Below are 288,358 nucleotides of genomic sequence, written 5' to 3' on the forward strand. Positions count from 1 at the left end.
GAAGTTGTTTACAGTACCTAGCTCTCACGGTTATTGTGGAGACGAAATGAGTTATCTTACCTTTAAAATATCTAAAGCAGTGCTTACAGCATTTAAGTATGAGATTAAACTCGCACTAAATGTGTTATTTCTACCAAAAAAATTCAAATCCTTTAATTTTGAGCTCTTCTGATAGTCTCCTATGGCACTTCTCCCTGAGTATAAGCAGAAGCCGATTTTCAAGGAGCTCAAATAGGCTGCTTTTATTAAGTTTCAAGCAAATTGATTATACATCCTCGTATGACATACAAAACGCCCTAGATTGACGGTGGACACGATTCTAGAGTCTGGGGAGAACGGCTCAAGGGTGCTGAGATGCTCGGAAACCACCTTTCTCAGGAGGCGGAACCTTGAACGCTCAGCTGGCGACCTAGGACTTCAACTTCCACACAGACAAGGTGTTACCTGTCGCCGGCGGGTCTGTGGCCTGGAGGAAGGCCCTGGTGAGGCTGCAGGTGGCGAGAGGGCAGGACCACCGTAATTGTTCTCCATCCATTCTGGGCTTTTACGCAACAGTCCTGGGCACAAAGGGACTTCTGAGCTAGGCCACCGTTTGGTCTATCGCCCTCCTACTCCTGGCCCCGGCTTTGTCCCCAACTTCCCCCTGGGTTGGCTGAGCTGCTTCGACACGTGCCCCCTTTTGTCTGGTCGCCACTCCGCTCCCCTTTGTTGTCCACCGGCCCTCCTAGTAAAGAACCCGGGCGCCGCCGACCCCCGGGATTAAGAAGGCGAAGACAGAAGGCGCCCCACTCGCCCGCGCCGTTCTCGCGCAACGTCCGGGGCCGCGCTTCGGCCCCTCGCCCGGGTCCTCGGCACGGGGAGGGGCGCGGCGCGGCCGGCGCCCTCTGATTGGCTGCGGGCGTCGGGGCGCCGCGTCGCGATTGGGCCGCGGGGCTGTCTGGCGCGAGAGCGCGCGAGGTGGGGAGGGGGCGCTGGAAGCTGCTGGAAGTCGGGGGGCGGGGGATGCGGCGGGCGGCGGGCGGCGGCGGGAGGGGCCGCGCCGGTGCGGGCGGGCGGGCGCGGGCGGCGGGCGCAGGGGAGGGGCGAGCCGGGCGCCGCCCCCGGCCCCTCCCCGGCCCTCCCCACGCCGCTCTCGGACCGCGGGCCGCCCAGGGGCGGGCGCGCCGCTGCATCCCCATCCTCGTCGTCGCCCGGCACAGCGCGAGCTGGCGAGTGGCGTGCGGGCCGGAGCGGGCGCAGCGCCGAGGCCCGGCCATGGCCACCACCAGCACCACGGGCTCCACCCTGCTGCAGCCCCTCAGCAACGCCGTGCAGCTGCCCATCGACCAGGTACCCGGCGTGCCTGGGGCATCGCGCCCTGGCCGCCCCTGCCCGCCGCGGAGTCCCCCGCCGGGCCGGGAGGGGTGGGGGCTGGGTGTCACTCCGCCCGCCGCCCGGCGCGGAGGGGGCGCCCAGCCTGGCATTGTCGCCTCGCCCGCGGGCGCCGGCCGCCTCCCTCCGGCCGCGGCGTGCCCACCCAGCCCCCCATCGCGGCCCCGGGCGGGGGTGGGCGCGCGGCGTCGCGGGCGACAGCCGCTGGGGAGGGCTCCCGGACAGACGTGCGCGCATGCATGCCGTCCCTGCCCCGCGCCCGGGCGCTCGGACCCGCCGCGTCCCGGAGCCGCTGCCCGGCGCGGTGCGGAGCTGCGCTGGGCGCCGCGGCCCCGCGCGTGCCCCGGAGGCTGCGCATGGGTCTGGGCGCCGGGCGCGCCGAGCCTCCGGCCGGGGCTTCAGCGGTCCAGCGCTCGGGGACCGTTCGCGCCCCAGCGTGGCCGAAGGAACTCCGAGAGGCAACAGTTTGGGGGGGGGCGGGCAGAGGTTATGGAAAGAAGTCACAGCGAGTTCGTTACCCAGAATCTCCAGCCGAGAAAGTTGCAACCTTGTAGATAGGAGCAGCCACCCTATCCCCTCACCCTACCCTGAAGAAAACATTTGACACCGGCTGGGGAGGACTGGCATTTAAATGAGGCCAACCGAGTTTGATTGTTTGAAGGGCCTCAGGATTCCTGAGAAATAAACAGTATTGTGATGGGAAAGCAGCGCCATTTTTATTCAGAAAAGAAAGTTTGGAAGTATTTTGTCCTGAGAGTGCGATTTGGGGAAGTCGTCGATAGGGTCTAGTTAATTGTTCTGGCCCCAGGCTGAAGGTAATTGGCTTTGGAAATTTTGCTTGCCATTATTTCAAGAACACTTGGAAGTGTTTGCACTTTACAAGGGATACTGGTTCACTGTCCTTAGCTCGACTCTTGGTGTTTTGGGTATCTTCAGGGGTTTGGTTTCCAAGATAGGACTCTTGCCGGTCCAGACCGCTGCTCACAGCAGCGAGCTGGAAATGACTTATCTGTGCTTTACTGTTTTAAATAAAAGTCTGAAGTATGCGGAAGGAATGTTTTAAAAATTCTGCCTTCTGTTTATATCTAATTGCTTACTTGTATTTCAGTCGTACCTTCCAGTTAATAGTGAAGTACCTGTCCCCAACATATCTTGAACAGCACTTAACGATGACTATCATACTAATAAAGTACCACTAGTGAAATTGTGTATTTTGCGAAGATAGTCTTCTCTTTATTAATAGATGAATCAGGACTTAAGGTTTTGGGTCTTCTTAGCCCCTTGGAGGACACTCACTCTTTTCCAAACTGGAGTGCAGTTGTGATCTTTGAGAGTACCACACCTCTGACCCACCCAGGTTGCTGCCAGTGTCTGCAGGCCAGGATCTGTTGGAAAATTTTCTTGCTGATGGTAAGCAAGGGAGATGCAGGCTTACACTTTTTCATTTCTTTCAGGGAGACAGGTATAGCTCTTCCTTCTCCCTTTCCCTCCCTGCCGAAGTCTTCTTTACCATGCTGGTATATTTTCTTTACTGTGCTAATGCCTTTAGATGCATATAGTGCTTATAACATTTTCTGTGATATAATGTTAATGAACTTATTTAAACATCTCAGTAAAGCTGGAGAAAGTTCTTTTCTTGTACTGAAAATAAGTAGGAAAATCAAGGGAAGGTGGCAGGGTTTAACCTTTTTTTTTTTAAATTTTTTTGAGTATGCTTCTTAATTAGCTAAAGGTCTTGATTTGGTATCTTGAACAACCTTCATTTTCCTGGGACTATTCTAAATTTGTGCAGCCATGTATAACCCTGAGTTTGTGTGACTATTTGTGTAGTATTTTGAGTTATTTTCTCTGCTCTAAGCAAGTCTTAAGAATATTGAGTTAATACACTGCTTTTTATGGTGAGAATAAATTATTTCTTTGAAGCATCATATAATTGACCTCTTTATTGATGAAGCTCTCGCAATAACTGAAAACTCATATTGTAAAATTAAGTGCATAGTGGGCTGGAGTTTTGGCTCAGTGGTAGAGCACTTGCTTGGCATGTGTGAGGCCTTGGGTTTGATCCTTGACAACTAAAAAAAAATTAAATAAAATGACTGTATGGTTCCTTTAAAAATTAGATGAATAGTCAGCCATTATTTTAAATTTAAGCAAAACAAAATTTTATAATGTAAATAATTGAGTCCAAGTTGAGAGAAAACCTAAGAATTGGTTGTAATCAAATAGTGTGACTCAACAGGAAGAAGACAAAGTCAGAAAGTGAAAAGTGTAATAGTATATAACTTGTTAGCATGTTGATTTTGTATGTGCTAATTAACAATGTTTCAAAAATTTAGGAAATCATGGAAGTAGTTGCTTGATGTCAGGAAGAAAGGAAATTTAGGGTAATAAAATAGTTAACTTTTTCACTAGAGTGTGTGTTTGTGGAACATAGGAATTCACCTTTCAGGGTCAAGTAGCAGAGAAAGGAGACTATGCAATAAGGGAGAAGCACTGCGAGATCTTTCTTTGGACTCCTGGATTGTTTAATCTTCACTGAGAATTCCAGAGTGACTTTGAGGAAACCCTAGCATTTTTCAGTAGGCCTTAAATTTAAATAAAAATATAAAATCCAGTATCTAGTTCAGGTTTCATGGTGCTTAAAGATAGCCAGGCAACCTTGTTTCTAGAATAATACTTCCTAGGTGGATATGATTGAAGAAATATATTGAGAGTGGGTTTTGAGGAAGGAACTGGACTAAGGAGAGCTGTGGCAGAGGAAAAGCAGCTATGCCCCCAGCAGGTGTCAGATACCTTTGGACGGAATCGTGTCCTTCGTACATTGCTGGTACACAGTGCCTTTTTAAGATACCAAAGTGAATAGTAAGATGAAACAAAGAATAATCAAATGTTTCAAATCAACCTATTTTTTAGCGTTCTCTTTCAACATGTTGTGTCTTCTGTTGTGGTTTGTCTAGTACTCTACGTTACCAGATGAGGTCGATACCAGCGTTTCCCCTTCATCCTTCCATAGCCTGCCTGCCATCCACCCATCCGCTTTCTTTCCTTATTTCCCATGTTGCTGTAGTCACCACTGTGGGTGGAGTAAGTACCCTAGTGTTGTGATATCCAGGATGGCATGCTTGGCATAAGGCCAGTTATGGATGAGTCATTGGACGGTCCTGTTTCGGGACAGGGGTCATTATTTTAGAGATAATGTGCTGAACTCTTGGGGCAGGGATAGGGGCAAGAGGGGCACTCAAGATATTTTGAAAGGTTTGGAGGAGAGAGAACAGGATGGATTGGGGGCAGAAGGAAGAACCCAGTTAGAAATCCTACCAAGTCAGTAACCATAATGCCTGACACTTGACAGTGTACAACACTCTTTCACATCCATTACGTTAACTGAATCCTCATACCACTGTGGGAAGTAAGAGTCAAAGCCTGAAGGTTTTAGCTTCAGGTGTGCCTGTATGATACTAAGCATTTGCATAAAAGGTCAGTTTCAGTTTATAGTTTTAACATGTGGCAAATACCATTGTTTACTTTGTTTTAGATCAGGGCCACTGGGTGCATTTTGGAGGGGAAGATGAGAGCACCAACTTCTCAAGCCCCCAGATACTCGTGCACTGGTCCTTACGATTCAGACAGGGAACGTGTGTGTAAGAGAAGTGTGGAGGCCTGCAAAGTCCTTGTTCCTTTGTGGTCAGTTTGCTGATTGCCCTTTTCTCCCCACACTCCCTTTCCCTGTGCTGGTTGACAACCAATGAAATAAAGTGACGATCAGGGAAGAGTGGTTTACAACTTCAGCTTTTTAAATTCCCCTACCTGTCTGAACTGTGATGAATCCCATTCTATTGATTAAGAAGTAAGCGAAGTCCTCAGTGTAGATCTTTTTTTTTTTTTTTTCCTGGCGGTGCTGGGGATTGAACCCAGGGTCTTGTGCTTGTGAGGCAAACACCACTACCAGCTGAGCTGTCTCCCCAGCCCCTGTAGATCCTTTCAAAGAGCATGACTTTCAGGAGAAAAAGGGGCATGCCATGAAACAGGCAAATCAAGGATTTGTTTTCTTTGAAGGTTGCCAATTAACTGCTCTAAGTTTGGCCCTAGGTTTAGGAATATTTAACTCATCTATGTCTCCTGCTTTTACCCCTTTAATGAGAATTAGTCTCCATCGCAGGAACCCCGAGATGCTGACAGCCTGTTGTGGAAGATTCCTTTCAAGGCATATGGGACTGAGATTGCCTGTCATTTAACAATTTTAGAAACATCACTTAACATAAATATTTCTTCCTGGGCTTATTTTAAAGATTCCACGATTTTGTGTTTATTACCTGATGAAGCTGCCCCATGTTAGAGGGTATATAAATAAACAGGGAGGAGAGTAGACTGACACTCTTGAAGGCGAAGAGTTGGAGCTGACTGGCTGTCATCGGAAGCAGCCCAGCACAGCCCACCTGTCTGCCGGGGTGTTGATGCTAATGCATTGGTCCCTGTTCCTCCTCCCTCCTCAGCGGGAGCGGTGGTGTGGTGGAGGAGCACCATTAGGTTTGGAGCCAGCCTTGTGCCCTTTAGCAGATGACTTTTTCTTTAAGCCCCAGTTTCCTCATCTGAAAATAAGGACAATAATAAGTAATAGGTACTTGCAGGTTTTTTTAAAGATTAAAACAGAAATCTCTGTAAAAGTGCGTGGCTCCTTGTAGATGTCCAACAGGTCCTCCTCCTTTACAAATTACAAAACATTTAGAATGCATTTTATGTTTTTATTTTGGGAAATTAATGTCTGTTCACATTTTGCATTTTTAATCCTTAGGACCTCGTTTTTAGGAAGGGAAGTATGAGACTCAGGTTCAGTTACATGCCCACACAGTGATTAAAGTAGGATTAAAATTTAGTTTTGAATTTGGTGATAAAACTAGTTTTCTGCTTCCTTGCTGCTTGGCACATTCTTTGTCTCCAGCTTGAAACTGCTGCTTTGGATGTTACTGCCCTTCGTAGGTACAAATAGCACTGGTCTCTGTTTATTGGGTCTGTCCTGACTCACTTTCCAGGGAAATCCTCAAAACAGCTTGCACGCAGCTTTGGCCTGCAGTCAGTTTCACAGGTGGGCTTCTACCAGGATAAAACATTGTGAGCTTTCTTTAAAATAAAACAAGCCATAACTGTGACTCTCAGCAGAATGGTCATTTAATGACTTCCTGACTAACGTGGGTGCAGATGGAAGTCCTGCTATAGCCAGGAACAGAAGGAGAGGCAGCTGATGTATGGAAGGATAGAACCAGGGCTGAGGAGGCGCCTCTCCCAGGTACTAGTGTGGGTCCCTTCTGTGGCTTGTCACAATCCTAACCAAGCCCTTCCAAGCCCATATCCAGTGTCCCTTGCACACAGACCTTTTAGTGAGTTTCATTTGATGTGACTGCTTCCTTACTTGAGCCCCAAGAGAATTTTGAATCTGGCACTGTTCAGACATTTGCATTCTGTTGAATGTTATATGTATCAGTCAGGCTTCTGGTAGGAGACAGATTGAACCAGGGAGCTGAAGAGACTTAAAGAACTCTACAGAGATGTGGGCAGGTTTGGGGAACTCACCAAGAAACAGTAGTTCCCAAACCAGCTGCTCTAGGCCGGAGGGTGAGAAGGAAGAATGAGTGCCCAAGAGTTGGTGGCTTCCAGCGAGGGACTTGGTTGGCCAACCTGCAGTGAGCCTGAGGGACAGTGGCACATGTCTCTCCTCCTGACCTTTGGTCTCCTGCTGGTGTCTACTTCTGAGGATGGGGTGATGCTTTGGGGGCGTAGTGGAGATTAGACCTGGAGGGGAATTTAAATAGGATCCAGAACTGTGTTGCTTCAGTGTTACTCATTCCTCTCTTGATAAATACAAGTGAAAATCTGATACCATGATCTTTGGTGCACATCCCCATTCTCTCTCCTCAGTCATGTCATTTGAAAGAGCAGTTGACTCTTGCCATTTTCGTTTTCCTAATTTCCATTCACTCTGGAACCTGTTCCATCAGGCTACTATCTCTGACAGTAATAGCCGAATCCAAGGACAGACATCAAGAAACAGCGCTCACCAGTCACTTCCTTGCTCAGAATTCTGCACAGCTTCCATGTTGCCTGTCGCAGTGCTTCCTGAATTGACTCTGGGATGACTTGTAGCAAAACCCATTTAGTATTGTCATTAAGAGTATGCATTCCCAGGCTCTGCCCAGGTCGGCTGAGGGCCAGGGAATCCTTACTTCCTTTCCATACCCCACCACCGTCAGAGGCTTGGGCCAAATGTTTAGGCTCTTCACATTATGAAAACGTCATGCAAATGTGATGCAGGGTTGGGGCTGCAGCTCAGTGCTAGAGCACTGGCCTAGCATGCATGAAGCCTGGGTGATCCCCAGCGCTGCCCCCGACCCCACCATGCATTTTTAAAAATGTTTGCATATAACTCCTCAGGTACAATGCAGTACAATGGCGTGGCTGACAATATCATCACAAGATTTAGGAAAAATGAAGTTGATAGTGTCCTCCTCTCTAAGCAGTGTGGCCCTGAAAGGGGCAGAGTTTTTGTTTAATAATGTGTATACTTTTCAGTCGCGTCACTGAATCTTGTGTGGCTGTCTCTGCCACCTCCTACATGGAAACCACAGAAGGCCCAGATTCGGGATCTTACTGAAGGTGAGGCCGTGCCTGGGAGGCCTGCCATCCCCTCTCTGCGAGCTGACTTTTGAAAAGTGCTGCCCTGCAGGGGGCTTAGAACCCCCTAGGATGCTGTTCATTCCCTGGCCTCCTGGCACTCACTCTCCAGACAGGCCAGGAGCAGTTGCCCGAGGCCCAGAGAGTCTGAAGCCTCGCCTGCTGGAGGCCGGTCTTCCTTGCTCAGTTACATAGTTTCCTCAGTGCTGTTTGCTTTCTTTTAACTCTTTGTGAAGCCCCTTCGCCCATTGTGGCCTGGCAGAACTTTCCAGCATTCAGCTGAGGACTGTGCCTTCCAGATGAAGCTTTTAAGATGTGTCCTCTCCTTTTCCAACCCCTGGCCTCCTGTTGGGCAGCTTGTGTGTGTGTGTCTGTGCATGCGACACACGCGTACTCTGAGTGTGTGTGATGCTGCTGCCTCAGGCTGTGAGCATCCCTGGTGGGCTAGCACCTTGGATGCTTTTCAGAGGGCCGTCTCTTACATCCTGTGCAGCATGTCTGTAAAGAGGCCGTGCTGAGAGCTGTAGTCCTGCCCCTCCTTAGCCGTGGACTCTCAGCTCTTCTCCTTCTGCCAAGCCAAAGCCCCGGCTGTCCAGAGCTGCCTTTCCTAGCAAGGAGTTTTGGGAATCTTCCTGGGGGCTGCTTGCCCCTTCCCAAGCCTCTTGTCAAAGGTGAATCTCCTTCCGACAGGGAAGCAGGGTGTGAGGGTTCTCCTGCCTTCCCTGTTTGTTCAGGGCCCTCAGAGCAGCGGCCTCGTGTCCCTTTCCCACCTTAAACTGCTCTGATGACATCTGTAGCATCTAATTATTTTTTTCCTCAAGTACTGGGGATTGAACCCAGGGGCATGCTACCATTGAGCTACATCTCCTGTCCTTTAAAAAAATTTTAAAAAATATTTATTTTTGTGGTACTTGGGATTGAACCCAGGGTGGTCTACCACTGAACTACATCCACACTCCTTTTTAGTTTGAGACAGGGCCTTACTAAGTTGCTGAGGCTGGCCTCGAGCTTTTGATCCTCCTGCCTCAGCCTCCCAAGTAGCTGGGATCAGAGGTGCTCACCACTGTGTCAGCAGCATTTGTTTTTTGGCTTCCTCTTTACAAGTCTCCCTACCAAGCTATGCTTTTCTTAAGACTGGGACCCTTTGTGTGCCTCTACTCAGGACCATCCTTGGCTTGGGGCACGTTAGGGGGAGTGGTACTAGCCTGATAAAGGACAGAGGCTGGCTCAGATTCCGATGGTCACTTGTGAGCTTTGTGCTTCTGGCAAGCTACTGATCCTTGGTCATCTGCAGTTTCCTGGTATATAAAACGGGGCATGTGGTAGTGCCCACCTGGCAGGGTTGCGGTTAGCATGGCAGAGGTGATGGAGCAGAGGCCTGAGGATGGGCTTGGACAGCATTGACTCTTGGGATTCTCTTCCAGGGGCTGGAGGCCCACAGAATTGTATATGACTCGTTCCTCAGAGTCCACTGGAGTCCTCTCATGTATCTGACAAGTATTTGAGTGTCTGGTGTGTACCAGGCAGTGCGCTAGACAAGGGGGACGCTGAGGAAAGTGACTGTGGTCCCATGCCATTGATTGTCAAATTAGAACATTGCTCGCAGCTCCTGGAAGGAGTTGGCCAGGTGGGAAGGGGAGTCCTGCTCAGGGAGCCAGAGAGGCTGGGGACATGCTTGCTGCGTCCAGGGCTTTCCCTGCCTTCCCTTGGTACCCGCGCCCTTCTGGGCTGGAAGGCAGGTTGGACTGGGAACAGGGAGGCCCACTTCACTGGCCAGGAGCCGCTGTGCTGATTGAGTGGTGTGTGCCTCTTGCTGGCTGTGTGTTGCTCAGAGTTCAGATGCCCTGGTTGATCAGGCTTCCTGAAGGACAGACAGCAGGCAGATCAGTGAGGGAGAGCCAGTAATATAAGCCTTTCTGGCTGCCTTATTTCTCTGCTAATAGTTTACTAGGAGGCCAAAGACGTGCAAACATTGAGAAATTTTGGGGTGTGTGACTGATTGTTCAAAAAGAAATGAAGGTAACTCTTGAGATATCGGTAGTCACAGCTAAATGATCACAGTGGTTGGAAAGAAGCTTTATCAGCATTTTAATCAAGAGATTCAGACAAAAGAAACCCTCTGATCACACAATTGTCTTTATCTGTAAAGAACAAAGGACTGCCACTTTAAAAAGAACTCCTTTGGGGTATCTTCCCCACCCACCAGTCCACCTTGCCTCCACACCCTCCCAGGCTCCCTTCTGGTCCAGGGCAAGCCTGCCTCTTGGCCCCCATCAGGTGAGTGAGTCATCAGTGGATTCTCCCAGGCCAGCTCAAAGGCAGGTGAACTGGTGTCCTTGAGTGAAGAAAGCTTGTCCAGCCAGGGACTGACCAGCTGTCAACCAGTTAGGCCACCCTCTTCTGACCAGCTTGCCTTGCTTCCATTGAGATGCTGGACAAAGGTGTAACATACCTCCTGTTTTAATCTGTAATCCTGTAGAAACTCTTAGTTTTTGGAGATTCTTTTGGGCCAGACTAGATGTTTGTGCAAGGTTAGAGTTATAAATAATATATAATAAATATAAATATATATTGGGTGTATTTCAGTTGTTCAGTTACATGTATGTTAAAACAGCTCCCTGCTTATGCAGGCTAACAGAAGATTCTGACACCTTTAATTTTCTTTTTGAAACTAAATTATAGGTAGAATATAACACATACATGAAAGACATCCAAATGATAATTCCCTGTTGATACTGGATGGAGGGAGAGACACAGCACTCCATCTTTTGCAGAACCATTAGTTTCAAAACCACCTGTCTACTGGGTGTTCAGTAACTGTCGATGGAATAGAATGCATCCCATTTAATCGTATTAAATTTCAGGATAAATGTTTATACGTGCAATTAAGTTCTAGAAATTATAGATAGAAAATTGCCTGAAACTAGCAATAAACCTTAACAGTAAACCTTGGGATTCTGTTTATTCTAAGGCGTAGCTTAGCTAACCAGGCCATGGGGTTAGATGAAGTAGCTAATGCCAGTTTCTGCTCCCACTTGAGATACCTAGTGGGTACCAGACAAGGTTAATATTGGGCCTCGTCTTCTGAGGTGTGCACAGCACAACCATCTGGGATCTGCGTGCAGCCAGAAGGGAAAGCCCCTGCTCCTTTTCCTAATGATTGCCATCAAGGGACATTGGCTTGCTGCTGCCAAAGCTGATTTTTCACATAAAGCTCAAATCTGGATTTTTTAATGGAAATGCGATTTTTAAAATTTTGGATAAAACTTAAAGTTTCGTCTTTTTGAGCCCACACCTAGGCAGATCTCCCAACCAAGAGTTAAGTAGCAGATTCTATTAGAGTTGATGGTGGTCAGTACACTCTGAAGTACACTGTTGTGTTCTGAAACTTAGGAACACTGGCAAACCAGATTATAACCAAACAGGGCAAGCAGGATGATCGAAGAACCAGAAGCTGTGTCAGGCAGTAGCTGAGGAGAAGACTCTTTTTATCTCATCCTTCAGTCATTTCATCCTTAAATTGGCCAGAAGGTTCAGATTACCTTTTGTCTGGCTCTTTTCATTTGGAGAGGGTCACGTCTTGGGCATAATCTGGAAGGTTAATAAATGCCCCATTACAGTGGAAGGCTGGAATTTTACACTATCCTTTTATTTTTTTTGAAGATTCAGTATTGCAGTCGTTAACTGGGCTGCATTGTCAAGGCTATTTTATGGGGTGTTACATTTAAAAAAAACAAGTCTGGCTCTGGCTAGTGGGGACTAACTTGGTAACTTGGAAGGGTCTCGATCGTCCTGAGTGTGGAGTGGTTGCACGCCTGTGATCCCAGCTACCCAGGAGACCCGGGTAGAATCAGCCAGAGTTTGAGGCCAGTCTAGGCAACATAGTGATACCTGTTTCAAAAAAGAAAAGAAAAGAAAAATTAAAAGGAGATCGTCTTATAAGGCTGTCTGTTTTTCCATAAGTGTGTATTGATTTTTGGCCAGAATGTTTTATCATGTGATAGCTACTCAGCTTTGGGGTTTAAGTTTAATCTGCAGTCTGCTTACCCTGACTGCTAGCCTGCCTTTGCCTTTTCTAACACTAGGACTGCACAGCTGTTCATATTAGCTCCATCCCAAGAATAGAAGTGACAAAGATTTTTGGTGCATGAATAGAGCCAAGAGGATGAGGGATGAGGGCTGAGGACGGGTGGGGAGGCACCTAGTTAGTACTTGGTATCCTAGGGGTAGTCACGGGCGCCATGGGAGAAATTAAAATTCTGGGTGCCATCATTGTAGTCGCCATGCATTTCCTGGATCGGGCTGCGTGGACCTTTTCCTTTTGTTCGTGGAAAATGTTGTAAAGCTACACAATAACTTGGCATCAAAACATTGAGCTTCTGCCTTCCAGTAGACCTGTATGGAGATTCTGTTACACTAATCAGAATTGGAGAGTGGAGTTTTGAGTATTGTTGAATGGTATGTTAGGTGAATTTTTGATATGGATTGGGGAGATGCATTTATAAAGTCTCATTTTCTTTCTAAGGTATCGGAAATATAAATTGGTGGAGAAATATGAAGTCCAGGAATGTTTTTGGCATAGAGTTGAGAGTTTTACTTCATAGAACTGTAAAGTGATCCATATGTTTTTTAAGGAATATGTCAGTGGGTAGGAAATACTTGAGTAGATTAAAACATCCTACTTGGAATATTAAAAATAAAAGGATGTTGGTACCGTTTAAACAAAGATTAAACTACAACAGTGCATAATGCTGGTCTTGGATTGTTTTCCTTTTTGTATTTTATTGCAAATAGGAACCTCTAGAAAATAAAAATATTAGGTGACTTTGTTTTGTCCCCAGCACCAGATTTGGTAGATGCCAAGTGAGGGAGAAAGGCAGTGCAGGTCAGCGTGCCCCGACTAGGCTGGTCACACGGGTTAGCAAGCAGGTCCACTGTGTTTATGTCACCTGTAATCACGTGTGCAGGGCGAGGTGCAGAAAGGAAGGTGGCTGTGTGTTGCTGTCGGTTAGCATGCTGGGAAAAGGGGACTATTAGCAAAATGACCCTTCACCAAAACTGTGTAGTACAGAAGACACAATTTGACACGTTGGCAATATTCTGGGACTTGTGCATTTGGAGGGTTTTGAACATTTTTGTTAAAAAGAAGGTGATAGGTTTAGTATTATTTATTTTTTGCTATCACTTCAGATGTCAAGAATTACCAAGGGGTGTTAGTAGTTCTGGAGAGAAAAAAGATGAGCAAGTGCTCTCTGGCTCTTTAGCCCCTGGTCTAGGGGGATGGAAAGACTGACAGGTGGTTCTAGAGTGTCAGAGTGTCAGGAGACAGGTATGTTGGGATGAGTTTAGATAAGGCTGCTGTGGCTGAGTCCCAAAACTAATTCAACTACTTAAAAAATGATAGTTTTGTTTATTTTCCCCGTCAAAGACAGTTTTGATGTAAACAGTGGTGGGACTCCGCTCCACCTGGCCATGCGGAGGCCTGTGTGCCTTACAGCCTGTGGCTTGATAACTCGAGGTCTCGTTGCTAGCAGCCTGGTTGAGGCTGGCTCACACAGGGCAGTGGGCTTTTTGCATTTTGATTTGCATTTCCCTGATGACTGATGTGGAGAACTACCATATGATCCAGGAGGACCATCCAAAGGAAATGTTGAAGAGACGTCTGTAATACCATGAGTATTGCAGCACTCAGCACAATAGCCAAGAAATGGAAACAACCCAAGTGTTTGTCAGCAGATGAATGGATCAAGAAAATGTACCTGTAAGGGAGTACTATTCAGTCACAAAATGGAATCACGTTTGTTATTTGCAACCACATGGGTGGGACTGAAGGACATTATGTAACATGAAAGAAGCCAAGCATAGAAAGTCACCTGCGCCTCTTATCTCGACCACATGGGATCTAAAAGCATCGACCTACAAGTTGAGAGTAGAACGGTGGTCACCAGAGACTGAGGAGGGCGGCCAGGAGGGCGTGGTGGGCAGAGGCGCATCGATGGGCGCTCATTTGTAGTCGATCCCAGGGGCTGACTGTAGATGATGATAATGCGCCGTATGTTTCAGGAGACTAGAGGAAAGGCTTTTGAATGTTTTCACTGTGAAGAAATGGCAAATGAGAAGATGGATATATTCAGCCTAATGTAAACGTTACACGGTGTGTACATGTATTGAAACATCACATGGTACCCGTGATTATGTACAATTTTTAATTTTTCTATGTATCAGTTAAAAATAAACACGTTGAAATAAAAAGTCTGGGCTCTGCCATCAGAGTTTGGTTTACTACCAAACTGGGCTGGCGTCTGTTAGTTATTGGATCACTAACCAGGTGATGGGGCGCTGGAGGACCTGGCGGTTTCTGGCTTCCAGAGGAGAAGGGCAGAGACTGTCTTGGGTCAGCACACACGGGTCATTTCCACTCAGGTTCTTTTGTGAGAGCTTTGTTACACGGCTGCAGGTCACTGCAGGGAGATGGGGTGGTGTAGGTGGGGGCGGGTAGCCAGGAGCAGTGCCCAGCTGTGGTTCTGCCACAGAGGAAGAACAGGGCAGGCCCCACCACACTCTGGAATCATCTTGGGACGAATAAGTAACTCAGGTCAGGGTTGAACTGCTCAGGGCAAGATAATATTTGAGCTGGAATTCTGAATAATAAATTTTCTTGGTATCCTAAAGCAAAAATGTAAACACCCCCCAACTCCCACCCCCCAGGGATTGAACCCAGGGGCTCTTTACCACTGAGCCACATCCCCAGCCCTTTTTATTTTTATTTTGAGACGGTCTTAAAGTTACCCAGGCTGACCTCAAACAAGATCCTCCTGCTTCAGCCTCCCAAGCCTCTGGGATTATGGGTGTGTGCCACTGTGCCTGGCTCAGTGCTAGACTAGGAGAATGTTGTAGAGTGAAGAAAGGGCAGGCTCCTTCCGTAAAGATGGATGGATGGCCTGACTTTGTGCTAGGCATCCAATTTCAGAGCGGGTGGAACAGGCAGATTCGAAGACGTAGCTAATTAAAAACCAAACATGTTTCCTGTATTAAGATTCTGGTGACTGGGATCCGGGGTGCAGGAGTCAGCCTGCACTCATATGGCTGCACTTCCCAGCTGTGAGGCCGGGGAGCCTGGCTTCCCGCACAGGGCCTGGTGACAGGCAGCCCTTGGCAGCATTGCTCTTGTGTGCGCTGATCCTGGGAAGTAGCCTGCTGTAGGAGTCTGCTTGTTGGCCATCTGGCTTCTGCCTCAACACTGCGAGGCAGACCCTGTGTCCCGTGTTAGCAGGTGGTGGTTGTTGGGGCTCCTCACTGAGCTGCTCACGGGCTCTCTGGCCAGTCCAGCAGTGGTCCCGGTAAGCCCGTTACTTCAGGGTCACCTTCTGGGGAGTGGGTGCCGTCTCATTCCATTCTCCGTGGCTGATGAACAGCAGCAAGTTGGTGCGGTGGGTTTTGGTACCCTGTTCTTCCAGTGCGGAGCCCCTCACTGGGGGGAGTGGAGGCTTCTGGCCCTCAGGGGTGGGGCAGTCCTGCATCCCAGAGTTCTGTCTCCAGGCATGGTCTGTAGGGTTCTGCAGCGTTGGTGTGCGTGTTTGAAGATTGACCACTCTGCCTGTTAATTTACTAAAATGTACTAAAAGGAGTAAATGTTCATTTAGTAATAAGCATATTCTCACAAATAATCCTGTTGAGGTGCAGATAGCGGCGATGAGGCATACCCCAAACACTGCTGGTGTAGGTGTGGTGGACTCCTGTATTTTAAAATCTGATTTAGAAAATGATATATCTTTATTGTATGAAATTTACAAAATACAAAAGCTTATAAATATGAAAATTTAAAAATAATTTTAAAAATAAAAATATTGAAAGATAATTTATCTTTCAATCCAGAGATAACTTTGACATTTTTTAGACTGTGTATATCTAAGTAAAATTGGACTCACATTGGATAGACAATTTTTGTGAACTTTTTTAACAATATTTTGAGTCATAATTTTATTAAATTGCTCTCTAAAACTTACACAGTATTCCATTATTTGAATGCGTCATAGTTTATTTCTTAGTTGTTTGTAATTTTCTGCTATTACGGTTTTGTAGTAAATTTTTTTTCCTCTTTTTTGGTACCAGGGATCAAACCCAGGGGCACCCAACCACTGGCTGAGCTACATTCCCAGCACCCCCCCCCCCCCTTTTAAACTATTTTTTAGTTGTATGTGGACACAGTACCTTTATTTATTTTTATGTGGAGCTGAGGATTGAACCCAATGCCTCACTCGTGCTAGGGAAGTGCTCCACCACTGAGCCACATCCCCGGCCCCCAACCCTTTTTATATTTTATTAGGAGACAGGTCTCACTGAATTGCGTAGTGCTTCGCTAAGTTACTGAGGCTGGCTTTGAACTTGAGGTCCTCCTGCCTCACCGCGGTGATTACAGACTTGCGCCCGGCTTTAGTAAGTTTCTCAAGTACACCTTTGGTGTGTATTGCTGTTTGTTTCTTTAGGAAAAGAAGTTTCTTAAGGCTGAAGTAGTATGGAACATCATTGTTTTAAACACGCTGGCGGAGCTCTTAGTTCCCTCTTCAGCTGCTGCGGTTGCTGGAGTGGGGCGCGCCCCCTGGACCTGCGCGAAGCACTCAAGGGCATGCTGCAGCTGGGCAGGCGGGGGGACTGCCACCTTCCCTTGTCCAGGCCTGGAGCCACTTTCTCCTCCCCTAGCCTGGCCCAGCGAGGTGGCTTCTGCACACCTTCTGTGCAGGTCCTGTTGACTGGAGGGCCCTCCTGCGGAGCTCGGGATGCAGAGACTAGGTTTTACCTGGAGATCCTGGCTCTGCGGGCACTTGGCAGATGTTTGCATCAGATCTAAGTTGATGATATTTTACATTTGGCAAAATGAGGTTGACTTCATTTTAAAGTCCCCAGACCATTTGGAATTCTGGCAGTTTTACAGACGATCATGCGGTTACTTAACAGCACTTGTATAATTTCACTGTTGTGCCCCAGACACTCAGGTGTTTATAAGCTTCTCTGGGCTCGTCTCTGATTCCAGCTTGTTAGAGTGGAGAGACGTAGACTTACCGTGACAAGGACTGCAGGTGGCACTTGTGGACTGGATGGTGCTGCAGCTGCCTTTTGCACCCTGGGGTTGGTGCTGTCTGCCTGAGTCCTAAACCACTCGTAGCTCAGTGCTGAGCTACACTCCTGTTTGGGCTTTTCTTTTAGCAAGCCCTACTTTTTCTTGATTTCCAACTGCTGTTTCTTGAGTCTGAAATAGTATGGAAAAACAAGAAATTAGGATGTTACTTGGGGAACTATATCATTGAGCGGTGAAGAGAGGCATTTATTGCAAATCCTAACACGTCGTTCCCTTCTGCAGAGCCCTCCAGGGAAACCGCTGTCCGGCACGATGTGGCCCTGGCTGCTTCTCTAGCTCATTTTCTGTGGTGGGTTTGTCTTCATCAACGCTGACCTCACAGCCCTCGAATATGCCAAGCAGGTTCCACCTCAGGACCTTTGTACTTGCTTGTTCCTGGCTCCCTCCTATAGCATAGCTCTTTCCTTTCAACATAGAGCCTCCTGTTATTTTGCTCTTGCTCTTTTATTTTTAAAACTACTGACCTGATCTTACGTTAGATATTCTGATAGTGTATATCCAACCATTTATTGTCTTCTCTCACCAAAAGTGATCTCCACGAGAGCAGGGGCTCTGCCTTCTGTTTTGTTTTCGCTGACGTGCCTGGTGCCTGGGACCGTGCTCCATCAGTATTTGTTTGTGGAGTTAATGAAGTGTAAACCTGATCATTACCTGGGTTTCCTTGCTTAAAGGAGTGTCATTGACCAGCCGGTGACTTGTTTTAGCTTTAACTTCCGTCTCCTGTTTGGAACTTCAGTCTGATATCAGTGAGTTATCACTGGAGCTCATTTTCTGCTGCAGGGAAGCGGTGGTTTCACATGGTGACAGAGGTGCTTGGAGCAGGTCACAGCCCCTCTGGGGCGTGGAGCCTCGGATCCCTGTATAACATGGGGATGATGTGGTGTTGGAGTTCTTGGGTTCTGGCCTTGATGAACTCTTGCTAGGTTGGAACGGGTTAGAGAGAGTTAGGAGTCAGATGGCAGATCAGTTGCCAGGCTCCCTCCGGCTGCTGGGCGGAGGATGTGACCTGGATGTGTCGCTGCCTAGGGATCTCTGCTCCTGAGTCGCTCAGCTCACCCGCCTGGGCAGCAGCGGAGCAGGCTTCTGCGCCTTCCTCGGGGGGTCCAGGGAGTGGGCGTGCTCCCTAAACAGGAGTGCTGGCAGTGGTGAGGAGTTGGTAGGAAAGGGCCGGCGTGCGCATGTGAGTGACTGTTGGTCACTGTGTTCCGTTGACACCTGTGTTATCACACCCGCTGTGTGTCATTTTACAGCTTACTCATTAGAACTCCGCCCTTGGGGGAAGAACTCATCATTGTCTCCTGACCCTCCAGCACTGCTGGACTGGCTGGCAGCGTCCACTTGTCAGTGGATAAAGAGTGTCTTGAGGACAATGGCATAATGGAAAGGAGGTGGATTTTGGAGTCGGAAAAAATAAATTTGCTTTAAATTCTTTCTAGACCAAGGAGAGGATAGGAAGAAATAAGTACCAAGAAAAGAAGTGGACTAATATGTCTGTACTTAAAGTTTTTAACAGTAGTGATTAAAATAGTTTCTGCTGAATCCAAGAACCAAGCTACACAAGACGAGCACCCTGAGTATTTCCTCTGATCTATACTGTGCTTCTTCTCTCTTCATTAATAGGCAGTGGTGTAGAAGTCAGGCTCCTGCTGAGTGATGGAGTATTTATAGATGTTAATATTGGAATGCATTTTCTAATTACAAAGTAATGACGAGGGGGGAGGAATCAATTTTGAATGAATGCGGTCGAGCTCTCTTTGGAGATGTCTGCGTATGAAGAGGAGTGAGTTCGGGAGTCCCACTCATGGCTGCTCAGCAGCCGTCGTGCTCCGTGCAGTTTGGTTCTCAGTCGTGTGAGAGGCCAGGCTGTAACTGATAGTGTCACCTGCCGGGCAGCTTCTGACCTCCGGGTGACCTTGCCAGCAGTGAACAGTACTAGACCACTTAAACCTTCTGATTCCAGAAAGAGCACTTGTATTTTGGAAAATACTAGCTTTTTTTCCCATCATTTTCCCCTAAAACTTTTAGATGAATTGCGTAGGTATCAGGGCTTAGAGTAGTGGACTAAGCATGGCCTTTGGGTTTGGCCTCAGCTTAGAATTTTGGCTCCCATGCTGTGTGACTGGAAAATGATTTGGTTTTCTGATCTTCAGTCTCCTTGGGTGTTTTTTTTTTTTTTTTTTTTTTTGGAGGGGGCATATGGAGGATTGAACTCAAACACTGAGCCTCCTCCCCACCCTATTTTGTAGGTTATTGGAGACAGGGTCTTGCCGAGTTGCTTAGCGCCTCGCCCTTGCTGAGGCTGGCTCTGAGCTCCCGGCCTCCTGCTTCCACTGTGCCTGGCTGTTTCCTGTTTTTTTTTTTTTTTTAAAGTCATCCGTGGACCTTTATTTTATTTACCTATATGTGGTGCTGAGAATCGAACCTAGTGCCCCACACGCGCTAGGCAAGCGCTCTGCCACTGAGCCACAACCCCAGCCCTGTTTCCTTGTTTTTAAAATGAAAATTTTCCTCCTATAAAAATAGTGTTTTCCCAGGGAAGCAAGAGTATTCTTGGATTAATGGAGGCTGTCGTATCTGCTTATAAGTGGCAGCCATTGCTTATAGTCCTTTTGGAACATGGGCAGACCACATGAGGCTATCTCCCATTGGCGAGTGCCTGCCCAGCACATGCTGGGTGCCCCTTGTCTCCTGACTGCGTCAGCCCTCAGACAACACTGTGCACCGTGTGCGATGGCAAGGGCCCCGGCTGCCGGGTGGGCAGCTGGTGAGTGGCAGGCCTGGGCGGGACCCAGATCAGGACTGTGCTGCCAGGCTCGGCCCCCAGGGTGTGCGTGTATGTTGATAGGTGCTTATTTTTGAAATGAGCAAAAATATAGATTGAAAAGAGTATTTTGTGCATTTCTGAGTTAGATGTTAAAAGATTCACTTGATTTTAGAATTACGTATTTGCTTTATAAATTACTGCTTCTAGAATGTAGAATGGAACTTTAAAAACTGATAATATAAACAGGTAAATTGAAATGTTATGATCTTTGTTTAGGCTGGGGAGTATAAGATTTTAATGGCCATTATTTCTCTTTTAGGAGGAAATTAATTTCCACAGATTTCGTTTTAGGCAAATAAACAGATTTTAAAACTTTTTCTATATAATTTTTCCATTCCTTAAACTTGGCATTTAAAATTATTCTTTATAAAACATTTTTATTACCTAATTGACAATACCCATCCATTGTAGAGATTGGGAAAATATTCTGCTAACTCAAATCTTGAATCCAAATCCTTAGGGATTCCCTCTGTACTCTGAGAACTGACTTTTCTGCCTCAGGTAATTCCCTTCAGGAGGCTTCCTCGTCCCCTTTGGACTGGGCGCTGCTCCTGCTGACTGCCGTTCTCCTCTGTGCTTGTTCTGACTGCAGCAACCAGTGCATTATTTCTTGAATCTTGTGCTATTCCTTCTGGGTGAGACTTCTGTTTTGCTGAAGCATGTATCTAAATAACTTCCTAAGAAATCAAACTTTCCAAGGCAGTTTCCGTTCAAGTGTTGGCGATATGGTCATGGGCCTCGGGTCGGCAGAGACTCCCCGTGTAACCTAGGGGTCTTGTCATGACATCACAGCCCGTGGTGCTGCTGGTAAGCGTGATGCTGGCCTAGTTCCTGTGGCTTTGTGGTTGATCTGATTGTTCTTGAAGATCCCTAAGATCTTCTCTTTATCTTTGATGTTCTTTGCTCCGTGTTTTCGGGTCTCTGTGGTGCTTGGGCAGTTCTTGCAGTGCAAAGGCTCATGCTCGTTAGCTCTAGGAAATGGGCTGCAATTCTTTCTTTGATATTTTCTTCCTTTGTTGTTTTTTTTCTGGGACTCTTCATTTGTTAGACGTTGGACCTTTTGGATAAATTCTGTCATTACATATTCTGTCTTGTTACCCATGAGTTTGGGAGACTTCCTCCCACCATTAGCCATTTGACAGGTGGTGACTGAGCCTTTAGAGAATTCTAGGCCCTGACTGATGCCAAGACCTTGCCCCAAATGCAGACCTAAGAGCAAAAGAAATATTATTATCTTCTTAAGCCACCATGCTTAAGAGTTATGTTTATGTAATTTCAGGGAGATTAAACCCACAGGTGCTTAACCACTGAGCCATATTCCCAACCCTTTTTATTTTTTCCTTTGAAGCAGGGTCTTGCTAAGTTGCTTAGGGCCTTGCTAAGTTGCTGAGGCTGACTTAGAACTTTTGATCCTCCTGCCTCAGCCTCCTGAGCCACTGGGGTTTGTGTCATTGTGCCTGACTTGTCATCAGTTTTTGTTTAGGCAATCATATGTTTAAGAAATGTTGAAGTTTAATTTATATATGGTGCGGTGCACAGAGCTTCAGTGTGCAGTTTGAACAGTTCTCACAGATGCAGACACTGTGTAACCCATGTCCTCTGCAACCCTGAGAAAGCAGCGTGGTAGACCAGGGAGAGGATGGTGCTGTGCTGGACGACAGGTTCAAAGAGGTTGGCAGGATCACTTTTTATATATATGTTTGGGTGTCGATGGACCTTTATTTTATTCATTTATTTATATGTGGTGCTGAGGATCAAACCCAGTGCCCTCACACATGCCAGGCAAGTGCTCTACCACTGAGCCACAAGCCTAGCCCCCAGGATCACTTATATTTGGGTATAATCTGAATATGACAGGAAACCGTTGTATTTTTAAAAAATAAACCCTTTATGTTAGAATAGTTTAAATTCACACAAAGTTGTGAAGACAGTACAGAGAATTCCCATGAACCACTGTCTGATTCAATCCTGTTGTTACTATGTTACAGCAGTGTGGTCATTTGCCACAACTGCAGAACCAGTATTGGACATCATTAACCAAACTGTATACTTTGTTTAGATTTCTTTATTCTTTTGTGGGTGGGGGCTGCTGGGATTGAACATTGAACCCAGGGCCTTGTGCTGGCTAGACAAGTGCTCTACCACTGAAGTACGTTCAGGGCTGCTTTTCTGAAAATGTTATTCTGAGCGGATTTTGCCAGGTTGCCTAGACTGACTGTGAACTTGGGCTCCTCCTACCTGGTGCTCCTGAGCAGCTGGGATCACAGGTGTGTACCACTCACTGGCTGGGCAGCACATTGGGGTCAGGGCTTCAGCAGAGGAGCTTTGGCCTGTAACCAGATCCTTTTTGTGTTCCAGGATCCTGTGCAGTTGCCACTTGTATTGAGTCCGTGTGTCTCCTTGGGTGCCTCTGGGCTGTGACAGTTCCTCGGGTTTTCTTTACAATAGGTTTGAGGGATTTTGTAGAGTGTCTCTCACGTTGGGTTTGTCTGTTTGGTTTGGGGGAGACTGCAGAGATGTCCATCCACCCTTGGGAGGGTATGAACTTGCAGTGTGCTGGTCGCAGCCAGTGTTGGCTTGGGCCACTAGCTGAGGCAGTGTCTGTCAAGTCTCTCCTGTGAAGTCTCTCTTTCAGTCCCCACTTCCCACATTGCCCACATTGGACGAGACCTTGCTGAGCAGCCCAGGCGAAGGTCAAGCTCGCCTGATGGACTTGTCAGGGTCTCGATGGAGTGTGGCGGGCTGGAGGCCATCACGGACTGCAGTGGGAGTGTGCTGTAGCTTGGGTGGGCGAGGTGGGACAGTGCGTGTGTGAGAGGTGGCCTTCCTCGGGCTGTGCTTGACAGTGGAGCTGGCGGATGAGAAGAGCAGCATCAAGGGTCGTGACTTCCCCTAGGGTTCGGCCTGAGCATCCAGGCAGTGGAAGAGGATTGGAGGGGTAGGTGTGGAAGCTCCCTGTGCTGTGGCGAGTTCCAGGCATGTCTTAGACTTTGAAGTAGAAGTATTGTGTAGGCCATTGCACGCCGAGCCTGAGGTCAGGGAGTGTGGCAGGCTCAGGACTCATGGGGGTTACACATTGTCTTTAAATAATTTCATTGTGCTTTGAAGCTAAAAATTTGGTTTGATAAAGTGCCTATGATAATTTGATCAGAATGATGAGAAAAACCAACATCAAAAAATGTAAATAAAAATAAATGATAAGAAAAACATATCGGTAATCTTTTCATCGGCATGGGAGGCCTCTTTGTATGGTTTTGAGTCCCAGCTAATATAGCCAGTTGAACAACGGAAAATTTAGAGTTTGATTTAGATGTTTCAAAACGACTGGGAAAGAGGAAGCTTGTGTCTCCCCCAGGTCTCCGCGCGTGTGTGGTAGCCTCGCAGTCCGCTGCAGCCCGCGGGTCACTCTCCCAGAGGGAGACCAGGCAGCGCTGGGTTTCCCTGGACAGGCTGCGGCCATGTGGCTCTCGCTTTCCTGCTTTCCCAGCGCTCACAGGAAGCCAGCCTTTGCTCTGACCGCTGGGGAGGGCTGGCTTTCTCTCTTGATGCCTCTCATTTTGAGGTTGAAGATTATTTGGCTCCATGATAGGACTTTAAAATATCTGGCAGTTATGGAAAATGATATTATATTTGACCATAACCACTGAGAACTTAAATTTTTAAGTTGCTGTGCAGAAACAGACCTATTATTTTTAGAAAGTAGAATTCTAAGTTAATAGTATTAGAGGAATCTGGGTCTTTCCTTTTCTTCCCTCCCTCAAAGCTCATTATTTTAGAGCTTTTTGTACTGTCACATCCTCCCTGTTCTGGGGAGTTGATATTTAAAAAAAATTTTTTTTTAGTTGTCAGTGGGCTTTATTTTATTTATTTATTTATATGTGGTGCTAAGGATCGAACCCAGGGCCTCACACACACTAGGCAAGTGCTCTACCACTGAGCCACAAGCCCAGCCCCTGGGGAGTTAAGGATCAGTTTTGCAGGAGAAAAGCTGCAAGCAACGTTTACTTAGAGGGTGTGAAAACCGCCGGTCCTCGCCCCTTAGGAACACCTCTTCCGACTCTGTGCCTCTCTAGACCTCATTCCAGGAAGGAGCAGCTTGGAGGTGGTGTGCACATCATTTCCTTGCTTTTCTTCACAGTGTTGATGGCAGATGTGCTTGTGTGTGTGGTGAAAAACACAGCAGAGCTTCTCACTGTCACCATAATCTGCAGATGGTCCAGTAGTGGTAAGTGCAGCACGCAATTGTGCGAAAGATTTCCAGAACTTCTGCTTTTGCAAAACTGAACCTGCGTATTCATTGAACAGCTCTCCACTTCTTCCACCCAGCCCTGGGAACCACTGTTGTGCTTGCTGCTTTTATGGATTTGACCATTCTAGATACTGCATTTGAGGGGAAACCTGCAGTGTTGGTCTTTTTGTGACTGATTTATTTCAGTAGCATGATGTCTTCAGGGTTTATCATACGTATCATGTTGTCATATGTACCTGAATTTTCTTCTTTTTAGAGGCTGAATAATATTGCATAGCAAGAAGGTCTTATTCTAGTGTGATTGAATTGATAACATTTTATTTGATTTGTAATTTTTTGTACCTAATGTAGGAACATTTTCTTTGTGTGGAGATCATAAAAATATCCTCTTGTATTGTCTGTTTTGATTTTGGTACCAGGGATTGAACCCACAGGCGTTGACCACTGAGCAACATTCCCAGTCCTTTTTAATTTTTATTTTGAGACAGGGTTTTGCTGAGCTGCTTAGGGCCTCGCTAAATTGCTGAGTCTGGCTTTGAACTTGGAATCTTCCTGCTTCAGCTTCCTGAGTTGCTGGGATTACAGGTGTGCCACTGTGCCTGGCTTGTATTGTCTTTTTAAAAAATAATTTTCCTAATTTTAAAATAATGTTATATTTACAGAAAAGTTACAAGTATAATTTAGAGAAAGTTATTTTTCCCTGAGCTGTTTGAGAATAAGTTGCCGACTCGATGCCACATCACTTCTGAATATTTTTATAGCATTTCCCATAAACAGTGGCATTCTTTATAATCCCTCGATGACCATCAAAAATTAGGAAGTATATACATTTTTTCCCTCAGATCTTTAGACCCCTTTTCAGATTATCATTCATTCATCCCACCAGGTCCTTTTTAGTAACAGGATCCATTTCAGCTTTACAGTTTGCATTTATTTCTCAAATCTTTTTAATCCTTTAGGTCTGGAGTGGTCCCTTTATTGATTGGAAAGTATCTTTTCCTTTTTTGGAGGGAGAGATTGTATAAAATCGGTTTTAATTGTTTTCTAAATATTTGGTAGAATTTTCCAGTAAAAACTTCTGGGCCTGGAAATTATTTTTCAGGAGATTTTAAATTATAAATTTATTAGTAATTTTCAACAGCTAAAGGGAAATTCAGATTCATGTGAATTATAGCAGTTTGTGCTTTTTATGAAGTTGGTGATTTTACCTAAGGAATTCCTATTTCTGGCATAAATGCTCTAGGGAGGTAATGGGGACCAGGGACTGTGACAGTGCTTGTGAACTTCGTGGAAGAGGGGTGCTGAGGCGAACGCGCACACACACACACACACACACACACACACACACACTCTCTCTCTCTCTCTCTCTCTCTCTCTCCATCTTGATCTTAATAAGAGAGATCATTTTATGAAATACTTTTATGGGTGTGTGTATGTGTGTGTGTGTGTGTGTGTGTGTTGTGATAGAGGATTGAGGCCAGGACCTTGTGCACTGAGCTACAGTACCCAGCCCTTTTAAAAAAATCTGTTTTGAATAGGGTCTTGCTAAGTTTCCCAGGCTGGCCTTGAACTTGCTTGCCTCCTGCCTTCATCTCCCAAGTAGCTGGAATTACAGGTGTGTGTCACCACTTCCCTGAAGGCTGTGATCATTATTTGTTATGCACAGTGTACTTTTAACAGCTTTATCAAGATATGATTTGCTCTAGGCATGGTGGTGCTTGCCTGTAATCCCTGCGACTGAAGAGGCTGAGGTAGGAGGATTGTAAATTCAAGGCCAGTCAGCCTCAGCAATTTAGGAAGGCCCTAAGCAACTTAGTAAGACTCAGTCTCAAAATAAAAAGGGGTAGGGATGTGACTCAGTGGTGAAGAGCCCCTGGGTTCAATCCCTGGTACCAAAAAAAACCCCAGCCCCGCCCCCCAAATGGGGAAATAAAAAAAAGAAAGGTATACAATTTAGTGGTTTTGATTAAACTCACAGAATTGTGCAGCCGTCACCACTGATGAATCTGGCCACTTTGATCCTGACAAGAAAGGCCACCGCTAAGGCGCTTTCCATCAACAGAGCTGCCTGTTTTAGACAGGTTGGAGCAGGCCTTGGTGCAGTGTGTTGGGGGTTCTCCACGTCTTGGCATGCATCAGGATGCATTTCTTATTATTGCCAAGTAATAATCCAGTGTGGATGCACCTCGTTTACCTATTTATCCCTCAGTGGACATTCATCTTATTTCCACTTTGGGGCTTTTATGAATAATGCTGCTGATAACATTTGTGTAGAAGTTTTTTGTGTGGAGTCAAGTTTCAGGTGTCCTTTGTACATCTGGGGGTGGAGTCTCTGGGTTAAGTAGCAGCCTCGTGATTGATATTCTGAGGCACTGTTTTCCCAAGTGGCCCGTTCTTTCTTTCCCACCAGCAGTATAAAGATCCCAATTTCTCCACATTCTTTCAACACTTACTATTACGTGCCTTTTGGGTTATAGGCCTCATGGTGGGGGGAAGTGGTATAATGCATAATATTTTACGGTTTTTTAAAAAGTAATTGCCTGTTGAATTATCTTCTTGTCTTGTATCAGGCCTCTCTCAAGAGGGGCCCACCCTGCTTTACTTCCATCTAGCTGGCCGGGCAGGCAGGCGTGTTGGTCAGAGGATCCGGAAGCACGTTGGTTGAGGGGATGTGCTTACTGTCTTATTAAGAAACTGAGGATGAAGAGTCTGAAGGCTGCAGCCTGAGGAGTGTAGGTGGCCTTCTGTCTGGGCTCTCCTGCTGTTAGGAGTCCCCTGGGCTGGGTGTCACCATGCCGGTGGCACCGGGGGTGGGTCTGCGCTGATCCTTGCTATGTATTTTGAATTCAGACACTTGCTTAGTTCAGTTTTGGACTAGAGCAAAAAGAGATGACGTATGTCATTGGCAGCACCCCCACGTCTGGAAACATGCGTTGACGTCCTGAGGTGAGATGTGAGCTTGCCAGTGTCTAACAGCACATATCCATGTCAGGGAGCGGGTGCCGGGGATGAGGAAACCAGACCAGAATCATCAGAAGTCCCAGCCTCTTGAAGGCTGCAGTCCAGTGATGGTGTTAATGACTTGTCGTCAGATCATTTAGCAAGTGCAGCATCAAGAGGCAAAAGAACCAGTTTTAACTTTTTGGTGATAGTGTCTGAAAACTTTAAAATTGAAAAAAAGTGAGAAATTAAAGATGATTGCATCAGTCCCCTGGGTTCTGGTGTTTAACGCATCGGCCAAGTGTTCTGGAGTCAAGATGTCTCACATCCACGCTGGGCGTTAGGAGCTACTGCTTTCATATCAATAGATCCCTGTGAAAAGGGCCAAACCAGGGCACCTGTAAGTTGCCTTAGCATTGAACTGAGATCTGGTGACAGCGAGGCAGCCCTGGAGCAGAGTGAGTCCTTCAGTTCTTCAGGAGCACCATTTGAAGCCTGCAAAGTTAATAGGAGAGTTGGACTTGATCTTTTTCTTTTTCTAATAGGTCGGGCGCTTTTTACACAGTAGCAGCTAGGTGCCTGGAGGTGAATGCTCATGGTAAATTGGGAAGAGAGCATTGTTTTTACTTAGGCTGATGAGTCTGATAGTCATAGCATGAATGAACGAATAAGTAAATGGTATTTGCAAATATAATAAATGAGCCAAGAGGTTTATAAGATAATTTTAGATAGTAGGAAGAGCTATGAAGTCAGCAGAACAGGGTCTGTGGTCAGAAGCAGATGGGGTGAGGCTTTGGAGTTCACGGTCTGGAGACTATGGAGGGGCCCTGGGCAGAGGTGGCGTTCCCTGCTGCAGTTTGGCGAGGGCTATCTTGAGTGATGGCAAGTTTGGTGTGTTGTGTAGTTGAGGACACAGTGCCAGGGGAGACTGGAGGCCAGGGAGGTGGAGGACGCCCTGGTTCTGTAGGGCAGAGGGGTGAGGAGTTCACTTTTGTTACATGGGCAGCCAGCTTAGTTAAGTAGACCATTTTAAAGCTGGGGATTGATGGTTGCTTTTACTGGGTTCCAGAGGATAGTCTCTGAGAGAAACTGGAGAAAGTGATGGGAATTTTTACTAAAATGCTTCTAGTCTTTCAACCATGAAAATGATGGATGGGAAGAAATACATTTTAAGTATTGCTCATCTGTGTTCATTCCAGAATTGCCTGTCCAGAAAGCAGGATATGTGCCGGACATGAAACACCCTTCCCCAAACACAAGTGCCACTATAAGGTTTTCAGTTGAACTCAAGCGGTGATCAGTACAAAATTAAAAAAAAAAAAAAAAATCAAAACATCTTTGTAGGTTTACGTGGCACACAGTCGACTGCAGGTATTGAAAGTGAAGACTGATGTTTGACTTAGGCATTCACCACCGCAATAATGACAGTGATCATATCTGTCACCCCAAGGCTTCCTGGTTCGTTATTGGTATCTTGCTACAGACTCCCCTTCCCTCCCTCATCCCCTGGCAGCCACTGATAGGCTTTTCCCTGGGGGATGTTCTAGAAATTCATGTGGATCTGTATTTTGACTTCTTTGCTCAGTGTCAGAATTCTGGAGCTCACGGTGCCGTTGGGTGTCAGTAGCTCACTCCTGGGGACTGCTGAGTGGCAGCTACTGTGTGGACATAGCAGATGTGCTTTTCCAGTCTCCATGGCCTCAGGCAGCTTTTCCCTTCAGCTTGCCTTCTGATTGGCTGGTGTTACTTGTGACCATCCAGGAGACAGACATTCAAACCGCACGGCGGCTCTCCTGCACCTAACTCTTCTGATAGAGGGCCTGCCTGTTCTTGTATCATCCCATCCTCCAGCAGGGCTGGGCTGCTCGGTCATTGATTTGCCAGAGCACATTTGACCTTGCGAGTGGGAAGCAGATCCATCCTTCCATCCTTCCTTGTGTCTGTGTTCTGTGTGATTTTTTTTTTTTTTTTTGGATATGTGTGTGTATTGAGCTTTATTTGTTTTGTTGGATTGCATTTATTTTCAGAAAATTACCTTTACTTGAGCTCCATAATAGTATAGCAGTGTGAGTGCAATTAATCTAGTACCTTTTAACTTCACAGGGGAGTAGAAATAAATTCCTTCTCAGTTCACAGGTATTTTATATAGTTGGTTGGGACTGAGATGAAAATGAGATAAGCCCTCATTAACCTGGTAGGTAGAAGACACTTCCTTTCATCTGTGGTATTTGATTAAATCACATGCTTCCTGCTTCTCTTTGGTGCATTTGGAGAAGCTTTCTGCTTTTTTGTTTCTGTGGATGATCTGAGAACATATTTAGGGATCGTCAGTTAATCAGCTCTTGGGAGTCTGGCTGTTTTTAACGACATCTCCTTAATGAGGAGTTGTTTACGGGGCACCTGGGTCTAGCTTTGCAGTTTTCTGTGCCCCTGCCTCTGGAGGAAGAGAAGAGGATGTTGCCTCTGATGCGCAGGCCTGTGTGGAGAGAGAGGTCTTCTGCTGGTGTGCCCAGTGGGATTAGGACGGGCAGTTGTCATGTCCTGAGAGGCATGCCAAGCGGATCCCGGTCTTTTGTGTTCTCACAGAGCTGATCTCCTCCACCCTGAGACTTGGAGATCGAGGTTGTTACTGTGGTTGTCCCTCTAATTGCTGACTGGTGTGTTTTGTGAGTGGGTCTTTATGATTCTTAGCTTAAAATTTCTACTTATCAGGTTTCTAATTGTAGCAATTGATATTAAGAGCTTTATGGCCTTAAGGAAGATGGAAGACAAATACAAATTGTTTTCTTAGTAGCTGATGACTCTTGATTTTCTTTTCAAGATGTTTTCATTGTAGATGGGTACAATACCTTTATTTTATTTATTTATTTTTATGTGGTGCTGAGGATCAAACCCAGTGCCTCACACATCGTAGGCAAGGGCTCTACCACTGAGCCGCACCTCACCCTGCCCCTTGATTGTTAAGCAGACTCTTGAGCCAGGCGAGTGAGCTGAGTGTAAGTGCTGTGTGCAGATGATTTTAAAATTCTCTGGAATAAAGGTTCTGGTTGCTGAATGGAAGTGACGCCATTAAAATAGGGACTCCAGGAGGAGAGGTGCAGGCTGGTGGTGTGACGAGGTGGGGCGGGGATCCCGTTTGAGATGTGTTCGGCATGAATGGTGTTGAGGGATGACCTGTAGATCACTGGATTACTGGTACAGCCTTCTGTGCTTGATTTATAAAGAGCATGTCCCCTGATTTGTAGGTTTGAATTCATTTTCATTATTAATGGTGAGGTCACAGTTCTCGACTTAAATGTTGTGTATTACATTACCAGAGTTGACTCTGTAACAGTGGAGTTGGTTTACTTTTTGCTTGAAAAAGTTGTTTTTCTATGTTTGAAATGTTTGAAAATGCTCATGTTTTTATTTTTTACTCTCGTTATTGGGGATTTTGGGGATTGAACCCAGGGGCTCTTTACCACTGAGCTACATCCCCAGACCTTTTTTTTTTTTCTTGTTTTTTCTTGGCGACAGGGTCTTGCTGAGGGATTGAGGCTGGTTTTGAATTTGTGATCCTCCTGCCTCAGCCACCCAAGTCACGGATTACAGGTGTGCGCCACTGTCCCTGGCAAATGTTCTTTAAGACGTGGTTGCCATTACATAAAATGTAGTGGGACAAAACTAGCATTGCACTTTCAGTGTTAGGGAAATTAGGTAATTACTATCCTAAATCTTGGTGCTGTTTTATATTTAAAAATTTGAAACGAACGTGTTTCACTTTTTAAAAAATCATCTGTTCAGGAGTAGATGATAAATGCCAGTAATGTAAAATATAAACAGACTGGAATGCAGTGAAAAACGTCTCCCTTTTGCACCTAAATTGACCCTGCCCAGTAGCCACTGTCACCACCTGCTGGCCACCTTGCTGAGCCCTTCTCTGGATGTGCAGGGACACTGCTGCCAGGATCCCTCGATTCGGTAGCTCAGAGACGCCATCGTGACTGCATTCTTGATTGATGAGTTCTGATTTAATCTGTGTTCCTCTCAGGCTGCCCCTCATTTTTCCCAGGTGCCTTTCTCATTTAGTGTGTCTCACATAAATTGCAAAGTCCACAGGCAAAAGTTCAAGTTCTTGGCTGTGCCTGTTACTGAGTGAGGAGGACACTCCCTGTGGTGGCCAGATGCAGCACTGGTACTTTTCCTGAATGAGGGGTGATCGGTAGGATTGGCTGAGGCCACAGGACCAGGCAGGGTCGGTTTTCTGGTAGTGGATGGCTGCCTGGTTATGAACAGGGCCCAGGCTCTGGGGCTAGAGAAAGGTGTGCTGCTGGGAGGTGCCTGGAAGCTAGCCTCAGTGATGACCACAGACTTCAGGGGCTGAAGGGCTGAGGGTCTTCTCCCCCCCAGCCAGCAAGCAGTCCGTCCTGCAGACACCAGTGGGGAATCTCTACTTCAGTTCAGTCTGACTCGTCTGCCGGAGATAGTGCCTCCCATCCGTTAAGTGCTCAGCCCTCAACTCCGCTGCCCTCCCAGGTTAGACGCTATCCCGAGCCCTAGGCTTACCACCCCTGACACCTCCTCCTTGGGTTCCATTAATTTGCTTGAGTGGATTATTATAAAAGATACTGTGGAGAGATGCACAGGTACAAGTGTGTGAGAGGGGTGTGGGGCTTTCAGGACCCCTATGGGTGTGCCTCCCTTGTGGAACCTCCTTGGGTTTGTTATGCAGAAGTTTCTGAACCTCATCCTCTGGGTCTTTGTGGACACCTGCGTCTAAGCAGGTTGGACAGAAGGGGTGTGATCTAGTGCTGGTAAAGTGGTGGGGACCCCAGCCAGCTGCCTGCAGCGCTCTTCCCTCCAGCAAATGGGGCAGGACCCTGTGGAATGAGGGGGTCTTAAGACCTACTCTGAAAGGGCCAGGTCAGGAATTTCTTTATGCTTGACTCCAAAATGGAAAGTTGGGGGAAGATCAGTGTTTCTGTGACCTGCCTTGGAAAAGAGACCTTCTAGTTTCCATGGCCTGCCTTGGAAAGGGAGTTGTCAGGCTGGCACTGTGGGCAAAACCCAAAATATACGTATCGTGATCTCATACCACAATGTTTGACTGTCTCTGGAATTCCAGTTATAATTTACTTATCTGTGTTCATCATTCTAGCTTTTTAAAAAATATACTTTGCCACTGACCAAATTATGTTTTGTGCATGCATGAATATGTAACCATGAATCCCACTTATATGGGTAATTATAACAGCAAAAAATTTATAAAAAAATTTTAAAATGGAAAAAATGTACTGTCTGAAAGGGAAAGCCCAACGTCTTTATAAATTCCCTGGCTATCTCATGTGTTTATATTTCTGTACTTTAAAATTAATTTTCCATAAACCTATTGCCATTTTTATTGGATGTATTTAAAATTTTGCTTTTGTAGGTTTTTTTTTTTTTTTAAGGTACTGGGGATGAACCTTGGTGTGCTTTACCACTGAGCCACATCCACAGTTCTTTTTTATTTTGAGACAGGGTCTCACTAAGTTGCTCATGGCCTTGCTAAGTTGCTGAGGCTGGCCTCGAACTTGTGATCCTCTTGCCTCAGCCTCTGGAGTTCAGGGATCACAGGTGTGTGTCACTGCGCCTGCCCTGACTTAATATTTCCTGCTGCTATTGTATGTGCAGTTTTGATCTTCCATCATGTCTTCTAACTTGTTCACCGTGTGAAAACTACCGATTTCCGACCTGAACGGAGCAAGATCATGAGTCGTCTAAGCAGCTGCTCGTAAGCAGACCTGCTGTCCTCTGTCCTGCATGTGTGGTGCTCTGCAGGCCCCATGGAGCCACAGCTTAAGACCAGGTCCTCTGCAAGAGCCACACTGTGTAGGCAGGTGACTTGCTTATTTTTTATTGTAATGATTCCTTAAATAATTCAAAAATGGTCAGTCTTTGAAGTTGATAAATGCGATATTTTCTTCTGAACACATGCTGAACCCTTCCTTGCTCTGGTCTTTCGTGTAGTCTTAATATATCCTGCCTGACGCTGGATCCAATGCTTATTTGCTGCACTCAGAAATCCATCAAGTTTTGTTGTAATGTTTTCAGATAAAGTGTTCCAGTTAGCAACCTGGAAAGCTGGACTTGGAAATTACTCTGACATTGAATATTTACATTGTTGAATTTAAAAACCAGTGTTTCATTTGAAATATGATGTACTTAGGAGGTTGTCCCTGTGAACATTCTCTTGGTTACAGGTATTATTTAGAACATTTATTTCTAATACTGAGGTCAAACTAGAGCTTAAGGAAGGAGTCCCTAGTCTGTGGGTGAATATGACAACTTTTAAGTTGGGAACAATAATTTGTGAGCAGGAATAGTGTTTAATATCTAGAACTATGTAGAAGGTTTTTAGTTACGTTTTACAAAGAGAAGGAACAATTTTATTGAATGTGTTTAGATACTAGGGCCAGTGGGACATTATATGATTCTTAGCTTTAATTTGAACATCATGCTGGTGGGTGCTGGGATTATGTAGAAAGTTCTGTTCTCCAGCTTTCTAAGGTGGGGTGCTTTTGAATCAAGAGCAGAACCGTCCTCTTACCCTGTTCTCCAAAGTATTTAGTACAAGTTGTTTGTCATTTTTGTTGTTTTCATTTATACTTCCTTAAAATTTTTTCCTTGGGTTTTTTTTTAATGGCTTTTTAACACCTTTGGTGTCAGAGCAAATAATAACTTCCTAAGGAATATTTTGCTTTTTTTTTTTTTTTTTTTTTTTGGTGGTGCTGGGGATTGAACCCAGGGCCTTATGCATACAAGGCAAGCACTCTACCAAGTAAGCTATATCCCCAGCTGGACTATCTTGCTTTTTAAAGTACAGTTATGATGAGATCTGATGGTGTTTGTAGAAAACTGTTGATATTTTAGAATTCAGAAGTTGTATCAAAAGCAGAGAAATACCTAATTTTCTTTACTTTGGTATGTACAAGTGAATTGCACAAAGTCAATGGAGAGCCTGGAAATGGTGTTCTCCAAATAGCATTTGATAGATTGAACTGGCTTGTGGTGGAGAAGAGGATTGTAGAGCTGAGTTTTTGAGGAGCTCTCCTTTGGGAGGACCAGGAGGCTTATTTTGTGTCCTTGTAGAGAAGACACAGGAGGACCTTTCTCAAAACATGTCGGTGTTTCTTCAGCGCCAGGTTCTGTGCCCTGCGTGGAGTACAGACAGGAGCACAGGATCTTCCCTCGGGCGGATGGCAGGCAGGTCCACTGGATGCTGTGGAGGGGATGTGCGCAGGGGCACAGGGGCACAGGGGCGCAGGGGCGCAGGTGCAGTGGGGCCGAAGAGCGGAGCCTTATCTTGGTTTATCTGGGCCGAAGCCAGGTGAATGGCAAGGAGGCTTCTCAGAGGAAGCGTCACTGAAGCTGACCACTAGGTCTCAGAAATGAGAACTAGACATTTAGTGGTCACTACTGTCAGTCACTTAGAGGGAGATCAGGGAACATGAAAGCAGAGGAGCTGCCATTGAATGTAGTGCCTTGCCTTTGATGAGAGCAGTCAGTGAGGTCATCAGGCAGAAGCAGAGGCCAGAGCGGGTGTAGGGGAGAGGTGACAAAGGGCATGGTCCTGAGGTCCTGCTCCGGGGATCAGTGAGAAGTACATGTGGAAAGGTGTTTGAAAGACTCCAGGGACGTACTCCTGCTTATATGTTGACGCCAAAGGGTAGGAGGTTGCTGAAGACTCCGGAGAGGGACGGCACCCTGGTCCTCGTAGGCCGGAGAAGACGGGCTTCTGAGCCCAGGTGGCGGGCTGCACCTGATGGAAGTGGTGGCAGCGGAGGCCTGCCAGGAGGCACTTTCCTCGGCGTGCTGGCCTCCACCCGTGGGCAGACTGGCCTGTGGAGTGGCAGGAAGCGTGACCATCCGCAGCACTTTCTGAGGGCAGTTCTGAGGAACAGGGGGCCGAACTGTGTGATCTTTCGTAGCACTTCTTGATTTTAAGGTTTTGGGGTTTAAGCTTTCATAATGAACTTGCTAGTACTGAACTGATTCTCAGTTCTGTGACTAGCCTTCCTAATTTAATTTGCACGTGTAAAACAACATTTTGAATTTACTTCTCAGGGCAGACTCAGGACTGCGTAGACAGGTACAGCAGGTAGTCTTCATTTTGCCCATGTTACTGTGACTACGAGGCACATGCAGGAAAGCGTGTCGGCTGTGAATGAGGAGTGGCAGGGACTGCGGAGCCGGAGCAGGGTCTGCGTGTGTCCCGGCCGCGCCTCAGTCACTTCCCCGCTTGCCTCCCACTTGGCAGGGCTCTCACTCGCTTCGCTGGTAAGTGTAGAGTGACGTGTGACAGCCAGCCACCTGTGTCCTGTTTTCAGACTTGGGCTCTTTGGACAGGTGTCTCTTTCCATGCCCTTGCGTGCTCCCTTCGATGGCTGGGCGCGGCAGTGATGGGGCAGCCAGGACCTCTGAACCACGGAGCTGGCCGGCAGAGCAGAAGGTCCGTTGCAGTTTTTGTGTCTGTTTAATATAGCACCTTGTGTTACCATAACCGATAGTGAAGTTTGACAAGCCAAGACATCAATATCCGGGTAACTACCTTGGGCAAAAAATAAAGCATTGCCCACAGAAGTCTTTGGTATGCCTCTCCCTCTGGTGACTTACTCCCTCCTGTAGGTGATGGCTTTGATAACTTCAGGGATGATCATTTACATGTTCCTCATAGTTCTGTCACTTACGTAGGCATCCCCAGACAGTATGTTTTATTGCTTGCTTTCTGGAACTTTTTGTGAAATATGTTCATATGTCATATGTATTCTTTTGAACAGATTCTAGAGATGTGTGACTTTCAAACCACGGTGTGTTGAATTCCGTGCATAGTACTGTAAGAAGCTACAGTTCTTCCATGTTCTTTGTTCTGTGTTGTTTCCCATTGTATGAATATACAACAGTATATTCAGACATTTTGCTGTTAGTGGTTTTCCCCTTACATTTGGCTATTAAGAATAACATTGTGTTTGAACATTCTTGTACATGTGTCTCCTGGTCCCCACATGATACCCGTAAGTAGTGGAGCCATTGGCCATAGGTGTATTTTCAGTCCTGTAAGAAAAGCCAAATAGCTTTATAAAATTGTTACTGGCCATGCATGAGAAGTTCCATTACTCTGCATTGTAGTTTGCCCTCTATATTGTCAGACTTAAAAATCATAAAGTTTTTAAAAACCCATTACCTTTGGGCCCTATCATCTCTGTTTGGCTTTGGGATTGGTTTGGGGCAGGTGATGTTGGGGGATGAAATCCTTGTTTTCTGAAAGCTGCATGTGAGTTTGCCTGTGAAAGGAGGGAAAAAATAATTCAAGGTTGCGTTTCAAAATGAGGAATAAAAGATTCTGGGGCTAGTCTTTCTAACTAGCTGTCCAGGTGATCATGATGCAGCTGGTCGCTGGCAGGCAGGATCCCGCAGAGCTAGGAAGCAGAAGGGTATCCTCCTGGTGTCTGGGGCCTCTGACTGTTCAGCTTATTGCTCCCCGTGCCCCTTCCTAGCTGAGTGGAGGGCTGGACTGGGAATGTGAGCACGTCACCTAGAATTCATGTATAATAGTAGAAAATCAGCATTAAAGCATTTTATATTCTATCAACAGAGATGTGGGTGTAACAGTAGATTTTTTTGGTTGCTTTTATTGATTTGTCAAGAATTGTAATCATTTTGAGCTATCTTGAAATTGAAGTTTTTTTTTTTCCCTAAAGGTGTTTTAAGTTAGTTCTCAGCATGTTATTGGATGCTTGGTACTGAAAGGTAATTAACAAATTTGTTTGGCATGAGTGTCAGTTTAAGTATACATTTTTTCTTAAAGGAAAGAAAAAAATTTTACCTTTTGAAATAAAGTAGACGAGATATACTGGTTTTCCAATAGAAATATAATGAACCACAAATGCCAGCCATTCATATAATTTAAATATTGTAGTAGACACATCAAACGTTAAAAGAAACAAGCAAAATTCATGTTCATAATGTGTTTTATTTAACAAGTACAAAATATTATTTCAACATGTAATCACTATGAAGTTATTACTGGGATATTTTACATTCTTTTGTTTTTCATACTGCATTTTCAGAGTCTCCTGTATATTGGCACTTGAACACAGCTCCATTCAGAATAGCCACAGACAAGCGCTCATGGCCACGTGTGGCTGAGGGCGGTCATTGAACAGTGCAGATCCATTAGCTAATTGCTCAGTGATAAATGCATGGTTTGATTTGCATTTTGAATACCCCAGAACCCTCTCTGTTGTTCCAGTAAGGGAGAGGAGATTTAAAGCCTTAAAAGAGAAAGTGCAGTCTCTTGTGCAGACAGGATGTGAGTATGTGAAATTTTCACATTTCTTTAGCCACACATCAGAGTCTAGGCATCCTGAGGAAAAAAAAAGAAAAAGAAAAGAAAAAGCACAAGAGGAGAGCTTGGAGGGTAAGGTTCTCCTTGCTTGCTGTTTGCTCTTTGTGGGGATGACTGATCTCACATGAGCACCAAGGATCACTTAGGGTTAGGAATGGAACAAGTTGTATCACTCAGAATTGGAGAACATCAGTACTGGGTTTAAGTAGGAAACAGGTAAGTGTCTTAATGTCGAAAGGGGGAATTGCAAAATTCCTGGTTTTTCTCACTGATTTAATCACACTGGAACCATTTTCTGGTTAAGAAAACAAAAAGCAAAACCCCACATGGATGTGTGTTTGTATTCTTGTATTACAGTCGTATGTATGTGCCAAAAGCAAAAGCACAGCTCCCCCAGGGAGATGCTGTTGGAAGGGACCCCATGGAGAAGGTGAAAGGCGAGCTGTGGACCAGCAGGTGCTCTCTGCAATTCAGTTTCATGATTTTGCTTTCTTTTTGGTGGGGAGCAGTATGGGGATTGAACCAGGGGTGTTCCACCACTGAGCTACTGCCCCGCCCTTTTAAAATTTTTATTTTGAGACAGTGTTTTCCTTAATTGTCCACACTGACCTTGAACTTGCTATCATCCTGCCTCAGCCTCCTCCCGAGTTGCTGAGATTATAGGCAAACACCACTGCGCTTACTCAGATAAATATTCTTTCTTTCTTTTTTTTTGGGGGGGGGGGGTGCTGATTATCAAACCCAGGGCATTGCACCTGCTAGGCCCACACTCTACCACTGAGCTATGTCCCCAGCCTAAAATAAATGTTCTTAAAAAAAAAAAAAAAAAAAAAAAAAAAAAAAAGCCAGAAAAATTCAACACCATAGAAAAGTAGGCAGACAAAGCTAAATGTCTAATAAATATGAAAGATGCCTGGCTAGTAACCAGGGAAATAGAAATTGAAAAACAGTGAGATAGCATTTTATATTCATTAACTTGGCAAAAATTAAAAGTCTCACAGTTCCACCTGTTATCAAAAATATGTGGTAGTGGACAAAGGAGTCCTAGTTTTGCAACGTCTAGTCTCTGGATATTAAACAGGTTGCCAGTGTCATGACAAAGTAGTCAGTGGAATTAGCATGTTGTGTACGCTTTTTGTTGGAATTTGTAGGAAAACTTGTCCTCTGTAAATGACTTTTGGTTGCAAATTTGTTCAGCTATCTCTAAGGATTTCATATGCTTGTGGTTTTCACTGAAATGAAGGCAGAAAGAAGGACTTGAAGGAAGGGTCCAAGGCCAGCCTGACCGTAGTAGAAGGTAGCTTGGAGCACCACTGTGGATGTGTGTGAGTTTAATCCACTAGTGCTGCTACACAGCAGACATGATCCCATGCAGTGTCCAGTCCTTCTAGATGCTGTATTTAGATATTTAGATGTATTTAAAAGTAGAAATGGTAGAATAAAACTTTTTGTATATAGCTTTAAAAAAAGTACGGAGCAGCTGAACCCACCCTGCTGTGGGGTATAGACAGGCACCGGCTGCCCAGGACTCAGGAGGCCAGTGTAACACTGCGAGTGGGGTGAAAGTCGCCTGCTTGGAGTCCTCCTCCAACTCATAATGCGGGAGCTGCATGTGCCAACGGGGATAAGTAGCAGTGATGTTAGATGGTAAGAGTTCACATTCGGATTTTCACCATTTTTTATAAAGTTGACCTTTCAAAGCAATACATTCTGTAATATATAGGTTGTGAGAATGAAAATATGCAGGAAGCTCCTATAGCCACCTTAAGGCTCCAGGTACTCTTGTAGGCAGGGAGCAGGGGGGGACAGGGTCAGAGAGGAGGGCTTTGCCCAAGAGAAGTCACAGGTCACAAAGTGTGGGCAGTCCTGGGCTGTGTGCAGGCCACAATTTTCTTCTTTACCTGCCTCCCACAGGTGACCCCCTCTGTTGACTTGCTGTCTGGTTTTCCTGGGTCTGAGCGTGTGGAAGCAGAGTAACCTGTGGTTGGTGGCATGGCTCTTGAGTGTCATGTGCCTGATTGTGGATTATGCACTCATTCCTGTGGTAGAGCATGATGCACGTGCCTGGCACACAGTTGGGACCTGCCGAGCACCTACTGTGAGTGTGGCGTGTATTAAAGTCTAGCATGGAGCGGGTACTGCTGGTGAGGATGACTGTGTGCTCACAGATTGGATTTCTCTTCTGTTCTGCAACTTGCACTTCACTTACTAATGCACTGGCTGATCTTTCCTACTGGACCACACAGATCCACATGTTTCCCTTTGCCATGTAAAAAAGGTCTTGTTTAATTTGCAGTGTCTGTGACTTGCATGTTTGTTTCTTTTCTCCACATGATTTTTTTTTTCTTTTGACTTGTAGAAGTTCTTTCTACATTTTAGTACCCTTTATTATGTGTTTCATGGGTGCATATATGTATTTTTCTTTGACATTGTTTTAGTTACGTCAGGTTGGGAAAACTAGCTTATGCTGCAGTAACAGGCCATTCCCAGATCTCACCAGCCTAAACACGAAGTCTGTCTTGCTCTTTGTGTAATTGTGGTCTGATAAAGGGGCCTGTTTTGCTCTCATTTCTGGAACATTGACAACAGAAAAGTGGCCCTGAAGATTTTTGTTCTGGCAGTTAAGACTTCTGGTCTACCCATCATCTTGGCTACTAGATCTCCAGCTGGAGGTGACTCGTAGTGCCTCATGGGGGGTTCACTTGCAGCTCTTTACTTATGGTTGAGAAGGAACATTTTTTAGATTTTAATTAGACATAGCCATTTTTAAATTTTTATGCCTTTTTGCCCAATTTTCTATTTGGTAGTTCATAATTTTCTCATAGCTATGTAAAAGTTTTCTGTGTATTAAATAAATGACTCTCTTTTCTGTCATGTTTTATAGATATTTTCCCCCACTTTTTTTTTTTGGTTTTTGACATATATTGTTCAAAAATCTTTGTATATTCAAAATCTACTGGTCTTTTAAAACTTACTCTTTTAAGGAACCTCTTAAACTTCTTTCAGATTTATTTTGGTATTTTATTAATTTCTTTGAATGTCTTTAAAAATTGCTTGATCTTGTTGCTATGACTGACGTTTCTGGACCGTTGAGTACTAAGGTGGCCCGCAGACTCTGCATCGGACACTAAGTGTGTAGACCCAGCCCCGACCCTCGGCGTTGGAAAGGACTCCTTACACTTCAGGAGGAACATGCACCTCTCTGGCATGCTCGAGACCACGGCTCTTCTAGATATTTGTACATGCAGTTGTTTCTGTTTTAAACAAAAAGACCAGTTCTGTACATGGAGAGCCGAGGCGCGTCCGGGCTTGGCGCTCTGCTCTTCCCTTCTCCCCGCCTCCCTGCACTGCCCGCCCTCTGCCTCCCACTCCCACGTTCCGAGTGCTGCTCGAAGGCTCTCCACTTCGGGGCTGAGGTCGTTCTGATAGGATAAGATGTCCCTCAGCATGGGGGTCCAGGACCCCCTCACATACCAAAATTCGTGACTGCTCAGGCCTCTTACATCAGATGCTGAAGTACTGCCTGGGATGTTGGTGTACTTGAGTTCATCTCTGGACGGTTCACAGCCTGGGAGTGTGAACAGCTGTAGTGCGTCGTTAGAGGATGACGATAAGGACAAGTCTACGGTACAGATGTGCATGCATTCCCGCCCCCTGAAATATTTTCAGCACACGGTTGGTTGAATCTGGTGGTATGGGACCTGCAGATATGGAGGCATAATTGTATTTTCAATAAACAGTTTTTGAAAGATGAACGTAAAATCTTTTTAATGTAAACTTCTTTCCACCTAGAAGGAAACTTAGAAGGGTCACCGTAACAGGCCAGAACAAGCGTAGGGTAATTCCACACATGGTATTTTCAGTCATCTTTGTTAGCTATGTGAAGTGGCCCTTTGTTGGTGTTTTGTGAACTAGAACAGCCGGACCTGGCAGGTAGCAGCGGCTCTTTCAGGATCTTGCCTGTAGCCATTGAGTTGGATCTTCCGACCTCTGGAAGCAGAGGCTGGGGCAGCTGCGGCTCCGTCAGACCTGGGCTCAGTCTTCCTTCATGTGACCGTGCGTGAGCTTGCTGTGTAAGTTGGTTGAGTGACTTGGGGTAGCAGCTCCCTGTTCTTAGGACTGATGGTGGTGGGGTCAGTGCGGGCACGGTGCGAGATGGACAGCTGTGATGTGCAGCTGTGTGGGTCTCCAGGCGAGCACTCTCCGGGGCGCGCATTCTCCGGGGCGCATGCCCACATGTTCTCTCGCCTTCTCCCTCCCCAGGACCCATTTGCCTTTCCAAGCTCGCCCACCTCAGTGACTAAGAAAGATAGGATTTCTGCTTGGGGAACTTTTATATCTAAGAACTTCCAGAGGAGTTGTTTGAATATTTGGGTGGGTATGCCTTCTAGTCTTTTCTAGCTAATTAATAGGTAATCTGGACTTTTCCATCTGGCTGTCCTGCATATCTTTTTCTGTTCCCTCTTCCTAAAGTTCTGCCTTCGTCCACTGTCCTAATCTTATTCTTCACAGCTGGTCACAAGGCCTGTGGGCCAGGGTTGCCTTCGGAAGGCTTCCCTCCCCCTGGGTTCCCTAGGCCTTAGCACTGACTCCTACTCCAGCTCTGTGGCTGGGACTGCTCCAGTGTCCCACATGGTCATCTTGGCACTTGGTGGGTAAATGCATGTATTCCTAGTCAGGTTACCTCCACACTGAGACTGAGCCACATCTATAGAATGTGGCTCTGGGGAGTTGTCACCAGCTCTCACCAGAGTCACCAGTAAAGTGGCAGTGGCCAAATCAGGAGGATGCTTTGGACTTGGTGCTGCACCACCCTTGACAGTGGCGTGGCTGTGAGAGCGTCTGCCCTGTCCCCCACCCCAGCTCTGCTCATGCTTACGCTCTGCTTGCTCCTCTGCTGCTTGGGGTGCTTACCTTGGCTGTGAGCATTGCAGGTGTCTGGGATTCCGCCCAGGCCTTCCAGTCATGCCGAGCTGCCTGTGTGCAGCATGTCCCCTGGGCAGAGTCCATTTCCCCTACACTGCCCTTCCTGCCCGCGTTCTCCCGCCTCACCTCCGGTCATCGCCTGGTCAGGAGTGTGCTACCCTTGCCCTGCTGGCCTCCCTCATCCAGTGACCCACCCTGGCTGTTCTTTGGCTCGGGTCTATCCCAGCGAGTCCAGGCCCTCTGCTGCTGGTGCCCGGAGCAGGGGCCTCAGAGGCCTACCTGTTTCCACACACACCTTGTTCTTCTCCTTCCTGTGCAGAAGCAGAGGGTGGGTCTTGTTTTCTTAAAGGAAGGAACAGTTGCCAGTGGTTTTTCATTGCTCTGTTTCATGGCATTTCCTGTTGTATTTCACGGCTGCAGAGCCCCTGCCACCCCGTCCCCGTCCCCTGCTCATTCTCATCTACATGTTTAACCTGAGTGCTTCCTTAATGTCGTAGGGTGGTTTTCCCTTTTCTTAGAAGACCCTTTCTCTTACTGTCCAGCATGGTATTGAGGATTACAAGACCACGTGTGTGTGTGTGTGTGTGTGTGTGTGTGTGTGTGTGTGTGTGTGTGCGTGTGAACAAAGATGTTTGGGCACCAAAGATTTTGGTTGGAGTAAGATCCGATCTCATTTTCTTGATCTGAAAAGAAGACCATGTTGAAAATAGAAGATTACAAAGATTCTATAGAAATCAATGTGTCAGTGGTTCTAGAATACTTCAGTAGTAATCACATTTCTTCTTTTTCTTTTTTTTTTTGTGGTACTAGCAATTGAATGGGGGTGGGGGGCAGCTAACACTGCTACATCCCCAGCCCTTCTTAAATTTTGAGTTGCAGAGGCCAGCCTCATGCTTCTGCCTCAGCCTCCCCTGAGGGTGGGATGACAGGTCTGTACCACTGTACCCAGCTTCACACTTTGCTTTTATATTATATAAATGTACAAATATGGAGACAGAAGGGTGAGGGAGGAGAAGAGGTTCCTCAGACAGCAGAGCACACCTGCTGGATCTGGAACTCCCCACAGCTCTGGCTACCGCGTTTGCCACCTGCTTTGTGACGTTCACCCTTGGGCCTCTCCTTTACGCTGTTCTTAAACCACTCTGCAGACTTTTTAAAGAGGCGCCTGATACCAATTGAAATTCCTCTGTACACGTTTACTTTTTATGCTGGACATCAGCATCACCCTGGGCTGGTGGGGCCTGGGCACTGGGACACTTCCTGCGCTTGCCCACCGTACCTGCTCAGCGGGGCACTCCCTAGGTGTCCCATCGCCTTGATCGCCTCAGCTCTGAAATTACACTAGGTTTGGGTAGAAGGTATCTTTCTTTTTCTAAACTTTCTTCTTAGGAAGGAAATTTCTTTTTAAAGAATTTCTTTAAAATCATATCCTAATTTTTATTAAGAAATTTGAAAGAAAGAATTCAGATATTTGAAAGTTTTTCAGCTGCGAGAAGCTATGGAAATGTGGAATAGTTTTAGTATCAGGAATACTCATTTTTCTGATGTATTTCACTTTGGGTTCAATCTTTAAAACGCCGTTGGAACCCTCTAGGAGATCGACAGGAGGCTCAGGTTGAGAGTTGCAGGGGACTGCGGCCTCGGACAGGCCCCGCGTCGCCCACCGGGTCCTGCCTGCGGTGGGAGGAGCGGACCCGCGTCTAAGGGACGTCTTCTCCAGCGCTGCGCGAGAGCGGGCCTCGCAGAGGAGCGGGGGCCCTGCCCGACCCTCCAGTGCCGCAGAGACCGCGCTCCCAGCCCCGGCCGGCCCTGCGCCTTCGCCTCCGGGAAGGGTCTGCGGTCGCTGGCCGCGAGCGGGCGTCTGGAGGGGACGCTGGTGGGCTTGCGGGTGTTGCCCGCGGCTCGCCGAAGGTCCTGGTCTGCTGTCCGCCCTCTTACGGTCAGCGAGCTGCCCCGGCCCCTCGTTCGCAGGGTGGTGCTCAGCCCGCACAGGTCCCGCTCTCCGAGCGCCGGGGGGAAGCGGGGTCCCCGCCCCCGGGCCGCCGTGCGCCCACCTCTGCCTGCCGGCCACCAGGGCCCTCCAGGCTCCTCACTGCGCGCTCCACTCCCCTCCCGGGCCCACGTGAGCTGCGCCAGGGGCAGCACACAGTGGGCCTTGCTGTCACTTGAAGCTTGAGGTTCACCCCTGGGCAGGCCCTGATTTATTTTTTCTTTTAAACTGGAAGATCTTAATTTTATGTAACTGTGATGTTTTTTGTCCTGAGAATTTAAATGTACCATTAAATGAAAAATTCAAGTCTGTTGCTAATACAAAATTTTAATTTTTCTTTACAGGTCAACTTTGTAGTGTGCCAACTCTTTGCCTTGTTAGCAGCCATTTGGTTTCGAACTTATCTACATTCAAGCAAAACTAGCTCTTTTATAAGACATATAGTTGCTACCCTTTTGGGCCTTTATCTTGCACTTTTTTGCTTTGGATGGTAAGTAATTATTTTGATCATGTTTAAATGAAGACTATTTGGATATATTTGAGAATTGAGCTGCAGAAGATACATTTGAGGGTTTTGTTCTTTTATTTTCTTATAAAGTTTTCTCTTGAGACCAACTTAAAAAATTTTTTTAATAGCAAAACAAAGGGTGGGGAATGGGCTCACTCTGGTTGGTCTTAGGGGGTATATACTATTCTAATTTATGAAAAAGGACAGATAGAAAAGAATGTAAAAGACATTTTCATCTGACTGGGTAGTTCTTTGCAGCATTTTGCAAATCTTTTATCCCAAGACAAACCACTTTAAATGGGTTGTAGTGGTGGTGATGGTTTACTTGCTTTTTTTATTTTTTATTTTTCTTTTGTGCAAGTGACTTTCAAGAGTCTGGTAAAGCCCACATGGGGAACTCTCTTACATTTTTGGGTTCTACCATTGTTGAAAAGAGGCTTCTTGTTCATTTGTGTGTTCTCGGGGAGGAAAAGTTATTTATGATGGAAAGCCTTATTCAAGGGCACGTGCGATGCTTCAGTGAGCCCCTTCTCTCTCCTGGGCTACCCGAGGGCTTCATCCAGAAATGGCACCTCCCGTGCGCCTGGCAGGACCACCTTGGCCAGGCACATCTCAGCAGAAGGGCTGCCGGGCTCCTCCCTCTGGTGTCCTTAGGACATTTACCATCACCACTCCAGGAGGACGCCAGGCTGCTTGAGAGCAGAGGGGTGGAGGTGCCCGCAGGCATGGCGACCGTGGCTCTGATAACACTGCTGTCTGTTCTGGGATGATGTGTCGCATACTGGAATATGTTGATATTTCTTAGTCGAGTTTTTCCCTCTGGCAATTGCAAATGTTTCCTCGAAACTCATGAAAAGGCACTGAAGAATGATGTACTCTGCCCCTGCCCGCTTGCCCGTGGCTCGCCTGCCAGTCATGGGTGCTGCCCTGGGTACCTGTGTGCAGGATGAAGTCACGTGTGAGCTAAGCAGATCCAGACGTGGCCTTTTCCTTCCTTGACGACCTCAAATTTGTGTCATCAAAGTTTTCTTAGGTTTCTATTTAAACTTCTTGTAAATCATGTCATGGGGTAAAATATAAGCATTAACATGCTCATATTTATTTATGCTTATTATATACACATTTTAAAAACTTCTTATGATGAAGAATTTTAAACCTGGAAGTACAGAGAATGAATGATACGGTGCATACTGAGGCGCCCACTACGCAGCGTCAACAGTTACTAAGTTCTGCCAGTCCTACTTGATTCTTATCACAGTTTATTTTCCTAGAGTCAAGTGTATCTCAGCCTACACGTTTTACCCATAAATAACTTGGGTTTTCGGTGTGCGCTTGTAGAATGTTCTCCTGAGGGTGGGGGAGGCTGACAGGGCACATCACTCACTCTGTGACCTGTGGCAACAGTGAATGATGACTGCGACCCGGGAACACGGAGTCAGTGGGGCCAGATGCGAGGGCAGGTTGCTCTGCCTCTCTGCTCCTTACTGAGGAAGCACTCCTTGACGTGCAGACTGCTTGGATGCTTCATGACACAGTGGCACATGCTACCTGGCTTTAAGGTGTGGTCATTGCAAATTTGTTTTGTTTCTTTGGCACTGGTCACTGAACCAGGGACGCTCTACCACGGAGCTACGTCCTGAGCCCTTTTTAGTTTTTATTTTGAGGCAGGGTCTTGCAAAATCACTGACGCCGGCCTCAAATTTGTGATCCTCCAGCCTCAGTCTCATGAATGGCTGGGATTTCAGGCATGAACTACCATGCCCAACTATGTAATCTTAGTATTTCATGTTATATGTGATAATCAGGATTTTTTTTAAAAACTGAGTTTTGTTCTTTTTTTAAAGGAGAAACCCACTTTTGTCCTCCTTCCTTTGGGAAGACAGGTGTTGATGCCTCTGTATCGTGTAAGATCACTCTTGGCTAGTCAAAATCAGTTAGTGGGAAGGGAAGTGTTTTTCTCTTTGCATTTTAGCACTTTGTTTTTCAGACTTAAAGGTAATCCTCTGCCACTGTTTTTTACAGCTTCCCTTTCAAAGGCATATGTTTGCATTCTGTAAATATAATTGATCATTTTACCTACTTCTGTTTGGTGTCAACTTCTTTTTGTTTGAAACTATCATCTGTGATGTTTTTTCTTTAACTGAGAATTTATAGTTAATATTATTTAACTATCTTTGATAACTATGTATGGTAATGCAGTGGAGCTTAGACTAAAGTCAGATAGATCAGATCAGGTCTGGGTGCTTTGACCTGGTAGCTGTGTGACTTTGGACTCACTGCTTGACCCCTCTTACTGTCACTTGCTTCATCTGTAACGTGGAACCAGTGATAATTCTGAGCATTAAAAGCCAAGGTGCTACACAGGCGCGTAGCTCAAGTGCTATTCATGTGAGCAGGGGTGTTACTCAAGGTCTGTCACAGGTTCAGTGCCTTATCTGAAACGCTTGGCACCAGAAGTGTTTCTGTTTTCAAAGTTTTTGAGATTTTGGAATATTTATGTAGACTTTACTGGCTGAGCGTCTCTGATCCACAAACCTGTCATCTGGAATGCTCCAGAATCAAACTTTTTGAGTGGATTTGTAGATTATAGATGCTCAAGCAATGTTCCTGTTTTGTAGTTGGTGATCCGGATTGGAAATTTTTTGTGCTTATCCAATTTCTTTGTTAGTGTTTATCATACAGTATTGAAGTAGCATTCTTATTTGTGTTTTTCTCTCTAGACTAGAAGCCAGAAATGGTGTCCTCTACTCTTGGATTTCCATTGTCTACTACAGTGGTTTTCAGAAAATGACCATTCAGGGCCTGGGGGTATAGCACAGTGATAGAGTGCTTACCCCAAACCTGGAGACCCTGGGTTCAATCCCCAGCACTGCAAAAAAAAGAACAAAGAAAAACAATCAATTAATGAGTTGAACAGAGAAATGTTTTCATCCTTTTAAATAAATTTTATGCCTATCTTTAATGTGATTTGAAATTCAAAATAGGCAAAATGTGTTATTTAAAAATAAATTAAGGCTGAGCATGTGGCTCAGTGACGGAGCCCTCGCCTAGCATGCATGAGGCCCTGGGTTCCATCCCCAGCACCTCTATCAACCAACCAGTCAGTCAGTAAAATATGAAAGCAACTGAAGTCAGAAATAAATTAAAATTTGGGAAGAAAGCATTTATTTTGAAAGTGTTCACAGAGCTTGAAAGATGATGATATGCTTCCTACCTCACCCCACCACTCGAAGACTCAACCAGCAAATGGTAGACCAGGGACAACGCAGGTGTTCTTGTTGTACTAACTAGGTGTCAGATCTTAGTTTCCTTACCTCTGAAATTATGAGGGTTACACAGAAGGCATCTTAAAATTCTTTTCCTAATTTTTTTTTTTTTTAAGAAATCTTTTTAAAGAATTTCTTTAAAATTTTCTAATTTTTTACTTCATCAATAATGCTTAATAGTTGGGTGCTTTCTCTGCCACGTAACCCAGTCAGTGCTTCTTGTGTATTCTCCTAATCCTGAAAACCCCTACGTGGCTGTCAGGTATCTATCGTGCCCATTTTCCTAACAGGCAGGCGGAGTCGCTCAGCACAGCGTGATGACGTCGGGGTGCGGTAGCCAGTAGGAAAGAGCTGGGTGCTGGTGGACATGCTCCAGCCAGAGCAGGCCTGTGCTGATACGCCAGTTCTGCAGTTGCAAAGGCTTATCCAGTGGGCAGCTGCCCACGTGTTGCACTGTGCCCAGAAGATTGCCAGGCAGTGCCAGGAGAGAGGGCCCCTCAAGGTGATAGGAGACACTGTGGTGCTGTCTGAGAGGTGACATCGTCGACCACAAAGTTGCCATGCCTCGTTTTCCAAGGAAATTCACTCATAGAAAAAGAAAACTTTCCCGACTAATACTGCAACCTGTTTTTTTTTTGTTTGTTTGTTTAAGATAAGTACCTTCAATGACTTGTACTCTCATTTTAAAAGCCTGTGCAAGAATCTAGCAGTCCCTCAACACCTTCACTTAAGTCTGTTAGTGGATCTTTAGTGTTGGCAGTCATTAGGGTGTGGATGATTTTGAGCAGTGTGCATATTAATCATGCTTTTCTTTTAAGCTTCTTTGCATTTGCACTTACACTGGTAAAGGCTTCCAGCCATCTCCTCGCTCTCTGCCGACAGTGGCGCCGTAGGCCAGCACCGTTTTCTGTGGTGCGCAAGAGACAGACAGAAGCAGGCTGGCCTGCTCAGCCCTGTGGGCGAAGCGAGTTCTCCTCTGTGACTGCTCTGGAGCTTCTTCCTTATTATAGTACATCCATGGAAAAATGTGTTCAGATTTTTAAGTAGTGCTAGTAGTGCTTTGGTAGTGCCAGTTATTCCATGACGATTAAGTTAAAAAAGTGATTCTAATCATGGGCTTAGACATTTATTAATATTTTAGGTTGTGCACAGTGATTTGAAAGTTTTATCATAAATTGTTGGTGCCACCAAAGGAGAAAGATTGAGAGAGAGTGCACACGTGCACACACGTGTGATCTCAGTTATGGTTTGAGGGACTTTAATCCCAGAGATTCTAATTATACATTGCCTGAATTTTGTGCAATGAATGGATAAATTGGTACTCTCATTTGATGGTTGACTTGTACGTTAAGATATTAGAAAATGCTTCCATTTAAGCCAGAGTATCTTATAGACACATTACAGCAAATTCCTGGATGACCAATGTATTCTAAATTGGTTAGAATTGTGGGCTGGGGTTGTGGCTCAGTGGTAGAGCACTTGCCTGGCGTGTGTGAGGCCCTGGTTTTGATCCTCACCACCACATATAAATAAACAAGTAAATAAGTAAGATAAAGATTCATTGACAACGAAAAAAATTTTAAAAAGTGCATTTGTTAGAATTGTTTTGAGACTAGATTTGGGCATACTCATTTTTTTTTAGGAAATGCTAATTACTCAGCTCTTTGTGTTGTTTTGCGAGTACCGTTGTTCAACAGAGAAAAGCAGGGTAAAACACTGGTGCTGGAGAAGTCAGCTCTGGAGGCAGTGGCTGTTGCGTAGGGCTTCCTGAACTCTGCCCATCACTCTGTGCCTACTTACCGTTGTGCCTTGAGTAGGAGGACAGCTGTGATCCTTGAGCCACACACCCCACACTGCTTTCTGTTGCTAGGAGACGTGGAATGCTGGGGCACTGAGTGTGACTTTTAGGGGTTGGTCCAGCTCCTGGGGCTGCACACAGGGCTACTTCTCCAGTGTGTTCACACAATGTTTTTTTGGCTTTGAAGGTTTTATTCCTTATTTTTTATCTGGGAATGTTCTGGTTCTGTGGAAGTACTTTTTAACCTAAGTGATTTGAACTCAGTGTCTGTAACTTCTTCTAACAGGACTCTTAACTGTGTTACAGGTATGCCTTACATTTTCTCGTGCAGAGTGGGATTTCCTACTGCATCATGATCATAATGGGAGTGGAGAGCGTGCACAAGTGAGTACTCACTCAGAGAACTTCGTTTATTATGCTGAAAATAATCCTGATCATAATTCCTGAAGAAGCTGTCACCACGGGAGAAACAAAGTCACTCTGTCACTTCCTTTCATTTCGAGTGCAGCTTCTCACCTCAGCACTGCTACTGTGTTAGGATGGCTAGTTCTCAGAGGTTCAGGACTGACCTGTGCACTGACGGGTGTTTAGAAGATCTTGGTAGCACTCCCTGAGGGTGACAACCATGTTTCCAGATGTTTTCAGATGTCCCTTGTGGAGCCAGATTGCCTCCGCTTAGTCAATAGGTGATAGCAGCGGAGAAGTGAAGCGAAGGGATTAGAGAGAGTTAGGGAAATTTAGAAGTGCTGGATGATTGATGGGTAGTGCAGGTAGGAAATAAGATGTCAAGGAAGTCCCAGGTTTCTGACTTTACCAGTAGGGAAGCACTGTTTTCTAAGGTAGGGAACCTGAAAGTGGGGGGCATTTTGAGGGTATAGAGCACTTCAAGTGGGTATATATTCAGCCTGTAACAGTGCTTGGTATATGGTAAACACTCAATAAGTATTTGCTGAGTAAGTGAATGTTGACTTTAGGTAACTGGAGACTGTGTAATGGGAGTCGGGTAACTAGGTACGTGTATTGGGAGCTGGGTAAGTGGGTTAGAGAGGTAAATTTGGAATTAGAAATATGTAAAAGGCACTCAGTTGAAAACCCAGGGACAGAGCGCACTAGCAGATCCTGCTGGGGTGTTGCATAATACCTGATATGTGATGTATAACATTTGCCCTTTATTTTTAAAATTCGGAAACTCATGTCTGTAAGAGTTTTGCACAAGAGAATAGACCTACAGCTTTTAATGAGCCCTTTTCTAAGTCTCACTTTATTTTGCATCCTCAGTGTTTACATTATTGGTCACCCCCTCTTCTGTGATGTGTGGTCTTCTCAGTTTCCATTGATACTATCTGTACTCTTACTTCTATAAAACAACAGTTAAAAGTTCTTGAAGTTTGAGTTAGTTTTTATAAGAGGAAAAAGAACATTTTGATGGTGTCTTAGTTGAGGCAATCTGTACCTTTATGACCCTATTTTAAAACATTGTATAGATGGACAGGTTCAAGATAGAAACCGTAGTACCCTGACGCCTGATGGAAATGAGTTGTGTGGTGTTCACTTGGCTGCAGGAGGAAAACCAGATTGTGTTACTGAAAAGAGGATTTACGTGCTGCTTACTTGCTAAAGCAAAAGTAATATGCCTTGAGGTTCGAAGTTTAGTTAATTCATAGCAAGTAAAAGGAAATTATTTCTTTTCTAAAAGGCAATAGCAGTCTGTGAAGTTAACTTTATAATACTTTGGACACTGTTCAGTATGATAACCACTAGCTACATGTGGCTGTTTTAAGTTAACATTTACTGCTCAGGTCCTTAGTTACACTAGTCACATTTCAGTTGTTTACCAGCCACATGTGGCTAGTGCATATAGAGAACATTTCTGTTATTGCAGAAAATTCTATTGGATAGTTCTGCTTAAGAGACACAGTTGTGTAAAATCATCTTTATGGTAAGACAAATAGTTGTGTGTTTCTTCTATATGTTAAGTTTTCAAAGAGAAAATGATAGTTGCATATATGCAGCTAATATTTAGAATAGATTTCAGGTGTTGGAATCTTACACTGCTGCTGAAACAGATTAGGATGAGTTAGGTTTGCCATCTGCATTGTTATAAGGAGACAAATAGCAGGGGAATAATTGATTGGAAAAATGGGTATTTTGATATTTTAAGGTCTCTTCTATTTTGGTTTATACTCATTTATGTTTTCTTGTTTGACGTTTTCTCTCTTGTTACTCATACATGCTCATTTTTAAAATTTAGCTCTTTATATTAAAGCGTTTAATGGATCAGAACTTAAGAATCTCACCCAGTTACACTAGATAGATGGGACTTGGACCATTCTTATGTGTTGCTCAAAGTTATTGTCCGTGTATAATACAATTCTGCTTATTTCTTTCAGACTAGTTTTACATGGTATGTATATTTTTTGAACAACCAGGTTTTAAATGTTTAAAATGAAGAATTTGTACTTTTCCTAGTATGTAATAGTTTTAAAATTCTTGAATCTGTTTGCTTTGTGATCTTTATGAAGTGTTCACTGTATCATTGTATTCTAAAACAGATCTATGTGTAAATTAAAATTTTTTAACACAATATAAGTTTGATTTTTATAGATCCCTTTATTTAGTATTTGTGTATGTGCTGTATTATTCTGGTCTATGTTAGATAATTTACTCTTGCAACTTAATTTATTCTAGTATTCATTGTTTTTTTTTTTTTTAATAGCCAATGTTTTCAAATAAATTTTAAAAATTTTGAGGAAAAATAATCGAAAAGTTTAGATGATAAAGACCAAGGAAAAATATTTAGGGATAAAGTATCCTACATATCTTATTAGTTAGTTTGGGCTTCTGTGACGTAGTGCCATAAATTGGGTGACTGATAAACAATGGAAGCTGGACAGTCAGGCTCACAGATTCGGTGTCTGGTGCAGGCTGCCTTCTGGTTCATAATTAGCCAGATCCTCTTCGTAACCTCACGTGTTAGAAGGAGCAAGAGAGCTTCTCTGTGAGCTCTATGAGGATTCTGCTCTATGATATAATCACTTCCCAAAGACTTCACCTCCAGATATTGTCACCTTGGGCATTAGGTATCAAGATTGAAATTTATGGGGTGACACAAACATTCTATAGCACTATATTTTGGGATATTAATTCTTCTTAATTTAGGAGAGTGCAATGTTTGCTTGATGCAGCCAGCAGACTATCTTTGTAAAGGACCAAATAGTGAACTTTCTGCTTTGTAGGACATATTGCTTCTAATACAACTATTAACACTCTGCTGTTATGGCTCAAAGACAACTGTAGACAGTATGTTAACTGAGCATGACTATGCTTCAGTTAAGTTTTATTTATAAAAAGAGGTGGTAGGTCAGTTTGGGTCAAACCTGTAAACTAAGAAAACTCTTGTCAGAGATTTTAAGATAGGGAAGCAGAAAGAGACTCTTCTTACCAACTTAAAAAAAATATATATGGTATAAGTTTAGTTTTTGCTAAGTATAATTTTAAGTATCATAGTACAAATAGTGGATTGTATGAGCTTTGTTTATTAATGGCTTACTTTGAATTACTGTTCTGAAGCACTTGGTTTTCTAAAAAGATGGTGGAAATGTTTGCCTTTTTTTGGTATAGCTTTTTTGATAGAAGGGAAGTGGCATAATGAGGTAATATCTGATATTTAACACTTGAAGTAAAGAATATGTTATTGAGAACAACATAAAGGAATAGTAAATGTAAAGAATATAAATATATAAATTGTTATTTCTGTATGTATTAGAGATCAATAGTCTAAGAATGAAAATTTAAAATTGATTCACAGTAGCATCAAAAAGATGACTGGGTGTGGTGGTGCATGCCTGTAATCCCAGTGGCTTGGGAGGCTGAGGCAGGAGGATCAAGAGTTCAAAGTTAGCCTCAGCAAAAGCGAGGTACTAAGCTACTCAGACCCTGTCTCAAAATAAAATGCAAAAAAAGGACTGGGGATGTCGTTCAGTGGTTGAGTGCTACTGAGTTCAACCCTCAGTGCCAAAAAAAAAAAAAAAAAAAGAAGAAGAATGCTTTAGGAATAAATTTAACAAAAGAAGCATGAGACTACTACACTGGAAATGAAAAGCTTTGCTGAGAGAAACTAAAGAAGACCTAGATAAATGAAGATATACTATCTTCATGGATTGGGAGCTGTTAAGATGGCAGTTCATCCATATTTGATCAATAAATTCCAGTGCACTCCAGTTAGAATTCTTGCAGAACTGACAAGATGTTTTTAAATTTTAAGTGGACACACAAAGTACCTGGGATATCCCCCAAAGAAAAAGTTGGAGGACTTACACTACCTCATTTCAAAACTTAGCTTAAAGTTCTAGTAATTAAGACAGTACACAACAGTATGGGGATAGACATACAAATTAGCTGAACAAAATATGGCCAAATGGTTATTGACAAAAGTGCTAGGGCAGTTTACTGTGCCAAAGGATTGTCTTTTCAGTAGTGGTACTGTGACATTTGAAGACATACATCAAATCATCTTTACTTCTACCTTAAAATACACACAAAATTTAATTTCAGATACATTGGAGACCTTCATGTGGGAACAAAAACTGTACCACCTGTGGAAGAAAACAGGAGAAGATATTTTTGACAGTGGATTAGGCAAAGGTGTGATGTTAAAAGCACAAACAAAAGGAAAATTGATAATTGGGACTTCATTAAAATTAAAAATTACTCTTCAGAAGACACTGCTCATAAAGTGAAAAGGCAAGCCACAGACCAAGATATTTTGCAAAAATATTTATCTGGTAAAGAATTGTATCTGGAACATTTAAAGAACTCTTACTGCTCCAAATTACGCAAATAATCCAATTAAGAAAGAGGCAAAATATTCGAACAGATGCTTATCAAAAGAGATATACAAATGCAACATAAGCATATGACAAGATACTTGGGACCATGGTCATACAAATTAAAACCACAGCAAGCGACTACTTCACAGCCCCGAAGAACCAGGTGCGGTGCTGATATGGAGAAAAGGTAGGAAGGTGCAGTGGGACAGCCCCTGAGGGGAAGAGTCTGGCAGTTTCTTAAAAAAATTATGCATATATTTACCATAGTAGTAATTCTACCCCCAAAGAGACAAAAGCATGTGCACATAGACACTTGTGTGTCTGTTTATAGCTGTGTTGTTCAACAATAGCCCACGTTTGAAACAACCCAAAACATGCCATCTGGTGAGTGACCTGTGGCGTTTCCACTTGGTGGACCTCTGCTGGTCAGTGGGAAGGAGCTTGGCACAACACGGATGGATCCTCAGAACCATGTGCTGGGTGGGAGAACACACACAAGATCCCACATGTGAAATTTCTACAAAAGGCAAAACTGTAGTGAAGAGACTATTGGTGGTTGCTAGTGCTGAGCTGGGAGCAGGGACTGACTGCACATGGAAATGGGAGATTCTTAAATTGGTGTGAGATAAATTCACTAAAACCCATCAAACTGTACATTACCATTAGGTGGATTTTATGACTTGTGAATTCTACCTCGATAAAGCTGTTGAAAAAATGTAAGCATTATGTGGGCCAGCGACGTGGCTCGGTGGCAGAGCACTTGCCTGGCATGTGAGAGGCCCTGGGTTCCAGCTCTGGTTACCCGCCGTCGCCACCCACACACACAGAGATGACCGTTATAAAGGGACTTACAAGCAGGATGATCAATATTAAAATTGAGGCACAATTTTGAAAAGTTTAAGGATTTTAAAAATATTTTCTCATTTAAGTGAATTTAGAAATGTTCCTAGGCATCCACATTTTCCTGAATTTAGTTATAAGAATGAAGGTTCAAAAATAACATTGACCCTCACAGGAAGGAAGCCTACATGTTGGAGTGGAGACCTGGTAGCTCCCATTGAATGTGGGCAGGGAGAGGGTGGTTTGGTCTTTGGGTTGCCAAGTCAGGATTGGATTTCTAGTTGAAATGTGAAAAGGCACATTTTTGGCCCAAGGAAGGATGACCTCAGTAACAGTGTGATTTGTGGAATACTGCTTTGTCCTTTTGATTTGAATGCTGTATGAGAGAGTGCCAGCTGCCTTCTAAATTCTCTTCTGGATGTAATCCTGATAAGCTACCATAGGAGCTTCGAGAAGCCAGAGTGTGCAGTATTTATGAGTACCTGTACCTTTTCCCCCTCAAATCTATAAAGCGCCCTTAAAGAGTTGAGAATTCCTGTCATTTCAGTGTTGACTTTCTCCCTTTCCTCTGCCTTACGCCTCAGTTCATGCACTTTGCTTTTGGATAGTGGTACCTATTGTGTCCTGACCCCATCAGAACAGGGGCACTGCTGCTGACCTTCCCACTGGAGGGGTGGCCCCTCGCCGTGTGGACGGGTGACTGGAGCCAGGCTGTGGGTCAGGGGTTGTGGCCTGGCACCCCTGCCTCTTCTACTCCAGGCCTGCTGTTCTTAGTGATTTCACCCCTGGACTAACACGCATTCCTGCGTGTTGCAGGCAGTTTGCCCTTCGTTTCTTTTTATGAAGTGAAAAGCTGTTTCTGTTAAGGAATTACAGACATCAGCAAACAGGAGAGTCTTTCGGGATGATCAATGGGATTAGGGAGTGAGATCAGGGTCGGCTCTTCCCCTTGGTCTTGGCATCATGCTATGTTTTACAACTGTCTCCACAGTGTGTGCTTTAAGCTCACCTGGGGGGATGACTGCTCCTTCCTGACCTCACCTCTGCTCTTCCAGGGATCATGCTTTCTGGATGGCAGTAGCTGAAGCCAGTTTACTGGGCCCTGTGTGTGCCAGGGCCCAAGAGCATGTTTGACTTGGTGTTCTCTAGCTGGCGCTGCGGCCCACGGCTGGGCGCCGGCTCAGCTCCTGCTCTCAGAGTTCCCTTCCACGCGTCTGCCTTAGGACACTTTGCACCCTGCTGTGCCCCTCATGCTGATTCCATCTGACTCAGTCCTGTCAAGTTCTTTTGGTCTTAGTGTTCACAGGACCTCTGACTCTGGGGCAGGGGGACTGAGCGATGGATTTACTGGCATTGCCCTTTGCTGGGGCTTCAGGCCTAGTGGGTTTATGGGTGGAACATGTGCCTCGGGCATATGTAGGTGAGAGCCAGAGCTGTGGCAGATTCCCTGAGGAGCACGAATTGCAAGCTCTGTTTCGTGGGTAGGTGACCTGGTGGTTTTGTGGGAGACAGGATTCCAGCAAGGGCTGTTAATCGTGCAGTGAGGCTGTTGGTTTTTTGGTCGTGTCCATCTGTTTGTTTTATTAGACCAATTGGTACCTTGCACGGGGCGCCAGGCTCTTCCGCAGCCTCTTCCTTGAGGGCTGGGGTCTGGTGGGAGGTGTGAGTGCACATTTTAGACCAGTGCGAGAGCTCCCAGGAGAGCTTAGAGACATAGCTGACCCATCCAGGAGCAAGAAGAACGGAGGGCAGGGTGCTTGCCAGTCAGGGTCTCGGCTGGCCAAAGAGGCGGCCTGGAAGGGCCTGATGACGGCCCGCAGCGTGGCCTGGGGCCCAGAGTGCAAGTGCTGGTGGTTTACCAGGCAGCCCGATTGGAAGGGTTGTGGGGAGCGTGTGTGCGTGAAGGAGAGGCCAGGAGCAGCGAGTGCGGGGCGTGCACGATGTTACCTCAGATCACACTTGTGGGCGCCTCCCTCTCGGGCTGAAGGTCAGTGTGTAATAGTTCCCCTGTGCTCTCCAGGGTGGAGGGTCCCATTCCTCATCATGTACCCAGGAGTGTAGAGAGGCTGGATTCTTTTATCTGGCATTTATCTAGGATATATGATTTAAAAACAGACACACGTGGCCTTTCTTATGAAAACAGGGTGCGGTAACGGGACGATCCCCGTGTGTCCATGAATGTCCGACCCAGCTGGCAGCACTGAGGTCAAGCCCTGGTAGGTGTGCCGAGCGCATGGAGCTCCCCAGCTGAGCGCTGGCGGCATGGTGGCAGGTCCCTGGTGGGAGTTACCCGTCTCCCTCCCGTGGAGTGAGTGAGTTGGCACGTGCCCCCTTTGCTTGCTCCACCCCCAGGGCCTAGGGCGAGCCTGGCACCTGGTGCATTCTCAGTAAGTACTTGCCGGAAGAATGCACGGAGGATGGAGCGTTTCCCGGCCTCGGCAGCCCCTTCGGCTCGTTCTCCAGGGCTGAGCTGCTTCCCATCCTGGGGATTCCGTCTTCCTCCCACAGGCCTCGTTCACCTCGTGCTCCACCTGCAGTGCCCTTCCTCCTCCCATGCTCCCTCTCACCCCTCCTTGAGATTTTGCCCTCGTCGGCTGCAAGTTCTGTGATAGCAATCATGCTGCGCCTCTTTTATTTGCTGGGTGGGGTACAGCAACCAGCGTTTACTGAATGGGTGGGTGGAGGGAAGATGCGGGACTCTGCGTGACAGCAGACCCTGTGTGTGTAACCTCCCGGAGCTCCTGCTGCCCAGCCACAGCCTCTGCTCCCTGAGAACCACGGCTCCGACACAGGCCTGCCCCAGAGGCGTCTTGTCCGCCGTCACTGCTTCTCCCTGCCTCCTCTGCACCCAGGAGCGGAGTCCCTCGCCCGATTCTTGTGTGTGAAGCGTCTTCTGGGCTGTTCTTTTGTCCCTGTTCCCAGGGGAGCAGAACTGGGAGAAGCAGAGGGCTGGGGTAAGGAAGGGGTGTGTGCAGGGGACTCTCCACTGAGGTCGTGGAAGAGGAGGGGAAGGGAAACGTGTCTCGGTCTGAGCGAGTTGGCATCGGGAAGGCTGGGCTCTGTATTCTGACGTGCTAAATAAGCTTTTGTGGGTAGTCGTGGGAATCAAGGCACCCTTCTTGTATTTCATTTTTGGTTTTTTAACTTTTCTATGGGAAAATTTTGTTTTGAGTTCCAAACAGTAGTCCTGAGATGTTTGGAACACAGCATAAGGGAACTGCCATTATTCAGTCTGAATATCAGAAATGTGGGGCATTGAAAGGGAAGAGTGGAGAACCCTGTTTGCCAGGAGAAATGGAGCTGAAATGTTTTCTTTGTGTGTTGCAGCTGAGTTTCAACAACATAAATTATCTAAAAAATGTAAGATTTTTTAAGTATATGCAGTCAAATTGTGTGCCTGTAGTATGTGGCCACCCTGTGCGTGGGATTATTTTGTGAGGGCTGCAGGAAAGTGACTTTAAACCTCCCATCATGTGCCTTAGCTACCCCTTCATTTCGATCAGTCTCCATCCTGTGGATAAAGATGTCCAGAAACTCAAAATAATGACCATGTGGCCCACCCCTCTGAATTCAGTTGAGTTGGGAGCTCTAGGACAGTGGTCCATGCAGCAGTACTTTTTGTGCCGATGGTGGCATCGTGATCACTGTCACGGAAGAAGGCAAGTGGGGGGTGGCTGACTGGGAAGTAAGGGACACCCAGGCTGTGCCCCAGCCACTGAATGTTCATGGAATAAGACAAACAATTACACCGAAGGATAAGTATTTTAAAATGTTGGAAACAATAAAGAGGTGTTCTCCTCAAAAGTCCATTTTATTGATGATAGAGAATTGACTCGCAGCCTAGGAGGATATGAGAAAAGATCAAATTCAGACTTTGGCTTCCACAGGGCGGCCTTAGTATGGATCTTGTGAGCTCTGTTTTGAAGCCAGAAGTGGGTTTGGTTTCCCGCCGTGCTAAATTTCCCTTAGCCTTGGGAAGCTGCCTTTCTGGGCCTGCAGTGGATTAAGGGCCATGGCCGAGGAGCTCGGGTGTGTGCACACCACGCTGTGGTGTCCGCATGGCAAGCGCTTGCTGGGGTAGAGGGTTTGGCTACCAGGACAGGTGTCCAGACCTCTGGATGAACTGAGCTCGGAAGTCATCCTTGGGGTAAAGCATTTTCTTTTGCTGGGTCTTTGGTCTGCTTGACGATGCCGGTGTGGACTTGTTGGAAGTACTCGTGCTGTCCCGGTGACCCCACAGACTGCAGTTCATCGTGCTTCTCAGAGTGTGCGCTTCTCGGCAGGGATACCTTTTCACACCATTGTTGAACACACAGATGGTAGAAACTCGGAACATGAAGTTACTGTCCTGTTGTGGCCTGTTGAATGGGTATTTATGACTTTGCTTTTGAACTTCTTTTAAGAATCTGTTTTGATTGGATATTGGTTCCTAGCGTTTCTGTAACTGCTTTCCAGACAGGTCCTACTCACCTGTGCTTTTTGCGTTGGGTGCCACATTTGATGGGATGGCTTGCAGAGCGTGTCTGTCCTGTGCCTCTTCCTGCTTGCTCTTCTCCTCTTGTTCTCACCACCGAACGGTAGACATGTGGTGACTGGCCAGGTGGGTTGGACCTAGAGACAGGAGGGGCCGCCTTCGCTCATGTGGCTTATCTCTGTCCACCATGACCCTGAAAGGCAGATAGTGTCAGGTCTGCTTCACCTGTTACCCACCAGGGCCGTGAGTGTGGGTTCTTAGATAAAAACGTGTCAGAGCTGCCTGGACTGTGTTCAGAATGGAGGAGGATCTGGGAACTGTGGTCTGGCGGGCAGAAGCCTCAAGCCATTTGAAAATGTGTCCTCCTGAAGCCAATTAGCAGTGGTTAGTTGCTCAGCAGGAACCCCGAGGGGACAGTATTACCTTCATTGAGGACAATCCCATGAGAGATAATAAAATGTGGCAGGAAAGAAAGTGAACTTCAGGTTTTTTTCTCTTATGCTCTTTGTGAACTATATTCAAAAGCCTTTCAGTGGTTGGAATAAAGGTACAGGTACTTTTGGTATTTCTGACACTCATCTTAAAAACGAGTAGCAGTTCACAGTTGACTTTTAGTATTATCTTGTTGACATTTCTGCAGTTTGGGGGTGCCTGTCCCTTTGCTTAGCACGCACATTAGCATTCCATCCTGGCAGTAGCCCTCAGAGGCAGGTAGGGAATGCCCGTCTTACCAGAAATGGTGGTTAGTGAGTGGTGGACCTGGGGTTTGAACTGGGTGTGTCTAATTCCATCTGGCTTGTGCTTTTTATCATTGTACCATTTTAGTTTTAAATATTAACTATGAGATTAGAAAACATGTCCTTCAAAAATTACCCTGACTGGTCATGCAGGCGCATGCCTGTGATCCCGGCTACTTGGGAAGCCGAAGCAGGAAGATTGCAGGTTCGTGACTCACCTGGGAAACTAAGGGAGACCCTGTTTCAAATAAAAAATATTGAGTTCATTGGTAGAGCATTTGCCTAGCATGTGTGAAGCCCTGGGTTCCAGTCGTACCAAAAGAAAAGAGTTTCCTCAATAGATGGAGGAGAAATGAGGGAGCCAAGAGGGGGACCACGCCCTGTGATGGCGTTTGAGGGCCTTAGTCATTCTTCCTGAGAGCAAACGTGCAGGTGTCTCTTTTCAAAAGACTGCAGTGGTCACTTGGCATGGTGTGGTTACGATGTAAGCTTTTTAAGTATTTCTGTTCCCGGAGGGAGTTGGCTAGGGAATAGGATGCCCCAGGTCCTGTTGGATTTTTGAAAATCTTCAGAACATACCGTTGTCCCATCAGTTCAAAAGGACACGGCTCAGATTCCTTTATACTGTTCTGTCAGTGTAGGGGCTCATGGAGATTGTTCAATTCTTAACTTTATTTCCAGTTGTAAACCAAATCCCTCTTAAAGAGGTGCCAGTCATTCTTGAACAAGCAAGGCGAGCACTTTCTTATTGCATTCAGGGTTTTTAAATGAAGTAGAGGGGTTACATTCATGTAGGGATGCTTACGAGACTCACACACCCTCTTTGGTAAAGAGAAGGTTTATTTTGGGTGTTTTATTATGTCTGAATGTATAATGGTTGAAAGAAACCTGCACATATTACTTACGGGCTGGGGCTCTATCAGGACTGTCTAAAACACCTGTTTAATAACTGATGCACCCAGGTATCCAATAAAAACAAAAGAACTTTGAAGGTGTTATCTAATTGGATGATATGTCTTTCTGGTCTTGAAAATAGTTACGGTATATTATTTTAAAATAATGAGGTAGTTGTAATAATTAAGAATATTATTGGCGTTGGGTACTTCTTAGAAACTAATCTTAATTTTATACCATGGTCTTAAGCCTCGCCAGAATATTTAAAGAAAAAAATAAGAGTCCATGTAACCATCCTCGAGGATGACGAACACAGTCCTCCTGCTCCTTGCCTGGACCCCATGCTGTCCACATAGCACTGTGATCATGTGGAAGTGACGAAAAAAGCAGGAGTGACGGCTATTTTACCTTTCTTCCTTTTGGGTAAGGAACGGGACACACCGTGGGAACATGGGGCTTGCTGGATGAGAGTCCCTGGGGTGTGGCCCGCCACAGGTTGCTGGCCGGGAGAGTGCAGGCTCTGTCCTCACCATGTGGGAAGCAGTGTGGGTTTCCAGAAGTCTTTGGATTTTGACTTTTGAGAGTTGATGGTTTGACTTCTGCAGGCCCAACACTTTGTTGAGTTTTTGTTTTTTTTTTTAAACAAATACCTTGTTTACCTGTCAGGTTGGTCCTGTGTGGTGAGAAGTGATATTTATTTGTACAAGTGAGGAAACAGATTCTGTGGCCACTTGAACATGGTCATAGAACTAGTAGCTGGCTCGTGGTGCACCCTGTAATCCCAGTGGCTCAGGAGACTGGAGCAGGAGGATCTCAAGTTCAGAGCCAACCTCAGCAACTTAGTGAGACTCTGTCTTAAAAAAACAAAAAATGCAAAACAAAACAGAAACACAGGTTGGGGATGTGGCTCAGTGGCAAAGTGCCCCCTGGGTTCAATTTTGGTTAAAAAAACAAAAACAAAACTGGCAACTGGCAGCTCTGGAAGGTCTGTGGTTTGTGAAACCCATCTTTGTTGCTGGTGTTGTTAAATTGCTTATTTACTGAGATTTTTAAAAATCATTTTAAAATTTAAGTTGGAGAAATTTTTATTTGCTTACCAGATGATGTAAAAATCTTGATTTTTGAAAGAGTGAGATACTGTTGAGACTTTGTATTATGACTGTCATTTTCTTAATCTTTATCAAAATGTAATATTGCGGATCTTTTAGCCTCTAGAATCTATTTAAAATTTCTCAAATTTTTATATTTTATTTATAAGTGCTTGAGGTTGATTGTTAAAATACTAATAAGTATAGACTTTAGAGTAGTATGTTAATGTCACTTGACTAAAATGTAATTAAAAATACATTTAGATAGTTGAACTTCATGTAGGGGAAAATGTGATCTTTTTTAAATTTTTTAAATTTTTTAATTCTTGATAAAAAATTTTGATAAAAAAATTTTTAATTTTGATAAAAAACCACTGAGTCACATCCCCAGTCCTTTTTTTTTTTTTTTTTTTTTTAATTTTGGGACAGGGTCTTGTTGCTGAGGCTGACATTGAACTTGTGATCCTCCTGCTTCAGCCTCCTGAGCCACTGGGATCACAGGTGTGTGCCACCGCACCTTGGTCTGGCGTGACATTGTCTTAATGCCAGCTTATTAAACAGAAATCATCTACTTAGAGCATGTGTTGAAAGGAAAGGGGAAACAGAGGAAACGCCCAGTGCTCTGAACGCCTCCTGGCATTTTCGTGGAAGGCCATTGGCAGGTGAGCTTTGCCTGTGGTAAGGAGGTGAGGTTGCTGGTCTTTCCTGGCCTAGAAACTGACCTTGGGCATTGCAGATCAGTGTGCCCTGGCGTGCTTTGCTGTAGGAGAAGGCGACAGACTCAGGAAGGGGCAGCCAGCACTTGTCTTTCAGAAAAATGTAAAGATCTATTAGAGCTTGTGGTGGACAGGCTGCTTTCACAGCTCGAGAGCAGCTGGAGAGCGGCTGTTCAGAAGACCAGTGTACAAAGCTTTCCCTGTTGTCATATTTTTTTAGATGCTGGAGCTTTCAGACGTTTAGAAATGGGCTTAAATTAAGTACCCTTTGTAGCTACTCAAATTTTGAAGTATGAAATACTAAAATTTGGTTCTGTAGAATTAGTGTGATTGAATTACTTAGCTCAGTAATTCATTTTTGCTCTAGTAAATTGAAGGAGGGGAGGATCAATTGAAAATAGTGTACACAGATAGAAACACATCCTCCTATGTTTCCTGATTATTAATAAAACTCCACGTGATCTTTTTTTAAACCACTGATCTCTCTGGTGTTTGAGTCCTGTTTCAGTGATTGCATTTCTGTTTGCATTTTATGTAAGAATCCCAGTTTTGTTTTACACTTAATCGCTTTTATTCCTTGTTTAAATTGCAGCTTTTGATATCTTCTCATGCTGTTTATTTTCATTTTTATCCTTACATACTTAAAAAAAAAAAACAGGCCCGATTTCATTGACGCAAAGGGCTGAACTCCCTGAGGAAGCACAGGGTTCCTTTGATCGTTGGCAGACGGGCGAGTGCGCAGTGGTTTTCCAGCCTCAGTCCCTCTGTTGTGGTGAGAGCGTGCCCTGTAGCATCCTGCTCCCCGAGGAGCCGTCCACTGGCTGTTACCCACCTTTTCTAGCCTCGCCTCACCCTTGAAGCCCTTGTTTGGGTTCCATTGTGTAAGTGGGCAGCGTGGTGCTGTGCCACCACCCACAGAGACGCACAGCCCCCGTGCCCAGCAGGGTCCTGGCTTGCACTGGACTCCTGCATTACTGTCTGTGGCACAAATGCCGGAAGCGTCTGTGCAGGCAGCCAGGTCAGCTGGCCGTGCGGAGCCTCGCAGATGAGATGAGTTCTGCTGCTCCTCTGAAGCCTTCTGTACGTTGCTCTCAAGAATCCAACAGGGTCGTCTGCTTTCAGTTCCTAGTTGAAATGTGGTCTTCTGTTACCTGTTCAGCACTTTCAGATTTCCTAGAAGTAGTCAAATTGAGTTACGGATAAAATCCAATAAAACAAGATGAAATCTGTATTAGTCAACGCAGCTTTAACTACTGACAGAGTCTTATTAATATCTAAGTTCTCTTGGCCCCTGACATTTGCAGACACTACTGCTGTGTCAGATCAGTGTTAACTGCCCTGGCTGGAGTCTGCAACCTCAGCTTTCAGTGGAGAAAACAGACCCAGAGAGCTTGAGTACTTTGCCAAGGTCACGCAGCTTGTCCTCAGTAGAAGCTTAAGTTGGATCAGAGTCTACAAGCCTCTTGTATCTGGCTACCAGACTCGGCTCCTCTCACCTTACTGCTGTGTGGATTTTCCCTGGGAAATTTTCAGCATTCCATCCTTTTTTTAGGGTTGTTTTCCTTTATTGTTACTTGGTTTGTATGCAAGTAACATAAGTAATCTTGGTATTCAAACTAAATTGGGAAACTAGAATTGTTCATTCTTTTTGTTTTTAATTTAATTTTTTTGAGTTTTGGGAAGTGAACCCAGGGCCTTGTGTATCCTAGGCAAATGTTCTACCACTGAGCTGCACTCCGGCCCTAGAGTTGTTAATTCTGATTCCTGAGTTAGGTTCTTGATTCACCTGGTCACTTCTGTGAAGTGTGGGCGCCATGGGGCATCAGTGACTCCTAGCTGCTTTCCTTGCCCTGCTCCGGCTGAGTAACAGGACTCAGAGCAGCAGTTCTTACCTCTGGGGAGTAAACTGTCTTATCAGAACGTTGGGGCCCGAGGCATGACTCTGATATATCTTACCCGCTCTGCACTAGGAAAGAAAAATAAGCAAAAATGGTGCTGACCTGTCTGCTGACTCTCCATTTCCTGCTCCGCCAGCCCGGGGGTGCGTCTGGCTCTTCTTTGTTTCCCTGACCAGTGTCACCTACCGTGAGTTGCTTGACAGTTTGGTCCAGAGACCCTGGAAGTCCCTGAGGTCCTTTGGGAGGTAGTGAAGTCAAAGCTGTTTGGTACGGACTTGGAGGCTACCGCGTTGCCCGCTCCACCACCCGTCTTTCAGGTGGCATGGGGCCTTCCAGAGGCAGCGGAAGGCGTGATGTCGTGGTGGAACCATTTTGGAATCCCGTTTTGAGATTTAAGAAATCTCTTTAGAGTAAAAATGTGAAGCAGTGCCGTCCTTCTCACTAATTTGCTTTTGTTTTGAAATATTTACTTTTCATAGAGGTGTTATTTATGCTGGTTTGTAATAGATTTACTGTCATTTTTCTTGGATTAACAAATATTTTGAAATTCTCAGTTTTTTGGGGATGACAAAGACCAAGGACAGAGTCCAGAGGGGTGGTGGAGGGCGTGTGCCTTCCCTCTCCTGCCCTCCTGCATATCCCTGTCCCCAGGCACCTCTCTCGTCTTGGGTGGACACAGGCCTCTGTCGCCCGTGGGCAGCCCAGTGGAGACAGTGAGCAGGCTGAAGCCTCCAGCTCTCTGGAAGGTCATCGTAGTCCATGTTCTCTCTCCCCTTTCCCATTCTTTTCAAACCTCAGTCTGCATTGTAGCTGCCTTCTCCAGTCACTCACTGATCCCGTGCTTGGCAGACAGTAGAGATTTGTAATTAAAAGTCGTGAGCTGAGGCCACAGCTAACTCTTGGGCGATTAAGATGCGGGGTAAGGAGTGAAGCAGCCCAGACAGCAGACGGGGAGTGACCCCAGCTGGGAGTTGGGAGCTGGCGGTCTGCAGGTGCCTCTCTGGGCAGAGGACAGCCTTCACTGCCCCTTGTCCCGCGCATCCTCCCCCAGCCCCGCGTGTCTCAGGTGACCTTGGATCTCTTCTCGCACACGCGCGCTCTGGCTACGTTCTTGCCCGGACAGCCAGGCGGGTGGCTGGAAGACGCTGTCCTGCTGCTCCTCCCGTGCGCAGCCCTCCCTGAGCTGCCTGTGCTTCATCCTCCTCTGGGGTTGCTGTGAGCACCTGGTGTTTGTGAAGTGCTTAGAGCAGCGCCCGGCGGATAGCAAGCGCTCAGGAAAGGGCCACAACATCAGGCCCACTGCCGCCCCTCAGTCCGCCCATCTGCTGGTCCTTGGTTGGGACCTGCGCCCTCTCTGTGCTCTGTTCCCCTGGCGATCTTCCTGGCTGTCCCATCCTGCCTCCTGGTTTCAGGCCACATGTCACCCCTGCTGGTGTGGCAGCTTCATGGTGCCCTCGTGACAGGCCCGCCGTAATGGAGGTGTGCACTTCCACTCACGCCCCACGGTGCACATCCATGCCTTCGTGTTTGCAAGGAGCGCTGCCCCCGCACCAATTCCTGCGGGTCTTCCACAGCCCTGTCCGTCGTGACTGGCGGTGGAGCCAGGCTTTCCCTCTCTCCTAGCAGAGCGAGTCATTTGTGCCTCGTACACCTGGTGTGCTTCACCTGCGTGGTGCTTTCCTGTGCCCAGGCATGGGTGACAGTCCCGCCTCCAGAGCCATCCTGCCTTCTTCTCCTTGCGTGCCTGCACAGTAGTCTCGGCCCATTGCCCGGGTCACAGCTCCTCTCTCCCCGTGTCCTCCTTTCTTAATGGGAGTAAGAACAATAGAAGATGCCGTTTATTGTAAGGTAGACCATTATTTCACGTACCACTAACGAGGACTTAATGGCGTCAGCTGTGAAGGGATTCTCGATTTTAAGATGCCAAGAGGCAAAAATACATGTGTATCGGACGAAGTGAACCTGAGGACCCAGCGACGGCAGAGGTGCGCTGTAGCCTGCCGACCGCCTGTTTCCCTTCCTGGACGTTGTTCTCGGGAACACTGGGCTAAGTCTCCTTCTCAGCGTATCCTCAGCCCCTCACCAGAGGTCACAGATGACTGAAACGCAGCGGCTGCTTACAGGCTGCCCATTCCCTCACCCCTCCAGAGGCCCTCTGATGTTGTCCTTCCTTGGGGTCCTGACTTCTCACGATCTGGGCTGCTGGGCTCCTGCTCATCTCTGGGGTGTCTCTTCCTCTCCCCCTTCGCAGGCTGCTTGCATTACAAGCCACAGTGTCGGATGCAAAGAACTGTGAGTCATGCCTTCTTTCTTGTTGCTAATTTTGAGCTATACAGAATTGTTTGGGGAACCCCCCCCCCCATTTTCTACATAAATGTCTTTTAGTGCTTTTCCTGACATATAATGGAAGAGAGGTGAGTGGTCCTCTGTGTGGCTGTGGAGTGGGAGATCCGAGCCGTAGTGCCACTTTTTTGAAATACAGCCCTGGAGGATTAGCCATGACAGCTGCCTCATCGTCTGCTTGTGGAGGCCATAGACCTTGGAATTGGGGCATGGTGGGGGACAGTGGACGTCTTCTCCAAACATTTTTTGAGTCATGGTTTTAGTAGTAAAGTCTTGTTGTGTTTTTGTGGATAATTGCCTTTCTCAGTGGCCCTAAGACTCTGTCCTTATTGTCAGACATGGTTGATGTTACTAAAAGCTTTACATTTTTAAAAAAAATTTTATTTGTTCCCATTAGTTATACATGACAGCAGAATACACTTCGATTCGCTGCACACAACTCTTCATTTCTCCAGTTGTAAATGGTGTCGTCACACCACTCATGCCATCATAGAGCACCTAGGGTAATGATATCAATCTCATTCCACCATCTTTCCCACCCCCTGCCCCCTTCCCTCCCCTCTCCCCTTTTGCCCAATCCAAAGTTCTTCCATTCATCCCCCCATTATAAATCCAGCATCCACATATCAGAGAAAACATTTGGCCTTTGGTTTTTTGGGATTGGCTTATTTTGCTTAGCATGATAGCCTTCAGCTCCATCCATTTACCTGAAATGCCATAATTTTATTCTCCTTTAAGGCTGAGTAATATTCCATTGTATATATATACCAGTTTCTTGATCCATTCATCTATTGGGAGCATCTAGGTTGGTTCCGTAGTTTAGCTATTGTGAATGGAGCTGCTATAAACATGTAAACATTGATGTGGCTGCAACACTGTAGTACGCAGATTTTAAGTCTTTTGGGTATAAACTGAGGAGTGGGATAGCTGGGTCAAATGGTGGTTCCATAAATGGTGGTTCTATTCATGTTTTCTAAGGAGTCTCCATACTGAAAAGTCTTAAATTTTTGTTCCTGAGTATTTATTGAGATACTCAAAGAAGCTGAATTGGGAACTACTAATAAGGATGACATTTTGACTACATCAAAAATCTGAAATATTATTATAAACTATAATATTATTCTTCATAATCTGAAAGACAAAATAATCTTGCTTAATTTCAGCAGTCAAAACCCAATTTTGTTTGTGTACTGAATCAGTTTTGGAAATTTTCTTCATAAATAAAATTAAATGACTTTATTATAATGTTACTAAGCCAGGTGCGGGAACAAAAGTTGAAGTTTGTGAAAAGAGAAATCCTGAACAAGAGGCTGCTGGTTCGGTGTGTTTTTGTCTCTGTAACAAGAAGAGGGAAGAACTGAATGACTTCCCTGTCAGCGTCACTGCCGTGTCTGGCTCAGTGCCCACAGCCAGGCCCTTGCCTTTTTTCGTGACTGGTGCTTTGTAAAAGAACAAACAAAATCCTTACAACCTTACATTTGTAAAACTTAGAGATCTCTTTGTTCTGACCCAGACACCTGGTCAGACAAGGCAGGGCAGGTAACTCAGCAAGCCGACTTCTAGGAATAGCTTTCTCTGTGAAGGAACACGAGACCATCTGCAGAGCTCTAGGAAGGGACTCACTGGTGTTCTGGCCACTAGGTCCAAGATCCTGGTGTTGCTGTCTGTTCTGGGGAATGCCCACTGAGGTCTGTGCATCCTTTAAGTGGTCTTCGTCAGATGCAAATTGTACAGGTACATTCTCCCATTAGGTATTTCTCTTCCCTCTGTTGGTGGTTTCCTTTGCTGTGCAGAGACTTTTCAGCCTGGTGTGATCCCATTTATCTGGTTTTGCTTTTGTTGCCTATGCTTTTGTCGTCTTCAGAAATTAAAAATGAAACTGCCATATGATGGTCTAGTAATCCCACTACTTGGTATTAGCCAAAGGAAATGAAGTCAGTATGTCAAAGAGATGACCACATTCCTATGTGCATTGCAGTAGTCACAGTTGTTAGGATATGGAATCAACATTAAGTGTCCATCAAAAGGTGAATGGGTAAAGAAAATATGGGATGTGTGCACTGTGGAATACTACTCAGCTATTAAAAATGATGGGGTCCTGTCTTTTTTTGTGACATGGATAAATCTAGAAGACATTATGTTAAATAAGTCAACACAGAAAGACAGATATCATATGATCGTATTCATGTGAGAGCCAAAGAAATTGATCTCATAAGCATAGAGAATAAAAAGAGTAATTATCAAAGTCTGGGGGAGGGGAAGGAGTTAAAGTTAGATAGGAAAAATAAGTTCTAGTGTTCTGTTGCAAAGTAGGGTGACTGGTTCACAATATTATTATACTGAATATTTCAAAATAGCTGGAAAGGATTTCCAGTGTTCTCCCCATAAGGAAATGATAAATGTGTGAGGTGATGAATGTGCTCAGACCTTGATTTCGTCATTACCTAATGCATACATGTTACGTGTTAATTAAAAACAAACAGAAGATAAAGTGGGATCCTGGAGAGATTTGCCCTGCAGAGAGCACAGCAGCATTCTAAGGTGGGAGCAGAGGATTGGGCCTCTGAATCTTGAACAAAGGCCAAATGGCTGACTTATGCTATAAAGCATGTGGACTTGAATTTTTCTGTGAGCGTAGCAGACACAGAGACGACTTACCATTCCCAGAGCTGGGTTTTCCCCGGTGAGGTCCGGCTGTCCTCTTGCCATCCGGGCGTGCTAGGAATGGGAGAGTTTGTGACTTTCTGGATCTGTGGTGGGACTTTGACTTTATCCTCCCACAGAGGTGGCATTTCCATGCTGGTCCACAAATCCCATTTTAATTGATGGATCTGCCAACTATTGAGCAGCAAAAGGATCAGCAAATTTTTTCTTCCTCAAAACACGTAAAGCACCGTATGGACTTGCCAAATAGTTTTGGGGCTCTGGAAGTGGATCAAAAGCAAGCAATAATTGGGAAGCATTTATTCGTAAGAAACTACTGCCTTTTGGTTAGAAAAAGTGGCAATCTGTGGTGTCATCACCTAGGGTTAACCTGTCCCCATCCCTGGGCAAAGTATTTCCACTAGGACAGGACTGGCCACGCAGACTGGTTGTGCCAATGCGATGGATGCGACTTGGCGCGCAGGCAGAAAACCCTCTGTGCTGGCTAACGGAGTGCCCTCAACTCTCTTGCCCGGAGTGTTGGCCACCCGCTCAACAGGGGTGTCCTCAACAGGGCTCAACAGGGCACGCTGACACGGGTGGTCTGCACTAGGCCCGGGGACCCGGGGGGAGGAACCAGGAGCTCCAGCAGTGGCATAGGGACTTGGGTGGGCAGGCATGCTAGTGCATCCTGTGATCCAGGGCTCGGGAGGCGAAGGCAGGAGGATCGCCTTCACAGGAGGCAGCTGAGCAATGTGGTGTGGTCCTTTCTCAGAACAAAAAGGGCTGAGAATGTAGCTCAGGGGTAGTGCCCTGACCAGCATGTGTGAGGCCAGGCCCTCTGGTCACTTTGTCGTACTGGGGAAATAAAGGGGGGGGGGGGGTGAGTGCTGTGTCACTTCAAAAGACTGTGTGCATGCATGCATTTCCTCTTCATTTCTTTAATGAATGTGAAGCTATATAAAGTAATTATTATAGCCCTGGGATAACACCATATGGTTAGGATTCTAACACCCCCAGATGCTGTACGGATGACAGCGATATCACAGAAGACAAGGGAGAAAATGGAGCTGTATTGGAGCAAACCTGCTATATTTTAACAGAATTAAGGATGAAATACATTATGAATAAATAAGCTGTGTGGGGTCTCTAGGGTAGTCACTAAGTAGACAACTAAAAATATATGTATTAAAAAATCAACAGGAATTAAAATACTAAATCATCAAGTACACACACACACACAAAGCCAATAAAGGAGCAGTACATAGACCTGAAACATAGATAAACCACCGCAGGTGTGAATTTAATCACATCAGTGACTCTATTAAAGATAACCAAGAGTCACGCTGTCAGGCGGGATAAAGGATGACCCAAGCCTAAGCTGTTCCACAAGAGGCACTGTGGATGTAAAGGTATGCCCGGGTCCGAAGCGAGTGCAGAAGACACACCTGGCCACGGTGGCCAGCCAAGTGCTGGAGAAGGTGGGAAAGGACGGGGAGGACCAGTCTGTGAGGGCGGCACGGTGGCAGGGTGGAGAGCAGTGCGCCAAATCCGTTCTCGTTCTCCACGTCGATAGCCCAGAAAATGAAAGTGCAAAAACAGTTCCGCTCACCACAGCGTCAGGAAGGATAGAATATTCAGGAACAAATCGGAAAGAATGCAAGCATGCTCGAATGTCCCCAGACGTCCCTGAGAGAGAGCGGGTGCATGAGAGGCTTCCGCATCCACGGCTCAGGCGGCAGGTCTCCGTCGACCTACAGCTCGTTGCCGTCCCCAACGAGAATTCTGGTAGGCGTTGGGTAGAATTTGAGAAGCCGATCTGAAAACTAATATGGAAACACAAAGGACTTTAAGTAACTATAACAGTTTTGAAAAAGATCAGAGTTTAAGCATTCACACACCCTAGTGTCAGAACTTACTCTAACGCTGTCGGAATCAAGGTGCCACGGTATCGATGTAAGGACGGGCATTCAGATCATCAGGACAAAGCTGAGGATCCAGTTGTAGGTTCTTTGTTTCATGGTCAGTTGATTTTCAGCAAAGGTCCCAATTCAGTTTAGTGGTTTAAAATTCAAAAATGGCATTTTTAATGTTGCTGGGATAAGTGAATGTTTATATCCACAGAAATGAATCTTGTTAGCTGCTAAACCTATATCACTTTGGAAGAAAATGTAGAAGGAGCTCTTTATGGCTTTGGGGTAGGCAAAGACTTTCTTGGGTATAACCCCCCAACGAATATCCATAAGGAAAAGAATTTTTTTTTTTTTACTATATTTCAGAACTCAAAACTTTGTTCTTCAGAAGACACCTTAAAGAAATGAAAAGAGACTGGGCGTGGTGGCTCGTGCCTGCAATCCCAGCGGCTCAGGAGGCTGAGGCAGGAGGATCTCGAGTTCAAAGTCAATCTCAGCAACAGTGAGGAGCTAATAAGGAAATAAAAAGATGTTCAACATCATTAGTCATTTGGGAACTGCAAATTAAAACCACAACAAAAAACCACCATCTACCCACTAGCATGGATGTAATTAAAAAGAATGACAGTACCCAGCCTTGGTGGTCACGGAGAAACTAGATGTTTCATTGTTTATGGAGGCATCTCGATTGTGGTCACTTTGGGCAGCATTTTGGTAGTATCTAGAAAGTTAACATTGACCTACCCATTCCATGGAAATTCTATTGCTAGACATTTATTTACTCAAGAGAAACAAAAATGCATCTCCACATATGTTAGCATTATTCATAATAGCCAAAACCTAGGAATAACCTCCACATATATTGGTGATGAATGGATAAACACTGTGGCATACAATGTAACACTAGTGCCACCATCAAGGGACAAACTGCAGCCGGGTAGGCCTCAGAAACAAGGTAAAGGAAAGAAGCCAGATAGAAAAGGCTGCACAGTGTGGTACTATTTTACCACATTTCTATGAAAGACAAATTTAGAGACAGAAAGCAACGAGGGGATGCCTGGGACTTGGCAAAATAGGAACCGACCGCGCCTGAGGACAAGGGAGGCTCCTGGGTCATGGAAACGCTCTGAAACCAGGTTGTAGGGCTGGGCTCAGCTCTGCACAGCTGCTGGAAATCACTGACCACAGGCTCCAAGGAGGTGTGGCGTATGACACATAAGTTATACCTCTATAAAGCTGTTTAATAAAAGACCTATTGCACAGAGTCTCCAGGATTTTAGGGCCTAAAAGCAGTAATGCTCCCAAATTAATTATTCATCCTACCTTTCTGGTGGGAACTATAATTCAGTTTAACCACATAATCTTAGTTGATGAGGGAATGTTCTGCTTTAAAGAAAAAATTCCAGCCAATTATTTGGACAGAACAGTAGCATTAGAAAAGCTGTATTCTGAGACTCTTAAATAACACAGGCAAGGATTGTCAACACCACAGAACTTCATTTGAGTCCTTAGTCAAAGAAATCATCTAGCTTGCAATTTTAAGACGGAATTTGAATATAGATTATGAGGTAACAGTGACATGGTGATTATGTAAGGGAGAAAGTGTTCTTTCTAATTAGAGATGTATTCTGGGGTATTTACAGGTAAAATAATAATGATATCTATAGTTTGATTTAAAATTCTCCAGAAGAAATAGATTAAAAAACTGTGATAATTGACACTAGATGGTGAAGTACATGTGGTTTCATGATGCTACTCTTGGAGTGTGCTTGAAAATTTCTAAAAAATTAAAAAAAAAAGTGTCAGCCCATGAAGGGAAAAGGAGCCTGTTAGGTTGGGGTATGAGGTGACCCCAGAGCTCCTGTGTTGATGCAGGAGGGTTCAGAGGTGATGGTTAAGTGATGGGCGCTTGGCCTCACCAGTCTGTCCTGGTCTGAATGGACTGCCTTGGTGGTGACCACGTGCAGGTGGGGCATGGGGCGAGTCTGGGGTGCAGCCTGCAAGGACTTGCCTTCCTTCCAGCTCTCCCTTCTTCACTCTGCTTCCCCACCACTCTGAGGTGAGCAACCTCCTCTGCTTTGACCCTTCCACTGAGACCTCCTACCTCTCCTTAGTCCTTGGGCAAGGGAGTCAGCTGACCGTGGGCCTCTGAGATCTCTAAAACAGTGAGCCAAAATAAACTTTCCCCCTCCAAGTTGTTCTTGTCAGGTCTTTTGGTCACAACAACAAAAGAAACTGTAATAGGAACTTGTAACAGAAGTGGCTTCATTGCTGTGACTAACCTGATCGTGTGATTCAGAAGCCTTAGAAACTGGTATGTGGGAGGGGTTTGGAATTTTGGAGATAAGTTGGGGAAGACTTAGAATGTTGTAAAAGGAGCTTAATGAGCAATTGTGGGAACTCGGAAGACCAGAATGCCAGTAGGAAAGCAGACAGTAAAGAGGGGTTTCAGAGGGGAACGAAGATGCTGTTGGGAATCGTAGAATTATTTTATTCTGGCAAAGAAATTGTGTACCCTCTACCTGTGTCCTGAGACTGTGTGAGGCCAGATTTACAGGTGACGGACTAATGAACTTAGCAGAGGACATTTCAAGGCAGCACAGCATTCAGACTGTGGCACAGGTGTTGCTATCTGCTTTTAGCCAGGTTTACTGCAAAAATCTGCAACAGAAAGCAGAGCAAGAGGATTTTTAAAACTTGTAATTTGGGCAGAAACGTGCATGTAAAACTGGGGCTAAGGAATGTGCAGATGTTGAAGAGATTGCAGCCACTAAAGAGAAGTTAAGTTCTTTGCACAGAGACAATACGAAGATGCCTTGAAGGCATCTCAGGACTTGACAAGGCCACACCGATCTCAGGCTTAAGGATACCGAAGTAAAAATTCCTTTGAGAAGAGACTATAGGGGAACCCAGCTCACACAGTGGGGCCTAGGAAGTTGTTTCACTGTGCTTAGCTGCCTAGGTGCTTAGAGGCTGTTGCAGTTCTGATTTCTGGGGGCCCAGCTACTGCTTGAGCTAGTGGCAGACCTTCGCATCATCCATGTGGTGCTGGTTCTGCAGGAGTGCAAGATGCTGAAGTTAGGGGGCAATGGAGATGTCCACCAGGGTTTCCAAGGAAGGCCTGGTAGACCAGGCAGAGTGACAGGGTCAAAAGCCTTGTGGGTCATGCCTGAGAGAGTGATGCATAGAGCTGACAAGGAGTCCAGTGCTGACGTGAACAGCTTGCCTCTGCTTCTGCCCTTCCACCATGACGTTCTACCTCTCCTCCGTTGCTGACTCCATTGCTCCAAAGCAGTGGAGACCCGTGAGATTAAGAGATGCTAGTAATGTGGAATGTCTGCCAAGGAGAACTGCTGGGTACGGACAGAGCAGGCTGAGAGAGGCCGTGTGGGCTACATCCAGCAACACCAAGGGGCAGGACTGTTCAAGCCCTTTGGAGAGAACATCTCACCACCATGTGCTCCAGAAGCTAGAGATGGAGCTACAGGAAATGTTTGCCCATCTGAGTTTAGGTCTACCTTTGGTCGTGTCTCTTCTTTCTGTGCCCCTGTTTCTCCCTTGCCCTTAACATTTCCTGTGGCCAGTGAACATTCCTATGACAGTCCTGCAGAGTATGTTTTTTTCACTGTAGCACAGAGTTATTTATGTCTTATGTGTGATACTATACAAAATGTTTAGATTAAGGCCATAAACCTGCAGCGTACAGGAATACGAGGGATAGACCAGGCAAATCCAGGATGTGAGACATTCCATGGGACCCCTGTCTGGTCTCTCTCTAGCAAGGCAGCGTGCGATAGGGAAAGGCGTGTAACAGCTGGCTTCAGTGCCTGGTCCTGGTTTGAACAAACGTGCTATAAAGGAAACTTTGTAATTGGGGAAATTTAAAGACTGAAGTGAGATAAAATTTTGATAACATGAAAAGGGGAAATCATTAACTGAAAACAGTAGGTTATTAAGTAGTTTATAAAATGACCCAATTCTTGGTAAACGCGTGTGTATACACAGAGTCGTCTGTCCCTTAACAGTGGGGATCCTTTCTGGGAATGTGTTGTTGGACGGTCGTGTGGGTCTGTGAACATCAGTGTGTCCTTACACTCACCTGGATGGTGCAGGTCAGTTGCTTGATGTAGCGTCTTGATGCCCGGGAGAGACACCACGAACACGGGGTCTGTGAGGCTGCAGCCAGCACCTGGCGAGCTGATCTACAGCCAGCTCTCAAAACACACCCACGTACAGGGAGCACACCCCAAAGTGGCGGTGAGAAGGTGGCTTAATACGTACATTAGGGACTCAGCCTCTTCAGTGTTGCAGTACGCCACTGTGATGCCACGCTCTTGGCCAGTACTAGAGTTTCTTACACAGCGTCACCACAAACGCAAGGAATGCGTTACTCCGTGGCATCAGTACGGCTGCAGTGTCTCTAGATAGTAGAAAATTTTCAGCTCCGTTTATCATGTTTGGGGCCACCTTTGACTTGTGGACACGGTGTCCATTGCATGACTGGACACATACACAGAAATGCAGAGATTCGGATTGTTTCCTGAAGAGGGCAACTAGCGATTTCTGGATTGTAGGGAATGTTCCTGTAGTTCCTTACCTTTGCTCACCTGTATTTCTGTCTACAGTGTTTTTGTGTTAAAAGGTCACTGTTAAGGAAGCATTGCTCCATTTTCCTTTGTTTAGTAGAACCCTAGGGATTTTCAAGGGCTCCCGTTTCCCCTTCTCCCTTCCTCCCAAACAGCGAAACATTTCTCTGCGTGAGAGAAAAGACGAAGGTCATTTAACACACATGAAGTTCTGACCCTAGAATTTAAACCTGGCCAGGTGAGATGGTCAGGTCGTTCTTGGTACTGGAGCAGCAGTGGACAGAGGGTGCAGCTGGTCGTGTTGGGCCCGGTTTCTCCCAGGCACTTGGCTCTGCCCTGTGTAGAGAAGGCGGACCCAGGCGGCATGCAAAGGCAGGGCCCTGGCTGGCAACGGGGAGGAAAGCCAGATGTGGTGCCAGGGTCGCGGTCCCCACCCTGTACCACCGTGTCTACGTCATGTGCACTGTACAGAGCTGCTGTTCTGGCTCCGCGCCTGCTCTGGCTGGAAGCACAGGTGTGCGGGTGCTCTCTGCTCTCTGGCACAGGCCCCGCAAAGCCCGGAGGGTGTGTCCTCAGACTCAGGGCCCTTGTCTTGTCTTTTTTTTTTGGTTCTGGGGATTGAATCCAGGTGTGCCTTACCACTGAGCCACGTTCCCAGCCCTTTTGATTTTTTATTTTGAGACGGTCTAAGTTGCTTAGGACATCACTAGGTTGTTGAGGCTGGCTTTGAACTTGTGATACTCCTGCCTCAGCTTCTTGAGCCACTGGGATCACAGGCATGTTCCACCACTCCTGGACAAGGCAAAGTCTTCATTATTCTTTTATATTTAGTTTTTATACCTAAAAGTGCCAAGCATTGAAGATACATTATTATTTCTTCTGTCTTAAAATACAGATGAACCTACAACTTTTGCATACTTTTTAGTTTTTACCATAGGAGTACTTTTAAAATCTGAGAGACCTGAGTTTTATGTGTTTCTTGATTTACCTGACAGAAGGTTCTGAAAGGGGGCAGGTAATCAAAATGTGCTTGAAGTCCGTTTCCTCCTCATAGTGGAGTCCTTGGGAGGTCGCAGGTTCCCTCCTTCTGTATCGTGCAGGTACAAAGATTGCGTGGTTTATGGGTGGAAGAGGGAGAGTGTCCTTCATGAAATAAAAAGGTCACTGCCGTGCTCATTAGCCACAGAGGACAAGCAAGGCCCCGTGCCTGCTGCTGCTGTTAGCGACGTGCCCTTCCTGGGCGGTCCTTACTCAGCCTGTGACATTCCAGCTCACCCTCTTCAGTCCTGGCGGCTTCTCTCCCTGTTGTTTCCTGTCACTTCTTTCACTGAGCTGCCGGAAGCACACAGTCCTGGCAGCAGTCTGTCCCCCTTTCCTGCTGCTCTGACCCTTGGCCCTGGCTTTGCATCCTGCTGCCACGTGCTTTTCCTGCTTCTTTGTTTGGGGGGGTCTCTGTGATGTTAATTAACTTTCTCAGCCATGATTACAAGTAAAGGTTGAAACATTTGCGAATCCATTCAGTCAGCAGGTCCTTGGTGGGTGTCAGAGACCTGCTTTCTGCCTCTGTGTTGCTCCGAGTTGAGGGGAACTGTAGCCAGCGTTCAAATGGAGGAGGCAGTGGACAGCTGAACAAGTACGCCATGCATGTGAAGTGACAGGAGAGGTTAGGTCGGATCCCAGCAGGGGCTCTGTTGTAGATGGGATGAGAACTAAGTGGGGAAGAGCCGAGCTACCCAGGGTCCAGAGGGAGAGCTCGGGCCGATGGGTAGCATCCAGGTGGTGCTCGGGACTCAGGTGTTTGGTGTGTTCTCAGACCAGAAAGAGGGCTAGTATTGTTGGGGCCTGGTGTGCAAGGTGGCCCTTGGTGTGAGATGAAGTCACAGAAGCAGCCTGGGCCAGATTGCAGTGTTCAGTGCAGTGGGAACCACCAGGGCATTTAACAAGGTGGCATTTTTTGTCAGGTACTGTTGCTACCCTGCGGTAGCTTGTTAAAGAGGACAAGCATGGTAGCAGAAGGCACCACCAGGGCAGTACTAGAACACTGTGGACCAGAGACGTTAGAACGCCTCAGTGGAGAGAGGGGGAGATGAAGGGTCAGTACTAGAGGCCACATTCCATCTGGACATTGGGCCCCAACGGCGCCCGAGTCCACTAAGGAGCAGAGGCTTCTCTGAATCTGTTGAGGTCTGCTCCCATCCTCTTGTGTCCTTTTGCGCTTATAGAAACCAGGACGTGCATTCAAGGAATTCAGGTTCCTTCAGAATGCTCCGAAGTCCTTCCTACCAACCAGGTTTGTTTGCTGCTGTTTTCCCAGTTTTCGCGAGGTAAATGTCGCAGTGGTACAGCGTGATATGCTGGCTCCTGGCTCGGGCACTCTATCTGGGAAGCCGCTTTCCTGTGTCTCTCCTGCACTGTGTGGAGCTGTCCCCACGCGGTCACCCCGGAGGAGCCCCGGGTACTCTAGGGTCTACGTGATCTCTGCCAGGAGCTGATCTTTGCCATTCACTCTTTCTTGCCTGTGTCTGCTCAGGCCCATGTCCCAGGCATAGAAGGCCTCCCTTTGGCCAAACTCAGTGCTGGCCACTTAGAAACTAAGATGACTGAACTCCTGGAGGAGCTCAGCTAGTGAAGGGTAAGGGCATGTTTGTCAAAGTGGAATAGACATTCTGGGTGGAACACAATGGATATATGGGACAGGGTAGTAGCATTTCCTTAGCTGATCCCATAAAACTCGCTATTGCTGCTTCGGTGTTCTTGGGTGTCTAATTCTGTTGTAGGCTCTTGAAACGGGCAAATCACATCTTACTGTTCTTTCTATTCACTACTGTAAAGGGCATGTGTATTTTATCAAAGTGTCATTTTTAACAAACCAACTCTAAGGAAAAAGATGAGAAATGCAGTCTTAAAATGTAAAGGCTGGCGGCTGTGTCCCTGTGAGAGGGTGGGTGTGTTTCTAAGTGTGGGAACAGTCAACGGGGACTCGAAACTTGGCCCTTCCAGACTACGTGACTGGGCAGTTGATTTATCACCTGCTGGTAATTTGAGGACAAACTAGAACAGTTAGTTGTGATACTCTAATAGAAACACTGTGTGTTAGGATATATTCATACACTCACAGAGTGGTGTTACATTTCAAATTTATAAAAATTCCATCAAATATAAATGGATTGTTAGACTGAAAATCAGGAAATTACCAGAAGACTTTAGAAATTTGATACTATGAGAGTGGTTTTAAGTTGAAATTCTGAGGTTTTCAGGTAATTGTAGCAGAGTAAACAGATATTTCTGCGTTCTGGAATTCCATGCTCTGAAACTCCACTTAAAGAGCGTAAGCGCACAGGAGGACTGGAGATTCAGAGGCGGCTGAAACTCCCCAGTGCCCACAGGGTGGTGGGGCTGCCAGGGAGCGGGGAGTTGGCGTTGCGGAACCAGTGCCGAGCACTGGAGGAAACAGCCCGCTGGCCGGGGGAGCGGAGCCCCTGGCCATGGGTTGTGGGCTGGTCACAGGCTGCAGGCAGAGCCTGTCGTTGGACCAGGTTTTACCCTTTGGTGAACTCTGTGCACCTACAGTTTTCATAAAAATATAGCAGAGACGAGCTCACTTTGGAATGTTGACTTCAGAATAATGCCGTGCATTCTTAGGTCACGCTCAGCTGCTGTCACATAGAAAAAGAACTCTCCAAGTCGCCTTGCGTGTATCACGTCATGAAGGTGGACCAACTTCACTGATGATGAATTCTTCAAATAAAAAACGAGTAAATCGTAGGCAGTCTAGATCTCTGATTTTGTTAGACTGCAGATCCTATTTTGAACTATACCCACAAACAGGACGGTCAGGGTTGGTTTCCTTCATGTCGTTCATTTTTAGGTCAACAAAAAGTTATCGGTTCCTTGAACTTGGGCAGATGTATAGACCTGCATGATTGCCACCCGCCAGGCCTGTGACTCATCCCCAAGCTCCTCTGTCCCCTGTGCAGGCAACCCCCACCTTGCAGACAGTGGTCAGTGTTTGTATCTGCCTGTTCTGTAATTTCAAATAATCTGAATCTTATCTGATCTTTTGTGTCTGACTTTCTTGTTTTTAACTTAATGTTAAATAAATTCATCCATGTTGTGCTGATCACAAGTCTGTTCCTTTTTGTCTGTTCCCAGTAGTCTTCCATTGTCTGAATAAACCATGATTCACGTATCTTTTTACCTATCAATGGACATTTCAGTTATTTCAAAATCTGGGCCATTAGGAATAAAACTCATAGAACATTCTTATATGAGTCTTTGTGGATATGTTTTCATTTGGGAAAGGAATCACTAGGGCAAAAGATAAAATATTTTAAGCATACAAGAAATCGCCAGATTTTCCAGAGTGCTCATACCCTTTTACACTCCGCTAGCAGAGTGTGAGCCTGCATCTCACTGTCCCGTGGGCTTATTGGTCTTGTGTTTTCTGCGATTGTGTTTCTCTGATGATTAGTGCTGCCAGGCATCTTTTCCTGTACTGATCGACTAATTGCGTATCTCTTGGCAGATATTCAAATCTTTTACTGCTGGACTGTTCTTGCTAGAATTCTTTCTGAGTTGTGGACCTCTGTCCTTTGTCAGGTAGATAAATTCTGAATATTTTCTTTTAATCTGAGACTTACTTTTTCGTTTTCTTAGAGATGACTTTTGAAAAGCAGAACCTTTACATTTTGCTTTACGTACATTTTGATGAAATCAATTTATCTTTTTAAAACAAGAAATTACAGTATTTTGTTTTGTTTTGTTGTTGTTGTTGTTTGCAGTGCTGGGGATGGAACCCAGGGCCTTGTGCGTGCTAGGCAGGCACTCTACCATTGAGCCACATCCCCACCTGCAGGATAACAACTTTTTAAAGATCACAGGCAAAATGTGAAGGTCAGTATTTAAATCTAAGCTTGAGAATTCTCAAAAAATAAACTTTAATTTGATTTCAGCTCTTTAAAACAAACATTAGTTGTTAGTTTTTTTATTCCCCCATCATGTATGTATTTGTTTTGTTTATTTGGCATTGAGGATGGAGCTCAGGGTTTCGCCTGGGCTTGGTGAGTACATCCCCAGCCCATGTCCCATCAGGATTCTGAACCTTTGGATGACGTTACCTGTTTTCCTCACTTGGGAAGAATTCTTTGGTGTCCTCCGTGTTTCGAGTTCATTAATTCCCACAGTCCCTGAGCACCTTGTTTTTCCCTGAACGGTTTTGGTTTTGTCTGACACCTAAATGAGCAGATAATAGACATGTCATGTCACCATTTGAAGTGAGGCAGTAATTCAACATGTGTATTTTTCATGAATAAAAAAAATGTTCTGCTCTGGAACTTTTTTTCATTTGCTGTTGACTTAACTTTGATATTAGTAATCGTATTGGGACACTTAGCTACACAGAGCAAGAATCCCATCTCAGTGGTACTGTGGCGTAAACTGTGTAGAAAATATTACCTCTCAAAGCTAGAAGAGAGGCAGGGCAACTCATTTTGGCTAACTCAGGCTTGATGAGAGCATTAGAAACCTACATTCTGCTTAATTTTGTATCTTGCCATCTGGCACTTTGTGTCCTCAAGCTCTCTCCTCTTATAAGCTGAGGTGGCTGCTACACTTTCATATATGACACGTTCAGAGTGAAGAGAATCGCGCAGAATCCCTGTGTCATGTCTTGCTGACCAGATCTAAGCTTCCTGTCAGTTTTCAGGTGGAGGAGGGCACAGAGGTGGGGTCAGAGTCAGTGGGGCAGATTCCTTGGGCATCCCCTTGTTAGGAGGGGAGAACCAGGCTTCAGAGTGATAGGGCTGTTACCTGAATCAACTCAGATCTGTCCACGTTTTATTTGCATGTATACCTAATTTTTTGAAGATGTTCAATGAAGTTCATACTTTGACCATAGCACTTTATATTGGTTAATATGTCTACTTTCTCCAGTGTGTGAACTGGAAGAATCTAAGCTTTGCCTATCATCCTTCCAGGAATCTTACTCAAAAGATAACAAAAGTGTGATGTGCTTTTTATCAATTGCAGAGAACAGAAAAGAAATGCTCTGCCTAGGATTTTTTCTGGAATTAGGTTTTCCAGAGCGAGTATTGCAGCTCAGCTTTTTCAGAGAGACCAGGTTTCTGGTTCTGCTGTGCTGTCCTCATGCGTGCAGGGAGTTGCTGGAGCGACCATCACATCCACGTGCACGGACCCAAGAAGGACAAAAGCATGAAGAGCCCCGCCGGCCGTCTCGCTCCCCTGTTTGGGAACCCCTGGCCTGTGTGGTGGAAATGTAATGCAAGTCACAGATAAAATTTTAAAATTCCCAGTAGTCACAGTTTAAGAAACTGAAGAGAAACACATTATATATTTTAGTAATATGTTTCATTTTACCCAGTATATCCAGAACATTATCATTTTAAAATTCAGTCAATAAAAAATATTAGGTATTTTAATTTTTTTTTTATTCTAAAGTCTTTAAAACCTGGGACATATTTTCCAGTTACAACACATCTTATCTCAGGAGCTCAGCAACCACATGTGGCTAGTCAGAGTTATGCTAGTAAATGTTTAACAACAACCTGACTGGCTTTTGGGGGAAAATATATGTAAAAATACACAGTTGGCCTTCTGTTTATCTGAGCCCCACATCTGTGGATTCAACCAACCATGAATAGAAAATATTTGGAAAAAATGCATTTGTACTGAACACGTACCGACTTTGTTCCTTGTTATTATTCCCTAAACAACACAGAATAACAGCAATTTATATAACATGTTATGTTGTACTAAGTATTATAAACAAGGTAGAGGTAATTTAAAGTACATAGGAAGATGAGTATTGGTTTCATGCAAATCCATTTTATATAAAGGATTGGAGAATCAAGATTTTGTCTGTGGGGATATGGAGGGACAATGGTATGCATAAATTTACTTATAATTATACATTTAGTGGAATTTTTGCACATAATTTACAGATAAAATGTGTAATGCTCTTTACTGTAAATTCTACATAACCAGTTGACCCCCCCTCCAGAATGCTTTTGGACTTTTGCCAAATTCTTACTTGGTGTAAGTACTTCCACCTTGAGAAGATTTAAAACTACTTTAAGTTCCTAAATGCAAAGTTTGAAAAAAAAAATTCTTAGCAGCGAATCATTATGTAGTATTTCCACCATTATATTTTAAATCTTTGTAAGTAAGCTTGGTTGTAAGTGTATTAAGTGAAATAAGAAAGTGAAGTTGGCACTTTGGAGAACATATGCAAATTCTAATGTATTGTGCAGATGCCTGCCCAGAAGGGGCTGTTCCAGTGGGGTCCGCTAGCTGTGTTGGAGCAGCCGGTCTCCCCAGCCAGTTGGGATGGTGAGTGCTCTAACTTGCCAGTCCTTCATGGGACAGATATTATCATTCTAATATGCATTTCCAGGCTTTTACTGATAACTCTTGTATTGCATTTCCTTTATTTTTCTAAAGGAACTGGTGGTTACAGTTTTTCCTTCTATGATTTTTCTCTTTATGTTGTCATCCATTTTTCACTTGAATTCTCACTTTGTTTCACATTGACTTGCAAAACTTTTTAAGAACATTAACCTACTATATATAGTGAATAATTTTTTAACTTTTTGTCACTTGTCATCTAGAAGTTTCTGTTTATGTCAAACTTTATGTTCAAGCAGTTGTGATTGTTATTGGGCTTATAAAGTTATTCCCATTCTAGGAATTCAAGGGTGTTTTCTTGTTTCTTAATAGTTTACTTTTTAAGGAATTGTTTTTACACTTGGATCTTCCATAATCTTACTGGATTGTTTTTGCATGTGTGCATGTTGTGAACTGGGAAACTTTCTGAAATATGAGCTAATTTTTTAACCTCATTTAACCTCATCCATCTTCCCACTAATTAAATGTGCCAGCATTAAAATAAACAGGCCCTTCATTTTACAATGAGTCTTTTTCTGAACTTTCTCCTGTTTGCTCAATCTTTTGATCTATTTTTGAAACAGTACTACATTATAAATCACCATGGCATATTCTCTTATCTGCTAGGCTAGGTCAAGTCTTCCTTGGCTTATGTTTGTTTAGTTTTCCAGAGGACCTCGGAAATCAGCTAGTTAGGCCCCACCAAAAGTATGTTGGGATTTCAGTTAGGATCGAGAAGCTAAATTTGGAGGCCAGCCTCAGGAGACTGGACCTCAGTGTTGCCTGCGTCTGCAGCCTGAGCGGGACCGAGCTGTGCCTGCACACTCCACCCCTTGCCTCACCAGCACGTGGCTCCTGCTCCCGTCCTAGGCACCATACTGAATGTTCAGATAGCTTTTTTTTTTTAAATTTTAAGGAAGTGACTTTTCCCCTTAGGTCACTTAGTACTTTGTTACGTTGAGACATGTTTGAATATTCATAAATGCCATTCTAATCTATTATGTTTCCTTTGACTCATCACTGTGATGAGATAGATATATAGTACTAGTCCTCTCATAGTATCATAGTTGATTTATAAAATCCACTTCACTGAGATATCTGATTATTTTAACAACAGGGTTTTCCTTGGTTCCGTGAGTGCTTTGCTTGGGGTCTTATGTGGCTACTGTTAAGTGTTGCCCAAGGCTGCAGCCATTTGAAAGCTTGACTTCTTCACATCCACCGTGGTTTCCTCGTATGGCTGAGCTGATGTTTGGCTGGGTGGTTGCTGACTGCTAAATTGTTGACTGGCACGTCTATGTGGCCTCTGCATGTGGCCTTGGCCCTCTCACTTGTGATGCCAGGGCTCCGAGAGAGAGCACTCAGGGCCGGGCCTTCAGGAAGACCAGAGGAAAGCCACAAGCCTTCCTAGGGCAAAGCCTTACGATTTCAGAAACTAAATGCTCACTGTATTCTGTTGGCAGACCACGTTATTGAGTCCCTCATAGGTTGAACGAGAAGAGAATCATACCCCAAGAGCAGCAGGAAGGTTGTCGTGGGTGGCAGCAGTCTTCAGAGACAGTCTGTCCTTGTCCCCACAGTCCACACACATACTGTGAGAAAAGTGCACACGTTTTCTTCCCAGGACCCCCAGAGTCTCGTCTCATGGCTGCCTCAGGCTCAAAGGCTCCATCTTGTCAGTCAGTCGAGTGTGAGTGAGACTCTGGATGGAACTCAAGCACAGCTCCCCATCGGAGGAGTTGCCTGGTATGCAGTGGCGAGCTATGGCGGGTAACTGCCGAAGATCTTCTGTTCGGAGCAGGTGGGGATGGAAGGTGCCATCAATCACTGGCTCAGAGCAATTGTGAAATCCAGACAAATGTGGATTCCTTCCCTTTTCACAATAACTAACCAGCTTTACAGTTGAATAGGTCTTCTAACCTGCCACATACCAGCAGAAAATTGGGGACGTAAAGCTCTCATTTTGTTTTGAAATGTTATATAATGCCTTTTAAAAAACCTGTGGGCTTCACATGCATCTAATTATAATCCACTACTTTAGACTGAGACTACACTCATAAACCTCTAAGTCAGTCTCCTTTCCACTGCGGGCTGAGAGTCAGAGTGCCCAGGAACGACAGTACCCTTCAGGTTCTTGAAAGGCCTTCTTTTTGCTTTTCCTGCCCTCTTGGAGCCTGCAGAAGCTTGCTGGGAACAGGACTTCTCATGACTGGAAGGCTGGGGTGCAAGGCCATTTTTGCTGGCTGTAAGCAAGAACTCTGGAACCAAAGGGAGCGCGCACAGCTCTTTCTACTACTGAAGGTGTGAGGCCTGAGGTAAAATTGAATTGTACTTGGGCAGGAGATGTGTTTAAAAACAACACAGTGACTCCCAGTGACCAGCCAGAAAAAAAGAGTTATCTGGGAAAAGGTAACTTGTGCCCATGGAAACTGTGGTGTGGTTCATGCTAACTTCCAAAGCCACCTTTCATAATGCTAGGGCCACTGCACAAGGAGTCTATGATGCTGTACCCCACTGGGTTGAAAGCAATGAAAAATAAATAAAAGTGGATTGGGGGGACTTTCTTGTCTAACAGGTGGTTGACAAGGCATATCCTGGAGACATTCTGTGAAGGTGTGCCTCTAAGTCTTGATGAGGGATCATCAGAGATGACACTTGACTTGTCTTTACCTTGACTAAGAATATTTTTGCTGACTCGAAGGGCCCTTCCTGTTTTTCTGTGTCCTCTGCAGAACCCGCACACTTCATTTTTACTTTCTGTGTGTTCATCTGAAAATGATGAATGAAAATAGCTTTGCATCTGAAAGAAGCCAGCTCAGGTTCAAGTCTCCTCTGGGCTGCCCTGCTCTAGTCTCTGGCAGTTCCCTCACTGGCCTTCCCATCTAAACCCACATGTCCTGGGACTTTCCTGCCTCTAAGTGCAACCCAGTCCCTAAGCCCAAGCTGCCTTTCATGTTTTTGTTACAGATTCCAGAGTTCTTCACAGTCTGTTATGGCACTGTCACCAGAGCAGAGCACAGTGGCTTTAGAATCGTGCTGATGTCTTGTTCTGCCTGTGGTTCTGTGGTTCCGGAACTCAGGAAAGTCAGCTGCATGGGCCTTTCTTTTTCCTGTGTGGTCAACTTCTTTGCTCACCACCTGGCGCCTGGAGCTCCCCCCACCTGGTGTCTGTCCCCCTCCCCCTTCTCCATTCTCACGTGGCAGAACCTCCAGGTGCAGTGTCTCAGGAGCGTCACGCTGCTCTCAGCAACAACTGACCACCAGAAGGCAGGAAGTAGCACTGCCGGGCCAGTTGGGGCCACAGGTGGAATGCACAGTGTGTTTTCCTGTAGTGTGGTCAGTGTCGTTAGAAGGCTGGCCCAGGCTGAAGTGGACAGAGAAATAGACCATCCCCTTGTGGGGAAGTAGGCGAGCTTTCAGCGAACTAAGGTGGGAGATGTTGTGACCACACTTGGAATGATGCTTGCTTCCCAGCACTTGATGGCCGCACGTGTGCAGGGCTGTCTGGTGAGGTACAGCGATCGTGAGTTCCTTAACTCGTAAGCATTGAATTGGGAAGCTGCCCTCCCTTTGTCTTTGTTCAGAGTTTGAAAAAACACTTTTATAAAATTCCCCAAATTGCCTATATGACAAGCTTTTATTTTTTAATTTTTCACTATATTATTATATTATTACTATTCTTTTTCTCTGTATCGTGTGTGTTTAAAAAGTTCTTCCTGAATTGAGAACGTTTGAATCTTTAGCCACAATCCCTACTTTCCGGTTTGTATTTTATGTTTTGTTCTGTGTCTGTTGTTGCAGTGTGGAGTGAAGGCAGAGCTTCCTCTCCCGACTCATGTTGTTGGCTCATGATTTTATTGCAGCCTGCGTCACTGTGAATCCCATCCTTTATTCTGTAGAGTGTTATGTATTCTAGAATATGTTCCTTCTCTCTTTTGTTGCTATGTGAATTATTTCCAGACCGTTATTATAACTCCAACCCAAGCATCTTAAAAAGTTTCTCAAAGTCACTACTAAGTGTTCATGCATGTAAATGTGGCTAAATGCCACTTGACTCACACCAAAGACGTATGATTTTAGATTACCGAGGACATTTTTAGACTTGTATTAATTTGTTTTAATGTATATCTGAGCCAAGTATTTTTGTGCTAAAGGTTGTTTTCTAGAATACAGGAATCATTAGACACAGTAGATATCAATAATTACAATTTTATGCTTGTGATTATAACTTTCAAATATGTAATTTGATGTGTGAATGTCTTTCATGAGGAAATGAGTAAAGGCAGCAAGTGATTGCATTTACCATTGAAGATGTATCCAGGTAAACAGATAACTAGTGAAGCAGATCACTAGCGAAGAGTTTTCTTAATTTATTAAATTACTTGAGCTGTGCCTACCTGTAATCAGCCTGTAATCCTAGCAGCCCAGGAGCCTGAGGCAGGATGGTCACAAGTTCAAGGCCAGGCTTTGTCACTTAGTGAGACATTGTTTCAACAAAAGTAGGGCTGGGCACACAGCTTCCTGGTAGAGTGCTTTTGGGCCCAGTCCCCAATACTGCAGAAAAAGTTACTTGAGAGTAGATCTAGTAAGATTTAATTGTTGAACCATATCATTTAATTAGTAAATTACTTTAAAATGTACTCTTTAACTAAATGAATTTTTTATTATCACTAATCTGGCTTTTTTTATTTTCCAGATACTGTTTTGTGTTTGCTTTGGGATACCTCACAGTGTGCCAAATCACTAGAGTCTATATCTTTGATTATGGACAATATTCTGCTGATTTTTCAGGGTAAGATTAAAACTTCGATTCAGCAGTCTGTTTTATCTTTTGTAACTATTGGTTAAAATAAACACAAAATATAGTTGCATTTACTAGTTCCAGTGAAAAGCTATTATTAAACATTTGAGTTGAAAATTCCTTTATGAATTTAGAGTTTTTCTTACCATAATTGGTTTCTTTGTAATACTTTATGTCACAAAATAAGTATTCTAAATATATAGCATTTTAATTTCTTACATAGCATTCTGATATTGAAAGCATCTAATTCTGATGGAACTCTCAGCAGTCATTTGTGATCACTGTAAGTCAGCTCTCCTGGAGCCTGTGTTCTGGCTGCTCGGCCTCCCCCCCCCCTCCCGCTCCCCTCTATTCACCCAGCAGTAGTTTCAACACTAGTGGAGGTGACTTCAGGCTTCCGTTGCTTCAGAGGGGCTCATTCCCTCCCTGGCCGGGTAGGTCTGTGTCCTCTCATTAGCTGATAGAGTGTGATAGGTCACCTACAGCACAAGGGCCAGGCGGGGAGGTGGGGATTTTAAACCTCCATGTTCTTTATGTTGGGCCTGACAGCTTTCTCCATTGAACAAGGTACAGAAGACCTGCTATGTCAGTCTTGAGTCATCAGATATCACAATAATGAGCAATAAATCCAATTTAAGATTAAGTAAATTGGAAAAAATAAGGCAAAATAAGTCATAATACTTTTGGAGAAAAAGTGGGAAGGGGCCAAAATTGGATGAGAAAAATCACTCCTGTGAAACAAGAATTTTAGAAGAAGAGACATCTTTTTCTCCTTAAAGAGACCAAGTGGGTTTTACTGTACAGATTTTAAAAGTAGTCTTGAATGAAAGGAGGTTGCATCCAAAACAGATAAAACCAAGTGAAAACAGAAGGATGCAGTATACTCAGAAACTGATTAAACCAACTAACTAGCAATATTTTGAGTGAAATTGTGATGTCTGCCTAGAATGTACAAAAGGAGAACAGAGGCTAGCAGTCTTCTTATTGATAATAGGTGGTCTCAAAGAAATTGTGTTGTGGCTGGGTGTAGTGGCCAAGCCTGGAATTCCAGCTACTCTGGAGGCTGAGAGAGAGGCTGGCAAGCTCAAGAACGGCCTGGGCAACTTCACAAAATCCTGTCTCAAAAAATAAAGTGGCTGGGGTGTAGCTCAGTGGTAGAGCACCCTTGGGTTCAGTTCTCAGCCTCACAAAATAAATAGGTGGATAGATGGATGGATGAATGAATAGATAAATTTAAAAAATAATTGAACTCCCAAACAGAATCAGTTATTGAGTCATTGTGAAAATCTTAGTGAATTTGAGGAAGTAACCGAGGTCATATGTTGTCATCATAGTATAATGAAATTAGGAAGTAATTCAAAAGTAATCCAGTCACTACAAAACTTAATCCTAAGAATATGTGGCCCTTGTTCATCTTATATCCTTTAGTGCAGTAGCACACGGTACTATTAAATATTTAATTGAATTAGTAATAATACTTAAGGAAAAAAGTAGAAAATACAGTAGGAAAGGGAAGAAACACAAATGGGAAAGCCTGAACAGTGCAGGAAAACCATTGAAAGATAGATTCATAGCTTTGAATATTCGCATTGTAATAAGTGAGAAATAAATTGGATATTTAGTATAAAATAGAAACGAAAAGAATATTCTCAACTAAGTTTATGAATGTTGAAAATAGAAATGTTAACTGCAGCAGCTGAAGCTAACAGTTGTGTGCAGTCGTGAGTTTCCAGCCTTGAGTCCTGGGGCTCCACAGTAAGTTCTCCAGGCCGGAGAGAGAGGAGCTAAGCCTCCGAGGTTCTAGTCCTTCAGTCTCGTTTCAACCCATCTGTTCAGGGTTTCCCTAGTTAATATTTCAGGATTCTACATACTTCATTTCAAAGTCTTTTTGCTTTATTTTTTAAAATCACCAGATGTGAAAGTAATTTAGCGTAACCCGATTGGATCAATCGTGGAACCATGTGGGTTGTTGCTGATACAGACTTGTGCGACCAGTCCTGAGAGACCCTCACTACCTTTTTTTCATTTTGACATTAGCCGTTACCCTTTTTATTTCCCTCACCTGCTACTCCAAACTCTGGTCATTCTCTAATCCTCCACCTAATATCTCACCGTACGAGCCAGTGATAGGCTTCCTGCTGTTAAACAGCCATGGAACTTCAGTGGCGTAACCTAAGACTTGACTTCTCATTCACGTCACAGTTCCCAGAAGAGGGAGCTTCAATTCCGCACAGTCATTTTGGGGACCAGGCCCCTTCTTTCTTGTACTTCCACCTCCTTCAGGCTCTCTGGCAACTTGTCTAAGTTGGGGGCAGGTGGTGTGTTGGGATCCGGCAGAGCACACTTGCTGCTTACTTCAGCTCGTGTTCTGTTGGAACACACTGGTTACATGGGCCCATAAATTGGAGGGCAGTACATTTTAAGCGCACAGTGCGTTTTGATAGAACATCTGTATTTGATGTGACTTTAGAAGTATTTTGTTGGAAAATTAAATTTCATTCAAATATTTAAATGTAATTTTAAATACATGAGTATGTGCAAGAAAAATAGCATGGCATTTTTAGGACAACCTGTTTATGATTCTCCAGTTTAGAGTACAGTTTTTGTCCATGAAGAGGAAACATTTCAGTGAACCGGTAAAGATTACACACAGTAAATCAGCTGCAGAAGGCCATGCTGACTGAACTGTGTCTGAGGGATTGCTCTGTTCAAAAATGGGCACAGGAGAGAAAAGGGCCACCTGTAGGCAGAGATGCCCCCTGGATGAAGTACTCAGGCACTGGGGACTCTTATTAGAACCCGTGAGCAGGAGAGGCCCTAACTGGATCCCAACTCGGGTAAACATCGTAGCTATTCAAAGTAGTGTTGGTGTCTAAAGAAGGCAGGATTTGTAATGAGGCTCATCTCTTGTGCTAAGCTGTCCACTGCTCTGAAGCTAGAAAGCACAAGAAGTGAAGCCCAAGTGTTGCTTAGGAACCAGCATGGAAGCTCTTGTCTTGGACAGTTTTACTTGCAAGAGGTGTGCACACATACTATTACGTTCAGGATATATTTAAAATGTTGATTATATAAAAGGGACTCTCTTTTTTAAAAAGAAATTTTAGTTGTAGATGGGTACACTAACTTTATTTGGTGCTGATGATTGAACCCAGTGCCTCACATGTGCTAGACAAGTGCTCTGCCACTGAACTACAACCCCAGCCCCTAAAAGGGACTCAACAGAAGTTTCTATTTGTGGAAAGATTGAAAAGCTGAAATTGTTAGATCTCACATTAGCCTTAGGAAATAGATATGAGAAATATAAAACAACAAATAGCTTTCCTTTACACCAACAATAACCAGTTAGAAAACATAGTTTTCAGAAGCAATAAAAACTATGAAATATCTAAGAATATGTGTTTTCACCAAAAATGAACAGGATCTCTGTGAAAACTAAAACTTTTGTTCTAGGACATTGAACACTAACTTGAAAATCAATCCGTGCATTTTTGAATAGTAAAATTCACTTTTGTAAGGATGGTAATTTTCCTCTAGTCATCCTGACACTGACTACAGTGAGTCAGGGTTTTAACAGAGACGAGATAAACTGATGGAAAGGTCTGTCTGGAAGGGTAAATGCTACTGTCTAAAATAAGAGTTGTTAAGCTGGGTGCAGTGGTGCACACCTGTAGTCCCAGTGACTCTGAAGAGGAGGCAGGTGCATTGCAAATCTGAGGTCAGTCTCGCCAACCTAGCGAGACCTTGTCTCACAATACAGAGGGCTGGGGATGGAGCGCTGGGGTAGAACACCTCTGGGTTCAATCTCCAGAACCGCCCCCCACCAAAAAAAAAAAAAGGATGGAAGTCATTCAAATATTATGGGACTGACATAGGAGTAGATAGATCAAAGACGCCAGAATGAGGGCCAAGAAGCAGAGACCCCCAGGGATTTAAGAATACAAATACAGAATAGTAATGGTGGGATCCTAAGTCAGTGGGAAAACCTGGCCCAGTTCCTCAGGAAGTGCATGAGGACGTTAGGAAGGAAGAAGGAAAGGTAGATCCTAGACAAATGTAGATGGAGGCAAGAGTGGTTTTTCTGGCAGAAAGATAATGAATTCTGATTGAAATATGTTGATTTCTGTGGTGCCAAAAAAAAAGTTATATGTGGCATACCAAAGTAAGTCATATGTCTACCAAAAAAATTATATGTGGCATAATTTTCCATTCAAATCAACACTCCATCTTAGAGCCAAGCAGACAGTAGCAGATGCTCAGTAAGTGACGCACTGTTGCTTAGCTGGGCCTGTCCTTTGGGGAATGGGGGGGGGGTTGCTTTCTTGTAGGTGCTTTTGTAGGTGACAGTTCTGTTAAGCACATGCAATGACAGGCCCTTTGGCACCAGAGCTGCAGATGTGATTGTCACCCTTTATTCAGCTGCATTCAGATTCAGAGTCTCATTTTAGGCACCTCTTCGCTTTATGTGAAAGGAGTCACAAAGGCCCCTTGTTGCTCTTTGTAACCCTCCTCTCCCTCACCGTGAGCCCAGAGACTGTTGTAAATAGAGCGACCAGACTATTCAGCTGCCTGCAAACCGTGATGTTCCACCTATCCTACCTAGTTCATCCTACGGAAGTGTCTCCCAGCCCCTTGACCTACATTTGGCTATAGGAACCATCCTATCTAGCTGCTGCTAACGGAGTTCAGGTTACCATGGGTAAACAGATACGACCTGTCCCCCACCCATGCCCGGCTCTTCCTCTGAGTTCACGTATGTTCACAGAGCAGTGTAGCAGAACATCTGTTAGAAATACACAATGCTGAGGAAAATGGGGTGAAATGCAGCAAATCAAATTCCTTGCATGTGTGATTTTGTCAAAATGAACCCAACTTCTACGTATAACATTATGCTCTAATTTAAAAAAAAAATCCGGTGCTTCTTAAATACCAAATGGAAAACTCCAGAAACCCTCACTTCCTGAGTTGTAAACTGCATGCAGTTCTGCATCACATGATGAAATCCTATGCCCTGCCTCTGTCTCGCTGGGGTCAGGAGCCACTCCTGTCCCTGCTGCAGCTACCACCCATCTCCAGTCCTGTCCTGGGCACCCCAGTGCTTGTGCCTGAGGACCTCACTTCACTGGATAACGTCCCCAGGTGCACAGGTCTGTCCCCTCTGTTCTTTCTTTTTCAATACTTTTGTTTACCCTGTTCTCAGCTTTCCGGCCATACCTGCCTGTTCAGACCTCCCAGATCTTGAAGGACTGAATTAGACAACGTACTTGAGATGTTCCCCCCTTGGCTCTCAGTGTGGTCTTTCCCTCACCTCTGCACATTTCAGCTGTCCTACTCGGCTCAGTATGGGCACAGTACGGGCACAGTAGCCCCTTTGCCCGTAGGAAGCACACCTGAGACCCACGGGACGTGCCTGGAACCACAGTGGCACCAGACCTCTGAACCGGTGCCTGTTCCTGTACTCGCGTAGCCATGATAAACACTCACATTCACGAAGGGAAGCGCCTCATAGCTTCTCTTGGGCATGTCTGGAATTCTCACATCATCACCTGTGCACCTGGGGACGTTGTCCAGTGAAGTGAGGTCCTCAGGCACAAGCACTGGGGTGCCCAGGACAGGACTGGAGATGGGTGGTAGCTGCAGCAGGGACAGGAGTGGCTCCTGACCCCAGCGAGACAGAGGCAGGGCACAGGATTTCATCATGTGATGCAGAACTGCATGCAGTTTACAACTCAGGAAGTGCGGGTTTCTGGAGTTTTCCATTTGGTATCTTCAGACTGTTTGGCATTAGGTAATCAAAACCACGAACGTCGTACCTGAGGGTGAGGGGGCCACTGTGCTCATGGGCCTGCTGATCCCGCTCTAGGCAGGAAGCCTCTGCAGGAGCAGTGCTGCCCACATGATGCTTGTGTCCCTTCGGGGCCTGGCACTTGGTGGCAGTTCCCTCATGTACTAGAAGGCCTGACTGTGGAGTGGGCTAGCGCTTTGCAGCACCGTCTGAGGCTTTGTCACAGTGCCATTTCACTGGACCCCACAGTGGCATTGCGAGTCCCTTTCATAGACCAGGACTGCTGTGAGAACGTTGAACAACGGCCCCTCTTCCACAGTGGCAGAGGGTGCAGTCGGGGTTTGTGTTTCTGACCTCGGTGTCCAGCTGCCTCTTCAGCACATCCCACGTGTCCTCCTGTGGGTCCTGTGGGCATCTCACCCGGAGCACACTGCTCAGCTGGCATCCCTTCCCTGTGGTCTCTGCTCCCTGCATTCCTCCCTGGTCAGCCCCAATCTTGTAGTCAGTATCCTTATTCAAAACCCTTGGTGGCGCCGGGTGTCAAGCCAGCATCAGATGTGTTATCAAGTCCTCATCCAGCCCTGCGTCTTCACCTTCAGAACATGCCTGGAATTGGCTGCAGACCACCTGTGCTGTCCCCCTGGTCTGAGCCACTGTCCCCTCCCACCTGCCCTCTACCCCTCAGTCTTTGTTCAACCCCGAGTCAGAATGTTTCATTTAGAACCTAGTCACTCATGGCCTAAGTCAATTCCGTTGTTTCTGCCTCAGATTGACGCCACCGTGCCTGCAGAAGCCGCCAGCTCTTTCTTCTGCTGCCTGTCTTAGTTGGCCTGTCCTCCACAACCCTTGTGCAGTTGCACTTGTGTCCATGGGCGGCTGAACTCGCTTCTGTCCTGGGAGCTCTGTCCTGGGTGTCCAGGCTTGTTCTGTTACCAGCCACTCTCTGGGTGCGGCCAGGGCCCACTTGCGTCGCACTCCCTCCTGTGGGCCCTGTTTTGATTTGCTATGCGTCTCGGGGTAGCATCTGGCATGCCCGTGGTCCCCTGCCTATTCCTGTACAAGCCGTCTTTCTCCCCTGCTCTTCCCCACACCAAGGACCTGGTCTGGTTCCCTCTGTCTCCAGAGCCTAGAACGTGCTTGGTGCATCTTAAATGCCCACTGAGGACTCATTTTCTGAATGAGGGAGGAAGCAGGGGCATGAGTGCTGGACTGCTCCCTCAGCGAGCTGTCCAGTTGCAGTTTTCCTGGGGCTTGGGTGATTGATGTTCTGGTGTGAAGCCGTCACTTACCTAGTAGGCCCTTGCAGAGGCTTTGTAGGATTGACACTCAAGCATCACCGAGTAGGCAGTCGGGAGAGATGACGGAGCCTCAGGAGCATGCGTGTACTTAGCCCCTCGTTCTCCAGTAGTGTTTAACGGCAGCTGAGTGTCCACTGGGATGGGGCCCGTTCTGCCCTACTTGTTCTTCGTAGGACAATGTGTAAATATTTTTTAACTTTTTTACAACCCTCTGCCCTTTTTGTTTCAGAAAGTCGGGTTACAAAATTCTTCACATGAGTATTTTATTTTGTATTAGCTGAAACTGTTCCATTAGTTTAAGTATTTATTTGACTAGTTAGATTCCATGTTTTCCCACATTCCTAGCAGAGTCTCCCTGGAAGGAAATACCTACAATGCCACTTAGGTGCAGAGGTGTTGTGATGTAGAAGGAAGAAGCCCCGTCCGACGCCTCCTCTGCTGGCCCCTGGAGCCTTCTGCTCCCACTGCCTGCCCTCTGGCTCCATCTTCCCCTGGGAAACGGGCAGCTGTCTCAGACTTTCCTGGGTCCTGGGAAGGGGTAGAGGTTAGGGGTAGAGATTTGTTTTCCATACAAAGCCAGTGGAGAGTTCAAGTGTCGGTGAAGATGAGAGTGAAGTACTTGTGACAGCCACTCTGATTGTCCTGGAAATGATACCTCGGAACAGATTCCGCTGTTGAAAACTGCAGCTTGCTTCTGTGGGTAGTGGGTTGACTTCCCCGAGGGCTGCTCCCCTGTCCGGCGGGTCCTGCTGTTGGGGCCAGGTCCACGTGGTCCCTTGGCTCTGTGGTGTGTGCTGCGCCGGAGTCTTCTGCCCACCTGCAGCTCGCTCTGGACTGCAGGCAGCCCCTTCATCCCACAGTGACTTCCCTTTCTTACTCCCTCGAGGTCACTCGGTAGTGAGTTTGCCTTCTGCCCTTCTGCTCTTAGTCACCATCCCCCCGAAGACAGGGTGGGCCAGAGGCAGTTGGACCCATTTAAACCCAAAGGGAACGTTTGGGGCTGACAATCACCAGTAAAGGAAACAGAAACGACGATGAGACCGAGTGATAAACCAGGCCATATTTTGCACATCACGTGTCGGTTTCTGAAGGCACAGAGACGAGGCAGCGATCCTGCCATTGAGTAGTTCATGACTTTTTTGTGGTAACAGAAGTAAACGATCTTACTTTGGTATGACAGATGCTTTCAGTGATGACAGTGAACAGATGTGGAGGACTGTCACCGCCCGTAGCAGGAGAAACATCTCGACTGGACACCCAGCAGGTTCACTTCATTTTGTATTTTTACAATATTCCTTCACCTCATCTCTTGCGCCAGGCAGTGCTGTGTGCTGTAGGTTCAGTCACATGATATTTACCTTCCCCATCTCATGAACTTTGTATAGAGAGAGACTGCTGGGCGCAGTGGTGTACCCTGTAATCCAGCTACTCGGGAGGCTGAGACAGGAGGATTGCAAGTTTGAGGCCAGCCTGGCAATTGAGCAAGACCCTGGCTCACAATTTTTTAAAAAAGGACTACAGATGTGACTTTGTGTAGTCAGTCCCCAGTACCACCAAAAACATAAATAAGTAAAGGAAGAAGGGAGACACTTTATAACCAACCATCGTAATGTAATGAATACAAGAACTACGAACATGGAAGACACCCTGAAAGAAAGAGACAAGAAGCTGAGATGAAATGAAAGGTGTGTGCGTGTGAGAGAGAGAGAGAGTGTGAGTGCGCGCACATCTGTGCAGAGGGAGCTGTTTGACAGTGGTCCATTGGGCCTCTTGGACAGAGTGACTTAGGCTGAGACTCAAAGGAGGGGAGGCAGCTCTTGTGTAGCCCACGGGCAGGCAGCGCATTGCCTGAGCGACTGGAGTCCTCGGGTCTGCTCCCTGCCTTCGCTCCAGCTCTGTGAGGGAGCATGATTCTTGAAACCCACATGCATCCTGTACCATCTGTTCTCCCAGTTCAGCACAATATTCTGAGGTCCTGCATCCCCTGCACCTGGTGAAATGGAAGTTTCATGAAGGTGCAGAGAGCACAGGTGGGGACAGTGAAGGCAAACGTTCAGGAAGCCTGTGTCTGCTGAGCGTCTCACGTACGACACCTGAAAGCTTGACACGCCACTGAGTTGATGTAGATTTAGTAATCAGTTAATTATGTTTTAAGGTGACATGGGATTAGCCTTTAAGACTGAAATGACTTTCATGATTCACTGGTAAGCCAAACTAAGGGGAGGATTATGCAGGGTAAGAAAAGTGATGCTTTTCTCCCAGGGGGCTGTAAGTGGTGGGGCAGGTTTACGGTCCTTAAGGTCAGAAGGATGGTCTTGCAGAGCCCTGAAGGCAATGCGCCATTCAGAGGAGTGAGGGATTAGGTTGACTGAGGGGTGATTTCTGGGGAGTGTGTGGTCTAAATGTAAGAATCAGTTGTCGAGGAAACCAAGAAAAGTACCCTTCCTTAAGTCCTGGAGTTGCTTCCTCCCTGGCCTGTTAGGTGCAGAGGAAGAGCCTTGTGCTCAGAGGCCCTCGGTTTGTCTGCATTCTGGAGGTGGGACACCCTTGCCTCTGTGGGTGACATTGTGAGACAACGTGTCCTCTCTTGCCATGTTGAGAGACACCAGTTTTTGCCAAAGGTGACCAGCGACACTGGCTTGACTCTGCTCTGAGCAGTGAGATGGGAAGAGCAGATTCCCCCTGGTGGGGCCAGCTCCCTGCCCCTCCTGACTGGTGCAGGTGCGTCTGCTCGCTCTCTGCTGGGAGGATGCTATGAGAGGGGTAGTGCTCCAGGCCCGCAGGCACACAGGTTGCCTCCAAGCAAAACACGATTTTCCTGCCCCTCCTCCCTGCCCTTTCCAAAGTCAAATAACCTAAGGTTCAGTGCATCTGCAGTACTGGGGAGAACCCAGGCCCCCTGCTTGCCGGGCAAGCACGCCACCCCTGAGCCACACCCCCAGCCCCCTCCTGTGCTTCTGCTTCTTATGTAGCTGATTTTTTTTCTTTCCAAATTATCCATTTAATTAGAACACATAAAACGTGGGGGAAATGTTGCCGTTGTCTTGCTTGCAACTTGATTTTGAAGTCCTCTTTAAACAAGCTCGGGTCCCTGCGGCCAGCACGCCCTGCTTTTAGAGCGGAGGAGTGGCCAGCCGGTCTTCCTTCCTGTCTCCCGTGCTCTTGGCTCCCCACCTCTCTCACACCTTCCTTTTCTCCTCCTCCTCCGCCTCTTCCTCCTCTCCCAGGCCTGTGTGTTCGACCTTTCCATCCCGCCCCAGGGCTGAAGGCAGGGCTGGCAGTGGTGTGTTGAGGAGGTGCTGGGTCTCAAGAGGCAGGGGGTGTCTGAGGCCCTGCACTTGTGACCTCAGGGCCTCCTTTTCTGGGGCATGAAATGAAGAGGTAGGACCTGGTCACTGGCTCACAGACAGAAGACCCATGGGTTTGAAATCCGCATTGTGGTAGAAATGTCACAATTTTGCAGTCATATAAGAGGAATGCATGAACTCCCCTTGACCTTCCTCATTTAAACTTCCTGCCTTTTGTCTCGTCATAGCCCGATGATGATCATCACTCAGAAGATCACCAGTTTGGCTTACGAAATTCATGATGGTAAGAATTCTGAAATTAACTCTTCATTTCTGAAAATAGTCCCATTCGATTGGTCTTTTGCTTGAGATACCAGCCTGGTCTCTGCTCCCTGTGGAGCGCCAGCCCTGGGGGCGAGGTGGGTGTTGGAGGTCTTGGCTGCTGGAGTGGGCTGGCCTCCCTCGGGGCTTTGTTTTGCTCTGTGGGTTTGTTGGCAGTCCTGGGCATGGAACCCAGAGCTCCGCCGTGCCCGCAAGGGCTGTGCTGAAGCTGCTTCCCAGCCCTACCTGGAGTTTCAATTCAGTCCAGCAACAAAAAGTGAAGCCGCAGATCGAGTCTTCTGGTCCACATTAGCGACAATTTAAAATACAAAGGAAGGACTGTGGATGTAGCACCACACATAAATAAGTAAAGTAAAGGTATTGTGTCCACCTACAACTACAAGACCACGGAAAGAGACTTCTGGTCTAACTCCAAGTTCACTCATTTCATCTCCGCCTTAAATTTGTATTAGGATTTTTGTGTCCCCCCGCCCCCACTTTGTATTTGCAGTGCGTACGCACTTATTTACGTATGTTTTTAGTGTAGCACTTACATATTGTATTTCGAACGGACATGTAGCCATGGGAAATGACAACAGTCAGGACTCTGAATCATGAAATTTAGGGTCTGGTTTCTTTAGCGAGGGAAGGAGCATCCCTGTTGGAAGGCCACGCGGGGCGCTGCCGTGCCCACCGCAGCTAGCATTCCTCTCCTCAGCCTTGGCAAAGCTATGAGGAAAGGCAGGATGTGCCCCTTCTGTCCTTTTGCTACTAACAAGCAAAATTAGCTCCTTAGCTTTTTGGAAGAATGGAGGGAGAGAAGAGGTTACTTTTAAGAATCTCAAACACCTGTTTGATCAAGTGTACATGTTGAACAGCAGCCCTGCCTCTGCCTTCTCACATAGACACCTGAAGCAGAAGCAGCAGAACTGGCATCCAAGTCCCCATAGAGGCAGTGACACCTGAGGTAGAGATGATCTTGGAGAGTGGCACAGTCCTCTTCAGGTTTCTTGTGTAGATTCATCGTACGGTCCATTTTGGAGGGTTTTTCCATGGTTATAGCTGATTTTTATTGTCTCACAGTTCTTACATCCTGAACAGTGAAGTGGGCAGGACTCTCCAGACCCAGGAACTAAACCAGTCATGAACCTTTAAGTTATCTTTAGGTGCTGAGACTTCGGAGTCCTGCTGATGACAAATGGAGCCCAGGATCCGGAAGGAAAATGTAGGAAAGTCATGGATCAGGGATCTAGTTTTATTGGTTTAGAAGCACTTGATGATATACATTTAACTCAGCTAAAAAAGTACAGCAGAACCTTACTTTGTGACCTGTTCTTTCAAATAGTTTTAAATGGAGTTGTTTCTTTGGAACAATTTAGATCTTGTTTAGCCTTGGCTAGTGGAAGAGTTCAACTTCAAAGTGGTGACTCCTGCAGTTTGCCTTGGTTCGTCTCCCGGTCTCTCAGACTGGCCCTGCCACATCCATACCTGCCACTTGATGCTCACGGGGGCTGGGGGGTGGCCCTCAGCAGTCTTACAAAGGAGGGCCTCCTCATCTGTGTGTCAGGGACCCCCAGCCCACACTGGGTGATGCATGCAGCTCAGCATGTCATTGAATTTACGCCTGATGTTTGCTACAGTGAAGATTCCAGGCAAAGTTGGTAAAAGACAAAAGGACTTGTAGTGTCGTCTGGAGGAAGAGGCACAGGTTTCCAGGAGTCCCCAGTGAAGTTCCAGAGGATGTGCTGAGTCCCCAGCCGCAGTCACAGCAATTCCGAGGAGTGTGTTCTGCCCGGAGTTCGCCAGTGATTCAGCACCCAGAGCTTTTCCAGGCCTCTCACGTAGGCACCCAGAGGGTGAGCAGGGCTAAACCAGTCTTGTTGGCACAAACTGTCAAGCATGAGCAACACTTATCCCCGCCCCCACGCCGCCTTTAGGTACTGGGTATTGAACTCAGGGGCACTTTGCCACTGAGCCACATTCCCCAGACCTTTTTTAGTTTTTGTTTTGAGACAGGGTCTTGCTAAGTGATGTATGGCTTCATTAGCTAAGTCTGGCCTCAGACTTGTGATCCTTCTGCTTCAGCCTCCCAAGTCGCTGGAATTACAGGCATGCACCACTGCACCTGGCAAAAAAGAACATTTGTATGGGTGTGGGAACTGTTTGCCAGCTAAGTGCCCACCTTAGCCATGGGTCAACCTTCTTACCAGCAGGCCTTCAAAGGACAGCAGGCTCAGCCTGTGGGCTTCCTCTGCTTGTCCTGGACACTCCTGTGGCTGCAGCCACAGCGCAGTGCTCACACAAGCAGCTTCAGGAAGCAGGTGCTCTTCGGTCTTGGAAACTTCTAGGCATGGTTTTGAGACATCTCATCACCCTCTCAGAATCAGGCCTCCCTCCCTCCCCTTCTGGTTTTGAAGTGTGTGTAGGGCACAGCTGAGGCCTCAGGGTGGACGATGGGAAGTAGTAGTAGTGTGTTATCCTGAAGTCTGGCTTGTTGCCTGGTTGTAGGAGTGTGTGACTTGCTTTCTCTGGCACCTCATGGGAGGACCAAAGCGTAGCTCGGGCTTGTGCCTGATGTGGGAGGGTGGGGAGCCTTGTCCTATCAGATGCTGGGCTGCATGATTTGTACTTGGTTTGACTTCTGGCTTTAAAAACTAATGTCTTGTCTTTAATCTGTTTCTGGTCATTCTATTTTAAATACCCAAATTCTGAACAGAGAGGGGAGGCTGAGTTTGTTGTACAGGGAAACTTGTAACAGAATTGTTCTATGAAAATCTCCTTCAAGCTCCATGCTACTTTCCTTGGCTCATTTACTACTCAAAAGTGATAATAGCCTGTGTGGTCAGGAAGGCAGACTAAACTGATCAGAAGCCCACCCATACCAAAGGCTTGGAAATGCTGATTCAAACAGTGAAAAGATTGGTTACAGGGCGCCTAGCTCGGCCTCATAATGGAGCTATTAACATGGTCCATTTCTGGTAAAAGGAATGTGACCCCTTCCCACAGAATGTTAAGCTGTTTTCCTAAAAAGTACTTATCTTCATTTCTAGAGAGACCACCTTGGTTTCTTTTTGTTTTTAAGAAAATGATGAATAGCAATATTTCTGACGTGGGGAAAGAAAGCAGAATTTGTAGAAGTCCCAGTAATCTTCCTCTGGGCTTCTTCCTGACTACCCTTTACCTTTCTCTTGTCTTCAGTTTTAGTTTTTTTTTTTTTTTTCCTTCTGATTACAAAAAGTAGGTGTATGTTCAATGAAGGAAATTTGAAAATACTAACAAGTTCAAAGAAAAGAATAATGATCCTTTGTGTCTCTCTCCCCAAAGCTCCTCAGCCAGAGCTGCTTTTTACTAATGTTTTCCAGTTAGGAAACCTGATTTTCTTTTTATATAATTGTCAAAAGTCTATGTACAAGTATTTGCCCGTTCCCTAATTGTTGTATACATAGGTAGTTTCTTTCTTTCTTTCTTTTTTCTATTATGTATAAGGCTGTGATGATTCTTGGTACATTTCAGATCACATCTTTGATTATTTCCTTTGCTTAGAGTCCTTTGGTTAGAGTCTGAAAACAAAAATTCTAAGTGTTTTTCTCTGCTGGTGGAGAGGAAGCTGATATGGGTTCTTCTTAGTTCATTTATTTACTTATACTCTTTCTTCCTACCAGAATATAAGTGCTGCAGAAGCAGGGAATTCCTTTTCCTCTGCTTTTACCCCTAGCATAGTTCCTGGGGTGTTTAAAGACAGTAACAATTTTCTTCTCATCTTTGTTTTGTATACATACATAATAACAAAAATGTGTCACATAATTGAGATCGTGTTATGATCACATTTTCATTGTTAATGAAATTGCTTTTAAATCCGTCATGATTAATCACGAAAGTAGCATTTTATGCATTAATCGAATGCTTGCTTCTTTTGTGGTTTGTTTTCATGTTTGTCTGCCTTGATGTTTTTTAGTTGGTTTGGTTGGGATTTTTAGGGGGATGTTAGCATTGTATCATATTTGCTGCAAATATTTCCTAAGTCTGTTATTTGCCTCTTAATTTAGTCCCCCTTGGGTCTTTAAATTGGATTTAGGGTATATATTTTTTAAAGGTTAGGGATCCTAGTAAATTTATAGGTAGTCATAGCAATAACCTCCTGTTTGGGAAGAATAAATATACATTTGAACATGAAGTATTTGAGTTCAGTTTCCATTCATTGGAGTCATGTGGAGTAAGGGAATTATTCCTTGCTTTACTGATGTTTAGTTATTTAAATCATCAATCATTAAAAAAAAATAAAGTCCCCTTTTTTGAAAAGTCATAGCATTTACTGTTAAGAATTAATACATTTGTAAGTTTAAAAAGTACTAGCATGGGCTGGGGAGATAGCTCAGTCGGTAGAGTGCTTGCCTTGCAAGCACAAGGCCCTGGGTTCGAACCCCAGCACCGCAAAAAAAAAAAAAAAAAAAAAGTACTAGCATTTTGGAAATTTTTAAATTTAACAACAATTTTCTTCATAGAGCAGTCATATTAGTGGCTTTGTTTCCTGACAATGTGCTGTTTATCTTACACAGACCTGGATGTGTTGGATTACATGATGGTCCTTTCACATGATTGAAACTGTTGCCATGAGAAAGAAAGGGACAATTGTTAAATTGAGAATATAGCATGAATTTCAAGTGATGTAAGTGTGAGTGGGGAAAAATGCCATTCTTGTGAGAATTCATAATTGATAAAATTACCAATTTTTGTTTCTCAGGGATGTTTCGAAAAGATGAAGAACTGACTCCATCACAGAGGGGCTTGGCTGTAAGGTATGTGTCTCTGTTTTATGTCCTGCCAGGTTCATGGGCCACCTCTGCCTAGGACAGTGGGCCACTCATGTGGCCAAGGCTTCTTGATCCTTCTAGATGTGCCTAGTTCAGGAAGGCCCAGGCTGCCTCCCTCTCCTACCTCCCTGCCACTAAGACCTTGCCCTGTGAGACTAGCTCCCCTAGACCCTTGCCTGGGTATTCATGGAGTGGACAAGGAGGCCATCTGCCAAGTTTTTGTCTCTGGGACTCTTGAGTTCCTTTAAGGCAGGATGATAGTATGTCACCCATGTAGTAGGTACTGGTCATAGTTGTAGCCACCATTCTTAGCCACCATCGATAGCGGGCATTGGGCTGAGACCAGAATATCTCAGTACAGCACACAGATGCCATGTTTTGAAGTAATAGAGACCCCATTCCAGCCTTGCTTATTGTTACTTGAGGAATTCATTTTGGCATAGGTTGCTTCTTCATTTGGTACCAATACCCTGAAGGGTAATCTAAAGAATAGCTTAATGTCTGGCAAGGTCTTTCTCAGTCTAATATAATCAGAGATCAGATACTCATTTTAGTTAAAGAAAAAATTCCTGTGGAGTACTTGTTCTTAAATCTGCAACTGATAAGTACACATCTTCTAGAAGAATGAGATGATATTTGTGGCAGTAGTTAGTTCACCTTTGATCTCAAGGAGCACACCTTAGGTTTCTTCTAATGTTTCTTCCACCTTTAAAAATGTTCTATTTTGTGGATAAAGAGATTGTGATATATTTACACAATGGAATATTTCTTGGCCTTAAAGAAGAATGAAATTATGGCATTTGCCAATAAATGGATGGAACTAGAGAACATCATACAAAGCAAAATAAGTTAGTCCCAAAGAACCAAAGGCCAAATGTTTTCTCTGATATGCAGATGCTAATTCACAATAAGGGTGGGGGACTAGGGAAGAATAGAGGTGCTTCGGATTAGACAGGGGAGTGAAGGGGGGAGAAGAGGTGTGGGGTAGGAAGGACAGTAGAGTGAATCAGACATTATCACCCTGTGCGCATATATGATCATATGACCAGTGTGAATCTACATTGTGTACATTTGAAAAAATGAGGAGTTATACTCCATTTATATATGCTGTGTCAAAATACATTCTACTGTCATGTATAACTAATTAGAACAAATAAAAAAAAGAAAAGTATATATCAGCATAAAAAAATTGTTGTGTTTTGATATTCTCTTTTTGTTACCAGTTCATAGCCTCTTGAGTGTGCTGACTGATGGAGGGTTAATGGATCTGGTTCTTCAACCTTTCCACGTTCTTGGTCCAGTGTTCCTCTGCTCTGTTTCCCCTTTCCATCTCGAATAGCCACCTGGCAGATCCCCAAACCTAGTTAAATTCAGCTCTCCACCTGCCTGAACAGTGGAGGGAAGCTGAGTGGAAACATTGCACTGTAGCTACTGTGGGTTGAATTTGCTACCCCAGGTTTCAAGTACCAGCCTTGCTGTCGCCAGCAGTATTGCTGCGTTTCCATAGTTCCCTCACTCTCTTGCAACAGTGTACAGTCTCCTTTCTCCCCGTACTTCCAAATTTCATTTTATCGGAGGAAATAAAAGCAACTCTACTTCATTCTGCAATCCCAAAGCCTCCCAGATGGGCTGGGAATGTGGCTCAGTAGAACTCTGGGCTAGCATGGGTGAGGGCTCCATCCTCAGCACCACAGAAACAGCAACAACAAAGACAAACAGAAGCAGTACCCCATTAACCTGTCCAAACCCGCCATAAAGTCTCTACTTCTTTGCTTGTGCCAAGTATCCAGTGGCTGTAACCCACGTTTCCTTCTGCACGGCTCTGCGCTCTTCCTCCTTTCTCTTCTCCCGGTGTGGGCTCATCCCCACCACTAGCAGCAGAGGCTTGCTTCTTGCATTTTTCTTCAGCACCTGGCCCCTTTCCCTGCTTCTTGGATTTTTCTTCAGCACCGGGCCCTTTCCCTCTCCTGCCCCTGCAGACAGGTTTTTTACCCCATTCTTTCCAGGTCGCCCTTAGTCTTAGCACATTTCATTGGTGCCCGCTGACCCCTGACTGTGAGATGTTTTTCTTGCCAGCTGTCCAGGGTACTGCATCTTTGGGTTTTCCTCTTCCATCCCTGTCCCTTGGTTGCTGAGTGCACTGCCCTGCTGTGAACGCCTGGTGTACTCCCAGGTGCAGACCTGAACGTCTTGGTTTCCCGGGTGTCCACACGCAGCCCAGCTTCTTCACGCACACTCTGCATGCTGCTGTCTCTCCTGAGCCCCAGCCTGGTATGCCCACTGTCATTTCCACCAGCAGCTGGTGCTGGTAGCTGGTGCTGGTAGCATGTTCAACGCAGAACTCTCGATTCTGCCCTCCTTCCTTCCCCACCCATCTGGTTCTCACCTGTGGTTAATCACAGTCCCCTCTATCACTGGTGGCTTAGGGGGATGTGAGCAGACTCCCGATTTCTTACCACAAATCTGCTCTGCCAGCCCTTTTGAGCCGACCACACCTCACATTCCCACTGCTGTCTGCGCAGCCCAGACCCTCGTGTCCGCTTGGCAGGCTCCCCCTTTCCTAACTCATCTCCCTGTTTTCCTTCCTGCCCTCTGTAGCTTCCTTTCCTTCTAGTGGCCAGAGACCCTTTTCACGTGCTTTGGGTTCTGTTAGTGCCTTCCTGATAAACCTCCAGTGACTTCCACGTGACTTAGAATTCACTTTCAGATGCCCGACCACAGCGCGTGAGGCCCAGCGGGAACCCAGAGCTCTGCCACGCGCTTTTTTCTTTCCCGGTGCTGGGGATCGAACCCAGGCCCTTGCACATGCTAGGCAAGTGCTCTCTCACTGAGCCACAGCCCTAGCCCTGTTTATATTTTTTATTTTGAGACAGGGTCTTGCCAAGTTGCTAAATCTGGCCTCAAACTTGGTGTTCTCCTGCCTCAGCCTTCCAGGTCACTGGGATTACAGGTGCACACCACCAGGCCTGGCTTCAACTCTACAGACCACGCATTAAAAATTGCTTCCCTCCGTCCCTTCACTTTGTAGCCCTTGGCATGTCCTTGATTTTCTTCATAATGTATGTTACTGTCAGATGTTACACAGCATATTTATTTTAATTGTCACTCTCCCTGTCACCTGAAAACCTATCACCTAAGTAGTGCTTTACTAAGGAGAGTGGTTCTGCCCCCAGAGACATTTGACGAGGTCTAGAGGCATTTTGAATTGTCTCAACTGGGGAGGGGTGGTGTTACTGACCTCAGGTGGGTACAGGCTAAGGATGCTGTCGGACATTCTAAGTGCACAGGACAGTCCCCACAACAGGAAACTATTGTCAAAAGTGTCTGTGATTCTGAGGCTGAGAAATCCTAACCTGAGACCACACATAGTTGATACCAAGTCAATATTGATGGAATGAAAGAGCGAATATTTGATTTAATATCATGAAGAAGTATTACAGTTAGGCTTAAGTCCTCATTTTAATAGCAGAGATTATGTCAGTACATAAAATTACTTGTTCACTGTGACATTTGAGCCACAGTTATTTCAGCAAGTTTCCCAGTTAAGCATTATCTCCTGCCTTGCAAATTTTGAGACAGCAGTGTGGCTTGGTGAGTGAGCCGTGCTCTGGCCACCTGACCCAGGTTTGTCTGGAAAGGATCAATGAGGAGAGTAGAGCTGTGTGGCCCGAGGACATGGACCGCTCTTATTCCATGAGATTGCAGGTGCCTGTCCAGTGTTTGGTGCGGTGAGAGAGCATTTTGGGTTGACATTACATAGGAAGAGCCAACAGTGAATCTGCTGGAAACATTCTTACCCATCAGCTTTGAACTTTGAAGGGAAAATATTTGAGGTTCCAGCTACTGGGCTGGGATTGTGACTCAGTGGTGGAGCACTTGCCTAGCATGCATGAGGCACTAGGTTCCATCCTCAGCTCCGCATACAAAACTAAACAAAATACAGTTCAGAGAAAAACAAAGCTGAAATTCTGTTTTAAAAAATGATTCCATATACTTAAATGTAGAAAAATAATTCTGAAAAAATTAGAAAAGGAGCTTTGACTTTTCACCTCAACAGTGCCAGGGGGCAGGATGTATTGTGTTGTTCGTTGATTATTTTTAAGTAAACATAACACACACACGCTCCTCTTGTCCAGAGTGTGTTTTTAAGAGAGAGCTTGTTGTATTTAGAGAAAAGGATTATAGCATGTTCAAGAACACTGTTCCGTTCCTCCCAGGTTCTTCTTTTCATTTGCTGTGGTTTGTAATTGGCCGGCAGCAAGCAGTAGAACTGGTGTTAAGAAATAAACACACAGGTCCCTTACTCATTTGTGTGAGAACGTGTAGTCTGAAGTCGTCTGCACTGACCACTTGTCTTTACCCTGCGTTCACAATGAGAAGCAGGATGCTTGGTAGACTTTGGGTACCACGCGTCATTTGGATAGACCTCAAGGCAATGAAAGAAAAATGTTTTCAGATGCTCTGGACCCCTTTGCCTCGTGGACCCTACGGCAGCCCATCAGATCCCACAGCCCACTGACAGAACTGACGAAGGGTACACCCCAGCGCCCCCATGCCCCTGTTGCCCCTGCCTGGTGGTGCTGCTCCTGCCCTTGCCGCTGTGTGTGGGCAGGAGCGAGAGTGATACTTCGGCAACCCTGCTGTGACTTTCCTCTCATTCACAGTGAAATCTGTGGTTCCTACCCTGGCTTAGGAGGCAGGCCCCACATCCCACCTTAGCTCTATGCCTTTGTCCCCAGGTCAGTCTGTTCCAGCCTGTGGTCTTGCTGCCGGGCATGCCCTGCTCAGGGGTGCACTGTTTATTGTCGCCTGTACCTGGAATCCTCATCCTCAACATTCACACACCTCCTCTCGCTTCTTTCTGGTTTCTTCCCCAAATGTGCCTTACCAGTGAGGCCTTTTAAGACTTATTTTTATTTTTACTTTTTTTGTACTCAGGATTAAATCCAAGGATGCACTACCACTGAGCTACATCCCCAGTCCTTTCTATTTTGTTTTTTTGTTTGTTTGTTTGTTTTTGAGTCAGGGTCTCACTTAGTTGCTCAGGGTCTTGCTAATTTGCTGAGACTGCCTCTGAACTCACCATCCTCCTGCCTCAGCCTCCCGAGTTGCTGAAATTATAGGTGTGCACCAGTGTACCCAGCCTCTGACTACTGCTACTACTTCTTTTTTCTTTTTTCTTTTTTTTTTTTTAAGATTTTTTAGTTGTTGATGGACTATTTATTTATTTATTTATATGCAGTGCTGAGAATTGAACCCAGTACCTCACACATGCTAGGCAAGCACTCTACCACTGAGCCACAACCCCAGCCCCTGACTTCTTAATATAATAAAATACCACCTTCTCTTTGGAGCACTTAGCATTTCTGGAAATATTATATGCATGTGTTTCATTATCTGTTTTCTGTGACTGGTAAGTAGGCTCCATGATACAGAATTTCTGTCTCATTTACTGATGTATCTGAAGACACTGGAGCATGCTGGGCACATACTGGTAGTTTGTTGAATGAGTGAGCAAGTGACCAGGAATAGATGACCCTTTATGCCTGTCATGTCTGTCTTAGGTTTCTTTCTTAGTGAGAAATCTAAGTAGAAATGTAGTTGCTAATACAGGTGTTCATAGAAACTAATTGAGAAACACTGTCGGGCATTATCACATCCCAGTCTTTTAAGGTCTTACTGTGTGGGTGCAGGGAATTAAAGCTGCTTTTATTGTGAACATGGTAAAAACAGAAGTAGATGCTCTTATTCCTGTGAAATCTTCTGAATGGTTTCATCTCACAAGTTGCGTCTTTTCCTTGCAGGCGCATGCCGAGCCTCTTGGAGTATGTAAGTTACAACTGTAACTTCATGGGTATCCTGGCAGGCCCCCTCTGCTCTTACAAGGACTACATTACCTTCATTGAAGGCAGGTCATACCACATGACACAGTCAAGCGAAAACGGAAAAGAAGAGGTGCAGTATGAAAGAACAGAGCCATCTCCAAACGTAAGACCATGAGGGTATCTGGAGCCTTTATAAAAACATGTTCGTTCATCTTATTAAAAATGATGTTTTCACATTTTGAATTTCCCTATTTCATTGAGTTTTTCAAAATGAATGATTCTTCACACTATATACACCAAGTAGTGGTGCCTTATAGAAATGCAGCCATGATTAGAGAACAGAACCTGTGTGCCGAGTCCCTTAGTGAGAATTGTGTAGCGTACAGAGTTGGTGTTTTACCTGTGAGCCCTCCCTGTGGTCTGGACCTGGCTCATTTTCCAGGCTGCTTCCTTAGCCTTGCGGTATGATCCGCACGTAGGGAACACTGTTCTCCTTTACTTTCCTGCTTTATCCCTCCTCTTCCTAATTGTTGCCAGTTAAAATCTTGTTCCTTTTTAAATGCCTGCCTCACACATCGTCTTTTCCATAAAGCTCTTTCTGGTTCCTGCAGTGAAGCAATACTAATAACCAATACTAATGACCAGGCTCTGGTGAAGCCCCTCATTGGTCGCTGCTCCTGCAGGCAGTCCCGGGAGGTGTCGGCTGTCCTCGCTGCCTTTGGGGAGAGAACTGACATCATGGCTTTCCTGGGTTGGCAGGAGGAGAACTGGAATTCAGACCCAAGCAGCCTGGCTCTGGAGTCTGTACTAAATTGCCTCCCAACTGAACACAGTTTTCCGTCCTTTGAACTGCAGTGGGGTTTGGACTGCATACTGCTTTTTAAAGAACACTCTGAGCTCCCGGCTTCCTGTATGCTGTTTCCATCGCATTTGATCTGAGTGTTCCCTGAGGAATAACAGGCCAATCAGAAAGTTGGTGTGACGCGGTGAGGGGCTCCATGCTTCCTCTGCAGGTGGCTTGCAGCAGGGCTCACCGCCTTTGCTCTGCAAAGCTACCGTCCTGCGTGTGTGCAGGCGGCAGAGTGATTGCAAAGCTGTGGATTCTTTTGTAAGTCCTTTTGTACCGTAGGGCTCATTGTGTTTCATGCCAGAAGGATGTTTTTGTTTTCATATTTTTCATTACTGGTTAAGTATTAATTGAGAAATGCCAGATCAAACTAGGTTGGATTTAGACTTGAAATTGTAGTCTCTTCCATTGAGTATTCATATGTCCAGGCTGAGAGTTAATCCTTCAGAGGCCTCACTTCTATAACAAAGTAAAGGTAATTACAGTTGGCCTTTGAGATCTGAGGGTTCTGTATCCACAGATTGAACCAGAAATATTTTTTAATTGCATCTGCATTGAGCATGTCCAGACTTGTCGTCATTCCCTAATCAATGCAGCATGACAGCTGTTTTCCTAGCACCTTGTAGTAGCTATTACTACTGCAAGGTGCACATGGGAGGACAAGCATAGTCTGTATGCAAATATCACACCATTATATACAAGGGGCTTGTGCATCGGCGGGTTGTGGTATTTGGGATGAGTCCTGGAACCAGTTCCCAGTGGACATTGAGGGACAACTGTACAGACAACTCCTATAAATTTAATGGAACACTGAAAGGAGAAAGAAAACCTGGGGTCGAGATGCAGGACCCTTAGTGACAGGTTCAGCTTGTCTTCCCCACTTTAGGGAGAATATAACTTTGTAAAACGAACTTTGTAAAATAACTTTGCAAGTAACTTTGTAAAATATTCAAAAATACCAAGAGCTATAAACATGAGTGTAGTGGTGAATCAAACCCAACAAAGAATAAACCAGGTTTGTATCACCTCTCTTATTTGTGTGGAATTTGCTCTTATAAAATGTTGCTTTCCTCTTTTGAGCTGTAGACATTATAATCAGAAGTTGTTGACAGTGGCAAATGTTGTTTAAAAATTTACCTCATTTTAATATATTTTATGTAAATTCCATAGGCATATGGTTTACAAAGTCAAATAGCAGTAGTTACTTGTAAATCCCTCAAAGCTGCATTTGGAAGCACTGTACCTCAGTGGGCTATGCAGACTCTTAAGGTCCAAGGCAGGATAGTCAAGTAGCCAGTTGCTTTGGTTGCTCCTCCCAGTTGTCTGTCTGCATTAGTTAATGTAGGACCAAAGTAACAATTTAAACGAAGTGGACATTTATCTCATTGGACAGCTTGGCTGTCAGCCGTCTGTGGATGTTGTGGCAGCCCACAGGCCTGGGGACCCAGGCTCCCTTTGCTCACATCCCTTGACCATGATCAATAATTGCATAGCTTTCCTTGGCTGCAAGAGGCTGAGAGGTGTGTCTTGGGCTAGACTAACTGTGCCTAAGTGCCAGTTCTTCTGTGAAGAGGATGGCTCCCAGGCAACACTGGCCTGTCCATCGTGATGTCTGTAGGCCTTTGCTCTGGGACTATTTGGTTTCTAGAGTGAGATCCCCGTCTTCTGTGCCTCACAGGCTTGACTGGTGGTCACTGGAGGGGTGCAGGGTGCAGGAGAGGGGTAGAGGGTGCCCCTCAGGAGGTGGACTTTCTCCGGGCTCTCCACTTCCATTCCAGCACCTTGCCCAGCCCACACCAGACCGTCCCTAAGCCTGGATCTCTCCAGCCTCCTGCTATAAAGATGGAGGGGCGTCCGCCTCCCTAAGATACGGCCTCTCCTATGTGTAAATCAGGTGTCTGTGGTGGCAGTATGCACACACAACACACTCCCCCTCACAAAGCAGGGTAGCTGGAGAAACTGGCCAGAGCTGCCTTCCAGGAGCTCCTCTCCCAGGTTTAGGCCTCCTCCTCTTCCCCAGCTTTTCAAAGATACTTGACCGATTGATCCCTTTTGGGGGTTCTTACTGGTATGTATGCCTCTTGGAAGTTGAGATCACATCTGTGTTACTTTAATTTTCTTCCTTTTAAAAAAAAAAAAAACCTGAGATCTTGCCCATGGTTCAACGGACACAGTATTCCAGACCTCATTTTCAGGCTGATGTATGGGGTCATTCATCTCATCCGGCTTCATTTTCAGTTTCAGTTTTTCTCTTTTTAAAAATGTTTTCATGCAAAAGTATAGGTAAGCTATTTGGAGAGAGTGTGAAGACAGAGTGCTCTAGCTGAGTGTGATGGTGCACACCTGGAATCCCAGCTACTTGGGAGACAGGCAGTAGGATTTCATGTTAAGAGGCCAGGGCAACTTAGCAAGATCCCATCTCAAAAAAATAAAAGGGCTGGGGATGTAGCTTAGTGTAGGGTGCTTGCCGAGCATGTGCAGGGTCTTAGGTTTAGTTCCCAGTACACACAGGTGCAGCAAGGAACCCTTGAGCCCTCAGTACTAAGGGACAACTAAGAATAAAATAGTTTTTTGAGAACTGCAATGAATCTAGCACATGATTTGACTCTTGCCTTTGAGTCATTCTCTTGGCGTTGTTACACAAAGTATTAAAATATAGATGTTCTTTTATAAATTACTTGATTTGAATTTTATCTGACCGTTTGGAGTAGAGAGCACTCTAACTCTGGGTATTCTGTTAGACATTTCTCAATTTGGATGTAGCCTTTTCTTTTTTCCACTTGGGTCTCCATGACCTGAATCATCTCTTTTATACTGAATGAGGTTGAAATATCCTGGCCTTATAAAAATACAGAAATAGTATGAGTTGTAAAACCACAGAACACCAAGAGGGCTGGGGTGTAGTTCAGTGGTAGAGTACTTGCCTAGCAAGTTCTGGGCCCTGGATCTCATCCCTAATGATGCCAAAAATTTTTTTTTTCAGTGTTAAAGAGATGTGTATATTTTTATTATAGAAGTAATGTTCATGAAATGCCTAGAGCTTGGAAAGTATATGAAGCACAATGGAATATGCATATGTGTATATATACATCCAAACGTACACGCATTGTATGTGTGGTATGTATGTAGAAAAAAGACATAAGTGGAGAAAGAAAAGGCTGTATCTAATAAAGGAATGTCTAACAGAATATATGGATTTAGAGTGCTCTGTGCTTTAAAAAGCCAAATAAAATTCAAATTAAGTAATTTATAAAAGAACATGTGTATTTTAATACTTCTTTTTTTTTTTTGGCACTGGGAATTGAGCCCTGGGGTGCTTAACCACTGAGCCCTGTTTTGTATGTTTTTTTTAGAGACTTAGAGTTTGCTGAGTTGCTTAGAGGCTCAATAAGTTGCTGAGGCTGACTGAATTCTGCATCCTCCTGCCTCAGCCTCCTGAGCTGCTGGGATTACAGGTGTGCACCGCTGTGACCAAGCTTATATTTTAATACTTTTTATAACAAATGCCAAAAGAATGGCTCAGGCAAGAGTCAAGCATCTGTGTCCATATGCTTGTCTATATATATTTGTGTGTAGACACACAAATACACACAATTTAAAAACAGAAGAGAACTGGAGGGAGAAAGCTGTGGTGTCAACCTCCATGTGCCCTGTCCCCGTCCCACTCCCATCCCAGATGCAGCCAGGTCTGTACCTCAGCCAGCCCGCCTCCCAGAAAGCCTGCAGGTGTTTCTTAGTGTGGAAATGAATTTAGCAATTTGTGATTCCAAATAACATACTTTAATATCAATTTTAACTTTCATATTAAAATCAAACATTATTAGTGTTAATATTTTTCGGTATCCATTTACATTCACATCTTTAGCCTTGTTCATGCTTTTAGATTTTTTGATTCCCTGAAAGTTCTGAAAACACAAATCGATGTTCTAGTCCAGGTTGTGGTTGTGTTCCTGCTGCCTCCTGTGGGCATGGGGCTCCTGAAACCCTGCGTGCCGGGCAGCTCCCGATGTAGGGCCGGGAGCACTTGTGCTGGTGCTGGGTGAGGATGTGTGTCAGTGGTAGCACATAAGAGCTCCTCGGCGGGTCTGGACCAGGTGTGACTCTCGCTTCACACCTTGCAGGGGGCCGTTGTTCAGAAGCTCCTGGTGTGTGGGCTCTCCCTGCTCTTGCACTTGACCATCTCCAGCACGTTGCCCGTGGAGTACAACATCGACGAGGGCTTTCGAGCCACAGCTTCATGGCCGACCAAGGTTACCTATCTCTATATGTCGCTACTAGCTGCCAGACCTAAGTACTATTTTGCATGGACCTTAGGTAAGTGTGAATCGACTCTTCTGTTTCTGTGTTGAAGTGTATCTTACCGCTAATCATGAGGGGTACCCTCGTTTATTTGTTTTGTTTTGTGATGGGACTTCTATGTGTTGCCCAGATTGGCTTTAAACTCCTAAACTCAAGCTGCCTCCTGCCTCCACCTCCCCAGCAACTGGGCCTACAGGCACACCAACCATACCTGGCTCAAGAGTACCCTCTTGAGGATGTATAGTTAAACACCAATTAGAAAAATGGGAGTTGTCTGTGTAGATGACGGAAACCCTCTACCTACTATAGGGATATCCTAAAAACTGGGTCCAGGCCATTTTATAAGGTAAAAATCAGTGAATTATTGAAGTGATGTATTTATTAAATGCCTATTGAATGCTAGATTCTGTGGTAGCTACAATATGTATAAACAGTTGCTCCCCTCAAGATACTTATCATCTAATATGATTGCCATGTGATACCTAATCTAAATAGACCGTTAACCATATGATAAGGACTTCATCAGCAAAGTGAACAAAATTATGTTGGTACACTGAGAAGAGGTTGTTGGTTATGTCTGACAGGTGAAGCAGGTATTAGAGACAAGATAGCACTTGGTTGTGGTTTTAAGATTGAATGGGATTTCAGCATGTGAAAAATGGCTAGTTTTACGTTCATGAGCAAGAGCTGTGGAAGTGCCTAAGCTTTGACAGGTGTAGCTGGGGCCATGCAGGAAGGAAGAAACGGGGAGAAACAGTGCTTCCCAAGGCCCTGTCACCCTGCCCGAACAGAACCCGATGGGCTGACGGCCTGATGCTCCTGTCTTGGTGGGTAGACGAAGTGGAGATGCGTGTCACAAGACAAATCGGAACCTCTTGGATAAGTGTCGTCTTGTATCGACCCACTAGATTAGACGCTCTGTTCTCGAGACTCATCTGCCTTGTGTTTGGTATTTGGTGACTGAGTGACCCCCTGAAGAAGCACATCAGCCAAGTGAGGCTGGGACCAGGCCGGGGACTGGCCTTTACCACGTGCTTCATTTCGTTTTCAGTGAAACACAGTTTGGGACTGAAATCCCTGCTTTTGGTCTTCCAGACGGAAGCATCGTTAAAAGTGATGGTACCTGGCAATTTAATTGCCAATTAAAATATAACGTTACCTCCTGTGAATTCTAAACTAAGGTATCTTTAAGAATTGAAGATTTTTTATTCTAACCAATTTAAACATCAGTAATGCCAAATGAGATGCTTGACGATATTTATACACCTGCTGTTCTACTTAAAGAGAGGACTCCAGGTTCAGGCCAGCCTCCACAACTTAGTGAGACCCTGTTTCAGAACAAAGAGGACTGGGAATGGAGCTCAGTGATAGTACCATCAAAAATAAAGAAATAAAAATTATCTCCTTAAACTGAGACTGAATTTCCCCATAGACACTTAGTGTTTTTTGGGTGACATTAAGAAATGCATGAGAAGGCCAGACACGGTGGCCCAGGCCTGTAGTCCCAGCACCATGGGAGGCCAGGACAGGGGGATCGAAAGTTCAAGACCCATGTGGGCAATTTAGCAAGACCATCTCCAGTTCAAAGAATGGAAAGGGCTGGGGTGTAGCGCCACTGAACGTATTTGCCTAGCACATGGGGCTTGGGGTACAGTCCCCAGTACCACACACGGATGCGAGAAAAACAGGCTTATTACTAATTATTTCTTTGCTGATTGTGACAATTAGAAGATTCCTAAGGTTGTCTGATTCCCCTACCCCAATATTTGGTTTGAAAAACCAGGAAAAGGTGAGTTAATTTCTTTTTCCCAGTTCCTCTTTATGGAAATAAACAGAACAATTTGAAATTGAACTACATTCAAAGAATTTTTGCTGTGCCGGTTATAAGGCTATTCAGTTCAACAAGTGCTTGAACTTTGTAGTGTACTGTACTGGTAGGTACTACTACTGATGGTTAACATCTGCATTCTAAGTTGCAATTTCAGATCAGGCAAGGAGCAGAATGAGGCTCACTTCAGCACCTGGGTGTGCCCATCCCTGGTCCCCACAGCCTTTTTTAAAAACTGTCCCTTGGTTCTTAAATTGGGGTTCAGTGATATCTGGATGTCCAAGGTGTTTACAGAAATCTTAAGAGTTCCAAAATCATCCTTTAATTTAGTTTTTGCATTTTTATCATAGTTTTTAAAAGAATAATAAATCATGTGGGTAATTACTTTGCTGGGTTCTTGTGGATATATGTTTTTGAATTCCGTTTCTTTGATATGAAATGGCTACCTTGACAGTACTGTTAAATTTTTTATTTCAAGGTTTCTCAAAATAGGAATCAGACTTCTAGATTTCCCACCTTTATGGCCCTGCCCTCTTCTTACCCCTTCAAATGAATGATTTCTTGGAATCTGAGCAGTGTTTTGCCTTTAACTCAAGTTGGCACAGCACTGATAGTCCATGTAAGGACAAGTCTGAGTTCATGCCAGTGGTCGGGTCCGTGGAATCACAGGTCACTCACCTTGCCTTCCTGGAACCTCAGGCCTTCCTGGGAGACAGGCCCAGCTCTTGTTGGGGGTCTGAGTAAAGGGAGGCCACACCTGCAGTTTGATCTCTGGGCCAGTCTCCATCCGAGTTGCTTCTGGATGGCAGAGGCCAGAAAAGATGGCAGGAGTGAGCAAGTTGGGAACCAGGGGTGGCGGCCTGTGGGCGTGCTGCTGTGCTGGATTCTACTTTGTTAAAGTGAGCATTGCTATATTGGTAGGCTTACTGAAAGGCTCACACTTCCTTGACCAAAGGCTGCTGGGTTCTTTAACCCTGATGGAAGGATCAGTCTTATGCATTTGTTCTTTTTTCCTCATAAGTGTAATTTTTAAAAATCCTGTTTGATCTACTAAAACACTAATAAGGAATAACACAACTCAGGATATCCATATGCATATTCATATTCTTTTGTTTTGGGTTTAGTGGATTTCAGTTTACTCTTTGGTTGTATTAGAAACAGCATAAATTACAAACTTTTCAGTTGATCAGGAAAGGGATTATTTGAGGAAGAACTTCAAGCAGGTATGTAAATCAAAGATGACTAATTGAGCATTGTGGTTAAAAGGATTAGAAAACAAATTTTGGAGACATAGAGTGGATTCTAGTGAACCAAGAAAGGAGAAAGTTGAAATGAAGACACTATGCCTCACCTATATATTCTTATTCATAATAAAGGGCAAATATGTATCTAAAAGAGCTGGTGGTCTCAGGGTGGAGCATTCCCTAGCAGCTGTGGCTGAGTGCTCTGGGCTGTGTTCCAGGAAGTATTCTGGTGCTGCAGTTATGTTCCACACACATGGGCAGGAGACGCCGTTGGTGCCCGCTGCTCTTACTGCACCTGCCCTTCACTTGTCGCCGCCCGCCGCAACAATTGCGCGGGTATTTATCGGAGGTGGACTGGAAATAAACTACTTCTATTCCTGTGCTGCTTCCTTGCTTGTTTGCTTATTCTCTAGCTTATAGAGGAAAAAAGAGGCTTGCTTGATTTTAGAGAAAGAGAGGCTTTGAGAGAAAGATAGGCCTTGCTCATAGAGGAAGTTTTAGAGAAAGACAGGCTTCTATGCTTACCAGAGATCTGACGCACATTAGAGGTGCGTCCTACATCCTGTGAACTAGGTGCTATCTATCTACGACCTAGAGTTGTGTTCTCAGTTCTCCGCTCTTACGATCTGCCTTCTGCTGCTGCCTGCTTCTCTCTGCTAGCTGCTCCTCCTAGCTGCTGCTTCTTACTGCTGCTTCTTCTCTCTGCTAGCTGCTGCTCCTTGCCTTCTGCCTACTGCCCGCTTATATTCCCTCCAGGAGGCGGAGGGTGGGGCCACGCCAGTTGAGATCAGGCGAGGAGCCAGCTGCCCTATCACAGCAAAGGTCAAAGCGAGCAGGCCCAAGCAGGAGCACTCGGGAACACCTGTGCACGTGTTGTGTGCGGGACTTAATTGAATACCGCCAATGATAAATCACCTGGGTGTGCTTATGTTAATTAACCTCCTCACTGCCATGTGATCAAAGCAACCTCCAGCTGGCCGCCAGTCGCCATCCTGGCGCAGCCCACATGGCTCAGCCCCCAACATTCACTCATGCTTCATGGGTGATGTTTTGTTGACTAATCAGATTGCCCTTTTTGTGGTAGTTATTTTCCTTGTATGTGATGTTTCTAACCTTCCTAAAAATTAGAATAAATCTGTTTCTACAGTTTAAGAATAAAGGACACATAAAAGGATAACACACACCTGGGAGAATATGGTGAATTACTACAAAGGTTCTTAATACTTTTCTTTTTTTTTCTTTTTAACTTTGCTACAGCTGATGCTATTAACAATGCTGCAGGCTTTGGTTTCAGAGGATACGACAGAAATGGAGCAGCTCATTGGGACTTGATTTCCAATTTGAGAATTCAGCAAATAGAGGTGAGTAAGTCATTAAGGACCTATCATGTGGAACTTGAAGCACCGTAGTTTGCTTTCACAGGCTTTGACGTGCTGCCCCTCATATTGAAGGGTTTTTAATAATAATAACACTCATTCTGTCACTCTCCCTGCGTTTACTGATGACCAACCCTGTGCCCCAGGCCCCAAGGAACCAGTGAGTAAGATAGTTACGGTGTGGGTCTTCTGTCAGTGCCGTCCGGTTTCTGATCAGAGATGGCTTGGCAGGTAGTGTTCCTAAGACTGGGGCTTATTTTGGTGCAGGTGTCTCGGGGACAGCAGAGTTAAGCAGGAGACAGCCAGGTACTCTAGGTAGAAGAGCAGCTTGAGAGTGAGAAGTTGGGGCAGCCGTGAGGCCTGCTTGTGCTCAAGGTGTGCAAGACCAGGCAGGCCAAGCACAGCCTCAGACCTTATCAAGGGTTTTGAACTTTCTTGCAAGAGCAGGGATGGAGTGCTGCTGGTGTGTTACATGGGCAACGAGTGAGCCGCAACCGTAGGATCCAGCCTGTGGAACTTGTTGTCCTCAACAGGCAAGGATCTATTGGGAGGATGCTGGTGACCTAAACTAGGATACCACCAGAGGGAGTGGAAAGAAAGAAGCTTTCGGAGAACCGTGTGAGAGACTCGGCAGAACTTGGTGTTGACTTGGAACCAGCAGAGAGACGAGGTGCAAGTCGAGGCAGCTGTCTGTTCTAAGCAGCTGGGGTCATGGTGATGCTTCTCACCAAGAAACAAAGATGCAGAGGAAGAAAGATAATGTGTGTAAATTTCAGACTCACTGAGTTGTCCAGCAGGCTAACAAATGGTCAGTCGACAGAGACACCTGAACCCAGAATTGTAATTTGGGAATTCACAGTATGTAGCGGTTGAAGCCCTGGGGGAAACTAAGAGAGTGGCCAGGAGAGAACGCTGAGAGAAGAGGAGATGTGGGTCCTAAAGGAGCACCATGAGGCCAGGCAAGGAAGGCCACTGGGGAAGAGCAGCCAAGGAGAGGAGGAAAACCCAGAGCAGATGTTTTGCCAGCCTGTGAAAAGCATTGTCCAAATAGGAGAGATTGCCAAGACTTCAGGTAAAAGGTCAATGGGGAGCTTTATAAAAATGGCCCAGACCTGACGCACCCAGGAGCCTTGTCATTCCTAGACGTGAGCAGAAGGCACAGAGTGCTGCAGCGAGCCCCAGGGGAGCAGAGCGCTGGCCTGGGGAAGCTGCCCAAGGTAATGAACCCTGAGTGGGGCCACTGGGTCTTTCTAAATGTAGAGGAATGCAGAATAGGGAGGCCGTCAACTATCAGGTCCAGAACTAGGAAATTTCATAGGGCACATGACCCGTGGGGTTTTTTGTTTTTGTTTTTGTTTTTACAAATTAGTGGCATGGAAAAAGTAGAGGGTAGGAGAGGATATTACAGATTAAAAGAGACTGTGGCCTGCCACACCGTATAAATCCAAAATGTGTATTAAATGATGGTAAGTCATTATTAGAGCGGGGTGTGCTAGGTGGTAGGTATGTGTAGCCCCACCTGCTTGGGATGCTGAGGCAGGAGGATTGCTTGAGCCCAGGAGTTTGAGGCTGTCTTAAAAAAGAAAAATTACTATTAATTTTGTTAGATCTGATAATGGCTTCTAAAATGTCCTTGTTGGGCATAAATTTTGCATCATTTACAAGTGAAATGAAATTGTAGTAATTGTTTCGACATATTCTTACTAATGTCAGGAATAAAAGTGGAGAGGAGAAGGGAAGATGGATGGGTCCTGTGCAGCCGGGGACACGGGCTTGGTGGTGGTCCAGCCCCTGTGTGTCACCTGCCTGCGGCGCCTTCCCTGCACTGTGCTCCCTGTCTTCCCCGGGAGGCGCCAGTGCAGCAGACACACTGTGTGTGCTTGTGGCTTATACGTAGAAGGGTGGGATTCATGCAGCCCACCTGGACCAGCTTTCCTCCTCCTGCATGGAGGAGAGGAAGGAAAGCTTCGGCTCTCCCCAGGGAGTGCAGGTCAGCTCTGCAGAGTGTCCCTGAGGGGCCACGTGGCATGGGACAGACAAGAGCCCACCGCTGTGTTTTTGTTAAGGATGGTTTCAGGAATGGGCAAATAGGACAGGGGCACGAGTCTGGTGACACAACTTTCAGAGTTAGAGTGTGTCATCTTGAGGGAGGTGCCTGGGTGGGTAGCAGGTGATGGAGGGAACTTTTGGTTTCATTGTGATTTGTTTTAAAATGGAGAGAGCAAAGCATATTTAATTAGCAACGAGGAGAAGGTTTGAAGCAGGAAAGTGTGCACACAGTAGGAGGAGAGAGACAGAGATACGGTCCCTCACTTGTGGGAGGGACTTGTGAGGTGGGGAGAGGCGGCGTGAGGTGGACCTGAAGACCCAGGATGGAGGAGGGTGAGCGTGCATGCAGGGGGTGGCTCCGAGTGGTCCACATCTGTGGAGGGAGGCAGGCCATCTCTCCTGAGGGAGCAGGAGGTGACAGGACAAGAGACAAGGGATCTCTTGAGTAGTGGGTTGGAGCATAGAAGCTGCTGATACTCTGGTGTTTGCTTTTAGAGTGCAGAGCCGTTATTCTGGAGACGGGAATGCTCCCTGCCCTTCCCCGCTTGGCTGGCCGCTGTGCCTGTGGGAAGGAGGCAGCTTGCTGTTGGGGGCTGGGTTGTCCTGGGCAGGCAGCTTGAAAGGAACAGAGACGAAGGCCTCAAGGGTTCTGATATGACAGTAGTAAATAGTGGACCGCGGAGTCTAAATGGTAGAAGGCTGGTGATGTAGCTCAGAGGTAGAGTGCACCTCGTGTGCAGGAGGCCCTTGATTCAGTCCCCAACACCACCAAACATAAATGTTAATTAAAACAAAAGCGCACATAATCTTCCTCTCCCACTTCACCCAGACAACTGCAGGGGTTGGGCACGAAAAAGATGATGGGTAGGGACGCCAGCGTTGGTGTGGACGTGTCTGTGGTGTACTCCAGCAGGACTCTCTTTGTAGTAGTTTCATGGCAAGCTTTGGAAATGTTGACATTCAGGAGAAATAGAATTCATTTGTTCACTCCCAACGATAAACTCCTTTCAAGAATGATGTTATTACTATGTTAGAAAAATAGCATCGAGGGATGAAGAATCCTTTGCTACTATAATTGTGAAGAAGTTTTAAGTTTTTTACTTTATTTAAAGTAATATTTAAAGCTTCATTGTTTTGTTGGCCAAAGAAAAAGTTCTTTGTTTTTCAGATGTCAACAAGTTTCAAGATGTTTCTTGATAATTGGAATATCCAGACAGCTCTTTGGCTCAAAAGGTATGTTCCTTCAAGAACATCTTTAGATGTATTTTGGCGTCTAGTACTTGAAGTTGAACTTCTTCAAGTTCACGTTCTTAACTAAATTAACAGTGTGTTGAGTGACATTGTGGCCTTGGCGTTAACCCAGGAAACAGTTAGTACCCACCACACTGGGGCACTACCAGATCAGGATGGTTGGGCTTGAGTCACGGGTCTCTATCATGGCCTCCTCAGCCTCCAGGCCTCTGCCAGTGTCCTCGGTGACTCTGCTGCCATCCCCAGAGATGTGGTTTTAAAGAAAGTGTGTACAGCTTCTCTACCCGTGCCCCAGATTTTCTGGAGTAGTTCCAGTTTGACTATTTCAGTTCAACAGATCTTTATGTGTTAGGCACAGGATTCAAAGATGGGTAAGACGAAGACCCAGTCCCCACAGAGGTCCCAGAGCACAGCTGTGGGTCAGGCACAGGCAAACCCCTTTAGTGGGTATTATGAGAGGGCACACACCAAGGTGTCGGTAAGGATGTGTGCAGCTGGGAAGGGGAGGGCACCAGCCCTGGACAGAGCTGGGCCTGCCCAGGCTAGGATCGCACACAACCACCCCGGCTCGCTCTGCAGTGTCCACAGACATGTGCTCAGTTTTGAATTTATTCTTAAAGCATTGCACCTGTTCAGAGAGGGCTCAAAGTCCCCTGCCTTTGCAGCATTCCTTTAAGACCCTTGGTATATCTTTACCCCTTGAGATACCCGGGTTTTCCCTATTCCCAGCCAAGCCCCCAAGTAGCTTTGGATTCTCTGAGCTCATCTGTTGTGTGTGATGTTGTTATTGTTGTTACATCTAAATTTGATACCTTAGTAAAAACTTCACCTGAATTATATACCCTGTTATCAGAAAACTTCAGACCAAGCATAGCCCATTTCATTTACCAGAAAGAATCATGTTGAATTGAAAATTTAGGTGTTTTTAAAGAAAGCAATAACTCACCCCTGTGATCTCAGCTTCTTGAGAGACTAAGGCAAGAGGACCACAAGCTCAAGGCCAGCCTGTGCAGCTCAGTGAGACCCTGACCAAAAGCAAAACAAAACAAAAAGGGCTGGGACGTAGCTTAGAGGTAGATTGCATGCATAGAGAAGCCTTGGATTCAGTTCCCAGTATCATCAAGAAAAGGGCGGGGGGGGGGGGGGAAGTATATGTAGAATAAAAGCCCTAACTTTAATATAAATTTCTGAAAAATTTTATAGACTCCCAAATAGTAGAAATGATAATTTGGTGGTTGTGGGAAGGTAGGAATTTATGTCTCTAAATTTGATACTAAATAACTGTAACCTCCCTGAGGTCACAAACCAAGTTATTACCCAAGATCGACAGTGGCTACAGTAATCCTGCCAAGTGACAGGAGAATGCTCAGTGCAGGATTGGCTGCTCCATCCACTCACGCCTCTCGGCTCTCTGTGTTTCATGGTTTCTAGGGTGTGTTATGAACGGGCATCCGTCAGTCCAACCATTCAGACCTTCTTTCTCTCTGCCATTTGGCATGGGGTGTACCCAGGATACTATCTGACCTTTCTGACGGGGGTGTTGATGACATTAGCAGCACGGGCTGTAAGTATCAAGAGTTTTAATTATAATTCAGTGAATTATCTCTTTTACAAGGTAGACTTATACCTCTTCCGCATTGATTTGCACAGTCCTCTGCCTCAGCCACATGTGCATGTGGCCTTCCCACTCACGTCACCTGAGAAGCACACTTATTTTTACAGAATTTTCTGAAGGAGAGAGACAAAGAGTGAAATAAAAATGATCAGAATAGTACGTTGGTTTCAGAAATGTTTCCTAAAAGCTGTGACCTTTGAGTCCACTTGAGGTGGAGAGGGGAGTGTGGATCAGCCTAGAGGACTGGGAGGTCCCACATTAGGAGCTTGGCATCGTCCTTTGGAGTGTTGGGTGACATGGAGAGGAAAGGAGAAAGATGAATTAGTGTTAAGTCCCTGAAAGTCAGGGGAAAGCCATGGGACCAAATGGCCTTTGAATAGCTATGGCAGCATTACAGGTAGGGTGGCTTCATTTAGCAAACCAGCAGGTACCATGTTGGTGTAAGAGGGAAGTGTGAGGAGGCTTTATTAATAAGGGCCTTTTGATAGTTTGTGGTTAAATTGTGTGTTTGTGTATTTTGTGTGTATCCCAAGGCACATGTGATAGGCTCCGTGGGTCGTTTTAAAGATGGTAAGTACCAGAGGTGAAAGAAAACTTTCTTTATTGAGATCCAAAGTGTTCGGTCTGAACTTTGAAAGGTGAAAGTTAGAACTGGGCCTGGTGGTGGGTACTTGTCACCCCAGCAACTCAGGAGGCTGAGGCAGGGAGATCACAAGTCGAGGCCAGTCTCGGTATCTTAGGGAGACCCTTAGTGACTTAGCAAGACCCTGTATCAAAATATTAAAAGAAAGGACTACAGAGGTAGAACACCCCTGGGTTCTATCCCTAGTTACCCACCCCCCCAAAAAAGGGAAGTTATCATTTCAATACTGAGTGAGGTATAATGGGGGAGAAAATGTTATTCTAGACATAGGATGACATTAGCAAAGCCATGGTTGAGAGATCATGCTGTATTTGGAGAACAATAACAAACTGAAGAATAGAATTCTTGTGTTCGTGAACAGTGGATGATTCTGGATAGGCACATGCGAGAGGGGAGGAAAGCGATGATGGAAGAATGTGAATGTCAAACTGGGGAGGAGCCTAAGCCTGTTCTGTTTGCAGTACCAGGTAGTTCAGATAAGGCTGCTTTTGTTGTTTGTTTGTTCTTGTTTTTTTGTGGTGCAGGGTATTATACGTAGGGCCTTGCAAATGCTAGGCAAGCACTCCACCAGCGAGCCCCCGCCAGCTAGGTAAGGTCTTTAAGGTGGAATGGAAAGCTGAATGCCAAACCTGGAGAAGTGGATTTCTTATTAGTGAGCAGAGTAGACTAGAGAGTAGGTGGCCCACTGGTGAGGTAGGCAAGAAGTCACAGGCAGGATTTGGTTTTGGCCACTAGGAATGAGGGTCTTTGTGAGGAAGAACTGTGACCCATGTGCCAGCTCGCCCCTGAAAGAATAAGACGACAGCTTTAGAACAGGGCCGTGCTTCCCTAGAAACCTGCTAGACGAGAAAAGTGCGAAAACACAGAAAAGACGAAACCATGTTTGGTTTGAAATAGTTTCGATGTTTTCATTACTTTGAAAGCTTTAAAGAGTGATGGAAATAGTGAAGATGAGAAAACACCAGTTTTTTTGATAGGCTTTTCCAGCTGCCGTTTGTGAGTGATGTGTGTGGTTGCTGTTTATTTTGGTCAGTGCTGTTTGACCTGAGCTGAGTGGTTGGGACCCATTTGTTCACATATGCAGAAGTTAAAGCAAGAGGTATGGATGTTCCATTGCATAGTAGCAGGAGAAACTGAAAATAGGTTGAACTCTTGCTTATATTCTGTCCTCTCCCAAGTACCATTTAAGGAGCTCTGGGTAGTGTTATTGTTAACTCTTCGGAGAAATTTTTCATTTTAATGCAACTTCAGATCTACTGAGAAGTTGCAAAGAGCTCCTGTAGGCCCTGGGCCCAGATCCGTCACTTCACGACTTGCCTGGGTCCCCTCTTACTGACCCCGACCCCAACCCTCACCCGCACATGTGATTTTCAGAACCAGCTTCTCCCACAGTGGTAGTCTCATTTGACTCCTGCCAGCTGCCTGCAAATTTTTTATTCCACATTCTTGAAATAGTCATCACCAGTTTGTAAGGTAATGTTAATTTAAAGATAATAGCAAGTGTTTCTTGTTTATTTTTTATTTCAGATGAGAAATAACTTTAGACATTATTTCATCAAAACTCCCCAACTTAAATTATTTTATGACGTCATAACATGGGCAGTAACTCAAATAGCAATAAGTTACACAGTTGTGCCATTTGTGCTTCTTTCTATAAAACCATCATTTACGTTTTACAGGTAAGTGTTACTCTTAAAATCTGTCAGTGGGGATAACTACTTTTAAGAGAAAGTCCCTTGCTATTGAATGGGATGAAAAAATAGCACCGCACCTCATTTTCTGCTGGTAGGCGCATGACAGTTACTTCTTAACCCTAAACCAAGCAGTCACGAGTGTTCAGGGTCTTCACCACACAGCCTGAAGGTGAGGACGTTGTTTAGCCCAGGTGGCACCAGCTGGCAACTGCTGCCTTAGCTTTCAGGGAAGTTGAACTGGAACCCTCCTACCTGATTGTCCGGAACCTGGTTGGGAAAAAAGTTGGGTCTTTACAAAGAATGATTGACTACCTTGGTTTTTTTAATCAGAGGACAATAAGTTACTTAGATTTTATTTATTTGTTTCCTTTTTGCTCTTTTATTTCATTAGTACTATGGCTATCATTGTATTATAGAAATTACCTTGAATTCCGTATTTTTTGTTTATCTGTTTATCTCCTCCCCTTGCCCCATCTAATCCCACTCCTGCATAATAGTGGTAGCTTAGATATCAAAAACTTGATTCTTTCATAAATTCTTTAGACTTTAGAGTGATTTAGAACAGAATATATGGCCAAAAAAATCATAGAATTCAACATGATGATAATCATACATACAGAAAGACATTAAGTAACTCCTGCCAACATTTCCATTCTAACAAAATTATTTCTTACTTTAAAATGCAGTTAGTTGGGCTGTTGATTGCATCTCGGGTACTTCTCTCAACCACTTGAACTTTTAACTACTGCAGAGCAGTTCAATTTGCATTTGGTTTATATTTGATTTGGAGAATGAAGTTTCTGATAGTATCTTAAATAATGTGGCCTTTCTTTGTGTGGAAGTCACCACCAAGCGGTGTTGCTTATCTGTTGCTTTCCTCCTCAGAATCCCTGTGACTCAGAGAGGCAGTGGACAGCAGGGGTGACCAAGCATAGGCTCTGCTGTCCTTATTGTCTCTTTGGTGACTCAGTATTGGAGTCTCTGGACTGAAGAGACTATTTTCAGATGACTGCCACTGTTAATAAGCACCCTTTTTTTGGTCCTGTTCAGAGCTGTGTAATCTAGTCTCATGCTTCTAAGCTGCCAGGCGTGCACAGCTTTGTAGATAGCACTGGCATGCACTGGGGGTCCACCTTGAGGGGGAAGTGGGACAGTAACGCAGTGAGTAAGCACCCCCTGGGCCAGCAGTGTGTGCAGTGAAGCATTACTAATGTCAGAACTTAATACAACTAAACTTCTCCTTTTTCTTTTAGCTCCTGGTATTACTGCCTTCACATCTGTGCTATTTTAGTATTATTGTTGTTGCCAGTGAAAAAAACTCAAAGAGGAAAGAACACACATGAAAACATTCAGCTCTCACAGTCCAAAAAGTTTGATGAAAGAGAAAATTCTTTGGGAGAGGACAGTTTCTCCCCAACAAACAGCGTTTGCAGTCAGAGCCAAGGGAAAGCCTCCAGGCCTCCGTCACCAGGGCAGTGATGGCGAGGCCCCAGCCGACTGCCTTTCCTGTCCCTGGAGCCAGTCTCAGCACCTTTGCAAGGGGTTTGTGTTTGTATGCAGAGATTCTCTGGGGGAAATGGGACAGTTAGGTAGGGAATTCCCTGTGCACCAGATTGGAAACGGAGTGAAGCAGCCCTCCCATGCCACGTCCCTGCGGGCCACGCCTTATCAAAGACACCTTCGTACTTCACCAGGGCGCTCGATCTCAGCACGTGTCCGTCAGGTCCTGTGCGTGCCCTGTTGCCGAATGTATGTTGTGTACCCCAAGGCACTGCAGAGGTGGAAGACTGATCCTGTCAGTCTGGATGATTGAGAGGGGTTAACTTTTCCAAATGAATGTCTTGCCTTAAACCCTCTATTTCCTAAAATATTGTTCCTAAATGGTATTTTCAAGTGTGATCATGTGAGAAGATTACTTCAATATTTGATGTTGTATGCTGTAAAGGAATTTAGAAGGAATTTGAAACAGGATATTTAAGATGGTAGATACTTTAAAAATGCAATAAACATCTCAGTATTTGAAGGGTTTTCTTAAAGTATCTCAAATGACTATGGTCCATAGTGAAACTGTAAGCAGTAATGGATGCCAAATTATAGGTAGCTTATTTTGCTGGAGAGCTTAATTACCTTGTATCAGTCAGAGAGCCCTTCTCCAGGAGGAACTTCTTAAATATAATTAAAGGTTGGGAATGTGCTATTTTAAGCTTATTTTCTTAAAAAAGAGAAGATGAGGCAGGAAGGCAGGCATGAGGAAAGCTGCGGGGATGGGGGGATGGACAAGGGATGGAAGGGGTGCTCCCTTTGGCCTGGAGTTCCTTGTGATTGAGACATAAGGTTTAATAACCCGGCAATACTTTGGACTTTCAAATGAAATTTATCAAGCATAAATTACATAGAATTAGAAGAGATAATGAGAGTAATAGTGATAGACTCAAAGGTTTTGAAAGAAGTCTTTAGTGATTAAGGTTCTGTCTGGCTAATCAATTTCCTATCCTTGTCACTTTAATTCCTATGTGGGAAAGTTTTAGGGAATCAAAGACTTAAAAGACCTGAGACAGAATGACTTTTTTTTTTTTGCGGTGCTGGGGATCGAACCCAGGGCTTTGTGCTTGCAAGGCAAGCACTCTACCGGCTGAGCTATCTCCCCAGCCCGAATGACATTTTTTGAGAACAGCAGAACTTAGTTTCCAGATTCTTTTAATTTCTCACATTAAAATTTTGCTGTTAACTCCTGCTAAAAATGAGTTTTAGGTTCTGTGAGAAGAAAATGGTGGTTTCTTCTTATGGGCCATTTCTACCATGAATAACCTTGCCTTGGATCCTGGGCACCTCCGGTAGTCCTGCAGAGTATTGTGATGGCACAGCAGCCAGGAGCAGAGCTGGGACCAGAGGCCAGGTGCTGCAGCTGGGCCCAGCTGCAGATGCAGGGTGCCAGTGGCAGGGAGGGCACACGATACCTTTGACCTCACTGTCGCTTGACCCATCTCTGGTGGAATTTTTCTTTTTGCCTTAAAATTTTTAATGAAATGAAGTTACGTGTCTATGATGAGTCTCCATTTCTGATCACTAATAAATTTATAAATGAAGTAGAGGATAAAACAAAAATCTGGCATAAGCTCTGTAGTATTTAAAGAAAGGCGAAGTCAATGCACTTGAAACTTCTGTGGTCTCAAAATGTCAGTGTATTGTTTTAGAACTTTAGAAATAGCCTTTCCTTTTATCTTTCTAAAGACTGACTTTTTTCCGTCTGATGAGGCAAACCCCACTTCTCCCTCCCAGGTCAGGGTAGATAGCTAAGTAACTTTTCTCTGTTTTCCCGTGCATTGAAATTAAACTAGTTGCATAATGTAAGGTTAGAAGGGAATGTTCATGAAAGTGTCTCCCCTCAAAACATATTCTCGGTTTAATTAATGCTGCAGAGAATCTGCTTACTGTTAAGAGAAAGTAAACGAATCTAAAGTAAACCAGAAAGCTCTATAAAAACTTTCTAGTTTTTTGTTTTCTTGGCTGCTCACAGACGGTCACCACTGGTCTCTGTTGCCTGAGTGTGTTTCCTCTCGGCTGTGAGCCCACGTCACTGCTCCCGCTTCTCGCCCAGTGAACGTCTAACTGCAGATTAGATTTGTCTGCAAAGAGCGAGGCATTGAACTGGCTCCTGGACTCCTGTGAGGGTGGCGCTGGCCTGTCCTGTTGGGCTCATTTTTACTCCCCTGGATCTACTAGTGTTTTTTATGAAATGGTTTTTGAATACCTCTCCTCTAATTTGGAGAAATAATCATGAATAGGCAATCTAAAAGAAAAACTAGAATTCATTCTAATTCTTAACTTGATTTTTCTCAAGAAAAAAATTATGTTCTGTAAAATGACTATATCTCCTTAGAGTGTTATGAAGATTAATTGTTTGCTTCTACTTACAGTGGAAGAATTAAAATCTAGCATATCTCTACTGCTGTCAAGTATAAAGGAATTCATTGTGATGTGTGCTTGCTTTTCTTTCTTTTTTTTTTTTCCATCAGCAGAATTAGGATTCAGTGTGTATTTATATTATTTTCCCACTCTTCAGATACCATGAAACCACTCCAGAGATGATCAGTCAACATCATATTTATACTTTTGGTTAATTATATACTACTCAGGGAAAAAAATGAACAAAAATAATTATTCTTCCCTCAATTTCATTTTCTTAAAACTATAGTCACTTTGCCATGTCCCAGCTATCATCATTTTATAAGTGGCTCATTCTGTTTTTAAAATAAGCATTTTTGTTGGAACTCAGGGTAATTGGGGAAGTTTATTTTGCTTCTGAAATATACAGAATAATAGACAAGATTTATTTGGCTTCAAAAAATGTCCAGCCACCACTCTGTCGGCCTCCGCCATCCACTTAGCTAAAATTTTTGTCTCACATCAGTCCCCACCATGTTTACAGCACACGGGGATTTCCATGCATACCACTTCTGAGAAAATGGGCAGCGAAAGGAGGTTTCCGAAAGTGAGGGTGGCTTCTGAGAGCACTGGCTGGCCTGGGAGGAACCGGCACCTCTGGCTCTGCCCGCTGAGTCCCTGTCCTCTGGGCTCACGCTCCCCCTTCCCAAGCCAGGGAGAGGAAAGGACCGGAATGGGAGCCAAGTGCAAGGGCGGATTCACAAAGAGAAGGATTGTGATTGCTCATTTTTATTACTGGCACTCAAAGCCATGACTTTTTAAAAGGTTGTCATAGCAACAGAAGTGTTGTTTTTTTTTTTTTTTTTTTTTGTTAAGGGGTTGGGGGATTGAGCCCAAGGGCACTCTACCACACCCTCCAGCTCTTTTTTATTTTTATTTTGAGAGAGGAACTCACTAGGTAACGGAGACTGACCTTGAACATGTGATTCTTCTGTCTCCTTGAATCAGTGGGACTGCAGGTGTGCACCATTGCACCTGACCAGTAGAAACCTTTTTGGTTTTTGTTGTTTGTTTCAGTTTTGGTTTGGATCTTTTAAATTTTATTTTGTTTTGTCTTTGGTACTGGGGATTGGACCCAGGAGCACTTTACCACTGAACTACATCCCCAGCCCTACTTTTGATCCTCCTGCCTCAGCCTCCCCAGTCACCGGGATTACAGGGGTGTGCCACCTTGCCCAGCTCAGGGGGAGAACAATCCATTAGATCAGGAGGTGTGGCAACATATTATTTCTACTGAACATAGCTCTTAAAAATTACTTTGATAGTGAAATGGTCTCTACTGAAGCAAACATTTATTTTGGAGTGGGACTGTATCTCAGCGGTAGAGTGCTCGCCTTGCACAGATGAGGCACTGAGTTTGATCCTCAGCACCACATAAAAATAAATAAATAAAGATATTGTGTCCATCTACAACTAAAAAAACCATTTTTTAAATTTACTTTTTATTTTTGGCACTAGGGGTTGAACCCAGAGGCACTAAGCTACTACATCCCTAGTCTCAGTCCTTCTTTTGGGGTGGGTGACAAGGTCTAAGTTGCTGAGACTGGCCTTGATTTTGCAATCCTCCTTTATGCTTTATTTTAAACTATAGAAGTTAATTAAAATGTTTGCCATTAAAATGATTATATAAGTTATTTTTAGTTAACTCTTAGGACAAACATTTCCTATTTAAAATTCACACCTTTTAAATATTTAATTTGCATATTCCTGAACAAATCTGGACATTTTTACTCTTGTTTCTTATTCATAATTATTGGATAATTGGTTTAATGAGTTCTACATTAAGACTGAAAAAAAAAATTACTTGAGAGAATGATCGTCTCAGAATGGTGCCTGTACTGCTGTCAGCTTAGGATTTGTCCAGACTTGTGTCAGTCAGTATTTTGAGGGGTTTTAATCAGGCACTAATAGTCCATTCTGCTGAAATATAATGCATCAGATTTAAGAGCGGTGCAGGATTTTGACAACACTGTGAATGCAATCCTGAGTACCTTCGAGGACCTTACACACCTATGGCACCCGACCCAGAGGCACCCAATGAGTGGTTGATAATTCATGCTCTTATCTTGAATGCCAAATTTCTGCTAATAAAAGTGGGTCGTACCACTGTGGGCTCCTAATGGCGGAGGAAGAGACTGCATTTAAAAAAAGAAATCCACTCTGAAATTGGAGTTTGAAGGATTAGAATGTAAAGGGTCTCTGCAGTGTTTTTCTGCAACACCATGTAGTAGTCAAATCTATTTATAGTAATTCTCCTTACAGTAAGAAAGAAAATTTTAAATGAAATTTTCCACGTTGATATTTTGTAGGAGTGTACTTCTAATCAGTGATTAAGCTGCTTTTTGAGACTCTTGTTGTACAGAGGATGCAGCCAATTACATTTTAATTGACAGGCTGCTTAATAATATTTTATATGTTTTAAAATAATATTTATTTTAATAGGTTTTTAACATAAAGTTAAACCCCCAGTAAAACCTGACAAGCTCCATAGGTCATTGATTGGGAAAACTTTGTGAACCAAAACTGAAGAGACATTTTTATGCCAACTGAATTGTCTTGCCTTTAAAACTGATTATAACTCTTCTTTTAGTATGACTTTTATAAAGCAAAAAACAAAAACAAACCCAAGACTCTGTTCTATAAATACTATAAAGATCCTTGTAAAACTGCTGTCTGACACTTACCAGTGATACACAGCCATCTCTCCAGCCATGTTTTATCAAATTTTGCAACTGTAAAAGGAAATGGAAATATAATGCAAAACTAAAAGTTACTGAGCGACATAAGCAAAATGACTAACCAGTTTCCTAATAACATGTTTGAAGTGGAAGAGGTGACTGGCTACTATTTACTGTTTCCTGCTATATTTTGGATTAACTTCTTTGAGATGTTGATTTGTTAATATTCCTTTCTGTCCTTTCTCAGAAAATGACAAACTTACATCCTGAGGCATTTTAAAATATGCTTCTTTCCCATTTAAATATTTTTGGTTTGGTGTACATGGATTTGACAATGAAGTACATTTGCTACTGACTTTTTATCACAAGGAAAAAAACTCACGTTGAACACAAATACCAATCTTGTCCGTTTTCTGTCACCTTTACGTGACAGCTTCTCAAACCAGGAGGGGCATGATGCAGGGCAGAGGGAGTGAGGTGAGGAAACCTGAGGTGAAGCAAGGGATTGGGTCATATGCGGGAGGTGTGGCTTCGTCTTGCCCACCCTTCAGAGCGAGTCTTGACCTCTGCCTGGAAGTTGCTGAGCTTCCGTTACCGAATCTCGAGGGGAGCATGGCCGCAGTAGCCGCGGTTGACAGTGTTCACTCCCCTTCCCAGGCAAGAATGCCGTGTGGTGTTCTGTGCTGCTTGTTTTTACTATTCTAAAATATTTTTTTAAAGAAGTGTTATTTTTCAACAAATCCATAAGTCGGTCCTTCTTGTACAGTGTGTGGACACCAGCACTGTCTGTTCAGCTGTGGCGTCGTGAGTTCTTACCACTTGTTCCTGACCTGTGTCTCCAGAGCTGCTCTGGTGGCTTACTGCTGGGTTTGAAGGTGTGTTGAATGTACATGGTTTTCTTTTTCTAATTTGTGTGTCTTTAAAACTGATTAAACAGTAGTTTAAAAGAAATGGTGTGTGTTTGCTTATTTCAGTCTTCAGATTCCGTCTGTCACATGGGGCGCTCTCTTAAGAGTGAACAGTCTTTTCACTGAAGGAGTCTTCAGTGTGGCGATGATGGTGTTCTTAAGAATCATTGACTCTTTAATTGCCTAAACATTATAAAGTGCTGTCACATAAGCACTTTGGAAGGTAATTAAAACCATCTTGAGTTTGCATTTGGCATCTGTGTTCTCTCCTAAGATGGACTTAGGGAGTGACAAAGTTGCTGACTTTGCCTGAGAGGGAGAGTCGACCTTCCAGGCTCTGTGCAGACTCTTTCCCAGCACTCGCATCTGGATCTGGGTTTTGCTTCTAAGAAGCAGAACACTGTGACCCCTGCTGGACATGGTGACCTAGAGATTTGCTTGATGCCGTAGTGAACAGCCGTGGGAGACACGTCTCCTCTTAATTTCCTCCAGTGACACTCAGCCAGTGGGCATGAGGGAGCCAGTGTTCTTCTGTATCAGTCGTCCGGCCAGGCTTGCTCTTGTCCCCTTAACTTGGCTAGGGTTTGGGGAACAGAAAGGGGCACCGAGAGGCATGGTGTTTTACTGTCACCTTCCTTTATAGGGGTGCAGCTTCCTTATCTCAGGTGTTTACAGAGAGACAGGTTGTGTTGCTGCTGCCAAGTGTCGGATGTGCATTCCCCCCACCCTGAGGTGGCGCGGTCTAACCCAGCCTGGTGGCTTGCTAGGCCAGTGTTCCATCACTGGGCTGCATCCTCGGCGGCAGCTTAGATTTCTAGTCATGGAAAATTGTGTTTCTCTTCACTGGTAAAAATCTTATCTTACTGTGGCTTCTATTGTTCACCTAGGTTTTGCTTTGTGCTCTTTTTTTGGGGGGGGGGCGTCATCTCTGGGTGGTACCAGTGGCATCTTGATACAGGCCGACACGCTTCCCACAGGGGGTCTAGTCCTAGATCCCAGGACACCTTGTGCCCTCCGGGCAGGAGCCATTCACTTCTTGCCATCCAGTTGTGTTAGGTGACCGGAGAGCGGCCTTGGAGGCTGGCCTGCAGTTGGAGCATAGCCGTCAGCTGTTCATGGTCCTTCCTGGGAAAGAGGGCTGCCCAGGCCCAGGGACTCTGGAAGGGTGAGTTCTTGTTTGTCACTCCGCACTCCTTGAACACATGAGTTGGCTTCAGAGAGCTTGCACTCAGGTTGCCTTGGATCAGGCTCCTGCGGGAAGGGGGCACAGCCTCAGCCTCCACAGTAAGGCTGCTTGAAAGGGAGTCAGCTCTCCCCAGCGCTTCACAAACTACCTCCAGGGGTCGTTTTGGCCTCTTGATGAATCTGCTCAGTTTTTGCCCATATCACTTGATCTCAGTAGCATTTAACAGGTCAACTCTTTTCTTGAGATTGATTCTTGGCTTCTGTGTGACTTCTGCCTTGCTACTCTCTGTGCTTCTGATTAACTCTTCTCCATCCGGGCTCCTCTCTCCAGTTTACACGCTTGCTGCCTCCCACGTTTCCTGCTGTGCAGAGCCTCCCTCCCACACATCTCCATCAGACATCCCACCTCCTGCCAGCCTCTCCCCACCCCCAACCCAATGTATGAGCAGCTCCTGCGAAATATTTGCATGGTCGCTTCAAACTCAACTCATCAAACCAAACCGCCTGCTCATTTGTATCATTGCTCTGACTTGAATTTCTCTGTGGTCTCCATCTCAAAAAGACCTGTGCCTGGTGCGGTGGCACATGCCTATAATCCCAGTGGCAGGAGGCTGAGGCAGGAGGATTGCAAGTTCAAAGCCAACTTCAGCAATTTAGGGAGGCTCTAAGCCACTTAGTGAGACCCTGACCCTGTCTTATAATTTAAAAAAGGGCTGGGGATGTTGCTCAGTGGTTAAGCACCCCTCGGTTCAATCCCTGGTTCCAACATTAAAAAAAAAAAATCATGACTTTGCCTGATGAACGCAAGTCAGAGGTGGGCTTGCCATCCTGCCTTGTCCGCTCTGTGTCCTTCTCAGGATAAGCTACGCTGTCCTGCCCTGGCCTCCCAGCTGCTCACCCAGCTTGGCTCTCGGTGCTGCCCTCAAGCCCAGGCTCCAAGATGCAACCTGGAGTCCTGTTTCTGATGCCACGGATCAGATCTTTATTCTCTTTCTTCAAAAACGAAACTTGCAGGGCACAGTGGCACACACCTGTAATCTAGCAGCAGGGGAGGCTAATGCAGGAAGATCCCAAGTTCAAAGTCAGCCTCAGCAACTGGATGAGACCCTGTCTCAGAATAAAAAATAAAAAGGGCTGGGGATGTGGCTTAGTAGTTAAACTCCTCTGGGTTCAATTCCCAGCATCAAAGAAGGAAAAAACTCTTCCCTGAAACCTTCACGATAAACTCTTGAGAATAGCACGGAGTCTGAGGTGACCTACCTGCTTAGCCTCCCCCTGCATCTCTGCCCTGGCCGAGCCCCGCCCCCTCGCACAGCTTACCTGTCCTCCCCACCCACAGAGGCCCCCTGAGTTTCCCATCTGTGTCTCCTTGCTCCTCGTGCTGCTGAGTTCCCCTGGGTCAGTATTAAGGGGAGTGTTGGGTAAGCCCACCGCAGCCCACGGGCAGTGATGCAGGCCCGGCAGCTCCCCCGGGCCTCCCATACCAGGTTCTGTGCTCCTTGCTGTGTGCGGGCCTTACAGTGGCCGCGTGGTGATCATGTTAGTAAATAGCAGATCTGCGCTGGAAGTTGGAAAAGCACAACCAAGAAGGTGAGTAATGAATGTAGAACCATCTATGCGCCATTTGATATTTACTCCACAGGGGTGCCTGTGGCTGTGGGACTTCCGCTTCCAAAGGCCTTCATCACCAGCCATTAAGTTGGTTGATACACAGGTGCACTTCCCACATCTCAGTACTTTCATGGCAGGGAGCCAAACTGAGCCCAAACGTCTTAAGTCCTGAAGGCTGTGTTTGGGATAGAAGAACTATGTTACCGTGTACCTTTAAAAACTGGGTATAAATCATTATTTAGCCAATAGATCATTATTTTTTAAAGAACTATTTTTAGTTGTGGATGGACACAATACCTTTATTACCTTTATTTTGTTTATTTAGGCTTTTTTTTTTTTTTTTAATGTGCTGGGGATTGAACCCAGTGCCTCATGCATGCTAGGCAAATGCTCTACCCCGGAGTCACAACCCCAGCCCCAGGTCATCAGTTTATGTTTGATAAATGGAACCTGTACTTCTTGATACAAACAATTCTGAGATTGCACAAAGCAAGAAAAATTGTGAAATTTAATGAATTTTAGAAAATCTGTGCTGTGCCCCCACCAAAGCAAAACAAAATCATAAGACTGAAGTGTACCATAGACAAATATTTTCTGTCCAGACCCTCTGATTAGGAGTTATTTTGTAGCTGCCCACATCCACACTGACGCTCCTCCATCATTTTTACCTTGGCTTGACCTCAGTAGTAAAGCGAATAAAACCAAAAACCCCACCAGACATTCTACCACAGTGGTTTTCACATTTTGGTGTGTTTCTGAACTTTTCCCTATTTCGTTGGTAGAGATGTATTTTACAAAATAGTTCATAAACTTCCTATTGATCCTCCTTTGAGCCTCTTTCTACCTATGTCACCTGAGTTTACTTGAAGGTCAAGAAGAAGAAAAAGAGGGCTGGGGAGAACAGCTCAGGTTGCAGGCCCTGGGTTCAATCCCCAGCACCACAAAAAAAAAAAAAAAGAAGAAGAAGAAGAAAAAGGAAATTCACTGGGTGCACGGGTGCATGCCTGAAATCCAAGTGACCCAGGAGGCAGAGGCAGGAGGATCACAAGCTCAAGGCCAGTCTCCTCAAGTTAATGACACCCTGTCTCAAAATAGAAAGATCTGAGGGTGTAGCTCAGTGCTAGAGCTTGTGTGAGGTCCTGAGTTCAATCAGTATAACAACAACAACAAAAAATTATGGATGTGACTAATATGCAGTTTAAAGAAACTACATGTTAACTGAACCCCACTCCAACCTGTAAAAATAAAATGGGTTGTCCAGTTGATTTATAGACTTTGAAACAGTAAGAGGATCAGTACATGTATGTCTCTTCATTTAGACAGTATTTTCCTGAAAGCAGTTTTCTTTCATGTGATTGTAAGGCCATAAACATAAAATGAAACATTTTTTTTTTTTACCCCAGAATGGTAGGAAAGTAGACAATGGAACCTCGAGATACTTCCCTTATCAGGAACCAGCTGGATGGCTCACAGTCTGTTCCTGGAGGAACTGACTAGCACTGAAGTAGGGACTTGACACCAACAGTCATGTGTGCCTGACACGATTCCACTATGGACTGGGCCCTAGAAGCCACAGGTGAGCGTATCACCATTGCCCTTTGGTGGGACTTCCTGTGTGAATGGCTCACCACCAGAACCTGCTGCTGCCGTACTGATCTGTGGGATTTTCTTTTGTCACACGCAACACTCGATGTATTTGTTTGCCTTCTTTTCTCCCTCCCTCCCTTCCTCCCCTCATTCCTTCCTTCCTTCCCAGGGTTTGAATTCACTAGCACTTAACCACTGAGCCACACCCCAAGCCTGTATTCTTTTTTTTTGAGACAGGGTCTCACTAAGTGGCTGAGACTGGCTTTGAACTTGTGATCCTCCTGCCTCAGCCTCCTGAGCTGCTGGGACTACGGGTGTGCACCGCCACCTGGCACAACACATTCTTGATGATTTCAGTGTCCTTATATAAGAGCCTTCCATTCTGGCCTCTCAGTTTCCTGACCTACTGTCCTCTGATGGTTTTGTCCCCGTTCCTACATGGGCTACCAGTAGCCTGCTTTAGACCAAGCTGTTACCAGCAGTCTCATTTTAAGCACTCCCTTCTGAACCATGTTCTCCTTTCCATCTCCCTTCCTCTGGTATATAGCCTCCATTGACTCCTCGACACCAACACACTTCCATTCCTTAGATCTTGGCTTGTGTTCTTACCTGCCGAGACCCCAGTGTGGAGTTCTAACTGTCCGTGGCACATTCCCTCAACAACTTTTCCCGTTTCCCTTTGTAAGATTCATCCTGCAAAGCTGAACAACTTTTAAATCCAGTGGCTTCCTCCACCGCACCTGCCCCTGGGTTCCTGGTGGTTTTGCTGACTAGTTTCACCTTGGCATTGTCTAACTTGGTCAGGCAGTTCTCCATCTCACTTACTCTGCTCTCCTTTATAAGACTTTGAGATTTTATATATATATATATATATATATATATATATATATATGTAGATGGACACAATACCTTTATTTTTATGTGGTGCTGAGGGTTGGACCCAATGCCTCACACGTGCTAGGCTAGTGCTCTATCATTGAGCTACAACCCCAGCCCCTTAAAGACTTTTGATGCCTTCTCTGCTCTGGTCCCAACTCCAGCACGTCCTCCCCATCTGGTCACAACAGAGTGACTTTTCCCATTTTGCTGAGTGGATATGAGAGAACCTCTGCACGTTCCCATAGCAACCACATCTTCCAACCTGCAAGTGTCTCCACCCCTAACTTTGCTCCCCTTCTTCCATTACTGATGATTATCAGTAATGATTATCAGTAGCCAAATCTGGCTTGGGGGGAGGGCCTAAAATTGGTGAGATTCCAGAAAAAAAGTGACAATATTGGGTAAAAAAGCAAATATTTAAGATAGAAAAAGAAAACATAGTACAAGTTTTTAAAATCTGACCAATACTATAAATAAAGTCTAGAAATTTTTTGATTTATGTATTTAGATTTTTATTATCTATGATCTGATATTTTAAAATAATTATTTGGTATATTTTTTCTCAAATTAAATGTTTTAGACTATACGCTCTGCATTTTCAAATGCCATTGGTTTTGTAATCAGACACATAATTCAGACTTTCCACTAGCATGCTTGATTGAAATTTGTCTTTTAGTTTTGATTATTAGGATGCATAAAATATTCAAGATATACTCACTGTAGTACTAAAATCACATGAATTCTGATGAATTTTATATTGTATGATTCATCCAAAAATATGGGCATTGGAATTACACTGAATCATTGATATCTTTATATCTATTTACATTATATATGTATACACGTACATATAAAGATATAATAAAATGAAACTAAATTTTAATTTTTTTTTTTTTTTTTCAGGGCTGAGGACCGAACTCAGGGCCTTGAGTGTGCTAGGCAAGCACTCTGCCGCTGAGCTAAATCCCCAACCCCTCTAAATTTTAGGTGAAGATATGGGATAGGTGAAATTTCGAAACATCCAACTAGCAGATCTGAATTTTACATCTATCTGTCTTGTACTGGGAGATTGAACCAAGGCGTGCTGTATCACTGAAGTACATCCCCAGTCCATTTAAATAACACTTTTTATTCTGAGGCCAGGTCTCACTAAGTTGTCCAAGCTGGCCTAGAACTTGGGATCCTCCTGCCTCAATCTTTAGAGTAGTTGGGATTATAGGCATGCACCAACACAATTGGCTGAAATTTACAAACACACAGTAAAATTAAACATTAACATGTCTCATAGAATTAAAGGGGCTAGAAATATTAGCTAGTGAATCTAATGTAATATTAACTACCTCTTTGTGTTCCAGCTCTTATCTCCTCTTATGGGAATCTGCTTGTGAATGAAGTTTGGCTCTGGAGACTAACAGAATTGCCGGCTTTGCTTGGATGAGACGTGAAGACACTGGAAATGCGTAGTGACTCTGGTTTTCAAGAAGGGAAGGAAGGCACTGGACGTTGCTAAGTTGGCCTTGCCCTAAACAATACTTCAGTTGTCAGCCTTTCCACCGATGGCGTTGGATGTGAACCTCCAGTCGTTTCTGACCACATGATGCCCATTTCTATCTTGGTGCACATAATTCCCCTGACCCTAGCTTGTCGTATTTCTCACCAGTCACTCGCTTATGAATTACTTTCTGCACCCCTCTTGGGTTCTGGGAACTGGAACTGAAACTGAACTGGAACTGAAACTGAAACCACTGAGCCACATCCACAGCTCTTTTGATGTTTATCGAGACGGGGTCTTGCTGAGTTGCTTAGGGCCTTGGTAAGTTGCTGAGGCTGGCCTCGAACATGCAATCCTGCCTCAGCCTCCTGAGTGCTGGGATTATAGGTGTGCATCCATCATGCCTGCCCTGAACTAGCATTTCTTTGGCTCTTAGCCCATCTCATACTGATAACATCCCCCATTAGCATATCACCTGTCTCCCTAATTGGATTGTACTCTCATAAGGGAAACTCTGGATTTTCAAATTCTATCAGGCAGAATTTGGTGATGAAAAAACCTTGAGAGTTTGAAACACCTGTGGCCAGTCAGTGGGTCGGCACCACGATACGTCTGCCCTGCTTGCTGAGCTTGCTATGGACGGAAACGAGTCTTTTTCATCTGAGCTTAGTTATAAATCTTTCCCATCCAATTCTAACCATCCTGCAACATGCGGTTTTGCATTGGCGTTTCCTCTCTTGCATCTCAGGTCTGCCTTTAACTGTTTAACTGCCTTTAACTTAAGTATTCCTTTTTTTTCTGGGACCATCCCAGAGTTAAGGAAACTTCCTTCCACATATTTTTTTAATGCAGAAGGAATATGCTGATCAAATAGGCCGGAGAGGAGCCTGGCACTAACACCAAGAGAAATGATATCCACAGTTACCACCCAACGCAAAAAATAACGTCCCCATCATCCCTCCGCTTTCCAACAATGATCAATAAAGTTTCTGTTTCAAATCTCTGTTTAAGAAGTCAGAGAACTCAGTGCTGAGAACAGGGAGCTGTCTCTTCTTCAAATTTTTATATTTTTCAAATTCCTTATGATGAATACAATGGCTTTCCAGTCAGAACCGTTTTTAAAGAGATGTATGCAAAAATCTTGAGATTTCTATAGAAAATAAGACACAGTGAAATTGAAGTCATATAAAAACTCTGGACTGCTGAAATCATTCCAATTGCTGATACTGTGGAAGAAGATGAAAGGGTGATTAGATTACAGTTTTGATGGGGAGAGTGGTGAGGAATGGAAAGATAACTCTATTTTTCCTTCTACCCAAAACCACATGACAAATGGAAAAGCCAGACTCTCAAGAGGAAGTCTGCTAGAGGAAAACCTTGGTGATACAATTGCCAGAAAGTTTTAGACAAGGTACATAAACCATGAAAAGACCAAAGAACATGGAGAGAGGCTCCTCTTTGAAATAAAACTAAGGACAAAGCATTTGGTTACATGAGTAACAGTTCTGCCTTTGCAAGTTAGAGCCAGTAAATATGAAAGGAACCAGCAGCATTTGGCATCAGGAAATATTTATTATCAAAATAGACATAATTTACTCAATGTAATTATTATTCAAGGCAAGAGAATGCAGTAGAGTAGGGTCACAAAGCACCTTCATTTTTCCTTGGGGATGGCTTCTGCAAATGCAGTGTCTCCTTACTTCCTGTCCTTGGATGGCATTTTGAGTAGATTTCATAATTTTCATGTCACTTATAGATGATAAAAATGTTACCTAGTAATTTTGGGCTGGGTTTACTGGAGATTGAACTCAGGAGCACTCAACCACTGAGCCCCATCCCCAGCCCTATTTTGTATTTTATGTAGAGCCAGGGTATCACTGAGCTGCTTAGTGCCTCGCTTTTGCTGAGGCTGGCTTTGAACTCGCGACCTCTTATCTTAGCCTCTCCAGCTGCTGGGATTACAGACGTGTGCTATGGTGCCCGGAGTCATCTAGTAATTTTTAATAATCAAAAACTCTCATTTTAGTATTGGCTCATATAATAATAACAAATGTGAACTCAGAGTTTCTTCCCTCCCCAGTTCAGACCTGCAGTGGGGCAGGGGTTGGTGACAAAGGTGTCCTCTGTTCTGGTGATAGCCCTCACCCTGCCAGCCCTGGCATTGGACCCTCCTGTCATACACTGTTAAAATGTGGGCTGAAATTAAGACTGCTTTTCATTGCTTCTTCCCAAGTTGGCACCTGGCCTGCTTTCAAACTTATCCCCTCAAAAGAGCAGCTGGCACGCTGGGTGAGCGCAGAGCTTTTCATTTGGTGGTGGGAGGAGCAAGTCCAGGTAGCAGGCACCAGCCTCTGGGGCTAAGATGGGAATTGGCGAAGGTTTTCACTGAGAATGCCCCAGCGTGGTTCAACAGTGCTGGGCCACCTCAGCTGGAGAACCCACCACTTCCCCTTCTGCTGCCCTACTTACAGTTGCTTTCCAGATTCCCTGAAGGCAGGTGTTTGGCTTGTACTTGTTCCTCCCCACCAGTAAGGCTCGCTCCCGGTGGGCAGAGTTTGACCTACCCACCGTCTGGACCTGCCTAAAGCCCATCTCCTAGGCTTGCTGCGGAATGGCGGTTTCTGTAACTCAGCAATACTGCTGGAGTTAAAGAAATTTGGGCGGCACATGGGCTGGTGGTGCAGGCCTGGAATCCCAGCTATGTGGTAGGTTGAGGTAGGACAATGGCATTGAAGCCAGCCTGGGGAACTTTGTGAGACCCTGTCTCAAAGTAAAAAGGTTGGGGATGTAGCTCAGTGACAGTGTCCCTGGGTTCAAACCTAGTACCATAAATAAATAAATGTAAATAAAAATTAAATATTCACATTTCTTTCCTTGTCCCAGTAAGTATAGAGTCTTAAAAAAAAAAAAAAAAAAAAAAAAAAAAAGTCCATGGAAGGCATGGTGGGTCATTCTTGTAATTCTAGTGACTTGGGAGGCTTGGAAGGAGAATTGGAAGTTCAAAGCCAGCCTCAGCAACTTAGTGAGGCCCTGTTTCAAAAAATAAAAAGGATTGGGGATGTTGCCCAGTGGTTAAATGCCCCTGGGTTCACACTCTGGTATAGAAAAAAAAAAGTCCATAGATGATTCTGATTTATAGTCACCAGTGTGTCAACTTGGCCACTCATGAGAAAAGCCAAGGAGTGTGGCTTCATCAGAAGGTGATATGACCCTCATGAAACAATAAGAGAATACTCCAACAGCATATAATGAAGAGCTAAAATGTATGGCTTCGTCTATGGTGGCTTGCTGAGGCCAGACGCCACTCTCAACTAGGTAAGGGGAGTAGGTGGTGCCCTGGAACCTAAGGATGGAGCAACCTGAGTGGGGGAGAGGTAAACAGGTTAAATGTGTCTCACTGAACACACACGCTGAGTACTCACATTGTCCTTACTGTGGAGTAAGAGCTGAGCACCAAAGGTGGACAGCCTCACTCTGCTTGTGTTGACCAGGAAAGTTCATGAAAAGAGCAGACCCTTAAGCTATCTATGTCTTAGAACCAGAATTCACTGTTGGGATCAGTTGGACCAGGCAAGGAAGAATGTTTGATGGGGCAACACTTTGGAAAAGAATGGAGATGAAAAAGAACTTGGTCCAACGTTCTGAAAATTGGAAATACTGGCCAGCTTGGGGCTGGGTAGGGTGGGAGGGGAATAGGAGACGGAGCAGTGGCAAGGTCTGCAGGGCTAACTCAGAGAGCCTTGCACACAAAAGTACTAACTTGGGAACTAACTTTAAAGAAGTGGAAAGCTGCAAGAACTTTAAAGGAGGTGACCTAGCAAGCTCTTGGAGAAATGGTTAGTAAGGTCACCCATGAACACAGAGTATTTGGGGTGGGGGTAGCCCTGGTGTGTTGCTTCTGGCACCTTTAAATAAATCAGGAGGGGATGAGTGTTTCTAAAGTCAGGGTGGTCCGATTAGACAATATGGGGTCAGTGTGAGGAATGAGCTCAAATTTCCTGTCTTCGGAGTCGGGTAGGGAGCCAGGTCACCCAAGACTGGCCGCGCGGAGGTTCAATTACATTGGTTGGGGAAGGTGATGAGTTCAGTTTTGGGCAGAACTCTAGAGTTGTTCACAAATTTAAGCGAGGTGGAATCTGAGAAGGAGCAGCCAGAAGAATGGTAGGAAAGCTAGAATTAGTACAGCGAAGGGGATATTTGTAGAAGGGAGTCAAGGAGGTGGATGGAAAGCGGTCCACCTTTGGTCACCGGACAGTCAGGACTGCCTTCTGCAGAGGTGGGATGGAGGCCAGACTCCGGGACAACGAGAATGGAAGGGAGGATGGGGCGAGAGTTAGAGGGTCAGGAAGGATGCAGGGGTGGGGGGTGGGGATGAGGGAGGCAGGGCGCTCTGGCAGATCGGCAGCCCTGGCTCTCAGAGAAGGCAGATCTGGCTCCTGGACTCGAGGAGGAATTGAACTGGTCTTCATTTGCAAAGAATGTGCAATGTCACCTGCAGTAATAATTGTTTCTTTCTCTGAAGCGTGACTGTAGGGGCAGATAACTATAAGAGGAACAGAAGCATTTCCGGTGAGAAAATGTTGCTTGGGCAGTTGTCGAAAATACGCGCATTTGGAAAACAGAGCGGGTGCCAGGGCGCGGGGCCGACCCACTAGCCCGCGCACCGGCCTGGGCTCCAGCCGCCCCAGCGCCCCAGCCCCGCCTCCGCTGGGCTCCTCCCGCCGCGTCACCCGGGGGCGTGGCCACCCGAGGCCCCGCCTGGCCTCCCGCCACGTGACCTGTCAGTTCGAGGGCAGACGGAAAATGGCCGCCGGGTGTGGTGACGGCGACGCGTCTCAAGCCGCGGTCTTTCTCTTTCTCGTCCTCTGACACCGCTGGCGGCCCAGCGGACCGGTTCTTCCGAGCTGAGGGCGCTGTCCTCAGGCCAGGTGGTGAGACGGTCAGTGTGGAGGGGGTCTCGAGGCCGGCCAGGCGGAGGGGCGCCCGGGCCGCGGGAGGGGGCGCGCCGCGGAGCGAGGGTGGGGGGCGCCCGGGCCGCGGGGAGGGGGGCGCGCCGCGGAGCGAGGGTGGGGGGGCGCCCGGGCCGCGGGAGGGGGCGCGCCGTGGAGCGAGGGTGGGGGGCGCCCGGGCCGCGGGGAGGGGGCGCGCCGCGGAGCGAGGGTGGGGGGCGCCCGGGCCGCGGGGAAGGCGCGCGCCGCTGGGCTCGGCGCTCGGGTCCTGCTTTCGGGGCGAGTCGCGGCAGGCAGGAAGCGGGAATGGTCGCCAGAGTTGGTGTCCCTGCTGGTCAGTCTTCCAGGGGCTCAGGTGAAAGATGTTAGGAAAACAGTTATTTTTCTTTGAGGAGCAGACGCTGGCACACCCACTCCCTCGAGGATTCCTTTTAGTAGGTGCAGCTAAGGCGGACAGTCTGGGTTTCTTTTCCTAGGCTTCCTGTGCGAGGTGTTACTATTTTCTCCTTTGCTTTATTCTGGGCTCCATTGCTCCATTGTCCTGCCCAGGCTTTTATCAGCCTTGCAAAATACCAGCAAACCATTGATTATCATGCGTCCATGATTTGTCAGCCACCCAATGTCGGTTTTCTTTCTTTCTTTTTCTTTTCTTTCTTTTCTTTTTTTTTTTTTTTATTATTCTTTGAGGTTGTTTTGACATATAGAAAAGATTTAATAAAATGAAAAGTATTTATTAATAACTGGAGCCATCTCTGTTCCCTAGAGGTGCTTGTTAAAATGCAGCTTTTTTACCTTTCAGAGATTACCATTCATTTGACCTGGGGTGTGGCTCAGGAATCACCTCTTGGGGTGATTCTAGTAGGTTAGTCCCTGCCCACATTTTGGCAGCACTGAGAACAGGACATCTACCTGTGCGGGTGTCTGGTGCGAAGTCAGGGTTGATAGACTGCCGCGTCAAAGTGTGTTCTTTGTTCTCTGCTTTTGCCAGTGTGTGCTATTCATCACAATCATTTTGGGGTGCTTGTTAAAATATCAGTTTCTGGGCCTAGCACTGATCTACCAAATGGGAATCTCTGGGGAAGGAGGCAGTGTATAGTATTTGACAAGACTCAGATCTAATTTTAATGTACACCTGTTTGAGAACCCTTTTCTACACCTGTGGTTGATTTCAAAGTCTGTTTTTCCAAAAACTGGGTGGATTTTTCCAACCCAGCCTTTTCTGAGCTGTTCACCTTTAGCACCACACAGCCTCATTCTTCAAGCTGGGGTGGTGAGGAAGCCAGCATAACCATGCAGAAATACCTCTGCTCTTTTTTCATCAATGGCAAAACCAACCTCTAGTCATGTGCATGTGCCATCTAGTCATCTTTGACTCCTTTCTTCTCCATTCGTATGATTTCTTTTTTTTTCCATCCAGAATACCTCTTCTGGATATTTTGGTGGGTCAAGCAGGTCAAATATTGGGGATTTTATATTGTTCACGCTGCTACCTTCTCCATTCCCGCTGCCTGATCCTTCTCCTGTGGGCTCTTTTGGTGGATCTCCGACTGGTTCTAGAGTTCTAATTCTTTGTGTTTTTCCAGTCTGAGTTGCTAAGAGGTTAATTTTTCTAGAATTGCCACTGAGTGTGTCATTCTTCTCTTCCTGCTTTTGCTCAAGAACTGTCATCTTCTCCACTGCATGAGCTACAGTAGTAGAACTATATTATAGAAGGCAAGGGAAAGAAGCCTAAGGAAAAGGAGACTTGGAAGACCACATGAGAAGTCAGGATTGCAGGCACCTTCATGTTCTGCATCTTTCTTGGGGGTCACATTTGTTCTCTTACTGAGGAGGAGTTCGTTTGACTATTCATATCTGTTGAGTTCTCTCTCACAGTGGTCAAGGAAGATATGATCAGGTGACATTTGTACACAATCTTGGAAACTCAGTATGGTCTGAACAGAGTGAAGAGAAGAGTGCTAGGAGGTGATCAAGCAGAGCCTCATATGTTCTGGCAAGGATTTGGGGTTTTCTTTAGAGTCAGAAGACAACTGTTGTGAAGTTTTGAGCACAGAATGGCCACAGGGAGACTTAACACTTTAGGAGGGTCACTTTAGGTTCTGTGTGGCAGTGGTGAGGACTGCCCCCAGGTCTGGGAGTGTTTGTACCAGGACAGGGTCTGGGGATGGCATTTGGGTAAGAGTTGTTGGAGACATGAGAGAAGAGGGACTGGCAGTGTAAGAGACCACATTCAGTAATGTATTAGACCATAACTGGAGGATATGAAATCAGTAAGCCTTGGGTAATGTGGGCACTATTGTTTTGGTAGTTTGTTTGTAATGGGAGAAAAGTTATAGAATGTATCTATTAACTACTTGGCTCTTTAGTGAAAGCATTTGAATGTTTATCTCAGTTTCTTTTGTTGTTGTCAGCCTGCTAAATTTGTTTGCAGTTTCTAAAAATGAGTTTACTACAACATGAACATATTTTTCTAGCATTGCTATTGGTTCTCTCTGCTATTAAAAAAATAATAATGTCAGGCTGGTTACAGTGGCACACACATCTGTTATCCCAGTGACTTGGGAGACTGAGGCAGGAGGATTGCAAGTTCCAGGCCAGCCTGGGCAACTTGGTGAGGCTGTGTCTCAAAATTAAAATAAAAAGTTCTGGTGAATGTAATTCATTACCATAAAAATGATAATGCTAGGACAGTTGTTTTGTTTTTATTCTTGCTAATTGTGCTAGTGAATGTATAACCATATATTCCCATTAGGCATAAAATGCTATGGACAGTCTATTTAAATGGTATCACTCATTGAAGAAAATAAAGTGTTTTCTTTGTGCTAGGTGTTAGATATCTGGTATAGCAAATAAAGAAGATAGTCCTTTCTTTTGTAAACTGTGAGTGGCAGAGACAGCTATTAAACAGAGAAACATGAAATGGCAGCTGTAGAAAAGTGCTGTGAAGGAAACAAAAGGCCTGTGAAGGACAGTAGTTTAGGGAGCTCTACTGGGAAAGTGTGGCTAAGAAATGACAATATTCTATTGTTATGTAAAATCACTAATGTTAGTGATTATATGCAGGTGCCCTGCATATTAGGCACCATTTAATTCCCTTGCGTGTAACTGCAGTGTTTTGAAGATGGGCAGATTTCGAAACTGATGTCAAGAAACTCACCCAGGGTGTTGTAACAGCAGGAGGTCATGTTAGGAGTCCAACCCAGGCAGTTTCAGTCTAGGGTCTGTACTTTACCATAGCACAGTTTCCTTTAAGAAAAAGGCCTTTTGTACTCAGCTTCGGAACAAAGATGCGAAGCTGCGGAGATTTCTTCTTGTGCTAAAATAACTTTTCTTTTTTCTAGTGAAAAAGAATATAGACTTATTTTTAAATTTTTTATTTCTTTTTTGGTACTAGGAATTGAACCCAGGTGCACTTTACCAATGAGCTATATCCCCAACCCTACACACGCACCCCTGTTTTAAACAGCGTCTCTTGATCCTGCCCCATGCTCCCAAGTTGCTGGGATTACAGCTGTGTGCCACCACACCTGGCTGAATGTATGTTTATTATTTCAAGGAAAACAAAAGAAAACAGCACAAAGATGTTTGGAGGCAAAGTGAATCATTCCCTCCTGTCAATTCTACCTGTTAAGATAACCAGTTTTAGCAGCCAGTTTATGTCCTTCTGCATCTTTCCTTGTTCACATTTGCACTGAATATATACATGTAGAAGGGTCTTGTTTATTTGTCAAGCAGAATTGTACTATAGACATACTCTTTAACATGACAATGTATCATGGGTCTTACTACGTATCAACAGATGTGGGTTCAATGTTACCATTTTATTTTGTATTCCAGGTACTTATATATGTACCCACAGCATGATATTTTAAAATTGATTATTTGGTGAAATTTATTATCAGTGACCTTCAGTCAAGGCCACCAGGAGCACACCTATAATTGACCAAAGTTGGTCTTAACTCCTTGCAGTCGAGGAGAATGTACTCCAGACTGAACTGTGGGATGGATATCCCTGTAAGAGGTTAGAAAAGACTGACAGAATTTGATTTTACGTGATTTGGGGAGTAGTTCGAGGAAGCAGGTCTTTGGGTGCTTCAGAAGCAGGGATAATTCTGCAATTGGATATTTTAAATCTTATTTAAAAGGTAAAAAAAAATAATAAAGTAAAGCTGAAGTTGTAATTAATAAAGAAGCAGCAATCATTCATATTAGCCAGGATAGGGAGCTGTTTGGGCATTTTTGTGATTTGGACAATGTTCTTACCTGTCAGATAGGATCCCAGAGTGGTCTTTGTTTTTGTCTTGAGATCATGGTCACAGAGTGACCTTGTCTAATGGCACTGTTCTGTGAAATTGCTTATGTTCACATGAGAACACCAGGGTCTCACTGTGCATGCCAGGCCAGTTTTTTCCCTCATTCTCAGCCCCTAAGAATTAGGCATTGTGCTGGATTATAGGGTGGGCCCTGCCAGGACAGTCCAGAGGGGATGTGGAAAGAGTGAGATGGAAAGTTGGATGTGGTGTGAGAATTCTTCATTTGGGTGTGCTCATAGGTGTGGAAGAGTCCCAGGGGAAGAGCATTGACCTTGCTTGGGGCAAGCAGCCCCTCAGTGAAGGCCTTCAGGGGAAGCTCAGGTCAGAGTCCTGTCCTGGAGGATGTGTAGAAGCTGATCAGGCATCTGTGGAGGATGGGCCTTCTAAGCCAAGGGATGGTGAGAGTGAAGGTCTGGGAGGAAGAGTGTGGGGCAGTGAAGGAACTGCAAGTAGGTTTGTAGGTGTGACTGGGAAGCAGGTTTGGGTAGAGGGTGGGAGGGCTTGGCTGCGGGAGGTGAGGCTGGAATGATAAGATGTGCAGCATATTCATTCCTTCATCATTTTAATCAAGAATTGAATTTATTGAATCTTTTCTCTATTCAGTACAGGGCACAGTATTAGATAGGAATAACATAAGAGAGTCTTTACAATGGTTTTAAAAGGCTCAGAGGGCATGATTTCCTTGAATTACTTGTGAGTAGTAAAGTCATCATCTGATCCACTCTGATTTTAAGAGGTTGAGGCCACACAGTGAATGAATGCTTCATCGAATGCAGGTTGTGAGCTGGATTGAGAAAATTAGGAATTATAAAAATAAAGACAAAGACTCAATTGTGAGTGGAATGGCTGTAACAAATAGTGAGAGTATGGTGTTTGTTTACATAGGTACAAACATCAAAGGGATTCACTGTGAAAGGGCTGCTTCTGGAGGCAAACAGATGAACAGCTTGGTTGGGGCTTATCAATTTATGCCCATCTCCTCTACCTCCAGGCAACTGGGATTTGAAATCAAAGCTTTTGAGCTAGAGAATTCCATGAAAAGCACAAAATTCTCCCTATCAACCGGAGTCAGCTGGAAATGGGCATTCCCCTAGGCTAGGGAAGGGTTCCCAGAAGCTGCATCTCACTGTCCAGACTAATGTAGTTCAAAGCAATGATTTATTTACTGCTAACAACAATAGACCACTCTTGCTTCAGGGTAACAAGTTGGAGCTGGCAGGGATGAGAGGAGGTAGGAGCTAGTTGACTGTGCCCTAATCCATGTGAGAGAGAGCGTCGTAGACATTTTTAGGATGGGTACCTAGATCATGATAGTTTCCTCTTTTCTGGAAACAGTGCCGGTACTATATGAACTCATAACTCCCTCCCGACCTTGTGTCCGTTGTTGACTGGTTTGGGGCTGGCAATTAACTCAGTCTGGGTTCTCAGACTTTCCCACCCACCTTAAAAAAATCTTTTTTTTTTTTTTTTTTTTTTTTTGAGATGGCGTCTTATGTGTTGCCCAGGATGACCTTGAACTCCTCGGCTAAGTAGCTGGGATTGCAGGTGTATGCTATCACATCTGGCAGTCAGATCTTTCTTCCTGGGACTTTGGGTTTGGGAACAAAGCATAACTGCATTCTCTAGTGTTGGAAGCTGTTTGATTTGAGGCTGGATAGCTGTGAGAAGCTGTATTCCCTTTAGTGGAGAAGTGGTCTAGGATGAAAGTAGATGAATCCGATAAAGAAGAGAAGGCTGCTGACATTTAGGTCCAGTGGTACATACTTTTTTCATCATGTGGCTGTGGGAAATAAACCAGCATCCCTGAGGTACATTTATCTGTTTTGTTTATACCATGTTACTTTTGTCCCTTCCATCCTTAGGAGTCTGATGAGTGTAGGTGATAAAGCCCTAAATGGAGGTGCTGAGAGTGGGCCTGAGATCAGCAATTAGGAGATAAACTGGACAGAAAGGTAGCTGTGCCACTGTGGAGAGACAGGTGGATACTTTGGTAGGGTGGATATGAGGGTGGAGTTGTAAATGGAGGGAGCTAACTGAGCAGAAGCAGGCTCAGAATGGGGTGAGGGCAACTCCTGGGGCTTCAGCTTAGCAGGGCTGTAGAGTAGGTAGGGCCAGCATAAAGGGAGAGAAGCCAGATCCTGGACAGCATGCCGAGCTGCTGGTCAGCTTGATTCTATAAGAAATGGACCAAATGAAGGTGTTGGAGACGGTTAAAAAAATCTACTGGCTTCCAGTGATGGAAGTGTCACTCTCTGGACAACTTAGGAAATAAAAGTCCTGAAGAAAATAAAAATGCCAGTCACCATTATTCTGTTTCATTTCTGTATTGGAAAATCTATTTATTTAAATACTGTATATGTATTTATTGAGATACTGTATATGTATTTCTTAATTCTTCTCTTTGTATAGCATAAGCTTTTTTCTTTCGGTTCATTTTTTGGGAAACATTTTTATGACTTTATTATCCATTTGTGTGATGAATTCTCTGAAGTTTTTTGTTCTTATGTGGTATTTATTTTATTTTATTTTTTAAAATATTGGGGATCGAACTCAGGGCCTTGTGCTTGCGAGGCAAGCACTCTACCAGCTGAGCTATCTCCCCAGCCCCTTATGTGGTATTTAAAATCTTTGTCTGTGTTTCTCCTGGTTTCAGCATTGATTCGTAGAAGTGAAATTATTGAACCAAATGACAATTTTTTCAAGAATTTTTTAAAAAGTAAGGTATAATATATAATTTACATTTAATAAAATTCATGCTTGTTAGTGCACAATTTTGAATTTTGATCAGTGAATTATGATTGTGTAACTGCCACCAAAAGTCAAGACACAGAACATGCATCAGCGCCCCAAATTCTCTTGTACCCCTTTATAGTCATCCCATTCCTCTTCTGCAGACCCCAGCAGCCTTGAATCTGTTTTCTGGCCCTATAGTTTTCTTTTCTAGAAGGTCATACATACCTGGAATCACACAATACAATGGCTTCTGCCCTCTGGCCCCCAGGGCTAGACTTCCTTCCCACAGGCAAAACATCTTCACCCCATTGTAGGGTGCTCCAGAGTCACCACTCATCATAGCCTCAACCCACAGTCCATATTCTCGGTTAAGTCTCATCAGTCAGAAAGTCTTAAATCCTGCCATCTAAGTCAGGTGGAAATAAGGCACTAGGTGTAGACTTATCTGGAGACTGCTTAAAATACACTTGGGGGACAGATACTCCCATTCAAGAGTGAAGGAGTTGGAAGCAGTCACTGGTCTCAACTAATTTCATTATCTTAATAGAGCACAAGCTTTTAATTTTTGTGAATTCTGATTTATTAATTTTCCATTTTTATGGACTGTTTTTAGTATATCAAAGGTGACTTTCTTAATCCAGGGTCACTGTTTTAGTCAGCTATTTCGCTGCTGTGACTAAATGACCCAACCAGTACAACTGTAAAGGAGGAAAGGTTTATTTGAGGACTCAGGGTTTCAGAAGTCTTAGTCCATAGAAGGCTGGCTCCAATCCTCTTGGTTTGAGGTGAGGCTGAACATCATGGCAGGAGAGTGTGGTAGAGGGAGGCAGCTCACATCAAGGTGATGAGGAAGCAGAGACTCCGCTCTTCAGATAAAAATATATATACCCAAAGCCACGCCCCAATTCCCACCTCCTCCAGCCACACCCTGCCTGCCTCCAGCTACCACTCAGTTAATCCCATCAGGGATTAATTTACTGATTAGGTTAAGACTCTCAAAACCCAATCATTTCTCCTCTGAACCTTCTTACATTGTTTCACACTTGAGCTTTTGGGGACACCTCACATCCAAACCATAACAGTCACTAAAATATCTGTTTTTTTCAAGAGTTTTCTGCTTTTTAGATATGACTTTTAGGTCAGTTTTGAGTTAGCAGTGTTTATGGTTCAAAGTATGATTTGATATTTGTTTATTTTTCACTTGGATGTTCAACTGAATATAACAAAGTTCCCATTCTGTTGAAATTTACATTCTCGTGGAAGTGGACAGATTGTAAGCAGATGGTGGTAAGTGATGGAGAATAATGAAGCAGGACAAGGGGGCGGGAGCACAGGGCCCTGGCAGAGCTGTGGGAGATTATTTCTCCCACGTCACATTGTGCTTCTTGACCTGATAGGGTGAGGGGTGAGCCATGTGCATGTCTGGTGGAAGAAGAGTTGAGGCCGACAGAAGTGTAGTGCAGAGACCTGCGGGACAGTGCTTGGTATGGTCATGCAGCGAAGCGGCCAAGGGGGAGTGGAAGGAGATGAGTCGGAGGTACTAGAGAGATGAGAGGTTGTGTCACTTAGAGTCCTCTGCCAAGATGAAAATGATATTACTGTGAGTGCTTTGAGAAGCCATTGAGGATGCCCTCTGATTTGGTACTGTGCCCAGTGTGGATCTTCAGTTGGCAGTGATAGCGTTACCTGGGAGCTGGTTAAAGATGCAGATTCAAGGACCAGAACTGTGGGGTCAGAACCTCTGAGGATAGATCCCAGCAATCTGTGTTCTAAGCTTTCTAGATGATTCTGATACATGTTTAAGGTTTTTTACATTTTTATTTTATTTTTGGTTGATAAATCCTAACTGTATACAATTATGGGGTACAGTGTGAATTTCCATGCATATTTATACATTGTGGAGTGATCTAATCAGGCTCATTCTTCTTATTACTTTGTGGTGAGAACATTTAAAATTCACTTTTAGCAGTTTTGAAATACATTTTAACTATAGTCACCATGCTATGCAATAGATTACTGGCACCTCTTTCTCCTGAGGACTTTGTATTCTTGGACCAACAGGTCCTTATCCTAACCACCCCCACATTCCCTAAGCCTCTGGTAGCTCTGGTCCCACTTATGTTCTCAGACAATCACTCCGAGTGCCTCATGGTGGATAGTGGGGTAGGGCGGGCAGAGCAGAAGCAAGGGGACAAATTAGGGGAAGTCAGGGGGGTTGTCCCAGTGTGGTAGTCAAATGTGAAATATTTGCTCTACCTATAAAACATGTAGGGAATATATTGAATGTAGGGTGTTAGAGGAAGAGAAGTAGTGTACAGTTCTAAGGTTTTTTGGCCTTGGAAGAATGGTGTGGGAGCTGCCATGTACTGAGATACAGACAGTAAGAGGAGCAGTGAATCATGTCTTTGGATTTGAGTTGATGGTGAGGGCTGGGGGACATATCTAGAGTTTGGGGTTTGAATGAGTAGTTTGAGATGAGTGTGAGTCTTGGGAAAATACATCTTGTCAGCATTTTGACCGCTGAGCTATGGAGCCTTGTTTTTCTTCTTAGCACTTGGTTAAGACTGATAGTATTTTCATAGGAACTTCGTTTTTTCCCTACCGCAAATTATATGTCTTTTGTCTAATTTGCTTTTAACAGGTATTGAAATAAAGATAACTACAGCTTTCTGTGAAAATGTCAGTTCTGATATCACAGAGTGTAATAAATTATGTGGAAGAAGAAAATATTCCTGCTCTGAAAGCTCTTCTTGAAAAATGCAAAGATGTAGATGAAAGAAATGAGGTAAGCCACATTTCTACAATTAAGTTCTTTGGCTTTATTTTTAATTTTTCTTACTAGGTATTGAACCCAGGGGTGCTTAACCACTGAGCCACATCACAGTCCCTTTTTATTTGTATTTTGAGACAGGCTCTCAATAAGTTGCTTAGGGCCTCACTAAGTTGCTGAGGCTGGCTTTGAACTTTGATTCTTTTGCCTCAGCCTCCTGAGTCTCTGGGATTTTAGGCATGTGCCACCATGCCCTGCTTACAACTAAGTTCTTCCACAGTTATTACCTGGCTAACCCGCAGGTACTATGCTTAGGATAGAAGCAAGTAGGAACAGGTAGTTCTCAGCCATGTCTTATTGGACTTACGATATGACAACATTGTTGAAAATATTTGAAATTCCATGTGTTCGTACTACATTTAACTTATGTAAATGATTGAATATTGAATGTAGATTGATGATTGATTGTTTTTGCCATGATGGAATAATCAATATTCAAGAAGTTTGAGTCATGAAAATTAAAGTGTTTCTAGGAAGCTTTAGAGAACATATAGACCTGCTTTTCCTACAAGTGGACTAAACAGACATTAGGAATTTAAAAAAATATTTTCTTTAGTGGAGCCCTTACTCTTGTCCTGGACTGTTCATGCCACACACTGGGGAATTTTAGGTGCAGTGTCTTTAAGACAGTTAAATAGTTTATGTGTTATTAATTCATAAGCATTAATAAATTAGATATTTCTGTTTATCAACATGAGTACCAAATGTTGATCTTATTTTATCATGTACAGTCAATCTGAAGGTTATTGGCATGCCATTTTAAAGATGAAAAACTTTTTGTATGAATTCTGTAACTGACAAAGTATGTGTGTATTTTATAAAACTTAAGGAAAATAAACATTTCATAGAACTGTATTTTCAGGAGTTATGGAGTTTATATAATCCTGTGTTTGATGGGCTTCTGGGCTTAGATATGGAAGGGCACTTCAGTGGTTCATTTTCAGATGGAATGATGAAGTTGTCATATCATGATAGGTTAGTCCTTATTTCTGTAACTGTAGTTACTAGATTGGTTTAGCAAGATCCAGGAGAGTCCAAAGGTAGGCTTTGTTTTAAGACAACTTATAAGGTAACTATCCTTCTTTAGAAATCTAATAAAACTTCATGGCAACCTTTCCTGAAAATCATTTACTTTTGTGGATAGTGTAGCTACAAAGGTATACCAGTTAAGATTTGCTTTGGACTATGCCTAATAACTCTCAGGACAGTGGTTTATAATTGAAGGTTTTATTGCTCTCACATAATGACAAGCTACAAGCAGAGGAGCCAGTCCAAGGCTGGTGTTGTGGCCCAGGACATCTCAAGGACCCAAACTCTTTGTACTTTTCCAGCCACTCCTCATTGTTCCAGTTATTCACCTCCTCAACTCCAGCATTCTGTCTGCACATTGGTCAAGAAGAGAGAAAAAGGACATAAGCCACCTGAACTAGTCTCCTCATAGTGCTTTCTTGGGAGACTCAGCCAGAGCAGCATCATGGGGTCATTTCTGGCTGCAAGCTGGGGCTTTTTAGCCCAGCACATGCCACCCCAGCCAAATCTGGTTCCTCTGGATACTGGTAGACAGTTCAGAGTTTCTGTAAGAGAAGACTGTTCAAGTCACGTGGCATGTATTTCTAGTTAAATCAGGTTTATACCATCTTTGTGTTATAAGTACTAATGCACGTTTTCATTATTTTTAAATATCTTGTTTCATGGAACACTTAATTGTGTGATCTATCTGAAGTGTAGCTGTGACTCCAGAAAGTAAACAGAATATATCTCTGAGTCTTTGCTATTACTGTTTTGGAAACTCTAATGTAAAATTCAGGCATCCTTAGTGTCTTGGATTCAGTTTGTTGGCTTAAATTTCTGTATTTTACCAGTGACTTTGACATCTCTTCATCTCAGTAGATTAGAAGGGAGAAGCATGTTTAGAGTATACACCAAAAAATTTAGAGCTGACAGAAGCATGTGTGATATAGTAATTGATGCCTTTACTATGACTCAGAACCATAAGCATACAGTTTAAGGTAATCTGTTTAACAAGTATCAGTATGTGCAATTGCTTTTTAGAATGGTGATTATCAAATTTAATGTTTAAAGGATTAACTTTTTCACCTGTAAAATCTGTTTATGTGTAACCCCTCATTCCCTAATGACCCCAGTTGAATGATGTGGTGGCCTTATATAATTTTAGTATCAATCGTTAAATAAGAATATCTATATTTAAATGTGATTTACTTTTGCACTTTATTTGAACCGGTATTTGTATTTAACTCTTTATTATCTTTGCCGTAGCTTTTGTTATATTTGACAGTTATTATTATAATCAATTGCTTGTTTCTGTGTTGCTTTTAATTGATTTTAAAATTCTTTGAGACTTGGCTCACTCATTTACTTGAAAAATTGGAGTACCTGGATGCTGTCAACTGTCCCTCACATTCCATGTACAGTATATTTTTTATTTTATTTTTCATTTGTTCTTTCTAGATATACATGACAGTGGAGAATATTTTGACATATAATACATACATGGAGTATATCTTATTGTAATTAGGATCCCATTCTTGTGGTTGTACATGAATGGAGAATCACTGTGGTGTATTCATTTATGAACATAAGAAAGTGATGTCCGATTCATTACACTGTCTTTCCATGTACAGTATTAAATACATGAACAAATAGATTTCCTCACGGAGCGTAAAGCCTTTAGGGGAGATAGGCAAAATCAGTTGTTAATCACACAAATAAAAATGTAATGCCAAGCAAGGGTTAAATAGTAAAGGACAGTCATGGGATCAGTCGGGAGGTGGGAAAGTGAATGAGGGCAGTGGGCTGGGGATGGGGCTGGGGATAGGCGCAGCTGTGGTAGAGAAACAGGCCTGCCCTGTCGCTCTGTCATTCAGGGCTTCTGCAGGCCTTGGGGAGGATTCGAGTTCTCATCCAGATCAGTGGGGAAACATTGAAGGGTTTAAAGCAAGGAAATGATGGCAAACTGGCATTTAAAAAAAAAATCACAGATACTTTCCTCCACGCTGATACACAATACGCACCTACATAATAAGTAGGTGCATAGATATTTGTAATTAATTTTTTAAAAAAAATTTTTAGTTGTATATGGACACAATATTTATTTATTTTTATGTGATGCTGAGGATCAAACCCATGCCCCACATATGCATGGCAAGTGCTTTATCACTGAGCCCTAGCCCCTAATTAATTTAATTTCTGGTGTAAAATTTTCTCTTATTCCTTTGTGTTTCCACTGTTTAATCTGGTGATTCCTAATCTGTTTCACATCTTGGCACTGAACAGTGGTGATATTTGTGCTGCACTTGCAGTAGAGGAGGTGACCTGTCCCAGAGCCAGCTGCAGGGCCCTGCCCCATTTCCAGGGCTAAGGAGGCTACCCCTGCGCTTACTTTTGAAAGGCAGGAAAACAGACTTAACTAGCCCAGGCTTTATTTTAGAGAGTCTAGGTTGTAAGGAAAGGCTTAAACTGCATATGTGTATTATATATGTAGTACTGTGTTGTTTTATGTTTTGCTTTAGATAAAACAATCGTGATTAAAACCCCATTCTATATCATATTTTGCCTGTGTTGGAGTATTTGGTTACAATAGCTATTTTGAGATTTCATATGCATTATGGGATTTAACTTTCTAGATCCAAATACTATGCATGTTTGCTGATTTTGAATGAATTCACAGTGCCAAAATCAGATTATTAACACTATGGGAAGTAAAAAAAATACATTTCATTACCTTTTTGGCTTTTAAATTGTTAGTAAACCAAACCTAAATGTTCAAAGCTGTTGTAAATGAAATAAATATAGTAAAAACAAGTAGTGCTTAACATACCTCATGAACATGCAAGTGTGATGTATTTAACTGTGGTGTTGCGGTGAAAGTACATCATCTTGATAAGTTCCCTGTGTGTTTTATATTCTCCAGTGTGGCCAGACTCCACTGATGATAGCTGCTCAACAAGGCAGTCTGGAAATAGTGAAAGAATTGATCAAGAATGGAGCTAATTGCAACTTGGAAGATTTGGTATATATAAACATAATTTATTCTTTGGTCTTTCTTTCTCTTAACTGTGTTTCTTCAGTTTTAAGAGTGATTCAAAAGTAATTGATTAAATTTGTACTTTCAGATGTATCTCAAACTTGACTAATGTGCTACATCATTTTGTAAAGAGTATTTTAGGAGAAAAATGTTGGCTTTCAATGAAGGATGTCAGCTCTTTTTGTTTTTCTTACACAGTTGGCAATGGCTGACACATGTTCATACAAATAAACGCCTGCCTAGTAAATAGCCGTGTTTGAGCCTGTTGTTAGGTAACTCCCCTAATGATAACGTGCTGCCAGTGTTACATTTGATCATGATCAGAAAGATATGGTCCCTTTTTATATCACTCCTGAGGGATAAATCATCATTCCAAGAGGTTACATTACCTCTGATTTACCTTGTTTTCTTGGAATATTTTTGAGTGTCACATGGCTACATTTTTTTTTTCAAATTGATTGATCATTTAAATTGCTCTTATGAATAAAAGTTAAAATAGCATACTTACATCCTTTATTTGAAAAATAAAGGGTAGTAGTTCTTTATATGTAGTTTCCGCATTCATCATGTGGAGTCACTCTAATGGCCTGTGCATGTGCTCTCAGATCTGATTACAGGCTTTTTAATTTCAATTTATAGTAAAGGTTGCTAGCCACAGGATTATTCTTGAGGTTTAGGTGGTCTCATCTTTTCTCCTTTTAAGAAAACACCATATGCAATTAGAAGTCCAGAGAGAAGACTGAACAAGGAGTTGTGAAACCATTTCTGGGCCATTAGTAGTGATAGAGGTAGATAAATTCTTTAGAGAACCTTAGCATTATTTTGTAGAAGTTTAAAGAGGGTCAGATCATGTCAATTTGGTATGATCATTTGGTATGTAAATTCAAATTTGTTTTTTGTCACCTTGGAATGTTATTTTTGGTTTTAAAACACACCATTTTTTTTTTTTTTAATGTGTTAAAGGATAATTGGACAGCACTTATATCCGCGTCAAAAGAAGGGCACATACACATTGTGGAAGAACTACTTAAATGTGGGGTTAATTTGGAGCACCGTGATATGGTATGTAAATTTTCTTTATTATGATATTATCTGAAATCTTACCAGCAATAAGAGATACTTGTGAAGTTCTGTGTTTTTTTTGTGTGAAGTGATATCATTATGATTTCAGGATTTGGATTGGACCCTCAAGGATATTTTGAACTCAAGTGTAATAATGTTCCTCTTTTAGAATGTTATCATCTTTAGTTTATTTCAGAGTTTAAAATTCTGAAATACTGTTAAAAACAACTTATTTTTCCACATGTCAGTATTTTAAAAGTTCTGAGAAAAATTAAGGATGTTGTAGAGTTTTAAAAATATTTGTCACTTATAACTTTTAGATTAATGCTTGTACATTTACTTATAAAAATGTAAATTTTGCTCAGACCTGCTATCTGTGCACAGTACAAGTTTAACAAGATGAGGTCCTTAATTATCACTTAGCTCTTATTTGATCTTGGTATCTGGTTAAAGCATAAACGTAAAATGTATCATTCTGTAAAATGCTTATTAATCTTTTTAAAAGTTAATTCTAGTAGTAGAAGAAAGGAATGAGATGATCTGCCTTGACATGTAAAACATTTATTACTAAGCAGATGGTGCTTTAGGAAGTACAAATGATCTGAGCTTTAAAAAAATTGCTGCATTCCACCATTTTGCACTTAGTAGTGATATATGTAAAGGTTTTATCTCTCTAGTCTTGTATTCTCAAAATGCAGCAGAATAGGTGGTGTACTTTTATAAGAAGACACTGTTATACTTTGCATCTGAAATGTCCCTCGGGGCAGTAGTGTTAAATGTTTGGTTCCCAGCCATGGGCTGAATGGGAGGTGGTAGAACCTTTAAAAGATGGGGCCTAGAGGATGGGAGGTCACTGGAGATGTGCCCTTGAAAAGTATATTGGGACTCTGGTCCCTTCTTCTTTCTCTTTGTTTCTGCTGCCATGAGGTGAACAGGTCTCTGCTGTGTGCTCCCACCATGATGTGCTGTGCTCCACTGCCACAGCCCAAAAGCAATGGGGTCAAATGACCATGGACTGAAACTTCTGAAAGCATGAGCCAAAATAAACCTTTGAGGCTGGGGTTGTGACTCAGTGGTAGAGCACTTGCCTAGCACTTGTGAGGTACTGGGATAGATCCTCAGCACCACACAAAAAATAGATAAATAAAATAAAGGTATTGTGTCCATCTATAACTAAAAAACAAAACAAAGCAAAAACAAAAATAAACCTTTCCTCCTCGAGATGTTTGTCTCAGATCTCAGGTTTTTTTTTTTTTTTTTTTTTTTTTGACAGTGATGGAAGCTCACAGCTCACTAATATATTCAGAGAACTCTTTATGTTGTACAATTTCCAAAAAGATGTTTGAGTATAAGCAATAAAAGTTTAGGAAGAGAAGATAATGATGTCAGTAGCCCAGGCAAAGGTTGATACGGCAGCTGAGAGTAAAAGGTGGTGGTCTTACCTTATTGGTGTAAGGTAGCTTGTTGTTCTCAATATTTTATTAAAGGTATCATGCCAGTTTATTATGTGATGAATAAGATTAGGTACCAGTTCTGTGCCTGTCCTTTTAGTGTCTTGATCCACCGTATCATTTAATTAACTTACCAGAACAATCCTGTGGACCAAAGATTGATCTTTGTTTTCAGTTTACAGTCGAGGAAATGGGGGCTAGAAGAGGTGAGTCTTTGTCCACAGACAAAGCCGTCAGGGGGGTTTTGAGTGCAGCACTGCCTTCTCCAGAGCCTTTCTCCTCTATCACTCTTTTGTGTACATTAGCAAGGAAGTTAAATGATTTGTTACTCTTTTGGTTCTTTAACATTTAAAGGATCTTTGTGTTTGGCTTTAAAATGCCAGAAGTTGGGGAAACTGAGGACTCTGTCTCTCTTAGTAGTTATTTTGGCAACTAAACCTCAAAGGATTGGCAGATGGTAGTAGCCAGCAAGATAGGGAAGACAGAGTCTTGGGACTTGTACAAGGAGAGGAAAGTGATTATTTGGGGTCCTATGGGATTCAGAAAGAATTCCAGAATATAATGCCAGGAAATCTAGGGCAGATTCTTTCTTTAGGCACTAAACTAAATGAGTTCAATGAAATATAAAGCTATTTCTGTAATTAATTGGTTGCAATCTTTTGATTTTTGCAAATTTAGGTGCAGTTTTCTTGAAATTAAAATTCTCTAAAATTTATAAGTAACCAAAATAAATCTAGAAATTTGGAATTATCCAACAAAAATGTTCCCTATTTCAATATTTGTGATATAGCATAAACTTTGGAGTCTTCATTTGTGAATGTATGAGATTTGACTCATTTCATGTACTATTTTGTATTTTCTGGGAATATTGGAAAATTACATAGTATTGACTTCATAAAACAATGGTTTCATTAAGATATACACAGAAGGACCTTGATTAGTGGTAGTATTTTTATGCTTAGAAAATACCCAGTTTTATCCTCCCCTTTGTTTTCCTCTGTTCTCTAGGGGGGATGGACTGCTCTCATGTGGGCATGCTACAAAGGCCGCACTGAAGTGGTGGAGTTGCTTCTTTCTCATGGTGCCAATCCAAATGTTACTGGGCTGGTAAGCAGTAACAGAAAAGCTCATGTGTGATCTAAGTGGTAGATTTCTTAGGGGAGGCTTTAAGCTGTTTACAGGTGACTTCCAGATTGATAGAGATTGTCTAGGTCAGACTAAATGTAGAATATAATTTCCAAACAAAATGAGAATTTTGTAAGCTAAGTTTATTTCTCAATTTTTATCAATATAAAGGTAATTCTTAGAGCTCAAATGTTAATTTTAACAGTATATCTCAAAAGGGGATTTTTGAAATCTTTAGTTATCTTGCTTATTTTCTGTGGAAATGCATTCTTACTTTGAACTTCTTTAAAAAAAAAAAAAAAAAAAAAAAAAAAGACACTTAGACCAAACAACCATACCATTTTTCTGTTCATGCTGTTGTATATGCTCATATTTCTTTTATTTTGTATTCCTCATAAAAATCTTGTCTGTTGGCCAGATAATCATATTACATGTGTTGACCGTAAAAATAAAGGTGTTAAAGGTGTTCATAATATGTGTTTATATAAGGTTGAAAGTATCTTAATTGCCATTTATGTATGAATATTTTGTGTGTTTTTAAAGTAGAGAATGGTCTATAACTTGATTTAATATTGCTTTAGGTTACTCCCTTTGATATTAACTTTACTTAGCAGATGTGTTTTGTGAATATCCACCTAAAAGATTTTCTCCCTCCCCGTCCCTCCTTCACTCCCTTGCACCCCTCCCTTTTTCCTTCCCTGTATCCCTTCCTCCTTCCCATCTATCCATCCATCCCAGCAGTATAGTGTTTACCCAATCATTTGGGCAGCAGGGAGAGGCCATGCAGACATAGTGCATCTTTTACTGCAAAATGGTGCTAAAGTCAACTGCTCTGATAAGGTAAGTTGGTAGAATCTGGCTAGGTTCACGTTCGTATTATGTCCACTTGAGGTATCTAAGTTATAAATATTTTCATGTGAAACTGCTCTAGTGTATCTTATATTTTTGTATATTAATGTATTTTAGGTAGATATATCTCTTGTAGATGGATTCCTTATATGTATTTTTACTAAATGGCCTTTCGATGTTTATTGTTGCATTCATTTTTCTCAAGAAGATAGGGATAATGTCTATCTTAATGGATTCATTGTTCATAAGTTGAGGTTTTCTGTTGTAACTTTTCCTCCCACCTTCAGTCCTATCTGCTTTCTTTGTATTGTTGCAAGAATGATCTTTCTGAAACTGAGGTTTGATTGTCTCTCTATTGTTCTTAAAATCCTAAAGACCATCCCTGGTATGATGGATGGACTGGGCCATGCCTCCTTTCTCCCCCTTTTCCTGCTACCTGTACCCCAACTACTTTGCATGTAGGCTTCCCAGGTGAAGTGGTTTCTTGAGCATCTGTGCTCTTTCCCAGGGTACCTCTTTCTCAGTGTCCTCTCCTCCTTGTCTTTGGTAGCTTCTATTAATTCTGAAGGCTCAGTTCATTTACCCTCACCTCCAGAAAGTTCCCTAGATTGTTGTTCTATTCCTTTTAAAAAAAAAAAAAAAAAAAAAAAAAAAAAAAAAAAAACCCCAAAAAAACGCTTAACATTCTTCTTAAACATTGAATAGGTGCTAATCTAATCCTCTTATTCTTCCTTGCTTTTGGAAGCTTTGGTACTTTTGCTGCTTCTAGTTAAAGCCCAGACAGATTTCTCAGTTTGGCTTTAGTTAACTTTCCAGGCTAAACTCTTGCCATTCCTTTCCATATACGCTATGCTTTTAGACACAGCAGTGTGTCTCACATTCTGTGAACTGGCTTTCTTTGTTTATTCTGTTCTCTCTGCTAAGAATGATGTCATACCTCGTGCCTGATGAACTCCTGTTTGTTTTTCAAGGCCCGTTCCAGGTGTTGGCTGCCTGGCTGAGTCCCCTCCTTTGGTGCCCTTCCTCTGTGCCGTCAGTGTTCTATGCATCCTTCCGTCAGAGCACACAAACTCTTGCCTCTTAACCACCGACTTTTTTATGTCTCTCTTAACACTGAAGAGGAAATTTCATGAGGATAAGGAATACTCTTCATGTTTTTTTTCCTTTTTGGGTCATTTTGTACCTTCGATATTTCTACTAGGTGACTTAGAGCTTGGCATATTGTTATGATGGTCATATTCAATAACTGTGTATCTAAACATAGAAAAGAGTAGCTATTTCCTGAAGACTTGTTTTGTTTTGTTTTGTAACTGGAATAGATTCCGAGCATTATCTTCTTTAAGTACACGATATTGCTCACTATGGAATCACCCATGCCTTGTTCTGGATGGTGGTCATACAGGTCTGTACATATGTAAAATCTTCAAAGAGTGTACTCAGCATTAGTTTATTTTTGTATTTTATGATTTCTGTGCCTTATTTTTTTAAAATATCACATAAAATAATAGGTTATTTCAGACATTTATAATGTGGTATTTAGGAATATTACATTTTGTACTGTTGGTTACTAAAAAAAAGAATCCATAGAAGAACTGACACTTAGTCTAGCCTGAAAGAAAAAGCAGAACTTACATCCATGGACGGTAAGGGAGGAGACCATACTGGGCATAGGAAAAAACGAGAGCAGAAAGCCCCAGAGTGTGACTGCCTGCAGCACGTTGAGGCGGGGCTGAGCAGACCAGTGTGGGTAGAGCTAAGCCAAGTGTGGAGAGAGGAACTGTGGGAGGAAGCCATGGCCCTGGAAGGAGCCACCTGCAGGTGGGGCTTGAACACCTTACTTGTAGAAGTGGATGTCTGTCCTGCAGACTCTGAAAAACATTGGAGAATTTGAGTAGTTAATTGACACAAACTGGTATTTTAGAAAAATCATCACTTACGAGTGCACAGTGGGTTGGATCAAAGACTGACAAAAGTAGGTTTTTATGGAACCAATTTTTAGAGAAGGGAAATGAAGTTAGTTTTAGATGCATTGACTTTGAAGCAATGCATACCTGTAGTTAAGGGTGTCTGTCCTTCTGGGTAGTAGGCATAGATATTTGGGCTGCTGGTGATGAAGGAATTATATAGAGGTGGTTCTTGAAATTTCGGAAGCATGGCTTTGATAACTAAAGTCCCTAGTAATATATTATGATGATCAAAGGGCTGATAATTAGGAGTGTTTCCCAGAGGAAGGAGAATTTGGCTGGTGAAAAGTCGAAGGTGATGAATGAATTGGATGTTCAAGGTCAAAGGTACAGTCAGGCCAGACACAGTGGCACATACCCCTGAGCCCAGTGGCTTGGGAGGCTGAGGCAGGAGGATTGCGAGTTCAAAGCCAATCTCAGCAACTTAGGAAGGCACTAAGCAACTCGTTGAGACCCTGTCTCTAAATAAAATACAACAAAGGACTGGGAATGTGGCTCAGTGGTCAAGTGCCCCTGAGTTCAGTCCCCAGTACAAAAAAAAAAAAAAAAAATAGAAGTTCAGAACACTGCAGAACTTTCAGGAAAAGAAAGAACTGAGTTAAAGATATATGATAGATCTGGGACTATTGGTGAATACTGGTTTTGTAATATTTGTAGTAGAAACTAGTTCTTGAGGGGGTTTTGGTTAGGAATTGGAAATAGCCATTATACATTATTTTGAAAAGTATGAAAGAAAGAACGAGGATGAGTATTAAGAGGGTAGCTTATTTTGGAAAAGTTTGTGGGGACAGGAGAACCTAAAGAGGAAGAACTTACGTTGGAAGCCTAACAGAATAGGGAATAAGAAAAGACTGATGATGCCGGAAGAGGTCTCTAAGAGTCTGGGTGAAACAGGAAGATGGGATCAAGAGTATGCATCAATGCGTTCTGTGAGGGAAAGAGACCAGAATGTGAGGAAAGAAAAGGGACTTAGCAAGGTGACTGACTGCAGAGCTGGTTGAAGTAGACAGGAAGTACACAGCAAGGAAGTTCGTGCTGGATCTTAAGAACTCTCTGTGATGATTCAAGGGAGAGTGTCCGCTGAATTTAAGGGTGAGGACTGGGGACCAGTGTGACAAGGAGGGGAAACAGGCACGAGAGCAGATGCAGTCTTGCACAGCTCATCTCTCTGAATAGGATGAAAGTCAAATGTAGTAGGTTTTCACAGGATGAGATTTTAATTATAATTAGAATATTTAAAGAAGGCTTGATGAGTGATAAATGCGTATGTGTCTTACCTTGGCAGATGTCTAGGATCTTGCTTTGTAGGGTCAGGAAAGGGCTTTCCAGTAAGAGAAAATTTTATCCACAAAGGAGCAGGCTAGAAAAGAGAATTTAATTCTGGGAGAAGATTGTGGATGCAGGAGTAACATTGGGAAGTTCCTTCTGTGCTCCTTATTCCATATCCCTGAGTTTATTTGGCGGCAGTGATGGTGACAGCTGTTCTCTTTATGGCCTTCCTCCTTTTTGTCAGGCTTCCCCTCCCATATGCTGTATTCGCAGCCCTGTGATTCTGCCTGCCACAAAGGTCCCATCCATCAAGGGAGAGTGCCAACTGCTACAGCTTACAACAATGTTGTTAATGGGGTGTCTGACATAATTTGTACAGTGGTGCTATGTGGGGCAGTTGTCACCAGGTACAAATGGCTAGGCTTAAATTAATTAAAATTAATTAAAATTTAAAATTTATTTTCTCAGTCACATTAGCTACATTTCAGTTTATAATGGACATGACTAGTATCTGCTGTGTTGGGCGGTATGGAATTATAGAGTATTTCCATCAACACAGAACGTCCTAGTGGACAGAGCTGACATAAAGAGTTCATTACATGTTGATTCCCATCTGTAGGCTCCCTGTTCTCAAAGTTCTTTATGGGTTTTCTGTCTGATGATGTCCAGACTCCTCAAAGCCTCTGCACTCTCTTTATGCATGATTTAGATTTTCTGATGCCCTTTGAATCAAGCCAGAAAAAGGTGCATCTGAGCACAGTCTCTGTAGGCTGAAGTTGTCGAGAACGGAGGCTGATATGGAATGTGGTTAAGAGCGTAGACTCTGAAGCTAGGCTTGGGGGTTCGTGGGGGTTGTTCCACTTCTTAAGCCTTGTGACTTCAGCCTTGTTAACGTTTCCTGGCCTCACTTTCCTCATCTGTGAAAATGTGATATTGTAAATTGCACATATTCCATAAGAAGGATCACGTGCATTAACCTTGTAAAGTGAATAGAACTGTTGGGCACATGGTTGTTACTCTTTGTGCCTCTAGTCAGACTGTTGAACTTTAAATTCTGATTCTTAAGATATGGGAAGAAGTGGAAACTTGTAGAAAATTAGGGACTTATGATTTTATGATGGAAAAATTGTCATTGATTTTAATGATTAAGTAAAGTTGGTTAAAAGGCATGCTTTGATTAACCACCTATTCAGGAGAAATAAAATGGGGGAAGTAGAATTTATCTAGAATTAAAATTATAACTGCTCCAAACACTCATCTAAAGAACACTGAATGTATGATTTTTATCAGAATTCAATGTTGTAAGCTAATTTCTTCTAGTATACCTCTGATGATAATATTACATTTATTGTTTAATAGTATGGAACCACCCCCTTGGTTTGGGCTGCCCGAAAGGGTCATTTGGAATGTGTGAAGCATTTATTGGCCATGGGAGCTGATGTTGATCAAGAGGGAGCTGTAAGTATCTTTTTTGTATCTTAACCCCTTATTTTAGAAGAGAGAATATGTTCCCTTAGTTTATACCTATAATTATCTCCTTCCAGTTCTTAAATGATATCAACTTAGAAAATCAAGCATTTTCTGTTATCCCAAGTATGTTGTATAATGAAAAACTTAAGAAATATATGCTTTTAAGAACCAATTGCTAATACATATAAATTTTTAAAAATATATTTTTTAATTGTAGATGGACATAATACCTTTGTTTTATTTGCTTATTGTTTTGTGTGGTGCTGAGGATCAAACCCAGTGCCTCATACCTGCTAGGCAAGCACTCTACCACTGAGCCACAACCCCAAACTTGCATATAAATTTTGAGAGGCTAAAACTACTAAGAATAATTTTCAGTAATCTAATTTTTAAAAAAACTCTTCAAATTGAATAGTTTTTTTTAAGATGTTGATAAAAGTGCTCTACCACTGAGTCACAACCCCAGCTCTCAAACTGAATAGTTTTAATCTTGGTTGTAGAAGAAAACTTATGTATGCTTTTTCCTTAAAAATTTAAAGTAGTATAATTTTTTGGATACTGGCTGCACCTTATTTTCCCTCTTCAATAAACAGATTTAATAAATCAGAAATCAACCTAGAAAGTTAAAAATTGGCTAAATACAGCTTACTGGCTAGCAGTTATTAATTCCTAATCGAGTGCCAGCTGTGTACCCAGCCTGTTCTGAGTATTTGGGAAACCAGAGAAACCTCATAAATGACTTTTTCTTGTAGGTTATAAGAATATACAGGATCCAAAATTTATGTGTAAATTAAAATAATATAGACTGCTATTTACATAAATAATTAATGTGAGCTGAATCATAAAAGATGCTAAGAAGAGATGCTACCAAATCTCTGACTACATGAAACAAGAGTAAACTCTCCACATTGCACTTGACTTCCTGGGATAATGGCAACTGTTTCTTCTGTTTTCCATCTTGGCAGAAGCCACTATTTTCTGACCTTCAAGGAGTATATAGTATTTTCATGCTGTTTGGAAACAGAGCAGGATTTGTAGGCAGCTGGGAACGTCATGCCTTCTACTTGTCTATTTCTGGACAGTTTGTCAAGTGGATGAGTGGCTTGTCTCTGTGATGATGGACTACTAAGGAATTTGAAAGGCTATCTGTTTTTCATATGTGAGAGAATTATTGCCTAATTAGATGTGTGATTTTGGGAAGAATTAAGTGATTTTTATCTGTTTTTGAAAATGTGGTTTTTAGATCACTGTGAAGAGCATACCTTATACTTCTTTTGAAATAATCTATACCATTAATTCATTGTTTTATTTCAGTTTTTCCTATAGTTTTCTTTATAATAAAGAATTATTGAAGTTTGATTCAGCTTACCTTCAGTTATTTAATTTAGAATGGGTTTAATCTTTAGTCATTCTATTAACTGTAACTTCATCACATTAATGAGGGGGTTCATTCATTGTAAATGAGTCCAGGGTTCAGTTATCATTTAAATGAACTGAACCTCCTAATAATCCTAATGATTCAAGAAAATTACTATATCTTCACAAACTTGAAATATGCCCCCTGCCATTTTTTGATATGTGTCTGGTTACTTATATTGTCATTTCATGATCAGAAATAACTGTTAGTAATAGGCTATTTGAAAACATTAATTTTCTGATTATGGCATAAATCATGTTTTCTAGGATATGCTATTACTTGGACTTTCTTTTTTAGAATTCAATGACTGCACTTATTGTGGCAGTGAAAGGAGGCTACACACAGTCAGTAAAAGAAATTCTGAAGAGGAATCCAAATGTAAATTTAACAGATAAAGATGGAAATACAGCCTTAATGATTGCATCAAAGGAGGGGCATACAGAGATTGTACAGGACCTGCTTGATGCCGGAACATATGTAAATATACCTGACAGGGTAGGTTACCCATTTCAGGTTTGTCTATAGTGGTAAAGTGGGTGGAAGATTACCTAACTGCTGCTTCTCCCCTTTCAAATTCTTTATTCATGATATACATTTGTTTAAAGATAAGTTTCTTTCTACCTTGAAACTAATAAATTAAAAACCATTCAATTTTTTTTTGAAGAATGTCCTTTTTTATTTTTGTCAATTTTGTTATTGAAAATGTCACATGTACAATTAGTCTGTAACTGTTCTTGATGTATATTCACAGATGATATTATTCATTTTTCACAGATGATGTATTCATCATCCCAGGGCTTAAAGTACCATCTTTACAGTTAAGATTTTCAAAATTATTTCTCTTGCCCTGATTTCTTGTCTGAGTTCACACTTACATACCCAGCTTCATCTGGAATCTCCTTGTCAGTTCACCTCAATGTAAATCTGCTTTCTCAGAAAGGTCTTCAGCTACTCCATCCAAAGTAACTATCCAGTCACTTTCTGTCACCTTACCCTAATGTGTTTGTATAGCACCTACCTTATTTTTTGTTTATTGTGTGTCATTTTTCTCTGCTAGACTAAATTTGCCCAGTGTTGGGACCTTGTGTGTCTTATTTCCCAGGGCCTAGAATGGTCCATGTCACATTGTAGACAGTGAAGTCTTTATAATCATTTGTTAATGTACTATTTCTCACTTGTATTAATGCTGACATTCTCAAGTAAAATCTGCCTGCCTTTAGTTTCTTTCTACTGTTAATGTAGCAGTTAAGAAATCACACCATCGTGTTAAACTTAATAATCCTCGAGGATGCTGTCTTGACTTAATAGCACATTGGGGCTTGCTCAGAATTGAATCAAGCCATAGCTCTTGGTCTCACCCAACCCAGAAACCTAAAACTGATTTATAGTCAGTAAAAAATAACAAGATATTTGTGTCCATTGCCAAAACAGTATTTGAATTAGTGGAAAATGGGATTAAAAATACCTGTTGTTTGGTTAATGTAACTTCAGGGCAAAGAGATGTGCTCATAAAGTAGTCACCTTGATTGAGTCTTGTGCTGGGAGATGAAGCAGTCTCATCTACTGGACTGTTACTGCCCAATTGATGATATAGTCATGGATGCTGACTGAGGACCAGATTTACCACTTTATTAAGTGTGGCTCTTGAATCACTGATAGCATTAGCTCTACAAAATCCCTTTTCTAGAATCTATGGCTTTTTTCATATGGCATTATTCCAAGGAATTTTTTATCATATAATTTCCAAATGTTCATTTAGTTCATTGACAGCCACAGTGTTATTTTATTTAACATTTTGCAAATTACTTTTAGAGAGACTAGATTCTTGTTCTGGGTACTTTTTCTTTCTAAATTTTTGTTATGAGATTTCACAAGTCCTTGTTTTGAGGCATAACTCTGAGGACTGTTCATATCAGATACTATTATTTATTAATTCAGAAGTTTCCCTTATTTAGAAATAGATTTTTTCCAAGAAATATTTGAAACAAATCTATCATATTAATAAACGAGTAATCTTAGCTTCAGAACTGTTCTTATTTGTTCTCATCAAATAACCTTGTGTTTTGTCTTTTTAGAGTGGGGATACTGTACTGATTGGTGCTGTCAGAGGTGGTCATGTTGAAATCGTTCGTGCACTTCTCCAAAAATATGCTGATATAGATATTAGAGGACAGGTATGTGTGATTATAGTGCAGTTTTTATCTCAGGCATAATTAGTTGTATATACTGACTGATCATGTTATTCTTCCAACTTTCTTATGGGACTGAAAACTTGCAAACCGTAATACATTTAATGGGTAATGTACTATTATTATTACATTTCACTGCCATTATTATAAAGTTTCTGAATTAATGTCAAGTTATATTCAGATTGAAGGCAATCAAAAGCTCATGTTTTTAGAATATACTGGTTTTACTAACAAAAATTTATTTGATTCTGAAATGAATAGCTTGTGGTACAGAGACATTGGCATTTGAATATCTGGTACTATTTTTTGTTTTAAAGTGTTTTTCCTGTTTCATTTTCTTCATTCATATACTGCTGTTCTTTCATTTGTGTTTTGTTTTCTCTTCTTTCCCATTCGGCTCACCTCTTTAGGACCACTTTGCTTCAGGTGGTCAGAACTCATAGAGCTACAAAGGCTATTAATTTTTGATAAGAACTGGGAGTTTTGCTCAGTGGCAGAGTGCTTACCTTCGATGTGTAAGGCCTAGGTTCCGTGTCCAGCACAGGGGGAAAAAAAATCTAGATTGTATAAAAGCCTTGCCCAAACTTATGAACATATCTATTACTTCAAGAACTTGAGAGTTAGGAAATTTTGTTTTGGTAGCCTGTTTTGAACAGTCTGCCTTTCTGCTCTGCTTTTTCTTTTTGGTCCTGGGGATTGAATCCAGGGGTAGTCTACCACTGTACTGCATCTTCAACCCTTTTTATTTTTTTCGTTTGAGACAGGTTCTTGCTAAGTTTCTTAGAGCCTTGCTAAGTTGCTGAGGCTGGCCTCGAACTTATGATCCTCCTGCCTCAGCCTCCCGGCACATGCCAGGATTATAGGTATGCACCACCACACCTGGCAGTTTTTCTTATATGTAGCCAAAAATCTCTTGTATCCAAATTTTTTTTTTTTTTTTTTAAATCAAAGCCTCATGCTTCAGGGAAATTAACATGGGACCCTGACATTTAAGAAACAAGTATTTTAATTTGGGTGGCTTTAGTTTATTTTTATACTTTCATATAAACATGAAAAGTGAAGTGACAGAATGATATATGATTGATTATCTAAGGAAAGGTTCAAATATGGGAGTCTTGAGGTAGGGAAAGAGAATAGTAAAGAAGGTTTTCAAAAAATGTAGAATTTTTGTACATGGAAATAGTATGAGAAAATGCAAAAGTTAAAGATTATTCCATAGCTAGTGAATAAATTGGTTTAACACTGAGGTGTAGGGGTGTTGGGGTAGAAGAGAGGGACGGAAATGGAAAGGAAGTAGGGGCAGAGGTTTGAGAGCAGCACTAAGGAAGTTGGGCAGCTAGTAATTATTTTTTAGAATGAGAACTCTTTTGGAACTATTTTGGAATAGGAAATATAATGAGACAGGTACAAGAAGTCATTATCTTCTGCATTAAGTAATGTTTTTATGAAAAGATGGTTTCTAGATCATCTGTTTTAGTTTTGCCAAACTACTTTGTGTCTGTCAGTCCTGTTTTCCTGTTATAATCAGTGTTTCTTTTCTAGCTCTTTCCTGTTCTGTGTGGATCGATTTTCTGTTTTTGATTTAGATAGGATGTTAAGGGATATAATCAAGACAGTATAGGTTGAAGGGAAGGCAGAGATTAAGAAAGCTAAAGATGGTAATTCTGTGTGATTGTAAAGTATGTCCTTATGCATTTTCTTAGAAAAACTGGGCAGGTATACTCACGAAAATCCATGGGTCAGAATATTTAGATGATTTGTCCTAGGTTACTGAGCTTTCAGGTATTGATGACTTCTAACCCCTTGCGTGCTCCTGAAATCTGATTGCATTACAAAAGTATAATTTATTAATTATGTGGGATTGCTACTTTTAAGTCAAGTAATATTTTCCTAGGCTTCTTCCATGAAGAATTTCTCAAAAGTAAATCCCAGATAGAAAGAGGATTAATATTATTTTCCTTGCCACCTATTGGAATGGTTTCTGGCAGAAATGTTAATGATATTTTATATTTACAAATAGCAGTTTTTAACATTGTCTCTTATATAAAGTGATTATTGATTTTTTTTCTTTTTTTTACTTATGTAGGACAATAAAACTGCTCTGTATTGGGCTGTTGAAAAGGGAAATGCAACAATGGTGAGAGATATCTTACAGTGCAATCCTGATACTGAAATATGCACAAAGGTATGAATAGCATTTCTATTCTGTTAGCAGTACTAATGCTGAATATTAGTACTGCTTACTTTTTTTTTTTCCAATAATTGTGTTTGATTTTAGTATTACTGATTTTACTCTATGTTAAATTGAAGAGTAACTTTGTATCCTTTTGGGAGTTCTACATTCACAATAAAATATAGTGTGTAATTTGTTACTTTTCAGAAAGTACTGTCAGCTATTCATCAATTATGGATGGATCATTTCTCCCAAATTCTTTTAGGCTTCTGTTTGGAATATGGAACACATTTTCTTTTAAAGACCATTGTGAGTGGTTGTTGGTTCCTCACATCAGCCATTTAGCCATTTTACTCAAAACACAAAGAATACAAAGCTAAACATGACTCTGGTGATTATATAGCCATATGTGTAATAGTTTTCCATGGGGAAAATATAGTTGGAATTCTGGACTGAACTGGTGAAAATTCTTAATGAATAAAGCAAAATTATGGTGTCGTCTATAAGACCATCCATCCTATTTCATCTGCTAGACCTGGACCAGCATATTTCTAAATCAGTGATGGTTACTTTAGTTCCCTGGGGGAGAGTGTGACCTGGGATAGCCGCTGCTTTGTGGTTTGCTCCTTGATCATCTTTTTTCTTTTTCTTCTGGAACCCACGTCAGCTACTATGACTGTGGCTTCTGACCAGGTTTTTGTTTTTCCTAATTTAGTGCTGCATTGTAGTCTCTTGTTTTGCTTCATTTGACTCTGAAGGCTACCATGAACTCTTTCAAGGTTTTCCCAAGGCAAGATGCTTCATTCAAATGTTTCTCCCTCTTATGTAAAGGTCCTTGGATTCTCATATGTTTCTGAAAAAAACTCTAGACACTGAACATTGGCAGGCTGGACTGTGGGTTGGTTGGTGGAGGAGGGTAAGAGGGGGAAGCAGCCTCCAGAGAGGCTGCCTGAGAGGTCAGCTGTAGAGCCTGGGGACCTGGCCAGAGCAGCCACTGCAACAGGTGTGGTTTGGGAGCAGGAGAGTGCAGCCCATATTCGGCTAAGTGATGCAGAGTATTTCAGTACCAATGTGTGGTTGTGAGAGGAAAAGCACTTTTTTTATTAGTTTTTAAACTATATTTTCCTGAGAACATTTTAAATATAGACCATTACCAATGTCAGACATTTCTCAACATCTACATTTGTATGATTTTAAACACTTAGAAGTAAACTGTGAACCTGATAAATCTCCTTGTCTGTGCCCACAGGATGGTGAAACCCCACTGATAAAAGCCACCAAGATGAGGAATATTGAAGTGGTAGAACTTCTGCTGGATAAAGGAGCCAAGGTGTCTGCTGTGGATAAGGTAAAGCGTTTGTGCAGAGGCGTGCTTCCTCGAGAGCCCCTGGTAGACTGACCTTTGGTCAGGGGGACTAATGGGAGTCTCTGATTTGATTTTGTGTAGGTGAGATGCCCTGCTGGGGTGTCTGTGCTGAGGAGTGGGCGGGCTCGGCATGCTGTTGGGGAAGCTGCTTCAGATTTTCCTTCTGTGGCTCATACCAGTGTGGGTGCTGCCCTTGACCACCGTACACGGAGGACAGCATCAGGGATAAAGCATGTTGCAGAGGGAAGAATCCAAAGGGGCTGAGAGAATAGACACCCAAAGCTTATTGGCATTAACATTCACTAATAGGAGATGGAATGTTCTGCTATGTGTCCTTATAATCTTTTTGTAGAGTTTTTATGTTTTTCATAATAAAAGCACTCCAAATTGCTTAAGATTTTATATAGAAACTGTTCCTGGTTTTAGTTTGCTTTCATTGCAAACAGGCTTAGAATGGTAGGCGTATTCATGTTTTCCTTGCCTTTTCAGAAATTTTGTGAGTAGTGAAAGTACTCCAGCTAATGTTTTACCTTCTCACGGGTTCAGAGATGAGGAAAGGAGTTGAGTGGGGAAATGAAGAGGGTGAAATCTGGTTCAGATGTGTTTAATTTGAGGATTGATAAGACATTCAGGAAGCTGTGGCCACTTGGCATTGGGAAGTGAGAGACTAGAATGTGGGCAAGAAATTTAGACTGGGAAGGGACATTGAGTAGGTAGTTCCCAGAACACGGGAGGTGCGTGGGAGTGACACAGTCAGTGTGAAGTATCATGGAGGCCGAGGTCAGAATTCACCTCTTCTATGCTGAGTGTCATCGCGGTTTTTTTCTGTTGTGCTTGTTTGTCTAGTCTCTTTCTTTTATAACATTAGCTGTTTAAGGCTACAACTGTCTTGTTTTCCAACTTCATTTTCTTGAAAGTACCCAGCACAAAAAGTGCTCTACAATAGTGAGCTCAGTGCTGCATTTAAATCATAGGAAGGGAATCTCGAGAGGAAGTAGGCCTGAGAAAGAAGAGGAAGAATCAAGATGAGGTTGTGCCATGGTGGCCACAGGAAGAATGCCGAAGGTCATAGAGTGACCGTGTAGATGAGAACTGGGAATTTAAGTTTGGAGTCATTGTTGGCAAGAGGTATTTGTGGAATAATAAATAGAAGAGTGTTTTGCAGAACGAAGAGGTCTTTTTTTTTTTTTTTTAACAGTGGTTTTCTTAGTATTGTATGTGACTGCTAACATGATTGGATTCTAATCAGGGAAGAAGGTAGGTCGATGTTAGGGAAAGTGAAAGGTGAGGAGAGTGGAGGAGATTGTAGGGGTCAGAGAAAGACAGATTGACTCAGGACTCAGAGGTGGAGAATGTAGAGTAATGGAATTTAAGGACAGGAGATTGACCAAAGGTCATAGCTGATAAAAGAAAGCTATGATATGAACTACAAATTAGTTGAGGATGGTGATTGACGTCCTTGGGCAGTGAAGATTTGGATGGCAGAAGGATACTGAAGAAACGGATCCTGGCCTTGGAGGACTGTAGGGAGAAAGCTTGTGTTCCTCTTTCAGTGAGCTGAAAAGGGGAGAGGGATGGCCTTCTTTCTAGAGGGCTGTGGCAGAAATAGTTTCTGAGAAAATCTAGTTAAGGAACTAGATAAAGAAATTGTGGGAAAGATGGAGATAAAAATTCCTATTATGTATATATTCTGTGAAAATTATGAAAGTTCAGACTTTCTGTGATTTTGTAGAAGCATAAAAATTGTTATCTATTTGTAATAGAATGAAAATGTGAAAGGTCAGTTTTCTTGTTGCTATTTTATAGAAAGGAGATACTCCCTTGCATATTGCTATTCGAGGAAGGAGTCGGAAACTGGCAGAACTTCTTTTAAGAAATCCCAAAGATGGGCGGTTACTTTATAGGCCCAACAAAGCTGGTGAGACTCCTTACAACATCGACTGTAGTCATCAGAAGAGCATTTTAACTCAGATATTTGGAGCCAGTAAGTATTGGGTTTTGTACCTGACAAAACTTTTAAATAAAGAATGTTCATTTAAAAAGTAGGAAAAATAAAAGAAGCTAACTTTTCCAAGTGTCATTTAACTGGATAATTTAAAGTTAAAAAGTTATTATTTTGCTAAGAAAAGTAGTCCTTCCTATTTAAAATTATTTTGCCTTGGGTTGTAGCATTCTAAGTTAAGTACATTGAGTCCTCAGTCAGTTTTTAAGACTTCTGAAAATCCAGCTTATTTTTTCCCATTGTTCCCCCAGGTTTACTTTGTACTTTTATGAAATGTGCTGTTATCTGAGGAAGCCTGAGCATTTACAGTTCTCTTTCTTTGTTTTGCCCACGAAAGCCATGCTCTCTATTCCTGTGAATATTCTGTTCTTAATAAAATCATCTCTCTCCTTCAGAGTTTGTTTCTTGTCCACTCTCCCCTTCTCTTGACTTTTTAACTGATCTGCCTAACTAGATAAAATTTTTGCCTCATATTTGTGTTTATATTTCCTTATTTTTCAGCACTGGGCATTGAAACCAGGGGCTCCAAGCACTCTACCACCGAGCTACGCCCCAGCCCTTTTTATTTTTTATTTTGAGATAGGGTGTCACTAAGTTGCTTTAGGTTCTTGCTAAATAGCTGAAGCTTGTTTTGAACTTGCAATCCTCCTGCCTCAGCCTCTGGAGCCATTGGAATGACAGGCATGCACCACCATGCCTGGCCTAAAATAGCTTTTGATTGAAAATGATACACATGAGAATGTAATCATTAATATATGATGTTTTGAAATATGGAATAATTTTCTACTAAATTTTTAAAAAAATGTTAGTTGCAGAACCTGACAGGAGATAGTAGAATCCTATCATTTTCCTGTTTGACTTCTTACTCATATCTTACTTTATGATTCTAATGTGTTATGCATTTTGGTGTTTCAAAATATTTGTCTAATTACAACAGTAATACATAGTCATTAAATTTGAAAAATGAAGACATGAATTTAGCAGAAAAAGCAAATTCCCCATTTTCTTCTACCTTCCAACTTGTAATTATTTGAATAGTCCTCCAGTCTTTTCTTTACATTTATGAAAAAGCCGGGTGTTGTGGCTGTAATCCCAGCTATCTGGGAGGTGAGAAGGAGGGTCACAAGTGTGAGGCCAGCTTGGGCAACTTAGTGAGACATTGTCTCAGAATAAAAAATAAAAAGGGTTGTGGGTGTTAACTCAGTGGTAGAGGGCCCCTGAGTTCAGTCACTAGTGCTTCCAAAAAAAAAAAAAGAGTATAAAACATTTTATACTGTGTGTGTAACTTTAAAAAACAAAAGGAATCAGATCAGATCATGATATGATATGTTAAAAAAGTTTTTAATAATGAACTATCATAATTTAATTATTGTATAATCTTTCATCATAGTACTCTAATAATTCTATATTGATGAACATTTGGTGGTTTTGCTGTTACCAACTAGTACTACAGTGAACAACTTGTACACACACCCATTGACTTTTAATTTTAATATTTTCTTCTTTTCTTCGTTCTAAGGATTGAACCCAGGGCCTCACACATGATAGGCAACTGTTCTACTATTGGGCTACTTCCCTGGCCCTTTTTTCTTAATTTTTTTTTTTTTTAATTTGTTCTTTTTAGGTGTACATGATAATAGAGTACACACACACACATATATATACATACACACACACACACACATTCACACGTGGAGTATAACTTATTTTAATTAGATCCCATTCTTATGGTTGGACATCATGTGGAGTTACACTGGTTGTATATTCATATATGAACATAGGAAAGTTATGTCCAATTCCTTTTTTTCTAATTCTGTTTTGAGATGGGGTTTCAATAAGTTGCCCAGGGTGGCCTCAAACTTTTGATTCTCCTGCTTCAGTTGCTATGGTTGTAAGCATGTGCCACCAGCCCGGCTAGGATTATTTTCTTTCTTTTTTTTTTGAAGCGGGTACTGGGACTTGAACCCAGAGGCTCTTTACCACTGAACTGCATCTCCAATCCTTTTTTTAAATTTTGAGACAGGGTCTTACTAAGTGACTTAGGTCCTAAGTTGTTGAGTCTGGCCTCAAACTTACAATCCTCCTGCATTGACCTCCTGAATCACATCACCGGGATTATAGGTGTACACCTGACATATTTTATGTTTTTATTATCGTTTTACTGACTCTAAATGCACATTATTCCACATTTTAACATGTATGAGGTTGGAATGTATTTTATAAGTGATGGATAAGAAAGTATTGTTACAATTTGGTAGGTATTTTTTCTTCGATGTTCATAAAAATGATGTATGTTATATCTGTAGGTAGCTTAAATTGCGTGTAATATGGTATTTACCTAAGAGTTTCTGGACCTATTTTTATATAGGTCTAGACATTTTACAATAAATTTTTCTCTAATAAACAATAAATGAAAATTGATGCTTCCTTCAACAGGTAATACCCTGTTTAATGTAAGGGTCTGGTGTGTTTCTAATTATAGGACACTTATCCCCTACTGAAACAGACGGTGACATGCTTGGCTATGATTTATATAGCAGTGCCCTGGCAGATATTCTCAGTGAACCTACCATGCAGCCACCTATTTGTGTGGGGTTATATGCACAGTGGGGAAGTGGAAAATCTTTCTTACTCAAGAAACTAGAAGGTAAAATTCATGTACAAAGTCTGTTTGTTTAACAAGGTTTTCTCTAGAGTAAAGAAAAAGAGCTCTGTGTATGGGTAAAATGGTTTGCTAAAATGAATTTTTTAGGGTTTTACTCCCTTCTCTTTGGTCCTCCCCATGGTCCTTGGCATTTTCTTTCTAAAACAGATCCAGGTGTGTGCTAACATTAGGTCATACCCTGGGTGCAGGCTCCTCAGGCCCTTCGCATTGTTGTCAGCTTGCAACTCTGGTGCACTCTGCTGCATTTGGGAGGCCCGTGACTTTTTTGAAAAAAATCAGAAGACCATACGTTTTTTCTGACGTGGTCCCTTTGTGAGGAGCTTCCTACACAGCTAACCCCCACATGCAACACACGCACCTTTTGCTTGGCAAAACTGTACTTATTCTTCAAAGACAGGTTTCAGTCTTGCCTGTAGAGATTGCTCCAAGTTTTATGGGAAAAACAGCTTATATGATGTACATTTGGGTTCCATACACCTTTAAGAACTGTGATTCCGGAGTGTGATTAGAGGGAAAGAGTTGGGATCAGAGAAGAATGCTGGTGATATGTAGTTTGAAGGCACAGAATATTATTTTTACTTTTGCATATGCAAATAGTACATTAGTGCTTGTATAATGCAAACCACAAAAATACCAATAAAATCTTGACAGATGGGACCGTGTGGAAAAGGGTTTTGTGCATCCTCAGTGTGAAGCAGGACAGTGGGTAAGACAGGTAAGTGAGCTCCTGGGAAATGAGGTGCTATGTTTACGGAATGAGATCATTGGTTAAAATGATCAAGAACAGCATTCTATCTGGGGACTTAGTGCCTAAGAAAAGTTTATCTTGGAAATGTGAAAATTGAAAATCAAGCTTAAAGTTGTATTTCTTGAAACAGGAATGAAGTTGTTGTATTAATTTCTCTTTCAGATGAGATGAAGACTTTTGCAGGACAACAGATCGAACCCCTTTTTCAGTTTTCATGGCTTATAGTATTTATTACAGTGCTACTTTGTGGAGGGGTTGGCTTACTGTTTGCTTTTACAGTTGACCCAAATCTTGGAATAGCAGTGTCATTGAGCTTCCTGGCTCTCTTATACATATTCTTCAGTAAGTCTTTACTGTTTATCTTTTTCAAAAATGGAGAGAGCATCAAAACTAATTGTTTTAACTTAAAATATTATCTGTATTTGTCTGTTAAAACCTGTACATGAATTTCATAAGTGGCTGAAAAAATTGATCTTTTTTCCTGTATTTTAAATTGGCCTGGAGAAACATTGTTCACAACATGGCTGGAGTAGCTTTAAAAACTAGTGTACTACTTGTTAATATTAAAGCAGGGCTCTTGGTTTATTACACTTACTCTCATACATGTTAATGACACATTTATGTCTTTTCTGAAGAAAAAGCTTCGTAGCCATCACTAGCATCCACTTAAGCATTTTGACCATCACCATAATTTTTTTTTTTCTATAAGCAGAGTAAGAAAAAATATAAGGGCTGGGATTGTTGCTCAGTGGTAGAGTACTTATCTAGCATGTATAAGTCAAGAGTTCGATTTCCCATGCTGAAAACCAAAATCTCTGATCTTGGGGGTGCCTTCTATTGAAAGAGAGGAAGTAGATCCACCTTTGGAAGAACTGGCAGCTTCAACACTTGCAAACAGTGATAAACTCAAAGTTGTTTACATTTGAATCTGAACTGTAAGCATATCTCTCTTTAAGACATTATCTTTCTGATTATACTTATTAGGTCATGTTTTAGTCAGTTTCATTCCCATGTTTCATACATCTTCTGTTTATTAGGAGGTGGGTGTAATTTGAGGAATTCTTTGAGGAGTAGTTCGGAAATAGTATGGGGCCATAATAAGTTAAGTAAGCTTAGCTATCATTACTTCATTATTGACTATTTGCTGAAAAGAAACTGCCTGGCTAATGATTGTTCTTCAATAATTTTTTAAAACCGTGAATTTCAGTTGTCATTTACTTTGGTGGACGAAGGGAAGGAGAAAGCTGGAATTGGGCCTGGGTCCTCAGTACCAGATTGGCAAGACACATTGGGTATTTGGAACTCCTCTTCAAACTGATGTTTGTGAACCCACCTGAACTGCCAGAGCAAACTACGAAAGCTTTACCTGTGAGGTGGGTCAGTCCCTTTGACAGAAGTTAACCTTTATTAGATTAAGTAAAATAAATAAATAAAAACTCAAAAATTAATAAAGTTTATAATGTTCAGTACCTTGAACCTTTTATTTGAACCAAGTAAAAACAAAAACATGCCCTAGGACTGGGGAGATAGCTCAGATTGTAGAGTGCTTGCCTAGCAAGCACAAGGCCCTGGGTTCAATCCCCAGCATTGCAAAAAAAAGAAGAAAAAAATAAAAAAGAACACTCCCTAGTCAAATGCATTTAGGAAATACTTTACAGTCTATTTCTCTCTTTTGTATTGAATCATGTTTCCATAAAGAAACCTGTTTAACTTTGGCCACATTTTATTTGTGCATAAACCTTTCCTCCCTTTCATCACCTGTTACCATCTTTTGGTGTACACGCTGAAGAGAGCATTGGATTGAGGATGGAGTCCTGGCATCAGAAGCTCCAGGTGGAGATCCGACACCTCCTTCAATGAGTGTGAAACCCAGCTTGCTTCTCTGAGAAGCTTGCTCCTCAACTCTGTCTAACCTTATATTATCAAACAGGAAATATATGAGAAAATAGAAAAACATTTAAGCCAAGGAATAGAGGAAATATATAGGACAAAAAGGGGGAAAAAAACCTTATAAAGTTAAAAGAAATTCAATAAACATTAGTGAAAAAAAAGGGAGGGGAGGAGGTGTAGGGGTAGGAAGGATAGTAGAAAAAATTGAACATTATTACCCTATGTGCATATATGATTACACGGCTGGTGTAAATCCACATCATGTACAACCAGAAGAATGAGAAATTACACTCCATTTATGTATGATGTGTCAAAATGCCTTCAACTGTCATGTATAACTAATTAGAACAAATAAAAAAATTAGTGAATTATAAGTACATTTAAAGATTAAGAATTTTTTAAGTTAATACAATAAAATATGTGTAATTTTAAGATATAGACCAAATCAAATGAAACATTCAAACTATGAATATGAGGGAGAAAAATAAAAGTGAAAGCTTACCAGTACTGTGAGATCTTTGTGCCCTTGGATAAATTCAACCAACCATGTTTTAAAAAGTACCTGTGCTAAAAATGTACAGACTTTTTTCTTGTCATTATTCCCTAAACAACATAGTATAATAGTCATTTGCAAATCATTTGCATTATATTAAGTATTTCACATAATCTATAGATGACCTAAAGTATATGGAAGGATGTGTATAGGTTATATGCAAAACTGCTATGCCATTTTATATAAGGGCCTTGAGTTATCCTGGAATGGTCCCCCATACGTGCTGAAGGACTTCTGTAGCTAGCAGATAGGATCAAGTATCAAGAAAAGAGTTAAGAAATGAGAAATTTAGAAAAAGATCAAAGGAAAATACAATAGGATAAAATACTTGGGGAATTATTTTAATAGAAAAAAGGGAAAGTACTTTAACAAGAATTTTTTAATATATATTTTTTAGTTGTAGGTGGACGCAGTATTTTATTTTTATGTGGTGCCAAGTCGATACCAGTGCCTCATGCATGCTAGGCGAGCGGCTATCACTGAGCCACAACCCCAGCCCTAATGAGAATATTTTTAAAACTTTGAACAATTAAAATAACATCAGTCAAGACTGTACAGTATAGTATAATGTGATCCCAAATTGTATTTTGAAAACAGTGCTTATCTCCTGGATTGAGATGAGTTTAATTTAGAGATGGAAGGAGAGCAAGAAACTAATATAGAAATAATTATTTGGAGACTCAAGATTCAAATAATTCAGTTATTTTGAAGACCAATTGTGAAAAGAATGTTTTATAACTATTTCTAAATCCTTGCTAGATGTCAAAACTGTAAATAAAATGAGATGCTTGGAAATCTTGAGTTTTCAAATGGGTTTGAATTACTTAATGACTCTAAGGAATATATTTTGTTGTTCTTATCTCTTCGGTCGGCATTAGAAAACTTGCTTTGTGCAACTCTTTGGCTGCATTCTGACATGGAGTGCAGTGAGCTCTGCTGAGGTGTCTGGTATTCCTCGTCCAAGCTCCGTCGTTGCTGTTTCCCTTGTGTCCTTGAGTTACTTCACGTAATTCTCCTACATTTTTAACTTTCATTCCTTGTACCCCTAAGAGAAGTACGTAAAATGTTGAGAGCAGAAGATATCTACTTACAGGTTATTCCCTCTTCAGAATTTTAAAAGCAATATTTTGAAAGGAACATTTAAAAAAAAAAAAAAAAAAAAGAATAAAGGATATAGAGCTTGACGTGAGTTAAATTCTTTGTTGCTTTAGACAGCTAAGTCGTGTTTTGTTTGATCTTTTTCCCAAGGTTTTTGTTTACAGATTACAACAGGCTCTCCAGTGTAGGTGGAGAAACTTCTTTGGCCGAGATGATCGCAACCCTCTCAGATGCTTGTGAAAGAGAGTTTGGCTTTTTGGCAACCAGGCTTTTTCGAGTGTTCAAGACTGAAGACGCTCAGGGTAGGATTCCCGTCCTTCTTTGTTCATGTCTAGGGCTTTAAGATGGGATGAATATTCAGTTTATTTCATGAAAACTTGGATTGAACCCCAGAGTCATCTGTGTTGTGACTGTAAAGGTCAGGTTTTTCTAGAGACTTGATATGCTGATAATTGTTAAAACCATTTGTTGTGTTACAGGTAAAAAGAAATGGAAGAAAACATGTTGTCTCCCATCTTTTGTCATCTTCCTTTTTATCTTTGGCTGCATTATTGCTGGAATCACTCTGCTGGCTATATTCAGAGTTGACCCCAAACACATGACAGTGAATGCTGTCCTCATATCAACTGCATCTGTGGTGGGGCTCGCCTTTGTGCTTAACTGCCGTACATGGTGGCAAGTGTTGGACTCTCTACTGAATTCTCAAAGAAAACGCCTTCATAATGCTGCCTCCAAATTGCACAAATTGAAAAGTGAAGGATTCATGAAAGTAAGCCCTCGTTTATTGTTAGAAAAAATTGTAACATGAATGTGATACTACTACTGTGATTGTTTGGGCTTTAGGGAGTATGATCTTTAAATGTCGCATTTAGTTTTTTTACTTATTTGCCCAAGACTGCTTTTTTTTTAAAGCAGTTTTAAGGTTTACAGGGAAATCACGAGGAAAATACAGTTATTCCATGTGTCCCTCACCACACGTGCACTGCCTCTTCTTTCACTCCATTGTTACAATTGATGAACCTACATTGACCCATCATAGTCACCCTGCCTGTAGTGTATTTAAGGGTTTGCTTTTGGTGTTTACATTCTATGGATTTGGACAAATGTGTGATAATATGTAGTATCATACAGAGTATTTCCACTGCCAATAAAAGCTTTGGGATCCACCTGTTCATCTCTCTGTCCACCTAACACTGGCAACCACTGATCTTTATACTGTGTCTATGGTTCTGCCTTCTTCAGAATGTCATATCCTTGGTATCATACACTATGTAGCCTCTTCAGATTGGTTTTCTCACCTAGCAATATGTATTTATGTGCCCTTCTGTCTTTTCAGGGCTTGAAAGCTCATTTCCTTTAGCACGGAATAATATTTCATTGCCCAGATGTACCACAGTTGATTTATTCAATCACCTATGGAAAGACATATTTGTTGCTTCAAATTTTAGCAGTTAAGAGTAAAGCTGGGCAGGTGTGGTGGTGCACGCCTGTAATCCCAGTGGCTTGGGAGTCTGAGGCAGGAGGATAGTGAGTTTAGAACCAGCCTCAGCAACTTAGCAAGACCCTAAGCACCTCAGTGAGACCATGTCTCTAAATAAAGTACAAAAAAGGCTGGGAATGTGGCTCAGTGGTTAAGCACCTCTGAGTTCAATCCCTGGTTCCAAAAAAAAGAGTAAAGCTACTGCTTTAAGTATCTGTGTGCACATTTCTGTATAGATATGTCTTTAGCTTCTTTGGGTAAATACCAGGGAACATGATCAGTGAATGGCAAAATTATGTTCAATTTTGTTAAAAACCACCAAATTGTCTTCCAAAGTGGTGGCACCATTTTGCATTCCCACCAGCAATGAATGAGGGTTTGCATTGTTCCACATTCTGTTGTTATCTGGTGTAAATAGTATTCTGGATTTTGACCCTTCTAGAAGAGAGGTATGTAGTGGCATATCATTATTTGAATTTGCATTTCCCTGATGACATATATTGTGTCGCTTCTTTTCCTATGCATATTTTCCATCTGTAAAATCTTTGATTAAGTGTCTGTTGCAGTCTGCAGGATAAGACATAACTAAGACATATCCAAAACATTCCTTGCTTTGACACCTATACTCTCTGAAATTAATATAGCTACTTCCTTCCATCTCTTGTATCATTGCTGTTTTTAGTTCCACACATGTACATGCACATATACAACTACATACACATACATAGACCTATGTGCACAACTCTACACACATACACATATACATCTACACACACACACACACACACACACACACACACTAGGAGTAGTGGCTTCCAAGGTGCTTTCATGCTGAGCCATAAACCAGAAGTTACTGCATTTACTTGTAGTTTTATTATGTTTTCCTGTGGAAGCATGAATTTAGAGTGAAAAAGGTGATTATAATAGCATGTTTTTATAAAGTAGATTTTTATAGGCTATTCAAAGGAGTTAGCAGATTATTTCACAAGTGGTAGTTACTACTAGAGCTTTGTAATCATATTTGTTTTAAAAAATAGCAAATTGAATCACCAAAACATAAAATAGGACCATACTTTTCCTGCTAAAAGGGACTCTCTAGAATTCTATAGCCACTTCCTTTGGCCAAAGTCAAACATGCCATCAAGAAGCCAACAATAGTGTGGAACTCAGTAATCAATCAGTGGATATTTTGGATTTGCATTCAAATCTGCCTTTGGCACCAGAGCCTGTGGCTTTGGCAAGTCAGTCGCTCAACCCGCTCCTTTTCTGTTTGTTCATCTGCTCGTTTCTGTGGCTCTGGAAACAGAGACAGTGTTCTGCAATACTCCTGCACCTCACCCCCACCGCCCACAGTTGTCCTTCAAGTGACTGTGACCATGTCAACCTCCTAGTGTCATTCCGAAGGTGAATTAGGCTCTAAGTTTTGTGCAGTCATCGGCTACACTGTGAAGTATTTGCTATGGTTTCTGGTGGAAATGAACCCCTGGTAACAGCAAGGACTTTGCCTCTCTTTTCCTCCTACTGGATGATTTTCTATCATGTTTTTCAAGAAATGTACTTAACCTTCTCATGCCTTCAGTGCTTTCTGGAAACTGTCCTTTGTGCAGGTTCTGAAGTGTGAAGTGGAGTTGATGGCCAGAATGGCTAAAACCATCGACAGCTTCACTCAGAATCAGACGAGGCTGGTGGTCATCATTGATGGACTCGATGCCTGTGAGCAGGACAAAGTCCTTCAGATGCTGGACACGGTACGTTTCAACTGCCTTGAAGCTTGTCACTGACGGCTGTAGTGTGGTAGTAAGGGATATGTGACTTCACGAAAATGTGCTTGTTATTGGAGTAGTACTGTTTTCTCCTCTGATTTTTCCTTTGAAAACAACCATTCTTTATGCAGAGACATAGCAAGAGTAAATGTTTCATTGTGAAGTCATTTACATAATTTTAACATAAAGGCAGTTTGAAAAAAAAAAAAAAAAAAAAACACACAAAAGTATCTCTTCAGTCCAGAGTGTGACCCCCACCTTTTCTTTGCAAATACTTACAATTAAGTTCTGAGAAAATGTAAGGAACCTGCAGAATGTACACTTTTTGAAGGTGTGTTATAAACAGCAGCAGTATAACTGAGCAGGGATTAGTGTGCCTGGGACTTTGCGTGTTCACAAATATTTCTCACCTTACGGAAGATCTTATCTCCTTTGTAGACTGCAGGTGCCTCAGTGGAGAACAGTGTTGCTTTCTTTGCAGGTTTTGTTGCTGTTAGATGGTGACAAACCCAGATGAAGCCATTAGTAAAATTTGTTTTCATGGAGAATGCATTGTGATGAAAAATGAATTCTGTTTTATAGCCACCAAAGGAAAGCACAGATTTTTTGAAAAGATACGTTATTATTTGTGGTAACTTAAACTTTGTCACAACTGTACGTTTCTTCTATTGCAGGTCCGAGTTCTGTTTTCAAAAGGCCCTTTCATTGCCATTTTTGCAAGTGATCCACATATTATCATAAAGGCCATTAACCAGAACCTCAGTAGTGTGCTTCGAGACTCAAACATAAATGGGCATGACTATATGCGCAATATAGTTCACTTGCCAGTTTTCCTGAATAGTCGTGGACTTAGCAATGCAAGAAAGTTTCTTGTAACTTCAACAGCAAATGGTGACATTCCATGCTCAGATACTACAGGTAAAGATCAAGCTCCTAAAGTGTTTGAGTTTTATAGTTTTTTATGATGACTCTCTTTTTACCTTGAAAAATATTATTAGTATTTCATACCTTTGTAATAGAGTGCAAATGGTACTGTCTTGATTCATTATTTCAGGGATCCAGGAGGAAGCTGACAGAAGAGTTTCACAAAACAGCCTTGGGGAGATGACAAAACTTGGTAGCAAGACAGCCCTCAATAGACGGGTAAGATGACATTCGTTTACTAGGTTTAATTAATTAATTAATTATTCTTACAGCACTCAGGATGGAACCCGGGTCCTTGCACATGCTAGGCAAGCACTCCCAGTCCAGTTTGTTATTAGCTCTGTGTGTATTGCTGTTGTTCAGATAAGATTAGAGATGTGACCTCAACTATCTGTTGTAAGTGTTGCATCGAGCTCTTCAACTGAACATTAGACATGATTGTTGATTTTCTTTTACTTGCAGTCTCTCAGGGAGTGTCTGCACCTACAGCCCTGGCAGCCTTAAACGGGAGGAGACCTTCTTCTCTCCCAGCCCAATCTCAGCCCAAGCACTGACCCAGATCCTCAGCCTGTTGAATAGAAATCTCAGAGTGAGATTTTTTAAAGCACACCTAATGATTTCACCTGCCTTATTCCTTGCTTAGCTGGCTGAGATGTTCCTTTTGCTACCGCAGGTGTAGGGGAGAAAGGTTCATAGTGAGAGAAAGCTCCCAGCCTTGTCTTGCAGCCTGCCTTCCCCTTCCTGAGGTTTACAGGATGTGCTTGCTCCTTTTCTGTACCCAAAGCGAGTTCATGCCCTTCCCTTCCACCTCGTGTTTCTCTTCCGACACTTTGGTTATCCCTGTCCACCTGCATCTTGTTTGTGTGGAGCAGGACCTGTGTGTTCCATGGCCATCTACATATGTTAAGTCAGGAAGATGTCTTCCTGCAGGAAATTGTGTTAGCTACTTAGGGCCAGCTAACTTGATCTAGCATTGTCCTTGTCTTTTTTCTGGTTTGCTAGCATTAAATTTGGACATTGGACTTTTTTTTTTTTTTCTAATGTGTCTTTGGTGATATTTTGATCATTTGATTTTATGCCTCTACCCTTCCTGGTTATGGATGGGAGTTAATATGACAAATGACAATTGAGAGCACTAAATTCAGAGGGGCCTGTGATTGTCTTTTGAATGGCTCTCCTGGGAGTTGGAATCTTGGTCACCCCGTGTTTGCATTCACTGTTGTCTTGCATCAGAACCTTAGATGAAGGAGGACACATGCCTGTGTGCCTGTTCCCCTTGTGAGATGGAGTTCCTTAGTGCACCCCACCCCGTAGAGTGTCTTTCATTCCAGTGGAGGTGTAAGGATAGTTAGGGTGCCCTGGCTGTGAGTACTCAAAAACAGGGGCATAAGCGCTTTATTATTCTGTGCTTCCTGGAATACTGAGCTAGAATGCAATTCTCTTCACAGGATTCTGTTTCCTAATAATCTTAAAGGCATTGAGCTTTCTGTAGTTGTACAACTGTAAACCACAGGACCCGTGAAGCCAGACTGTAGCATGTGATGCAGTTGTTACTAATACAACTTCGTATCCACTCTGCAAAATTTCTCCTCAGGGATGGTAATAATAATACTTTAATTAGCACATGATCTTCCTCTTTGACTGAAGTAGTGCATTTTGCTGTTGTCATAAACATACATTAACTTCTCAAAAAGCCCAGTGTTCTCAGACTGGAAGTGTGGGGTTCACTCTGACCGATGCTATTCTGTTTCAGGACACTTATCGAAGAAGGCAGATGCAGAGGACCATCACTCGGCAGATGTCCTTTGATCTCACAAAATTGTTGGTTACTGAAGACTGGTTCAGTGACATCAGTCCCCAGACCATGAGAAGATTACTTAATATCGTGTCTGTGACAGGTGACTTTTGTTTCTACTGTCTCTGACAGATAATAAGCTTTAAAATTAACAAAGTAGTTTCATTTGAGAAGCAAAGGCATGTGTTGGATTTATATTTTTACATTGCTGAGTACTAGCTTTGTTCATTTTAAATGGATCTGATGAAGTCAGTTGAAATGAAAATTGGCCATTAGTGTACACTTATTTCTTTGCTTTTTTAAGAAATTTGTTCTAATTAGTTATACATGACAGAATGCACTTTGACACATCATACATAGATGGAGTATAATTTCTTGCTCTTCTGGTTGTACATGATGTGGAATCTCCCCAGTTGTATAGTTATATATGTATATAGGGTAATAATATCTGATTCATTCTACTATCCTTCCTACCCCCATACTCCCTCCCCTCTACTAAAGTAACTCCATTCTTCCCTAGCCTCTACCCCCACCCGCTTGTTGTGATTTAGCATCTGAATATCAGTAAAAACATTCAGCCTTTGATGTTTTGAGATTGGCTTATTGCACTTAGCACGATATTCTCCAGCTCCATACATTTACCTTCATGCCATAATTTCCTCCTTCTTTAAAGCTGAATAACACATTTTCTTTATCCATTCATCTGTTAAAGGTCACCTAGGTTGGTTCCATAGTTTAGCTATTGTGAGTTGAGCTGCTATAAACATTGATGTGGCTGCATCTCTGTATATCCTGATTTTAATTCCTTTGGGTATAAACCGAGGAGTGGGATAGTGAGTCAAATGGTAGTTCCATTCCAGGTTTTCTGAGGAATCTCCATTCTGCTTTCCATAGTGGCTGCACCAATTTGCATTCCCACCAGCAGTGTGTGAGAGTACCTTTTTCTCCACATTCTTGCCAACATTTATTGTTGTTTGTATTCTTGATAATTGCCATTCTGACTGGGGTGAGATGAAATTTTACATGATTTTAAAAATTATTTCATTTGTGGTTTAATTTTTTCCTGTGTATAAAGATAATTTTATGCTAATGTATATAATTGAGTATACTTATAATACAAAATGTTAAAATTTAGATTTTATATACTTCTGTACTGTTTTTGTTTTCATATAATATTTGAATAAGAGGTAGTGACAGCAAAATTGAGGATTATTGCCCTGTGATTAAATTCTTTGCATGGAATTCTGCTCTCTATCATGTTAAGACTTAATTACAATCAGCATTAGGGCAGTCATATAAATATTTGTAATTCGGTTTATAAAATATATCTTTTACTTTGATGATATCAATTGGCCTTTGGTACTATCCACTATGTTGACTGAGAGTTAAACTGTAGTTGCATTTTACACTATAGTTGAGGTTCATGCTGAGAACTGCCTTCCAGCTGAGGCTCTGGGGCTGGGAGTACAGCTCAGCAGGAGGGGGCTCGCCTAGCATACCAAAACCCTGGGGTCAGTCCCCAGCACAGCAAGACACAAAAATCAAGTGAGGTTGTGCCTGACATATTATAATACTTTTGATCATTAAATCTCTTTAAATGAGGTCTCGACCTCACTAGATTATGTTTAACAATAGGACTGTTTCATTATATTATCAATAGCATTTATGTATTCATTTAACAAATATAAGGTGAATCTACCTTATGCCAGTATTGGTCCAGTTGTTTCAGAGATTGTGCAGTCGGCATGACAAAGTCCCTGCCCTGCGTGGGAAGACTGGAAGGTTCTGGTGTCACGCTTGTAAGGATAAGTGCCATGAAAACAGGGCGGTGAAGTGGAGATTGCTGTCCCATCAACACACGAATAGAGTGGTTCTCCCTCCCCAGGAGAGCTTTTCTTCCCTTTCCCTCTGCCTCTAGCTCCTGTCCCATTCTCTGCAAAACTCTGCAAAAGAGTTGACTGTCCCTGGACCTTACGTTATTCATCCTCTAAGCCTCCTCCAATACTCTTTGCTCTTAGAACTTGAGCAAAATTGCATTTTTGAGGTGGCTTCCATGTGACAAGCCCAGTGGCCAGATCTCAGTCCTCATTATTTGACCCTCTGGCTTCCAGAGTGCTGCACACGCCAGATAGTCCCTCTCCCACATGGGGTTATCTCCCTTTCTCCTTACTGGTAGCATCAGATGACCTTGGCCATAGTTCTTGGAGCTTTCTTTTCTATCTCGAGCAACTCCTTTAGTGTATCCCCTTTTGTCCTGATTTTGTTGTTGTTGTTTTTGTTTTGGTATCAGGGATTGAACTCAGGGGCACTAGACCACTGAGCCACATCCCCAGTCCTCTTTTGTATTTTTATTTAGAGACAGGTCTCACTGAGTTGCTTAGCATCTTTCTGTTACTGAGTCTGACTTTGAACTCATGATCCTCCTGCCTCAGCCTCCTGAGCAGCTGGGATTGATTACAGGCGTGTGCCGCTGTGTCCAGCTTCTCTTGAAGTTTTAAATACCATCTGTAGGCCTAAGACTCTCAAGTGTGTAAAAGCAAACATCTGAGTCCTTACAGTTTCTTACGAGTTCCTTTATGATCTGTCTCTCTCTCTCCCCTCTGATCTCATCTCCTCCTTCTCTCCCCCTTTATCTCTTGCTGATTTCTTTTGTTGATCTAGAAAATGCCAGCAATTTTCCCACTTAAGGGCTTCCCACTTTTGTTTTAAAGGAACAAAAATTGTATTGATTATTGTTTAGATAAGTGCATACTGGGTTTTCTTCCTTCTTTTAAAATCTTGGCTTAAATGTCAGCTTTTCCGTGAGATCTTCCTGTACAGAATGACCTCCCCCTTCTTTATGCTCCTTGCTTTATCCATTTCCTGCTTGATTTTACTGTGTCTTCTAATAGACCGTATCATTTATTCTCTTTTGACCCATCTCTCCTCAGTAGAATGTAAAACCCACATGGCAAGGATTTTTGTCTCTCTCATTTATTGCTGTTTCCTTAAAACCCACAGTAACTGGACACTGTTGTGAATAAGAGACCTTACTGAAGGGAAAACCAGGTTTGACATGTTTCTTAAGAAAAGCTTCCTAAGCAGGAGGAGGAACAAGTGAAAAGGCCCTGAGCTAGGGCTCCAGGAACAGCTGAGCCCACAGTGCTGGGAGTTTGGGAGCAAAGGAGAAAGTAGTGGAAGCAATGTCAGAAAGACCCAGTCCCAAAATCTGTGGGAAGGGCTTCGGACAATATTTAGACATTTTGGGGCACTCTGAAGAGGCCCGAAATTATTAATATCATTTAACACTTGATACTGAGATTTGCATTTTAAAAATACTGATGTTTGTGTATTTCAGAATAGAAACAAAACCATATCTTAATAAAAGCATCTAATGCCATTGGTTTAATTGCTTAAAATTAAAAGTATAATAACAAGAACTTACAGTTTAAATCTTTGTATTTTAATGGAATTTTTTATTTTCATGATGAATTTTACACTTAATTGGGTAGAATTAGTTAGAATTGTTTAAGGAAATATATTTTGTTGGGATGGGCAGGACAAGGCAGAGGACCTGGGTTGGAGTCCTGGGCCTTGTTCCTTAGCCTCTTGAAGACTCCATTCCCATTTATGTAAAAATGTATGCTATCTGCTAACACTGTGCAAATAGTTGTTGCTCTTAGAAAAGACCGACAATAGACGGGCTAATACCAGAAAAGAATTTGGGATTTTAGTAGATAGATATTGGTGAGTATTTAGTTGAGTGGTTTCCTATTTTAAAAGCATGTTTTATTTTGTCCAGTGTGCTTTCTTTTATGGGTTATACTGGAGGATAAAATTAAAAGTAATTTTAAATACCTTTACTGAACAAAATTTTCTCTTGCTGTAGCTTTATTTCTTAACTAATTACAGGGTAGATATAGTCTTCAGTAAGAACACTTGTTTTTTCTACTCATACTTTTACAATAGCTTTACAGTTTTGTGTGTGACCAGTTAGCTCCTTTGCAGCTCAGCACGTGCCATTCCCTGGGCTTCTCCTCTGCCCTGCTGCAGTGGACTCACTCTGCTCTTCCCTCAGAGCTAGGCCTGGAGGCTCTCCTGCGGAGGCCTGCCCTCGGCTGCTGCGTTTTTGGATTTCTTGGTGCCGTGTTTGGTTTCTCTGCAGCAGTGTGCGTGCATCCCATGGTTTGTAATGGATTTTTCTCTTCTTCCTCTTGCCCAGCATAATCTTGAGTTCTCTTAGAATGGAGGCCTCAGTCATATGTCTCTGTCGTCAGTAACTAATATACTCAGTGAGTGAATTTTAAAAACTCAGTAAAGAAACTGTGGTTATTTTGAGGATCAAATCCAATCATCAGGGGATGGAGTTTTTACATACATTGCTATAACCGATCAGTGCAGTTCACTTCTAAATGGTTTTCACGTGGTTTTTTTCAGTTCAGAAGTTTTAGACAAAATATATTAACAGTGTTGCAGGTATATTTTAACTCTTTGTTTTTTGTTGCCTGTTTTTTATAAACACTTAATTCTGTGATAACCTTTTATTGAGAGTAGATCTCCCCATCTCCTGTTACAATTCTGTACTTCTTTTGTTTGATTTATTGTCTGTTCTACTGAGTGTAGGCTTCATGAAGTTTGGGAGCAAATCTGTTTTGTTAAGCATTTCATTCCCAGCACTAGTTTATCACTGATTGTGGAATTCCTGGGTTTCCATAGCTCCTAAATGCTTATGGCTCACAAGCTGCAGAACATAATGACCCTGTTGCTGTTGTGGCAAACCCCACCTTCCAGGGGAAAAGAGTTCAGGGATGGAAATGTAGTTTGCATGCTCAAGCAGATGTGCTGAAGGGATGAGGGGCTGGAGAAATGGGAAGAATTGGATGGTGGGCTGTTACATATCTATTAGCAGCAGGAAGAGGGATACTTAATGTTTGAACCAAAGCAAATAGGTATCTTAGTCCAAACTAAACTGATGATAATGAAGTAAATTTGATAATGTCTTTAAGTTAAAAAACAAAATATCAGCAATTCAGAATCCTTACCAAATCAAGGTGAAACCAACAGTGCAACGAAGGGAGGTACTGGTTGTGAGAGTTTGAGGATTGCTGCCGTTCACCTGTAAGCTGCCATTGGTAGAATACTGCAGTAGAGTCCTCTGAAAACCCCAGTGATGGTCAGCGTGGTTTTAGTAGATACATAAATAGCAGATTTTAGAAACAGCTCAGTTTGTTAGGTCCCTTATGTAGGCTGCCCTTGGTACATAAAAATCAAAGTGTATGGGGTTGCACATTCAGCCATGATAAAAATGGATCTGTGTTTTTGGATCAGTAGGATCTTAACTGATGGTACTTTAGGGGATGGGACTGCCATGGATGAATTGATGTTCTACTGTGTGTTTGTAGGAAGCATTGAGACTCTGATATACAACTTGAAAGGTTTTTGCCTGCCTGTGTGTGATCAAAGATGTGTATTTCCCCAATATCAAACCAAACAAAAAAAATTTTAGAATTAAATGGAATCATGCATAAATTTCTATCTTTAAAATCTGAATTTTAGAAACTATAAATACTAGATATGATTTTAAAAGTTTTAAGTTATTTGTGAATAAGCTAAGTGTTTTACTTAACATAATATTACACATCTATTAATTTTTAAATGTTTTGTGTTCCTTAAAGGGCGATTACTGAGAGCCAATCAGATTAGTTTCAATTGGGATAGGCTTGCTAGCTGGATCAACCTTACTGAGCAGTGGCCATATCGAACTTCATGGCTCATATTGTATTTGGAAGAGACTGAAGGTGTTCCAGATCAAATGACATTAAAAACCATCTATGAAAGGTACCTTGTTTGAATTCTTTGTATTTAACTTTATCTTAGGTTGAATTTTTAGAATAAAATAAAGCATACATAAAGCAAACCAAATATAAAATCATGTATAAAATGTGTACTTCTGAATTCAACTCTTCTTTCTTATTAATCCCCTTATAATTTTGGAGTGGTATTAGCAAAGGTATATATTCTTTTATGTAAAATTTACATCTTTATTTGGACTTTTTCTCCCTTTTGCAGGTATGTGAAGTTTTAAGTGTTACCAGTTTCTTAACAAATTCACAAATAAAGACACAATGCTTTTTGTTACCAAAGCACTTCAATACCTTTAAAAGCTTTAATTCCTATTCCTATTCTATAAAAACTATCTCTTTAGAAAAAAGGTATTACAAAAGAACTATACAGTTTGATAAAATTGGGTTAATTGAAACTATTGTTTTGAAAATATAAATGAAATATTAAATCTAACAAAATATTTAGTATATAGTTCATATATTAAAACTTTTAAGATTTCAGGTAATTTTTATTCCCTTAAAGTATAGTCTGCATAGGATTTTTCCTAATTTTCCAATCCCTATTGTTATACATATATCTTATTAAATGTTTTCTAGGTAAATAACTGGTTTTAGAATTTTAGAAGGTGGTTGTTGTATTCATCTGCAGATTTGAGCTGTTCAAGGTTTCGCTGTTTAACGTATGCAGTTCGATCAGTGGATTAAACCCAGAGTGCCAGGTCTAGCAGGTGTTCCAGTAGGAGCAGACACACTGGCACACAATTCCCTTAAGTCTGTGGAGGTGGCACCGAACTGTTTCTGGTCTTTGATCTTTTGGAAATCATAGTATTATGTGATACATGAGTGTTTTTTTCCCTTGGTTTTGCAGTAAATACTAACTTTATTTCTTGAACAAATGGTTTTGTCAGAACACAGATGCTGTGAAATTATAAATGCTTGCTAGTTGAGCACAGTTATTAAATAGTTAAAACTTAACTTTTAAAAGGTATTACTGCTTAATAATAATTCATACCAGTATCATGGGATTTGTTTTTCACGTGATCTCTTTATACATAAAGCCCTATTTAACATGAACAGGCAGTCCTTTGAGAACTCTTATTTATCCTTGAGAAATTTGTGTTGTTATTATTTGTGTATAAATAAGAATTTGTCAAAGAAAAGGATAAATCTTCATTAGGAACTGTGTACTGAATTTGAAGTTAGAAAAAACTTTGGATAAAGTGGAAGGATGACTTCAGAAGGAGTAGTAGAAGTAATCTGAGAATTGATACAGTATTCAGAGTCATGCATTAGTCTAGGTTTTAAGAAATTTGAAAACTTATGAAAAAGAGAGCTAATTCTCTTGTAGGACTATTTAAGGAGGGCAGGTTGTTTAGCATCCTCAGCCTTTCTTCCCTAGCACCAGGAACTCTACCTGGTTCTTTATATATTTCCAACTCTTTGTAAAGTTCAGAGAGATGGGTAGAATAGGTCCATGATGTCAATAGGAAGGTTGAGCTTCAGTTAAGTAATTTCCCCTGACAACCAGCTGTCCTATAGCAGAACTGATATGTCAGTCCTGATCTCAGACTCCATGTACAACCTATGTGCTTTTCACTATTCAAAGCACTTTGCAGTATGACTTCTTTTTATATTCTCACAGTGCTGAGGTAAGTACTATTAATATTTTCATTTTGCATATGTGAAAACTGAAGCCCAGAGAGGGTAATTCTATGTTGAAAGTCTCTTTAGCCAGTAAGTGGTGGATCAGGATTTGAAGCAAGGCACTCAGCTCTAGCATCCATGCCGGACTGCCTCTCTTGACATTCTGGTAGTATAGACACCTTTTTAAGCTAGAGCTCTATCAGAGGCACTTACAAAACTCAAATTTTATCATGAAATTAAGGGTCTGTAGTTTTGATGTTTTTTTCCTTTTCTGGTGCTGGGATCAAACCCAGGTTCTTGCACATACTAGGCAAGCATTTACCACTGAGCCACACCCCCACCCTCATTTTGATATTTTTGTGTTTTCTATTTCTTTCTAGAACTTTAGAAGTTGGTATAGTTAATGTTTAAGAGATTTAAAATTGATTTCTTATTGTCTCCAATAACAACAGATCCATGAAACAGACATTGCTATATTATTTTTTCTGCAACTTTTCTTTACCTTCATAAAAACATAAGTGTTCCCTGTTTAAAATAGACTATTGGTTATTACCATTTTTGGTTTTCCTTTAATTTTTTTCTTTCCTCTTCTTTTTTTTTTTTTTAAACAGAGTAAATAGCTCATGTCAGTTTTTGTTTTGGTACAGAATAACACTCAAGTCAGGCTTCTTACCTTTTGTTAATTCAGTAGAATGTGTGGAAGGGTGGTGCATCTCAGAATTACAGATGTATTAATCAGCATTTCGCATTTCAAGCAATGTGTGTGGAGTCCCAGGAACTGGCCTCCTGCATGTTCTGTGAAGAGGATGAAAGGCTGAAAGAAAGCCCCCAGGAGATAAAAGCAGGAAATATGTGAAAATAAACCAGAGATTTGAAAGGCTCTCAAAAAAAAAATTCATGTTTCAGTTCAGTCCAACAAAAATTATTAAGCATCTGCCATTTGCTACGTGCTGGAGATACTACTTTTTGGATAGAATATGTCTTCTTGAAGCCTTACTGGGCATGGAAGCCGGGGCTCACTCATGCAGGCATATGTTCTACCACTGAGCTAATCCCCAGCCTGACATGCCTTTTCTTAAAGAAACCAAGTTGTGTAGAGGTTACAGGCCTAATTGCTCCCCTTGATTTTTCTTTATCACTCTAACTGATTTTCTTCATGTATTTGATGTGACTGTTCACTAAGAATCAAGGCTTTACTTAGTTGTTCTCTGTGCTTTTTTGTGTTGTAGGGGCTGCTAAGGAGGTAGGTGTGCCAGCCAGCCCTGGAGCCTGGTTTAGTGAACAGAGCAGTGGCTCAGAGGTCTAGGCCCTTCTCTCTAGGCCTCACTCTGCTGATAATCACCAGAGTAATTACCAGGGTGAGGAAAGGGGCAGATATAAAAGCATGTTATACTCTGGAGGTAATCAAATGTTTTTAATTTAATTTTTTTTCTATTTGAAAATTCCTTCAAACTTACAAAAACAGTTACAGGAACAAGAACAAAACAAAAAGTGCCCATGTACGTGCTCCTTCATACAACTTGATCTCTTAACATTTCACTTCATATGCTTTAGCATTTGACTCACCCTTCTGCTGTGGACTCATTCTCTCTTGATATATGTCATATTTCTGTATCTGTACCTATATCCACATAAGTAGAATCACAAATGCATGCTTATTTTTCCAAATAATGTGAGGGTAAATTACATATAGGATATCCTTTGCCCCTAAATGCTTGAGTGTTTTTTTTTTTTTTCTCTCTCTTTTATTTTAGAGAAAGGGAAGGAGGAGAAATATATATGAGTGAATTATCTTCCAAATAAACTCATTTATAAAATCAGGGTCCAATGAGCAAAAGACAGGGTCTTCAGAACCTCCCAGCACAGAGCTGTTACCTGGAAGTCACTATGCTGGGCTCCACACTAAAGTGAATCCACGCTTCGATGGACCTGCCAGCCAGCCCCGGAGCCTGGTTCAGTGAACAGAGCAGTGGCTCAGAGGTCTAGGCCCTTCTCGCTAGGCCTCACTCTGCTGATGACCACAGAGTGGTGCTGGACAGTGTGGTTCCATGTGTGTGCCTCACTTTACCTATTTCACAATTCAAACCATTATCTTTTTCCTTTTTAGTTGTATGTATAATCTATTTTGATATAGTTATACAAGCATGAAATACAGCTCATTCTAATTAGGATCCCAGCCTTGTGGAGATACATGGAGTTGAGATTCTGGTTTATTCATGTGCACACAGGCACGGTATGTCAGATCGTCCTGCTGCCTTTCTGTTCCTTTTCCCTTCCCTTCTCTTCCTTTGTCTGAGCCTCTGAATTCATATTCTCCCTCTCCCCTGTTGTGGGTTAGCATCCACCTTTGGTTTTGGAAGATTAAACCATTAATGGTAAGCTCCAAAAGTTACTAAAGGCTTAATTTTTGAGGAACTTGGATTTTGATCAAAAGTAAGACACATTTGAAGTGACTGGAGGAAAGTGAAAATAAGATGGCTTACACAAATGTAGAATATTTGTGAGAGGATTGTTTTGGAGGGTGGGGGTATTCTTCATCATGTTACAAAGATAACTTGAAGTGAATTTTTGTAAGGGATGTCAGCTTTGTTTTGTGATGAAACCTGCCTCTTACTTTCTACCTCAACATAGTCCTCGAGCCGGTTGGTTCAGGATGACTTTGAGATGCTTTTCTTTTTGGAGAAAGAAGTCTGTCTTATATGCTGACAAATTCTTATGAGGAATATTTGTAGCCAAGCCAAGAAAAAGTATAGAAAGCAGTCTCTGAGAATTGATGAGGAGTTGACTTAAGATAATTAAATATAATGAGATGATTTGGAATGAAAAACTATAGAAAGACAATTTGATCAGCATATTGAAAGACCATATATTGGAGGCTGTTACAATAATTTAGATGACTATTTCTAGTTAGCTGTGGTAGAGTTCTTTGATGCTTGTCATTTGAATAATAAAAAGTTTTATTTACAACTGACAAAAAGCAGCAGTATATAATTGATATTCATTTATTTTATTAAAGAAATCTGATTTGGTAAAAACAATCAGAAAATAGTATTTTTAACGCTAGTAGTAAAATTTATTTTTTTAATCCATAAAAAGCCTCATTTATTTTTATAGCAATTTGATGACACATCTGCTTGCTTTATTCATCTGAGAAAGAAAATGTTGGTTCTTGGTGTTTGGTAAAATTGCTTTGTTAAATTATTTTCTAAATTGTTCAACTTTTAACAAATGACATTTGATACTAACACTGGAAAGCAATTTCAGCTAATTAAGTAGATCCCTCTATAAACCATTGGAACATTAAGATGACATACTGTTCATTCAAGATTATTTTAATTGGTACAATTATTGTAATTTTCTTGCAATTATGTGTTGAGCTAAAAGCTTTTGTCTAGATCATTTGAGAGTTTTTTTGTTAACATACATTTAGTAAGAAGAAAGAGTAAAAAACTATAGATAAAGATTTTCTGTCTACTTTTTATTGCAGCGCCTTAGATAACTGTTAAAATGTTTTAGTATAAAAGTTTATTTTTTGCATTTTAAGCAATGATAAAGATTTTTAAAAGATCAATTTAAGTGTAGTTTTCATGAAGATAATATTTTAAATTTTTATTTTGACTCAAGTCATCTTTTACTCAGGATGATATGGTCAGAATCATTTTGTGTAAAAGACAATATGCCTCATTTTGATACTTGTTCAGTTTTTTAAAAACAGTTGAACAAGTTTTGAGGCAGCTTAAGAATGGTGTCCATTTTCTATTTCATTAAAATAGCTGTTTGCTGAATGGATACTGTGGATGTCTAATTTTTGGCCTTTAGACCTACTTGATATTTTAAAATTATTCAATTCATGTCTTATAAATGAATATTGTATCTTATTATAGTTCTTCCTGGTTTTCACACAAATCTTTCAAAAGTATAATTTGATTGCTTCTAGTCATCTCCTGCCTCTTCGTTGCTCTCACTAACCGCCTTCCTTTTTTCTTCATTTTTACACCATTCCCCTTTATTTGGAGTGGATTTTGCATAGGCTTGTTTCCTTTTCATGTGGACTTAAACTGTAAATTTGAACAGCGTGAGAAAGTGGACATCAGTTAGTTTAGATGTGTGAAGTTTTGTCTCACCTGCCTTCAGTACAAAGTGCACACTTTGGCCAGGCACGGTGGCACATACCTATAATCTCAGGGACTTGGGAGGTTGAAGCAGGAGGATCACAAGTTCTAGGCCAGGCTGGGCAACTTAGTGGGACCCTAAGCAACTTAGTGAGTCTATCGCAAACTAAAAAATAAAAAGACTGGGGTGTGGTTCAGTGGTAAAGCATGCCTGGGCTCAGTACCAAAGAAAGAAAAAGGAGAAATACATCTTTTTTACTGAAAATTTTCCCTTAATTAATATTTTTAGATCCTGGAAACATTTATTACAAACATAGTTTAATGCATACTGTTTAGCTGGGGGTTTTGTTTTGTTTTTGTATGTATAGCTTGGAACCTTACTGAAATTCTGTGTTCTTAATGTGATAGGACTTCTCTGTAGATATTGGTGGTGTCATCATTCAAAATTTATAAAATTACTATCTTGTATATAATTATTATTTACATCCTTATTCCAAAGCACATTTGCTTGGAATGCAGAGGTTCAATATTTTATCATTATCTTTATCTTCTTAAAGAAATAGCCTGATCTTGGTCTTTGCAAAATCATAAGGTAATGCTCCATGTAGAAGAGGAAAGTAAGTATATACTGAAATAAAGGTTACATAATCAGTAATAGGAATCACATTTTATGTGGCTAGAAATAAATACTAATAATATATTTGCCAAGTTCAGTGTGGAAAGTGAGCCTGCAAACCCACGAACATTAAACATAATGTTGGCAGTTAAATGTACAGTTTTGGTTTTGTGCTATTTAATATTTATTGTCTTGATGGATATTAATTGGAAAATCCAGATTCCTAACAATGAATAGAAGTGAAGGGCAGAGTTTTCAGTTTATTTTGTTGCACATGTGAGTCACGCCTACTTTTGTTGTTTGGAGGAAAGAAAGAAACATTAAACTAGACATGTTTGACTCTTCTTGATTTCATTTATTTTTATATTTTGTTACTTTTTTGTTTTGTTACTACTGCCAGATTTATAGCAACATCCAAATTTGTGAGAGAAGTTAAAACTCATTCATTTGATTATTCAGAACATAGTTCTTGAGCACTTGTTATGGATAGGCACAGTTAAGGAGCTTAGATACATCCACGAACAAAACTTGCAGAGATTCCTGACCCAAGGACCCTCGTGCTCCAGCAGAGTGTGATGAGCAGTAAACAGTATATAAAAATACACAAGCATGTTGAAAGACAGCAAGCCCTGTGAAAGGCTGAAAGGTTAGAGGAGAGTTAGGGCGATGGGGAGTCGTCAGATTTCACACTGAGTACAGGGTCAGGATAGTCCTCTTCAAGAAGGGAAGAGTTGGGCTGAGGATATAACTCAGTTGGTAGAGTGCCTGCCTTACATGCACAAGGCCCTGGGTTCAATCCCAGCACCACAAAAAAAAAAAAAAAAAAAGGGAAAAGTTGAGTAAAGACATGGAAGCCAGAGAATTAGCCAAGCAGAATTCTAGGGAAGTGTTTTCAGGCAGAGGGGATGATTTCAACAAAGGCCTAAGGCCAGAGAGCACATGGAATCAATGTTGGAGAAACAGCAACAACAAGGGAGCTGATGTGTTAAGAAGGGATACAGTGTGGGTAGGAGGGTAGGAGGGTGGGAGGGGAGGTCAGGAGGTCAGAGGAGTGGGTTCATGGGCCACTTTTGGAGGATCACTATAAGACTTTGGGTTTTGTCCTGAGTGAAGTGGAATTCCATTAAAAGGTTTTGAAAAAATGGTGTCCATTTCCCTGATGCTCTAATGCTTGTTATTTGGTTGTCCCAACTTGTCCTGGGGCACCCTGTTGATCAAGGGAAGCATATTTGTGAATCTCTTGCTGGGAAAGGATAGGAATGAATGTAGGTAGAAAACTAAGATAAGTGAGAGGTGTAGAAAATGGTCTGCCAGCTGCCTGGCCTACAGTGAGATGAAATGAGTGGGAGAAGATGGCACAGGATGGCCCTTCATGATTGTTGAGCTGGGTAGTGACCTCAGGGCACTGGAAGAAAATCCTGTCGATTTTCTGTACGTCTGTCAGAATTCATAGGACTAATTTCCCTGTGTATCTGTCCTGTCAAAATAGTTTCTGTGTCTTGAGGTCACTTTATTGTTTATTTTCTAATAAAATGATGGATTTAGAGCCTACTTTTCAGATTATATTTTAAAATTGCTTTCTTCTTTGGAGCCAGTTGCAAGATCTTCCCTCCTGGTATTTAAACCTGTACTTGAGAGTGAAAGCTGATTTCTGTGTTATTGAGGACCCGTAGATGTAGGAGGATATTATAGACAGAGGAACCATTGATGAACTGCTTTTAGAGCAATACTGAATTTAATTTGTGGTAGTGAAAAGTGGAAATGATGAAATTTGCATAACACATTGGGTTCTAAGGGTAAAGGGAAATGACTGCTCAAAATTTGCCATGTATGACTCAGGTTTTTAGTAGTTTCAAGCAACCTTTGCATGGCTCTCCAGTTCTTCTGTCTTCTCACTTACTCTTCACTTTCCCACATGCTCCTCTCTCTGGTCCATATTCCTCTCCACCCCACCTCATTGTTCTGGTCTCATCTTAATTGCCACTATCTCAGGAAGCCCAGCTACCCCACATTCTGGGATTTTCTGAGATGTATCTATTTTGTACTGGGATGCTCCTTCATGGGACTTGCTCTTATATTTGCACCGTAGATCTCTTTTTTGCACTGTAGCTTTCTTAAAACATGCTGAATTTCTTACAGTGACTTGGTATAGAGAAGACAGTAGTGAGTATTCTTGAAAAAATAAAGAAATCTGATGCTGACATTTGGGTTGAGGAAGCCATGGAAGAGAAGACTCACTTCGTCTTGAAAAGAACAGTCCAGACTCCTGGTTCATTGGTTCTAAATGTGGATAAAATGTTTCTTGTTATTATTACAAGATGTTGTTATCTCAGTAGGTCCCTGGGCCAGGTGGATAATAAGGTCTCAGTCCACATAAATTGAAAGGTGATTGGGTACTTCATCTCACACTGAATGGCTTCTGTTTTTTTGCCAGGTGATGCTAAAATCATAGTCATGTTTTCTTGAGCATTTACCTGTAACTTTGAATTCAACTGTGTTTCTGAGGTTCTTCACATTTATAATCCTCTTACAAAGGCCACGTTTGTGTTGGCAGACTCAGATGGATCCTTTGCGCTTTAGTTTTTTTCTTAGAGATTGTCAGTATGATTTTAAAGGATGACTTGACTCCATTTTTGTTATGCAAACATTTCGCTCATTAAACAAATACTGAGTTTGTTTTGTGCTGGGCACTTTCTAATAAACTTATTAGCTTATATATTACTTGAGCCCTCTCTATGTGCTGTGCATCGGATTAAGCACTTCAATAGATTCTCTTATCACCTCGGAGGCAGAGCAGAAGGTGAGATTTCTCAGCCATGGTGTGGAGCTTCTCCAGGCCTGTTTCTCAGAGCCAGGAGCCAGCCTTCTGTAGTCACATAAGTATCCAGTAGGTCTGAGGTAGTAGAAACACAGGATTAAACTAATTTTCTTTTTATTTCCTAATATATTTTATTTAATTTCTCATTGATAAATCCATGAATATTTAGAATAATCAATTACATATCAGTAGGAATGCCTCAGGTAGAAGTTTTTCTAAATGATTAAATTTGTCATTTCTATTAAGAAATGCAAGCTTCTTATCAGCTTGTAGAAAATTCCAAATAAATGCCTCATCCATTTCTAATTGTGTCTAGTAACTGCAGTAGATTTTGTAAGGAACGCTTCAAAAAAATCATTTGTGGCAATTTAGCTGGTTAACAGCAGGTAACATCTGTTTGTTTAATCCTTTGAACTATTTTTCTTTCTAGTAAGTGGCTATAATTTTTTCCTAGGTACCTTTTTAAATGCTTTTCTTTCACTTTTTATAGGATAAAATTGATCTTTAAAATATTTTCTCAATATTTAAATTCAATGTCATTTTTAGCATTTCATGTTAATGTAGAACACAGAAATAATTTGAAATGCCCCAAAGTTGTGTTTTTCTAATTTCAATAAGAAAAACTCAAATATATTAACTAAGGCTTTTTAGAAACAAATGACAAGGTCACTTTTTCTAAAATAGGTTTTATATTAAAAAATACATTTATACGTAAAAAAAATTAACTGTACAGTTTTACAGTTTATTTTATAATGTAGGATATTTTGTTTAGTATATTTTTAGACACATCTAATAATTGAAGGATTCAGATTTACCACCACAAATGAATATGCCTTCAGAAATCAGCTAACTTTTCTTTTTCTGAAGTTAATTTTTTCACTGAAGGCTTGTGATTTCAGAATATTAAGTCAAAGTATTTTAATCCATTTTAAAATACAAGGGAAAACTAAAATAATGTGCAACAAAAAAATGATAGCCATTACAAGGCTGAGATAATGTGAGGTGCTAATATAAGACCACCCTGCAAAAGTGGCTTCTGTTAGCAATTTCCAGCAAGTCCACAAGATGGGAGTGTGGCACCATGAACATTATTAGACGTGTGGCCATGAAATCAAGTCTGGTGCTTTTTGTTCCCCACTTTCCATGGCAGAAAACAAGGGGAAAATGATTTCACAAAAGGTCGAATTTTCATACGCCTGTTTGTCCCTCCCTCCCTCCCTCCCTCCCTCCCTTCTGCCTCCCTCCCTCCCTCCCGCCTCCCTCCCTCCTGCCTCCCTCCCTCCCGCCTCCCCTCTCCACTCACCTCTTTTTCCTCCTTCTCTTGTTCCTGACATTTACTGGCACTGAGAATCATGATCATAGACAAATGAATCTAATCATGTGGTATAATTTTAAAGTTTGCTAGTAGCTTTTTCTCCTAAAGTTAATTAATTCCTTCCTTCCTCCCTTCCTCCCTCCCTCTTTTACCCAGCAGAAACCTGTGCTAGGCAAGTGCTTTACCACTGAACTGTTTCCCGAGCCCTCTCCTAAAAGTCTTTCAAATTAACTTATGAGCAGAGAGTGGATTTGAAAAAAGAGACTTTAAAAAACATCTTCTTACAAGTTTATATTTGGATTTAAAAATATTAAATACTAATATTTTTAATTTTTTTGTTCTTTTTAGTTATGCATGACAATAGTATTTATTTTGACATATCGCACATACATGGAGTATAACTTCCCCATTCTTGTGGTCGTACATGATGTGGAATTACACTGGTTGTGTATTCATATATGAACACAGGAAAGTGATGTCTGATTCATTCTACTATCTTTCCCATTCCCACCCCTCCCTCACCTATTGTGAATCAGCAACTGCACATCAGATAGAGCATTCGACTTTGGTATTTGGGATTGGCTTATTTCATTTAGCATGATAGTCTCCAGTTCCATCCATTTACCAGCAAATACCATATAAATACTAATATTTTAAGATACTTTGCGTGATGAAGATTTTTCTTCAACTACTTGTCTGTTGACTTTGAGTACAGAGCTTCTATTCTCTGTGCCTGTTATTCAGGGTTGTATTGTAAAACATTTGTTCCCACATATATGATGGATATCTTATCACTTGGTAGCAACATGCAATATTATTAGTGTTGCCTCAAACAGCTATAAAAATTTGATCTCATTTTCTTTCATCTGAGCATTTAAAAATTGCTATCATAGCATAAACTCTGGATACCAGAATCAGGCAGTGTTTTTTAATCACAAATACTATTTTCATATTGAATCGCTTGTGAATTATTTTGCTTCTTGTTACTTAAATCTTCTCTTATTACTCTAGATTTGAGTTATTGGTTTGTAATCTGAGTTGCTGTTATCTGATCACTTACATGGTTGTACCTGGATAGGCATCATCTTGTAATGCACTGTTTTTCAGAGTTTTACCACCAGTGAAACCTTTTTCCAAATGAAATCTTTTGCAGAATTTCAGTGAGTAAAGCAGAATTAATATAAATCAGTTTATTCAAATTATGACATTTTTAAACAAATTCAGTTCATGAGAAAAATGGGCTGTTCTGAAGGCTATTATAAAATTGAAGAGTTGTGATCCTGCCTCTGTTTACTCACCTCTCTGCTTCTCTGGTTATTTCTAACCAGGGAGAGTGAGCATCACCTGGAGGAGAGGGCATTGTGCCCTCGGGTGTGCTTAGACATATGGTGCCTGTGCTGCCCTCAAGCCCAGCTGGGGCCTAGCCACAGTGCAGTGTGGAGAGCGCGCGTGTGATTACTTTCTACTGAGTTTGCATGCTGAACATCTTGTTTATCCTTTAAATTGCATGCCTACTTGTTTCCTCCATTTTTAAAAAATTATTTTTAGATGTTGATGAATATTATTTTTTAAATTATTTATATGTGGTGCCTCACACATGTTAGGCAAGCACTCTACCCTGAGCCATAACCCCAGCTCCTGTTTCTCCATTTGTATAAAAAAAAGCAATCTTGAGCCCTAATGTTTCGGCCAAGTAGATTATCTTGGAAATATACACCTTCAGTGCAAAATAATATTTTAAAATGTAAAGTTCTTCCAGTAAGTAAAAGAATAACATTGCTAAGCTCTGTCAGTGGTTTCTGTGGCAATTTAGATAAGCACCTTTAAGGTTTACATTATTTAACCCTAATTAGACCATCCTTTTTTTTTTTTCTTTATTAGCTATGTTTATTAAGTTGGCAAAAATGCTAAATTGAGGTAATACAAGTCCAGTGCCCCTCCACAGAGATAAAGGATATGTTCTCCAGAAAGACATTCTAGAAAATGCACATACTTAAAGCAATTCTCCCTAAGAAATAAGCTACAGGATGGTCCTGGTGGTATAGCCGCACCCTGCCCTGCTCCATACTCTGGTCACAAAGGTCTCCAGGGTCCCTGAACACGGCACACTTCTTCCCAACACACAACTTCACAAAAGCTGTCCCTTTTCTTTTGTGTGCCCTTGATTAAAATATTAAATACTTGCAAATGTCTTTTTTAAAACCAGAAACAGACATACTTGAAGGATTGTGGCAACTGTGTCTCTGTGCTTTGTTTCCTAGTGTGGGTTCTGAATAGGTTGCCTGTGAGACTGGCTTCTTTTCATGGGCTCTGGACAGCGAGTGCTAGAGAGAACACCTGACACTATTCCCAGGGCTGTCTTGAGAGCCAGGCAGCCCTGGCTGCTCCACGCGGGTGGAGGCCTCTTGTGGGGCCTCTGCTCCTTTGCTCCACTGGGCAGTGTACACTCTGGGTAGTCTGTACAGGCAGTTTCAGCTTTTGTTACTTTCTTTCTTTCATTACTTTAGCCATAGTGAGGTAAATGTGTATTTTCTGACCCCTAGGCTAACACACTTTTCCACACAGTGTGAAAGGTGACTCTGGAATAGTTATCAAAGCATCTTTACAAGTATCTTAGAAGTGAGTAAAACTGAACAGGATGTAGCAAAGGCAATGCTTACAGGGAAACTTACTGCTGTCAATACCAACATTAAAAAAGAAGAAAGTGGGATGGGAGTGTAGCTTTGTGGTAGAGCACCTGCCTTGCATACACAGGGCCCTGGGTTCAGTCCCCAGCACCGCCAAGAAAGGGAGTGAGGGAGAGAGGGAGGAAGGAAGGAGAAAAAAGATAAGAGATCTTACACCAATGGTCTAATTTCAAACCTTGAAGAACTAGAAAAAGAAAAACTAATTGAACTCAAAGCTAGTAGGAGGAAAGATATAATAAAGGTTAAATTTAAGATGAATAAAGTACAAAATAGAGTAACAGTAAAGAAAAACAATGAAGCCAAAAGTTGATTCTTTGAAAAGATAACAAAATTGATGAGTAATGTGAAGTTCTGGCTTGGAGCTCAATCTGGAGGCCAGGGTGAGCAGAGGTGGCTCAAATAGCCATCTCTGAGGATTGGTGAGGGCAACAGCTACTTAATGGTAGACTTTTCTCAAGAATTTTATCCAGTCTGTTTAGAATTCAGGAAATGAGGGTTTTAATTTGAGGATTAGTTGAGGCAGAAAAACCCACAATTTTTATGCAGATTATAGGATGAAAAAGTCATTACTACTATTATTATTTTCGGATTTAATTTTTTAATGTGTGTGTGTGTGTGTGTGTGTGTGTGTGTGTGTGTGTGTGTATTTTTAGAATTTTAAGTTTCAAGTCTGGAATTTCGAAGGAGAGGACCATACTGAAGATGTTATTAACCAAACATAGATGCAGTCATTTATATAGTAGACAGTTGTTATCAAGACCAAACTGGCATTTCCAAATCAGAGTTGTTGCCATATCAGAAGATGAAGAACTTCAAAGCCATCTTAGTGATACTTGCAAATAAGCAGAACATGGAACCAGGCTATAGCTGTCCCAGAGGTAGCACCTTCACTTGTGTTACCTGCTCTGAAGGACTGAAATGGCAGATATTTCCAACTTCAGCAAGCAGAGGCACTAGCCTTTGCAAGGGGGTAGAATGATGAGTTGAACATTAAAGAGCAGATCAGTTCAATTGCAGCTCATCTGAGGTGACTGTGTCCTGCATCCCTTTGGAACCAGATGTGCTTTACTTTACTAAATGTTAAAGTCATGTGATTGTCAGAATATGTCAACTGTAATAAATAATAAATGATAAGTATTTGGTTGGAAAAATAAATCATCTTGATTGAACCAACCAATTATTTGTTCTGGTAATGTGAAGTATTCCTTCCTTGCTTTCTTATATTAAAATATATATATTGTGTGGAATTCTGTTCCCATGATTCTATTAAAGAATGTACTCTTCTTGGGAAAAACTGTGCTATTTTTGAATTAATGGTTGCAACTTATTTGTGTAAACACTAATAAATACCTTAACACTTATTTTTCCCCCTAAAATTAGTTAGAAGAGATTAATCTTAATTGAGTAGCCTAGGAACATATATGGCTAATATAGTCTTCATTTGCTTACCTGAGCACTTTTAGCTGTTTTATTTAAAAGATTTTGATCATAGGCATCAAATTGAGATGATTATTTTGTTGATTGACCCTGCTGACTTGTCTGTAGTTGTCATGGTGGTACTTCATAGGCCTCTGACATATGTACATGTCTTGTTGATTGACCCTGCTGACTCGTCTGTAGTTGTCATGGTGGTACTTCATAGGCCTCTGACATATGTACATGTCTTGTTGATTGACCCTGCTGACTCATCTGTAGTTGTCATGGTGGTACTTCATAGGCCTCTGACGTATGTACATGTCTTGTTGATTGACCCTGCTGACTCGTCTGTAGTTGTCATGGTGGTATTTCATAGGCCTCTGACATATGTACATGTCTTGTTGATTGACTTTGCTGACTCATCTGTAGTTGTCATGGTGGTACTTCATGGGCCTCTGACATATGTACATACGTTGACCCTGTGAGGTAGGTAGGACGGCACTGTTGCCCTCATCTTATGGGTGTGGGTTCAAAGTTCTGGCAGATTGACTTGCCTAAGGTCACTTGCTGGTAAGGTAGAAAAAAAGCCAAAATGAAACTTCTAAATCAGAAGCTTGTCTTATCTACTGTACCACATATTCCCCAAATTGCCAACACAACACACACAGCCTAATTCCTAAATAAAATAATGCTAATCAAATAAGTCACAGCAAATTCATTCAGAATATGAATATCTAAACTTATTTGTCTATTCTAGTAGAGGTATCAATGACAGAGGTAGTAAAAACAATCCTTAGTGGCTGTGTTTGCTGAAATTTACAACACATTAAAGAAAAAAATTCACATTATAGGAAGTCTTTAGAAGTCTATTTTAAGAAAAAACATTGGCTGGGATAGAGCTCAGTGATAGAGCATTTGCCTAGCATGAATGTGAGGCTCTGGGTTCAATCCCCAGCCCACAAGGAAAAAAAGAAAAAGAAGTTGACGAATCTTTTATTAAACTGACAAAAAAAGGGAAGATAATAATTAAAGTCAGCAAATTGGCTCATTACTGCCACCCTTATGGAAATAAAAAGGATTACGAGAGCTGCTCAGCTAATGCAGAAAAGGCATTTGATAATATCCAGTACCTTTTCTTGATAAAAATACCCAGGAAACTTGTAATGGAAGGGGACATTTGAAGTGTGATAAAGAGCATTTATTTTATTTTATTTATTTATATATTTTTCTTTTGTGGTACTGGGGATTGAACCTAGGACCTTATGCTTGCAAGCAAGCACTCTCCCAACTGAGCCAGCCGATAATAAAGAGCATTTATGAAAACCCCACAGCTATTAGCAGTGGTGAGAGACTGATACCTTAACCCTGAAAACAGGAACAAGACAAGGATGTCTGCTCCGTGTGGACATTTGTATCCCACCAAAACAGTGTCATTTCCCTCTTTAGGAAACAAAGTCTCTTCAGCAAATGGTGCTGGCACAATTAGATTTCCACACATAAAAAGGAATGAAATTGAGCTCTTATCTCACACCATGTGTAATAATTAACTCAAAATGGATCAACTTGCACTTTCCCAAGCATAAGGCTATGTCAGTATCAAAAAAGATAAAGTGAAAATTATTTTATTCTGCAAGAATAGAATTCTTTAAGAAGAACATAATTTTTGTGTGTAATTTATTCACTCTTCCAATACTTATCGAACAAGAGTATTGTGACAATGTTCATACCATGGTAAACAAACCAAACTTGTTCCCAGCTTCGATGGAACTTCCAGTGTGGAGAGGGAGGTGGACATTAAGATAATTCCATTAGCGAATGTACAATTCCAGTTGTGATGTGTAATATTCAAGAAGCGTATGTGCCCTGGGCCTGTGGTAGAGGAATATGTCCTGCTCTCAGAAGACCAAGCTGATGAAGGTGAAGTTTTGCTGAGTATGGAGGATGGGTAGGGATTAACTGGGTGAAGACAGGGTTTAGAGAGTTAGCTCCTGAGGAGTCTAGGGTTTGGGTTGTCTTTCCAGAGATGGTAGTAGGCATACAAATGAATTTCATGGTCTTGTTTGTTTCTGACCTTTTGTCACAGTGCTCAGTGACTGTTCTCTGCCTGTGTGTTCCATCCATCTCTCAGAATCTCCAGTATTTTGTGCATAGAAGGTATTGAATAAATGGGCAGTCCATAGTAGAAAGTATTTGAGAGTCTACTAGCAATTAAATTTATTCCAAGTAATAAAATTCTAAGGATTTAGGAATTTTTAAGAAAAATTGTGCTGGGGGTGTAGCTACTGGTGATGGCTCTGGGTTTGGTCCTAAGCACCAAAAAAAAAAGAAAATTTATCTTAAATTTTAACTTTTAAATAATCATGTTATTAGGCAGCTATCTTCAGAAAGAGTATGATAAATAATGCTTTCTTCATAAATTATGCTCTAAGAACCTTATATTTTAAAATAAAAATTTTTCCCTCATTTATTTTAATCCTCATTTTGGATGGAAGTGATCTGAATCGCTTATGTAATTTCTGCAAGGAATTAATAAGGACTTTCTATAAACCACTGTCATTTGTAATCAAAATGCTCTAACTTACATTGATGTTAGCATTAACAAGTACTGCTCAATTGGTGGCATAGAAAGAAATTGCATTTAAACTTACCAGGAGCTTGTTGATGCCTGAGTTTTTAAATGCTTTCTGTGGGCCATTTAACTGCTGGCAGCTTGAGTTCACATGATTCATAATAGTGGAAATTTAAATTTACTTTTAATTTAAAAGTGAAGTTACTTAAATTCTTTAAATGTTAACCTTTGGAAAAATATCTAAAAAATAAAGGCCCATATGATTTTGATGGCCCTCTGCCAAAAGATTATCATTTACATAAATATCTCTTTTAGCTGAAGAGTTTCATGTGTTGAGCTCAGAAGGTTAGAAGAGAGACTTCAATCTGGAACCCAGCAGTAGTAGCTGGCTTGTGAGCAGCAGCATTGTTCATGGCTTTGAGAACACTGTTCCCATTCAGGCCTAAGCAGCGCTGGCATTAAAATGCAGTTAATTTGTTTCATGTGACTTGTCAGCTGTGTGTTTTTATCTCAGTCTTTCTAGACTGGATCTCTCTCCCTCCCTCCCCTTCTCTCTCTCTCTCTCTCTCTCCACCTCCCCCCGCACCCCTGATCTTTCTTGGTGTGTTAAACTTCTGAAATAGACGAACTACCTTTTAACTGTTTACGTTCTGATTCATAGGCCACTTTTGAAAATGATGCTTGTGCAGTCAATCTTCAGGTTTTCCATTTATTTTAATTTTTTCTAACAAACAGTTTGAATGCTATTTTACTTTATTAAACGTAATCCCATTTCAGAAGCCTTTTCTGTTTCATGCATGTGTGAGTGTCTACCAAAGGACTTCTCGAAATTCATTGACAGAATTGCCATCTTTATTTTCTCAGCAGCACCCTATTCTTTTCTTGTTTGCTAATTTTGTTCTCTGTATTTTTCCTTAAATGACTTTTAATATTTGACTTCTTGCCAAGTACTGGGTCTGAGCCGTAAAGTGCCAATTCCAAATAGTATAACTGTTACTAATATTGAAGGAAGATTCCATTTCATTTTTGAGGGGCATGAAAATCTTACTGCTCCTCTGAAGCTATACTCATTTAATACAACCTAAGAGTTCATATTCTTGATTGGGAAATGAGTATTTTTAAAGATAGTGCCAGTGATATTAAAACTGCTTTTTTGGGGTACAATTGATATATGGCAAAATGTCATTTTAAAATCATTGCAGTTTCAAAATTTAAAAAAGGGGTTGGTGTGTAGCTCAGTGGTAAAGCACCCCTTGGGTTTAATCACCAGTACTGCAAAAATAAATGTGTAAATAAATAAATAGTACAGTTTACAAGCTTAACATTTGTATTTATCTATAAAATCATCATCACAGTCAGGAAAGTGGACATATCCATCACTTCCAGAAGTTTCCTGCTGGTCCTTTGTAATCTCTCTTTGTCACCTACCTCCCCTGCCATCCCTAACTTCACAGGGAACCTTGAACTGCTTTCTATTGATTGGATTACATTTTCCACTTTAATATAAATGGTAACAAACAACTATGCACTCTTTATTGGCTGGTTTCTTTTACTTAGCATCATTTGATGAGATTTACCCATACTGTTGTATGTCTTGATGGTTGGCTCCTTTTTATTACTGGCATGTGTTCTGTTGTATGAATATACCACCGTTTATCCATCCTCCTGCTGGTGACTGTTTGTTGTTATCCAGCTTCCCCACTGGCCTTCCTGTCTCTTAGCCCCGCTCTCCTTACCCCATCTCTCTGGTGCCTTTCCAGCTCAGCCTCAGATCAGCACACTGCCTGGCATCTGCTTGGTAGACCGTGTGCGTTGGCCAGCATTTCATCATTTTTTGACCTACGAAAGCACGGTCTCACATAGCTTGGCACAGTAATGTGTAATAAGTATTTTTAATGAACAAGAGTTACTTGTTTTACCTTTAAAAGTTCTTTATTTCGGGGCTGGAGTATGTAGTTCAATGGTAGAGTACTTGCCTAGTTAGTATGCACAAGGTCCTGGGTTCAGTCCCTGGTAGTGGGGGAAACAAAGGAAAGAAAAGAAAAAAGAAATTCTGCAAAGGGGAGAACCATGGTTGTCTTTTTAAAAATCATGAGTTTCAGAGCCAGAGTCCTCTCCTAACTGTGACTTGGGGCAGACTCAGAGGCCCGTGTCATCATCTGCACACCGAGAACTTATTTTGTTGTCACTGAGAAGTAGCCACCAGTGTGTGGTACTCCTGGTGAATGTGTTACTTTCCTGTGTTTTCTTATCAAGTCCTGCCTTTGGCTAAAGGCAGTATGGTTCTGACCTCGCTCATTGTTACCTTAGTAATTTTGTAACTATACAACTGTTTGATTTCTTTAAAAAAATTTTTTTTTTAAGTAACAGGCGTGTAGTGTGTTATTTCAGTAAGTAACAAGTTTTGGGTTATACAGAATTTGCCTTTCTTATAGTGACATTAATGAAAATTTTCATTTATTTCTTATTTGAAGAATTTCAAAGAATATTCCAACAACCAAGGATGTTGAACCACTGCTTGAAATTGATGGAGATATAAGAAATTTTGAAGTATTTTTGTCTTCACGGACACCTGTTCTTGTGGCTCGAGATGTAAAAACATTTCTGCCATGCACTGTAAACTTAGATCCTAAACTACGGGAGATTATTGCAGGTGGGTGTTGATAGTACATTTAATTTTTCTTCCCTAAGGGCCTGAATTATTTCCCTGTTTCTATCTTAGCTATATAAGTTTCTCTTGCTCCATCCATGAAAAACCAAGAACTTTGAACCAAGTATCACACAGGAGAATTAAGGACTTGGAGTCTTGGTCTTTTGGGAATGTTAAGAAAATGTTTTAACTCACTTTATGATAATCTCCTCCCTAAAATCTTACTTTGGAACTTTGAAATCAGATTTTATTTACATACGGTCATGGTATTCAGATGTTAATCCATTATAATTTCCTGTCATGAGTCTTCTGTTCCTAATAGGGGTCTCTCCAAGGAGTAAGAAAATCTTTATATTACTTTTATAAATCTTTATAGTTACTTTTTAAACTTAAATTTAAGTTTAAATTTGTATCGGAACTTGAGCATCATGACATTAAGGTTTTAAAATAGATGAAGTCCTTGGAGCACTACTGTGTACATGTACACATATACCACAATTGCACTGAAACACTCTCACCCTACTCGCCCATCCTTGAGTACTCCAGGAATTAAACTAGTCTTAGTACATTATATAAAGTGCACAGAAAGATAAACTGCCTTATCCCACACATGTGTAATCTGGAAAAACTGTTCTTATAGAGAAGTAGAGTCGAACAGGGCTTACCAGAGCCTGGGAGGATAAGGAGAAAGGGAAAGGAAGAGAGGTGGGTCAGTGAGTATGAAGGTACAGCTACGTGGGAAGAATAAATTCTGACTTTCATTACACAGTAGCAGGGGGCCTCTAGTTAACGATAACTTAACATTTATTTCAAAATACCTAGAAGAGGGGATTTTGGATGGTCTCACCACAAAGAAATGATGAATGTTTGAGGTCATAAATATGCTAATATCCCACACAATATATACATGTATCAGAGTAGAACAGTGTACCCCATGAATATGTACAATTATTGTGTGGCAATTAAAAATAAACTATTACTGCATTTTATAGGTATTTGTCATAAGACTGATGCAAAATTTTTTTTTCTGTGGAATCTGTTTTGGACATGGTTTGAGTCTCAATTTAGTTCAGTCTTAACTAACTTTGTGTTGGTACTAGATAAATTTGGATTATTACAGTTGTTAATGAATCATAAGAATTGTTAACATCATAAATAAATCTTTAAAAAGTCAGAGAAAATTAACAGTCTTGGTAACTGAAGAAAAGAATCCAGATGTTGGTGATTTTTCAAATAGTGAAAAACTCTTTTATGAACAATAGTTGAACTTTTTTCACTGAAAGGTCAATACAGCATTCAGGATTTTGTCTACTTTCAGTAGGAATCCCTGACAAGAGTGATATAGCCATTTTTGTGTCTAGTAATTAAAGCAGTAACTGGTGATTGGACTGATAACCAGTGTCCTGTTTTCTTTGGCCTTCTGGGACATGGCGAAATCTTTCAGATGTTCGCGCTGCGAGAGAGCAGATCAATATAGGAGGACTTGCCTATCCCCCACTTCCGCTACACGAAGCTCCTCCTCGGGCACCCTCGGGCTATAGTCAGCCCCCGTCTGTCTGCTCTTCCTCCACGTCCTTCAATGGGCCATTTGCAGGTGGGGTGGTGTCACCGCAACCTCACAGCAGCTATTACAGTGGCATGACGGGCCCTCAGCATCCCTTCTACAACAGGGTAAGGACATGGTGGTATCTTTGCTTTTAAGAATTTGTTTCAGGAAAATCTCAGGAGTTTTCTTCTTGTGGATTCCATTATTGTTTTGAAACTGTACCTTGGCTTTAAAATAGGAAAAAATTAAAGTTTAAATGTAAAATGTATGTTTTTAAGAAATCAAAAGAATTTTGGATTTTAGCATATTATAGGTCTCAAAAGAATCTGAATATTAGAGATGCTTATTTATTTATTTTCTTGACAAGAAAGTACACACCACAGGTTCAGCAGTGAATATCCTGTGCTCTAAAGGAATCTATTTCTTTTTGTTTTTTTATAAATAAATGTTCCTTGGTATATATTGTATAATTTATATTAGCATTTACAATGATAAACTTAAATTCCTATAGTAGTTTGTTTTACCTATACTTAATAAGATTTATACCTTTTAAATGTGAGATAATGATGGGAAAATACTGCTTGTAGGACTCAGGTGTAATTGCCAATTAATACTACTGTAGCCCATTTTTTGTTATATTTCAAATTGTGTTCAGTCGGATATAATTGGTTACTTAATATAAATATGTAATTTTAAATGACAAGATGAAAGCACAATTAATTATCAATGGTGTTAAGACCCTATGAGGTTTAGTGGACTCAACCTACAGCTTACCTATTCCCATGTTGATGACATCAAACACTTAATATTTCCTGCCAGGAAATGGAGCATGAACCATAAAATTATGCTTCCTGGACCTGTACTCTAAGATCCATTGCAATTCCTTATATTTATTGTCTTCCTATTTTGTCAAATTCAAGAAAATATAGGGGCTAGTATATATAGAATTCAACTGCCTGTCTTAAATAAATTTCATAGGAGCTGAGAAGAAGTTATATAAAATAAATGTGGCAAAGAAGGAATTTCAGAATTTAAATTTTCAGTTTTTAAAAACTATTGGCCATATTAGTAATTAGGCCTTCTGTTCAGAGAAGCCCGAGGAATGTCATTCTTTTTTCCATATGAACCAGGAGACAAAGGTGGAACAATAGCATTTGATAGTGTATTTTTTCCTTGTAAAACTTAATTATGTAGTCGGCCGTGTGAAATGCAGATTTTTATTCACTTATCTTAAAATTGGCTATAATTTTACTGAAACTTCTCAATTAATACCAGTTGAAATTTTGAGACCAAGAAATTTATTTAAAAAAAGAAAAATTACCAGACCATTTAGGCCAAGATCTTATGTTTACTAACTTTAAGAAAAACAGTAATATGATTATGCTTTAATGGTATTTATTATTTTAAAAACATTTAATTTTCTTTTTAGGTTTAGTGATTCTTGCTATAGTTATTTGAGGTTTTTAGTCTCAGAGTTACAAGCAGGAAGGTGGGGGAAGATACTGTATCAGTGTAACAAAGCAGAGTGCATTGTAGTGTTGCCCATGTAATCTGATATGTGAAGCTGGTTAAAAGTAAATTCTACCATTATGGGTTTCATGTAAACAGGGTTCTCCACCTGTTTTTAAATAACACAATTGCTTATTTAGGAATACAGCACATTCCAGGAACTTGGAGTGATGCTATTCCTGAATTTCATGCTAGGGTGTTCTCCTATGATCCAGACTTTTTCTGGGTCTTATTTAGGTTAATCTTCTTTTGTAAGTAATAGTTTTCTAATAAGATACCAGTCTGCTTTTTAAAAAGACATTAGGAGTTAATATATGTAATCGCTCTGAACCTGCCACTTGACAAGTCTGTACATGTTAAACATAAGGAGAAATATTTGTGTCAAAGTGTAAGGTATGAAATTCTATTGTTTTCTTTTAAAAAGCTTATAATTAAGTGAATAATATAAAATGTAAAAATCTTAAATTTGTGTTTTGTATCTTATAGAATATGAGGGAGGCATTTTTGTTCTTTTGTCACTTGCACTAAAAGTTTTGGAGTTGTGTTTGGTTAGTTTCATTTGATAACTCTCATTACACTTTTATTTCTATAATTGTTCATGCCCTTTTTTTGTTACATGTTTTTCCATAGCCATTCTTTGCCCCATACCTTTACACGCCCAGGTATTACCCTGGCAGTTCCCACCATCTCATCTCACGTCCATCAGTAAAAACGAATTTGCCCAGAGATCAGAACAATGGCCTAGTAAGTATGTAAAAGGGTAACTAAAATATTAATCTCATAATAAACATAAATAGAACTAGAAATTGGATTATTTCCTTTCCAGAGTAAAAGAGTACAACTTACTTTATAAATAGCTTTAAGAAACGTAAAATATTACTAACACAAAATGTATTTTGTTTTCATTCCTGGTAAAATCTGTGGAAGGAAAATGACTAGCAGTCTCAGTGATTAAATGTTGACCTTTTTACAACCAGAGATTTCTGACTTGTAGACTAATGTTACCAAAACTTCTAAAACTTAATCTTTACATCTAATAATTTCTAATATCTTTTTAAAGGACATATGTGTGTGATATCTGCATAATTATGTATTAGCACCATGATATAAAAAAATAGATGATGCAGGGAATGAAAACATTTCATTCTCATGACAGAAACTAAACAGGATAAGGAGAAATCGCTCAAAGGTGCTGTTGAATCTAATTAATCCAAAACAAAATACATTTTTGCTTAATATATTAGGAGTTCCTGATGATAAACTAGTTTAAGTAGCAAGTAAAAACGAAATCCCTGTTAATATAATTTTAATTAAGTTTTAAAATGTCATGAAGGGAAAATCTAGTCACAGAAATGATTCAGTATTGTATGTATGATTATTTTTACCTCATGTTCATTCATTGGAGCCTGGCTCATCCCTGCACTGTGTCACCTGCACTCTCCTGTTTTATGTTGTTAGGAAGTTATCAAGGAGGATGCTGCTGAGGGGCTTTCTTCACCCACAGACTCCTCGAGGGTAATGGAGTGGTCTTGTGGTGTGGAACCTAGCATTTGCACTGCTTCTGCAGCAGTAACAACATCTTAATCGCCATGGCAGCAGTTCGCTAACTCTGCATTTGTGTGATGGCAGCTAGTGCAGAATAGCTGAATGCTAATGATTACAGCTCATAAATGAATTGAAAAGCCGATATTTGCCCTTTACTTCCTCCTGCTTATCTGTTTTATCACTGGCATGGGATGAGGATTTTTACTTTCCCGTAAGTTTTTCCCAGCAGCCATCAGGAGCATTCAGGTGTTTATTTCTTAGTGTTGAGGCCTGTTTTTACCTTTGACTGTGTTTATGAAGGCTATAGTTGGTACTGCACATGTAGAAAAGTTTCAGAAATATCCAAAATCACCTTTGAGATTATAAGAAAACATAAACTAGATGATATAGAACTAGAATGCATATTCTCAAAGTGGGTGTCCACAGGTAGTGGGGTCTCTTAACCTGTGTGTCCACTTTTCTTTATCTGTTTATTAACAAAATTTCCAGACAAATGCAAAGCTGGTTCAGCACATAAAGGAAGTTAAATTAAACCTCCCCTCAACACCTTAAGGCAGGTTCTTACTATCAAACAAACAAAAACTTGTAGAGGAAATCACTTTTATAATGATTATTCAAGACTTTGTACTTAATAAGTAGTGTTTATGATGGAGCCTTAAAATCTTCAGTCTATTGATATGCAATTTAGGAACTCAATTTGTATTTTAGCTTCTGTTGGTTTTTTTTTTTTTTTTTTTTAACAGAATATATCATCCCAAGTAAATAGGATCAGTTTAATCTAAAACTATGCTGGATTGTGGCATAGTAGTTTGAGTCAGAGGATGAGATATTGCATCCTAAAGTTATCAGTGATTTTTAACTTAAAGCATGTATTTGGGTAGGCACTAGTTTTTTAAACATTAGTTTCCTTTGTGTTAATGTTATTGTTGTCCACTTTGAGGGGTTAACAATTCTTAAGTCATTAGCATTTCAGCTGAAGTGTTTGAGTAACTTCAGTTATCCACAAATGACAGCCATAGTAAACCATAGTAATTCTCTTTGGGTGCTGAGGGAATCTTTAATCCATGGATCGTCACCACTGTATGCAAGAGTGGGTTTCTGTTTTGTGAGAGCGCCTTTAATAAAGAGATTCATGCATGCAGTGCAATTCTCTGAACTGAAATTCCTCAGCAAATTTTTGATGAAAATAAGAGACTGTGAAGAATTTGTTAAACTTAATGGCACAGACATGCTGTAACAGTAGCAATTCCCATGCCAAAAAGTGTAGGCAAACACTGGAGATCAGAAGGTGTCAGTCATTTCTTTCAGAAGCAGACAGGAGCATTGGGCAAAATTTCAAATGAGTTTTTGGGAAGATAAAATAACACAATTCCTGAGACATGTTTAGAAGCCCAGTAACAAAGTGTAAAAGTGCTCTGCCTGGTTAGTGCCTTTGTTTAGTAAATAATCCTAGTATTTGTCGTCCTTGTAATAGTAAAGATAGCTTTATAACTGAAGTAGTCGGAATCGGTGCTTGCCGCGCTTTCTTTGCTTTTAAGAAATTAACAATGACAACAGCATGTAAAATGTGTTTTGTAAAAAGTAGACATGTAGTTAAAAGCTATACATTGAAAGCAGTGGTGGAAATGTGAAGAACTTGTATGTGGGAACATTGTTGGGGACCAAAAGGTCCTGCAAAAATGTTTAGTCCTTCTGCTCCTAGGCTTTCCAGTTCTGTCTTAGGCAACAGTATGGACGATGGACACCATGTCCACATGGTTAGCTATCCCCAGCATCTGCTCTTGATGAGAGCGCTGCTCACAAACAAGTCAAGAGCTACATAAACATTTTTAACAAATTTGTATGTCATCAAAGACATTGGGTAATGTGGGGTAAAAAAAAAAAAAAAAAAAAGACCAAAAAGTGTTAGCCAGCTCTGGTCTTTTCAAATAGAGGTGGACCCATCTCTTTTTTACCACAAGGAGTTTCTGATAAGACTTTATAAAGCATATCCTTATGAAAACAATTGGGTTTTCTCACATGATCCTGTAGGGCTTGTACCTTGTAAAGTCCAGCCAAAGGTTTATCATATAGCCACATGCAAGTGTTTCACAAAGGTGAGGATTTCAAACATGAGCTTCCGTGTTAGCTATATTTTCCTTTAATTTTATGACTGAGAAAAATTAAGTTCCAAGTCTTACAAAAATGGGGGGAAAATTAGACCTAAGATATGCTCCCCAGCATATTAAAGCTGTAAAGAAACAGTTATTTTCACCTTTTAGGCAGAGAAACCTTTTTCAAAAATGAAGTCTCATTAGAACTCTAGTTCATAAAATCAAGGAGAGCAGACCTCTGGCCCCACCTTGGACTTGCCTTTCCTCCTGAGGCTTCCTTAGGGACAGGTAATAACCTGAAGCCTAGTGCAGATTCCCCTGACAGTTGAACCACATGAGGCTTAGCTAAGAGGTCCAGGAGGGGAGTGTCAAATAAAGAGCCAGAATGTGTATGTCCCATGTCCCAACCTGTTGTTCTCCAGCACCCTGCTGCCTGCTTTGCCCCTGTTGCTATTGTGGGTGAAGTAGGGCTTTGGTCTTTGAGTTAAATAGATGCTGATGATGAACTCTTAGCCTTGGACAAGTTTATTCACCTCTCTGATTCTCAGCTTGCTTTTCTGGAGAAAGCACACCCACCTCTTGAGTCTCAGTTAAGGTTTACTCAGCCTAATCATACTTTTAATTACATCATTATTATTACAACTACCCCAAAGCCAAAATTCACAGCACTTTAAAGACTCAGAACTAAAAATAGATTCAGATTAAATAATCTGTGTCTTAGTAGTGGGAGCAGTGTACAAATATACCAGCCAATCTAGATTAACTCAGCCAATTTACTTGTTGATTCTTCTTAGACTCAAAAGATGTAATTTGATTTGTGTTCTTAGAATTTAGAAGGATTTCTGAGTTTTTTGAATACTTAAATAGTCATACATCACTTAATGATAGGAGTTTGCTCTGAGAATTGCACCGTTAGCCATTTCGTCGTGATGTAAAACAGTATAGTGTGCTCTTACACAAAGTAGAACAGCCATGACATCACCAGGTGCAGAGCATCATGGGACCAGCATTAATATGAGGTCCCATGTGGACTGCAATGTTATGCTATGTATATCCCTACTTGGAAATTTTGAAAGCTTTCCAAGGAAATTTTACAAGGTGCATTTAGCCTTTTTTTCAGTGCTGTTTCTACTGAGAATTACAGTTGACCCTTGAACAACACAGTTGGACTACTTGGGTCCATTTATGTGCTCGTGGGGTTTTTTAGGGGAGATTTACAACACTTTGAAAAAAATTTACAAACTGGAATCTAGAAATATTGAAAACTTAAGGAAAAGTTTGATATATCATGAATGCATAAAGTATGTCTATAAGTCTATTTTATCATTTACTTTCATCAAATATATACAAATCTATTATAGTTAAAATGTATCCAAACTTATACATACAAAGACTATACATGGTGCATTTGCAATGAGATAATGTAAACAAGTGCAAAGATGCATAAAATTACTGTAGTACCTACTGCAGTAGTTTTGTAGCCACCTCCTCTTGCTATTGTGGGGAGCTCAAGTGTTGGGACACTTTGCTTAAAACACCATGGATGCTGATCATCTTGGTGTGAGCAGTTGTCTCTCTAGTCAGTTGCTTATCAAGGTAAAAAGTGGTCTCTCAAGGTTCTTGGGTATATAATCCATACATCAAACAAAACATATTATGTCATTGGTAAGGCCTCCAGTCAACAGCAGGCTGTTGGCCATTAAGTTTTGGGACGTCAAAAGTTCTCTGAATTTTTGACTATGTGGGGACTCAGTGCCTTTAACCCCCTTGTTGCTCAAGGGTCAACTGTAGTGGCATTGAGATCATTTTGTGATGGCTTAGGAAGGGAAGGACCCATTATGGAGGGCTGTATTGGGCCAGGTCTCCCTCCCATGGCATTGTGCTATGTGATCTCCACAAGCTGAGTCGAGAGTGATTTAGAGTTTGCCGCTCCTATGGTAGCTGCATTTTGCTGACAAGCATTTTTCAAAGGAAGGACTAACATAGCATGTTTATCCTTTTACTCCTCCTTGACTGATGGAGCCTGGAGTGCTGTGATGCCTTCGTGATTGTGTGCTCACTCATTGGTTCAGCACACATCGATTGAACATGCAAGGCACTGCCTAGCAGGGTACAGCAGGTAACAACTGCCAGAAGTCCTGCCCTTAAGCCTGTGGCCTTGAAGACCCCCGAGAGAGTTAGCAGTATTAAGAAGTCATTCTTTCTTGACCTCTTGACACTTTGAGACATCTTTAGATCACTCTGTGCCTTGTTGAAAAAACATGACAATAACTAGCGCCAAGTTTCAACATAAAGAACTTTAGAATTACAAATGAAGCTTTGATACAGTATCATGGTTTCTGGTGTGCTTTTGCATTTAGAGATTGCAGAAAACTGTTGTTTATTAAAGGGATTAAAAATGAAGGTCTTGATTTTCATTGAACAGGATCCAATTCATAGTGACCAAGTAAAAAAAAGATGGGGCTCACCTGTAGACAATTCGTATTTCCACCACTGATTTAAAACTTACATCCTGTTTTCAACAAGTGTGTGTCCAAACCAAGCTGTCTCTCATGTTCAGGAGAAGACTTGGACGAGAAAGTTAAAGATGCTGTGGGTAAGGAGTTGGGGCACTAGGTTTTATTTAGACCAGGTGCTCTGGACAGGGGTCCTGAGACTTCTCATATGGGAGCTGGGTGCAGCCAACTTGGACATCATTCACACTTTTAACAGTATTTTAGAAATGGATTTTCATTTGAATAATTGCTGGGGTTTTTTTCCTTTGTTAAAGTGTAGCAAAAAATTGCATTTACTTCTTGCTTCAAAGTCTTTCCTGTCAGATTTCAACCAAGAAAACTTTTTCCTAAACAATTAATAACCTTCAACTAAAATGGGATGTTTTCACCAGAATATTACATTAATGTTACCATTTAAAGCCTAGAGTACACGTAAAAGTTTAAAAAATAACAAATCATATTCATTGTAATTGTTTAGTACTTGTGTTTTTAAAAATATTTCCCTTGGAATATACTAAACTTTATCTGTCAACTTTGACAAAATTATTATTTCTCAATTACTTCGCAGAGTACATTTTCCAACTAAGTTAACAGTAGCTTTCTCTTGTGGTTTGGGTATGTTATAGTGAAGTATAATTCATTAGCATTCCCTTTTTTGATATTTTTGCAAGTCTCCACAGATAGTCACTTTTAAAAATTTTATTTATAATAAGCTTGATAATATAACAGGAAAAATGGAGTTCCCATGATGAGTTCCAGATATTATGTTAAAAGAAAGACATCTGACATTAGACCAGCAGAACCCCCTGCCCTTTAGTGTACGGAAGTGGTATTGTAAATAAATATTGTCACTCATCTTTAGACTATTGTAAACATATAAAGAGTACTTGCCACCAATTAAATACATATAGAAAACAATTAACAGCAGTTGTTGTTTGCTTTGAATTAGTTTTTAAAAATTCGTATCACTAACACTATGTTAATCATAGCATGTGGGTTTTCTCTGTCACATCTGTGATTTCTTGGACCATGAGACTCTTGGCTTTTCCTTTGAAATGGCGTTTTAGGTCATCTGTTATGGTCTGTAGACCCAATGAAACAAAACCTGCATTTGAAAGTGTTTCTCTGACCTTTAACTACAATGCAGCTAGATATTTGTGGGGATTTTTTTTTTCTCAATTAAAAATCATTTTTCTTAGTACATTTTAATTATACAGAATAATGGATTTCATTGTGGCATATTCTTATGTGCATATAACACATTTTGATCTTAATCCACTCCCACATGATATTTCATTTTATAAATTAATTATATAATAGGCTAATTAAGCCCTTTTCTTAAATGTTTTTAAGTTTTAAACTTGTATATAGGAGGAATATTAACTTTTTATAGCAAATTTGCCCAGCTTTCTTTTTGACTATATGGTACATGATTAATAATAGAAAATAGAAAAATATGAATTTTGAGAAATTTTATGATTTTAAAATTACCAAGTACATGTTAATGAAATTAAGCGTGTGCGTGCATCATCTGCTCTGTGATACCATCAGGGTGGTTTGTTCAAAGTTAAGGGGAAATGTGAGGCATGCCAGCAGTGCTGCCCGTGTTCACAGTGCATGTGGTTTTGATGTTCTACATGTCCTTCACTCTGTTTTATTCCTTTCTTAAAGCCAAGTGCATCTGGGTTTAACAGACTGAGACAGGTACCGCAACTTTGAGTGAGCTCTCATCTGCTTTCCTTACTGGACTGTTCAAAGCAGCCATTGGCTACTTCATGCTGGGCTGTTTGAACCTCTGCTCATCTGGGTACTCTGGGTGCATTTTAATAGTTGCTTTCAGCCTTTGCATGGCACTCATTTCTGCCTAATCAATATTAAGCTTGTTTAATAAATTTACCAATGATGGTAATGCTTCAGAATATAGTTTTAATCTACTTAAAATATAAAATAAACAGTTACCTTAAGGTAATTTTAATGTTTTGTTGGCTTATTTTTCCCTAGAGAAATTCTGATTTGTACACATTTTGAAGTTTATATTTAACAGTTTCAACTAACATTTACTACATTGACCTTTACAAATTAGAAAATATTTTTTAAAATAAATTCTGATTTCTAAAATCAGGATGCTGAAATTATCTATTCTTATAACAGGTAAATTTCAAGTAAGAATGCATGGTAAATGTTAAAGAATTATCATTTGAGTTATTTTGTGTATTTGCAAAGTAATATATATAGTTTCTATTAAGAATTTGCCTACTGAATTATCGAATATGCTTTTTGTTGTTTCCTTAAGACTTTTATACTGTTTTCTCCTTTTTTTAATGAGATTTTCATCCAAAAATCACTATTTTTGTTATAAGATTTATTTGGTTTCAAAATAATTTCACCATATATGATTATTTTAAGGAAAAAGACCTGGCAGGTAATTACTATTTTTTTCTCTATTCAAAGAAACATACTGTATACAGATTAGTTAATTGATAATTTCTTCCTTGATAAAGCCCAATTTGTAAATAGATAATCAAGAGTCAGAGTGTAGTTTTGATGGAATTATAGGAATCTTATTCTGTGTGTATGTCTGTCATTTTACGTCTTTTACCCTCGTTGACAGAGTTAATATGGTCTATTTCTGTTATCCTTGTCTTTCTTAGCTCAATCTGAAATAGAGTTCTTTTGGGATTTTTTATTTGGCTTCACACATTGTAAACACATGCTCTACCACTGAGCATATCCCAGGTCGCTATTGGGATTTCTTAGACAGTATGTTACTGTAAAAATAATTTTAGACCTAAAGAAAATATGTAAAAATGGTATTCCCTTAATATTAATGAATTTTATAACTAGCATAATTATCAGAAGCAGAAATTAAAATTGGTACAATACTATGAACTATATTAAGACTTGCTGGCATTTCATTAGTTTTTCCACTCATATCATTTTCTGGTCAGGAGCCTCTCTAGTTGTGTTCCATTATTTCTCCTTGATCTCCTCTAATCTGTGATAGTTCCTTGGTCTTAACTCATTTTCATGACCTTTATTAACACTTTTGAATAATACTGGTCAGTTTATAGGGCATCCCTCAATGTGAGTTGGTCTGATGTTTCTGCACAATTGGAAGGAGGTCGTACATGGTGAGAAGGCCACAGGAGTGGCTGCTCAGTGCTTCATAGTAGAGGGTTCCTGACACCCACAAGCCTTACCACTGGGAAAAATGTTAGTCAGACAATGGCAGCACGTGCCTGTAATCCCAGGAGCTTGGGAGGCTGAAGCAATAGCATCATAAAAGGCCAGCTGCAGCAACTTAGCAAAATCCTATCTCTAAATTTAAAAACAAGGGCTAGGGATGTAGCTCAATGGTAGCGTACCCCTGAGTCAATCTGCAGTACCATACCCCCTACACACAAAGTAAATATTATTCAGCAATAAAAAGAAAGAAAGTATTGACTGTTACATGTTATAATATGGGTGAACCTTGAAAACATCATGCTAAGAAAAAGATGTCAGATACAAAAGGTCACATAGGATTCTGCTGGTATAAAATGTTTGAAATAGATATTACAGGTGATAAAAATGATCTAATTATAGTAATGGTTTGCAGCTATGTAAATAGACTTAATAATTATTGAATTGTATACTTTAAATGAGAAAAGGATATGGCATGTGAATTATATCTCAGTAAAACTGTTTAAAAAGAAAAAAAATAATAAAACAAGTTTGCCATTAAAAATTCATAGAAAATATTCTCATAGTAGAGAGTAGACAATTAACACTTTGAATATTGACTGTACTCATCCAGGCAGAAAATAGAACTCTGAATAGAGATAGAAAAACTAAATTATGAAAGAATTAGTGTTTTGCCATTCATATTTTAAAAGCAATTCAGCCCTGGATAGTGTAATATATGGAACATTTAAATCTGTAATCAATTTAAAACAAATTAAGTAAATGTGTTTGGAGAAATATATTCTAGGCCATTAATTTATAAACTTTTATGAACCTGTAACATACTTCATAAACTTGCTAAGACTCCCTAACACTCAGAAAGCTACTTCTCCAACTATTGGTTCAGTATGGTCTGGTTCCCAGGCTGTATTTAGGCGTATATGTTACATTTGCATATAGTGTATCTATACTGTGTTTATATATATTTGTCAATTAGTAGTAAGAATACCATGTTATGTTTTCACATTACAAATAATGTTTAACAAGTGCCTAACAGGCATTTTTAACTATACAGTAGTCTACTTTTGTCTAGATAGTGATAAAAGCAGTAGAAAATATATTAATAAAAGAATATACCCTTGAGGATATGATAAATCTTATTTATCTGAAGTAAGATTGAATGGTAAGCAGGACAGATTCTTTGAAATATCATTATCTTTACCCTTTATATCTGTTGGTTTATCTTCTCTGTATTATGGTTATAGTTTCCATCATTTCTTCAAAAATAGTTGGACCAAAGAAAATAGGAAATCATAAAACCTTATCAGGTAGGGTTCTGGTCCAGATCTGCTGCTGTTTATCGTGTGACTTGGAGTCCTAACGTGGCCTTGCGGGCCTCCACGTGTGTGACTGTGACTGAAGAGCAGCACGTGTAGTGACCACAGATGAACCCTGTAGCGTGCCATCACAGCAGTGTTTTTCTCAAGTATTGGGCTTGTTTATCATTTTGACTTTTCTTTGTAAATGAGAACAGCTCTCTATAGATTGAATCTACTCACTTTCCCAAGTGTTTAGCAATAATATTGTTGTGAATTATATGATTGCTGTACACATTCTGGAGGGGAAGGTTTTAGATCCCTTGGGTCTTTTGTATTCCTATAATATAGGCATCACTAATTTTTCATTTTTTCCTTTTAGCCTCTCTTCTCCCTCCCTCCCTCTTTCTCTTTTTTTTGGTGGTACTGGGGATTGAACCCAGGGGATGCTCTTCTGCCACTGAGCTACACCCCAGCCCTTTTAATTTTTATTTTGAGACAGGTTCTTGCTACATTGATGAAACTGACCTTAAACTTGTGATCCTCCTGCCTCAGCCTCAGCCTCTGGAGTCGCTGGGATTATGGCCGTGCACCACTATACCCCGCTCTCTTTTCGCTTATTGAGGACCCTTCTCTCTTGAGAATGGGCTGTAAACCTTGGAGAGCTTGGTGTAGGCCTGGTTCTTGTTTTAAAAAGTGGTTTTGATCAGGCTGTCTCTGCAATAATAAATGCTACTCATTAAGGTAAAGCAGTAGCTAAGTCTGTTCCCAGTGGTGTTTCCTTGCCGTGCTACAACATTGGTCGTGTTCAAGTCAGTAGTGTGACTTAATGATCTTTCTGTCACATGACCTGTGTATCTGGCGTTACATGGTTCTCACGCATGCATTTTCCCTCGACTGTCCAGGGATCAGGCCCAGCCACAGGAGCGGTGCTGTCCTTGAATTCGCTCAACGTGGATGCAGTGTGTGAGAAGCTGAAACACATAGAAGGGCTGGACCAGAGCATGCTGCCTCAGTACTGCGCGACCATCAGGAAGGTGACGCACACCTGCACGTGCCACCAGAGACGGGCCTGAGCCTCTGAAACAGGAAGGCTGCAAGAAAAGCAGGAGTCATGATTTTGTGTCCTAAAATTGCCCTTTTAGCTCTTATTTTATAAATGGACAAAAGAAGATCCAGTAGCTGAGTTATTACAATGCTATTTTTTAAATGCCCTAATATAAGTAAAAATGCCTCGAGGAGAAATTCAGGGCTCTGGGGACTGCACTTGTGGGTGAACAACTCATCTTTTCCCATGAGGCATGAGTAACTCAGGCCTTTCCTTCTGTGGTCTGTTTCTTTAATTGTACAGGTTGAAGTGCTCCTAACCTAAAAATCCAAAGTCCTCTGAAGTCTGAAACTTCTTGAACATGGAAATTCACATAAGTTTCAGATTTCAGAGAATTTCAGATTTCAGATTTTCAGGGTAGGGCAGGGTAGGGCTGCTCAATGGAAAAGCCTGTGCAAGTATTCCCAAATCTGGAAACAGAAATCTGAAGTGCTTTGGGTCAAAGGTGTTTGGAATAAAATTCCTCAGCCTGTGATAAATATTTGTGTACTTAATAATCATCACAGGAGGCCACACTTACTTCATTTCCCACAGATTCTCATTTTTGTGTCATGGGTTTACGATCCTGTCACACTGGATGAAAGCATGTGACTTTGGATTTGCAAGGCTAATGCATTCATGGAAGTTTCTCTTGAGATCCTTGCCACAGAGTTGGATGATGATGCCTGGGGCTGCAGGGGGGCCTCTCCTATCTGAGGTCAGCCACGGCCAGATGTAGTCAATTTTTCCACTAAGTTTCACTTTTTATATCAGAGTATTAAAATAGAACATTAATACAATTTCTGATGTTTATGTAAAGAATGTCTTCTAAAAGAAAGTTTTAAAAGAATTATGAGCATATGCAGCCTCCATTTTACTAATCTTTACTCATGTTTAGTCAGAAAGTTTTCAGACAGTGTCCATCTTTTTGCGGAGCTGGTTGGTGCTGATCCCTGTCTGCCTGAGGCAGCTCCACCTCCTGGTATGGACTCGACTCCTCCAGGCAGCAGTGCAGAGCAGGAGGGCAAGGCCTCTACCTCTGCCCCTTTCAGTGGCCACCACCGCTCTCCCTGAGTGCTGTGGTGTCCGGCCATTGCTCTGTACTCCCCAGCGCTGGCTTTGGAAGGATGTCGTGGCAGCTAGTGCCTTCCACGCTGCCAGCTGCCCTGGCATGCGTAAGGTAGAACCTCTGCTGCCTACTTGCTCCATTTGCTTTTTTCTTCAGAATTCACTCAGAAACTGAACATCCTACTGGTTTGAGGCCGGGGTATTCCTATAATTTTACCACAGTTAATAAAGTCGGATTGTATATTTCATGAAATCCATAAGCTGCCTATATTGTTAATAAAGAAGATGCTCTTGTTTCTAATGTTGGGGAACTAGAATTACAGAGACCCAAAACTCATAAGAACATTTTTTGGAGTGTTCAGCTGACTAGGAAGTTGGCAAGTGACCATTCTTTATGGCTGCAGTTAAAACTGACGAGCAAGCTTGTTAGACACACTTCATTTAGAACTTTGTCAGCCACTGACACTCTTACAAGGACAGACGTCATTGTCCCCTCACATCAGTTTTGTGTTTATATGCATATTTTATAAGATTGGAATAGAAAAAACTAACAATTTTGTTGCTACTCAGAGCAGGGTAGTTCTGGAAATAGTTGGGAGAGTTCATTTGTGGGTTGATCTCTGAAGGGTGATATGTTTTACTTGAGTGCTTGACATTTGGTAACATGGAGTGGCTTTTGTTATGCAAATCCAGCTTTTTGTTACATTATAAGTGGGATGATAACCTTTTAGAGGTCATCCTAGTCTTTAAGGACTCTAAAACCAAATGTAAGAGAACCTGTTAATCACTAGTGATTCAGAATATTTTACGCTTTGTCTTTATACTTTATTTTATTTTTACTCAGGCAAACATAAATGGCCGGGTATTAGCTCAGTGTAACATTGATGAACTGAAGAAAGAAATGAATATGAATTTTGGAGACTGGCACCTTTTCAGAAGCACAGTAAGCTATTATGATATGCATAATATTTTTATTATAATGCACTAAATTATTTACAACATTGTATAAATCCAATAAGTACTGGCCTAAACTGGTATTTTTCCATACTTTAAAAAAATAGTTAGCTGAGTATGGTGGTACACATCTGTAATCCTGTCTACTGGGGATTCAGAGGCAGGATTGCAAGTTCCAGCCCAGCCTAGGCAATATTGAGACACTATCTCAAAATTTAAAAAGGGGTAGTGGTGCAGCTCAGCACTAGAGCACTAACCTGGCATGTGCTGAGCCCTGGGTTCAACCCCCAACACCGCACAGAAGTTGTTTTTAATCGAATGTTACACTTGTGCACAGCCCTGTGTTATGTAGAGTATACACAGCATGCATAGCAACCTTTGCCCTATGGGGCATTTCGCTCAGAAATCTGAGTGAGTCTAGGCTAGCTGGGCCTAGACATCAGTGTCCAGCACTCTGGGCCTGCTCTGCTGTGTTCTAGCAAGAATTCTTGTTAGTGGGTTTAGAAAGAACCCTGGCCTCAACATGTGATCGCTCTTGACACCTGATCATGTTCCTCATTGCCCACTGATCTCCTTTCCCTGCCTTCGTCCAGCATCCTGTCAAATCTGTTGAGTCAACTCCTCTCTCGCACCAGCCTCCCTGCTCCGTGCTGTGAATTCCCACTTGCCCTGTGTTGAGCCAGCTCTAGACTGAGGCTCTCTTCTCCCTGCAGTAACTTCTGATTCGAATCTGCCTTTATGGCTTTGACTACACCACAGCTCAGGGGTTTTTTTGAAACACTCCAGTTGCATTTTGCTTTGTTCTCAAGTTTCTAACTAAAATAATAAAATAACGAACAAATTAGAGTAAGAACTGTGTGTATGTGTGTGTATATATATGTATATTGATTTCTGCCATTCTTTTAGTATTATTAATTTAAAGATAAGATAAAGTACAGATTCATTAGCAATTCACTTACAGTAAGTAAGCTTTCTCATTCCCATTATAACTTTATCATGTTATATTTTTAAAAACTATTTCTGAAGCTTCTAATTGTGACATGTCTATGTAGACATGATGTCTTTTCTTCTCTTAAGGTGTTAGAAATGAGAAATGCAGAAAGCCAAGTGGTCCCTGAAGACCCGCGTTTCCTTAATGAAAACACCAGTGCCCCAGTTCCTCATGGGGAATCTGCGCGTCGGTCTTCACACAGTGAATTGCCTCACACTGAACTTTCCAATCAGACTCCTTACACGCTGAACTTCAGCTTTGAAGAACTGAACACGCTTGGTCTGGATGAAGGCGCCCCACGTCACAGTAATCTAAGTTGGCAGGTATGTACTGCATGGCATGTGTCATTGTGTTGAAGAGTGAGGGCAGTATTCAGTTCTCCTGAGACTCCAGTAATATGCTAATGCGGTCACTCAGAGAGTGCTTAACAAGTACCCAGTGGGCAGGATGGAGGAGTGCCTTCACTCGGGCACCTGTGCTCCTCTGGAAAGGGACATTCAGTAAAACAGGGAAAAATAAGAGGTTTTGAAAATTGACAAGAACTGTGAAAATAATGTAGGGCGGTGGTGTGGAGAGTAGGAAGGAGCTGGGCTGCAGTGCTCAGGGTGTCGGCAGAAGGTCGCTCATCAGCGCCTGAAGCACATCTTCACTGGGCAGGTAGCCCCATGTCATCCCAGCAGCCTGCCCCGTAGTTTGATTTTCCAGGACTCAGGCACTCCTTCTGGGTGTCGTGCTCCCTTTGTTACCTGCCATTCGGCATAGGTGAGGTCTCCCTTGGATGTTCTCAGAAGAGGGAGGACAGGTGAGAAGCAGGAGCAGAAACACGAGTGAGAGACATATGCGGAGGAGTAAGCAAAATAAGGAGAAAACCGAGTAGAAACAGCAGGGTACAGAAGCTAGCAAGGGAGGGAACGGGATGATCAAAGGAAACGCTGCTGAGGAGCCGTGGTGTTTAGGAAGAGCAGCACCGGGCAGGTCTACCATTCTCAAGAGGGTTTTTTTGGCATTAAAAATATTTTTTTCATCCTTTTTCTCCTTACTATCTTCTTTCTTTAAGTTGAGAAAGCATTTTATTATTGAATATTAAGTCAGATAAAAGTTACTTATTTTATAATAAACTAAGCCCACACTTTATTCTTTTATCTGTTTCAGCAGTTCCTTTCATTTCCCTAGGATTCCTTTTAAAACTTCCTAAGAAATCTCAGCCTCAGCTCTACTATTCCCACCTGTGACCTGAAGGCCCATTGCTTCCCATGCTGCAGTGTGAGCCTCAGAATGTTCTTCAGTCTTAGGATCCCTTTATACTCTTAAAAATTATTGAGAACCCAAACAACTTTTCTTTATATAAATTTTACTATAAATACTTACTGTGTTAGAAATATAAACCAAAATTTTTTTCTAAATATTTATTCATTTATTTAAAAATAAACTAAATTACATGTTAAGATAAATAATATTTTTCTGAAGCATGACTATTTTCTAAAACAAAACAAAACAAAATTTAGCGAGAATGGGGTTGTTTTGCACGTCTCTTCAGCGCCTGGCCTCGTGGAAGAACACGGGGTCTTGAGTGTGCTGCTTTGAGTGCTGCTGTGTCTCGTGCCTGTCTTTTTGGAGTGCCACAGGCACCCTTGGAGGAGGCAGGTAACTTGTCAAGGGCGCACTCTGCCTTGGGAGCAGCTGGAGATGGCGCTGTCCTGCGCATCTCCGACCATTTCCCTGGGGCCTTCTCAAGGTCCAGGACCCTCCACAGAGCAGGCTTCACCCTGCTTCTTGTCCATGATCAGCCTTTGCTCTCACCCCTTCCTAAATTCTTAGGATGACTGCTTCTTCCATAGCCCACTGATGTTTCCCAATCTGTACTTTGTTTACTGCTAATTTATTAGCTTTTGTAGGATCTAAATCAATTTTAATCCTAAAACTTTATATTGAAACTCAGACTTCTAAAATCATTTCATTTTCTGTGTTCACTGCAGCCCACCTTCTGGCCTCGTGGCTCTCGTTGAAGTTACTAGAAACTTTATCTTCTCTGTTACACTCTATTCCTTTTAAATCCTCTCCCTTTGACACTTTGAGTACATTTTCTTCCTCTGGATTGAAATTTGACAGAGACTTCCATGTCGCACAGTTGGGGCAGGTTCTCTCCATCATGCCTTGAACACGCAAGTGTCTTGTCTTGAGCTGTGTCTTAACTGCCCTTGTCCTTCATTCCTCCAGGAGGGGTTCATATCAGTGAGGGTGACTTTTACCTTAAATAAAATTTCAAAGTTTGAGGCTATAAAAACAAGTGCTAATATTATTTGTTAATATAATCTTTAATTATACTTTTAAATATTAATAAATTACTTTTATTAAAATTTACATAAAACTTTCTAATAATAGTAGAATTAGTCATAAGTTCACAGCTTTTGTCAAGATGCGTTAGGTAGAATTCTTTTAAAAGAATCTGGGATTTTGATGACTTAAAATTGTTAGTGTACATATATATTTTCTAAATTGATGTTTGTTATGTCTTTTTTTTTTTTTTTCTGGCTTATTTGAATTCTTAATTTTTTTTTTCTGTCTTCACAGTCACAAACTCGCAGAACCCCAAGTCTTTCGAGTCTCAATTCCCAGGATTCCAGTATTGAAATTTCAAAGCTTACTGATAAGGTGCAGGCCGAGTATAGAGATGCGTATAGAGAATATATTGCTCAGATGTCCCAGTTAGAAGGGGGCACGGGGTCTGCAACAATTAGTGGCAGATCTTCTCCACATAGCACATATTACATGGGTCAGAGTTCATCAGGGGGCTCTATCCATTCTAATCTAGAACAAGAAAAGGGGAAGGAAAGTGAGCCAAAGCAAGAGGATGGGAGGAAGTCATTTTTAATGAAGAGGGGGGATGTTATAGATTATTCATCATCAGGGGTTTCCACTAATGATGCCTCACCCCTGGATCCCATTACTGAAGAGGATGAAAAATCTGACCAGTCAGGCAGTAAGCTGCTTCCAGGCAAGAAATCCTCAGAAAGGTCCAGTCTCTTCCAGACAGATTTGAAGCTTAAGGGAAGTGGACTGCGCTATCAGAAACTGCCAAGTGATGAAGATGAATCTGGTGCAGAAGAATCAGATAATACTCCACTGCTTAAAGATGACAAAGATAAAAAAGCTGAAGGCAAGGCAGAGAGAGCATCCAAGTCTCCAGAACACAGTGCCGAGCCGATCAGAACCTTCATTAAAGCTAAGGAATACTTATCAGATGCCCTTCTTGACAAAAAGGATTCATCAGATTCAGGAGTGAGATCCAGCGAAAGCTCTCCCAATCACTCTCTGCACAATGAAGCAGCGGATGATTCTCAGCTTGAAAAGGCAAACCTCATAGAGCTGGAGGATGACAGTCACAGTGGGAAGAGGGGGATACCACATAGTTTGAGTGGCCTGCAAGATCCAGTTATAGCTCGGATGTCCATTTGCTCAGAAGATAAGAAGAGCCCCTCGGAGTGTAGCCTGATAGCTAGCAGCCCTGAAGAGAGCTGGCCTGCCTGCCAGAAGGCCTACAACCTGAATCGAACCCCGAGCACTGTGACTCTGAACAACAACACCACCCCAGCTAATAGAGCCAATCAAAATTTTGATGAAATGGAGGGAATGAGGGAGACTTCTCAAGTCATTTTGAGGCCTGGGTCTAGTCCCAACCCAACTGCTATTCATAATGAAAATCTAAAAAGCATGACGCATAAGCGTAGCCAGCGTTCAAGTTACACGAGGCTCTCGAAAGATTCTCCAGAGCTCCATGCAGTGGCGCCTTCTGATAGTACAGGTTTTGGAGAAGAAAGAGAAAGCATTCTTTAAGAAAAGCCAGGAAAAGTGGAATAGTATTACTATACTTATGACAAAATTGTCCTGCATTTTGAAACCATCATGTACATCACCTGTATGCATTTCATTTACAGTTTGTCAGTAGATGGTCAAGCCTTTGGTAAAAGAAGTATGTGCTTTCCAACAGACGACAGCCCAAGAAATGACAGTTCCCCAGTCAGCCTCTGTTGTCTCTGTATTTAGCAACTTAAATCTCACTATTATGCCTGTCGTTGGCACATAACTCCATAAAAATTTTTGAGATAAAATCATACTATAAACATAGATCAGAAATATTTTGTTGAATTTAAAGGGCTTAATTTGCAAAAGAAAAAACTAGTGATCCCTTTTGTAGAACATTCATTCATCAAACATTTGAGGAAAATCATGCTGTTAGGTGAAGCAGAAGCAAATTTTGTTTTTAAGGGGCATAATCTAGGAAAGAATTTACATATTTTGGAATAACCCAGATAGTAAAGGTGAATGAATACTTAGTAGATTGAGAACCAGTGTTCTGTACAGTGACAAATTACTTATCGAAGAGGTTTTAAATTCTAAGTAGAACTATATAATATAGAACAAGAAGGGCTTTAAAAATTGATAAGAAAGTGAGCCAACAGTACCCAAAGTAGAATAAGTGGGCCATTGTGAGCTGTTAGGAGAAAAGGTGGGGGATGGACCAATAACCTCCACATTTTCTGGGTTCTCTTTTCTTCAAATCCCAGCACCATCCACCTGTGACCTGAAGCCCCTCCAGTCTGTTCTGCAGCTCTTAAATTGTATGCCCAACTTTTCTTAGAGAGCTTTGCAGTGAGAGGGAAAGAAACATGAATTCTTTCTCTGGAGAATTAGGGGTACAGGGGTAACAGGTAATAATAACTATTGATGAAATGAGTGCGTGAAGAAATTAGGTTAGTGACAAATGACAAGGCGATATTTAATTAGATAAAACAGAATCATTTCTATATTAGGCAGAATTTACTTCATATCTTCCTAAATCAGCATGTTAATTCCAGGGGAAGATTATAAAAAAATAATACACATTTAAAAAAATTAAAGACCTGTAATAAAGCAAGAACTAAAAAACTAAAACTAATACAACTATGAAACTGTAAACTTTCAATTTATTGTTAGCAGAGAAAAAGAATGATCACATATAAGTTTTATGTAGACTAGAAATGTATAGCCTGTCATCATGCATTGAAATTTTTTGTCATTTTAACATAACTTCTTTATGTAGAATTAATCTGGCAGTAGATCCTAATAAGTCACAGGTAGGATTGTAGATGGTGAGATCACAGAGGTGTGATTACCTAGCTGTAGTGTTATATTGGTGATGTTTACCGCTTAATTTTATTAATATGCTAATCAGATTATTTACATGCCCAATCACTGTGCAGATAGCTTTTTGGTGTTTCATTGCCTTGATGTTTGATTATCATGGAGCACTTTCATGAAGTGTTTATTCTGCAGCATGATCTTTAACAAATATTTTAAGTGTTTAAAAAGGCAGACATTTATATGTTGAAGTTTTAATATTCTAACATTTATAGTGTTTGTTTTCAATATTGTGTAATTAGTAAATATTTCAGAAGCAGAGTTTTGTTCCTTTTTAGGAGAGAGGTTGCAGCTTACTGTCATTGGGGAAAATATTCTCTATATTGTTGTGAAATTAATACTGGAGTATTAAGTGTACAAATAGACTTAGAAAATAATAAAAAATTGCATGCTATTCTGACTCATGGATTTGTACTCACTACAGTGACAATGATTCACTTTTTGATTAAAATAAAGTAACGCGTGTGTGTGTTGTCACATGTCTAAAGTTTGTAAGGACTTTAGGTTCACATACAGTCACATAGTTGGCAGAGTATTACAAACTGCCCCCATGAGTCTTCCTGAGAGAATCTGGCTCTGAAATCCCAGTGCGTCAACAGTGCTTTCCAGAATCTGCAGGGCCCAAGAGCATGTTGGTACCAAGAGCACTGCGTGGTGCTTTTCTGCAGCTCCAAGGGGCAGGTCATCCAGATCCCTGGAGGATATCAGCTTATTACATGAATGTTCTGGATAAGTTTGCTTTTTCACACTGGTGCAGAAATTGACAAACCAGATGGATTATTGAGTCACCATCATCCCTTTGAGTCTGTGTCGATGTGTTTGTATCTGTATCTATTTATAATGCATAGCTCAGTCTGATTCACATGTGTGCACAACTCTTCTTTAAGCTGGATGAACAATGATAGAAAATTGGTGCTACAGACCTGCTGATCCCTGAGGTCCTGCCTCATTTAGAGTGTTGTATTTTAGGAACCATTGTACCTCCACCGTAGGCCTCAGGTCTGTTGGTGCAGCATAACATCAAGCCAGACCTGCTCACCTTGGCCTTACGGAGTGCAGCCTGGGAGTACACCTCTTCCATGGAGAAGACTGGAAATGAAAGAAACTATTGGTATTTTTCAATTGAGACAACTTCATGGTGCTGGGTGTGCTAAGGATCAGCTTTCTCATACTGGAAATTTAAGCATCCATAACTGTACCAACATTTTCAGTATTAAAAGGAAAATCTGTCTTCATGTTATATTTTACTTCTGTGAGTTTTATTATATAGTGGTCAGAATGATTTTAATTGCCTAGCCAAGTAATTTTAGAATATGTTCACTAGAATTCTTGAGAACTTTAGATTATTTGCATGCTGTGGTGCTGCAGTAAAATGTATTTATAGTCATTTTTTTCTTACAAATACTAATCATTAGGAATTTTTTAATGAAATTAAATTCTTTTTCTTCTGGCTAAAATACTAAATTTAAGATGTTTTAAGACCACATAGTTTTTGACTACACCAGGAATTCTCAGCCTGTTTTAGAAATGTCCCGGAGTTTACAGATTCCCGAATTCCTGGCTAACTCCTGAGTAAACCACCTCCATTGCTAGGACAAGAGAGAACTAGAGGGCACTGCTCCCTTTGTTTCCTGGGTGAGTGACCTTGGGGAATAAACAGGCAGAATGGAGGGGGCAATAAGATCGACGTTTTTGGCAAACACCTGAGACTGGGCAGCAGGCTCCTTTGTCCCCCAGCTTCTCTCGGGGACCTGCTGATGCCAGCACAGGGAAGCAACAGTAGAGGTGCTTTGTGCCTAGGGTGGGGTGCAGCGTGGAAGGGCCTGGCCAGACTGTCGGGAATAATTGCACCATTAGTTTCCAGGTTGTGGTACCCCCTGCCATTCCCTCAGAATGTAAGCATAGGCCGTGATTATACAATGAACTGGAAAAACAGAACTGTATCCATAGCAGCGAGCCAGCACTGGATGGTTCTTAACTGACTCGTCACTTATCAAAGGTTGAGAATCCCTGGTTGAGATAGATTGATTAGAGACTTCAAAATCTTACGTAATTCTAAACCCTTTCATACCTAGGAAGAAAATGCTGTTCTTGAGATAGATAGATCTTCAGAGGATCCAGTTTAAATTAAGGTATGTAAAAAAAAGTGAGTTTTCAAGGTCTACTAGTTTTAAGCTAGCTATTAAAAAACAATTCTCACCAACTATAGAATTTGTATTTTCATCACTTTACCACATAGATAAGAAGCATCTAGAATGATTGCTAGGAATTAACCGTGATCACCCACATGGTCAGAGCTTTTCAGAGAGGAGTGGCAAGTCAGAGCCCTGCCGCTTCCTCAGTGTCTGCGGCTTGGGCTGTGGGCAGGAGGCTTCACAGGTGCTTCTGGAATTTGGACTGGAACCCTTTTTGAGTGGGGCCTCAATGACTGTAGAATGAACACTGTCCTGGTTTTCCAGTACAATGAAGTGTTCTAGAAAATGACGTAAGAGTAGACGGGTGCCCACCTGTAATCCCAGGGACTCAGGAGACTGAGGTAGGAGCATGGCAAGTTTGAGGCCAGCCTCAGCAACTTGGTGAGACCCTGTCTCAAAAAGGGCCAGGGATGTAGCTCAGTACTAGAGTGCCCCTGGGTTCAACCCTCAGTACCAAAAAAACAAAACAAAAAAACACAGGGAGGTAGTCAAGAAGGAAGAAAGGCCCCACATGTTCCTTGGCTTGAAATGGGATCTCTTCCTGGTAAGAGCACTGTACAAAGAGACTCTCCTGCGTGGGAAATGCGGTGAACGCTCCTGATCTGCCAAGCATCGCAGCCTAGCAACAGCATGACCAGGATGTCCTGGGCAGGGCAGCTGCTGCTTCTGCTGCTGCTCAGCATTGTGAGGGAACGTGTAGCCACGTATCACTAGCCCAGGAGAAGATCTGCATTCAAAGTTCCAAGGAGGGTTTCCACCCAGTGTACCATTGTAAAGTTGGAAGATCCTAAGAGGGACCATCTGCTTTTCCAAAACAGTGGGACCTAACTGGATGCAAGAAGCATCAATGACGTGATGCTGTGAAATAGTGAAAGCACACATGATCTGAATCTGCCCTTGGAGTACCAGCAGTCACGAGGGGTCATGGGTTCACCCAAGTCCTGCCCTCTCTGGTCCTTTGTAGGGCTGTTTATTTTAGTGGTGTGTTTTAGGAGACCTTCTTAATTCTGCTGGATATCTAGCAAGATAAGGAATAACATATCAAGATGAATTAGTAAACCACAAATAAATGAGATTGTTTTAAAAATGTAGGACTGTAAACTCCTTATCCAAATTAAGGTGTTTGAAATAATTAAGGTTGTCTTGATTATTCACTACCATTTTCTAATTCTAACACTTTATACTCATTTACTTCATTTTCTTTCAAGGCAACAGGGACTCTAGACCCTAATGCCCTGCCCATAGACCCACGCAACACCTCTCTCATTTCTCCTGACTGTTCGGTAAACTTCTTGCAGCCCCCTTCCTCACCAAACGGGGTGAAGAAGACGCAGCCTGCCTCCGTGACCGCGCTATCCTGTTGGCTGGACGGGAGACCGATGTCCACCTCTACTGGGTTTTTTTGTTTTCAGTAGTTATAGAATTTAAACTAGTTTTAGTGAAGTTTTCTTTTACGAAATTTTAGGTAAAAGCTTAAATGTATAGCAAAAAAGCATGTAAATAATCTACAAAACCTGACATTTCAGGTCTCACAGCATCTTCTTAGTCAGATGTCTAATAAAAATTTAGATGGTTATTTTCAAAATCATAGTTCTTGACACTTGCACTTTTAGCTGTATTTCTGAGCACATGTAGACTGCATATTGTTATACTTTATGCAAATTAAACTTTATTTGAGAGGTTTTTTTTTTTTTTTAGTTCTTTTGGTTTTCCTCCCTTTTACCTGAGTTCTTTCCAGTCTTTTTGTGTTGACGGCCCCTCCCCCAGTTGCCTTATGCTCGTCCCTTATACAGGAGAGTGACAAACCTCAGTGAGCGTTCGGAACAAACCCTGGATTTCAGAGAGCCTGTGCATGTCAGTACGTGCTTGAGTGAGTTAACGAAGCACATCTAAACCAAGGCAGCAGAACTGGGGGAGTCTGTCCCCAGATCCTCCATGGTGTCTGAGGTACTGATGGCGAAGGCCTTGAACTGCCTGTGCTGCAGCTCTTTATCGGCCTCCCTCCCTCTCGGTTTATGCCCTCCCTGTCATGAGTCTTCCTGTTGGTGATGCCAGTGATCCTTCAGGAAATAATGCCATGCTGTGTTAACACCCCAGGGATGGGTCCCCCCAGCCCATCTCATAGGCTCTGTCATTATAAAGTGCTAAGTGGGGTGTCCTACAGGGACATACTTGAACGTCCTCCTGTGTGCCTTAGGTCCTCTGGTTGGTCCTTCAGAGAGATTTCCACCTTATAAATCAACATCATTCTAGAATCAATCTAAAATGGTTGATTTTGTATCTTACATTAGAATATGTTCTAGTACATATGTTGAAATATGTCCATAGGCTAAAATATGTTCAAGTACAACTTAGCTATGGTGAGCATGTTTTCTCTGAGCCCCAAATTGAGATATGTAGTGAGAATATTTACTACCAGGACCATTACAGAGTCTGAGACGGAGTTTACCCTATCTAGTTCAGTTTTTTCCACCTGAAACTCTACCTCAGGTCGGTTGTTATTTTCAGTGACCACCCCACCCATCTGTATCATCTCCCACCCCAAACCACAGATTGACCTAGAAAAGCGTGTGATACTGGGATTCTGTATTGAATATTTTATAATGAGTGGGCCACTATGTATCTGAAAATTCATCATGTTGAGGTTGGTGAACCACCGTAGCAACAGTCCCCAGATCTCACTGACAAGTACATCTGAAGTCTACTTCCTATTTGTGTAAATCTGGCACACCCAAGTTCACACCAAGATGCAGGACCTGGCTGCCTCTCTTGGGGCTCCACCATCCTCCAAGGTCGTGGAGCCCCGTGGTACGGCCTGTGCCGTCAGTCCACGGGAGAAGGGGCAGGGGCTGACATTGGCCACGGTACACCTCGTGCTTTCTGCCCCTGTCCACGAGTGGCTGTGTGCCCTGGAGGAAGGGACCACCCAGGTGAGCACTGAGAGGCGCTGTGAATTATCCATCGCCCTTCAACGTGGTGGCTCACCTAGTGTCAAACACTAACAGCAGTTGACTCTGTTGGTGTTTCTTACCTGTTACTTCAGTGTGCAGTTTTTATCCTGCTAGGAAAGAGTTAGAATCAGGCGCCTGACTGGGAGAAGGCCTCTCCGGGGGCAGTTCTCCATTCGCCGGTCCTTCCCATGCTTCTGGGAAGCTTCACGTTCTTACGGTGGGGCGCAGGGTGCAGGGAGGCTGGGGTGAGGCTGAGGGTGCAGCAAGGCAGAGTTTCCCAGCTCCTAGGATTCCTTTCATTCCAAGAATTCTCGGGCCATCAAACCCACCCAGAACCTGCTTGAATTTGAGATTTGATTACAAATATTGATAACATGAACCTTCTATTGCTACCGATTCTTTACCCCAGCCCCTCCCCGGCCCAAAGCAATGACAATGGTGAGTCAGGGTGCTCCTGGTAGGCTTCCCCCCCACCTGCCCTTACCCCAATCTGAAGCAGGGATGGTCCTTAGTGACTGAGCACTCCTCCCCCAGAAATGCAGCTCCCAGCACCAGAGAGGCCAGTGGGGTAGGGCACTGTCTGCATTTTTGTTTTTAAACTCTTCTGCCATCTAACTCTATGAACCACTTCCCAGGGTTGGGCTTTTTTGTTTTGTTTTGTATCAGAATTTCTTTAATTCTAAGATGCATTAGGGTTTTCTTTTTGACCTATCTGAAAGTAGACTGTATTTTACAATTAATAGACGTGATGGCAGCATATTTTTCTTAATAATTCCTAAAGTAATAAGACACCCTACATTTGACAGTGTCTTTCGTGGATTTAATAAAACATGATATTATTTTAATGTATGGCATAGTCACATTCAGTTGTATCTTTAGCAATATAATGGGCTAATGGTGATTTATATCCAGCTGATCCTTCAAATTCAAATTTTCATGCTGAGTATTTTATCAATTATTTCTCATTCTGCATTCATTTGGATATTTGAAGTATCACTATGCATTTATTATAATAAAAATACCTGTGTGCCTGACAATGTTCTAAGACCTTTAATACATATAAGCTAATTTAATTTTCATGACAATCTCATAATAGTTATGACTATACTCAATTCATGACTGAGAAACTGAGACACAGAGAGTGTTAAGTGGTTTCCCAAAGTCACACAGCTCCTAAGTGGCAGAGCCAGGGTTCTGGCCCAGGCAGCATGGCTCTATAATGCCCACTCTTGAGACAATATTTGTTTTTAGTGTTCTTTACCAGTTATGGATGAGTCAATTCTTACATTTTTCCAAGGTATGTTTAAATTCTAGCTTTATTTGTTGTAACACCAGCAGCAGCATTGTCTACTTGTTTAAAATAGGGTTTACCAATAGCTAAGTACTAGAGAGGATGTGGGGGAAAAGGAACATTATTACACTGTTGATGGGACTGTAAATTAGTACAAGTACTATGGAAATCAGCATGGAGGTTCCTCAAAAGACTCAGCACGGAACCCCATGACCCAGCTATATCACTCCTCGGTACTTATCCTAATAAATTAGGGTCATCTTACTACAGTGATGCATGCACGACCATGTTTATAGAGCACAATTCCCAATAACCAAATGATAGAACCAGCTTAGGTGACCATCAGTGGATGAATGGATAAAGAAAATAAGGTATATATGCCCAATGGAGTTTTATTCAGCCATAAAGAAAAATGAAATGTCATTTGCAGGGAAATGGATAGAACTTGAGAACACTATATTAAGCAAAGTGAACCAAACTCAGAAGGCCAAGGGACGCATGTTTTCTCTCACATGTAAAAGCTAGAGAGGGAAGAGGAAAAGAAAGATGGTGGGGAGCAGGTGGGAGGGTCTCATAAAACTCGAAGGGGGAGCAGTAAAGGGTCTGGGGGAAAGAGGGGAGGGAGAGGGGGAGTATCGGGGAATTATATTGCTATATTGTGTGCATGTACAAATATGTAACAACAAATCTCACCATTATGTGCAACTATAATGCACCAATAAAAATGTGGACAAAAATAAAAATAGACTGGGTTTTTTCAAAGTGCAGTTTTAGAAAAGTAAGTCTCTTAAAATTTATAACCATGTGAATTACATTTATAGAGAAAAAGAATCTTGATATTTTTAACATCAAATATCTCTGTTCCTACCAATTATTTTGGAACGACATTTAATTTTTGGTTAAAAAGGTAATAACTTTATTTTTATGTCCTTTATCCCACTATTATTCATGGGTTAGACCACTGTATTAAAATTTTTACATAATTCTGAATATATTTGTGGTTTATGCAGTCTTATTGTTGTCTGGCTCTCAACACTTGCCCTTTATTATGCCAGTTTGTCAGACTGGTGTGTTAGATTATAATCCTAAATGTCACTATGTATTTTCTTTATACTTTACTATTGAACAGTATTAGTGCTTAATAAATGTTAATAGATAATATCTATTTTAAAAAATAATTGCAGAGTTATTTTTTTTTAAAGTAATTTTGGTCACTGTGTCCTAAGGAAAGAAAAAAGGAGGCAAATGGGGACCCTTTCCCTTCATGGTGACAAAACTGTCACCAAAGCTAAGAAACCATCAGACCCGTCAACAGTGACAGGCCTGAGACGGCCTGGCGACTTCAGTTTCATTCTCACCATGCAAGGGCTTGCCCGAAGCCAGAGCTGCCTGTCACGTGGGTTGATTCAGAAGTGCTAATGGCCAATCAAGTTAGTATCATGATCACCCCGGTTCCGGTGAGCAGCTGAGGACAGGCACGAAAGTCAGACCGGCTACCCAGCGCAGCGGGCTTCTACACCTGTCCTCTAAGACCCTGGCATCGTCCTCCTTACCTTTCTTTTTGAGAAGAGTGACGATTCAGGAGTTGGACCCCCTCGCCAAGGTCACCCGGCGAGTGAACAGAGCAGCTCCCAGCCTGAGGCTCCGCCCGCAGTTGCCCCCGCGCTCCTGGGCCCCGCGGTGCTTCCCTGACTCTGCGCTTTGCGCTTTGCCGCTGGAAGTCCTGCCGCACACCGGTCCTCCAGCGTGGGCTTCGTTGCTCAGCGCCAGGTTTTCTCATCGCCTTTGCTCCCCCTTCCCCCAGGATACCCCGCTCCCCTGCCTCGCTGCCTGCAGCTGGGAGTCCAGACCTGGGGCCCTCCTGGCCTCGAATGACTCCCCACATGCCTCTGGCTACACCGTCCTAGCTGACGGGTCTCCTGAGCTCGGGTTCACTGGCACCCACCTAACTAACTGGAACAGCTTTAAACGGTCTCTGGGAACGTGTTCGATTTTACATTAGCAGATAATCGATTTGATCAAACCCATCATGGAATGAGTGGCTCCACTGGTCAGTAAGTTGCGTTGGGCACAGAACTGAGTGACAGGCCTGAGCTATTTGTGTATCAAATGATCACTTGTTTGTTGGCCTCGGGCTCTTCATCTACTAAAGATGCGCTCGATGAAGGGAAGGAAGGTGACTCTCCTTCCCCGCAACCGTTTCCCAGTCCCTAATAACCCTCCCTCCATGTTCAGGTCATCCTTTTATGTTCGTTTCCGCATATAAGAGAAAACATGTGATGTGACACCTGTATTTCTGAGTCTGGCTTTTTCACTTAACATCCTTCGGCTTCATCCATTTTCCTGCAAATAACGAGATCTCTTTCTTCTTTATGGCCGAAAAACACTCCGCTGCGTGTATATGTCATATTTTCTTTATTCACCCCTCCGTTGATGGGCACCTTGCTGATGCCAAGCCTTGGCTAACCTGGCAGTGCCACCATGAACATGGGCTTGCAGGTGTCTCTTTTGTAAGCTGACTTTGCTTTCAGATATGTACCCAGAAGTGGCTTAGCTGCATCATATGGTGGTTCTATTCTTAGTTTTTTTGAGACACCTCTATACTATTTTCCATAGTGGCTGTACTAATTTACCTTCCCACCAACAGCATATAAGGGTTCTTTTTCTCCACATCCTTACCAACACTAATTTTTAAAATTTTTATTGATAATCGCCATTCTAACTGAGGTGAGATTTGGATTAAGAGTAGTCATTTCCACATCTGGTATTGGAACAACCAGATATCCACATGCCCCCCTCCAGATACCTAGATATAACTCTCAGACTTTGCACGAAAGATTAACTCAGAGGGATCATATATCTAAATGTAAAATGCAAAACATAAGAGAAAATCAACATGACCTTGGATTTGATGATGATTTTATATACAATATCAAAAGCATAATCCATAAAACAAGGTTGCAGGTAAACAACTCAGAACAATGAATGAACCCTGGGAGAGGCAAGCAAAGATGAAAGGAGATAAAGAGTAAAGGGGGGTTGTTGAGTGCACTGATGGAGGATGGGAGAGCAGTTACTGAGATCAGGGGTCTCTGATGCCCTCGTGGCTGTGGCATGCCCAGTGCCTGGAAATGTTTCTGCACAAGGGCACAGGATGCCTAGCTGCTGTGGCAATGCCCTGCATGAGGAAGCTCTGCAAGAGCCCTATCAGCTCTGACCTTGATGTCAGGCACACACTCCCGGGAAGGAAGGAACACGTATGATAACATCTACAATGTTCCACCAGCTCCCTTCTCCAGTTCCTGCCTGCCATACAGTGACTTTAAACAATGAACTTTCTTGAGAGCTACACAAAGCTCCTAACATTGCACTTTGCAACTGTGGATTGCAACTGCGGAAAAGCTGCGTAGATGTCCAGATTTCTGTAACTTTCCTGGATACAAAGAATAATACTTGCAGAGTCTTTAACCTGACAATGAGACATATATAAATAAAGGTTGCTGGCGTAACTCTTCAGATCTGCATCTCCATCACAGTGCAGGCTCCTCCTGATCCCAGCTTAATCTTCAAGATCTGTGTCTGTGAATCTTTATTTTCCAATCCCCCTTCACCCCTCACTGGACCCAAGAGTTTGGTCACGCTGGTGGCAACAGGGGATGGAAGTAGAAGAGGAAAAGAGGAAGAGGGCAGCCTTCAACGAGTCTACCTCCGCCCCAATCTAGAAATCTATCCATTTAAGACCATCCGAATCCTAGACTTCCTGCAAGCCCAACACCACGAAACCTTTCCAGGCTACTTGGGCTTCATTTTCCTATTTATTCATTTAAAAAATTTCTACAGCGATTAAAATAACTAACATACAACCTCATATGTGATTATGCTGTACCCTCTTATTTTAGAATTTTATATGTGTGTTCACCAGAAATTTTGAAATCCTTATTCAGGGTTCATGTTTTCTTGCTGTTTTATTTATTTATTTTTTTCTTCCCATATAAAAGCTCAGTACTCAGGTACAGAAAAGAGAATGTAAGTGCTTTTAAAAAAGAAGAAAGTGAGGGCTGGGGAGATAGCTCAGTTGGTAGAGTGCTTGCGTTGCAAGCACAAAGCCCTAGGTTCGTTTCCCTGGTACCACAAAAAAAAAAAAAAAAAAAAAAAAAAAAAAAGAGGGAGGGATCTAGAACAGGAGCCTGTGAAGGTAGAAAAGAGCCATAGAGTGATAATCAGCAGGAAGATTCCTGGGCACCTGTGTTGCAGGGATGGCCCCTCCGCCTGGCCCTGTGCTTGCCCTCTCCAGAGAATCCTCCAGAGCTTGCAGCATCCGTTTTGTGAATTCCTCCATGAAGCATACGAGGACATAGCTTTCTTTAACAAATTCTTCATGTAACAATAATTCCAACAAAGGCTAGCCATTCAAGTGCTTTATAACTGCAAGTGTGCTTTATAACTTCTGTTAGGTTTCAGAATTACAAAATTTGTGTAAGTATAAATTACATGGAAATTATGGCAAAGAGAATAGAAAATGGAAGAATCGATTAGGGAAATAAAGATCATTTTCTATCTCCTCCGGAGAGGGGTTTTCGCCATGCTGTTTTACCTTTTGGGTTTTTCTTAAAAGTATTGTGAAATTTTAGAGCACACCACAGAACTGTAACTGAAAATTAAAAGTGATCAAAATTCAAATATTTTGTAAATGGTTTTTGGATCATTTCTGCCATTGCTCCCCAACTCTCGCAGAATTAAGAAGGAATATAAAACATTGCCTGAAATTCAGTGTGATGGTTCATTTCATGTGTCAGCTCAGCTGTGGGGTGCCCAGGCATTTGGTCAACCATTATTCTGGCCATTTCTGTGCAAGTGTTTTTGGATGAGATTACGACTAAATTGATAAACTGAGTAAAGTGGACCTAATCAACTGAAGTCCTGAATAGAACAAAAAGGCTGAGTAAGGGGACTCCTGCTGCCCGACAACTTGAATTGGGGCACTGGTGTCCCTAGCCTTTGGACTTGGACTGAAATATTGGTTTCTTTTGCGTCTTGGACCTTCCAGCTTTGGGACTGGAAGTCATACCCTTGCAATCCTAGTTCTCAGGTCTGACTCAGACGAGAACTACACATCGGCTGTCTAGCTTTTTGGCTTCTCAACTGCAGATCTTGGGATCTCTCAGCCACAAGTCAATTTCTTAGAATACCCACTCCAATTCTCATGTACACGCATGCACGCACGTGCGTGCGTGCACACACACACATCCCTCATTAGTTCTGTTTCTCTGAAGAACTTGACTTTGGTATTGAGAGGAATCTCATTTTAAGAATGAATTTTCTTTTTTTTTTTTTAATTTAGTCTTAACTTTATTTATTTATTTTTTAACATTTGTATTTGTTCTAACGGGTTATACCTGACAGTAGAATGCATTTTGACAGATTGTACACAAATGGAGCATAACTTCTCATTCCTCTGATTGCACATGGTGCTGAGTTCCACCAGTAGTGAAATCATACATGTGTAGAGGGTCATAATGTCTGTCCCATTCCACTGTCCTTCCCATTTGCACCGCCCACCCCTCCCTCACTCCCCTCCGCATAATCCAAAGTTCCTTCATTCTTCCCTCCCCACCCCCCACCATGAATCAGCATCCACTTATCAGAGAAAACATTCCACCCTTGATTTTTTTGGATTGACCTATTTCACTTAGCATGATAGTCTCTGGTTCCATTCATTTACCTGAAAATACCTTAATTTCATTCTCCTTTAAGGCTGAACAATATTCCATTGTGTATATGTACCACATTTTCTTTATCCATTCATCTCTTGAGGGGGATGAGTTTTCTGAATGGTGCTGAATAGGTTTGGAGATGGGGAGAAAATTCATGTAAGTGTGGGTTTATCTCTCCAGTCTTATTAGATTTGAAGATACTAATGGCTCTTGCCATTAGCAAAGAGAACACTGATAGTTCACAGTATGGTCTGGCAATAAAGATACGCAAAAAATCATCACTGGATTCTCCCAATCAACCACTTACAAAATGTAAAGATTTGAGTGAGGGGGCTGGGGTTGTAGCTCAGAGGTAGAGTACTTGCCTAGCATGTGTGAGGTACTGGGTTCAATTCTTAACACTGCATGTAAATAAAATAAAGGTCCATTGACAACTAAGAAAATATTGAAAAAAAAAGATCTGGGTGAGTGTGTGTATATGATACCTTCTAACATTTTTGGCATACTGATAAGAGTTGAGATTGGCTGGCTGTTCCTAGTGTCACTGGACAAAGTGGGGAAAGAAAAGAGATTTTAAGTCCCAGTTCAGATGCTGCACAGATGACCTAAATCTTCTGTGTGTGCTCTCAAGGAAAGCTGTATCTCTTGTAGTCACAGGGCTGAGATTGCTGAAAATCAAATGCAGAATCTCATCCTGCCACTGGCTGAATTGCAATGCAAATCGTACTCCCCATCTTTCAGGGTGTCTGCTATTAAAGTGACAGCATTGATTGGAAGAGGCTGGGACCCTGAAAGTTGGAATGGAGATATGTGGGACGACCCTGACGAAGCCAGGGTTCTGAGCACCTGTGTTCTCGTGTCTTCTTTGCCAGTGGAATAGCCTCTCTCCAACGTCCAACAGAACTAACTCTTCGTGGCCTGAGGAATTGACAGAGTCCTCTCCCAAGAGAGTTGCTGTGCAAGACAATGTTGACTCTTCTCAGGACCCCAACCCTACTCTTTGCTTCGAGATCCCTAAAGGTGGGGTACAAAGTATAACCCATGAGGAAATATGCTGCAATCCAAAATAACTATTCAACTTTTCTAATTCATACAGATGGAAGTCTGGGAAATACATATGTGGATGGATATTAAGGGCGTGGGATAATGTAAAAGAGACATAAAGTCGGATCATGTCAAATTATTTGACATAGGCTCACCAAACAGATCTGCATTAGATGTTGTAGCTTGGGAAGTTCAGAAGGCTTTACTGGTTTGACTGGTTTGTTGGCTGAAACAGAACAAAGGATGACCCAGTGAGCAAGTTGCAAATGCTAGACCAGGTAGATATTTCTTACTGTCAGAATAATAAGGCAAGCATCAGTGTTATTTCAGCAAGGTTAAGAAATAGAAGCTGCCAGCATCTTGGAAGTCTCTTACATGCCTCTTCTGGAAGTACCCTTAAGTACCATTGCCTTGACTTTTGTGTAATCATTTCCTCTCTTTCCTTTGTGGTTTTCCACCTACATATTTATCCTGAGCAATTTTACCTGGCTCCCCTCTTGTATGAATACAGCATACTGCTAACATTTATCCTGACTTGCCTTTCACAGGCACTCTTGTGAAGCTTATTTCTGACGATGTACATCATTACAATTCATTAATTTTTACTGCAGAGAATAGTCTATTGGACAAATATTTATAATTTTTCTATTTACCTTGTTGGATATTTGGGTTGCTTCCAATTTTGATGGACATGGTTGTATGGATATGTGTTCACATGTGTCCACACATATGAATGTGTGGTTATATGTGCCTACATGCTGTCATGTGCAAGAGTGTGGGTCTACACTTTTTATGTACAAAGTTCTAGATTTGAGTTATATATATTAAAAAAAAACATACTTTTATAATCAGAAGGAATATGCAAAAAAAGAAAAAATCTTTAAGGTTTCCTGCCTCCCTAGCTCCCAGGTAAGTCTATACTTCCAGTACTTGAAGATGTCAAACCCTGACAAAGGCCCCTGGGGAGCTTGGGAGGTCTGGTTGGAAACAGAACAAAGCCAGGACTCCATCAGCTGCCAAGCACTCAGCTCTCCTGCAGCCTCAGAATCCCTCCACCTGCAGTGAGCCAGCAAGTCACCTGCCTCAAGCCTATCCCTTCTGCTCCAGGCTGGGCAGCAATGTGGAAGGAGCCTCCTGCTCAGCTGTCCTGTGCAATATCAAATTTTAATGACCTTCCATGGTCGTTCAAGGCCCTGTGGAATCTGGTTCCAACTGACTCCTGTGCAGGTTGACTCCTCAGCCTAAGCTGTCCACTTACCTAGCGGTTCTTGCAGATCACACAAATTTTCAGGAAGCCACGTGTACACAGTCCTTAGCTCTGAGTCTGCCTTCCCTCCTCCTCCTCTTTCCTTCTTCAGGATTGAAACACTGTCCCTTCTAGGCACAATATTGTCTATTGAAAGGCAATAGAAAACCACCCTTGAGACTTAAAAACCTACACAACTCACTGAAGTGTTCATTCGGGCAGTGTGCAAGGCACAAGGCCAAGGCCAACTTGAATGTGGGGTGTAGCAAGTTCACAGAATTTATTACTAAAAACACTGCCATAGGCTAAAAATACCTGAATCTCAGGAATTTTAGGTACCTACAATGAATGCTCAGTTATTAAGAATGTTCTTGTATAACTCATAGAAACAGAAGAATCCTGAGTTTAGCAATACCCAGAAGCGTAAAGGATTCCAAAAGGGCTTCAGAGATTCTAGTCCAACACCCTCAATTTGTAAATTGAAAAATTCAGGCTCAAAGTGTTTTCCAGCATGTTGCGACTTGTTTTAACTTGCAGCAACATTAATCTCATCGGTGTCTAAATTAATCCTGTTCTAGCAGCCTTAAAAAATAGAAGGCATTATTATGCATTGGCTTAAAAGAAAATGACCATTATTTGGAGCCAAGAATTAATATGGAGGTTTGTGCTTATGTGAAATCAATTTCTCATATAAAATTAAAATGCATTAAAAAGGGACTTGCTTGGAATAAAATGACATCAAATGTGAGTGTGGCATGCAAATTAAATTGGTATAGAAGATATTAGTGATGATCCAAATAAAAAGTCAGTCACTCACAGGATCATGAAATAAGTAAGATCAGTGAATTTAGCAAAATGACAAGTCCTGAGAGAAAAACTTTGAAGGCATATTGTGCTCCAAAGTGCACCTTGTACACAAGGTAAGACTTTTAAAAATCTGGACCATGAATTTGAGTTACTAGTGTTCTGGTCTTTTAAAGGAAACTGGGCAAAAATAGCATATATTTGAGAAAAACAGTTGATGATGAAAGGTGGTGTTTTCTCTGTGACCTAGAAGCAGAGTGTCAAAGTTTGGACTGGAAAATTATAACATTCCCCAGATCCCAAGAAGTGCACACATCAAAAGCACAAATAGAGAGCACATTGCCTTGTCCTGCCAACATCTGCGGTATTGTCACAATCCTTCCATTTCTAAGTGCACATGTCCTGAAGCAGGTGAAGTGCGCATCATAGCATGGAGCGTGGTTGGAGGCCACTGGGGGCTACAGGCTGCTGGCCTCACCATGGTGCAGGCCTGGTTGAAAGTGGGTATGCTGAGCAACAGTTTCTGGACAAGGTCTGTTATCAGGCCTACCACTGAGCCACTCTCTTGGAATGTTCTGCAGAAGTCAGGGTAGCAAGTGTTGTGTACAAAAACTGGATCTGTGGTTCAATGCGTTTGGAATATCCAATTAAATAGGTTACTAGGAATTTGTTAGAACTTTTAACTATTAATTTTGAAACTCCAAGAAAAGAAAATGTTATATAATCTCTTTTAAATATCTTCTGTGCCTAACCCTTCTCTGCACTGACTCCCCCATCCCCAGTAACACATAGGACAGCATTCCATAGAATGTCCCCTGAAGGGCCTTGATTAATTAAGGTCTTTCCTCTGAATGACTTTTGGCAATTTCCATAAATCAGATCCATGAAACATTTAAAAACTCTGATGCTACTGTTTAATTGCAAAAGAAGAACACCATCCAAGGTTTTCTTCAGAAAGTGGTATACTCATCTGAGTGAGTCTGAATTCAAATGACTGACTCCCTGTTGAGAACAGGAGAACAATCAAGGGCGTTTCTTTCCATCCTGACAGAGGTGTCAACCCACAAGGATAAAGGGCACAGGTAAAATAGGTTACCTCACTTGACTCTTTCCTACGAAGCCACTAGAGGAGATGCTCCAGCAAAACAAGGCAGTAAAACAAGAAAGAGGCACGTAGAAGTCAAGATTATCCCATAGGGTCAACCCACATTAGCAGCCATGCATCCAGACTGAGGCAGAAATCTTCGTGGGAAAAATAAAAGAAAAAGAAAAAAAAAAAAAAAAAAAAAAAAAAAAAAAGGAACTGATATATTTGGGTATTTGGGTGTATGAAAAAATCAATAAACAGGAGACAGATGTAGTGGAAATTTGGGGGGAAATAAGTTTATTAGAAAGAAGACATATGAGCCAGGCGCAATGGCAAATGCCTGTAATCCCAGTGACTTGGGAGGTTGAGGCTCACCATTGCAAGTCCCTGGGCAGCCTCAGCAACTTAGCAAGATGCTGCCCCAAAATAAAAAATAAAAAAGACTGGGGATGTAGTCCCTGGGTTCCAATCACCCGTTAAACAAAACCACAATTGAGCAAACATGAAAATCAGCTTTAAAAACACTGACACTATATGCAACAAAGGCATGAACTTGGCTTGCCACTTGGTTCAATGCAATTGATTATAACTGCTTGGAAAGATACGCCGGGGGAAGTGTGCATACATTTGTGACGTTAGGGAAGCCTCGGCTTCATCTACTCTGGGACAGGAGGGTCAGTGCGCGCACTGTTCAGCCAGGCGGAGGTAAACAGGAGGAGGCCCGCAGAGCTGAAGGCGCGGCCTCGGGGAGCGAGGTGACCGCCGAGCGGGGTGGGCGGGAGACCGTTGTTTTCCATTCGGGGCCTGTTAGGGTTATTCGGACTTAAAATACATGTTCATGTGTCACCTTGATTAAAAATGAAAATGCAAACAAAAGTTACACATCTAAGACCATCCAGGTCTCTTTCCTTCGGACCTCCTCGACTGTTGAGGCCGGTCGCGGAGCGCACCGCGCCGCCCTTGCTCTGCACCTCAGAGTGCCAGGAGGGTGGCACCGCCAGGGGGCGGCACCACCAGGAGGGTGGCATCACCACCAGGGGCCTCTTTTACCACATGGGGGTCACATGATCTGGCCAGAAGCTGCCTCCTACATATTTTTTAAAATTTTATTTATTTTTATTTTCCTGCCACACATTTGAAGTTCGCCTAAGATTTCCCTGCATATGGCGAGCGGTGGCCTCGCCCGAGCCACACACAGCCTGTGACCTCCGCTTGGCCAGGCAGCGGAGTCTCGGCCAATCACCAGCGGCTGTTCGACCCTCTTCAAACCAGACAGACGGGAGTTGAACCAATTGGCGGTCTCTGCCTCTCACTTCCGGCTGCCTACATCACTTCCTGTTCTCTGGCTATAAAACCCACCCCGGTGGCGGGCAGCGCGTGTTCTCCCGTGCCCCGTGGTTTCGAGCTCCCGAAGCCAGTGAAGATCTTCAAACTGGGATTTGTTGGACCCCCCCCTCCGCCCCCGGGTTTGAACCAGGGACACAGGGACATCTACCTCTGCTACGGCCCAACCTTAAAACAAAACAAAACTTGAGACTGGGTCTAAGTGGCTGAGGCTGACCTGGAACCTGCAGCCCTCTGCCTCCCGTGTAGCCGGGGTTAAGGACCTGAGCTCCCCGGCCGCGCAGCTCTGCGTTTTAACCCAGGGTGGGCCACCTGGAGACGCACGGGCAGGAGAAGGTGGGGGTCCCGTTACACGGCTCGCCTTCCCTGGGTCGCTGAGGCCGAGCCCCTAGCTTCACAGCCTCCTTTCCTCGCTGAGCGGTTGGGAGGTGGAACGTAGGGCCTCGGACCCAAGACTCCCGAAGACTTGCCTCTGTGCCTCTCCTAAGGAGGCTCCCAAGCCCTGCAGTAGGACCTGCGGTCTTCCCGTCCAGACCTTGCTGAAGGAGGCGCGCTAGGTCAGGAGCGCGCTGGACCAAGTCGGGATGTAGCGGGGGCAGCGGGAAGGATGACAACTTTTTTTTTTTTTTTTTTTGTTATCCTCAGAATCTTTTTTTTTTTTAAGTAAAATATTTTTTATTTTTACAGACACATTTTGATTGATTGTATATGAAAAGTGAAAAGGCACCCAGATAAACCACTCCTGATGCGGATGCAGAACTCACACCAGAGATTTTATTGGGCAGAGGAACAGTGTCTGCCCTGAGAGAGCGCGAGAGAGAGCACGTGAGAGCGAGCATGACCGGGGATCTTCGCTCAAGTTGTTGAATATCCTGGGCTAAGTACGATGGGCCAATCGCTGAGCAGGGAAAAGTCACAGGCTGTGGGTTAAGCCAATGGCTGTCGAGCACAGGCTGACAGGTGGACCAGTGGCTGGCTAGGATGGCAGACTGACAGCTGGGGTGCTGCCATGCCTCCTTGCCTTTCCCCAGCAGGTGTGTCCTGCACCCAACCCCCCAATGAAGGAGCCCCACTGAGGTTGTAGTGTGCTCTGATCTTAGGCAGCCTGAGGCCCAAGGCAAAAACCATACTGCTGGGCAAACCCAGCGCCCGTCTGCTGCTTACTGTGGCCAGCCAACACCTGGTGGGTTCACATGGGCAGAGCTCTGTGTGGACAGCTTGGGACCTGCCATGCTGCAACTTCCCACTGGGTAGCCCACGACAGCCCACTGAGCACTACAGTACACAAATGGGGTACAACTTTTCATTTCTATGGTTGTATACAATGTAGATTCACACCATTTATGTAATCATACATATATATAGGGTAATACTGTTTCATTCTACTGTTTTTCCATCCCCACCCCCTCCCACCCCTTTTTTCTCTACACCATCCAAAGTTCCTTCATTCTTCTCTTCCCCCCATCACCCCTCCTGGTTGTATATTGTCATGCACTTATCAGAGAAAACATTCAATCTTTGATTTTTTGTGCTTGGCCTATTTCACTTAGCATGATATTTTCCAGCTTCATCCATTTACCAGCAAATGCCATAATTTTATTCTTCTTTATGGCTGAGTAATATTACACAGTTATATATACCACAGTTTCTTTATCCATTCGTCAATTGAAGGGCATATAGGTTGATTCCATAGTCTAGCTATTGTGAATTGAGCTGCTATGAACATTGATGTGGCTGTATCACTGTAGTATGCTGATTGTAAGTCTTTGGGTATAAACTGAGGAGTGGGATAGCTGGGTCAAATGGTGGGTCCATTCCAAGCTTTCTGAGGAATCTCCATACTGCTTTCCGGAGTGGCTATACCAGTTTGCAACTCCACCAGCAATGTATGAGTGTGCCTTTTTCCCCACATCCACGTCAACACTTATTATTGCTGTGTTCTTGATAATAGCCATTCTAATTGGAGTTAGATGAAATCTTAGTGTGGTTTTAATTTGCATTTCTCTAATTACTAGGGATGATGAGCACTTTTTCATATATTTGTTGATCACCTGTATATCTTCTTCTGTGAAGTGTCTGCCCATTTTCTTAGCCCATTTATTGATTGGTTCTTTGTATTTTGAGTGTAAAGTTTTTTAAGTTCTTTATAAACTTTGGAGATGAGTGCTCTGTCTGAAGTGTGTGTGGAAAAGATTTTCTGCCACTCTGTAGGCTCTCTTTTCACATTATTGTTTCCTGTGCTGAGAAAAAACTTTTTAGTTTGAATCTATCCCATTTATTGAGTCTTGCTTTTATTTCTTGCACTATGGGGGTCTTGTTAAGGAAGTCTGGTCCTAAGCCAACATGATGGGGATTCAGGCCTACTTTTTCTTCTATTTGGTGAAGGGTCTCAGGTCTAATTCCTAGATCCTTGATCCATTTTCAGTTGAGTTTCATATAGGGTGGGAGACAGGGGTTTAATTTCATTTAACTGCATATGGATTTCCAGTTTTGCCAGCACCATTTGTTGAAGAGGCTATATTTCCTCCATTGTAAGTTTTTGGCACCCTTGTCTAGTATGAGGTTACTGTAGTTATGTGGGTATGTCTCCATGTCTTCTATTCTGTACCATTGATCTACCTGTCTATTTTGGTGCCAGTACCAGGCCGATTTTGTTACTATTGCTCTATAGTAGAGTTTAAGGTCTGGTATAGTGATACCTCCTGCATCACTCTTCCTGCTCAGGATTGCTTTGGCTATTCTGGGTCTTTTGTTCTTCCATATGAATTTCATGATTGCTGTTTCTGTTTCTATGAGAAATGTCATAGGGATTTTAATTGGAATTGCATTAAATCTATATAGCACCTTTGGAAGTATGACCATTTTGATAATATTAATTCTGCCTATCCAAGAACATGGGAGATCTTTCCATCTTCTAAGGTCTTCCTCAATTTCTTTCTTCAATGTTTTGTAGTTTTCATTGTAGAGATCTTTCACCTCTTTGGTTAGATTGATTCCCAAGTATTTTTTTTTTTTTTTTGAGGCTATTGTGAATGGAGTTGTTTTCCTCATTTCCCTTTCAGATGATTCATCACTTACATATAAAAAAGCTTTAGATTTATGTGTGTTGATTTTATATCCTGCTATTTTGCTGAATTCATTTATGAGGTCTAGAAGTTTTCTGGAGGAGTTCTTTGGATCCTCTAAATAGAGAATCATGTCATCAACAAATAGTGACAGCTTGAGTTCCTCTTTTTCCTGTTCATAGTCCTTTAATTTCTTTATTAGTCTGCCTAATTGCTCTGGCTAGTATTTCTAGGATGATGTTGAACAGAAGTGGTGAAAGAGAGCATCCCTGTCTTGTTCCATCCTTACTTCAGATAAAGTGGACTTCAAGCCAAAGTTAGAAGGGATAAAGAGCGACATTTCACGCTGTTTAAGGGAACCATAAATCAGGAAGACATAATGATCGTAAATTTTTATGCCCCAAACAACAGTGCATCCATGTACATCAAACAAATCCTTCTCAATGCCAGGAATCAAATAGACCACAACACCATAATTCTGGGTGACTTTAACACACCACTATCACCACTGGATAGATCTTCCAAACAAAAACTAAACAAAGAAACCATAGAACTCAATAACACAATCAATAACTTAGACTTAACAGACATATATAGAATTTTCCATCCATCAACAAGCAAATTCACTTCCTTCTCAGCAGCACATGGAACCTTCTCAAAAATAGGCCATATGTTATGCCACAAAGCAACTCTTAGTGAGTGCAAAAAAATAGAGATGTTGCCTTGTGTTCTATCAGATCATAATGGAATGAAATTAGAAATCAGTGACAAAATAAAAAACAGAAATTACTCCAATACCTGGAGACTAAATAATATCCTATCGAATGAAGCATGGATAACAGAAAACATCAGGGAGGAGATAAAAAAAAATTCTTAGAGGTAAATGAGAACAATGATACAACATATCAAAATCTCTGGGTCACTATGAAAGCAGTACTGAGAGGAAAATTCATTGCATGGAGCGCATTCAAGAAAAGAATAAAAAGTCAACAACTAAATGACCTAACATTACAGCTCAAAGCCCTAGAAAAAGAAGAACAGAACAATACCAAAAGTAGTAGAAGACAGGAAATAATTAAAAATCAGAGCTGAATTCAATGAATCGAAACAAAAGAAACCAAAAAATTGACAAAACAAAAAGTTGGTTTTTTGAAAAAGTAAACAAAATAGACAAACCCTTAACCACACTAATGAAGAGGAGAGCGAAAACTCAAATTACTAAAATTCGTGATGAAAAAGGAAATATCATGACAGACATCACTGAAATACATAACATAATGAGAAGCTACTTTGAAAATCTATATTCCAACAGAATAGAAAATACCAAAGACATTGACAAATTTCTAGAGACATATGCTCCTCCCAAACTGAACCAGGAGGACATAAACAACTTAAGCGGATCAATATCAAGCAATGAAATAGAAGAAACCATCAAAAGCCTAAAACCAAGAAAAGCCTATGACTAGGCAGATTCTCAGCTGAGTTCTACAAGATCTTCAAAGAAGAACTCATTCCAATACTTCTCAAAGTATTCCAGGAAATAGAAAAGGAGGGAACCCTACCAAACTCATTCTATGAAGCTAATATCACCCTCATACCCAAACCAGGCAAAGACACATCAAGGAAAGAAAATTTTAGACCAATATCCTTGATGAATATAGATGCAAAGATCCTTAACAAAGTACTGGCAAACTGTATCCAAAAACAAGAAGATAGTGCACCACGATCAAGTGGGGTTCATCCCGGGAATGCAAGGTTGGTTCAACATCTATAAATCAATAAACGTAATCCATCATGTCAATAGACTTAAGGATAAGAATCATATGGTTATTTCATTTGACACAGAAAAAGCGTTCAACAAAATACAACACCCCTTCATGCTCTAAACACTAGAAAGAGTAGGGATAGTAGGAACGTACCTGAACATTGTTAAGGCTATTTATGCTGAGCCCATGGTCAACATCATTCTTAATGGAGAAAAACTGAAAGCATTTCCTTTAAAAACTGGAACAAGACAATTTTTACTTGTCACTTAATTCTTTCCCTTAAGCATGATGAGGGCCCTGTTAGGCAGAATTCCCTGCGCATGAAGCATCACTGCAATGAACTGTGAGCTCGGGGCTGTTGGCTGGTCTCTGAGGGGGTTAGAATAAATCCATGTCAGGGTGTGTTGTGGTGGGTTACGGTGGTCCTTTACTCAGACTCTATTACCCGTGATCGACATGGTCTGAAAATATTAAATGGAAAATTCCACAAGTAAATGACTTATGTTTCTTAAAAAAAAAAAACCAAAAAACTTATTACGGTATATTGCTATTGTTATTCTACTTTTTAAAGCAACTGTTGTCTCTTGCTGTGTCTAATAAATTGAGCCTTATATGCATGCACGTTTAGGGGAGATGTATACACAGGGTCCAGAACCAGCCAGCCAGACGCCCACTGGGCTCTGTCCTCTGGATCAGGAGGAGCTGCTGTCCTAACGTGTTTATTTGAATTGAAAAAAAGTTTGTTTACTGATGACAAAAAGTAAGTCTAAGTCGGTTGATTTGTTTCACAGTGAGGACTCTTTACCAATTAACTGCCAATTAGCTTTTATGGGTGATATTTTGCATAATAGTACAAGCATTTTTGTGACTTCAGTTTTGATGAATTAAAACTTATAAGATAAAAAACATTTCCATCAAAAATATTGCTTGGGAAAGGCTAATTGAATGGGTTGATATTTCAATTTTGTCAATCCTTTCTGAGTATAAGTTAAACAGGGTGCTTCTAAATGAAAGAGTAGAAGTAAAGTTAATAGCTACTTAATAAATACTTATAATTTTTTCTGTAATTCCAAGAAATGGAGAAAGCACGAGTCCAGCTGGGGAATGTCCAAGCCAGGCGATTTCAGATGGACTGGCAACTCGGCGGCAGCCGCCGTGGGGTTCCTTTCTGCTCCTGGAAGAGTTCGCTTTCTGTTCTTCCCACTTGAATAAATCCTACATCCTGGATTTGCGGGGCAAGAACCTGGAAGAAGGTTGGCGGTGATCTGCTGGTGTGGTCGCCCCACTGGAGGGCGCAGCCTGCGGGTTAGAGCTGCAGCAGCCACCAAGGTGGTAGTGGAGGGGATTCAGGCTCTGCTGGCCACTCGCCTGCAGCGGGGCATCCCCTGTGGTGGGGACCAGGCCTTCACATCAGGGGATGCTGGCCTGCCTTGCTGCAAGGGCTGCGGTCAGCAGTCTGCCCTCCACGACCACTGAGTAGCTCTAAGTGGGGGCTTCAGTGTCGTGAGAGACTCCAGAAGCTCACGGTCAACTTCTTTCCAGGTCCTTCCTTTCCGTCCTTTCCTCCCTCCCTCCCTCCCTCCCTTCCTCTCTTTCCCTTCCCCTTCCCCTTTTTTGTTCCCTTTGGTACCTCTTTTTTGGTATTGGGGATTGAACCCAGGGACACTTAACCACTGAGCCACATCCCCAGCCCTTTTTCATATTTAATTTGGAGACAGGGCCTCGCCCAGTTGCTTAGGGTCTTGCTAAATTGCTGAGGCTGGCTTTGAATCCTCTATCCTCCTGCCTCAGCCTCCTGAGCCGCTGGGATTACAGGCATACCACACCTTGCTGAACTCTTTCTAGATGCTTGTCTCAAAAATCTGGCAAGAGTGAAGGGAGTAGGATTTTTTTCAAGTGTGAATAATAGAAACAGAATTCTTGCAGGGACAAGAAGGGACCATAGGGGTTGCTGCCTGAGTGTCCTAGTCTAGGGGTTTACTTAGGTCAACACTGTTGGTCCAAACTTGTGCTAATCAGGTTGTGGAGAAGCATTAATGCTATTGGCTGTCCCTTGCCTGAGCTTCCATTCTGGTCTGCCCCATTTTCTTTTCTCAGTGCTCCTACGGAAGCAGGGTGGATGGTGGGCATTCAGGGCTGCAGTGCTGCAGAGCAGGTGTCCATGCTGGTCGGGCTCTTGCAGTGTGACAGGTTGGCATGCCCTGGCTTGTGCACCGCAGGCCCCTGCTGGTCATGGTGGGCTGCACGTGCCCCCTGCCTGTGCAGGCTCCCCAAACTCCAGCCCACCTGGGCCTCTGCTCCAGAGTTCTGGGAAGCCTTCAATACTGAAAATAAGATTTGATGACGAATCACTATGGAATTTCTAGCAAACCACTTGGCTTTTTTTGTATTTTATTTTTTATTTTTGGTAGTAGGGATGGAATCCAGGGGCACTTTACCACTGAGCTACGTCCTCAGCCCTTTTTATGTTTTGAGACAGGGTCCCACCATGTTCCTTAGGGCCTTGCTAAATTTCTGAGGTTGGCTTTGAACTTGTAATCCTGCCTCAAATTCCTAAGTCACTGGGATTATAGGTATGCACTCCCCTTGTATTTTAAACATGAGTGATCATGGCTATTAAATGGCATTGACATTCCAGTGGATGCATTTAAGAGAATAATGTGATTTCTACATGAAAATTTATTTTGCAGACATTTAAACTGATAAAGATTTAAGATGGCAACAAAAATGTGTGAGCACATACAAATTTTTCCAAAATATGTTAAGGAGATTACATGAACCAAAATGTTTGGAGATTATAATTCTAAACTGTTTTATCTCTTTCCTTTTCAGACCATGTTCAGGTTATCAGTTGTCATATAGAATTTACCCCAATTGGCAAAAAAAATTGCATATTGTGATACAGATATTTATTATTTTGTCTTACAGTTCTGTAGTTCTGGGGGCTGACTAGGTATTAGGGTCTTTGGGTCAGATGGTGGTCAGGGCTGTCTGGGGTGATATTTGCTGTCAGTTGGATGGGAAGTGTTGGTGGAAACCCTTACACACAGGTTCTCTCGGCAGCTTGGGCTTCCTCACAAAATGGCAGTGACATACCAAGCGCAGATACCTGAAAGAGAACCAGACAGAAGGTATCTCATCTTTGATAACTTTGGAAGTCACATGGACTCTCTTTCATTGCATTTTATTGAAGGTAATCCCAAATTCCAGCCTGGGTGCAGGATAGAAGGCATAGACAACCCCCAGCCCTTGTATGGGGATGGAAAAATTCTAGAAGAACATGTGGGACCAGAAATGTTTTTGCAGCCATTTTTGGGAATTACAAGCTACCACAGATCACTACAGGAAGACAAATACACTCCCGGGTTGTTTCCATCATGTCAGAAAATGAATGGAGAAATACTTCTGCTGCATGCTGGGTGCAGTTCAGCCTGGGTTTTGAAAACTATCTTCTGGGGCAGGAGAAGAAATTACAGATCGCATGATGGCGCCTAAAGGAGTCATTCATTGTCCTAGTGAGACGGAGAGGTGTGAACACCTGCTCACACCTCAAGGGGAATGGTGGGAGAAGAGGAAGACGCTTTAGCCTCCTTCTGCCTCATCACCCTTCATGGGCTTGGAGTTTCACATAGCGCCTGAGTGAGAGGCCCTGAAGCTGTCTTGGTGGAGAATATTTGAAATCAAGTAGCTACCTTCCTTCAACACTGAGGCCTTCAGCATTCTTTTGTTATCTGATTGCCTCCATCCCCGTGCCCCTCCTCGCCAACGGCTTTCACTTAGTTGGAAAATGTCAGTTAAAAATCACACCCTCACTATAGTGAAAGAGATGTAAAAAATAGAAATGGCTTTCTTTTCAGACACCGTCACCGTATCTCTCTTGCATATGGCTTCCAGTAAGAATTTTTTTCTTCCATTTCACTGATGATTTGGCTATGGAAGCTCAGAAAACTTGGGCTCTTGCCTATAACTAAGAATATAAAGGCCCTGCACAGAAAATGTTGAATGTATAAAAATCTTCAATATATGCTATTTTTGGATTGCATATCAACATAAAATTTAGGATGTGAGTCCCTTGTCTTTGTCGTTATAGAAAAAGCTACCACCTTCCTCTGCATACATGTGTGGAAATGGTCGGAAGGTGTGTTCATCATTTCCAGAACTTGGGTCCTTTTGTGTACTTCAGCCAATCGCTGGGACTTGAAGACTGTCACCTTCAACAATGAAATCAGAGATCACTACCACCTGTGTACACGTTTCCAGTAATTAGAAGTTTGACCCACAGGTAAGCTTTGTCCATATTTGGGGTGGGCTGGGGTGGGAGGAAGAGCCCCTGAATCTTGCCTTTGGCTATTATACCTGGAAATTCTTTGTCTCATCGCCTTATTTATTATTAAAACAATCACCTCAAATCCAAAACATTCGAGAGCAGGATTTTCTAAATAGAAGTATATACACATACATATATTCTATTTATATGTGTATATCCATTCTACAATGGCAGGGATAATTCTGTCATATCCAAAAGGTGTTCATTTTAATATATATTATATAATTTATATTATATTGTTAAACATAATACATATTACATCTTTCCGATATGCCAAAACTTCTCTACAGCATAGGAGTGGAAATGCTATATTCTTATCTATTTCAGTCCAAGGTTCTGCTAAAGGTCAGGCAATTCAATCAACTGGAAATAATATTTGGGGAAAGCACAATAAGCTAATGAACTATTGATGCTATATGATGTGTGATTACTTAATATGCTATTTTCTTGGGTTAAAAAACCAAGCTAATTTTGGTCTAGTAAATTAGTTTGAAATATCTTGATGATAACTAAAGAAGACACATATAAACCATTGACACCTAGACATTTCAGCAGCTGGAGGAAATGCCAGCATCCTTCCTAAATTGAGAGTTTTAGTGGCAAAGCGAGATAAGCCTGGAGGAGTTACATGGCCAAAATTATCCCTGCCATTTCCACCAAATGTTTCCGCAGAGCCTCTAGCGCGGTGTCTGCAGTGGGGAGTTAGCCTTTTTTAAAGAGGCAGCTCCTCCCGGTAGGGCCTGCGAATGTGGCATGTCTCACCCTAGGGCTTCTAGACCTGATCCCATCCCGCCCCACAGCCTGAAGTTTTAATAAAGCACCTTGAGGTACCAGCGTCCAAGATGGTCCCCAGGGATGTGACCTCCTGGCGTTCACACCTTGCACCCTGTGGGGTCCCTCCAGGGCTGGTCTGTGTGACCAGCAGTGATCATGGGTCACATCTGAGATTAGGCAACAAAGTGCAGTTTCTGTCTAGAGCGTTTTGTCCCTCTGTCTCTCATGTTCTCTGTCTCACTCTGGGCAGCTGTGTGGACAGGCCCATAGATCAAGGACCTTGAAACCTTTGGCCAGCACCAGAGGTGGGCAGTTACCACATCAAAGGCTCAAAGCAGTCCTGCCGAGTCAGGCCTTGAGATGACCGTGGCCTGGGAGAGATGCTGGGCCAGAACCACCTAGCAAGGCCATCCCCAGATTCCCAATCCACAGAAACAGGGCAAGATGATAAATGGGTGTTGTTTAAGCTACACATTTTGGGGTGACTTGTTAGCAGCAGTGAGTAACTAATACATGACTAAAATTCTACTTCAGTCTGACACTTGATGAGCCTTTGGACTTTCTCCTCTGAATAGTGCGCGCTTCACATCCCACAGGAGGGGGTGGGGTGAGTTCCTGCTCAGGGGAGGGAGGGAGCACTCAGGGCTGATTGACCTCTCTGGCTACTTGGTGCGGCTGGAGTTGGACCGCAGGCAGGGGCAGGCCCAAGGCATGGATCACAATGAGACCCCACTGTTGGCCTCACTACCTTAGCTTTTATAACCTCGGCTCAAGGTGGATGTTGAGACTGGCACACTGAACCCATAAGACAGTGTCCCAAAGTCTCAGCCTCAGTAAATGGCATCAGTAGGTCAGGAGTCAGTCGGACTTACTGACTTAGGGCACAGGTCCCGTCACCCTGGTGTGTCAGGACAGCTTACACAAGGGCATTGTGGGCTGGGGAGATGGCACCCCATAGTGGAACGGGAGAGGGAGGGGCCTGGCTCCCACCTCTCCTGTGCTGTGCCTCTGTGAGCCTCAGGGTTAAAGGCTGCCTGTTGGTGGGTGAGCAGCAATGCGCGGACTCTGTCTGGCTACTTTATTTCCGGAGCACACGCAACGTGCACACGTGGACGGGCACACACGTGCACACCTGCTCGCACAGAGCATGCTTCCTCAGGCAGCCCTGTGAATACTCCACGTGGGCTGGTGATGGGATATGAAGCATGGCCTTGTGGCTACAGACTATTCTGGAAAGAAAGACTGACTCCATATTGGCTAGAACCTTTAAATGTCTAGAAAATCACGTGAGGACCTCAGCCAACTCCTGGGTCTGAGTCCATTTGACCCCAGGTTTAAGCCCACTGTGCTCGCCTTGCTCTGGGGGCTGCCCCTGCTCCTGTGTGTGTGCAGGAGCTCACTGGGCTGCCCAGGAGGCTGCGGCTTGCCCTAGCTTGGCACCATGGGAACCCTCTGGTGGGAACCCTTGGAATGTTACCTCATGTTGTGATCAAAGTCCGGGTGAGGCTTGCAGTTAGCACCAGGTGGGAAGGGCCAGTGCGTCTGAAGCATCTTCCTGTGAGGTCCCCGCCATTCTGGCCTCTGCTGGCCCGCTAGGGCAGGAGCTCAGCACTCAGGTCCCATCGGATGAGCCTTTTATTCACACACTGGGTACCCATTTATTAACTGCTTACCGCGTGCCAGGCACTGTGCTGGACCCTGGTGACAGCAGCCAGTGGGGCAGACCTGAGCGCTCTCCTGTCGCCCCTGTCGGGCACAGCACCTGACTAGCGGCGTTCAATCTAGGCAGCCGGGCTTCCCTGGCCACCTCACCTCTGCTGGCGCAGCAACTTCCTGGGGCAGGGCCACGTGGCACCCACTTCGGCAGCTTTACAACCCCGGGGACCACGCAACTTCCTCTGAATGGAGCCCCAAAGTGTCACCAGGTCAGCGTGGGGCGTCTACAGGTCCCCAAGGAACACCTTTGGGATCAGCACAGGCCACCCTTGGGGACGCCCAGGGGTCAGCATGGGAGGCCCTTGGGTCACTGGGGGCGCAGGCCCGACCTGCCCTCTGCCGGGCTGTTTTGGGGTGCAGGCGCTCAGGCGTCGCTCCTGAACTAGAGGCTCAGGCCTGGGCAGCGTGGCGCCCCGAGGGCAGGAGCCCGAGGGCAGGAGCCCGCGGGCTGGCAGCTCTGAAGCCCCGACGCGCAGGCTCTGGGCGCCCTGCGGAGGCTGCGGGGTCTCCTGGCCCCGCTCTGGGCATTGCAGCGTGGCTGCTGTGGTTGGCTGGTGGCCGCGAAGCTGTGCCCTTCTCCTTGGTCCCGGTGGCTCAGCGTGGCCTAGGGTGGCGTCTGGGGTCAGGGTGGGCCCTTTGGGCAGCTCTGCGCCACTCAACCATCATGGGTCCTCGCCGCCTCCCCATCGAGCTCTTCCCTGGAGCGCGTTCCCTGTCCCGGGTGCGGAGAGCCTCACGCTCCAGCCCTCAGTGCCCGCTCCTGGGCCTGTGCCCGGCCGTGCACGGTCCACTCTGACCCAGCACTCCGGGCCTCGCGCTGGCTGCTGCGGCCTCCGCTCGCTTCTAAGGACTGCATGGAGGAGGCCTCGCTCTGTGGCACAGAATTCTGGGCTCCAGGACAGACCTCACAGCCATCCTCCTGTTCTCTGGACAGAGTGAGGAGTGGGCACGTGAAGCCTGGGAAGTCCTTGCACTTTCCGACTAGCCAGAATTAAATCTGGGAAGGACAAAAAGGGCGAGCGGTGGCGAGTCCGGAGTAGTAGTGGCGCTGACTTCGCTTCATCCACGAGCCAGTGAGTGCCTGCAGGAAACTGTCAAGAAAAATACTCGCTGATTACAAAATAATACGTTGGTGACAACATTGAAATGAAAATCACCCAGTCGCCCGAACAGAGGAGCCATATTCATTATTTTATTTATTTATTTTAGAATACTTTTTTAGTTGTCAGTGGACCTTTGTTTCATTTATATATAGGGCTGAGAATTGAAGCGAGTGCCTCACACACATTAGGCAAGTGCTCTGCCAATGACCCACAACCCCAGCCTGATTTTTATTTTATTTTTTATTTTTTAGTACCAGGGATCGAACTCAGGGGCACTCGACCACTGAGTCACATCCCCAGCCCTATTTTGTATTTTTAATTTAGACAGGGCCTCACTGAGTTGGTTAGCACCTCACTTTTGCTGAGGCTGGCTTTGAACTTGCAATCCTCCTGCCTCAGCCTCCAGAACTGCTGGGATTATGGGAGTATACCACTGCACTGGGCAGTTTTGAAAAATACTTTTCTCCAGCCATAGCTTGCATCTTCCCCATGTCCTCTCTCTTCATATAAATAAAAAATGTGCATCTATTTAACAAAAATAGATGTATACTACCTCGAAGGTAAGTAATAAAATGAAAAATAGGATAATGTATAGGAAAATGCTACTGTAAGAAATTTTAAAACTGAAAATACGTATTTTGGGAAGGGAAAAAGTTTTGAGAAAGATTATTTTTGAGTCCCTGGAATAACAATAGAAATGTGAATAAATGTAATATAAATGAGGCATTTAACTTTAGTATTCATTGCAATATAGTAGAGTTATTAAAATCCTGAGAGAAACAATCCAAATCAAATGTAAAAACAAATTCGCCTCATATGCTGAGTTTGTGCAAACAAAACTTACCTACTGGTTAATAACACATCCATGTTGTGGATAGCTTATGAGTTGGTGAGTAGGCTTCCCGCCTCTACAGAAACCATCTGCATTATTGCTTAGCAAATGTCTTCATTTTACTCGGTCCCTTTGATACAAAGATCCCTAAAACAGCAGTGACAACTGTGTATTTGTGCCAAACATGGCCAAGCACTTGTGGCGGCCCCTGTGAGGCCTGCATTTTTCTTCATTACTTTGGTTATAACATCCTTAATTTCAGCCATGGCAAACTTGTTGCAATAAAACAAGTCATGATCAAGATTTTGTAATGCAATGCTTGGAGTTGCAAATTTGACAACTTATCTTTCATACTATTATGAAATCAAGAATATGAACGATGTGTGAATTATAAATAAGAAACAAGAGAACTTTGGCTCCTAATTAGTTTGGTTCCATTTCTCTCTGTTCAAACTCTCCAGTGGTTGCAGCTCATGCAAGCATATAAACTGAAGCTCTTGGAGTGGCCTGCAGGGCTGGCTTCTTGCTCTTCTCTATTCTATTTTACCCTTCTCCTTCCTGCCTTGCTGTGGCCCCTGGCCTTCTCACTGTGTTGAACTTCCCAGGCAAACTGTGCCTTGGGGCCTTTGCGCTTGCTGTTTCTGATGCCTGATCTCCTCTTCCTATAGATTCCACATGGTTTGACCCCTCATCTTGTTCAATCTGCCTAATGCCCTTTAATGTGCTAGGCAGGGTCTAGTCAGAGAGAATACAATTGTCAACTAAGTGTAAAGTGCTAACTAGATAACTGAAAGAGCAAAACAGTACTTTAAGGTATCACAGAAGAGTGACTGCAGGAAGCATTTCCACCTGAGGGCAGTGGGGAGCAATGGGGAAAGGCTGGAATTATTAGAACTTGTTGTGGTAAGGAGGGCTGAGGGTCTGGGGCCCAGGTACTATAATAAATGGGTGCTGCTGTGCTAGTGCTGGAGTCTGGGGCCAGGGCAGCCACTAGGCCAATTCTGAGTCCTAGAAAAACTGTGGTCTGGATTCAGGGCTATCTTAGCAAGGCCAGTGAAGAGGTGACGGGTGGGGCTTCTGGGAGCCCCAGACCGACCCCAGGACACTTCAGCAGCAGCGCCTCGACTGCTGAGGGGTTGCCCCTGGCCGGCTCCCGCCAGAGGCCTGCAGAGATAGGTCCCACCCCCACTGACTGGGACAGAGGGCAGGCTTGGGGACAAGGGCTGCAGGCGGTGTCTCCCCTCTTACCTGCTTCCTTCCTTCTGAGCACTTACAGGCCTAACACACGACCTAATTAACGTGCTCACGGCTGGCTTCCCGGACAGGGATCCCACACTGCCTGGGAGGCCTCAGACGGACTGTCCAAGGCATAAGTGGATCAGAGAATTTGGATCAGAATCATTTGTTGATCAGAATGATTTGATCTGATCCATTTGAAAATGGATCAGAAGGTTTGTTGCATAAATGGATCAGAAAATCAGTGTAGGCCTGGGCGCCTGGAGAGCAGTGCGCAGTGCCAGAGTGGCCTCCTCGGGCCGACGCTTCCTCCCACAGAGAGTAAGATATCCGGCCAAAAGAAGTAGCAGAAAGTCTTGATGCGAGGTCTCCCTTGCCCTCCCTGGGGCACCCTGTGGGTGTCTGGAGCCGCCCATACTGCTGAACCCTAGGTACCCCACGTGTCTTCCTGCACATAACGTGTGATAAGGTTTAATCTATAAATTAGTAACTGTTGTGATTAACTCCCATAAAATAGAATAATTACAACCACAGACGTCAGTAAAAGTTATTTAAAGCTTAAGAATAGTTTATTTCTGGAAATTTCCACTTGATGTGTTTGAATGGGTAATGGAAACGGGAAGTAAAGCCTTGGATAGGGGCTGGGGGGCTACTATATGGAGAATGTTTCATTTTGGTTACTGACCTTCAAACTCTGGCACTTTGATTTGGTCTCTGCTTACTGAATTCTCTTTGTGTTCATACCTCCGCGCCTTTGCCCTGTGTGATTTGGGGTTGCTCCCTCCGCTGAAGCCTGCAGGGGTAGAAGCTGGGCATGCATCCTATTGAGATGGCTCTAAGAAGTCACTGTCGGGCGCAGAACCAGAGCTTGACAAATCCACCCAGAAATTTCCTTCCCAGTCGAGACTTTTTAAATTGGATCGACTCAATAAGTTTGGATTAAATTTAAACTTGAGATTTTTCACTCTTTTAAATATTTTACTTCAGGGAATGAAAGTTTCAGTTGACATTTTTTATGAGTTTTTTTGATGATAGGCTTTGGCAAACTCTGATAAAATTAGAACATTAAGCATGGCCTTTCCCTTTCTGTTGCTTGCTCTGCTTCTATAGGATGTTTGAGCCATAAAGAGTTGAAGAACTGTGTGTGCTCTTAAGAACTTTCCTCCAGAGCGGATGCAGCTTATTTAGAGACTGTATTTGCAAAACAAAGTTTATGGCATCGTTTCCAGGTGGAGAGCTATGTACGGCCAGGCCTGCACCCAGAAAGGAGGCCTGCGGGACTCCTGTGGAGGCCAGTGTCCTCCCTATAATGGCAGCTGGGCCAGGCAGGAAGGGCTTTTTCTTTGCTGCCAAATAGTGAGACCCATGCTGGTGGCCCTGCCACACAGCAGCACAGGTCCTGGTCGGTGGAAAGACAGCGCAGTCATGAGAGTGGAGGTCCATGCCCTGCAAGTCACGTCAGCTGGAGGGCGCCAATGAGGAGGCCAAGAGCACTGTGGGAGGCTGGGGTCTTGCAGAAACGGGGCAGTGGAGACAGTGGGCAGAGGTGGTTTCATTGATTTTTCTCTGACTTCCTGAATATTTCCAAGCAATTCAAAAGCAGAGTGGACAAAGAACACCCAGGGGCCCGATGCTTGGAGGTGACAGTAGCAGCATTTTGCTCTCTCTGTTCCATCTATCCTTGCTCCTTTTTACTTTTCCCAGAATATTTTAAAGCAAATGCTAGACACTATGTTATTTCTCTTGTGAACACCTCAGAATGCATCTTAGAATGCTGATTTCACACCGAACGAAACGAGTCTTTAATATCCTCTAATGGATGCCCAGCCCTCGTTCAAATTTCTCCAACAGTTGGAAAAGAAAGGTCCATTCAGAGTTCAGGACCCCAAATCAGTCCCACTGCTGGTACATTTGGTGACTTCATTTGTGATTCTTGCAGGTGCTCAGCCTCTGCTTCCTGAAGACACACTGCTTATTGGATGAGCCGGGCAGAGGGCCTGTGGGGGCCCGGCTCTGGCTTGGCCTGAGCACTTCTTGGGGTCTCACTTCACTTACCCTCCTTGTTTCCCACAGGCAAGAAGTTAGATCTCGAGGTTTTGTGTTGTTTCAAAGTGAATTATTTTTTTCCTTTTCCTTAGACAAGGTGTATCACAGGAGGTGAACTCCACAAATTTGCTTCAGGAGGACCTAAATTGCTGGTTGTATCATTAGAGCTTAATCAGTGGGTTCAGGTAATCATTTCCTTATAAAGTCCTGATTGTTTGATTATGTGTCTCCCCTGCCCCTTGACATTACATCCTACAAACCCAGTAACAGTGTAGAAGGATATTTTTTATAGTATATCATGATGGATGATGTCCACAGATTTTCCAATCAGTCCCTGCTGGTGTACATTGAGGTGGTTTCTAATCATTGTTTTTTTTTTTTTTTTTTTTCTGTTTGTACTGGGGATTGAACTCAGGGGCGCTTTACCACTGTGCCACATCTCCAGCCCTGGAGATCTTTCTATGATGCCAAGTCTGTCAACCCAGTGCGTGTTTTATTTCATAGTTTTGCAAATGTAACTTCAGGTGAGATTCATAGGGCAGCTGGGTTAATTAATAAAGGCATATGTAATTTTGCTGAATATCACATGCTTCTGCATATTGGTTATACAAAGTGTCGTTAACAGTATTGGAAATTATTTTCCCTAGGTTAGTCAACAGTATCTTGTCAAACATTTGGACTCGATCCCTGTGTTAGGTAGGAACTGGTATCTGCTGTAGTTTCCATTTGGATTCATCTTACGAGTGAAGTTGACCCGTTTATTTTGTATTTATAAAGACACTGCACTCTTACTACTTTTTTGCCCATTTTTAATTGTGCAGTTGAACTTGTGTGGTCTTGCTGTGGAATATTAGCTTGACTAAGAGCTTTGAAGAGCAGACATGTCTAGTGATCAAGTTGCTAGCCGTGATGGATGTGCTGCTGAGACCTTGGGCAAAATCTGCCTCATGTGTTGAACCTCCTCTTCATATCCTTTGTGCCTCTCACTTTGACCTTGTATGTGTGGTAAATTTATATCTCTGTGCTCTCTTCTGGGTAATTTCCTCAGATGCCTTTTCCAGTTCTTTAATTCTCTCTCCAGTAGTTTTTAAACTGGGTTTTAACATTTTCATTGAATTTTTAATTTCCAGAATTATATCGCTTCAATTTTATTCATTTTCAAATCTTATTCTTTTTATATAGCACCTCGTGACTACGTTTTCTTTAATTTCTCTACTCATTTTTGTTGTACTTATAGTCTTTATAGTTTTGTTATTTCTAATCTTTCTCTTCATTGTATCTACTGATTCTCATACACAGTAAATTATTTCTATTGTCTGTTAGATTTTTGAATTGTAACTTGCTTTCACTCAGCTATTAAATGTGATGATTCTGTGTGGTCTGGATTGACAACTTTTTGCTCCAGCAAGCTTTGTATTTGTTGTCAGGCACCCCAAGGGTATCACCAGTCAGAAACCCATTTTTATGTTAATTTACCATCACTGGAATTTCTCTGAATAAGTAGGTATTATTTGCATCTCCATCCCCCATAAGGGCAGATCTGTGGTTATAAATTTTGTTCCTACCCTGAGCTCAGGATGATGTGAATTCCTTGCCATCTTCCTGTGCCCATGAGGTTTTCCCCCCTCCAGTCTGTAACTGATACCTCAGACCTTCAAGGGTCCTGTTGTCTCAGTTCCAATCATATTTCACAAGGTTGCAAAACCTTGTCCCCGATTCCTATTTGGCCAAAGTCCCAGTTTACTGAGTGCAGCACCCTTACGCAGGATTGCCACAGATTCTGTGCACTCCGCTCACTCGGGGACTCTCTTTTGTCTCTTTATATGTGTCCTCTGGAAAATTCCCTTACTTTCTAGGAACCCCGGGTGGTACTGTTCATAATGCCTACTTCAGTGGTCGGCACTAAACCAAATGCCTGCTGCTAGTCCTCTCAGCTGATCTTGTTTTCTCTGGCTGAAATTTTCTTTGTGGTGAAACAGAAAGGCATCCAAGGTCTGGAAGTCCAGGCATCTTTCCTCCAGAAAGACCTAAATCCTGGAGCCCCCTCTCTAGTACCAAAGTCATCAGCAACTGGGATGGTGTGTGGTGTGTCAAGCTAAAGGAGATTTGGATAGTCCAGGGGTGTGCCCCTGACCGTGGAGGGCCCACAGATGGCTACCCTTGAGTTTCAGAAGCTCTACAAGGCAGCTGGCTCTTGACAAGACTACTGTTTTCTATAAGATTTCACGTTTGCCTTCTACTTGGAAGCCCTTTCTACATTCTAGCAACATCACTGGACTAAGTTAGTCTGTGTACTACCTGGCTGTATGCAATTGAGCCCTCACTATAACTGAGTCTAGTTTCTGTAAAATGGAGAGACTACACACCTGCCTACTTCCAAGGAGTTAGCCATGGCTTCAAAAACTAAAAACAAATGTAAACTGACTTATATTCTTTGAGGTTAGTGTGATTTTCCTCTTAAACCCAGATAAGAAGAGCTCAAGAAAATAAACCATAGTTCCATTTCATTTCTAAAATTCACATAAAATAATTGAATAATAGAATATATAATGGACATAAAAAACTAATACTACTTCATGTTCAAGTAAGATTTATTTCAGAAATGTCTTAGAGCAGAAAAATCAGTGTAATCTACTGAGAAAAGTAGTATTGATAAATGCAGTAAAATAATTTTACCAAATTCACCCCCAAATTATAATTTAAAATTCTCAACCCCAAACCAACCTAGCAATAGAAAAGTTCTTCCGACATTTGATAAACAAGCATATATTTTTCCCACGTGGAGAAAAACTGACATTTTCATTAAGATTTGGAATAAGAAAAGGGTGCCCACTCACACCCCCATTCCAATAACGAACACTGGAGGTTCTGGTTGATGTGATGAAATAACTGAGAAAACAAAATGAATTAGATACAAGCTTAAGGGAAAAGCGGGGAAAGCGCCCCGGCTGCCTCCTCGGACCTCACAACTTACCTACCTCCACGTTCCACTCTCAGCTCTTTGGGGCCCAGAAACCTGATAGCTTTTTTCAAAACCCAGGAATCACCTAGTGTCACGTTAGTGGGAGGCGCTAATTTGCAAAAGGGCTCCTGCCCAGGTTATGAAGTGGTAAAGAGAGAAGATGGGCACGTGGAAACGACTGTCCCCACGCCGGAGGCTGTCTTCCAGGACCGCGTCAGACTTAGAAGGATGCCTGGTCCTGGCGCTCGCCCCGCTGGGCGATGTTGCCGGGTCACAGCGCCCAGGCCCCAGGGCCCACCAGGACCCGGGTGGCGCGCCGCGGTGCTCACGCCGGCCAGCAGGTGGCGCCCGGCCTCCACCGCACGGCCCGTGCAGGGCTCGCGAAGCCCGCGCTGGAAAAGTGCCCCCAAAAGGTGCCGCTTCTCCTAGGCTGCTGCAACTCGAGGTCGTCGTCCAAGCGCCGCACACTGTCCAGCGCTCAGCGCCCGCGCAGGTCGCCGAGGGGCCCCGCCCCGCCCTGCGGTCCCGACTTCAAGGCTTCGGGCCGGAGACGAACTCCACCGGCTGGAGCCGACCATCCGCGACCTCCTAGGTTGGAGGCCACGAGGGGTGGCGTCTGCCTCCCACCCTGGGGGAAGGGACAGGGGGCCTGGCGGCGACCTGTCTTCGCCCTTCCCGCGCCCGTCCAGCCCGGCCTCAGCGTGCAGGGCGGCGGGTCATGCCGGCGACAGGTGGCGGGACGGCAGGTGACGGGTCCTGCCCGCGGTGCGGCGGCCACAGCCCGCTTCCCGGGGGTGTGACTGTCAGCCACTACCGCGGCCCGCGGTGCGGCGCGGGACCCCGGCCCCGGTGGCCCGTGGCCGCCCCTCACGACCCCCGCCCTGCAGGGGAGGTCCAGGCGGCTGCAAGGCCCGGGACCCCGCGGGGTTCAGCCCAGAGCCCGAGCCGCCCTCCCCTCCCCCGCGCCCGCAGTGATGGATTCGGTGTCAGGGGCCAGGAAACGCCAGCGCCGCCGGGTAGACTCGATGGCGCCACCCGAACACCTGCTCGGACCAGAAAGTGGCCCCAGGTGAGACACCTACCCCCCCACCCTGTCCCACCCCTTCCTCCTCCAGTTCCCGTCCTCCTCTGGCCGGCTCTCCGGAACCCCCTCCCGGTCGGGGCAGAATGTAAACACGTGGAGTCTAGTCACCTACCTGGGTGACACACCGGACGGCAGGTCCCACAGGAGGGTGGAGGGAATAGCAGTGGTACCTCTTCCCGACTTGAAGGCCTTTCTCCTCCCCACCCTCCTTTCTTACAGTCCAGGACCGCAGCCAAGGGCGCTTTCGGGCATCAGTCTGGGAAAGAAGCCGGCCGGCCTTTCCTCTTGAGGCCTCGGTGGACCACAGGTCGAAGAGTAGGGAAGCCTGAGGAAGCTGCAGGGCCAGGGTGCAGCCTGATTCCCGCGGGCAATCAGTGACACCCTCCTCCTGAATCTATGTCACGTTCAGGATTCTGTAGAGCCAGACGTCTTCCGATGAATTTATTCCAGAGGGTCCTCACGCCCACTTGGTCCTCCTAGATCCCACATTTGGGCAACCTAAGCCGTAGGACTCGCAGCCCACCACCGCCTTAGTTTTAAACTCTGCCCCACAGCACAGAACCAAGTTGTCCCTTGAGGACTGACTGAAATTTTGGGGTGTACAGCCTTCCCAGTGCCCATCGGTTCTCCTAAACAGTAGTCGCTTCGCCCAAGTGCTGGCACCGATTACACATCTGATAGGGACACAAGCCCCAAGGTGTAGTGCCGCAGAGGGACAAGGGGTTAAATCAGATGATGAGAATGAGAACAGCCATGGACAGAGCAAGAGATCTCAGAAATAATCCGGAATTCAGGTATTGACTTCAGACACATTTTATTATAATCTTAATACAGTCTACATAAATTTGAACTTGTATTTATTTGGGTTCAGTTATAACATAGCATAATAAAAATCAAAGCACTGGTCCTCTGAAATAAAGCAGGCAATCACCATTCAATAAACACACTTGATTTATTTTGTATAAAAGGGTTAAGTTTACAACTAAACTTTTATAAAAAGTTTAGCATGAATAAGTACATCATTACACTTTTTATGCAGAAATATACATCTCTGCCACTATACAAGAAAACTCTAATTAAAGAGTTCACAAGGTTTCACTCAATATATATATATATTTATGTATAAATATATACACAGCATTCAGTAGGCTTACGTCAAAAAGGTAATTTCTGACCAAAAGACTTCATTTAAGTAACTGAATACTGAATCCTTCTGGTATTCACGCTCCACCTTTGAAAAAAGGCAAAGTCTGCTTAGATTGGGTAATTCCTTGTGATTTTAACGTTTTCGCTCCCCATGGTGGGAATAGTATATAAAGAAAACCTTCCAACTGCAGAAAGGGCATTTAAAGTCTTTTTCATAAATAACGAGTATCACAGTCCAGGACAGAGAACACCCTGGGAAGATGATCATTCTTAATTTTCCTTCCATTTGTTTTTCTTTTTAAAAAGGTCCATTCAATTTGTCCTCCTGGTGAAATGGTTGAAAAATAAGTTCAGCGCCTAAAAAGAGCCTGTGGATTTGTTGTTGCTGTTGTGCAAAAAAAAAAAAAAAAAAAAGTCATGAACACCTGCAAAAGATTGGGAGAGAAAGGCATGTTTAGGAGAATGTAACCCAAGGGCAGAGGCCGGCAGACTGGCGCCGAGGAAGCCACAGTTAGAACATTTAACCAAACACTGGGAGATTGGGCAAACCCTGGCGTCCAGATGCAGCACACACACTCGGCTTCAAGACAGCACAAATTAAACATGAAAATAGCAGAGACTCAAGGGAAAAACTTCCCAGCCCAATCTCCTATTTGGATCTCCAACAGCAGTGCTCACAGGCGCCAGTCTGCTTCTTGTAACAATTATTTGATTGAAAACAGCCCTTTAGTTAACAGATAGGGAAGTCTGGGATCCCAAAGCAGAGAGGCTAAGGCGCAGGGCAGCCGTCCTCAGCTAGTCCAGAGAGTCCCAGAGAAGAGCAGTTTTAGGGAAGGAGGATCACTGTGGAATTTGTGGCGATAAGATTAATTACAGCGGAGCTTAGTACCTCCTAGTACTGGAGAATAGTACTGGAGAACGCAGGGCACTGCCTGCCCTACAAAAGCCAATACACACACCGTGGCCACCTCACATTAAGTTCCTGGCATTTTTTTTTTTTCTTTTCTAAGGAAAATGTTTTGGGATCTTGAGGAAGCACAGCTACAAGCACCTTCGCATCTGGCGAGAAGAGGTAGTACACCTAACAGCGAAATAAGCATGTGTTTACTAAATCGAGCATCTTACGGGGACACAAGCAACCGGCGCAGGCAAATCACAAAAAACGCATGCATCTGTGCGCGCGCAGACACACACACACTAAGAGGCACAAGCAAACACTCACCATTTATTCAGCCACAAAGTGCTTTGCTGTCATTTGACATTAACTCAGAAGGGAATTCAGAAGCCTGGAGAAGAAAAGGATAAAAGGCACGAGGTTAGGCAATCTTAAGGAGAAAGGCCCTTTTTAAAATGATCATTATTAAAGTCCTCCACAGAACGGCAAGTTCCATTAAACACGTTTATGCTACAATTCAGACTCATGCGCTAACACGTCAGAACTTATTAGCGATTTCACAGCGGCTCGAGCTACAGCAGATTTTTAAGAAAATAAAGTTAATTGGCTCATATGTAAGTCCCCGTCTCGACAATGGACCTACTAGTGACAGCCCAGATGATCGCTGGAGTGTGGGGCGGCAGAAGGAGGGCATCAGGGGCAGGTCTTACCTGCAAGGACAGGATGCTGATGTCCGTGTTTAGGGTGGTCAGCGGCGTCCTGGACGCCTGGTTCTGTCCCGGTCTCTGGTGGTGCAGGCTAACAATAGTGGGGTGCGAGTCCAGGGCGATCTGCAGGTCCAAGATGTAGTCGATGACGTGCTGCAGGATTTCCATCTTGCTCACCTTCTTGTTCTGGGGGATGCTGGGCACCAGCTCCTTGAGCTTGGAGTAGCAGTCGTTCATGTTGTACAGCAGGCTCATGGGGTCGTCCACCGGGGTTTTGCTCCGGGAGATGCCCAGGTTGTGGTCCGACAGGCTGCTTTTCCTAACGGACCTCACCGGACTGAAGGCTTTCATGCTGACCGCAGAGGAAGGAAAGACCGGGAGGGAGCGCGCTGCCCTGGAGCTCAGGCCGCCGCCTGCTGAGCTGGCTGCGCTCGGCACCAGGCTCTGCTCAGAATGAAGCGCGAGCCCGGCGGGGCGGCTTTTATCCGCACTCGCCGGGGCCACACGATCGGTCTTTCCTTCGTCTCCATTGGTGGAAGGGGGAGCGTCCATCAGACCGAGCGGGCGCTCCCATTGGCGGGCGCGGAAGCGGGGCGAGCGCTCGGTCCTTCCGCGTTCGCAGCCAATCCCCGCGGGGTGGGAGGGGCGGGCGCGAGCCCAGCTGGGGTGGTAAATAGAGTACAGTAGACGCCGGGCGGGCGGGGACCCGCGTCCTCCTTCCCGTCCCAGGGCCCGGCCGGGCGCAGGTCTGGGTGTGCCCGACAAGCCCTTCACACCTTGGAAGGTTCAGCAGACCTGAAGTCGGGAGGACTCGGGCAGGGTCGGCACAGCCTAGGGAAGGAGGCTCGGTTCACTGCAGCCCACGGGATAGTGTCCCGAAAGAGCAGGCAGTGGAGAAAGAGAAAGCGCAAATAAGCGGGCCACCGAAAAGTCACATTTGTAGAGTGAGTTCCGCCTTTGAGATAAGGTAAAGCCTGTTTGAAAAAACACCCACGCATGCCTTCAAGGACGGGTTTACTGTGGGATTTTTGAAGCCGGAGCAACTGGGGACGCACTATTGGGAACTCAGTAAAATGAGCACTTACTGGAAACCAAGCCTAACCTTGCCCTGACCGCCGAGGAGCAGCGAGGGGCATGCTACTTACAGGGTTCTTTTCAAGAACGAGGCAGTACTATTATAATGATCCTATTAATCGGAAATCATTAGTAGAATTTGCATGTTGAAAGTACATTTACATACACTGCCCTTGAGAGACTGTGGGCCTATGCCCTTCAGTGTAGGTGGCAAAGTAATGTGATTAATTATGCACAAATCGTGATTTCTGGTGTCACATTCCAGCACCTACAGTATTTCTAAAGCTCTGTGACAGGTAGGTGCCTTAGCCATCCACGGACATCTTAACACTACTTTTAAAGAAAATTCTGACAGGTGTGAGGGATGGAATCTTCTGAGTACTGCTGCTGGATGGGGCTTCAGTGTGGGTTGGGCTGTAAATTCTTAATATATTCTTTCAGTCCAAATAAAAAGTGTGCAGAGCTCTTGATTCAAATACTTTAATTCGCACATAATTCTAGCTCAACTGAAGACCACAGTATATTAGTGCATTGGGGAAAATCATATTTCTCTAGAAAACAATAAACTAGAAACCCCAGAAAACGTAGTATGTGTGCCTTGTTTACTTTTTGTTTCAATCTCCTTGTCCTTTGCATTTAAGAAAGAGGAAGGAGGCCGAACTGGAGACTGAAAGCAAAGCCCAATAATACGGAAACAGTAGTTTGTCCTTCAATTAATGATTAATTCCTCAGCTGGTGGGCCAGGCGGTCTCTGACCTCCACGTGACAGCCATGTGCCCCAGGGCCTCTCTTGGGAGGCGGATTTGGTGGCCACTTCACTTTGGAGGCTGAAGGTGGAGGATTCTGCTGAGTGCCCTCACAAGCCCCGCAGAGGCAGCGTGCAGTTCTGTTCCTGACAGTGTTCGATTAACGCTGCCCCTGCTATTAAGTCTGGAAGTGATTTACTAGCCGAGTCCCCCCACAGTTCGAGCCTTTTGATGTACTTTGTGTGCATGTGTTTCTGTCACATACGTGCCACAGTGGAACAGATTTTGTTTTGACACTATTTTGGTTCATGATGTTATACTTTGACTATTTTACAATAATAGCCAATGTAAACAAACATCTTTGGGATTCTCAAATTATTACTTATGATTCTTGGACATTGCAGCTCCGCGATACTGACGCATTCCTAGCTTTTTCCAAGGACACCGTATGTTAACATCCGTGCCAGGCTCATTATCCCGACGCGAGGCTCTGGGCTGGATGGTAATGAGCATTGTGCGGTATTACTTTACACACTTGCAGAGTCGACTCAGGCAGCGCCTTCTCCCAGGATCATTTTTGTACCCTGATGTAGTAAAATTGCTAAATATGGTGAAAGTTTTCTGCTGTTTCTTTCTTTAGCGCCATGTCGGAGTCCAGTCTGCTTGGCTGTGCTGAATTCGACTTCATTGGCAAGCTACCCAGTTTAACATTCATTTAAAGATCATTTTAAGGGGATTATGAAGCTGTATAAGTTAATGATTGAAAAGTGCCTGAGTTGCTAGTACGTCTACCTCTGCAAGCCCAAGACGAAACCACCTTTTTTGAAATTATGTTTTCGTGGGGAAAACCGGGGTGAAGTACTTTCGGGTGGCTTAAAAAGGCATTAAAAAACCTGCCAATTGGTGTCTATGTGGGTTTGCATTTGAGGGCTCTAAAGTTCAAATGGTCCCAGCTGCAAGAAGGAGCCAGCTGCAGGAAGGGCTGGATCCGTGGGTGGTGGGAAGGTGTGAAGGGCTTCCGGCGGGGGGTGGCGATGCCGCCCCCCTTACCCACTGGGTCACCCCCCATTTAAAGCAACAGACCTGCTCTGGAAGTTGCCTGAGCCTGGGTCCCGGCTTGCTCCCTCCCTCAGCCTCCGCTCCAGGCCCCGCCGGCGCCCCCGCCGCGTCCGGGCCGCTCGCGGTAATCAGAAGCAGCTCTGGGCCCGGCGGCCCGGCCGCGCTGGCCATCATCCCCGCGCGATGCCACGGGGGGCGGGGGCGAGTCTCCAGGTCCTCCCTGCACATCTGGCGCAATTGGGAGCGCTCGCCTTTCTTCCCCCCGGTTTTGTTCTCACAGCTGTGTCCATTCCGCCCGTGACCCCCCGAGTGATCCCTGACAGGTGATGAATTGGCAGCGGCGGCGGCGGCGGCGGCGGCGCGCGGGCCAGGCCGCGGAGGGGCCGGAGCCGGAGCCCCGGAGCAGACTCTCTGGCGCCAGGCGCGTGACGCCGCCCATTCACGCCGCCCTGCAGCCTTGTCCTCGCGGCGCCGCTCAGGCGGCTGCCATGGCAACCGCGCCGTCACTCAGCGCGCGCGCCCAGCTGATCAATGCCTGCGAGGCCCGGGCGTCCCAGGCTCGCCCGGCCCGGCCGCCGGCCCGCGCGCACCTGCAGCCTCTGCACGTCTTAAGTTTCGAGTGATTTGGGAGAAGGAAGGAGGGCGGGGCGCGGAAAAGGCCGGCGAGGGGAAGAAAGAAAGCTTTTCGCGAAAGGCGGCGTACTGGGGCTAAGAGGTTGCCAAAGCAAAAGGTTTTGCTTTATTTCATTTGTTTTTGCAACCGAGTCGTTCAGGGTGGGGCTGGCACGAGGGAAGGGTGGATGGCGAGAAGGTCACTGTCTCGGCTCGGGGCGAGATTTATTTATTCCTTTGGATCCTCTAGGTCTTTGCCGGGATGGCTTTGATCCCGGAGTCCTAAAAATACCTTTGAAGGACCCCCACCCCGCCCCCTACTGTCCTACTGCCTTCCTTTTTGGAATACTGGGAGGTTATGCAAAAAAACCCATTAGACTTTTCCAGAACGGCCCCCGGCCGCCCCGGGGGAGGCGGGAGGATGTGCAGCCAGCGTCCTCCGGCTCCTCGGAGCCTCTGCGTGCCCGCGTTTGCGTCCTCATTACCACTACAAAGCGGGGACCAGACTGAGCCCCTGTATAATGCTTCATTTTCGACTGAGAGCATCAAGGGGCCAGAAACTCCCAAGTCAGCCTGCAGCCGCAGACGCTGCCTCGCCGGGCTTTATCTCCAGGGAAAGTTCCATTTTGAGAACCAGATGCCGCATTCTCGGACAGTTTATGGCATCCGGGTCCCTCGAGGGTGCTCATCTGCAGTTCAGGGTGTTGGTAGCAATTATTTATTGTCTGTCCTGGAGAAGAGTTCCTGAACATAAATGTCCTCTGCCGGCCCTAAAAACGGAAGGTGGGGGGACGCACAACTGGCCTGTCCTGTTATCTGGTTTCCCAGAGTTTGTTGTGGTTTTCGAGGAAACAGCATCTGGATTGCATAAGGATTGGCGTTTTTGCTTTACTTGTTTATTTAATACCTTGGCAAGAGGGAGCCTTTACCCTGAAACCAGATAACCGAATCTGGGTTTAAACGGCCTTCCACAGGGGCAACGCGAAGGGGGGACGAGCAAAGCCGCGAAAAGAAAACGAGAGGATGTTCACTTTCCCCCCTTTGGGTGTTCTGAAGACCTGCCTAACCTCTTACCCGTCGTGTCGCGCACAGCTAATAAATGGCATTAGCAAAGGGCTACAGCCACTACAATGGCTGAACAGTCGTTCCTTCCCCCGCCCTGCCAGGATCCTGGCCCTTATTCCTTATAGGATCCCCCGGTCCTGTTTGCCCAGAGCTCTCCAGAGCCCCAGGTAAAACGCCATGGCAAATCCAATGGATGACAACCGCCTGGACCCCTTTTAGGGAGATCACTTTTCAGATGGGTTCAAAGAAAGCCAAGTTTGGGAAGTTTGGCGGAGGGGCCGATTGAACTACCACTGCTGCAAATATTTTGTTACAGATGCTGTGAAGTGCACCGATTTGTGGTCGCGTTTGGCTTTCACAAAGGATTTTCCTGTGCCTTTTGTTCCGGTCACCAAATTAAAAAAGAAAATTAACTTGAGTGAGAGATAAGGTCTTAGAAAACAATCTCGGGCCGCCTGCGAGCTGGCGGGAGCGGGGCTGGCGTCGCAGAGTCTGCGCCGCCCGGAGGCGCGCGTCGCGGGGGTCCGGCCACCACAGGGAGCCCGGGTCATCGCCCGGACCCCAGGCCGCCGCCCACTGTGTGCCGGGAGTGCAGCGCCCAGGCCGCCGGGTCTGCCCACCAGCGTCTGTGGGAATCCGCAGCAGCCAACGACAAGGGCGGGCTTGTCCGGAATCAAACTGCATCTTAAACTTGTAATGCGGCACCAAAAGCAAAACCCAAAGTCCCGGCCTGCGAGTCCCTAACAAGAAACACATTGTGCGCGCCACTCGCTCCCCCGCCCCCCCGCGCTTTGGCCCAGCCGCGTTTGCGCGCCCGCCGCCGCCGTCGCCAAGTCCATGACTTCAGTGGGGAGGAACCCGCCTGTCCGCACCGCACCGCGTGCGCGCCCGGCGGGGGCTGCCACTCTCTCACCCCTGCGGGCCAGGTCCCCAACCCGGTGGTGCTCTGCGGATGCGCCACCTGCCCCTGCGACGGCGTGGACGCTGCCCTTTGCCGACCCTGGAGGCCAGGCCCATCGCCCCGGGCAATGATGGCACGCACCCAGGCGACGCCAGAGCCCGTTACGTGGTGGAGAGACTTGGGTATAAAGTTTGACGCTAAACCTTCCTTTCCTTCCCGCGTCTTTTAGGCTTTCACTCCCAGAATCTGCCCCCTCCCACATAAAGTGGCAATTTCCAAATCTCTCCCTCTGCAGCTGGAGGGAGGACATGCATGTCAGTCCTGCAAGCCCCCCAGCCACGCGCCTGTCCAGTGTCACTGCTCCCCGTTCTGTGGGAAAGTGCTGGACATAGGCTACGTCTTTAGGGAGGTGACCGCTGGGGACAAGAGGAGTTCGGACCTGGCAAGAGCCTTAAGCGCGGGTTGGAGATTTGAATTGGCTCTGCCGGATGCGCACGGTCCTTTCGGCGGGAGTCCTGCGATCGTCACAGGGCCGCCCGACCCTTCTTAGACAGCGGGGCTGCCCTTCAGCGGGAGCCTGGAGTAAAGGACAGGGTATTTAAGCTCTCTGTGTAACTTTAATCCGCTCTCCTGCCTTCCCCGAGGTGTGTGAAGAAAAAGCACAAGGCCAGGGCCTCCTTACTCGGCAGGTCCAGCATTCACAGCGGATAAGATAATCTTTTACAAGCAGGTGCTCAGTCCACCTTGTTCTTCACCTTGACCCAAAGAGGTCGGGAATGCAGATGCTGCCCTCTTCACAGGAGAAACAGAAGCATGCATGAGTGGCAGACCCTGCCCTCTGCGGTTGCCTGGGCTCCAGCCCACGTTCCTGGAACAGCACCCCACAGCTGCAGGGGTGTGTGAACTTGACTCCAGGTGGAGAATTGATTTTTTTTTTTTTAACCTTAAAATTCATTACAACCCTCTGTGGCTGGATTGCTCACGCCAGGAATTGGTAAAATATTTTGTTCTCACTTACCCCCAAAGTTAGTGGAGTGACAGCTTGACCTTGTATTAAGCAAAAGTCAGCTCAGATCTTGGGACCACAGGAAGTCCAGGGCCACATCTACACATTCCAGTGAGTAGATTTGGTGAGCAGCATCCCGAGGAGAGGCTGATGCAGGGGAGGATGGGGCTCCCTTAGAAGCTTCAT

General features: G+C 43.0%; 3 protein-coding genes across 19 annotated transcripts; 2 read left to right on the forward strand and 1 right to left on the reverse strand.

Annotated features, from left to right (window-relative positions):
* The first annotated feature begins 1,079 nt into the window (after positions 1–1,079).
* MBOAT2 (membrane bound glycerophospholipid O-acyltransferase 2) lies at positions 1,080–134,947 on the forward strand. 8 transcript variants are annotated; one of them, XM_079110963.1, is made up of 14 exons: positions 23,745–24,222; positions 44,813–44,958; positions 46,381–46,535; positions 50,347–50,424; positions 89,099–89,194; positions 99,819–99,874; positions 104,633–104,687; positions 110,507–110,690; positions 115,496–115,688; positions 120,003–120,106; positions 123,339–123,403; positions 124,853–124,985; positions 127,207–127,358; positions 128,627–134,947. In XM_079110963.1, the coding sequence occupies exons 4-14, from the start codon at positions 50,393–50,395 to the stop codon at positions 128,850–128,852; spliced, it is 1,296 nt and encodes a 431-aa protein (XP_078967089.1). In that variant the 5' UTR covers positions 23,745–24,222; positions 44,813–44,958; positions 46,381–46,535; positions 50,347–50,392; the 3' UTR covers positions 128,853–134,947. The 8 variants fall into 8 exon arrangements, with proteins under 8 accessions (XP_078967092.1, XP_078967093.1, XP_078967087.1 ...); XM_079110960.1 differs by lacking the exons at positions 23,745–24,222; positions 46,381–46,535 and adding an exon at positions 1,143–1,329; XM_079110962.1 differs by lacking the exon at positions 46,381–46,535.
* Positions 134,948–146,432: 11,485 nt separating this feature from the next.
* KIDINS220 (kinase D interacting substrate 220) lies at positions 146,433–244,191 on the forward strand. Of its 9 annotated transcripts, XM_079110800.1 has the most exons (33): positions 146,433–146,597; positions 156,295–156,438; positions 160,415–160,513; positions 161,492–161,590; positions 164,050–164,148; positions 164,905–165,006; positions 169,608–169,706; positions 171,433–171,630; positions 173,211–173,309; positions 175,411–175,509; positions 176,747–176,845; positions 178,670–178,847; positions 181,348–181,512; positions 182,441–182,620; positions 183,486–183,651; positions 185,970–186,121; positions 186,299–186,588; positions 188,907–189,047; positions 189,737–189,980; positions 190,117–190,205; positions 191,740–191,884; positions 197,436–197,598; positions 217,255–217,433; positions 218,875–219,101; positions 221,116–221,229; positions 221,944–222,000; positions 228,290–228,322; positions 232,002–232,133; positions 234,096–234,194; positions 235,283–235,519; positions 237,768–237,848; positions 242,450–242,506; positions 243,778–244,191. In XM_079110800.1, exons 2-32 carry the CDS (start codon positions 156,331–156,333, stop codon positions 242,498–242,500), a joined length of 4,224 nt encoding a protein of 1,407 aa, XP_078966926.1. In that variant the 5' UTR covers positions 146,433–146,597; positions 156,295–156,330; the 3' UTR covers positions 242,501–242,506; positions 243,778–244,191. The 9 variants fall into 9 exon arrangements, with proteins under 9 accessions (XP_078966926.1, XP_078966918.1, XP_078966919.1 ...); XM_079110792.1 differs by lacking the exons at positions 242,450–242,506; positions 243,778–244,191 and having other exon boundaries at positions 237,768–241,614; XM_079110793.1 differs by lacking the exons at positions 242,450–242,506; positions 243,778–244,191 and having other exon boundaries at positions 164,908–165,006; positions 237,768–241,614.
* Positions 244,192–279,758: 35,567 nt separating this feature from the next.
* ID2 (inhibitor of DNA binding 2) lies at positions 279,759–282,173 on the reverse strand. Of its 2 annotated transcripts, none has more exons than XM_079111366.1 (3): positions 281,713–282,173; positions 281,330–281,393; positions 279,759–280,492 (listed from the first exon to the last, which is right to left on the reverse strand). In XM_079111366.1, exons 1-2 carry the CDS (start codon positions 282,058–282,060, stop codon positions 281,337–281,339), a joined length of 405 nt encoding a protein of 134 aa, XP_078967492.1. In that variant the 5' UTR covers positions 282,061–282,173; the 3' UTR covers positions 279,759–280,492; positions 281,330–281,336. The 2 variants fall into 2 exon arrangements, with proteins under 2 accessions (XP_078967492.1, XP_078967493.1); XM_079111367.1 differs by having other exon boundaries at positions 279,759–280,532.
* Positions 282,174–288,358: the final 6,185 nt, after the last annotated feature.

Source organism: Sciurus vulgaris (assembly GCF_902686455.1).
Source record: "Sciurus vulgaris genome assembly, chromosome: 14".
In the NCBI taxonomy this organism is placed as follows: Eukaryota; Metazoa; Chordata; class Mammalia; order Rodentia; family Sciuridae; genus Sciurus; species Sciurus vulgaris.

What these genes read in the sequence shown, in the direction of transcription:
- MBOAT2 (XM_079110960.1), top strand. Translation starts at nt 1,255, where the DNA reads ATGGCCACCACCAGCACCACGGGCTCCACCCTGCTGCAGCCCCTCAGC. An exon ending in CAGAGGGGCTTGGCTGTAAG is followed by an intron (nt 104,688 to 110,506) that starts GTATGTGTCTCT and finishes TTTTCCTTGCAG; the next exon opens with GCGCATGCCGAGCCTCTTGG. An exon ending in ACAGCTCTTTGGCTCAAAAG is followed by an intron (nt 123,404 to 124,852) that starts GTATGTTCCTTC and finishes CATGGTTTCTAG; the next exon opens with GGTGTGTTATGAACGGGCAT.
- KIDINS220 (XM_079110792.1), top strand. Translation starts at nt 156,331, where the DNA reads ATGTCAGTTCTGATATCACAGAGTGTAATAAATTATGTGGAAGAAGAA. An exon ending in AGACAGCCCTCAATAGACGG is followed by an intron (nt 190,206 to 191,739) that starts GTAAGATGACAT and finishes ATTCTGTTTCAG; the next exon opens with GACACTTATCGAAGAAGGCA. An exon ending in GGCACCTTTTCAGAAGCACA is followed by an intron (nt 234,195 to 235,282) that starts GTAAGCTATTAT and finishes TCTTCTCTTAAG; the next exon opens with GTGTTAGAAATGAGAAATGC.
- ID2 (XM_079111366.1), bottom strand. Translation starts at nt 282,060, where the DNA reads ATGAAAGCCTTCAGTCCGGTGAGGTCCGTTAGGAAAAGCAGCCTGTCG. An exon ending in TCAGCATCCTGTCCTTGCAG is followed by an intron (nt 281,394 to 281,712) that starts GTAAGACCTGCC and finishes TTTCTTCTCCAG; the next exon opens with GCTTCTGAATTCCCTTCTGA.